Source organism: Stegodyphus dumicola, chromosome 1, assembly GCF_044657685.1.
Source record: "Stegodyphus dumicola isolate Sdum_Otavi_A_Nest chromosome 1, ASM4465768v1".
Taxonomy (NCBI): Eukaryota; Metazoa; Arthropoda; class Arachnida; order Araneae; family Eresidae; genus Stegodyphus; species Stegodyphus dumicola.
Window position 1 is genome coordinate 160,399,367 of NC_140768.1, and position 288,358 is coordinate 160,687,724.

Sequence of the window (288,358 nt, forward strand, 5' to 3'; positions counted from 1 at the left end):
AATTCATTTTATTCCTTTTTCTTATCATTCACTTATCATTTCTTATCAATTTATTCTTAAATTCAGAAAAGTTTACCCGTCTAAAATAAATTAAAATTTACGAATGAGTAGGGGATATAAAAGAGTAAATTGAATTCATCGCAAAATTCCAGCAATCCTTAAGAAAATTACAACATTTTTTTTAAATTTCTTTCTAAGAATTAACTAATTTATCGCTAAAATAAACTTTCGCCGAATAACGTAATGGAAGCTCGCTTTTTTCGTTGCATTGATTAAAGTAAGCAAACAATTTTTATTATTTTTTAATTATAATTACAACTTTCATGTTAAATCGATTTTCGGAAACAAACAAATAAGAAAAATAAATTGCTCGGAACTCTAAAGGAAACGATATATTCTTTGCTTCTAAAACAGTTTCTTCTCATCAGCAATGCACATCAATGCATCACTGGAGGGTTTTCGGTAATGGCATCTGCAGCTAGTTGAAAAGAAGACTGCCTCACTTAAACGTCCCAGAGCGGACTGTGAGTTTCGAATGATATTTTTCTATTCTAGACACGAATTTGGCTCACATTTTAGCTTTTTTTTCATAGCTTCTGCAGACGAAGAAAATGAGCTTCATTTGCTTTTGTGAAGGAATGCGGCTTAGAATTTTTTTTGGAATCCTAAATTGATTTACATGAAAAGGCTGTGCCTCAAAATAATAAACTGTGCTTTGCGTATGTAAATGTGAATAACCGATAAACAGATAAACAACTTGACAGATATTTTCGGGTGAAACTATAATATTTGTAAATTCTATTCATATTCTTCACTTGTAAAGTTAAATACTAAAGAGTTAAAGCAGATCAAAAAAGGTTTCAGATAGTAAAATTGCGTCCGAAGAGGCCTTTTTTTAGAATTTCCGATACGGAGTATCGCGCGATGGAGATAATTTTTTTTTTTTTTTTTTTTTTTTTTTTTTTTTTTTTTTTTGTACAGTGTTGCCATGGCTCGCTTTGAAACCATTTAGTTTTTTAATAAAAAATTTGTTGAAGTGTTAGAGAATCTAAAACCGATAATAAAAACAAATTTCAAATTCAAATTAGTCCTACCGCATGCCCATGTTCTAATAAAGATTACGTTATTTAAATTATGATGGCTCGAGGTACCATTGTTTTATGATGTTGTTGCTGGAGATAAAAATGTTTCTTTCTGTACAACGTTGCCATGGCTCGCTTTGAAATCCTGGATTTTGTTAATCAAAAATTTGTTAAAGTTTTACGAAATATGAAATCGATAATAAAACAAACTTCAAATACCAAATTTGGACTTCCAGATGCCCATATTCGGGTGGAGGATTACGTTATTCAAAATCGCGTGGCTCTAGGTACCGTTGTTTTATCACAATGCAAGAACCTATATACATTGATGCAGATTCTTCATTGCTTTCTTTAAATATAATACAGGGCGATAATATTTGGTGGCAACAATTTGAAAAGTGATACAGCCTTTTAAAATTTTCGACGTAAAATGCGAAAACGAAATAAATAGTCCTTCGCAATATCTCAATAGGAGTTATATTTTAAACTACTAAAACATTCAACTGAACTTAATTCAAAATAGAGAAAGTTAATCCGATTTCACCGAGAATTCGCTACAATCATTAACAGCAATAAGTAAACAACTGAATTTAGATGTTTTCTTCCCGCTATTATAAGCTTTTTAATCAGCACGAGAATATTCTGGTATTTTCTCAATTTTTCCAGAAAGCAAAAAGAGTACATTTACGAGATATCTATTTTTTAAATTTCACGTGCTCTTGTATTTTTAATTTTTCCGGCGTAGCTTTCTCTTCAAATAAGTTCCGTGCTGCACTGCACGGGAATATAAAACAATTTTAATTAATTCTATTTAAAAACAGCTAAACCAATACAAAAACCGTAACAGTATATTTTGCCTGGATTTATTCAGGTAATTTATGAAGTAATTTTGAAGTTGGTTGAATTTTCGAGGTTGAACATTTCTTGCTACCTTGTAACCTTATTGAAAGCAAAGGATTCTCCATCCGTATTGGACTTGACCAATCAACGCTTTCGCATACTAAACTATAAATTCTTATTGTTGTTGTTGTTGTTGCTGATGCTAACTTGTCTGACTTATAGTCAGCGCAGCGCAAGATTACGACTGTCGTTGGCAACAGCCTTGAGCACCTTACCGGTGACAGTACGATTTAGCTAACTTCCGCCCCACTTTGAGGGAGAGCACCCGGTAGATGGGACCTAGTGTTCCCCACACCTCTTTCATTACCACAACCTCTCGAGAGGACGTTCGGCTCGTTGCATATTTATGCTGCACGGACACTATAAATTTACAAACACCATGCCTTCTCTGGGTTTGAACCAGGGCCCTTCGGCGTGGTAGCCAACGACTCTAACCACTATACCGGTTGGGCGGCAAATAAATTCTTGCTACTTGGTAGAAGAATGGTTGCGAATGTACACTGATGTCCCCAGGCTGGGTGACGTCATTAATGCCGGTACTGGTGCTCATTGTGAGTAATTTGCTTTTATACGCAGTCATAGCAGTTGCTCTTTTTTTTAATTGAAAATTTGAAATTCCTTCTGAACCACACAGTATTACATCAGACTTACAGAGGTAAGTAAAAGAAACAAACAAATACAACAACACAACTCAAAATAAAATAAACTTACAAATTCACAGATGACACGTAAAGATAAATTTACAGAAGAAAGGAAAGCCAATTTATGTTGGACAGATACGTGAAGAGGTGGAGGAAATGTAATATTCACAGAGTTTTAACCTAGAAATGATTTCCTTTCGTCCTTCCTTGAGCTTTGAACAATAGAACAACAAATGCTCGGCATTTTACTCTCCCCCGAAACTGCATGAATACAAGTCTGTACTGTGCATGAATACAATCTAAATCTCTTCAGTTATGAATTGAATTTACCATGTCCAGTTAGAAATTGAGTACCTTCAAAATTGCAGAAAAAGTGTTTATTATTCAATCTGTGAGGAATGGAAGGAAAATATAGTTTAGTCAAAAAGGCAGTAGTAGAATTCCTGTATAGTTCATTCCACTTGAGTATTGTATCATGTTTATTTTTGTTCTTGTAAAATGACTTGGGAAGTATCATTGGAGTAATTACTTGAAGATGTGTAGCTTGTTTTGCCAACCAATCAGCCCTTTCATTTCCTAGATTGCCAGTGTGGCCACGTACATGAGAAAAGATAGCATCTGCTGCGAACCACAGAGCCCTGCTAAATCTGCAGATTCGTCTGGAGCATTTTTCGAAGGTGATCTTCTTGTCAGATTACAGGAGCAGCCCTATAAGCTGTTAACCTACAGAGTGACTCCTGCTCTTCAATTGAAGATTTCTGTTTCGATCTTCTTAACTGGCTCTCAAGTAATGACAACGAGGTTGCAGTTCAATGGATCACTGCCCACTGTGAGAGGATTATTAATTATAATAAGGTTACAAAGTATTTCTCCCGCTTTCTTAGCATGCCTTCGTGGTGTACTGGTCAGCACACTCGGCGCGTATTCGAGAGGACCGTGGTTCGAGTCACGGCGAGGGTGTTGCTCATTTTTCATATGTCCTCCGAATTGGAGGTAGAACTTTGTTGAATGTTCCTTACCTCTCGGGAGCAGGGCAAATGGGGAGATTTCCCGTACTATACTGAGCGGTTCACTTAATTTTAGTTACTGCTCGCTGGACTGTCAGCGAAACAATCGCGCTGATAGATGTCTGGGGATGTGATAGCATCTCCCCAAAAATTAGATAGAACTGTACAAGATACGGAAATTATAGACAAATGCAGACAAGGTTATCTTATTATTCGAGAAATATCGTTCAAATTAAGACAAGTGCATATTGGCTTCAACGCGACAAGAAACTCGGTACCATTTGAATGATTTTTTAAAAAAAATTTAAGCATTTTCGTCTACTTTTTATGAATATTATTAAATGGTTTTGTGAGACAAAATAATTAAGCTGAAAAAGTTTTTGCTATTAATTTTTTTAATTTAAATTTTTGAAGAAAAAATTTACAATTAAAATGTCTTTCTTGTCCTACAATTTTCAATGTCTCCCCCAGTTTTTTTTATTGTATTTATTAGAGCGTTTTTAATAACTTCAAGGAATGATTTTGCAAAACCCATCCTTGTTTCTATAAAGTATAGAATTTTAAATTAGCAGTAAAAATTAAAAATAATTTAGTCCATACCTGTATATGTTTTAGGACTTTACGTGAAAGGATTTATTGAAAAAAATGCAAAAGGTTTCTCAGTTTGCATTTGCAGTTTAAAGAATACTAGCTGTCTAAATAGACATTTAATCATTCCAAATCTTTAAAATTTAATTACTGAATTTCAATACACACGTATATATATAAATCAAACCTAGTGCTATTTATTCGATTGGTAAATATAAACATAAATTACAAACCTTTCATTAAAACTTTATGTGGCCAGAAAAATTGTAAAAAGTCATAAAACGCAGGTAATTTTTTTTTTTTTAATTTTTTTTTTTTAGCAAAACACGTTCAAAACAATTTTAATACATTAATTAATTATAATATTGTTGCGTACGTACGGGTTTGTAATAGATTGATAACAGTTCGTAAATGATTGTCATCGCACTCACATCCGATGATAGCTTAACTAAATTTATTTTATCAACAATCTAATAGTTATGCTTCAATCTAATAAGAACGTAAACACAACGGAATGCAAAACGCATTTTAAGAATAAGTTAACACAGAAATATCTCCAATCTCTTGCTGAACTAACAACTGTTAACAATAACAACTTGTATAGCATAAATAATGTCATAAAAATAGTGTGGTATAATGAGATTATTACTTTGAAACTGATGTCTTGAATTAATACCCAAGAAGGACCAATATTTCCAATTCCGCTTCATTGCATATCTTTCAAAATAGTAAAAATTCATCCAATTAATTTCCTTTATAATTTTTTTAAATGCGAAAAGTTTGTTTTATAATCTGTGAAAATGTCGGAAGTTTGCAACCGATATATTTTTAGATATGAAATTTTAAAATGAATGGGCGTCAAAAAGTCTAAAAATATGAACGATTTTCAAAAATTCTCCCAAAATATTTTTCAAAAAAATTACGCTAAAAATTTCATTTAATTTTTTTTCCTCCACAGAGTGTTATGATGCAAACTATAATATTCTGAGATTCTCAGTTTATTTGTTAATATTTGCAAAAAATCGTTTCAACTTTAAATTAAGAAAAAAAAATCTTATCCTCTAAAAAACAAAAGCGTGACACCACATCCACAAGCAGTGTATGTACAAAGTTTGAGTTCTATATCTTATCGGGAAGCAGTTTAAAAATCCATGACCATCTTTTAACCATAGCGACAAGCACCAAGACAGCATAAATAACAGCTTATAAAATAATAATAATAATAATAATTAAAAAGCATATATTTTTCAGGAACGATTACGAAAGTTCAGGTAGCAGTTGCGAAAGTCCAGATTACAAAATTAACAACAGTAAACAACGTTAAAAATGTGTAAACAGTATTAGAAATCTGCCAATTTGGAGACGTGATGGTTCACAGATGCTTAGGTGTAAAGGAAAGGAAGACGGTGGTCTTCTGAACGGGTCCTAAAGACGATACTCTTTCATGTCTCTTTTTTCTCCTCTTGCTAACGGCAGCTGTGCGAAGGAGCGTTGCATGTGAACGGGGCTGTAGTGTCTCTGCAAGGTCGCCGATTTCTTGGCTAAGACGTGTGCTTCTGTCCTTCAAACATCACAGCATGGACTTCCCTACAACTCCATTAAATTATAAGGTATTTTCTCCCTCATTTCCTTTCGACACCTGGCGAGCATTGCACATTTTTGACGTCTCCCGCTTCAGAAACAACCTAATGACTCTACATTGGCGCCCGAACTAAAAGATGGTGGATGATAATTTTTTACCACCAGTATTTGGCGACTGTGTCCCTTAATACCCAGGCACCCTTTAAAGGGGATTTGAGATTTTCTCCCTCCTTTCTGCATGCCTTCGTTGTGTAACGGTGGCACACTCGACACGTATTCGAGAGGTCCAGGTTCAAGTCCTGTCGAATTGCTCATTTTTCATGTACTCCTATTTTAAAAATACCTAATGACTCTAGAGTGGCGCCCGAACTAAAAGGTGATGGACGATAATTCATCACCATCACGGTTTGCGACAGGGTTCTCTAATCCGCAATCCATCTTTAAAAGGGGAAGTATATAAGGTATTTTCTCCTTGATTTCCGCATGCTTTGTGGCGTGACGGTAGCACACTCGGCGCATATTCGAGAGGTGTAGGTTCGCGTCCCGGTGATCGCAGTGCACTTTTTCCCGTCTCCTTATTCAAAAAATCCTTAAAGTCTCTACAAAATGAGTTGCTAAGAGAGCCTTTAGAGGCTCCTTTTACCAAGGACTCGCAGAGAGAAATATAAATGAATCGTGGTTTAGATAGATACTTAAAGTACCCGGATGGCCTAGAAAGAAATCTCTCGCATTGTTCCTTTTTATATCTGGCCAAGATTAAGATATAAAACGAAATCTATAACTGGATATATCTTCGTTAAGCATCTTCAGCGCAGCAAAGTCACTTCTGACTTTCTTTGCCCCGTAGGCAATCTTAAGGAGGTCGGAGGTCACGGACCTGCCACATCTTCGCAAATGTCCTGCCCTTTCTCGTACAGTACAAAGTCAATAATCCGGCGATTCCGGATTAGGGGTTTTTCCGGATTATAGATCATCAATTTAAATCTGGTAAGATGGCATGCAGAAATTATACAATTAAAAATATGAAACCGTAATTTATGAAATAAAGAGCAATTATGATCTAAAGGGTATCAAAATTTACAAAATTAAAAAAAAAACTGAATTTTTATTTGTTTACTTTATTAAACATTTCTTTTAATGTAAGTTGTTTAAGTTGCTTCGTTTTAAGTGCTAATACTTTCTCTTTAATTCTATAAACAGACATAATTTCTTGTTCAATTACCGCTAGTTCCGCTGTTCAAGTCCTGTAATTGCTGTGTCGAGAATACCGACTAACTTGTCAATCGAAATTCTTTCGTTTTCAATAACCTCTAACTTTCTTAACGATCGGAAGCCCGCATGTGTAAACGCTTTAATGGCTTTACGCGCATGTGTAAACGCATTGCGCGCATGCGTAAGTTTGTGGCTTTGAGGTCAGGATTACAGATCATTCCAGAAAATGGACGTCCGGATTACGGACTTTGCACTGATTTTGATTTGGGAGCGCAGCTGGGTGGCGAGGAACGCCGGGCGTTTATAGATATATACTAATTGCTATTTTGTCATTTTTTCTAGTCCAAACGGGCAATATAACCGGAAGGATTATTAATTTCGTTTTAGCATTTTGCGTTGAAAGTTGGAAACTATAAGCGGCGAATCACTTTTCAAAATGTTGCCACCCAATATTATCGCCTTGTATTTTATTTAAAGACATTAAATAAGGAAGAATCTGCATGAATGTATGCATCTTTCTCCCACTGTGATAAAACAACTGTACCTACAGCCATCATAATTTGAATAATGTAATCTTCCATAGAATATATCATGTGGAAGCCCTGATTTAAATTTGAAATTTGTTTTGTGATCGATTTCATATTTTGTAACACTTCAACGAATTTTTTATTAAAAAACTAAACAATTTCAAATTGAGCCATGTCAACACTGTACGAAAAAAAAAAAAAACATTTCTATCTCCAGCGCGCAAGACTATGTATCGGAAATTCTAAAGATATGCTTATTTTTAAAATATTTTGCGATACTGCCGTTGAACTGAATTTCATGGTTTGAGTACGCAGGGCATGAACTTTAAAAAATAAAGGTAACGCACAAAACGTTAAACGTCTTTAAAAACAACGCCCCTTTGGACGTAATTTAAAATCTGAAACCTTTCAGATTTTTTTTTTTTTTTTTTCGTATTTTATCTGATATTTATTTGTCTTGTATCGTGCCATCAGAAAATGTTTTCAAAAGAACAAAAAGGAAAAATATTTAGTGATTGCAAAATACAGCTATGCTAGTTTTAAGAAATAGTTAGTTTTACATGGTTTTAAGTAACAAGCTTCTTTATACCCATTTTGCGTAACCTTTTCTGTGCTAGCGTAGTAAATAACTCAATTTAATTTTCTTTTTAAAAGGCGCGTGCGTTTCTCTTGATTTTTTTCTCCTCAATCTTTTTTTTTTTTTTTTTTTTTTTTTTTCTGAGGTAACAACAATGATTTTTTTGCAACTAGAGGGCAGGAGTAAATGTGAGAGTAACAACGTCATGTCACGTGTCGAAAACGAATGGTGGGCGAAAATGTTATCGAAAACATAAATAACGGAAATAGCTGAGTAAGTAATAAAGATAAGTTATTGCCTCGGTCCATCCGTCCCAGGAAAAGGAGGATTTTTGCACAGCTTGAGGCCTTTGCGTTTTGGGTGGTACGATTCTGTTCACAACATATCACGCGTAATGTGTTTTGACTGCTGCATTCATTTTTTTATGAAGAATTGCAGAAAAGCAAAGAAGAGAAAATGTCTTTTCTTCACTATGTTTTTTACATTTAAATAACAATTTGGGTGTCGCAACGCGTGAAGTTTCAATTAATACTTTGAGTGAAATAAGGAACTGGTTTGTGGTTTTAATAAAGGGATATAAAGGTAGATTTTTCCTCTGTATTAAATTAATGTAACAAAATAAACATCAGGGAACAAAAATGAAAGAACAAAAATGATTGAATATGTTAATGTTATGCTTTAAAAATGATTGACTTATGTTACTCTGATCTTACGATTAAGGTTTCGATGCATTTAGTTAATCTGCATGCAATATTAATTTAAATTATTGTATTATTTGTTATTTTTATGTAGATTATTTATTTTATAATTTAGATTGTATTATTATTTGTGCTGTTTGACTTAATTAATGTTTTTAAATAAATTAATACTGTCTCGGCGTGTTATTTTACCTTCACTGAATGCAACAGTGTAGAATAATCAACAATTTAAAAGTTGCTTAGATGCGGCTAAAGTCTAATTTTTGTTTACTATAGCAGCCGTTTTTCTTTACATTCGAAACTTAACAGAATAGTGTATTAAGTGAGTTTCTGCACTTTCAGTGTTTTTTTGCCGAGTGCGACCGAAAGAAAACTTTCAATTTTGTGCGCCGAAAAATCTGTCTTCTTGCCCGCTGGCCAAATGGCTTGTTTTCGCTTAGAAAGTCTAATTTTAATTGTAAGAATTGTTTTTTTAATTGTCTGTATCTGGTGTTTTAACTTTTTCTATGTTTTTCAATTTTTAACGAAGATGTTTGGAGATTTTATGTATTTTTTCTTTGCACCGAAGTGAAATGAATTAATTGTGCCTACGTGGTGTGGTGGTCTGCACACTGGGCCCGTATTCCAGAGGTCCGCAGTTAGATTCCCAGCGAGAGCTTAGTTAATTTTTCTTCTTACCTGCTTCCAAAATATACCTAAAGACTCTACAGTGGCGCCTGAACTAAAAGGATGTTGGATGATGAACTTACTTTTATTCTACTGAACTAAAAGGATTGTTGTGACTTATTTCACTTGTTTTATAGTAACATCAGAACAAGCACATGAAAATTCACCGAGGCAAACAGTGCAAAATTGTGCCTATCGTTGACAAGAGCCTTGAGCACCATACAGGATACAGTGCACGACTTTGCTCAGTTCTGCCCCAATTTTGATGGAGAGCATCCCGGGGGCGGATGAATCCGAGAGTCTCCTTCCCTACCATAAACCTCTCGACAGGACATTCGGCTCGTCGAATATTTTGAGTACCCCCATGCTTCTCAGACACTATACATTTACGAACATCTGTGCCATCTCTGGGATTCGAACTCGGGCACTTCGGTAAAGCAGTCACAGTCACTAATCACTATCCCTGCTGAGAATGAGAATTCAATAACGGAATCATGGGTTCGCATCTACACGAATCAAGGTGTTCTGTATTGCCCCGAAATGCGAAAGTCATTACAGTTTCACGAAGCTACTTTATTGAAGCACAAAACACATACACAGACATAACAACGAAAATGTTCGTTTCCAAATTCGGCACAAAAGGCACACACACACATACACAGCCGCATCGATCGATTTGATTCTTAAACATCCTAGAAGCGGACGTCGCTACCCCAGCTTCAATTCATTTCAGTTCGCAGCAGTACCTGTTGGGCGGCATGCCACGGATTTTTGTTTCCCTTAGTGGATTTTCCGTAGACATTTTTGTTTTACGCTGATGATTTTTGATTATAAGTGTATAAAGTATTTCTCCCGCCTTTCTAGCGTGCCTTCGTGGTGTAGTGGTTCTGCGCGCTGGGCCGGAATTCTAGAGGTCCGTGGTTCGATTCCCGGCGAAGGCGATTCCTCATTTTTCAATTCTTCGGCTTTTCCAATTAACCTAATGTCTCTACAGTATCGCCCGAACTAAAACGGGTATTAGATGATGATTCTACTCAGGATTTGGCGAATGAGTTCCCTAAAAACACTTTAAAAGGAAGAGTATATAAAGTATTTCTCCCGCCTTCCTAGCGTGCCTTCGTGGTGTAGTGGTTCTGCAAGCTCAGCGCGTAAATGTGAGATCCCCGGTTCGATTCCTGGCGAAGGCGTTGCTAATTTTTCAATACCTCTTGCTCCCAAAATTTCTAATGTCTGTACAATACATCCTAGATTCTGATGTCGCTATCCCAGCACCAGTTCGTTTCAATTCGCAACAATCCCGGTTCGGCCCGGATTTTTCTTTCACTTAGTGGATTTTCCGACAGTGTTTCTGCAATAAATAAATTTCTAGAAAATAAATTATTTGTGATCATAAGTGTTTCTGCAATAAATAAATTTCTAGAAAATAAATTATTTGTGATCATAAGTGTTTCTGCAATAAATAAATTTCTAAAAAATAAATTATTTGTGATCATAAGTGTTTCTGCAATAAATAAATTTCTAAAAAATAAATTATTTGTGATCATAAGTGTTTCTGCAATAAATAAATTTCTAAAAAATAAATTATTTGTGATCATAAGTGTTTCTGCAATAAATAAATTTCTAAAAAATAAATTATTTGTGATCATAAGTGTTTCTGCAATAAATAAATTTCTAAAAAATAAATTATTTGTGATCATAAGTGTTTCTGCAATAAATAAATTTCTAAAAAATAAATTATTTGTGATCATAAGTGTTTCTGCAATAAATAAATTTCTAAAAAATAAATTATTTGTGATCATAAGTGTTTCTGCAATAAATAAATTTCTAAAAAATAAATTATTTGTGATCATAAGTGTTTCTGCAATAAATAAATTTCTAAAAAATAAATTATTTGTGATCATAAGTGTTTCTGCAATAAATAAATTTCTAAAAAATAAATTATTTGTGATCATAAGTGTTTCTGCAATAAATAAATTTCTAAAAATAAATTATTTGTGATCATAAGTGTTTCTGCAATAAATAAATTTCTAAAAAATAAATTATTCGTGATCATAAGTGTTTCTGCAATAAATAAATTTCTAAAAAATAAATTATTCGTGATCATAAGTGTTTCTGCAATAAATAAATTTCTAAAAAATAAATTATTCGTGATCATAAGTGTTTCTGCAATAAATAAATTTCTAAAAAATAAATTATTCGTGATCATAAGTGTTTCTGCAATAAATAAATTTCTAAAAAATAAATTATTCGTGATCATAAGTGTTTCTGCAATAAATAAATTTCTAAAAAATAAATTATTCGTGATCATAAGTGTTTCTGCAATAAATAAATTTCTAAAAAATAAATTATTCGTGATCATAAGTGTTTCTGCAATAAATAAATTTCTAAAAAATAAATTATTCGTGATCATAAGTGTTTCTGCAATAAATAAATTTCTAAAAAATAAATTATTCGTGATCATAAGTGTTTCTGCAATAAATAAATTTCTAAAAAATAAATTATTCGTGATCATAAGTGTTTCTGCAATAAATAAATTTCTAAAAAATAAATTATTCGTGATCATAAGTGTTTCTGCAATAAATAAATTTCTAAAAAATAAATTATTCGTGATCATAAGTGTTTCTGCAATAAATAAATTTCTAAAAAATAAATTATTCGTGATCATAAGTGTTTCTGCAATAAATAAATTTCTAAAAAATAAATTATTCGTGATCATAAGTGTTTCTGCAATAAATAAATTTCTAAAAAATAAATTATTCGTGATCATAAGTGTTTCTGCAATAAATAAATTTCTAAAAAATAAATTATTCGTGATCATAAGTGTTTCTGCAATAAATAAATTTCTAAAAAATAAATTATTCGTGATCATAAGTGTTTCTGCAATAAATAAATTTCTAAAAAATAAATTATTCGTGATCATAAGTGTTTCTGCAATAAATAAATTTCTAAAAAATAAATTATTCGTGATCATAAGTGTTTCTGCAATAAATAAATTTCTAAAAAATAAATTATTCGTGATCATAAGTGTTTCTGCAATAAATAAATTTCTAAAAAATAAATTATTCGTGATCATAAGTGTTTCTGCAATAAATAAATTTCTAAAAAATAAATTATTCGTGATCATAAGTGTTTCTGCAATAAATAAATTTCTAAAAAATAAATTATCCGTGATCATAAGTGTTTCTGCAATAAATAAATTTCTAAAAAATAAATTATTCGTGATCATAAGTGTTTCTGCAATAAATAAATTTCTAAAAAATAAATTATCCGTGATCATAAGTGTTTCTGCAATAAATAAATTTCTAAAAAATAAATTATCCGTGATCATAAGTGTTTCTGCAATAAATAAATTTCTAAAAAATAAATTATTCGTGATCATAAGTGTTTCTGCAATAAATAAATTTCTAAAAAATAAATTATCCGTGATCATAAGTGTTTCTGCAATAAATAAATTTCTAAAAAATAAATTATCCGTGATCATAAGTGTTTCTGCAATAAATAAATTTCTAAAAAATAAATTATCCGTGATCATAAGTGTTTCTGCAATAAATAAATTTCTAAAAAATAAATTATTCGTGATCATAAGTGTTTCTGCAATAAATAAATTTCTAAAAAATAAATTATTCGTGATCATAAGTGTTTCTGCAATAAATAAATTTCTAAAAAATAAATTATTCGTGATCATAAGTGTTTCTGCAATAAATAAATTTCTAAAAAATAAATTATTCGTGATCATAAGTGTTTCTGCAATAAATAAATTTCTAAAAAATAAATTATTCGTGATCATAAGTGTTTCTGCAATAAATAAATTTCTAAAAAATAAATTATTCGTGATCATAAGTGTTTCTGCAATAAATAAATTTCTAAAAAATAAATTATTCGTGATCATAAGTGTTTCTGCAATAAATAAATTTCTAAAAAATAAATTATTCGTGATCATAAGTGTTTCTGCAATAAATAAATTTCTAAAAAATAAATTATCCGTGATCATAAGTGTTTCTGCAATAAATAAATTTCTAAAAAATAAATTATCCGTGATCATAAGTGTTTCTGCAATAAATAAATTTCTAAAAAATAAATTATTTGTGATCATAAGTGTTTCTGCAATAAATAAATTTCTAAAAAATAAATTATTTGTGATCATAAGTGTTTCTGCAATAAATAAATTTCTAAAAAATAAATTATTTTTGATCATAAGTGTTTCTGCAATAAATAAATTTCTAAAAAATAAATTATTTTTGATCATAAGTGTTTCTGCAATAAATAAATTTCTAAAAAATAAATTATTTGTGATCATAAGTGTTTCTGCAATAAATAAATTTCTAAAAAATAAATTATTTGTGATCATAAGTGTTTCTGCAATAAATAAATTTCTAAAAAATAAATTATTTGTGATCATAAGTGTTTCTGCAATAAATAAATTTCTAAAAAATAAATTATTTGTGATCATAAGTGTTTCTGCAATAAATAAATTTCTAAAAAATAAATTATTTGTGATCATAAGTGTTTCTGCAATAAATAAATTTCTAAAAAATAAATTATTTGTGATCATAAGTGTTTCTGCAATAAATAAATTTCTAAAAATAAATTATTTGTGATCATAAGTGTTTCTGCAATAAATAAATTTCTAAAAAATAAATTATTCGTGATCATAAGTGTTTCTGCAATAAATAAATTTCTAAAAAATAAATTATTCGTGATCATAAGTGTTTCTGCAATAAATAAATTTCTAAAAAATAAATTATTCGTGATCATAAGTGTTTCTGCAATAAATAAATTTCTAAAAAATAAATTATTCGTGATCATAAGTGTTTCTGCAATAAATAAATTTCTAAAAAATAAATTATTCGTGATCATAAGTGTTTCTGCAATAAATAAATTTCTAAAAAATAAATTATTCGTGATCATAAGTGTTTCTGCAATAAATAAATTTCTAAAAAATAAATTATTCGTGATCATAAGTGTTTCTGCAATAAATAAATTTCTAAAAAATAAATTATTCGTGATCATAAGTGTTTCTGCAATAAATAAATTTCTAAAAAATAAATTATTCGTGATCATAAGTGTTTCTGCAATAAATAAATTTCTAAAAAATAAATTATTCGTGATCATAAGTGTTTCTGCAATAAATAAATTTCTAAAAAATAAATTATTCGTGATCATAAGTGTTTCTGCAATAAATAAATTTCTAAAAAATAAATTATTCGTGATCATAAGTGTTTCTGCAATAAATAAATTTCTAAAAAATAAATTATTCGTGATCATAAGTGTTTCTGCAATAAATAAATTTCTAAAAAATAAATTATTCGTGATCATAAGTGTTTCTGCAATAAATAAATTTCTAAAAAATAAATTATCCGTGATCATAAGTGTTTCTGCAATAAATAAATTTCTAAAAAATAAATTATCCGTGATCATAAGTGTTTCTGCAATAAATAAATTTCTAAAAAATAAATTATCCGTGATCATAAGTGTTTCTGCAATAAATAAATTTCTAAAAAATAAATTATCCGTGATCATAAGTGTTTCTGCAATAAATAAATTTCTAAAAAATAAATTATCCGTGATCATAAGTGTTTCTGCAATAAATAAATTTCTAAAAAATAAATTATCCGTGATCATAAGTGTTTCTGCAATAAATAAATTTCTAAAAAATAAATTATTCGTGATCATAAGTGTTTCTGCAATAAATAAATTTCTAAAAAATAAATTATTCGTGATCATAAGTGTTTCTGCAATAAATAAATTTCTAAAAAATAAATTATTCGTGATCATAAGTGTTTCTGCAATAAATAAATTTCTAAAAAATAAATTATTCGTGATCATAAGTGTTTCTGCAATAAATAAATTTCTAAAAAATAAATTATTCGTGATCATAAGTGTTTCTGCAATAAATAAATTTCTAAAAAATAAATTATTCGTGATCATAAGTGTTTCTGCAATAAATAAATTTCTAAAAAATAAATTATTCGTGATCATAAGTGTTTCTGCAATAAATAAATTTCTAAAAAATAAATTATTCGTGATCATAAGTGTTTCTGCAATAAATAAATTTCTAAAAAATAAATTATTCGTGATCATAAGTGTTTCTGCAATAAATAAATTTCTAAAAAATAAATTATTCGTGATCATAAGTGTTTCTGCAATAAATAAATTTCTAAAAAATAAATTATCCGTGATCATAAGTGTTTCTGCAATAAATAAATTTCTAAAAAATAAATTATTTGTGATCATAAGTGTTTCTGCAATAAATAAATTTCTAAAAGTAAATTATTTGTGATCATAAGTGTTTCTACAATAAATAAATTTCTAAAAAATAAATTATTTGTGATCATAAGTGTTTCTGCAATAAATAAATTTCTAAAAAATAAATTATTTTTGATCATAAGTGTTTCTGCAATAAATAAATTTCTAAAAAATAAATTATTTTTGATCATAAGTGTTTCTGCAATAAATAAATTTCTAAAAAATAAATTATTTGTGATCATAAGTGTTTCTGCAATAAATAAATTTCTAAAAAATAAATTATTTGTGATCATAAGTGTTTCTGCAATAAATAAATTTCTAAAAAATAAATTATTTGTGATCATAAGTGTTTCTGCAATAAATAAATTTCTAAAAAATAAATTATTCGTGATCATAAGTGTTTCTGCAATAAATAAATTTCTAAAAAATAAATTATTTGTGATCATAAGTGTTTCTGCAATAAATAAATTTCTAAAAAAAAAAAAATAATATACAGCTCCGCTAATCCACAACTTTATTCATTCCTCCCGCTTAACCGTAAATGAATTTATGCTTTTTGCACGGGCAGCAATGCATATTTTCTTTAATGTGCTTGCGAAATCTCTCTGTACGAGGCTATAAGATGAGAGTGAATAAATCGGCACAGAGGTTAAAAATTTCTATTAGTATAAAAAAAATCCATTTGTTTTACTTTTCCTTTACCATTTTTGCCATTTAACATCATTGCAGATGGAAATACTCATTAAGACATTTCTTACTGCCATGACAATCTTTAAGTTCTAGGTAGGCTTTCTGTGCACAAACTAGGACAGAGAATGATTCAGAAAAAAAATCAAGTAATCTTTAGCATGTATTTATGTTTGGTGGTTTTTCCTAGACGTAAAATTAATTTGGTGAGAAAATGAATGAATAGTTTGTTTGCAAGCAAGAAGAATAAATTACTCTTTTTGCACTTTTTTTAACACTGAGAAATAATTTTTAAAACACCGGAAAACTTTTAGCTGGCAGCGAAAAGGAAAAAGAAATTGTTACATAAATTTGTGTGCATAATCTTCAGCGGCAAATTCGTTTCGCCAATGTGATGTAGCCGTTCCTCAATAGACACTAATGGCGGCTAGCTTTAAAAGGATTTATTAACAGAGCACACAGGAACGGTTACAAACAAAAGAAATATACATAAAAATGAAACATATACCAAATGGAACATCAAACATTGAGAATAACATAACATAGTAAGCTATCATCATGGCGGCTGGAGGTCGACTGACGTTTTTTTCATATCGCCACGAGATGGCGTTTAAATAAAATAGTTCGGTTACAGTTCATGAGTTCATGGCGTGAATAAAATAGTTCAATTACACTTAAATAGGTCTGTTACAATACTATAATAAATCTAAAACGATCTATAAAAGAAATTAAGCAAAGAACAACAACAAAAAAGAAAGTTTTTCACAGACGATTCAGTAATTCTCATTTAATTTAGTTAGTTCTCACTTTGCGACAAGGCAAAAATACATTAAAACTCAAGATGCCGGTATTAAAAATTATGAAGTAAATTTTAAACACCTATTTCCTCGAATAAATTTTTTTGGTGTTAAAGAGTCCTTTATCCCGTCCTTACTAACAGATATCTCGCAAAAACATCATTAAATTGCATTCGATAGCTGTGAAAATGGATATTTGCTTTGAAATATGATGCCTGAAGATTTTTGCGATTACAATACTTTCTTTTTATTTCGTACAAGGAAGCAAAAAACAATGAAAATCTTTACTATTCAAATCTGTGTGCTGCTCTCAGTCTGTTTGTTTGTGGCATTATCTTTCCCGGAATGGCGGGAAAATGAATTTCGAAAGAGATACCCCCGGATTCCATTGTCTCCCTCGCTGGAGTTATCTGCTTTACTTCGAGAAATGTTGCCACTGCTCGCTTTCGAATGGTATTGTTTGTTAATAAAAGATGTCTAAATTTTACAAAATATCAAATAAAAATAGCATTATCAAGCATTAAATATATTATTCGCGATTCTAAAAATCCTTGGGAAGCTATTCTATTAGACTATTCCAATTTTCGTACAATTTTAATAAGCTGAGATATTAATTAAAAAGTCGGAAAATGCTAATTTTTCGCAGTCATTTTTCCGAGTGGCAACAGTCTTGAGCGTTGGAGATAAAAATGTTTTATTTCGAAATGTGTTGCCACTACTCGCTTTCAAATCGTAGAGTTTGTTAATCAAAAATTCCAAGTTTTAAAAATGTGAAATTAAAATACCATTGCCAAATATTAAAATAATATTGGCAAACATCCAAATATAATTCGCACATTTTGAGCCTGATGATCAAATTTGCCCAGAAGGGCTAGTAATTTCGTTTTTGGCGTTTTGCGTCGATTCACTTTTCACATTGTTGCCACCCAATATTAGAGCTCTGAATTATATTTAAACTTTAAAAGAGGGGTGGCCTAAGAATCGGCCAGAGCTGCAATGTCTCAAAAAGACGGCTGTAGGCGAAATATCTGCCAGCGAGTTCCCCTCCCCGTCCTTCAGTGTGCGGAGATAGTCATTGTCCGAATAACCTCCCTTGCCACTTATGCGAGATGACCTTCGCGCCTCCCAACTGTCGGGCTGCATATTTCACAAGTGCACATCTGTGTAGCCACCAAGGGAGGGGCTTCTAGGATGGACCAATGAGCAAGCATCCAGTAATATTTCTGTCATGTCACATGACCTTTTGCGTGCTTTGAGATTTAAGCAATATGGTTGAAAATATTCTGCCACGCGATTTTCGTAAGAAATATTTAAAGGATCATCGATTGCTTCTGAAACTTTTCATTGCGAAGTTAGGTCAAATATAGGCAATTATGAGGATTTCACTACCTGGGTGAAATACATGTTGGATACTTCGCAAAAATATCGATGTCAAATATTACTTATTAACTGGTAAATAAGATAAAGAAAGAAATATGTGATAAACATCTGAGCCCAAATGCAATCTTTACATAAAACTATGTGTATGAGAAAAATATTTTCACCAGTTATATATGTAAACAGAAGTCAGCACTTTTTATTGTAGTCTATATGAAAAATGTTCTATAATAATAATAATCAATGCAGAATTTTAGTCAAAGTGAAATTTACTAATTTGCATTCGTATACATTTAGTGTGTTAAATTTCACATTTAATATTTGCTCACTCTTAAGTGAGCAGTCTACACAAATACTCATCAAGCAGAGTGAATGTATCTTATTCACAACGAATACATTCAATTTATTCACATATAACTTTTAATTTTAACAATAGATCATGTGTGTTCTGAATCTTGCACTTTTAAATATCAAAAGAATGCACTGAAATAAACAAAGACTAGATTCATTGTAATACTTTCAGTCATTCTCATCTCAATTTAAAAAAATATACACTTGAATTCTCTTAATCCACATAATATCCTGTGAACATCAATCCAAATATTAATGCGCGATAAAAATCTCGAAAGTAATATGTCAGCGATTAATGAAAATCAGAAAACGAAAGCACTACAAGATTTTTACTATTACGCCATATATTTATAACTGCGAAACAAATGCAAATTAAAACGTAAACAATATACGCTTACATGCAGGAAGATTTAGCGTCACAAGAGCAATAGCAACTCATTGGTCCATTTTCGAAACCCCTCCCTCAGTGGCTGCGCTGATGTGCACTTGTGAAATATGCTGTCGGGCTTCGTAAATTCCCTTATCTTCGTAAATCCCCTTAAATCTTAGCAATTTTTAATTTCACCAACTTTTCAGTGTCATTAAAAATGTATTTTTGTCTTTATATTTCTCCTTTTTTTAATTTTTGTATTTAATATTGCTGTTTGAAACAAGCAAAATGCAATGGAGTGCAATGCAATGAAAATATAATCAATAAAATCTGTTTTTAAAGTAAAGGAAAAGAATTAAAAAAAAAGCTAAAGGATAAAAAAAAGCTTTTATCAAAAAACTGCAAGAAAGAACAATGAACAATAATGTAGTTGAAAGATGAAATAACTTACGATACAATGGCGGGGGGAAATCAATAAATTAAACTGAAAAAGAATACTAATGAAAAAGGTAAACGAAACTAATATAAGAAAAATACAACAGGATTTGTTTGATATAAATATATAATGGGATATAAATATAAGCTTAAGCTGTTACACAATGCTTGGAAACAAATAAAAGCGAACTACCGATACGAGAAACAAATAGTTAAACATCATTTTCGAGTATAAATTAAAAATGTTCATTAGTATATCTAATTCTAAACTAAATTCAGTTTGGAAGCAAATAAAAACTAAATAGACTGTGAACTGATTATAGGCGTGCATTTGCTGCTAAGGCGTATTTTCATTATGACGGAATGTCAAAAGTTAATATTCCAACATACGACAATTATTTAGCTACGAAATCTCACCATTCAATATTCAGATAAGAGACTAGGGAATAATATAAAAGAATTTGTTGAATTTGTTCTTTTTTCTGCTGTTTGTTTCCCTAGGTTAAGGAAAAGAAACAGCAGAAAAGAGAACAAATTCAACAAATTCTTTTATATTATTTCCTAGTCTCTTATCTGAATATTAACAAAGGTGACCTACAGGAAAAGTTTCAAAAGAGTAGTAGTTTTCCTTTACAGTGGCAGCTAAAAGGGGGGGATGCATTTGGATTTCCCGTCTTTTTAAGTGAAACCTTTCCAAACTGCCCCGTCTCTAAAAGGTTAAAGAAATTAAATAATTAAAAATCTGTTTTTATGTTTTTCGCACTGCGAAAAAAACAATGGTACCTAAAGACATCAAATTTTAAATAACCATTCGAATATGGACATCTGTAAGTAAAAATTTGGAATTTGTTTTATGATCGATTTCATATTTTATGATTTCATAATTTATGAGTTTTGATTAATAAACTCAACGATTTCAAAGCGAGCAATGTCAATACTGTACGGAAACAGATGCTATAAGCATATCTTTATACTATATATAAGCGGCTTAAGTGTTTGTCGCCGATAGTTTGTTGCCACTCGAAAAAATAAGCGGTGGAATTAACGTTTCCCCAGTTTTTAATTAATATCTCGGCCGATGAAAGTCGTACGAAGATGAGAACGGTATCGATGAATTCGGAGAATTTTTTGGAATTCGAGGATACGCGTCTCGAATTTCAATTCGGCGCCGTTCTGTAGATATTCGAGAAAAAAGAATTTGGCACGTAGCCAAATCACTGTAATACGGTAAACCCAAGAAAGAAGATGAAAAATGTAGGGAAAAGGTAGGGGAAAGTTAGTTTTTAATTACTATCTTGGCTAATTTAAGTCCCACGAAGACACGAATGGTCAAAATGGCGTACCACGGATCTGCGGAATCCAACGGTGTGCATTGCTAAGCCAGGGAGCCAGCCGTTTCGGAGGAGATAATGTTACTTCACACCAAATATATATGCGGCTTAAGACACCTTTGCACAAATGATTTTAATTACAATTTATGATATATAGAACAGCGGTCATTTCGTATGACCGCCGGGCTTTCTAGTTATTATATAAGGTCATACTCTGACGTTGACGAAAGCACACGATAGCGTGTGACGTCACTCTATGTCAAAAATTGTTCATTAATGTCAGCGTTTTAAATAAATAGTTGATGTTGGAAACTTTTTTTGTTTTAGGTTAGTATAACTGACAAGATATATTAATGCCATGTTAATTCTTTTATTAATATTGAGAAAATGTAGCAATACTACATTAAATTTCATTATGACGTCATAATCTGAAGTGTCACAAGTTTTTGTATCCTGGTGTGGCAATAAAAGAAAAATTATTTACGAATTGGTTTTTTCCTAATAAAAAGCTTTCATATATTTGCTTTTCAGAGACACACTGCGGGGAAAAAAAAAAAAAAAATTAAAGAAAAATCTGAAAGATTTCGAAAAACGAAAAATCTAAAAGGTTTCAGATTTTACATTGCGTCCAAAGAGGCGTTTTTTCAACGTTAGTGTGTTTGTTGCCGTTATTCATTAGATATCATGTTCTACGACTCAAAACATAAAATTCAGTTCACCAGCAATATCGCAAAATGTGTTTAAAAGAAGCATATCTTTAGAATTTCCGATACACAATCTCGCGCGGTGGAGATAAAATTGTTTTTCCCCCCCGTACAGTGTTGGCATTGCTCGCTTTGAAATCGTTGAGTTTGTTAATAAAAAATTCTTTTATGTTTGACAAAATATGAAACGGATAATAAAAAAAAAATCTAAATTCCAAACTTTTGCTTGCAGATGTCCATATTCGAATGATTATTCAAAATTTGATGTCTCTAGGTGACATTGTTTTTTCGAAGTGCGAGAAACATACATACATTCATACAGACTTTTAATTACTTAATTTCTTCAAATGTAATGCATGACTCTAATATTGGGTGGCAGCAATATGAAAAGCGAACCGGCATTTGTAGTGAACCGACACAAAATGCCAAAACAAAATTACTAGCCTTTCTGGACAAATTTGATCTTGAAGCTAAAAATCTGTGAATTATATTTGGATTGAGCCTAAATTTCGAGTTCTGGAAGAAGGAATCTTTTAAGTTGAATAAAAAAGAGATATTAATAAATATATATCGAATTAAATTAACACTGAGGAGCTAAAATTTTGAGAGCTAATTTTTTAAAAATTACTCATGCGATTTTCACAAAACTTGGCAGTTTGCCATGATTTGAGTCGTAGAATCGAAATATGGAAACAAATTGGCATGTCATATCAGAAATAGTGCGATTTAGTGTCAAAATACCTATTTTAGCACACTGCTATATATAAATCTAATATATATCCTAAGTCGTGCTTTTGAGACCTGAAAAACGCAATTCGAATTTCGTCAATCGCCGCAATAGAACGGGACATGTAAAACAGTACTATTTATTTATATGTTTCGTAGTACCTTTATTGAAATGATCCATTCCTCATAATTCAGTAAGAACAAAAATTCATGCAGATATACAAATTCAGATAAATCAAACCAATCCAAGAATAACGAAATCAGTTCGCAGTTTTATAAACAGAAAATATTTTTTGTAAAGTTTCTTTGCAAAAGTTGTTTTCGGTGATCAGTCTTTCGAAATCTTTTGCAAATAAAAATTACAGCTATGAAATGGAAATAAATAATGGGATTCTACTTATATTTTATTTTATGTGATAAACAATCAGACTTATTTTTTTATTTTATTTCGCAAAAATCAGGTTTAAATTTTCTTTATTTCCTTATATACATGGAATGAATATGATTATCATTCATCAGTGCCGATATTTTGTGTAAAAATAATGTTGAAGTTCACGAAGTTTTGTAGTTATAAAGTAGTCACAAAGTAGGAGTTTGTGACTGAGTAGTAACGTAAATACAGCAGTTAAATAGCAGTAGTATATAATATTTATATAGCATATGTAACACTACACGGTATATATAGTAGTATATAATGTACATATAATATAAAGCAGCAGTTACAAAATGCTTATATAGGAAAAAGTATCTGTATTAAATTCTTAAAAAAAACATGTATTATTTTGACTATATTAAATTTTAAAAACAAATTTGCAATACCATTAATATGTTCAATTTATTAGCCCATAAAGGCTATTAATTTCGTTTTGGCATTTTGTATCGAAAACTTTAAACGTCCGTTTCAATTTTCAAATTGTTGCCACCAAATATTATCAGCCTGTGTAATATTTAAAGAAATTGAATAATGAAGAATCTGCATAAATGTATGTAAGTTTCTCGCATTAGGATAAAACAAAGTACCCTAGAGCCATCGAATTTTGAAGAACGTAATGCTCCACGGAATATAAGCAAACGGAAACCCTAGTCTGTAATTTTGAATTTATTTTATTACCGATTTCATATTTTGTAGCAAAGAACTTTCAATTAACAAACTCAACAGTTTCAGAGCCAGCAATGGTAACATTGTGCAGGGAAAAAAAAAACATATTTTTATCTCTTGCGAGTGTATTGGAAGTTCGAAAGATAAGCTCAATTTAAAATTATTTTGCGATGAATTGAATTTCATGGTTTAATTGCGCAGAATATGATAACTAATAAAGGTAACACACATAATATTAAAAAAAACCTTTCGTCGTAATATAAAATCTGAAAGCTTTCATATTTGTGTTGCTTTATTTTCATTTTTACTCCCTTATACGAAGTAAAAAGGAAGTATTGTACTCCCGAAAATTTTCAGGTATCATATTTCAACGAAAATATCCATTTTGATTATCGCCATCGAATGCAATTGAACTATGTTTTTGTCTCACATCTGTACGTAAGGACAGAATAAAGGACTTTTCCCTCTCGAAAAATTATAACACTAATTAAAAATGAATTCTGAAAAGAATTTTTCGTGGCGTCGGTGCGTACGTTCGTATCTCGCATAACTCAAAAACAAGTAGCGGCACCAAAAGTATATAAATATGTATATATATATATATATATATATATATATATTCGCTCTGATACTCGGCTTAGTGATCTCAGTTTCTTTATTCTTATATGTTTGTAAATTGTGCATTTTTTGCTTTAAAAATGATTGAATTATGTTGTTCTCATTTTTCGGTTAAGGTTGACTTTAGTAAATCTGCATGCAATATTTGTAGAATTATCAGCAATATAAAAATTGTATAAGTGTTGCTAAGCCTAATTATTTTTGCCAATGCGGCCATGTTTGTTTACATTTGAAACTTAGCAGAATAACGGATTTATTGCCAATCTAGAGAAACTAAGCTTCGCAACATCAGAGATAACACATTCTTTTATTTCTGCGAATTAAATCATGCTTAATCCTTTCTGGAATTTATTCGAGGAAATAAGTGTTTAAGATATTCTTAAGATATCAGGAACGCTAACGCTTCAACAAAATCAAGACTCAAGGAAAACACATGTATCGGGATGCTTCTTTTAAATCAGGAACACTTCAATAAATTGAAGACCCCCAGGAAAAATACTGGTATTAGGAAAACGTAGGGAGATCCGGGACAAACACCTGTATTAAGGTAACCTCGAGAATGTCTAATTAAAGTTCTTGGGAAAATATAACGAAGAAGCAGCAAAGCTATATTTTGCATAGGGCACTTTGTCTCAACTCGAGCAAAATTCTCATCAGCTGAAAGCCGACAGAAATTCAAATCCGCAGCCCGCTGGTACACGGCGTTCGCGAGAGCAAGACCCGCAGGGGTCAACCCCGCCACTCTTTCTCCTCTTACTCTTCGCTTCAAAATCAGAATCAGGAATTATAAATTCTAGCCTGGTGCAAACACCCAGGAAATCTCGGTTTCTCCACCTCTGTGAGTTCATAGGCTTTCAAAAATCATAAAATTAAAATTACACCAATGCCGGAATTTACGTTATCTAAACTGAGAAAATGACACACCCATGACGAATCAAACACTAGAACATCTGACAATGCAGTCCGAAAAACATCTGTACACACAACGTGAGAAAAAAAAATGAACCCCCCAACTAACAAGCGAAACTAAGCTTTACGAGAATCCAATTACCTAAAATTAGTACACCCCCCACTGTCTTGAAGTAAACGAAACTGCAACTTTAACAGAGCGACAGGAAAGACGATTTTCGTTTCGCACACCATTAGAAAAAGGACCCTACTTCCGCCATTGTTAGTAAAAAGGTCATAAAGCCAATCAACCAGATGTGTTTCCTTGCAACCGTCTCTCGCCTTTGATACAATTCCTACTCAAGAATAACGAGTTAAATAGAGTCTTAACAGCTTAAGAATATTTTTTTCCAGATTAAAATACACATGAATACAAATAAAAATATTAAAATAATAATAACTTAAAACACATATTAATAATTAAAATTCGCGACATAACATAGCCTAGTTTCTAGAGTGGCGCCCGAACTGAAAAAGGTGGTGGATGATGATTCTCCATCACCTGGATGTGGTGATTTGATCCCCTAATCCTCAATCGCCCTTTAAAAAGTGGAGTATATAAGGTATTTCTCCAGCCTTCTTAACGTGCCTTCGTTTTTATCTCTCCTGCTTTCAAAAATACCTAATGTCTCTACAAACAAACAAACAAAAAAATTTTTGCGGTAACAATTTCGTGCAGCAGCTTATTATTTGAAATGTGAAACACAGACTGTTACTTTAGCCTTTTTTAATTTGTAAGATTACTCTTATTTTACATAGCCAGTTAATTTAGGATTTAGATATTTACTGTCACTTCTGTTTCCCATTTCCCCACCAGAATGCATATTTAGTTCGAGAAGTATTTAAGTCGATTATCTGGATCGTAAGGCAGAGCGTGTTTCTGCCTGTCGAGGCCACGCTAATAGGTTTCGCTAGTTCTTGTAGGATTATAATTTTTCGGTGTTGCCTAATAGCTGCCGATATTTAAATTTCTAAGTCAGGGTGAAGTTTCAGCCAGCTTCGCGTTAAATCAGTTTGTGTAATCTTTGTCGAGTGGACTTAGTTTAAGTTTTGGAATTCAGTGTTGCCTTCAGTTACCTCTCCCCAAGTAGTGATTAAGCTTGTCGAACACGAATTTCGCGGTATGTTAAACTTTTAATTTAATAAAAAGTTTTGTTTTACATCATGTGTTCAGACGAAGCGATAATTCGCTCTGTTAAAGTTTAATACTCTCTACATACGATAAAGGAAAGAGTCTGTCTGTGTCTTTCATTTGTGCTGCGCGTAAGCTAATAGGACCCAGGGCTGCGAAATTGGGTACATAGGGGCATCTAGACAAGAGCCAGTGCACCTCGAAACAAATTTTTCAAAATTCGAATCATATTTTTTTTTTTAAATTTTATATTTTCTTGATGAAATTGCATCATTTTGAATAGTTTCATTCTTTTCGAAATGTAGTTTTTGACAACAGTTTTTCATTCAGTGTTTTGTATGCTGGACTGCTGACTGTTGAAAATATCAGATAAAATGCTGCTTATTTTCTTTTGATTTTTCGACACGCAACACGTACATCGCAATCTTCTTATTCTGACGCGCATGTGTCTCGCGAGGCACACAGAAAAAATTTCCTTTTTTGCTTTCTCTCCCTCTTTATTAGCAAATGGAAAAGAGGTTTGTATATTTTGAATTATGTCATCCATAAAGAACAACTTTGATCTGTTATTGCTTTCTGACGATAGTTTTATTCTTTTAGAAATGGGGTTTTGGCAACAGTTTTTCATTCATTGCTTTGGATACTGGACTGCTGACTGTTTTCTCTTGGAAATATGAGATTTATTGCTTATTTCAGTGTAATTTGTTTATATTATGTTTTATTTATATATAATTTTAATTCTGTAAAAATTTTGAATGATTTTTTTTTTTTTTTTTTAAGAAATAAAAGTTCTTAACTTCCTTTATACCATTTGAATTCTTAAGATCTTGCAACGGGAAATTAGTTAATTTATCTATTAGGATAATTAATATTTGTGTTAAGGGATATTGCTTATTTCTTGGTAATTTTATTTATTTATTTATTATTTTTTATGTATAATATGTTTAATTTAATTTTCTGTTTTTTTCTTTTTTGTTGTTTATTTTTTTGATAAAGTTGTTCAGGAAAATAAAATTCTGTGCAGTTTTTAAATTTAATGTTTGATGTTCCTTTTAGGCATTTTTCTGGTACATTTAAAAGCCAGACGAAAGCTTGCCCCGTAGCGGCTTGTAGCTTATATTTTCAAATAAGTCAAACTCAATAATTCTGAATTTTTTTTTTTTTTTTTTTGTTAGAAATGTACATTAGGTTTCGGTAACCGAATTGATGTAAAAGTTCAGCTATATTTTGCACATATATATTTCTAGGAACTTCCTGTACGACGAAGAAAAAAAAAAAGAAAAGCTTAATTTTTTTATTCCTGGTTTAAAGCAATAACTGTTCATATCAATGAGGAAAGAGCATAAATATAGCTACAGCAGTATAGAAACTCCCGCCGGAATTCTTCAATAAGTAAAATAAATCCCAAATTCAGATGTCAGCAACAATGTCAACAGATATCGAAAATTAATAATGACAGGTTTCCAAATTTGAAGTGCACTTTTTAAAAGTAGAACGAGTCCCTGCGGAACCGTCTTTAGACTGAATTTTGAATTTTTGACTGAACTAACTTTTTCGAACAGTTCAGAATTTTTTGTTTTCGGAAAGGAAAGGGAAGAAATATTAAGTGGAATATTTCCTTGCAGTCGGTCAGAACTTTGAACGTAAACTAAATCGCGTTTCTGGAGCATTCTGACATGGCATGGTTGAATATGAGATGTCTCAGTTTCTATTTATTTATTTTATGTTTCTTAGTAATTACTCACATATAACTAGAAGAACTAAAACATAATAATATGATTAAGCACATAAAAGGAAAATAATTATTTTAAAACGTACGAAATATTTCGGAATATTTATAAGAAACAATCTCTCTCTATATATAAAAGAAAGAGTCTGTCTGTGTGAATGTGCTTTCCGTTCGTGCTACACGTAAGCTATTGGACCTAGGGCTACGAAATTTGGTACATAAGTGCATCTAGACAAGCGCCAGTGCACCTCGATGCGACTTTTTCCAACATTCGAATGAGTGTTTTTTATTCTATTTTTTTTGATGAAATCACTTCAAATCGATAATTCAACAGCAGCAGTGGCACGCAGCTATTGATGAAATCACATCAAATCGATAATTCAACAGCAATAATGGCACGCAGCATCGTTGCCACTCGGAAAAATAATGTGATAATTCTATGGAGTTTTTAAATTTAATGTTTCTCTTGGATGCCGGATGTTCGAGAGAAGGCAAAAGGAAGTTGGTTAATTTATTTATTAGGATAATTAATATTTGTATTAAGGGATACTGCTTATCTCATTGCAATTTTTTATATGTAATACAATTTTATTAATTTTTTTAATCCAAATGGGCTATTTGCCCAGAAGAACTATTAATCTCGTTTTGGCATTTTGCGTCGATTCACTACAAGGGTTGTTTCACTTTTCAAATTGTTGCCACCGAATAATATTTCAAGAAATTAAATAATGAGGAATCCGTATAAACGTGTGTATGTTTCTCGCGTTGTGATGAAACAAGGGTACCTAGAGCCATGCAATTTCGAATAACGTAATCCTCTTGCAAATATGGGCATTTGAAAGCCCAAATTTGAAATTTGGCAATGGCAACGTTGTATAGAAAAAGCAGTTTTATCAGCAGTAGGTGAGATTCTGTATCGTAAATTCTAAAGGTAGGCTCAATTTAAAATTATTTTGCGATATTTCTCTTGAACTGAGTTTTATAGTCTAAGTGCGAAGAACGTGATATTTAATAAATAAAGGTAACACAAAAAATGTTAAAAAACGCCCTTTGAACGTAATTTTAAATCTGAAACCTTTCAGGTCCCCTCTCCGGCAGTATACGTAAAATGATATCGTGACCCAAAATCTGTTTTCCATCCAAATTTAAGTATTTTGGAGATCAGAAATTTGAAATGGTGACTTTTATTGGCGTTTCTAGCTTTCGAAGCTTAGTCTATTCAAAAAGAGCTCTGTATAATTTGAACAGGATTACAAGTCGTTTGTTGAAAGCACATATGTTTCTTTCATAAAAGCTGTAGGACACTCTAGGACAAAATGCAAGACGAAAAAAATAGGAACGTGTATGCAGTGCGAAAACTTTTAAGAATCATGTAGCTTATTTTAAAGATTTTTAAAAGCGTTTAAATGTACGAGTTTTTAGTTCTTTATCACACAGCAGAAACATCTTCATTCTTTCTTCTTTATTCGAGAGAAATAAAAAAAAAATGATCGGAAAAAGCGCAGCAGAATATTTGAAGCTACTGTAACAGCTAAAGCAAACATTACTGCTTGATTATGCTATCAAGGAAAAAGAAAAAAGAAAAGATAAAAACAATTTTTTTAACTTGTAAAAGCTGCTCAGATTTTCTGCTCATTTACGAATCCTCATTTGTAGCTGGGGGAAAAATATTAATCATCTAGCTTTCTCAAACGTTTTAGCAGTCTAGTTTTTTCTCATGTCTCAATTATTTCCTTAAATCTTTTATTTTTTTGTCTATTAATGTTGAGTAATTAGTGTTGTACTTCATAAATTAAAAAACTTGAAAAACTTTAAACTTGAAAACTCGCGTATTTAAACTGTAAAAAGTTTTTATTACTTTTTTAATTTTTAATATGAAAACAGTTAAATGTGAACATATTTATTATTTATTGACTGTATGTTTTTCTTTTGGATGGTTTAGTAATTAATATATAAAGTCTGCTTTGTAATTTAGTGCATTTTACTAGTCTAAGGTCATAATTACTAGATATTTCGTCACCATTACTTTAGTTTATTAAAATGCATCCATTATAGAGGTGTACATAACAAAGTCGATTTTCTTTTTCTACAAAGACGGCATTGCTTTTAATTAATGTGAATCCGAGAATAGCTATGGATCGCCAAGAATTTGCAAAATATGAGTATTAAATTATGTAGCACTTAATGAACTCAATAAATTATAGATTAAAATTACTTCATTTAAGAATTTAAATTTACACTTTGTAGAAACGTCTCGAAAAATTCTTAGGTAGAACCTCAGACTAAATAATTAATGACAATAAATTTGTTTCATTAAAGTGAATGAAAACAGGAAAAAAATAAAACACGTGATAAAGAACAAAGACATTCAATAAAAAAGGCAGCTGTAAATATAAAAAAAAAGTTCTTCCAAAGAAGCGGCATAATTCTACTGATAATGTTTATTGATAACATCTTCTTTATATGGCCAATTTTTAAATTATAGACAATTTTGTCGGACTTTCTTTAAATTTATTTGCTCCAATTTCATTACAGATGCATTTCGCATTCAATTAATTCAGTTCTCACTTCGCGGCAAGGCAAAAATACATAAAAACTCAAAACATCTTCATTAAAAATTGTGAAATACAGTAAACGAATTTAGTTAAAAGAGTTCAATTTTTTTTTTTTCAATTAGAAGTAAAGTTTTTAAGCAAAAAAAAGCAATTCGGCCGGCGGGTGGGAAGACAAAGTTGTCGGTGCACAAAACTTAAAGTTTACTTTTGGTCCCACTCTGAAAAAGAACACAAGTTTTTGATTTAATTTACTGTATTATTAAGAGTTTCAAATGAAAACAAATGGTTGCCTCGTTAGGCTTAGCCGCACTTTTTAAATTGTTGATAATTATACAATTGTTGCATGCAGATTAACTAAAGGCATAAAATCTTAACCGGAACATAAGAGCAACATAATTTAATTACTTTTAGAGCAAAAAAAAAATTATCGATTTACCGAAAATATAAAAATAAAAAAACTGAGCTCAAGGAGCCGGATTACAAAGTGATGATATATATATATAAAGTAACAAATTTAGAAATATTTTTTAAAAAGACCAAAAATCGAAATTCATATGTAATAAATGAATAAAATTTAAAGGGAAAAAGAACATAATAAAAGAGGAATTCAATCAACCTGAATGCCACTTCGTCAGAAGGAGGGAACATTGAAATCACATTTATATATATTTGGTGCAGCCGATTGCAATAAAAAGTGAGGTACACAGCGAAAAAAAAAAAAGTTCTATATTTTCAGTTCTACTGAGTCAGTTGACGGAATTCAAATTGAGTACCTTTTTTAAAATATGGCTGTGTAAAAAATTGTTTTAAAATAGATTTCTTTCAAAAACTGAAAGAAATCTTTTTTAACATTTATTACACAGCCATATTTTATGCCAACTACATATTAAAAATAAGAGTACACCTTTTAGATATTTTAATTACCCTTTTTTCTAACAATTACCCTTTACGAAAGTTATCATTGAAAATTAAAGATTAACTTATTTGTAATTACTAATGCTTTAAAAATCAAATCCGTTAATTTACCACACTGCGCTCAAATATTCTAAATTAAACTGTAGTTCTCTGAGCAAACGAATTGTTTAATAAACTTAATTTTTTTCCTAAATATTTAGAAATGTGTCATGAATATTAGAAAAGGTCTGTGAAAAGGATTATTAAAGTAAATGTATCTTCGTTTCAATATTTTCTCTTTAAAAACTAAGGATGCCTAAGTCTTTCCGTGAGTTCTATAAACATATGCTTCCTAATTTAACTAAGCTAGGATAAGAAAATTAAAAATTCCACCATAAAAGATTTTATTCGTATAAATGCATCTATTTCAGCTTTTCCTTCAAGAGAGATTAAATGTATAGTTTGGTAAGCAATGTGATAATTAGTTATTAGTCCAAAGGGGCAATTTGCCCGGAAGGACTATTAATTTCGTTTTGGCCTTTTGCGTCGATTCACTTTCTGCGTTGTTTCACTTTTCAAATTCTTGCCACCCAATATTATCGCCGTGTATTATATTTAAAGAAATTAAATAATGAAGAATCTGCATAAATGGATGTATGTTTCCATTTATGCAGATTCACTGAATACTGTCAAAACTGAATACTGTAAAGTCACTGAATACTGGTAGTTTCGACCTGGATTCGATTCAAGCGAACGGGCTGGCTGCGTGGGCGTTTTTGTGGTTTTTCTGATGTGTAAGTGTATATGAGCTAGTTTTCGAGATTCCAAATTCCCAGATCCCAAAACGTCCTCCACAATGGCATCCCTTCTGTTAGGCAGAGAGCCCTAGTGCTTATCGTAATGTATCAAGCCAAGTCCAAAGGACTTTGATCAGCGGCACCTAGCACAGTTTCTTTCTTTTAACACTGTTCTAAAAAATCAATTTCCTAGTTAGAAACTAGAATTTGGATGTTTTTTCTATTTGCCTTTTGGCGATATTGGCGGGAATCAAGGGTTCCTCGTGTAATTACCTTTTTGAGGCACCTTTAGTTGACGAAACCGACGAGCATAAAGATGTGCTCTGTCACGTATAAACATAACTGTTAAATGTGCATAAAATGTTATCTCTCTATATATATAAAGAAGAAAGTCTGCTTGTTTGTTCACTAATAACTCAATCACTACTATCCTTGTCGCCAATAAAATGTCTACGATTCTTTTTTGGGTTTTGGAAAAGCCGACGTCCACATTTTTCCAAAAAATAAATTAGCTAAAATCAGGTTTATTAATTAAAACATCGGAAAAACGATCATTATCACCCACATTTTTTCGAGTGGCAACAGTCTCGCAAGCTGGAGATGAAAATATGCTTTATTTCGAAAGTCGTTGCCACTGCACGCTTTCAAATCCTAGATTTTGTGAATAAAATTTTACGATGTTTTACGATGAAGAAAAAAAAAAAAAAAAATCTGAAATGTTTCAGATTTTAAATTACGTCCAAAGGGGCGTTTTTTTAACGTTTTGAGTGTTACCTTTATTTATTAAATATCATATTCTTTGCACTTAAACCACAAAATTCAGTTCAAGAGCAATATCGCAAAATAATGTTAAATTAAGCATATCTTTAGAATTTCCGATATACACAGTCTCGCGAGCTGGAGATAAAAGTATTTTTTTTCTATATAACGTTGCCATTTCTCGCTTTTAAAACATTGAGTTTGTAAATTAAAAATTCGTTAAAGTTTTACAAAATATAAAATCTATAATAAAACAAATTCCAAATTTGGGATTTCAGATGCCCATATTCGCAGTAGGATTTCGTCATTCAAAATTCGATGGCTCTATGTACCATTGTTTTATCACAATGCGAGAAATAGACAATCATTTATGCAGATTTTTCATTATTTAATTTCTTCAAATATAATGCAGGACTCTAACATTTTATGGCAACAGTTTGAAAAGTGAACCGACGTTTATGAGTCCGACGCAAAATCGTAAAACGAAAACAATAGTCCTTCAGGGACAAAGCCCCTTTGGACTAAAAAAAGAAAAGAAAAGAAAATCTGAAAGGTTTAAATTACGTCCAAAAAGTTATATTTTTTTAACATTATATGTGTTAAATATTTATTAAATATCATGTTCTTTGCACTTAAACAATAAAATCGTGAATGAAGTTATGCAAAATATGAAATCGATAATAAAACAAAATCCAAATTTCAAAACTGGGCTTTCACATGTCCATATTGGCAATAGGATGACGTCATTCAAAATTGGATGGCTCTCGGTACCGTTGTTTTATCACAATGCGAGAAACATACATACGTTTTTGCAGATTCTTCATTATTTAATTTCTTCAATGTAATACAGGACGATAATATTGGATGGCAACTAGCAGTGACAAATATATAAATGCATTATTCTCGATTCCAAAAAATCGTAGGAAGCCATTTTCACTAATCCCATCTTCGTACGACTTTAATCAGCCGAGATATTAATTAAAAAATCTAAAAGCACTAATTTTTGCGCTCATTTTTCCTAGTGACAACAGTCTGGCGCTTTGGAGATAAAAATGCTTTATTTTTAAGAGTTTTGCTACTGCTCGCTTTCAAATCGTAGAGTTGTTAATAAAAACTTTGCATGTTTTACGAAATCTTACGAAACCTATATATAGAGAAGAATGTCAGTTTCTTTGCGTTATTGATTTATGATTAATTATGATCCATTTTTTGCGACACTGAATCGAGTGAAATTGAATATAGGTGAAATATTGGATGGAATTTCAGCTTTTACGACCATTGGATTAGAAAGATGAAAATCATTCAAAACTGCGTGCCATTGTTGCTAAGAGAGAATTAGTAAATTTTTGTATGGAAATTTTTATATGGGTTCCATATCGCATTAGACTGAAAAATGTATAATTGTGAATGGTACTTTTTGCATCGTTGTTAGAGAAGGATTACGGATTACAGCGATATCGTTCTCTCGGTTGTTAGATTCATTACTCTCAATCTAATTTAATGGCATCGGGTACTTCCGCTAATTTATAATATTATGCATATTTAACATTGGTTAAATCATTTATAAATCATACATGAAAGCATCGGGAATATAATGTTAGGAATTCTTTACTTATACGATTATATCTGAATAGTGGTGGCCGATGTTTTAACTGAATGTTGGCTGTTCAATTTTTTTCGCAAAATTTTAGAAATCGTATTATAATGAGTTTAGAGTAAAAGCCTTACCTTTCTTCTTTCCTTTAGGTAATCTTTAAATAACAGGTTTGAGGAATTGATTAATGGATTAGGTACAAGAACAAAGAAGTTTTAATATTACCATATTTGATGGATATCTTTATATTCATCTTCAAAAAAATTTTAATTTTCCAATTAATTTGGACGTGAAAGATAGGTTTGGCAAATTTTCCTTTATGGATCTATTTTTCAATTAGTCTAAAATTCAGCTGTTTCCGGTAGCATGTTTTGCAACGTATTGTTTCTCAAGATTATCCTGCTTTTATAAAACTTCGAACCAAAAAGTGTATTAATTTTAACACTGACACAAGAATAGCTGTTTCTGATAAAATATTATTTTAATCTGAAATTCAAATATTTTTGGAAAGGATTATCCTCCTTTTAAAGAATGAACTGCACCAATAAAAGGAACATTTGAGTCTGAAAGTCGTCTTTTGCTAATTTTTAGTGCATGCTTTTGGAAACGTGTGTTCGAAATAAATATTTATAAAAAACTTTCCATTATAGTATTTGCAAATATTTATAAAAAATATAATTGTTAATATTTGTTAGCCCAAAAGAGGCGTTAGCCACGATGGTCGAAATTTTGCGCAGAATTACCATAAACGGCGTCAAATTAGAGCCTCCACGTAAAACCTTCATCACATTTTGAATTACGTAGTCCTCTACCCCCAACATGTGCATCCGGAAGCTCCTTATGCAGATAGCCGTAGTGTTTATCGTAATGTATCAAGTGAAGTCCAAATGACGTTGATCAACTGCAGCTAGCACAGTCTCTTACTTTTAACACTGCTCTCAAAAAAGTGTGCTTAGTTAAATATGATAATTTTGATGTTTCTTCCAACTGCGTTTTGGCGATATTATTTGGAAAGCATAAGGGTTCGTTTTCCACGTGCCATTACCTTAGTATAGAAACAATTAAATGTTAATAAATGTTATATTATTTATATATATAAAGAAGGACGTCTGTTCGTTTGTTCGATAGTAACTCAGTCACTACTACAACTATCGTCATCAAACGTCACAAATTTACAATTAATAAACTTCGAATTTCATGCGCAGAATGGGACTTGTTTGGTTACAAAGTTTCTCAAAGCAATGAACTGTCTTTCCAGAAATTGGCAAAGAAAGCCAGTGCGTTGACGCTGCAGCTTTTGCATCATGTGTACAGGGTGTATCCGTACAGCGGTGACAAACTTTCAAGAGATATAGAGTACACCTGGACGATAGGAAATCTCATAGGAATACATGGCCGGAAACGCTTTCCTGGGGCAGTAGTGACGACACAAAAGTCGAGTCAGAAAGGACACGAAAGGGGTTAGAAAATATGTTGATTGCTCGGAGAACAACAAAAACGAAGAAAAAGCAACATAAAGCTATAACGATCATCGTCATCAAAGAAGGTATTCGAAATAACGACTCGGACCGTGAAGCAGGAACCATGCGTCATACATCCTCATGCGCCAGAGAAATGAGGCATGCATCACGGTCCGGGGTGCATATTTCACAAGTTCACACCTGTGTAGCCACCGAGGGAGTGGCTTCTAAGATCGACCAATGGGCATCCACTAATATTTCTGCCATGTCACATGACCTTTCGCGTGCTTTAAAATTTGAGCAAGATGGTTGAAAATATTTTGCCACACAAATTTCTGTACAAAATAATTAAAGCACAGTCGATTTCTTCTGGAAATGTTTATTGCGAAGTTAAATCAGATATAAGCAATTGTGAAGATTTCACTACCTGGTTGAAAAAATTTGATATACATACAAACGTATGTTGGACACAAATTATCAATGTAAAATAAATACTTCGCAAAATTATTAATGTAAAATATTACTTAATAAATGGTAAATAAGATGAAGAAAGAAATATGTGATAAACTTCTGCGCCCAAATGCTATCTTTACATAAAACTATGCATATGACAAAAATATTTACATCAATTAGATATGTAAATAGAAGTGAGAACTTTTTATTGTAATCTATATGAAAAAGATGTTCTATAATAGTAGCCAATGGAGAATTTTATTCAAAGTGAACTTTACTAATTTGCATTCGTATACACTTAGTGCGTTAAATTCCCCATTTAATAAATGCTTACTCTTAAATATACTGTCTACACAAGAAATACTTGTCAAACAGAATGAATTTATTTAATTCATATAATTAAAACAGAATGAATTTATTATTCATATAATTTATTTAATTCATATAATTAAAACAGAATGAATTTATTATTCATATAATTTATTTAATTCATTAATTAATTTAATATAATTAAAACGTAATGAAACGTAATATAATTTTTAATGTTAACAGCGAATGTAATCAGGTTATACACATCTATGTATTCTGAATCTTGCCTCTTCAAAATCAAAACAATATAAGCATTGAAATAAGAAAACACTAGATTCGTTGTAACACTTCCAGTCCTTCTTAGGTGAATTTTAAAAAATTATATACTTGAATTCTCTTAAATCCACAGGTGTTAGTAAATGCATAACATTCGAGGTTAATTGTAGCTTGAGTCGTTTTGTCGATGTAAAGAGCGATAATATGCCGTGAACATCAATCCAAATATGAATGCGTGATAAAAATCGCGAACGTGAAATGTCAGAAATTAATTAAACTCTTAAAAGGAAAGCACAACGAGATTTTTCTATTATCACGCCATACATTTATAACTGCGAAACAAATGCAAATTAAAACGTAAATAACATACCCTCACATGCACAAAGATTTAGCGACACAAGAGCAATAGAAGCTCATTGGTCTATTTTCGAAACCCCTCCCTCAGTGACTACGCAGATGTGCACTTGTGAAATATGCGTCCGGGGTCGTTATTTCGAACATCTTTAATGACGATCGTTGTTTGTTTTTGTTCTTATTTATAGGTTTCTACTGTACTAAACATAATAAAACACGTTTTGTCTCACTGTTTTGTGTGCCACTTTCTTTTTTGCGTTTTGTGTGATCACTACCGCGCCAGGAAAGCGTTTCCGACACTGCATTGCTATGTGAATTCCCATCGTCTAGGTGTGCTTTACTCTCCTGGACGTTTGTCACCACTGTACTGATATACCTGAACTGTACAATGGAATTAGAATTATACGTATCTGCATATTATTTATATCTTCTGTACCTTATATCATTTATCTCGTATCATCCTGTATCATTCAAACTATTCAACACCCTGTATCATGTATTCTGACATCCGCAGATATTATCTCGTATCATCCTGTATCATGTAACTTATTCATTCAACTTATCATGCGCCTTGCATCAAGTATCCTGGCATTAGCATAATACACAATGTATCATGTATCTTGGATCTTGGTATCAGCCTATATTAGTATCTTCTGCACCTTGTATCATATATCTTGTAACATCCTGCAATACGTAACCTATGTTGTAAAATGTAACCCTGTATGTTTTAACAAATATCTCGTTGTCATCCTGTAATATGTTTCATATATCTCGTATCATCTTTCAATATGTATTATGTATCTTGGTATCTGCCTATATTAGTATCTTCTGCACCTTGTGTCATATGTAACCCTGTATATTTTAACAAATATCTCGTACTATTGTGTAATATATGTCATATTTCTCGTATCATCCTGTAATATGCATCATATATCTAGTACCATCCTTTAATATGTAACCTATTTTGAACCTTCTTTTTTTAAGTATGTGTATGTCACCCTATGCGTGTCCTTATATTTGTCACCTTACGTATCTACTGTACCTTATGTTCTACGTATCATGCATCATGGCATCTGCCAATATTTGTATCTTCTGCATATTGTAACATATATTTCGCATAATCCTGTATCATGCACCTTATTTCGTACCTTCTGCCATGTATCCTGGCACTTATATCACTCTGCACCTCGTATTATGTATCTTGGCATCTGCATATATCTGTATCCACAGCATTTTGTATCATATGTCTCGCAACATCCTGTAACATGTAACCGATTCTGCACCTATATATCTTATATTCATAAGTACGTGTACGTCACCCAATGTGTGTCACCTTAGATATGTTCTTATGAATGTCCCTTTATACATCTCATGCACCCCATGTGCCTACGTAAGATGTATTTGGGCATTTGGATATATATCTATCTTCTGCACAGTCTGTCTGTACCAACGTATGTTCTTATGTATCATGTACCTAGGCAATAGATAAAGATGGACGTGACTCTATACCGATTAACCGTACTGGTAGAGGGATGGTGCCCACGTCCTCCGTCGCATGTCGCATGTACTGATATAACCTGTATAGTGTATGGATACTAAAATGACCACAGAATCTTTCGGATCATTTATCGAAGAATATCGGAAACAAGACGCTGTGTCATCCTCAGCAACACCAATTTCCTGGGCAATTTCATTTAAGATATTTTTCCTTCCACTTCTAAGCAGTGCACGTTCCTTAAACCAGTTCTTTGACACAGGCCCTTTTCACGAACCTATCAAACAACGATTTCCCACAGTTCAACTAAAGCATTATTGCCTTCTAATAAAGCGACTTGACCAGTAATACTCGATCTTTCTTCTGTAAAGCCATGCTGAAGAAGGATTTTAAAACACTGACTACGAGCATTTTAATGAGTTCCTAATTTTAATGACTTCAAATCTATATTGCACGAAATGCGCCTTCTAATGATGGAAATTATTACTTTATATTGTAGTTTTCGTCTTTCCAATGGCTTATACAACGTATATAACAAGTTACTACCTAGCAGAACTGTATGCAGAAGAACGAGTTCTATATAGATCTGAGTGAAACTTCTTTAATTATAACCATCCTGTATAATTATCTATTGCATATTTAATACTTACCACATTAAATGTAAGCTTTTTCTCTAGTTCTGTGCACAAGTAAATATTTCTTTTGCTTTCTTGGAATATGTCTGGCTGTAACGAAAATTTTCCGCCAAAAAACATTCTTAATAAAGTTAGAAAAAACAACATGAAACTAGTACTTTTAGGTCGGGTAGTAATCATCAACCAAATTTATGATTTTCTACCAACGTTTCGGTAGGTTTTCAAAGGCACAGAAACTTGGTGGCAGCGAGTCCAAAAACAGGTCGATCTCATTTCGGACGTCCTGTGCGGAATGGAAAATAGCAACAACAAGATGTAAGCTGCAGGTGTGAAAAAATGTAGAAGTCTCAAGAAGCGATGTCGTGGTTATACGAAGGAAGTGGTAAAAGAACCCATTAGATTCCGCCAGAGTCCAGCCGGTTAATGTAGACACACGTGGTCTTGCACTATCTCGATGGAACTTTACCCTTTTTCGCCTGAACTGGATTTGAAGTTTTTCCTTGATAGCAACGTTAACACGGACTAGTATCTCGCTGTACACCTTACTGCCTAGATTTTCACCTTTTCCCAGATACTCTTGATCTTCTTCCACAAGTTCTTGCAGGAGGCCTCATCAACATCAGTGGGCCGGCCAGAGTGGTCTGCTTCTTGAATATCAGTCCTTGTTTTTGAACTTTCGGTATCAAACCTTCGCATTGTCATATGATACAGCATTAGTATTTGAAGCTTTACGCACGATTTGGTGACATTCTGTAGCTGATTTTCTGCAACAGAACTGGAGGTAAATAATGGTTCTAATCTGATAGCGCGATAATTTCATTTCAGACACCTTCTACTCTATGATAAAGCTATTTGTTTAAAAATTTCACAACGCGATGTTCTAAAGCAACTCTTTTTCTTTCAAATGCCAAAAATCGTTTGAAAAAATATTAAACACGCTAACGCGAACCGTTTTTGCAGACGGTATTTGCGGTGAATGGAAACTTTCGTTAAAACCCGATATAAACGAACATATTTTGTTCATCTGTACGTTTCTTAAAAACCTCTACCCAAAACGCAGAATCCCCAGAATAATGATGCCATTAAAATACAAACATTGAATAGAAAAAATTACGCATACTATTACGGAACGGATTCATCCTACTCCGGTAACTGAAACGATGAAGAAATGCTGACCTTCTTTCCCTTTTCCGAGGCAAAGAGGTTTTCCGTTACGGAACCGCTCAGCTATTCTCGGAAGAAAATAATAAATGACGAAAAGCTTCCGTTTTTGATATTTTGATGGAGGAATATTGTGGGAAGTAAATTTAGGCCTTTAAATTGTGGGAAGTAAATTTAGGCCTTTAAATTGTGGGCCTAAATTTAGGCTTCTAAGGCATCTCGAATAAGACCTTTGAAGAAATTTCTAAACCACACAATTCTTTAATCGATTAACACTTTAATTGATTGTGTATTTTTCGGATACATATTTTTTTAAATACTGTTCCTGTAATTTAAATATACATACTTACCCTTTTGCAAGATATAGTATGTTTCCATGTGAATTATCTATACATATAATAAAAGAAATAGTCTGTCCGCCGCGTAAGCTAATAGACCCAGGGCTACGGAATTTGGTACATAGGTACATCTAGATAAAAGCTAATGCACCTCGAAGCGATTTTTTTCAAAATTCGAATCAGATTTCTTTTAATTTTATCTTTTTTGATGAAATCGCATCATTTTGAATGTTTTCATTCTTTTAGAAATGTTGTTTTGGCAACAGTTTTTCATTCAATGCTTTGGATACTGGACTGCTGACTGTTGAAAATATGAGATACAATATTTATTGCTCACTGCACTGTTTTTAAGATGCTGAAATTTAAGCATGATTTTTTTTTACAACGGGAAGTTGGTTAATTTATTTATTAGGATAATTAATATTTGTATTAAGGAATATTGATTATTTCATGCTGCTTATTTTCTTTTCATTTTTGGACTCGCAACACGCACATCGCAATTTTCTTATTCTGACGCGCATGTATCCCGTGAGGCACAGCAGAAAGAATTTCCTTTTTTCTTTTCTCTGTCTTTATTAGCTAATGGCAAAGAGAGTTGCATATTTTGAATCATGTCATGCACAAAGGTCAATTCTGATTGGTTATTGCTTTCTGATGACAGTTTCATTCTTTTCATTGGTTTTGGCAACAGTTTTTCGTTCATTGCTTTGGATACTGATAAATCTGCTGACAGTTTTCTCTTGAAAATATGAGATTTATTGCTTATGTCATTGTCATTTCTTTATATTATGTAATTTTAATTATTTAAGAAGTTTTGCATGATTATTTTTAGGAAACAAATTTCATAACTTCCTTTATACCATTTGAATTCTTCAGATTTTGCAAAGAAATGTTGGCTAATTTATTTATTAGGATAATTAATATTTGCATTATGGGATATTGCCTATTTTACTGTAATGTTTTAATATGGGATACATTTTTATTAACATTTTTTGGGATAAAATTGTTCTTCAGAATAAAATTCTGCGCTGGTTTTAAATTTAATGTTTGACGTTTTCTTTAGACATTTACATACGGTACATTTAAAAGCCAGATGAAGGCTGGTTAGTTATAAGTCATTCTTTGAAGTAATTTTAGACATTGGGTATAAAATTCAAATTTAAATATCTACAAAAATAGAAAAATATCCTCAAATCAAAATTGCTTTTAACCCAAAACGAACTTTATTCCGGGATGGGATATCAGTCTCTAAATGACATTTTGCGTTGAATCGCTGTAAACGGTGTATCTCTTTCCAAATTGTAGTCACCAAAGGTTATCGCTCTCTATTGTATTTAAAGAAACTAAATAATGAAGAATCTGCATGTTTCTCGCACTGCGAAAAAAGAACAGCATCTAGAGCCACCCAATTTTGAGTAATGTGGTCCTCTTCCCGAACAAGAAAACCCGAATTTTGAATTTGTTTCATATTTTGTAAAACTTTAACGAATATTTTGTGATTTTGCTGTTGAGTCGAATTTTACATAGCATACGCTCCAAGAACGTGTTATTTAATAAATAAAGCAAACAACAAACAAAACGTTAAGTTAAATTTCCAAAATCGGTGCAGTAGAACGGGAGATATAGAACTTTCCCATTTCATATAGTACAGGGTGCAGTAGCGTTCATAGCGTAATTTGATTCTCGTAGTACAATGACGTAATGCATAAATGCGCGCCAGCTCCTTCCGCATTCGTGTACTAATAAGCTGCCATTTCGAGTGCGACAGTAATATGGATCGGTGGAGTGCACAGTTGCTGTTGAAAGTTATTTCAAGAATAACTACTCTGTTATTGCACCCAGCGTCTATTTTGGCAACATTTCAACTTGGAAAGTCAGGGGAAAGTACCAGATGGACAGACCATTGCGACAGATATTTCCAAGTAGAGTAATTTCCCGTTTTGGTGACATTTCCTGGCCGCCTCGCTCACCTGAACTTTCATGTGCAGACTTTTTCCTTTGGGGCCACTTGAAGCAAGAATATTTCCGAACACGTTGTGCCACCATTCCTGAGTTGAAGGATCGCATCCGAACTGCCGTCGGCAATGTCCCAGGGAATATGTTACGCTGAGTTATGGCAAGCTTCCAACGTCGCCTAGATGTGTGTTGTGCAAAGGGGACATCATATTCAAAAAGTAATCTACGCAACACACTTACACATTAGTAAATGGCATACCTAAATGACTTACACATTAGTAAATGGCATACCTTTAACTATTAATTGACATAAGAGGTAATATATAAATTACAGTTACTGCCTTATGATGTGTTTTTAATATCCTACTATGAACCCTGCCGCACCCTGTACAAGGTGTACATCCTAAGAACACTATTTTGACATGCACCACTTTAGCCTTTGCTGTACAACATCCTTTGGAGAACATTCTAGGGACGTTTCGAAAAGTACCGATGTTGTACGTAGGACATGATTGTAACATACATCGCTTTAGCACCTCGTGTGGAACTCACTTTATTGCACATGTTTTGAACATTTTTAAAAGTATCGAAGTTGTGCTTTTGAGTGTACGTTTTTAGAACACGGTTGTAACACGTAGCGCTTTAGCACATCTTGTAGAACGTTCTAAATGCACGTAACACCGTCATAAAACGAATGACACGCTTTCTGGACATGCTATGAACGTTAAGGTGGTGTTAGGGAACTATATGTTCTAAACCTGTTAGGTGCAAAACCTATGTCTTTTACACAGGCAAGCGAAAACGGTATCTTTTTCGTTCAGCACATGTTCAAACGACTAAAAAGAATTTGTGTTACTCAGTTCAGAAGAAAAATCGGCGTCTCCAAAATAACGCAAAATAATGATCCAGGTCGGTATATCGATGACATAACACGTACCTTGAGGTTATTTAAAGGCGGAAATGATTTTTATTTCTCTCGAAACTGCTCTTCTTGAGACGTTAAGGAGCGAAATCAACGATACTTGGAGAATGCTGTTACCAGGCAACACCATGGGATTTCACATTTGGGGGGGGGAGTATCATTGATTACATTTTTTTATTTTATGTACTTATTTACTTTTATTTTTCTGGGCATCACTACTAATGCATTTTCATAAAAGAAATTATTATTTATCCTGCTGAAATAAATTCCAGCCATAGAGCCCAATTTCACAAACAGAAGGGTTGAAGAGAACGAATATATGGATTTTTTATATATGAGACTTAGGAATGTTTATACCACCTCCCGCATTAGTAAGTCGACTTAATAATTTGCACAGAAATATACAACCTCCTAAAATTTATAATATTCCATATCATTTTCTCTTTCTTTATGTAAATATAGGTATTTCTCTCACCATCTTAGCATGCCTTCGTGGTATAATGGTCAGCACACTCGAAGCGTATTCGAGAGGTAGGTGATTCGAGTCCCGGCTAGGGCATTGCTCAATTTCTATACCTCCTGCTTTCAAGGTAACCTAATGACTCTACAGCACTAACTACCTTCCAGGAAACAAGCCAGTATTGTCATACTTTACGAGCGTTCTCTTTGAAAGGTTATTTTATTCTAGTAGTTAAATGAATTGTTTTGAATAATTAAACAATATTAATTATTAAATAATTCAGATTACTAAATATAAGACATATATATGTATGTATGACATTCCCAAGAATAATCAACTTTCATTTTATTTTTATTTGGTTTTTATTCCAATATATTCAGTATATTTTATATCATTTTTGTATGCCCCCTATGCATACAATATTCTCTCTCTTTATTTCTCTCTCTCTCTCCATATAAATATATACATACAGCGGCTCCCAAAGGTGTTCGTACGCTTATGATATTCATTGAAACAGGGCTCAATCCATTCATTAAAAGTAAACTTTCTGAATGAGATTTTAATAATAAGGTCTATAATCTGTTCGTAACAAAATTACAGGAAATATTTTTTAAATACAGCGAAACTTTATTTTTAAGAAATGAATATTAAAAAAATGACAAACATTTTATCTCACAAAAGTCTTCGTACACTGATATATTTTTGGATAAAATCAAAATTAGAATTACCGTTTGCCGCTTTTTTTATTTTTTTGCATTGGGGTGGCTTTTGAAAAAGCGTTTGCTTTAATTTTTTATAGTTTATTTTATAATATTCTATTTATTGTTGAAAAATGGGTCGTAGTCGTAAAGAAATTACAAACAGCATTCGAAAATTGATAATTTTTCACTATAGTAGTGGTAAATCAATTCGAAATATCGCTAAATTTGTTAATTTATTCCATTCTACAGTGCAGTATGTGATGAAACGCTTTAAAGAAAAAAATCGAATTGAAAACTAGGTAAGAAAAGGTCGACCGAGAAAGTTAACTAAACGTGATGAGAGGTTTATTATGAGAAAATTTCTGAACAACCCACGTTTGAGTGCTCTAAAAGTTTCTGCAGAGTTTAATGCAATGTTTTCTACTTCAAATTTATCTTAAACTGTTCGACGAGTTCTCAGAGAAGCTGGATTACATGGGCATTCCGCCCGTAAAAAAATGTTAGTGAGAAAAACAGAAAGCTTAGGCTTTCATTCGCAGAATCAATGATAAATACACCCGGAACGTACTGGAATAATGTCCTATTTGCTGATGAAAGCAAATTTAACATTTTTGGTTCCTATGGTGGAATAATTGTATGGAGAAGAAAAAATAAGGAACTTCATTCTAAGAACTTAGTTAAGCATGGCGGTGTTCTTGTGTGGGGGTGCATGGCAGCATCAGGACTAGGTAATTTGGTATTTATTGATGGCATTATGAATCATTCTCTTTATTTAAATATTTTAAGAGACAATTTAAAATTATCAGCCCAAAATTTGGGTATTGAAAACAACTTCATTTTTAATCATGATAACGATCTTAAGCATATGGCTCTCAACGTTCGCCTGTGGTGTGTCTATAATTGTCCACAGGTTTTGAAAACACTACCTCAGTCACCAGACCTAAACTCCATAGAACACATTTGGGAAGAACTGGAGGTTAGAGTACGAAAACACGCCATCAAAACGAAAAGCGAACTCAAAACAGTCTTGATGGAAGAATGGATGAACATTTATACAGAAATTACAAAAAAAAAAAAAAAAAAAAAAAAAAACTAGTAAAATCTATTCCCAGACGTTTAAAAGCTGTTGTGGATGCTAAAGGATATCCTACTAAATATTAATTTAACGAAAAATTAAAATATATACTAATATGCCAAGATTTTTTTGAAGTGTACGAAGACTTTTGTGAGATAAAATGTTTGTCATTTTTTGATTATTAATTTCTTTAAAAAGGTTTCGCTATATTTTAAACATATTTTATGTAATTTTGTTACGAATAGATTATAGATCTTATTATTAAATTCTCATTCAGAAAGTTTACTTTTAATGAGTGGATAGAGCCCTATTTCAATGAAAATTATAAGTGTACAAACACTTCTGGGAGCCACTGTATATATATGGAGAGAGAGAGAGAAAGAAAGAGGGAGAATATTGTATACATAGGGCATACAATACTCATTATGTATTTTGTATTATGTGTATTATGTCTGAATACTCATTATATATTCAGACGTGATTCTAAAACTACGTTCTGACCGGAAGTAGTAAGTTGAAGTTAAGAATCGACAAGAAAGGAACTTTAACTTAAAATTTAACTGTTAATAAGGTTATCATAATCCTTACAATATAAATATAATATATATCACAAGGAGAACATACGAAACATAAAAAGACAAGTTAAATTTCATCAATCGGCCCAGTAAAAGGAGAGCTATGGAGTGTTTTTGGTCCAAAGGGGCTTTGCCCATGAAGGACAATTGTTTTCTTTTTGCGTTTTTGCTTCGATTCACCACAAACAGCAAATCACTTTTCAAACTGTTGCCACAAAGTATAAATGCCCTGTGTTATATTTAAAGAAATCAAATAATGTAAAATCTGCATAAATGTATGTATATTTCTCGCATTGTCATAAAACAACGGTATATACAGCTATCGAATTTTGAATGACGTAATCCTACTGTGAATATGGGCATCTGGAAATCCAAATTTGAAATTTGGAATTAGTTTTATGATCGATTTCCTATTTTGTAAAACTTTAACGAATTTTTGATTAACGAACTCGAGGATTTCAAAGCCAGCCATGACAAACGTTGTACAGAAAACACACTTTTATCTCCAGCGAGCGAGTTTCTGAATGGGAAATTCCAAAGATAGGCTAATTTTAAAACTATTTTGCGATACTGCTGTTGAACTAAATTTTATGGTTTAAGTGCGAAGAAGGTGATGTTTAAGAAATATATCCAAAACACAAAATGTTAAAAAAACGCCCTTTGGACCTAATTTAAAATCTGAAACCTTTCAGTCTTTTTGTTATATATTATTATTTTTTTTTTTTAGTCCAAAGGGGCAATTTTCCCTAAAGGACTATTATTTTCGTTTTGCCATTTTTACTTTGGTTCACTACAAATGTTTTCATATTGTTGCCACCCAATTTCATCGTCCTGTCTTATATTTAAATAAATTAAATAATGAAGAAGCTGTATAAATGTTTCTGGCATTGTGATAAAACAACGGTACCTGCAGCCAACCAATTTTGAATAATGTACGTTTCCACTCAAATATGGACATCTGGAAGCCCAAATGTGGAATTTGGATTTTTTTTAAATTATCTATTTTATATTTTGTAAAATTTTAACAAATTTTTGATTAAGAAACTCAACGATTTCAATGAAAGCAATGGCAAAACTGTACGGGGGGGGGAAACCTTTTTATCTCCAGCGCGCGGAACTGTGTATCGCAAATTGTAAAGATAGGCGCATTTTAAAATTATTTTGCAATACTGCTCTGGTATAAAACTGGATATAAAACTGATCATATATGTATGATTGATATAAAACTGGATTTTATGGGTTAAATGTGACGAACACGATATTTAATAAATAAAGGTAACACACAAAAAAAACGCCCCTTTGGACGTAATTTAAAATCTGAACCCTTTCATATTTTCTTTTTTTATATTTTCCTATTATAGTAAAGCTATATTTTAAAAGTTACATGAAACATGACGCATTTAGAAAATGAATGTTCTTTGAGATGTTTTATACTTTCTCGTTTCCTGGTTGCTTATAAAAGAGATTTGGAAGAAAGTTCAGTCGTAAAAAATGCATACGCCTCCCCTCGTAAAAATACACAAGCAACATAATTCGATGCAAAAAATTTCAAACATTAGGTTTCTTGATCTTCTTCGGTTATTTGACTATCACAAAGCATATTAATATTGCCGTTTACTTTACGAAGTAAAAAGAAGGTATTGTAGTCGCGACGAATTTCGGGTATCATATTTCATTATCATATTTTCGATTACCAAATGAAAGATTTCAACGCAAGCAATGGCAATGTTCTACAGAAAAATTATTTTTATCTCCAGCGAGCGAGACTGTGTATCGGAAATTCTAAAGAGAGGCTGTTTTGTTGTTTTTAATATTTTCGATATTGCTGTTGAATTGAATTTTATGTGATTAAATTGCGAAGACTATGATATTTAATTAATAAATGTAACACATAAAACGTTAAAAAAACGCTCTTTTGGACGCAATATAAAATCTAAAACCTTCCACTTTTTTGAATGTTTGCATCGATATAGTTGGTTATAAATATATGGATAAAAAGTTTTAAGTATTATTGGAAATTCATAATTTTAGAAACATTAATTACAAATCGATCTAATGGAATCCCTCAAAGAATCTGCACATTAGGATAATTACATTACTTCATCAGCTTAATTGAAATGGGTAATTAGTTCAGGGAACCTAAATGCCTATTCATTATTTGCTTCTGACAAGCCTAATTACTCTTAGCATCTTTTATACACAGAAGTTTTACTGTGCCAGATAAAATTGCGATGACGTTACCTTGTAAATTTCTGGTTAAAAAATAAATTGATTTTCTCCCTGCTGTTTAGGGAACGAATAATTGCTTAGCTCTTTGATGAGAATGACCCACTTTATTTCAAAATAACTGTTTAGAACTTAGTCTAATAAGGAGAAAACCTAATTTTGCTATCGTAGCTGTTAATTCTTTATCTTGCTTAAATTTGACCCAATTGGAGAATAATAGAGTGCATACGGTTTATTATTATTATTATTATTATTATTATTATTGAATATCTGTAATTTTAAAGACGATGTGTATTCAAAAGATGAGATTTCTCTGCCTTGAAAGGGTGCCTAAGTATATATTTTACATTAATTATTTACAAGATGTTACGTTAAATTTAGACATGAAGAGTTCATTAGATTATTTTCATGAAGGAGACGTGAAAAGTGTGTAATATTTTACCCGGGACTCGAACATGGACCTCTCGATTGTGCGGCGATTGTGCTAACCGTTACAGCACGAAGGCCTGCAGAAAAAACTGAGGAAATACCTGATATACTCTGCGTTTTAAAAGCCGAGTGGGGATTAGGGGACCCAACGCCAAATCATCATTCACAACCTTTTTTTTTTTTTAGTTCGAATGCTGTGTCGATTCTTTTCGAATCCACAATACCTTGCAATCGATATCAAAACAAATGAACAATGACCTCACCCGGACTTGAACCACGGACTTCTCGAATACGCATCGAGCGTACTGACCACTACACCACGAAGGCATGCTAAGAAGGCGGGAGAAATACTTTATATACTCCCTCTTTTAAAGGATTACTGGGAATTCGGGGACTTAGTCGCCAAATCCTGGTGGTGAAGAATCATCATCATCCACCGTTCAGTTTGGGCGCCACTATAGAATTATTAGTTTAATTTTGAAGCAGGAGACATGAAAAATGTGTAATGCCCTCACCGGGACTCAAACCTGGACCTGTCGAATATGCGCCGAGTGTGCTGACCGTTACACCACAAAGTCATGCAGAAAAGATGGAGAAAATACCTCATAGACTGACAGAAAAGGCTTAGCTTAATTCTTTGAGGGGCAGGACAAGGCAATTAATTTTTTCAGCGAACCTCTTATTTTATTTACTATGTCAGGTGTTACAATGAAATTATTTGCGACAATTACACATATTTTCTCCAAGACGCGTGGAAACAAAATGGCTTCTTCTGGCGGTTGGTGTCAGTGACCAGCGCCCGCAGAACACATCCCTACAAATCGGTCTCTAGGGTACTGACGGAAACATTTTTTGTTTGTTTTTGACGGAAACATTTGTCATGCAATTTGGAAACATAGCATGACAAAAGTTTGGAAACATTTGTCATGCAAAGCAGAGTGCAACTTTGCATGTGCTGCATTCCCACACAGTTCTTACAGGCTTTTGTCTTGGTGCTGCAGCGTCGTGATGTTGCCTTCGATGGCTGATGCTTATTTCCTTGAAGACGAATTGCTGCATCAACTACTGGCTTATGTTTCTTGATTGCCATCTAGTGAGCTACAAGGAAATTTCAGAAACGGTCAGTCTTGAAAACCACTTCCACGAGTGAGTAAGACGTTCAATGGGAAAGGTGGTTACTGTAGGTAACCACCGCCCTTTAAAGAGTTAAACCTTTATTCAGAATCGGAATGATCCATGTAGTTGTTCTTCTTTTTAATTTGAGTCCTTCACATTTAAGTACACTTTTATAAATGATATAGTATTTTAAGAATGTTTCAAAAATTCGAAATGGCCTGTGAAATGTTCTGCGGAGTGGTGTTTTTTCTTCCTTGCATCAGGAGAACACGTTCATATGTCACTGCTTTTCAGTGTTTAGAAAGTCTAGACATTACATGCTACTACATCTAAGCTTATGTAGGATATTGTTATTTTGAAAGGCCAGTTTCGGACAGTGCTGTAATGCCACAAAACTAGCATGCAGTTTGACATTTTCGCATTTTCCTGAAGTAAAAGAGTAAGCAAAAGGTATTTTCTCCCTCCATTCTGCATGCCTTCGTGGTGTAACGGTAGCACACTTGTTGCGTATTCCAGTTGTCCAGGTTCCATACCGGCGAGGACATTTCAAATTTTTCAAGTCTCTTGCTACAAAATAACCTAATGCTCTAGAGTGTCACCCGAACTTAAAAGGTAGTGGAAAATAAGTCGTCACTACCCGGATTTGGCCGTTGGTTCTTCTCTTACTCCGTCACCCTTTAAAAACGGGAAGTATGTAAGGTATTTTCTTCCTCCTTTCTGCATGACTTCGTGGTGTAATGGTAGCACACTCGGTGCGTATTCCAAGTTCGAGTCCAGGCAAGGACATTGCTCATTTTTTACGTCTTCGGCATTAAAATAACCTAATGACTCTACACTCTTTTTTAAACATCTTCGTGACAGTCGCTCTTCCCTGTCTGCTCATTGAGGTAAAATTTTTACATTACTATCCCCAGTTGAAAACTTTCCAGAACATTTATTTTTGTCCTCCACTCACGTGTAATTCTATTAGGCAGGGGTTCTCAACCAGTAGGTACGCAAGAGAAAAAGAGGTGGTATGCAAAGAAAAAGTATTTTTAATTATTAATTGCAAAAACCGGTGGTACCCAAGATAAAAATAGGTGGTATGCAAAGAAAAAGTATTTTTAATTATTAAATTCAAAAACCGGTGGTACGCAAGATAAAAATAGGTGATACGCAAAGAAAAAGTATTTTTAATTATTAAATTCAAAAACCGGTGGTACGTAAAGAAAAGTATTTTTAACTATTAAATTTAAAAACCGGTGGTACGCAAGATTAAAATAGGTGGTACACAAAGAAAAAGTATTTTTAACTATTAAATTCAAAAACCGGTGGTACGCAAAAAAAAAGTATTTTTAACTGTTAAATTTAAAAATCTCGTGAAGAAAAAGAAAAAATGAGAGAAATTACTGTGATCGAACTCGAACTGAAGTTTCAAAATATAATATACTCGTTAACTTTTGTCTGAACTGTAAAATTACTTTAAAGGCATTTCAAATAAAGCTATTAAATTTGTATTCCCGTTTTGTACAACGTATTTGTGTGAACTAGGACTTTCTTTCATGTTATATTTAAAAATTAAATACAGAACAAAATTAAAAGGTGATCCCAATTTGCGGTTAAAACTAAGTGAAATAGGACCAGACACACACACAACAAAAAAAAAAAAAAATTAACTCTCTTAAACAGGCCCAAATTTCGCCCTCAATTTTAGAATTTAAGTATTATAACTTAAATTTTGATAATAAAAATTGTGACCCATATTTAATCTAAAATATTTTTTATGCATATTTAATACAAATAGCCAATAGGTTGTGCAAATGGCAAAATATATTTATTTTTAATATTCCTATTGAGGAATTGAAAAAAAATCATTGTAAAATGTAGCGGTGGTACTTAAGGTTTTCAGTTTTTATTTAGATGGTACGCGTTAGTCGAAAGGTTGAGAACCGCTGCTATATTTCTCTCGCCTTTTTAGCATGACTTCGTGGTTTAGGGGTCAGCACACTCGACACGTATTCGAGAGGTTCGTCGGTCGCGTCCCGAGGCCATTGCTTATTTTTCACATTTTGTGCTTCCATAAAATCCTAATGACTCTACAGTGGCGCCCGAACTAAAAGGAGGGTGGATGATGATTCTCCACGACCAGGATTTGGCGACTGGGTCCCCTAATCCCCAGTCGCCCTTTAAAAGAGAGTGTATATAGGGTATTTATCCCGCCCCTTCTTAAGATGACTTCGTAGTGTAGTGGTCAACACGTTCGTCGTGTATTCGAGAGGTCCGTGGTCCGAGTCCCTGCGAAGGTGTTGCGCATTTTTCATCTCTCCTGCTTCGAAATAACCTAATGTCTCTACAATTCTATCACTGAAATACTGAAAAATGGATTAATTTTTTATAACTGAATGCATGTTGTAACAGTTCAACTGTTTCATTACGATTTGTTTAGAGCTTAAACGCAAAATTCAACACCATTTCTGCACTACCGTGCTAATGATGTCTTTCTCATCCACCACGGAAAATGTAATAGGTACTGCTGGCCGCTGTGGATAAATAAAGGCCATAGCTGTTGTTTCAAATATATCGTTATATAACTTTAGCAAAAGAAAATACAAATTTACGCCTGTAATATCGAGCGGGATTATGGAATTAATATGCATCGTAATCGATATTTATTTCCATTAATCCATATAGGTAAAGAAGAAAGTATGTTTGTTTGTCCTCTAATAATTCAGTCACTACTATAGCTATCGTCACCAAACTTTCTACAATTCTTTACTAGGTCCTGGAAAACGTAACTACGTCGACTTTTTTTCCAAAAAAAGTAGCTAAAATCAGAGATATTAATTAAAACCTCGGAAAAACAATCATTTTCGCCCTCATTTTTCCGAGTGGCAACAGTCTCCCAAGCTCTAGATGTAAATCTGCTTTATTTCGAAAGTTGTTGCCACTGCTCGCTTTCAGATTCTCAAGTTTGTTAATAAAACATTTATAAGTTTTACGATGAAATAAAAATAGCATTGCCAAACATTAACTACATTATTCCCGATTTTATAAATTCCTAGGAAGCCATTTCGGCTATTCCAGTCATCGTACAATTTAATGAACCGAAATATTAACTGAAAATTCCGAAAGCGCTAATCATTTATCTCACTCATTTATCCGAGTGACAACAGTCTCGCGCATTGGAGATAAAAATGCTCTATTTCGAAAAGTGTAGCTACTGCTCGCTTTCAAATGTAGAGTTTGTTAATAAAAAAAATTTGTGACTTTTACAAAATTTATACATATAAAGGTTAGAATTAGGGTTATTCAATTATGGCAAAGCACACGAGGGCTATCTGCCTAAAGGGAGGGATAGCCTTCGTGGAGGACTTTCTAAGGGAAACTGGCTCGTATACACGTTACACGTGGGGAAAACCACGAAAAAGCCCATGCAGCCAGCCCGTTCGCGGGATTCGAACCTCGGACCGAACTACCAGTTTTCAGCGTCTTTACCGCTCGGCCGCTGGTGGACTTACACATAAAAAGAAGAATGCCTGTGTGATTGTGCGTTTGTTTGTTTGCGTTATTGGTTTCGGATGAATTTTTTATCACATTTAATCGACTAAAATTGAATATAGGTGAAATATTGGATAGAACTTGAGCTTTTACGATCACGATTAGGAAGACGAAAATCATTTAAAACTACGTGCCATTGTTGCTGATATAATGAAAGAGAATTAGCTTATTTTTCTACCGGAATTTTTATGTGGGTTTCATGTTGCATCCGACTGAAAAATGTTTGACTATGAATGGTATTTTTTTGCATCGTTCTTAGAGAAGGATTACAGCCGTATCGTTCTGTCTGTTTTAGATGCATAACTGTCAATTTAACTTAACTGGCATCCGGTACTTCCGCTAGTAATTCAATGAAGTTCTGCCGTAGTACGTCAAAGGCTCCATTTTGTATTCCTTCATATTCTTCTCTGGAATGTTTTTATGGAATTCCTCATGTAAATTACTCTCTCAAATATTTTAAATGTGTTTAATTTCTACTGTTCTCTCCAAGAATGAAATTCCCACATCTCAACCATGGTGTTGCAGTCATCCAAAACTAACTTAGCTAACGGCGAAATTAGAGTTTCCATTAAATTAGGCTACCGGGACGACGAATTCAACCCGCAGTTCATTAAGATTTCAGAAGCGCCCCGGTTCACTTAACCCTGCTAGTGACAGAGCCACACGCGAATGAAAGAAATTAATGATGAGGTCTTTTGTCGTCTGCGACAATTGAACGATTTTTTTTTTCGTTCTATAGAACTGCATTTATTGTCTCGTTGCATGCACAGAGTCGTATAACTCATTTCATTAATACAGACCGACAAGACATTAGTGTTTTTAAGTGAAGTGTTTTAAGGCTTTCTTCGAGCACATTCAACTGAAATTGAGAGACGAGTTTTCAAAGATGTGAAACATCACTTTAGAATTGTAATTTAGTAACAATCTACTTAACTGCTAGGTACATTACTTGACTGCTGATGTAATTGCGCTTTAGACGAATTTATTACATATAATTAATTTTATTTTAAAAATATTTAAAAAATTTATTTATAAATACAGCTATTGCATCTATTTTTGTTAGTATTAGCCCAACGGAGCGTTACAACAGAAGGGCTATTAATTTCGTTTTGGCATTTTGCGTCGATTCCCTATAAACGGCGAATCACTTTTAAAATTGTTGCCACCAAATATTACAACCTTGTATTATATTTAAAAAAATTCAATAATTTAAGAATATGCATGAATGTATGCACGTTTCTCGCACTGCGATAAAACAACGGTAACTACAGACGTCCAATTCTGAATGACGTACGCCTCTCCACCCGCTTATTGGCATCTAGAAGCCCAAATTTGAAATTTGGCATTTGTTTTATTATCTACTTCATATTTTGTAAAGAATCTATGAGATTTTGATTAAGAGACTCAAAGATTTCAAAGCGGACAATGGCAACAATATACGGGGGGGGAATTTAATCTCTAGCGCTCGACACTGTGTATCATTGCTGTTGCATTGAATTTTATGACTTAAGTGCGAAGAACATGATATTTAATAAGTAAAGGTCTTACTCAAAACGTTAAAAAACGCTTCTTTGGGCATAATATAAAATGTGAAAGCTTTTCAGAATTATATTTTTAGTACAAAGGGGCATTGTCCCTCAGGGACAATTTTCGTTTGGCAATTTTGCGTCGAATCACTCTGAATGTCCGTTTCCCTTTTCAGACTGTTGCCACCACCCAATATTGTCGCCCTGTATTATATTTGAAGAAATTAAAATAATGAAAAATCTACATAAATGTATGTACCTTTCTCGCATTGTGATAAAACAACGGTACCTGGAGCCATCCAATTTTGAATGACGTAATCGTCATACGAATACGAGCATGTGGAAGCCCAAATTCGAAAGTTGAAATTTGTTTTATTATCGATTTCATATTTTGTAAAACGAATTTTTGATTTACAAACTCAACGATTTCAAAGCGAACCGTGGCAACGTTGTACAGAAAATACATTTTTATCTTCAGCGCGCGAGACTGTGTATCGGAAATTCTTAACATATGCTGATTTTAAAATTATTTTGTAATATTGCGGTTGAACTGAATTTTATGGTTTAAGTAAGAAGAACATAGCGTTTAATAAATAAAGGTAACACACAAAATGTAAAAAAAAAGGCCCTTTTGGACGTAATTTAGAATCTGAAAACTTTCGGACTTTCTTTTTTTTTTTAATTTGTAGATTTAATTTAACATTATTAATTTTTTCTTTGTTTTAATAAGTATTTCTGATTCTACGTTGTAACTTTAATTTGCGAATATCTGATCGCCACATGACTTCTTTCTTACGGCCTATTAAATTATATATATTTATATATTTTTTATGCATCATTTAAACTTATTTCTTCGAATTTCTTTGGAGATATATTTCTCATTAAGACAATTCAGTTCTCACTTCGCCACAAGGCAAAAATAAATGCCCAGGTTCAAATCCCGTCGAGAGTATTACTCATTTTTCACGTCTCCTGCTCCCCCCCCCCAAAAAAACTTACTTATGACTCTACAATGACGCCTGAATTAAACGTTTGGTGTACGATAATTCGTAATTGATCAGAAATCAATAACGCGAACAAACAAACAAACACACAATCAGAGATTTTTCTTTTTATGTATAGATTTTGTAAAACTTAGAAATTTTTTATTTTATTTAAAATTTAATCAAAATTTTCAAAACTAACAAAATTTACGATTTAAAAGCGAGCAGTAGCAACGCGTTTGGAAATAAAGCATTTTTGTCTCTAACGCTCGAGACTGTTGCCACTTTGGAAAATGAGTGCAAAAATTAGTGTTATCCGAGTTTTTATTAATATTGTGGTTGACTAAGGTCGTACAAAGATGTAAGTTAGTAGCGTAGGCTTTACAAAGACTTTACGACATCTAACGGTATTTTGCGTCGAATGAATTTGATCAAATATTTTTCGAAATTTAAATTTTTATATCATTTTCCAAATCTCGTTTTGAATCCTCCGTGAACAAAACCGCCCCTGCAGGCATAATATAAAATTAGAAAGATTTCAGATTTTGTTTTTATTCATTTTTTATTTTATTTTTTTATTTTTTTGATTTTGTTTTTATTTTTTATTCATTTTTTTATTTTTCTTATTCATTTATCTTTTTATCAAACTCATATAACTATGATTCATTTTTATCTCTAATCAATGATGATAAATATTTACTGCATTTTTTCAATAAATAAAAAAGTTTCTAAAGCCATAACGTTGAAATGGAAACTTTTGATTACTTCTGCTTCTTCTTCAATAAGTACATTTAACAAATATGATACAAAATGTATGCCAATTAGTATTTTTTTATATGTATTCATCAGTAACGTATTGCATAAAATCCATTTCTATAGACATATATAATTATTTACTAATTTACAAAATGAAAGTTTTCATTCTATCTCCAGTTGATCTTATTTAATTCATAAGATTTATAATATGAGGGTAAAGTTAAACTTAATTTACATCCTACTTAAGAGTTTTAAATGTCCTGTTGTACAAACAATTTAACATTTTTCGACCTTTAATCTGAAATCTAAAATATACTAATGAATATCAACAAGAGAAAAAAAATTAAACGTTGATTCATTCTGGATAAAGCTTAACAAAATAAAACTTAACAAAAAAACTGAAAGCTTTAAGACTTTATATTAGACCCAAAAGGGCATTTTTTAACGTTTTGTGAGTTACCTTTATTTATTAAATATCATGTTCTTCGCACTTAAACCACAAAATTCAGTTCAACAGCAATATCACAAAATACTTTAAAAAGAGTATATCTTTGGAATTTCCGATACTGTTTCGCACGCTGGAGATAAAAACCTTTCTTTCTTTTTTGGTACAGTACTGCCATTGTTCGCTTTGAAATCGTTGAGTTTCTTAATCAAAAACTCCTAAATGTTTTACAAAATATGAAGTAGAATGTAGTTGCTTACAAAGTTCTTTTTTATAATGATTTAAACGGCAAAACCAAAAGCAAGAATGAATTTTTTTTTGTACTATAACATCTTTATTATTTTTTGTAGCGCTCGCTAACTCTTTGTTGATTTCAGTCATGACAACACTTCAAGCTAAGCAAAAAGGTGAAGTGAAATTAATAGTTATTATCTAGTAGAAGTAGTTGTAGTTATTATGACCAATAATAATTGTTGCCTACAAGATAATAAAACAGATTCCAAATTCCGACTTCCCGATGCCCATATTCGAGTAGAGGACTACGGTATTCAAAATTAGAGGGCTTTATGTACCGTTATTTTATCACAAGGCGGCTCACCAGCGGCCGAGCGGTAAAGTCGCTGAACACTGGTAATTCGGTCCGAGGTTCGAATCTCGCGAACGGGCTGGCTGTATGGGTGTTTTCGTGGTTTTCCCTATGTGTAACGTGCATACGAGCCAGTTTATCACAAGGCGAGAAACATACATATATTCATGCAGATTCTTCGCTATTTGATTTCTTTAAGTATAATGCAGGGCGATAATATTTGGTGGCAGCAATTTAAAATGTGAAGCGCTGTTTATAATTAATCGACGCAGAATGCGTATGTAGTAGTCCCTTTGGGATAAAAAAATGTTGCCACAATACGTTGAGAAATAAATGACTTAAATATATTGTTCCGAATGGCATTAAAATGTTTCTGAGGTGGGGTATTCTGAGTATGCTTTCACGAATCTGCAGCCAAAAATTTAGGAATTACACTTCCTTAAATTTGAATTTTAATGCCGAATCTTTTGATATGCCGATAGATATGTCGTACCCTTGCCTTATTACTCGAAAGAAATTCTTATCCACTTAGGTTTTCCTTCTGGGAAATATTCTTACATGGTTTTCTTCAATTGAAAAATTTTTCTATAAAGTATCATTCTGTTGATGTTAATGGAACAAAGAAAAGCAGGTGATAAAATTAACGTAAAAATAATTGTTTTTTGAAATAAATCTTGGATAGCAGGTTGCGCGGCAGCACGACAGGTCCTGGGTTCGATCTACGGGGTGGGCAAGATCGACTCAGCTTTTTATGCCTTGATTAGTCCTTTAATTTTAGTAGAATTACAATTAAAATTGTTGTATTTCCCAGTGCAAAGCAGCGCGAGGCAAAATTTTAAGAGAAGCTATGCCGAAAAAGTAAAAATACAGCAGGACGTGCATTTAACTTTGAGTAAATAGTTCTCTCGGTAATTTGTATTTAAATTGAGTAAATGTAATTGACTGCTGTGTTAGCTGTAACCGTAATTCTATCCCCTTCTTAATTTCCAAAAATCTCGAAACGCAGAAATTACTAGAAATTTCTCGCGAGCGATTGAAAGCTATAAAAAGCCAGAGAGAGAACATCTCAGGTCAGTTGTTTAGTTAGCTGCTGTTTTTGTTGTTGCGAGTGCAACGTGAGATCGGATTAGCTTTCTCTTCGCACTGCGTTATATTTTAACGTTTTTAGTGGAAGTATAACTACTGATCATATTGCGTGATACTGCGAACAGTTGTGCGAATAATCTCTGAGGAAACTTCCAGCGTTCTGTTTCACTTCCTTTGATAAGAATAAATTTTATTAACACTTTAATTGCACTTGCTCATTCAATTTGTGAAAAACTCGTAAGCATTCTATAATATGTTTTTATTCAAAGGGGCAATTTACCAGAAGGGCCATTGATTTCGTTTTGGCATTTTGCGTTAATTCACAATAAGCGTTGTTTCACTTTTCAAATTGTAGCTACCCAATATTATCTTCCTGTATTATATTTAAAGAAATTAAATAATCAACATTTTGCATAAATGTATATATATTTCTCGCATTGTGATAAAACAACGGTACCTAGAGGCATCGAATTTTGAATCACGTAATCCTCTTGCGAATATGGGCATCTGGAAGCCCAAATTTGGAATTTGTTTTGTTATCGATTTCGGATTTTGTAAAACTTTAAATAATTTTCGATTAACAAACTCGAGTGTTCGAAAGCGAGCAACGCTAACGTTGTACAGAAAAAACATTTTTATCTCCAGCGCGCGAACCTGTGTATCGGAAATTCTAAAGATACACTCATTTTAAAATTATTTTACGATATTGCCATTGAATGAATTTTTATGATGTAAGTGCGAAGAACATGATATTGAATAAATAAAGGTAACCCACGAAACGTTAAAGAAAATGCCCCTTTGGACGTAGTTTAAAACCTGAAAGCTTTCAGATTTTATTTATTTATTTATTTTTTAATTCGGTAACTAAAAAATTATGGGCTAACGTTCTCCAGGAAAAAGATAGAATTTAACTCCTTCTTTTATGATCCAACATCAGGTTACATTTAGTTCAGATCGTTCGCGGTTTATATCGATCCTGCGCAATTTTAACTGTCAATGCCTGAATGCCAAACGCTGTCAAAGCAATTTTCACTGTCAAGGTTTTAATGCCAATCCAAAAACCGATTTCTGCTCTAGGGCGTTAAATGGAGACTCTATATATTATTTTCAGGGTTTTTATTATCCCAGTAGACGATAAAGTGTGAGGTCCCTATATTATTTTTTACACTTTTTTATTACAAAAAGGGGGGAAATTCCTTGAAATCTCGGTGTCGAAATATTTATCTCTGTGAAAATATTGTGATTTCCCTGTACAGCATCTAATTTATGCAGCATATTTGAAAATGGGTTTCTAAGGTACTGAATAAAATACATATAAAATTAAAAAAAAAATTAAATCTGAAAGGTTTCAGATTTTAAATTACGTTCAAAGGGGCGTTTTTTTTAATTTAGTGTGTTACCTTTATTTATTAAATATCATGTTCTTCGCACTCAAACCATAAAATTCAGTTCAAGAGCAATATCGCAGAAGAATTTTAAATGAGCCTATCTTTAGAATTTCTGTTACACAGTCGCACGCGCTGGAGATAAAAATATTTTTCCGCGTAGAATGTTGCCTTTGCTCGCTTTGAAATCGTGGAGTTTGTTAATCAAAAATACGTTTTAAGTTTTAGAAAATGTGAAATCCAAATCCTCTTTCGAAACTAATAGCCCATTGGGGCTATTAGTCTCGAAAGAAAAGAAAGAATTTCTTTGCTTTTAGAAAGGACAAAAAAAATATTTGGATAAATGGAAATGCAGACAATAACAGTAGCCCAGATATAGGATTCTAACATATTTTAACTGATGTATTAATTCCCTCACTTTTCAATATACACTGCGAAAAAAAAAACTTCCAAAGGAGCGTTTTTTAACGCTTTGTGTGTTACCTTTATTTATTAAATATCATGTTCTTTGCATTTAAACCATAAAATTCAGTTCAATAGCAATGTCGCAAAATAATTTTAAAATGAGCCTATCTTTAGAATTTCCGATACATAGTTCCACGCGCTGGAAATAAAAAGGGTGGGTTTATATGAAATCGATTATTAAGCAAATTCCAAATTTCAAATTTGGTCTTCCACATGCTCATATTCTTAGAGGATGACGTCATTCAAAATTCGATGGCTCTACCTACCGTTGTTTTATCACAATGGTAGAAACACACATACATTTATGCAGATTTTTTATTATTTAATTTCTTCAAATATATAATGCAGGACTCTAACATTTGGTGGCAACAGCTTGAAAAGTGATTCGCCGTTTATAGTGATTCGGCGCAAAATCGAAAAACGAAAACAATAGTCTTTCAGGGACAAAGCCCCTTTGAACTAAAAAAAGGGGGAATGTTCTATATCTCCCGTTCTACTGGGCCAGCTGACGAAATTTAAATTGCTTTTTCCATGTCTGGAAAGCGCGATTTGGAATATATATTAGATTTATATATGGCATTACTCTAGCGTAGGCTTTCTGGCACAAAACCAGACTTTTTCTGAAATAACATACCATTTTTTTTTCATATTTCGATTCTACGATTCAAATTATGCTCACATATAAAATTTTGCAATTTTTAGTAAGACCTTTGAGAAATTTGGAAATTTGTCTTTTTTTTTTTTTTTTTTCAGTTTGCGCCAAGAATAATTCATTTGGCGAAATTCTTAGTTTATAGTAAACTACTTCCATTCCATTTCTTCGTTGACGCACGAGAGGAAAAAATGTCCAATGTTCATTCTTTCAAATGATTTTAAACAAGGTGCGTAAACCACGTTTTCGTTATTATCGCTTACAAATTATTATCGCTTTCGTTATTATCGCTACAAAAAAAAAATTCTAAAAATTTATAAAAAATATTTAAAAGCAGAAATTTTTAAAATAAATCATAAAAAATGTGCAAATTATATTTGGATTAAGCCTAAATTTGGAATTCTGGAAGAAGGAATCAGGTAAATTTAATAAAAAAAATTAGATATTTTTCTATATATATGTAATATATTCAAGAGCAGGTATTTTTATGGCGTAGAAGTGTTGATCAGTAATGACTAGGAAATTGGAGGCGATGGCAGATTAAATCTTCAGTTTTATTTTCAGCAACATCTTGCGTCTTCACACAAGTCGGCACATTAAATGTGCCTGTTCCAAAATGCTTACATTTTTGATAGATTTGCAGCAATAAAGAAGAAGCAGACAGACTGCAGGCCAGGTAATGCAAAGCCTAGAAAGAAAGTGCGTAATCTTTAGGATGAAATCTTAAGTCAAACTTAGTTTTGGTTCTCAAAGCATTTTGATTGGATAGTTAATATTGCAATAAAATTATTTTTGTCTGCTTAAGTTTTAGTTCAAGTTACATCACCAGAATTACGTAAAAGTCCTATGACATAGATTTTTCTCGAAATGACGCAGTGTAAATAGATGTTTCTATTTTTAAAATAGAGAAGGGAAATTAATTTACGCTGCTAATTTAATCTTTTACTTATTCTTTATTTTTCTTACATATATAATTTTTGCAGGTGTGCTTAGAAATACATCTACTTTAAGATGATGGTAAAAAAATTATAGATTATTCAATTTTTTTCCGTAAAAATTTATAAAAATTGTTTAAAATACAAATTTTAAAATTAAATCATAAAAAAATGGCCGAATTTTATTTGGAATGAACCTAAATTTCGAAATATGGAAATAAGAATCATGTAATTTTAATAAAAAAAAGAGATTTTCAATAAACATATATCAAATTCAATTAACATTGAGGAGCTAAAATTTTCAGAGCTGATTTTTCTAAAAACTACTGGTGCGATTTTTACAAAACTTGGCAGTTTGGCATCATTTGACTCGTAGAATCGAAATATGGAAAAAAATCTGACATGTCATTTAAAAAAAAAAGTCCAATTTTTTGTCAAAATATTTACGTTAAAACAATGGTATATATAAACTTAAAAGCCCGGCGGTCGTACGAAATGACCGCTGTTCTAGATATTATAAATTGTAATTAAAATGATTTGTGCAAAGGTGTCTGCTAATTTAAATTGAATTAACCAGGGCGGGCGGCGAGGACGACCCTTTGCTTACTGCTGCACGGGGTTTCCCCCTTCTGCTTGCTTAATTGCTTAAAGTAGAGTGCAGTGAAGGAAACCACTGGCAGTATATTTCTTAAGAGCCACCGCTAGCGCAATAAATAAAGGTGATTTAAATAAGGAAATGTTAATTCATATGTCTAAGATCTCTTTGTACACAACATTGCTTGTGTAGATCTTTCCATCATTTTTAAGCTCGCCTTGCAAAGGACCAAGCAACCAATAAACTATCGGCGACAAACAGACACTTAAGCTGCATATGTACATGGGGTGAAGTAACACTATCTCCTCCGAAACGGCTGGCTTCCGGGCTTAGCGAAGCACACCGTTGGATTCTTCAGGTCCGTGGCACGCCATTTTGACCATTCGCGTCTTCTTGGAACTGAGATTAGCTGAGATATTAATTAAAAATTAATTTTCCCCACGTTTTCCCTACATTTTTACTTTCTTTCTTAGGTTTTCCCTATTAGAGGGATTTGGCTACGTGCCAAATTCTTTTTTCTCGAATATCTACGGAACGGCGCCGAGTTGAAATTCGAGACGCATATCCTCGGATTCCAAAACATTCTCCGAATCCATCGATACGGTTCTCATCTTCGTACGATTTTAATTGGCCGAGATATTAATTAAAAACTGAGGAAACGTTAATTTTTGTGCTCATTTCTCCGAGTGGCAACAATAAACTTTAGCTGCTTATATATACAAAGATGCAATACATATTCTAAGTCGCACTTTGGTGACATAAAAAAAGGAAGTTGAATTTCGTCAAAGAGAGCAGTAGAACGGGAGATATAGAACTGTTCCATTTTTATTTTAAAAGGGCTTTGTCTATGAGGGTCGATTGTTTTCATTTTGCGACGAATCACTCTGAATGTCCGTTTCACTTTTCAAACTGCTGCCACCGAATATTATCGCCCTATATTATATTTGGAGAACTTAAATAATAAAGAATCTGTATCAATTTATGTATGTTTCTAGCATTGTGATAAAACGACGGTACCTAGAGCCATCCAGTTTTAAATAACGTCATCAGCCATACCATATGGGCATGTGGAAGCCCTAATTTGAATTTTAAATTTGTTTTATTATCGGTTTCATATTTTGTAACACTTCAACGAATTTTTAATTAACAAACTCAACGATTTCAAAGCGAGCTATGGCAACACTGTAGGAAAGAAAAAAAATATCTCCAGCGCGCGAGACTCTGTTTCCAGAAATTCTAAAGATAGACTCATTTAAAAATTATTTTGCAATATTGCTGTTGAACTGAATTTTATAGTTTGAGTACGTAGAACATTATATTTAATAAATAAAGGTAACACACAGAACGTTAAAGAAACGCCCCTTTGGACGTAATTTAAAATTTGAAACCTTTCAGATTTTTTTCCCCGAGCAGTGTTAACTTTCACTGTAGCTTAAATTTACGTACAAACGTATTATTCGTATATCAGAAATTAAACTACCTGCAGTCAAAGTCTTGTCAACGCTTTCTGTTTTGGTGACCTACACTTTTGAGTTTGCATGCGTGTCTTGTGTAAAACGCAGTTCCTCGTAAGCGGCATAAAAATTCCCATATCTTACATACAACGAGAACAATCTTTGCGCATTATATTGCCACTTAGTTTCCGCACTTGCATAATCCGGGATAGCGGGTTGCAAGCACCTTGTTATACAATCCTTCAACCCGTCATGGTTGCTTAGGCGTCGCCCGAAACCACATCTAATTCGATTTTGGCGAGTTATTAATTGAGGAGTGAACAGGCAGCGAGGCTGTGGGCTTAAGCGTCTCTGCCACTCGGAACGTTATCCATTTGGCTGAAGAGATATACAACAGGCTAGACGCATATTAGAAGTATTTAATGATGTCTGATATCGTTTTTCTTGCGAAGAACTGGGCTGCTTATGTAAGTAAAGAATGTCAACTCACGTACACTCTTTTCTGTGGTATAACTTGACAGTGTACAGTATAAGGGAGGTGAATGAAGGTGGAACTGGTTGCGCTTTTGTTATTTTTCATTACGGAGTCAAAATCTATAATAGAAAAATACGATTAGAAGGAAATAAATCAGTGTATCAAGCTGAAGCAGTTGCAATTAGAGAGGCACTGCGGGGGAGTTATAAAAACTTAAAACAGTACTTTACAATACATATTTATTCGGATGCTCTCTCGGCCCTACAAGGCTTGGCAAATCCGGAACCAAGCAGTAGACTTCTTTTGGATATAAAAAACATTTATAACAAAATAAAAGAGAAAAATTGTATATATTTTCATTAGGTCAAGGCACATATTGGTGTTATCGGGAATGAGAGGGCGGATATGCCAGCTAAAGAGGCTGCCCTGGAAGAGTATGATATTTATGGCGCTATTAATGATTCCAGAATTACCTTGAGAAAAATGAAAGCAAATATAATTGAGAAATAGGCTCGGGAATGGACTGGCTCAAATAAAAATAAGGGTTACTTGAGGATTTTGACCATAAAAAGAAAAATGGATCTATTTAATAATATAGATACTATTCAAGTTATCACGGATCATGATAGATTCCTGGCCTATTTAAAACGTTTTAATCTCCAGGGCAATGATCAATGTTTGGCTTGTGGGAAGCACGGAAATGTAGCTCATTTTATGGAAGAATATAAACTGACCGAGAATGTGAGGACGAGATTTGAAAAAAATAAATGAACAGAATGTAATTAAAAAAAGAAAATTCTTGAATAGCTATGCAACAGAAATTATGAGGATTGTGAATGAAAACAAGACTGTCATAGAAATAGGACGTTAAATATTTTAGTTTTTCTTTTGTTTACGAGTTTATGTGTTGGGTGAGTGAGTTATGTGTCGTCTTACTATGTTTTGTATTCTAACCGATTATGCTTACGGTTTTCTTTATTTTATATTGTGTGAGTGTATTTTTAAAGATACACAATCTATATTAATCTGTTTAATCTGTATTTTAATCTTTTAACTTTTTTTTTGTTTGTCTGCGTCGGGTGTGCTGTGTTAACCATGAGGCCGATTATTATTGGCCAGGAAGGTTGCAGCATACTCGTAAACTAAACTAAACAGCATAAGGAAGGAAAAAAAAAATTCAGATTTTACATAACGCCCAAAGAGGCGTTTTTAGTCCAAAGGAAAATTTGCTCAGAAGGATTCTTAATTTCGTTTTGGTATTTTGCGTCGATTTACGATAAGCGTTGTTTCACTTTTTAAATTCTTGCCACCGAATATTATCGCCCTGTATTATATTTAAAAAATTAAATAATGAAGATAATGAATGATAAATGTATGTATGTTTCTCGCACTGGGATAAAACAACAGTACGAAGAGCCATCACAATTTCAATAATGTTATCTTCCATAGAATATGTGCATGTGTAAGCCCTAATTTAAATTTGAAATTTGTTTCATTATCGATTTTATATATTTTAACACTTCAGCGAGTTTTTGATTAACAAACTCAACAATTTCAAAGCGAGCAATGGCAGCATGGTACTGAGTGGGGAAAAAAATGTTATCTCCAGCGCGCGAGACTCTGCATCGGAAATCCTAAAGATAGACTTTAAAATTATTTTGCGGTATTGCTGTTGAACTGAATTTTATGATTTAAGTGCGAAGAACATGATATTTAATAAATAAAGGTAACACACAAAATGTTAAAAAAACGCTGCTTTGGGTTTGAAACCTTTCAGATTTTATAAATTTTTTAAACGTTTCCTGCGTTACCTTTATTTATTGAACTAACAGAAGTACCCCATACCAGTTAAGTTAGATTGAAAATAATGTATTATTTTACTGATGACATCATTTGAAAATTCATATATTAGCAAATTACAGGTCATGGTAATGGTAATGGATGTGTCATGGTAATGGATAAAAATGCCAAAGAAGCAAAGTAATAGTCAATACATGTAACAAAACTAACTACGTATTCACAGAATCGTATGGTATATATACCAATATCACATATGGAATTGCCGTTTGGGTCAGCAGTAATGAAAACAAAGACACCATTATTTTGAGCAAAATAAATTTTTTGACCGATATGGAACCCACATAAAAATTTCGATAGAAAAATATATTCTTTCCCTCTAATTATATAAGAAATAATGGCACGCAGCCATTGTTGTTGATATCCGCACTGTTGCCACTCGGAAAAATGAGGGCGAAAATTAGCGTTTTAAACATTTTTAATTAATATCTCCGATTTTTAGCTATTATTTTTTGGAAAAATGAGGACGTCGACCTTTTACAGGACCCAAAAAATAATTTTGAAAGTTTGGTGACCGAGTTATTAGCGAACAAACACACACACAGACGTTCTTCGTTTGATATATATATAGATATCATGTTCTTAGAACTTAAACCATCAAACCTAATTCAACAGCATTATCTGAAAATAATTTTACAATAAGTGAGCATATCTTTAGAATTTCCGATACACAGTCTCGCGCGCTGGAGATAAAAATGCCCCCCCCCCTCGTACGGTGTTGCTATTCCTCCCTTTGGAATCGTTGAGTTTGTTAATCAAAAATTCGTTAAAGGTTTACAAAATATGAAATCGAGAATAAAACAAATTCCAAATTTGAGGTTCTTGACGCCCATATTCGAGTAGAGAACTACGGCATTCAAAATTGGATGGCTCTAGGTACCGTTGTTTTATCACAATGCGAGAAACATACATACCTTCATGCAGATTCTTCATTATTTAATTTTTGTAAATATAATGCAGGACTCTTAACATTTGGTGGCAACAATTTAAAAGTGAAACGCCGTTTATAGTGAACCGGCCCAAAATGCCAAAACGAAATTAATAGTCTTTCTCAGCTAATTCCCATTTAGGCTTAAAAAAGAGAAAAAGAATGAAAAAAATTTATTCAAATTAAATTGAGTGAAATTAAGATTAATTCTAATTAGATAGTCTCACACATTAATCATAAAACTTATTAATTTAATCCTGCTTTCGTTCCCCCAAAAAAATTCAACAAAGAAAAAACTGACAAAAATTACTCCAGAATTTTAATCAGTATCAAAAACGTATTTAAATTGAAAAGTACAGCAGTATTTGATAACGTTACGCCTTTCTCTAATTAAATAATTAATAACTTAATTAGTTAACTGGAACTTTACTAAAATTAATTAAGAAATTTCATACAAAAACTTGTCTCGTAGAAAAACACCCACGGTTCTTCCACCTGCTTAAGACAATAAAATTTAAAGGAAATAATTTATAGCTATTTTTATAATTTGTTTAAAATTAGCATTCTCTTTCGGCGACTGATAAAGACTGAAGAATCCGGAGCTAAAAGAATAACTCAGAAATAAAGAGAGTGGATGAAAAAACAGATATTAAATTATTGGGTATTCTATATCTATTTATCACATGAATTTAATTGTAATAATAATTATAATAAAGTAAAAAAGTTTAACTGGGAATGATTGTTGGTGAGGCAAATGGGTTGTCTACCACACAGTTATCATTTTATGGCTTGGTTGTTAACGAAGTATATTATAGGGCCATCTAAGAATATATTCAATAGTCAGTATATTATTTTCCTCAGTTCACATGACTGTAAATGAATTCAATTAATTTAGACAAAACATGTGAATGTTTTCTACCTAAACTCTGGCTTAGTTTTGACCCAGAGTAACCCGATAGACGGCAAATAAGAGTCAGATCTCTCGAGAAGACTTTCGTCTGAAGAGAGGTGAAGTGCCCTCCTGCTGCAAAGACGCTAAAGTTACAAATGTCCAACGAAGTTCTGTTAGTGTCCAGTAATTTAGTGTTGACCCAGAGTAGTCCAACGAAGTTCTATCAGTATCCACTAACGTAGTTTAGACCCAGAGTAGTCCACGTACTTAGTTCGCTCTTAGGTTTGACCTAGACTAGTCTAACGAAGTTCTGTCATTGTCCACTATTTTAGTTTTGACCTTGAATAGTCCAACGAAGTTCTGTCAGTGTCCATTATGTTAGTTTTGACACAGATTATTCCACTAACTTTGTCCCCACTTAGTTTTGACCCTGAGTAGTCCAACGAAGTTCTATTCGGGTTCACTATCTTAGTTTTGACCCAGGGTAGTCCACTTACTTAGTCCGCTCTTAGTTTTTACCCAGAGTAGTCCAACGAAGTTCTGTCAGTGTCCATTCTCTTAGTTTGACTTAGAGTATTCCACTAAATTAGTCCATACTTAGTTTTGACACAAAATACTGCAACGAAGTTCTGTCAGTGTCCACTAACTTAGTTTGGACCCAGAGTAGTCCAACGAAGTTCTGTTAGTGCCCATTATCTTATTTTTGACCCAGAGTATTCCACTAACTTAGTCCACACTTAGATTGGCCCCGGAGTACTCCAACGAAGTTCTGTTAGTGTCCATTATCTTATTTTTGACCCAGAGTATTCTACTAACTTAGTCCACACTTAATTTGGACCCAGAGTAGTCTAACCAAGTTATGTCAGTGTCCACTAATTTAATTTGGACCCAGAGTAGTCCACTGACTTAGTCCACTCTTAGTTTCGACGAAGAGTAGTCCGGTAGATGGTAACGAAGAGTCAATTACCAACAATCTCTCGAGAAGACTTTCAACTGAAGATATGGGAAGTGCCCTTCTACTGCAAAGACACTACAGTTACAAATATCCAACGAAGTTCTGTCAGTAAGCAAGTCTTTAGCATATGCCTTAACTCTTTCGCATCGAGAGACGACCAAATCTTTTTTCAACAAACATCGAAAACACCCGTGTTTACGAATTAGTCTTGGAATAGTTTTCCTTTCCCCCTTGCTGCTCTTGGAGGTTTTTCTGCGGTTTCTTCCATTGTGTGCAGTTTCACCTTAGGGCCGGATTGCACCTGCGAACGTCAATAGCTTTCCGTATTTCTCCTTTATTTGCTTCAAAAGAATGATTGACATGTCCTTTAACAACTCGCGAAACCAATGAGACATACACTAACGTGGAGGCGAAAGAACTAGGTAGAAAATAAACGAGGCGTTGGGGCAGTTTGCCGTTGCCTGAATGAACGGGCGCTACGGGCGACTTTGATGCTTTGATTTATTATATTTTCGTTTGTATTTTCTCAATAAATATAGTGTAGTTCTTTTAGCCCAAAGGGCGTTGGCTCAGAAAGGCTATTAGTTTCATTTTGGCATTTTCCGTCGATTCACTTTCTGCGGTGATTCACTTTTCAAACTGTTGCCACCAACTATTACAGCTCTGTATTACATTTAAAGAAATTAAGTAGGGAAGAATCTACATAAGTGTATGTATGTTTCTTGCACTGTGATAAAACAACGGTGTCTAGAGCCATCCAATTTGAATAATATAATCCTCCAACGAAAAGGGCATCTGGAAACCCTAATTTGAATTTGAAATGTGTTTTATTATCGATTTCATGCTTTGTCAGGCATTAAACAAGTTTTGATTAAGAAACTCAGTGATTTCAAAGCGAGGAATGGCAACATTCTACGAATAAAAGAATTTTATGTCTAGCGCCCGAGGCTGTGTACTCGAAATTCTAAAGAAATTCTCATTTTAAAATTATTTTGCGACTTTGCTATTGAATCGAATTTTACGGCTTAAGCGCGAAGAACATGATATTTAATAAATGAGGATAATGCACTATAAGGTATTTTCCCGCTTTCCTAGCCTACCTTCATGATGTAGTGGTTCTACGCACTGGGCCGGTATTCCAGATGTCCGTGGTTTGATTCCCGGCGAAGGCGGTTGCTAATTTTTCATTTCTCCGGCTTTTCCAATTAACCTAATGTCTCTACAGTAGCGCCCGAACTAAAAGGGTGTTGGATGAGGATTCTCCACCCCCAAGATTTGGCGATTGGTTTCCCTAAAAATCCCCAGTCGCCCTTTAAAAGGGGAAGTATATAAGGTATTTCTCCCGCTTTCCTAGCGTGCCTTGTTGGTGTAGTGGTTCTGCACGCTCGGCGGCCGGTATTCCAGAGGTCCGTGGTTCGATTCCCGGCGAAGGAGGTTGCAAATTTTTCATCTGTCCGGCGTTTCCAATTAACCAAATGTCTCTACAACACAAAACGTTAAAAAAACGTAGTAAAATCTGGATTTTTTTTTTTTTTTGGGGGGGTCAGTTTGTTTTTTCACTAAGTGTTGATTAAAAATCTCGCTCTAGTTGAAACCATTTAATACAATAAAAAGGAAATAAAAAAAAAAATCTGATATGGCTAGCATGTGACTTCCCGCCAATTGCATGCCTCAGCGTCGAATAGCAACGAGTTTTAAATGCACTATTATTTTCTGTTGACTATTTTTAGATAAAATCTAATTCGTTCTTAAATTTCATGGCTTAATACTAATTATAAACACTTCTTATCAGTACAGAAGGGCTATTAGTTTCGTTTTGGCATTTTACGTTGAAAACTTTAAATGTCGGTTCACTTTTCAAATTGTTGCCACCAAATATTAGAGCCCTGTATTACATTTAAAGAAATTAAATAATTGAGAATATGCATAAAATTACGCATATTTCTCGCAATGTGATAAAACGACGGTACCTAGAGCCATCCAAATTTTGAATAACGTAGGTTTCTACCCTAATATAGGCATCTGGAAGCCCAAATTTGGAATTTGTTTTATTAACTATTTCATATTTTGTAAAACGTTAACGAATTTTTCATTAGCAAACTCAACAATTTCGAAGCGAGCAAAAGAAACACTGTACAGGAAAAAAAAAATTATCTCCAGCGCTCGAGAATGTGTATCGGAAATTCTAAAGATAAGCTTATTTTAAAATAATTTTGAGATATTGCTGTCAAACTGAATTTTATGTTTTAAGTGCGAAGAACACGATATTTAATAAAGAAAGGTAAATCACAAAACATTAAAAAACGCCACTTTGAGCGTAATGTAAAATCTAAAAAGCTTTCAGATTTTTTTTTTTTTTTTTTTTTTTTTCCTATAGTCGTACATTGTTTCGGATTCACAAATCAATCACTTAACAAGCAGAAAAGTTTTAAAAGCAAAGCATTTTTCTTCAAATTCCCGGTAGAGTGCGAAGCGTTGCCATACATTTATTTTTATATTCGTTATACTATTTTATATTTACTACACTATTTTCCAAAAAAATAATGCATAGCGATAACATTTGGTGCCGTAGGACTTAGGATAGTACATTTAACTGCTTCATACGAATAATGAGATCTTTGAAAAAAAAAATAATAATATCACTAGAAAATTAAACGAGATTCTTGAATGAAGAACAAATTATGGAGGTTTTTCCTTATTTTTATTCACATCACACACAAAAACATATTAGACTGAAAAATCCAAGCGTAATTAATCCAAGAACAGGAAATAAAAACTGGCATAGTAAGCCAAGAAATACGTTACATAGAATTCTAAAGATTTGTCTACATGAACATTTACCGCTAGGTTTGCCGGGAAAGAATTCAGACGACCGTCTATCACACCGTCTGATCACAGGAGCATTTTATTTTTAACAAGCTTGTCTTTATTAAATCTTTATTTTAGTCGCAGTTAGCATAATTCTGTGAACACTTTTAATACTTATATAATGTAAGATATTATTCCAAATCACATACCTATTTTAAATAGCAAATTCGAGAAGTTTGGAAACATTACATAGCATATTTGCTTCTCAAATCTGCTCAGAACTTATCACTTCCGGTTAATGAATCTGAGGTAAAATCTGATATGTTGTTACCGTAGATATAAAATTCTTAAGTGCTAAAACTGATAAGTTTTGGATTGTATTTTAATACAGTTTTCCATTAAAAAGTGCTGTGGATTACATGTGAAGTACCACTTCCGGTTGTCCATTAAGGGCCGCTATGAACTTCCTATAGAGTACCACTTCCGGTGTCCAATTTTATCTGAAATCTACTCAACTCTTTCTCAAGGTATACACTTTAAATCCGGCAAAAAGAAATTTTCGAAGCTTCATGCATCGGCTATTATTGACAAAAAAATTATTACACAAATACGGACAAACATCTGTAAAAATATTTTCTGGGAAGCCTTATAAGGTATTTCTCCCGCCTTCTTAGCACGCTCAACGCCTATTCTAGAGGTACGTGATTCGAGTCCCGGCGAGGGCATTGCTCATTTTTCATCTCTCTTGCTTTCGAAAAATACCTAATGTCTCTACAGCGTAATTCAAGCAAGAAAGATGAAAAATGAGCAACACCTTCGCCGGGAATCGAAGCGCGGACCTCTGGAATACGCGCCCAGCGTGCAGACCACCACACCACGAAGGGCATGCCAAGAAGGCGGGAGAAATGCCTGATATACTCCTCCTTTTAGAAGGCGACTGGGGTTTCTGGGTGACCCAATCGCCAAACCCTGGGTGTGGAGAGTCATCATGCACTACCCTTTTAGTTCGGGCACCACTGTAGAATCATTAGGTTATTTGGAAGCAGGAGATGTGAAAAATAAACAATACCCTCGCCCGCACTCGAAAACACGGAGACATGCCAAGAATGCAGGAGAAATACCCGGTTAGCACACTCTCAGCGTATTCCAAATGTCCAGGTTCGAGTTCTAACGATGGCAATGCACATGTTTTCTGCTTCAAAAATCTTAATAACCCTACAACTTAATTATTACATTAATTATAATTATATAATATTATTTATTTTTTATATATTTATAATAATTATATAATTATATATAAATATATAATTATTATAAATATATAATTATTATATAATATTATATATAACTTAATTATTATATAAATTTCTTTTTGGTGTTACGGTTAGCACAATGCGCGTATTCGAAAGTTCCAGGTTCGAGTCCCAGCGTGGGCAAAGCACATTTTTCATATCTTTTGCTTTAACCTAATGACTCTAGAACGTTACAAACAGCTACTGTTGCATTGTGCAAATTTTTACCAAAATAATCTCTCAGTTATTTAAATACATTAGGAGAAGAATGTAGTGTGTTAACCCTAACATGCCAAAAACGTGCAGAGTTGAGGAAATAGTTAAAAATCTGATGGGCTAAGAAAAGTATGTGATTCCCTGGGATCATTTTCCATTTGCGTATGGCATTGTCTTAGTGAAAGTTAGCCCCAGAAAATTCAAAAAACGTTGTCAATACAATAAGATGTATCGTCTGCGAATCCTCGGGCTCCGATTCATTAAGGTAATCGTGTATCAGGCATAATAGCTTCCAAAAATGAAATATCAAATCTAATGGCTGGTTAACTATTCTACAGTGACGTGATTTTTATATTTTTGTTCGGATATTATCCAGACATAAATATGCCTTGATGTACGATGATAACTATGTATAATGACGGTACATTGGCACAAATAAAAATGGTACAGTTCTATATCTCTCGTTCTACTGAACCGATTGTACAAATTTAACTTGAGTTTTCCATGTTACGAAATTCCGACTTAGGATATATATTAGATTTATATATGGCATTGTTCCAACATAGGTGTTATGATACGAAATCGGACATTTTCTGAAATAGCATTCCGATTTTTTCTCATATTTCGATTCTACAACTCAAATTATGCCTAGGTATTAAATTTTTTAATTTTTGGTAAAAAATTTACGGAGAAATTAAATTTATCTTGGCGCATTTTTGTTTCAGTTTGTGGAAAGAATAATTCACTTGACGAAGTTCTTAATTTGTAGCAGTTAATTTTCCTTTCCCTTTTTTCATTGTACACGAAGGAAATAAGGTCACGTTCATACTACTGTCGAATAATTTTAAAGTGCGTAAATCACATTTCTCGTTATTATCGCTTAATATGCCAAATTTCAAAACGCGCCAATATGTAATTCACGTATAGCTCAGAAAATACTGAACAAAAAAACTCTAATTTTTTTGCAGATGTGACTAGAAATACATCTCATTTAAGATGATGGTAAAAGTTTTATAGGTTGTAGCTCAACATGTTTTTCGAGAAATTTATAAAAATTACTTAAAAATACAAATTTTAAAAATAAATTATATAAGAGGCTCGAATTATATTTGGAATGAACCTAAATTTCGAAATGTTAAAGGAAGACTCGAATAAGTTTAATAATCAATTAACATGGAGGAGCTAAAATATTGAGAGCTATTTGTTTAAAAAGAACCCGCGCGATTTTTAAAAAACTTAGCACTTTGGCATCATTTGAGCCGTACAATCGAAATATGGAAAAAAAAACTGGTATGTTATTACAGGAAAAGTCCGGTTTTGTGTCAAAATACATATATTAAAACAATTATATATATAAATTTAATATATAGCATAAGTCGCTCTTCGAGAAAGGGAAAACGCAAGATATATAGATTTATATATATCATTGTTCTAGAACACAAATTATGACATTTTCTGAAATGGCATCCCGTATTTTTTCCATAATTCGATTCTATGACTCAAATTATGCCTAAATATTAAATTTTGTAAAATTTGGTGAGAAATTTACAGAGAAATTTAAAAAAATATGTTGGCAAATTTTTTTCACTTTGTGCCAAAAATATTTCACTTGGCGATATTTTCAATATATGGCAACCTATTTTCTTTTCCCATTTTACATTGTGTATGACCGGGAAAAAGTTATTTCATTCCTATTTTCAAATAATTTTAACAAATTGCTTAAACAATATTTGATTTTATTATTGCTTTTATCAAATATGCCAATAAATTCACGCATATCTTCGGAAATTTTGTATTAAAAAATATTATTTTTTGGTCCAATTGAGCAATTTGCCCAGAAGTACTATTTATTTCGTTTTTCCATTTGGCGTTGATTCACTACAAGCGATGTTTCACTTTTCAAATTGTTGCCACGTAATGTTATGACCCTCTATTTAAGCCCTTAACTGCCGCGGGCGTATATATACGCCTTGCTCAGCCGATGCGTTAACTGCCCCAGATGCACCCAGATGCGCAGCCGATGCGTTAACTTTGCGAATAATTTTAGGTGTAGCAGCGCAAAGCAAATGATAGCAGTTTGGAAGGACGTATATATACGCCTGGGGCAGTTAACGCATCGGCTGAGCAAGGCGTATATATACGCCCGCGGCAGTTAAGGGGTTAAAGAAGTTAAATAATGAAGAGTCTGAATAAATGTATGTATGTTTCCCGCATTGTGATAAAACAACGATACGTAGAGCCATCCAGTTTTGAATAACATAATCTTCCTGCGAATGTGGGCATCTGGAAGCCCGAATTTGGAATTTGAAATTTGTTTTATTATCGATTTCATTTTTTGTAACACTTCAATGAATGTTTGATTAACAAACTGAACAATTTTCAAGAGAGCAATGGCAACACTGCACGCGAAAAAAATCATTTTTATCTCAAGTGTGCGAGACTCTGTATCGAAAGTTCTAAAGATACGCTCCTTTAAAAATTTTTCTGCGATATTGCTCTTGAACTGAATTTTATGCTTTAACTGAATTTTATGGTTAAGTGTTTTTATAGAACATGGCATTTAATATATAAAGGTAACACACAAAATATTTTAAAAACGCCTCTTTGGACGTAATTTAAAATCTGAAAGCTTCCAGATTATTTTATTTATTTATTTTTGTCCAAAGGGGCAATTTGCCTTGAAGGACTATTAATTTCAGTTTTGCATTTTGCGTTGAAAACTGTAAAAGGCGAATCCCTTTTCAAATTGTTGGAACTAAATATTATCGCCTTGTATTATATTTAAAGTAATTAAATAAATAATTAACAATTTTCATGAATGTATGTATGTTTCTCGCTTTGGGATAAAACAACGGTACCTAGAGCCATGCAATTTTAAATAACCTAATCTTTCACCGAATATTTGTATTTGGGAGCCTTAATTTGGAAATTTTTTATCGCAGTGTGCCTATTTGTTCTTTATTTGAATATGTGAAGTGTAATCGCTCCATATATATATATTTATTTATTTAAGTTTAATGCTTAATTGCTTTTAATTGCTATTGTGCAAGCAAAGTTTAACATTCAAGATAAAAATGTCAAATATTAAAACGGAAATCTTAAATACCACATTTTTAGAGAATTACTTTATAGAAAGCATATTTTGTTGATAGCAAGCGGAAGTGAGGATGATTGTTTCTTCCATTGTGATAAAACAGCGATACCTAGAGCCATCCAATTTACAGTAACGTACTTTTTTGCACGAATATGGACATCTGGAAGACCGAAATTTCAAATTTGTTTTATTATCTATCTCATATTTTGTAAAACTTTAAAGAATTTTTGATTAACAAGCTGAACGATTTCAAAGCGAACCATGGTAATAGTCTATATGAAAAAAAAAAAAAAAAAAAAAAAGGTTTTATCTCTAGTGCGCGAGATTATGCATCGGAAGTTCTATTTATGCTAATTTTAAAATTACTAACCCAAAGAGGCATTTTATCCAGAAGAACTATTAATTTCGTTTTGGCATTTTTGTGTTGATTCACTATAAGCGTTCCTTGTTCGTAAGCCTGAGAAAAATCTTCAAAGGAACGACTTCAAAAGATAACAGCGTCGCAAATGAATCTTTCATATTTCTTTAATAAAAAGGTTGCGCGTTATAGGGCGAATATACCTAATATTAAAAGAATGTAGTTTGAAATTACAAGTGCGCGTTATAACGCCTTAATGTTTGGCATCTACAGGGCAAAACTATTCATTTAATTTTTTGCCTAAAAGGACTTCTAACCTAAAAGGCCTAGAAGGGTTATTAATTTCGTTTTGGCATTTTCGTCGAATCGCTATACATGGCATATCACTTTTTAAATTGTTGCCACTAATATTAGAGTTCTGCATTATATTTAAAGAAATTAAATTATGAAGAATCTCCATAAATGTATGTATGTTTCTCGCATTGTAATAAAACAGCGATACCTAGCGAGCCAGCCAATTTTAAATAACGTAACCCTCCATCCGAATATGGGTATCTGGAAGCACTAATTTGGAACGGCACACAGAGCCATCCAGTTTTGAATAAAGTAACCTTCCACCCGAGTATAAGCATCTGTAAGGCCAAATTTTGAATTTGTTTTATTATCGATTTCATATTTTCTAAAATTTTAACGAATTTTAATTAGCAAGCTCAGCGATTTCAAAGCTAGCCATGGCCACACTGTACGGAAAAAGAAACCATTCTTATCTCCAGTGCGCGGAACTGTGTATCCGAAATTCTAAAGATAGGCTCAATTTAAGATTATTTTGCGATATTGCTTTTGAACTGAATTTTATGATTTAAGTGCGAAGAATATGATATTTAATAAATAAAGGTAGCCCATAAAATGTTAAAAAAAAGCCCCTTTGAACGTAATTTAAAATCTGAAACCTTTCAGACTTTATTGTGTATTACTGTTAAATTGAATTTTATGGTTGAAGTGCGAAGAATATATTATTTAATAAATAAAGGTAACACACGAAGCGTTACAAAAAGTCCCTTTGCGCGTAATATAAAATCTGAATGCCTTCAGCTATTCATATTTTTTTTATTGGATAATTTTCTTTTTGTACTCATTGGCTTAACGCGTGATATTTTTATAGACTTTTCAGCAATGAGAGGTTCAGCGAAACCTCTCGACGAACAACTCCCAGAATGATGAGTATTTCTAAGAGTTGATATCAAATATGACCTTCAAAATGCGGCACCTCCAGCCGCATTTCAAAGGTTCAGAGAAATAACCCAGCGGTTTAACCAGCGGTTAAAAACGCTGAACCCTGGTAGTTCTGTCCGAAGTTCGAATCCCGCAAACGGGTTGCTTCCATGGCGTTTTCCCCTTGTGTACCGTGTACACGGCTATCCTTTAGTATAGCCGCCCAGGTTTTTCACCAAAACATATCGCCAAGAGTAGCTATAAATGATAGGATGCGGTAACCCCTACCGTTGGAGAAACGCAGTATTTAAACTGTCGTAAATTTTACGGTGTTGGTGTATTTTATTATGGCAAAGCACATTAGGGCTATCTGCCTAAGGGGAGGGATGCCTCCGAGGAGGACTTTCTAAGGGAAACTGGCTCGTATACACGTTACACATGGGGAAAACCACGAAAACACCCATGCAGCCAGCCCGTTCGCGGGATTCGAACCTCGGACGAACTACCAGTGTTCAGCGACTTTACCGCTCGGCCGCTGGTGGGCCCCGTAAATTTTTACGTTTAAGATTAATTACGGTTACAGCTAATAATGAGCAATTAAATTGTTTAAATTTCAATAGAAATTACCGAGATATTCATTTAGTTAAAGTTAAATGCCCGTGACCCTGTATTGTTACTTTTCCGGCATAGCTGTCTCTTAAAATTTGTCTCGTTCTGCATTGCATGAGGAAATACAACAATTTTAACTATAATTATGCTAAATTTAACTATCTAAATACAAAATTCTTAACACTGTTATCGGCGATTATTTAACGCTCAGACATCGTAGAGAATATGGTTTCGGAGATAAGATTTTTGACTACTTTGGAGATGAGAGTTTTTGCGTTTAGTTACGGCTTTCTGTAAACCTGCTGTTAGTGATGTCGTAATTAAGTATCAGGAGATTTTAAAGGAAAACTTAAGGTGGGAGTTTTCAGAAAAGCGTAAAAGTTTGGAAAGGCCGGGGTATTCCAAACGGACCTTTTGTGCATGAATTAACAAGACAGTATGAACATTTTAGACGATTTTTAATGGATTGTAGTTTATTGAAGGACATGGTAATATTTGGAGATGAAAAAAGTATGGGGCTGAAAAATCAATTAAGCTATGATTTTGGTTCGTCTGTAGTAAGCTTAATTTACAGTTAATTAATTCTTAATTACATAATTATTTGCTAAGGGTGAAATATCTAAAGGTTTTTGGCATTGTTTTTTAAAATTGCATCCTTTTCAACTTAATCATTTTTATTACGCATTAGTTAACATTTTTAGTCCAAAGGGACAGTTTGCCATGAAGAGATTATTAATTTCGTTTTGGATTTTGCGTCGAAACATTTTTTTAAATGTTTTGGCTGTATAACTTTTCAAATCGTTTCCACGCAATATTATCGCCCTGTATTATATTTGAAGAAATTAAATAATGAAGAATATGCATCAATGTATGTATGTTTCTCGCATTGTGATAAAATAATGGTACTTAGAGCCATACAATTTTGAATGACGTAATCCTACTGCGAATATAGGCATCTGGAAGCCCAAATTTGAAATTTGTAATTTGTTTTATTATCCATTTTATATTTTATAAAACTTTAGCGAATATTTGATTAACAAACTCAAGGATTTCATATCGAGCTATGGCAACTTTGTGCAAAAAAATAATTTTTATCTTGAGCGCGCGAGACTATGTATCGTAAATTCTAAGGACAGGCTCAATTTAAAATGATTTTGGGATATTGCTCTTGAAGTGAATGTTATGTTTTAAGTGCGAAGAACATGATATTTAATAAATAAAGGTAACACACAAAATGTTAAAAAAACGCCCGTTTGGACCTAATTTAAAATCTGAAACCTTTCCGGTTTTTTTCTTTTAAAATCGTGTATAATAGTCATAAATTTATTGCTATTATCCATGATTTCTGGTTAAAACAAAATGGTCGCAGTTTCGTCGGAAACTTGATAGTACCCATTTTTCAAAACACGGTATTTGACGCGCTTTAGCGCCAAAAAACAATTCGCCAAATTTTGTGGGCTATAGTGAAGCTCTTCCCGTGTGCACTAGCCAATCTTTGTAATAAGATCCCAAATGCTAAATTTACCTTATTTGTGACATATTTTGTTCACCTGTACAGAAAACGGGGTAATTGTTTTAATATGTAGTCAAATGGTTAAAATGTCCTCCACGAAGGCATCTCCCCCTTTAGGCAGACAGCCCTCGAGTGCTTTGCCTTAATCAAATAAACCGAACCAAGCTAAACTAAACTTTTCCAGAGGCGGTCGCCTTGTAGAGGTGATATTTAAAGTCAATGTTTCTTTATGTGCTCTAAATACTTGTCTCTTTTCGAAGTGGTCTTATTAGGGAAGTGGTCATTCTGAAAATATTCATTATGTATGTTAAATGCGCATGATCGAGCTGAGAATGCTTAGAAAAGATAACAGAGTGCATTTGAATAATATGCATGCACTTCCTACTTTTACGTACAAAGGAAATCATATTGATGGAAACACAGCTTTTTTTTTACTAAAACTTGTGTTGTGGAAAAGTAATTCCAAACGAGTTGGTTTTCACCGAGAAACATCGTATTAGTTTTATTGGGGGTAAAAGTATTTTTTTGAATTTGGACTTTTATATTTAATTCTTCAACTGAATATTTCCCATTTTCTTAACTAGACATGTACTTTATAACTATAAGCTTACATCATCTATATATATATAAAGAAGAATGTGTGTTTGTGTGTTTGTTCGCGATTAACTCAGCCATCGTTACCAAAATTTGTACAATTCTCTTCTGAGTCCTGGGAAACGTCGACGTCCACAATTTTCCAGGGGAAAAAAAAAAAGATAAAATCGGAGCTATTAATTAAAAACTCTGAAAACGTTCATTTTCGCCCTCATTTTCCCGAGTGGCAACAGTCTCGCACGCTGGAGACAGAAATATGCTTTATTTGGAGAAGCGTTGCCACTCTTCGCTTTCAAATCATAGAGTTTGTTAATAAAAATTTCTAAGCTTTACGATGAAATAAAAATAGCATTGCCAAACATTAAATACATTATTCTCGATTTCAAAAACTCGCGGGAAGCCATTTCGACTATTTACAGCTTCGTACGACTTTAATCAGCCTAAATATTAATTAAAACCCAGAAAACACTCATTTTCGCACTCATTTTTTAAGTGGCAACAGTCTCTCGAGTTGGAGATGAAAAATGCTTTATTTCGAAAATTGGTACTGCTCGCTTTCATATCGTAGAGATTGTTAATCATAAATTTGTAAGTTTTACAAAATCTATACATATAAAGACGAATGTCTGTTTGTGTACGTGTTTTTGTGTTCGCGTTATTGATTTCTGATCCATTATGATCACTTTTTTGCCACATTGAATATAGGTGAAATATTGGATGGAACTTGATCTTTTACGACCATTCGATTAGAAGGACGAAAATCGTTAAAAATTGCGTGTCATTGTTGCTAATATAATGAGGGAGAAATAGTTTATTTATCTATGGAAAATTTTTATGTGGGTTTCATATCGCATCAGACTCAAAAAGGTCTGTTTATGATTATCGCATCAGACTCAAAAAGGTCTGTTTATGATTATCGCATCAGACTCAAAAAGGTATTTTGTGCATCGTTATTAGAGAAGGATTACAGCGGTATCTTTTTCTATGTTGTTAGACACATTACTCTCAATCAAACTTAACTGGCATAGAGTACTTCCGCTAGTATAAACTAAAGAGAAGAATTTTCTTCCATGCGATTATAATTGCGTTTAGTCGACTGAAAATCAAAAGCTAAATATAAATTTAATAACGAGAATACTTTCGAACCATAACCGCACATTACTTTCCAACAAAACGAAGCAGGAACTCAGTGCCGATATATATATATATATATATATATATATATATATATATATATATACACAAATAAAATATTTCAGTAGTAACGACTGAAGTGGAAAGATGAAATGCGAAACCAATTATGCAAAACTTTTATGAAGCCTCATTGAATATATGGAAAATTTAACGGTGTGTCACGTGAGTAAAGAAGAAATAATTGCTCCGAATGCCAGTAACTGTCTCTACCGCATTCGGAGAACCAAATATGAATTTTTCTCGGGTAACCTCAGAAAAGAAACTTTTTTTATCATAATTTTTCGATATGTGTTTTCATGTAAAAATGATATTTATTCTGTATCAGTGAATGATTCTGATAAACCACAGTGCAGTTGAGTATCCAGTTACAAATCTGTTTCCCTTGACAATGAACTTATAAATGATACACCACCGCTCTATTAAATGATAATGTCAGCCCTTCGCTTTTGGTTGAATAAATTAGTTTACAATTGAAACGAATTTATAATTTAATAATAAGATTAAAAGTACATAATCTTCTCATCTAAATTGTATGAAAGTCAATATGTAATGATATTTGATTGAAACTCTGATATTTGTTTAAAATTGTATTTGATCTGTTCAAAAGTTATTAAATTTTGCAAACACCAGGTTCTTATTTAGAGAACTTACGGAAATTTGTATACGAAAATGTTTATACTTGTATACATATGACACTTGTAGACACTTGTATACATATACAGTATTTATAAAAATTGGTTGAAAGTAAAGTAAATAAATAAATAATAATAGCATAAAAAATTCTGAAAGGTTTCAGATTTTAAATTACGTTCAAAGGGGCGTTTTTTTAACGTTTTTTGCGTTACTGTTATTTATTAATTATCATATTCTTCGCACTCAAACAATAAAATTCAGTTCAACAGAATATCTCAAAATAATTTTAAAAAGAGCATATCTTTAGAATTTCCGATAAAGGCTTTTTCCCCCGTAGAGTGTTGCCATTGCTCGCTTGGATATCGTTGAGTTTGTTAATCAAAAATTCGTTAAAGTTTTACAAAATATGAAATATGTAATAAAACAAATTCCAAATTTGAGCTTCCATATGCCCATATTCCGGTGGAAACGTACGTTATTCAAAATTGATTGGCTCTAGGTAACGTTGTTGCATCACAATGCGAAGAACTTACATACATAGATTCATGCAGATTCTTTATTATTTAATTTTTTTAAATATAGCAGAGTGATAATATTTTGTGGCAACAGTTTGAAAAGTGAAACAACGCTTCTAACAAATCAACGCAAAATGCCAAATCGAAATTAGTAATACTTCTGGGCAAATCGCCCCTTTGGAATAATGAATTAAAATTAAGAAACTGAATATTTGTTTCGAATATTTATTCAAATTTACAAACGGAGGAATGAAGTAGAAAGCAATAGAAAATAATCACTAGTAAGGTATTCTCATGTTTCGTGAAATTAAAATACCTAACGTGGACACCACACATGTAAGACCACGCATTTGCACACATTTTTTCCTGCATTTCATTGAAACTTATTTCCTCGAATTTCTTTAGAGATATGTATCTCATTCCATTAATTCATTTCTGAATTCGCAGCAAGGCAAAAATACATAAAAACTTAAAGGATCTTTATTAAAAGTTGCAAAATCCAGGAAAACATCAAACACTAAATACAATTAAAAAATTTACAATTAAAATGAGAGTTTCTAAACCAAAACAAGCAATACGGCCAGCGGAAAGGTAAACAGATTTTTCGGTGCATAAAATTGAAATTTTGGTCCCACTCCGCAAAACGGCACTAACTTTGGAGCACCAAACTGCAGTTTGTAGGACAACTTTTTAATTGTTTATAATTCTACAGTTATCGCATGCAGATTAATTAAAGGTATCAAATCTTAATTGTTGCATTAGAACAACATAATTCAATCGCTTTTAAAGCAAAAAATTTACATTTTACTAACATATAAGAATAAGAACACCTGACCTCACCGATATTGGTAACGAAGTGGGTATACATGGTAATATGTAAGTAAACAAAGTAAATTAGTAATAAAATGTGTAATACTTAACTGTTATAAATTATACCGTTTATATCTTGTTTACTAGTAGATTATTGAATATATTATCTCATAGGAAAATAAAATAATTAAGTCAGAATTCTATTATAATAAATTTATTTATTAGCCTATTTAAAATTGAATTAAGTAAATACAATAGCGTATTCAAAATTTAAAAATTGTGCAACCAGTCAACTAAATAATTATCGCTGTTGACCAGAAATTAGTTGTCTTTCCAAGGGGATCAAACTAATTTCCGATCAATTAAAAATAGCTAATAGAATCGAAAGTGTTTCGTCATTTTTTCAAGTAAGAATCGAGTCTAAAAAAGCAGTTCAATAAGACTGAGTTTAATTATATATATATATATATGAGTATGTACGTTTGGTTTGGCCGATTATAACCAAAAAGGGAGATGCGCCAACTGCATGTTATAGCAGTTCCATACGCAAAATTTCAAATTTCTAAAGCTATTTTATGGGTTATTTAAGCTATTTATTTAAGCTAAGTTATGCGAGATGCATACGTACATACGTACGTACAGACATGATGAAAAATCTCTTCTGAATCCATTCTAAATCTATTTTACAAACCGTTTTGGCAACAGTCGTTTATTCTGTCCTTACGAACAGACGTTACGCTAAAGCAATGTTCAGATGGCTTCGGGGAGCAGTCAAAATTGATATTTTTATTTACATATGATATCCGAAATTTATCGCGATTACAACACTTCCTTTATTTCGTACAAGGAAGTAAAAATCAGACATAATAGATTTCTTTGAAAAATAACAGAAAATATTAGATGAACGAATATTCAAATCCATTCACACATAAGCACTGAACAGTCTGTAAGAAGACCGTCCATTGTTTGATATAATTTTGGACATTGGCGAAAATGAGTATATTTTAGGCAGCATGATTAATATCTAGTTTCCTGATATTCTAATAAGTACTAGCCACTTTCAGACATATTCGTCTTCGGGAGGTAGTTCCCTAGTCCCCATAGGAGGATTTATTTTAATCGCGTAGAAATGTAACTATGTAGGGTTACCAAATATTTCTTTTCGTTTTGTCTTCAGCTGCGCATATCGCTTATGTCATTTACAGTGGTCTGCGGGCATATCATGAAATTGATATGAAGGGTATCATCGAACCATGGGATTAGATCAGCAATCTTCGCATTTAAAATTCTTTGAAAAATCTTATATCTAGAATTGCTATCAACAGATATTTCTATGCCAGGTAAAGTTACCGTTAAGTGCGAGAATGGCCACTTGTAAACTTCTATGATAAGGATGGTATATGATGTTTTTACTTCCTTGTACGAAGTAAAAAGGAAGTATTGTAATTGTGAAAAATTTCGGCTATCATATTTCAACGCAAATATTCGTTCTTACCGTTATCGATGTTTTGTTATCGATGTTTAACGATGTTTTGGCGTGACAACTGTAAGTAAGAACAGATTATAGAACCCCCTTTTTCCCAACAATTTATAAAATTGATAAAATGAATTCTGGATAGAATTTTTCGTCGCTTGCAATTCATACTTACGTAAGTATGTAAGAATCTATCTCGCAAAACTCGAAAACGACTAGCCTCAGAACTTTGAAATTTGGACCGCTATAACATGTAGATGTGCTCTTCCCATTTTGGTTGCAATCGGCCGCACCAAAAGTATATAAATATATGTATTCATTCTGTTACTCGGCTATATATCCATTCTATTACTCGGCTCAGTGACCTCAGTTCCTTTATTCTTATATGTTTTTTAACTGTGCATTTTTTGCTTTAGAAATAATTTAATTATGTTGCTCATATCTTCCAGTTAAGGTTTTAATGCCTTTAGTAATTCTGCATGCAATATTTCAAGAATTAACAACAATTTAAAAGTTGTATAAATGTGGTTAAGCCTAATTATTTTTCTATAGCAGCCATGTTTGTTTACATTTGAAAGTAGCAGAATAGTGGATTTGATGCCATAATCTTCGCAACAACAAAGATAACGCCTTCTTTGAATATTGAGAATTAAATCATGCTTTATCCTTTCTGGAATTTATTCGATTAAATAAGGGTTTAAGATTTACTTCGTAATTTTTAATATAGATATTTTGAGTTTTTATGTATTTTTTGCCTTGTCGCCAAGTGATACTGAATCGTCCTGTTAAAAACTTTTTGTTTGTTTAATTACTTTTATACATCGTTTTGTATTTATTAAAGTATTTGAATAGAACATTTGGTAACGATTAGATAATGCTTTAGATGATAAAAATTTTGTGCATTCTGAGTTATAAAATGAATGAGATGTAATGCTGTTAAGCGAACCTAGCGCCAGAGTTTCGTTATAGTAAACAAATATAGTGAATTTTAACGAATGCATTTATTCTATTATTGTTTATGCGCTATCGACGAAATATATTTAATTCACTTCAATAAATTTAAATGAAATGCTGGGAAAAAGCTTGCAATTTAATATACCTTTCAAGGAAGATATGTGGTGTACACATCAACCTTTTTCTCAAAACTGTAGAACAGGGGTTCTCAACCGGTGGTGCGCAAAAGAAAATAGGTGGTACGCAAAGAAGCAAAGCATATTTAACTATTAAATTCAAAAATTAAAACTCCAACATCCTGATTGAGTTTTTCACTCACATTCGTAAAATAATGCGATCTGAGCTTTGTTCAAGAGTGGTGGTGGTAGTAGTACTTTGTGGTGGTGGTACTAAAGGCTTTCAATTTTTGTTTAGATTGTACGCGTTAGTGAGAAGGTCTAGAACCGCTTCTGTCAGGAGATTGAGAATATAACCATTTCAAAACATTCCCAGGCTTTCAGTCTTCTTTAAAATACACCTATTAAAACACCGAAACATTCTCCTGGTCCTCATTCCAAAAAGCAAATAAAGCTTACCCCCTACATGGAGGCTTGAAATATTTAGTAGTCAGGGTTCGAAATGCAATTCGTTTATACTCATGAATTTCAAAGTTTTTATTTTAATGCTAATTTTAAAACAGATTTTTTTATTTACATAATGTGTAATATATCTTATTTTTTTCCTTTAGGTAAGAATACATTATTTTTCATCTTTGTGCATGTCAGTGAATGTTCTTATTCGGTGAGTATCATTAAAATTATATGTTTCCTTAAAAATGCCCTTAATAATTAATAAAAATGTCGTACGTTTAAAAGATATAAATAACGTTGTATTGCTATAGCAGGACTACGTAGTATTTTATCTTTGTAAATTAAGAAAAATGAATTAAATTTCGTATATCTGTTTGGATTTTGCCATTTTAAATTAATTTTTTATTTATTTACACATATCATCATAATCGGTAGAAGATTAAGGGGGCTAAACATGCCCCATAAATTTACAGTGTCTCACAAAAGTGATGGGACACTTGTGCTTTACAAAAGGAAACTGTAATAAAGTAAATTAAAAGAACATGTAAAAATTTTTTGTGGGTGTGTTTCATACATAAATTTAGTAACAATTATTACATAACATACATTTTCAATATTAATTTAATAAAAATACAATTGTTTAGAACGGAGCAAAAAATGGCTCACATAAGTGATGGGACACCATTAGATACTACTACGTACTACAATAAAAATATTTTTTAAGGTTTTTATTTTTACTCAAAAGCAATTGGCAATAATTTATAAAATCGTCTGCAGTCTTTCGCTCCAGTTTGTTTTGGAATTTTTGTGTTTGTTAGCTCTGTGCAGCCATGAATGCTAAACGAAAAGAAACTTTGTCTGAAATTCGAAAATTAGTTATTAATTTGCATATTGAACTTGGAAAATCTATTAGAGAAACTGCTGAAACAGTTAACTTGAGTCATTCAACAGTTTTCAATATCACTAAACGATATGAAAAGAATCATATGATTCAGGATAAAAGAAGACCTGGCCGACCATCAAAGCTATCCAATGGAATAAAGCGAATTATCGTTCGAAATGTTAAAAAAATCCAAGAATGAGTGCTCCTAAAGTTGCTGCTCATTTACAAGCATTATATGGAGTAATTGTTAGTCCTGAGACTATTAGAAGAGTAATTCGATCTGCTGGATATCAGGGTAGAGCATCCAGGAAAAAATTCTTGGTAAGTGAAAAGAATAGAAAACTCAGACTAGCTTTCGCAAAATCCAACATAAATAAGAATTCTGATTACTGGAATGAAGTTATATTTGCTGATGAGAGTAAATTTAATATATTTGGTTCTGACGGTAGAATCTTGGTGTGGAGAAAACCCAGGGAAGAATTTCGCAAACAGGACTTTGTGCCAACAGTAAAACATGGTGGAGGAGGAGTTATGGTATGGGGGTGTATGTCGTCCGCTGGAGTTGGTAATCTTGTTTTTATTGACAGTATAATGGATCAGTACAAGTATATTGACATTTTAAATCAAAATTTGAAATCTTCAGCACGAAAATTGAATCTTCATAACGATTTTAAATTCTACCAGGACAATGACCCCAAGCACACTGCTTTGAACGTTAGACTCTGGCTGCTGTATAACTATCCTGAAATAATAAAAACACCACCACAATCTATAGACTTAAATCCCATAGAGAATATTTGGCAAGAATTGGAATCAAGAATTCGAAAACACATCATTTCTTCAAAACAACAATTAAAATTGGGCTTCAAGAAGAATGGGGTAAAATCACTCCAGAAATCACAAAAAAATTAGTCAAAACCATCCCAAGAAGATTAAATTATGTTTTAAAAGTAAAAGGATATCCAACAAAATATTAAAACCTTTTAAAAAGTAAAATTTTTGGATAAATATTTGATGGAAAAGTAAGTGTCCCATCACTTATGTGAGCCATATTTTGCTCCGTTCTAAACAATTGTATTTTTATTAAATTATTATTTTAATATTTTGAGAAAATGTATATTATCTAATAATTGTTACTAAGTTTAAGTATGAAACACACCCACAAAAAATTTTTACACGTTTTTTTTTAATTTGTTTTACTACAGTTTCCTTTTGTAAAGCACAAGTGTCCCATCACTTTTGTGAGATACTGTAGATTGCAATTCCATTTTAAATAATGGCAAAAGCTAGCAGAGCCTCAGCGACACGCTGTCAGCAAGCAGGCGAAAGAGGCGAAAAGGACAGAGACTACGCAGTTAGTAGCTATGTATACTATAGTTTTATTTAATTATGAATACTTCAATTTGGGAGCTATTGGATGTTTAAAAATGATCGAAAGATTTTTAATGTTTTAAAAATAAAAGCAAAATTTTCAGTTGTAATATTTTGTATTAATAATTCGTTTTAATTTCCTTGCTCAGTTTTAATATATTCACAAATTCAGATTTAAAAACAAAACAAGTTGTATAAATATTTTCAACATTTCTGATTTTTCCATAGTAATCATAGGAGAAGGATTTGAGACTATCTGTGTAAAATAAGTAGGTTTTAGATTATCATAACACCTTCACATACTTTCACTGGAAGTTTCCTCTGAATATATACTGGGATGTGACATTAAGCGGTTGAGAGTATGTATTTAAGAGGTTAAAGGGATATTGTAACTAGTATTTCAAATCCTGATAACATCCCATACGCTGTCGGTGGGACCTAGCTAGGATGTCCTAAGGATATTCTGGGATGTGACATTAAGCACTCAGAAGGATGAGTTTAGGAGGAAAGTGGGATATTACGGGATGTCCTGAGGATGTAGTAAGTAGGACTTTAAATCCTAATAACATCCCATACGCTATCGATGGGACATGACATAGATAGGATGTTTTTAATATATAATGGGATGTGTTTAGGAGGTTAGTGGGATGTCCTGAGGATGTAGTAAGTAGGAGTTCATGTCCTAATAACATCCCGTACGCTGCCGATGGGACTTAGGATGTCCTGAAGATATACTGGGATGGGACATTAAGCACTCGAGAGGAGGTATTTAGGAGGTTGGAGGGGTATTGCGGGATATCCTGAGGATGTGCGCATATCCCGAGAGCAACATCCTCGGGATATCCCAAGGATGTTTTTGAGCTATGTGGGTAGATAGGTATATAGGTATAGCTAATCTGTGATTGGTTAATTTTAGGTTGTTATGTAACGTGGAAAGATCTCGAGTTTGAGAGAACAGATGAACTTATGGGCGAGAACACCAAATTTAGAATAGTTAATTTGATGATTTAATTTTCAAAACTGATGAAAAAGGGTGCAAAAGTCTACTTCATTTATTGATGAAAAATTATATGTCAGTTGTGTTTCCACAAAATTTCGGTTAAAACTTAAATCTGTGTTAATATTCATAGAAATCAGCAGACATTTTATTGCATTATTAAGGAAAAATATTTACTTTTAGAGTATTCTTTGGATGAGTAGGTATTTTTAAAGCCTGGTTCTTATCGAATTTTTTTTTTTTTTTAATTAGAAAATACACAGATTTTGTCAGCTAAAACAACTCATGACAGAAAAAGAGAAAAAATATTTTTATTACATTTATGTAATAAAAAATGAAAAGATAGCGGTTGTGTTTATTGTTTATTTTAGTAAAATGTATTCACGTAAATTATAAAAAATGTATCACATAAATGTAATAAAATATTATTATTACATTTATATAATAAAAATTAAAAAATAGCAGTTATGTTTATCGTTTACTTTAGTAAAATGTATTCACATAAAGTGTAAAAAATGTATCACATTTATGTAATACAAAAAATAAAAAAGATAGCATTTATGTTTATCGTTTACTTTAGTAAAATGTATTCACATAAATTCAAAAAAAAAAAGTATCACATAAATGTAATAAAATATTTTTATTACATATATGCAATACAAAAAATAAAAAAAGATACCATGTATGTTTATCGTTTACTTTAGTAAAATATATTCACATAAATTTATACCATAAAATTTAAATTAACATTTAAAACTCATTTTCTTATAAAAGGTTTTTCCTTTTATTTCGTAGACCGAAATTAAATTTAAGATGTTTTGAATATATTTAATATGAACCATACTGTTGAATACCTGAGAACTACCGGTGCTGATTAACTATGTCAAAGTAAACTCACATAATATCTGAAATCTAGACACTGGTGGTTGAGTAATTAAACCAAATTTATAAATTCATACATGTATGTAACGTAAATTTTATTATTTAACGGCTCAAACTCCTTAAATCAATATATATGCAGTGAAACAAGATAATATCCTACCTGGTGTTTTGGTATAAAATCAAAAACATCAACTTTCAATAAAAATTGAAAACTATCGGCGACAAACACTTAAGCCGCATATATATAAGATATCTTGATTATTTAATTAATTTCGTAGCCTACTACGTGATTGTAATAATTCATTACCTTAATTTGAAATTTCTAAATTTTTTGCTTATATGCTTAAGTATATTATAAGGTATTTCTCCGGCCTTCTTAGCGAGCCTTCGTGGTGTAGTGGTCTGCACGCTCAACGCGTATTGAGAGGTCCGCGGTTCGATTCCCGGCGAAGGCGTTGCACATTTTTCATTTCTCTTTATTCCAGAAACATCCTAACGTCTCTACAATATCTAAAGTAAAATTCTAACTGTAATGTGCTTTAGTACCTTAACTCTTCATTTTAAGTCGGGTGCTTCCCTTTTCTGCAGTAAAAATAGTAATTACTTGTAATAAACCTCTCTAAACCGCGTCGTTTCAAAATTAATAGTCATTATATGACATTTACGTAAAGCTCATGAAGCAGATAATTTACGTATAGCTTCAGCTAGGAATAATTTCCGAAGTTGAATTATTAACTTTGAACAATCCAGCGAAAGCAAATCGAAAGGCACTCATTTTGAAACTCCATAATTTTTCTTCTGCCCTAAGCTTTTATTTTCAATCTATGGCACTTTATGCCTGTTATTCTGTCTAGCTACATTGCTGCCTGCTAATGTTTTCAAATATATCTCAAATTTTTATCGGTACCGATAGAACTTAGTTCTTCAAGAATATATGCGTTTTTTACGATGAGTAATTTATAGTAAGAATGTGCTTCTTAAGAATAGAGTAAACTACATTTTAAATTGTAATTGATTATTTGTATCAAATTAGCCGTGGTAATTATTTTTAAAATTTATTGCTTTAAAATAGCAATATGCTTTTTGTTGGAAACAGCAAAATGCTTTTCGTTGGAATCAGACTATTTAGTACCTATTTTTTGCCACATTTTCTGCACACAACATAAAAACATGCACTCAATATGAATACCTTAAAAATGCATTTATAGAATTGTACAAAAAGGTTTTGGGACATTAAGTTTTTTTTCCCCCAGTTTAAATCTTCTCTCTCTTCAAAATTGCTCCCAACCACTGATCGGGGGAGCCAATTTTTCTATAACAAGTGAAAAAAACAATTTTTACAAATAAAATTACAGTTTCTACGCCAAAACAAGCTAATAACTTAAATCTTAATTCCAGAATGAATTAAGCATTATTTATTTTGCAATAATAAAAGAAGACGTTACTTTGTTGTTTCGAAGCTTAGTTTCTCTAGATTGGCAAAACATCTACTATTCTGCGAAGTTTCAAATGTAAACAAACATGGCCGCCATGGTAATCAAAAAGTAGGCTTAGCTGCACTTAAGAAAACTTTTGTATTGCTGATAATTCCGCAATTATTGCATGCACGTTAACTAAATGCGTAAAAATCGTAACCAGAACAACATAATTCAATCATTTTTAAAGCAAAAAATGCACAATTTACAAACATATAAGAATGGATATATATATACATATATTTATAAACTTTTGTTGCGGCCGATTGCAACCAAAATTCGAGATGCACATCTACATGTTATAGCAGTCCTATATACAAAATTTCAATGTTCTGAGGCTACTGGTTTTTGAGTTATGCGAGATACATACGTACGTACAGACACCACGAAAAGTTCTCTTCAGAATTCATTTTAAAGCAGTTTTATAATTTTTTTGGGGGGAAAGAGTCTTTTATTTTATCCTTACGTCTTGGTGTCACGTAAAAACATCGTTAAATTGCATTCGGTGGTCGTCAAAATGGATATTTTCCATGAAATATGATACCCAAAATTTTTCGCGACCACAATAGCTCCTTTTTTTTAGTACAAGAAAGTAAACCAGCAATATTAATAGGCTTTGCGATAGTCAAATAGCCGAAGTAGATCAAGAAACTTAATGTTTGAAATTTTTTGCACCGTTTTATATTGCTTGTGTTCTTTTAAGAGGGAAGGCGTATGTATTTTTTACGACTGACCTTTCTTCCAAATTTCTTTTATAAGCAACCAGGGAACGAAAATATATAAAACATCTCAAAGAACATTCATTTACTAAATGCGTTGTATTTCATGTAACTTTTAAAATATAACTTTATTATTATAACAAAAATATCAAAAAGAAAATCTGAAAGGTTTCAGATATTAAATTTCGCCCAAAGGGGCGTTTTCTTACCATTTTGTGTGTTACTTTTTTTTTATTAAATATCATGTTCATTCATCACTTAAATCATAAAATTCAGTTCAAGAGCAATATCGCAAAATAATTTTAAATTGAGTCTATCTTTAGAATTTCCCATATGCAGTCTCACGCGCTGGAGACAAAAGTGTTTTTCTGTACAACCTTGCCATGGCTCACTTTGAAATCCTGGAGTTTGTTAATCAAAAATTCGTTTAAAGTTTTACAAAATATGAAATCGTTCATGAAACAAATTCCAAAATTTAAAATGTGGGCTTCCAGATGCCCATCTTAGCAGCAGGATTACGTCATTCAAAATTGGACCGCTCTAGGTACCGTTTTTTTATCCTAATGCGAGAAACATACATATATTTATGCAGATTCTTGATTATTTAATTTCTTTAAATATTTTACAGGGCGATAATATTCGGTGGAAACAGTATGAAAACTGAAACGTACATTCAGAGTGATTCGACGCAAAATCACAAAACGAAAGTAAAATCCCTCACGGACAAAGACCCTTTGGACTAACAAGAATGTTTATCGATGCATATGCTAAATAAATCGAGAACAATTTTTATATTTTGCCATGGAAAATAACTTTGCTAGCAAGAAAATTATGAAATTAATTTTACTTCTTTGACCATGACATGCGGAAAAACAGAGAGATCCAAAATAGCCGCCTCATTTGCCTAGTATTTCAGGTACAAACCTAGATCGCTTTTAAAGAGTTACTTACGGAATTCTCGCTTAAACGAACATCCAGAAAGGTTTATGTGCCGAAGTTGCTTTTAAGCTCTGGTTGCGTGTCGTGAACGATATGCCCTTCGAATATCAGTGTCAAATCCAGCTAAATGTTTGTAATGGGTCTAAAGTTTTGTTAATGCATCTTTCTTAATTACCGAAAAATAACCACGTAAAATCGAAATGTTACTACTCACTAGTCCCAGTAAAGCATTTTGATATGTTTAATAGTTCTGGGAGTGAAATGCGAAAACATTTTTGTTGTTTTGTTCACGTCTAGAATTAATAATTTTTGCCCAGAGGGCGTTAGCTTTGAAGCGCTATTAATTTCGTTTTGCCATTTTGTTTTGAAAACTCTAAATGTCGGTTCAGTTTTTAAATTGTGGTCACCAAATATTACAGCCTTGTGGTATAGTTAAATAAATTAAATAATAAAGAAACTGCATAAATCTATGTATGTTTCTCGTAATGTGATCAAATGACAATGCCTAGAGCCATTAAATTCTGAATAACGTACGTTTCCATCGGAATATTGATATACGGAAACCCAAATTTAGAATTTGTTTTATTATCTATTTCATATTTTGTCAGATATTGAAGAATTTTTTATTAACAAACTCCACTATTTCAAAGTGAGCAATGGCAACACTGTAAGGAAAAAAAAAAACATTTTTATCTCCAGTGCGCGAGACTTTGTATCAGAAATTCTAAAGATGTGTTCTTTTAAAAATTATTTTGTGGCATTGCTATTGAATTGAAAATTATGTGGTTTTAAGTGGGAAGAACATGACATTTAAAAATCTGATGTGTACACCACATGACTGCCTTGTACGGAATATTAAATTATACTCAATTTTCCTGCATTTCATTTAAATATATTGAATTAACAGTTAATGAATTTTGAATTAAGTCTACTTCGTCAATAGCGCATACACCACAGTAGAATAAATGTACTCTTTAAGGTTCACTATATTTATTTACCATAGCGACACTTCGGCGCGAGGTTCACTTAACAGCATAACACCTCATTCATTTTATAACTCAGAGTGCATAAAAATTATATCATCTGAAGAATTACCACACTTATAATAGATCGAATAGTATAATAAATCTGAAACGATGTTTAAAAGGAATTAAACAAATAATAAAAAAATTGTTTTTCACAGACGATTCAGCGCCACTTACCTAATGCGCATGCGCTCCTAATTAATTCAGTCTTCACTTCGCGACAAGGCAAAAATACATACAAATTCAAAATATTTTCATTAAAAATTGAAGAATAAACAAAAACATAAAACACCGATTACAGTTAAAACAAAAAAACATTTTTACAATTAAATTTACAGTTTCTACACAAAAACCAGCTAATAACTTAAATGATAATTCCAGAATGAAATAATCATAATTTAACTCGCAATAATAAATAAAGACATTACTTTGTTGTTGCGAAGCTTCGTTTCTCTAGATTGGCAATAAATCTACTATTCCGCTATGTTTCAAATGAAAACAGACATGGCGGCTATAATAAACAAAAATTAGGTTTAGTCGCACTTAAAAAACTTTTAAATTGTTGATAATTCCACAATTATTGCATGCAGGTGAACTAAAGGCATAAAAATCTTAACCAGAGCAGCATTATTTAATCATTTTTTAAGCAAAAAATGCACAATTTACAAAAATATAAGAATAAAGAAACTGAGCTCACTGAGCCGAGTAACAGAGTGGATATATATTTATATACTTTTGGTACATCCTATTGCAACCAAATTGGGAGGTGAACATCTACATGTTTTAGCAGTTCTATATACAACATTCTGAGGCTATTCGTTTTTGAATTATGCGAGATACGTATGTACGCACAGACGCCACGAAAAAGTCTCTTGAAAATTCATTTTAATCAGTTTCATATTTTTTTGGGGAAAAAGAGCCCTTTATTCTGTCAATACGGACGGATGTCACGCTAAAACATAGTTAAATTTCATTTGATAGCGGTCCAAATGGATATTTTCGTTGAAATACGAACGTTTTCGCGATTACAATACTTCCTGTGTAATTCGTATTACTTCATGTTTCCTGATACTTCCTGTTTAATTCGTATAGTAAATCTAAAACTAAGTTTAAAATGAATTAAACAAATAATAATAAAAAAATTTCACAGACGATTTAGCTCCGCTTACGTAATGCACATGCGTTACTAATTAATACAGTTTTCACTTCGCGACAAAGCAAAAATGCATAAAAATTCAAAGTATTTTCATTAAAAATTGAAGAATAAACAAAAACATAAAACACCAAGTACAGTTAAAACAATTAAAAAAAAAGAGTTTTTACAATTAATTTCACAGTTTGGAGTAATAATTAAAATCAACACACAAAACGTTTAAGAAACGCCCTTTTGAGCGTAGTATTCTTTTCTTTTTCTTTCGTGATATTTAATAATTAAAATTAATACAAAAAACGTGAAAAAAGCCCTTTTGGGTGTAATATTCATATATTAAATGTTATTCCCTGTTTATATTGATTTCTCTCTACTTCTAAAGAATCATCTCGCTTTTCAGCGCTTGCACACATTTTTATAATAATATCACAGAGATACGCAGGTTACTCGTCAACAGGTAACCTAGATGCTAACAACATACAAAAAACGAAAACGTGAAAGCCCGTATGAACAATTTTTGGAATTTTGCCAGGAGAACCGCTCTTTACTGCGTAGTTCGGAAGAATTTCTCTTGCCTCGAGTGAAAAAGGCTTATGGAGAAGTGCTGTCGAGAGCTAAAGAGCTGAAGCAACAAAGAGAAGTTCTTTCTTTACTTCTAAAACACGGAGAATTATTCTTCGATACATTGAGCTTAGATTTATAAATAAAAGGGCTCTTTGCTTATTCTGTATCATTATATACATCGATGCAACTGTTGTCGAAGTCCGTCACATAGACAGTTGGAAATAATTACTCAGCTGGGATTGACTCGTGTAATGTACAGTATCTCTCAAAACTGATTCGCCAGTACAATTTTTTGTTATTTTTTTAAGTAATAGGAGAAAAGCATTGACATAAAGTAAGAAATAATATTTTTCCTTCCAATACATATTTTCTTAGCTTTCCCTTTTCACTTATAAGGTATTTCTCCCGCTTTCTTATAGAATGCCTTCGTAGTGTACTGGATCAGCACGCTGCTCCAGAGGTCAGTGGTTCGATTTCCGGCGAAGGCGTAGCTTATTTTACATCACTCTTGCTTACAAAAAATACCTAATATTTGTACATATTAAATAAATTTGAAAAATTAACCAGTAAAGTTTTTAAAAAATGACTTACGCTGAAATGGAAAAAAAAAAATTTAAATGTTTCAAATTTTAAATTACGTCCAAAGGGACTTTTTATAAAGTTTTCTGTGTTACCTTTATTTATTAAATATCATGTTCTTTGCACTTAAACCATACAATTCAGTTCAATAGCAATGTCGCAAAATAATTTTAAACTGAGCATACCTTTAGAATTTCCGATACACAGTTCCGCGCGCTGAATATAAAAAAGTTTTTTTTTCCTCTGTAGAGTGTTGCCATTACTCGCTTTTAAATCGTTGAGTTTGATACTCGAAAATTCGTTAAGAGTTTACAAAATATGAAATCTATCATAAAACAAATTCCAAATTTCAAATTTGGTCTTCTACATGCCCATATTTGTAGGAGGATTACGTCATTCAAAATTCGACCGTTTTTTGATCACAATGCGAGAAATATACATACTTTTATGCAGATTTTTCATTATTTAATTTCTTCAAATGTAATGCAGGACTCTAACATTGGGAGGCAACAGTTTGAAAAATGATTTGCCTTTTATAGTATAGTGATTCAACACAAAATCTCAAAACGAAAATAATAGTCCTTCAGGGACAAAGCCCCTTTGGACTAAAAAGAGAAATAACACAAAATTAATCGGATATTTTCGTAATTTCTAATTCAAACCGTCTTCAATACATAAAGAAAGCGAAATTTTATGGAAATAGTTTGGATAAAGAAGCTAGACAAAAATCTAAAAATCGTTTACTTTTATAATTCGAATTTTCTTTTTAATCCAATGTCATAATTTGCCCAGAAGGCCTATTAATTGCGTTGAAACACTATAAACGGCGAATCACTTTTCAAATTATTGCCACTAAATATTAGAGCGCTGTATTATATTTAAAGAAATTAAATAATGAAAAATCTGCATAACTGTATGCATGTTTCTCGCAGTGTAATAAAACAACGGTACCTAGAGACATCAAAATTTGACTAACGTAATCTTCCATAGATTATGGGCATGTGAAGCCCTAATTTTAGTTGGAAATTTATTTTATTATCGATTTCTTATTTTGTAACACTTCAAGGAGTTTTTGCTTAACAAACTAAACAATTTCAAAGTGAGCCATAGCAACACTGTACGGAATATATATATATATATATATATATGTCCAGCGCGCGAGGCTGTGTGTCTGAAATTCTAAAGAAAAACTCATTTAAAAATTATTTTGCGATATTACTGTTGAACTGAATTTTAAGGTTTAAGTGCTGAGAACATGATATTTAATAAATAAAGGTAACCCAAAAAACGTTAAAGAAAAAACCCCTTTGGAAATAATGTGAAATCTGAAAGTCTCTGAGATTTTTTTTTTATGAAGTTGATCTGCGGAGCAAAATTCTGTGAAGTTTTTAAATTAAAAATTTATTTATTGTTCCCTTTAGGAATTCTTCCGGTACATTTAAAAGCCAGTTTATTATAAAATAAATTTAGTAGATGCCTTATTTTAACATGTAAGCGGTTTAAGATATATTAAAAGAACTTGAACCCGCAAAAAAATATTCAAATTAAACGAGTAAGTAGCAAAAGTTTAGCAAAGTCGCATGCACATAAATTTAAGTCTCAGATTTATCAAAAATAGAGAATTTGCGAACGATCTAGCAACACTGCTTCCGGGTAATTACAGGTTCAGCTTGAGCTATCTGCTTGAAAATATTATATGTAGCTGAATATATCCCGGTTGCCGTCTAAACCTTGTTAATACCTTCTTTCTGTATAGATTAACTATGGATAAATTCATGTGACTTAATTAAGAGGATCTTAATTTGATAGTTGCACGTTCTAGTGCAAGTCGTCTAGGTATTCGTAGTTATTATCGGTAAGTGATCTATCATTTTAGTTTATTAGATTCTTGCTTTAGTTGTAACCTACCAAGAGTTGTCAAAGGAGATCTGTTGAATTTTAATCTCAGCTTCTGTAAGCTATTATAGTGTTACGTTTTGCTCCTCACGTTCGTTAAGGATTCGTGGATTTGGAGTGAATAACGACGACAGCGCTTTCATGGAATATCGAAACACACTTTATTGGCCAGTATTATTCTAGAAATCTCCAAAATCACGTTTACGGTCGATGAAGAACTACTTTAATCACCCTGAAACTGAATATCGAAACACACTTTATTGGCCAGTATTATTCTAGACATCTCCAAAATCACGTTTACGGTCGTTGAAGAACTACTTTAATCACCCTGAAACAATCAGCGACACAGCCTTCAGGCTATAACGGGGAAGACAGCTTCACGGAAAAGCACTAGAGTCCAGCTCCCGACTCTGCTCGGTCGTTCTCGGAACTCTACACACTCTCGAGACTCTCCACGCTGCAACTCGAGGTGCACTCGACAGTATAGTAGAGTACAGTTCCCGACTCGGTTAAGTCGTTCTCGGAGCTCAACACACTCAAAAATCAAACTCACGATACACTAAGAGACTCTCTCGATGCACTCGACGACCATCTCGACAGTAGGCTTCAAGACACTCGCTCACTGACTCTTAATTGACTCGACAAAGCACTCACTGACTGACTATCAACTCGATGGAGTCCGCACTGACTCGCGGTCGACTCGCCAGACGAGACACTGACCTATCAACTGACCATCAACTCGATGAACTCTGCGCTGTCTGACTCTCCGCGTACCGGCAGGGTTTATATAGTTTTTGACTAGTGTTAGAGACCATTCTGGGATAAACCAGTAAGAATTCGTTCCAGAAAGTCTATGGCATTTCTCCAAATGGGCGATTTCTCACCAAATCTGGCAACCCTGCCTACCCTTGCCATTTTCTGGCAGCCCTTAACCAGCTTTGCGGGGAAACTGTCTTACCACGCTGGACTTTTCGTAACAGTATACAGGGTGTTATGTCGTGGAGCAAAAACAATTTTACCTTACACCTGACTGCCACTGGCTCCGACATAGCAATGTGAATACTCTACAAACTTTAAAACACCATTCAGAACTTTAAATGTTTATTTAATAGAATTCTATTCATATATTTGCAAGTTATACACTATAAACACAATAAACACAACTTGAACTTATCTACACCAGCGTGAATAAGCCTGGCATAATATTCTCAACTCGACGCAACTTTAGCTGGAAAAATACCGCAAATTCAAACACAAGGTTTCATCCTTTCCAACGCAGCTAATTTTCTAAATATATTTTACTAATATTCGCAGCGGGACAGCGGATTCATTTCATTCACCCAAAACTCAAATGTTTTAACGCAATAGTATCGCAAAGGAAACATCGACTCAAAATCAAAATATTAAAATCTATAGAATATCATCCGCTGTTGCCATTCCAGCACTGCCAAATTTTTATTCCTGCAGCTGTTGCCAGATTTATCCTCGCTGTATGTGATAGATACAACATCCTCCCACCCTGATTTTCTCAAAATCAGACATTGCACAAAATTTTCTAACTTTACGAATAAAACAAAACAGTACTATGTATTAGTTTAGAAAACACGTAAAAGAAACTCGGTTAACATACAATATATATGACAGATCATACTAAAATGAGATCAATAAAGAATAAACTTCCAATTAAAGTCATTGCTAAAGAAAAGAGGATATAAGTCCAAAACGTCTATATTGTATATTATTTCTATGAGCATGTCCTTGGTTTTAAGAGTCTACCGTATCTAGATCTGTTTTCAGTTGCCAGAGTTCGCACAGGATCACTGGTAGTTGAAACTTCTAGTGGATACAGTTTTTTGATTGGTCTTACCAAATATCCACTGCTTGTTTTTACCTGTACCACTCTGGTAGCCCCATCTCTACTACTGAATATTTTTACAATTTTGCCCATTGGCCACATTACACGTTTTTTATTGTCTAGTTCTATGAGGACTACATCCCCCACCTTTAGATTTTGACATGCGCTTGCCTTCTGCACTAGTTGAGCCAGATATTCCTTGCGGAATCGACTTCTCAGTTCTTGTCTCAACGTATTGCAGTAATTTACACGCACATTCAGTTTCTGGGAATCGATGTAATCCAGATCTGGTACCCCCACTTGTTTTATGTCTTGAAAAAACAGGGAAGGTGTCAGAGGCACCAGCTCTTCCGAATCATCATAGATGTATGTTAAAGGACGGTTGTTTAATGTGGATTCAACATCACACAGGACGGTCAATAACTCCTCGAAATTCACCGACGATCTCCTTAGAATTCGCACGAGAAGAGTCTTGGTGGAACGAACTAAGCGCTCCCACCTTCCCCTCACCACGCAGCCGTAGGGGGGCTGAATTTCCATTTTATTTGAAAATACTCGTTTTCTGTGATTTTTCTCCAATCCAGGCATTTCAGAGCAGAGCATTGTCTGCTCCGGTAAATTTGGTTCCGTTATCTGAATACATTGTCGCAAGACGGCCTCGTCTGGCAATGAACCGTCTCAGAGCCTGTAGAAACGTTTCGGTACTCAGAGAGGTGACAGGCTCCAGGTGAATTGCCCAGTATAAGGCGCAGGTGAACAAGACGATCCAAGCTTTACTCTTTGGTCTCAGAAGTAAAGGTCCACAAAGATCGACTCCAGTTGTTTCAAAGACTGCAGAATCTCTTATTCTGTCAAGGGGTAACTGGATCGGAGGGATACATAAAGCCTTAGCGGTAAATCTCCTACATACTACACATCGACTTACGCAAGATCTTATATTACGTTTCGACGAAATGATCCAGTATCGCTCTCTTAACTTAGCAGCTAATATCTGCACTCCCGCATGACAGTTCCTTTCATGATACTCTCTTATGAGGCATTCAGTTAAAGTAATGCTTGGACGAAAGCAACAGGGGATAAAGGAAGCAGAATTCATCATCACGTTCAATGATTTTAGTTTTAACTCTGAGGACTCCGTCGTTGTCTCTCACTACCAATAATCCATGGACGGAATCTCCTTTCTCTTGAAAGTGCTTCCTTTGCTCTAAACTCCACAAAAATGTTTCAGCGTTAGTTTTTTCGTCTACTGTTAAGGTATCCGAAGAATACGAGGGCTTCTTAAGGAGTTTATTAGTAAAGCGTAGAACCCAGCAGAATACTCGAACTATTTTAGAAAAACTCGAAAAACGTTTGTAATACTCAGAATCTTCTAATTTTATGTTCAAATTGACAATCACTCCTTTCTTAATTTCTGCTGCAACAGAATTTTCGTCTGGAGTAAACTCAAAGTCTGGCCATTCTTTCGGAGAGCTTTTCAGAAATTCAGGGCCCTCCCACCAATTGCATTGCCGCAAATGTTCAGGCGTACAGCCACGAGATGCCACATCTGCCGGATTCAAATTCCCAGGGATATGTCTCCAACATTCCTGCTTCGAGAATTCCCGAATCTCCTTTACTCTATTATTCACAAATACTCCCCAGTTTTCCTCTCGTTGTATCCAGCTAAGAGCCACAGTAGCGTCTGTCCAGTAATGTATCTTGACATAGACTAAGCACAGGGTTTCAAAAGTATACCTTGCCAAGCGTGCACCTAGAACACAGGCTAGCAACACCAAACGCGAAATAGTTATTTTCTTTAAGGGCGATACCCGTGATTTTGCTATGACGAATTTCACGAAAACCTTGTCTTCTTAATTACTTCGCAAGTAAATGACAGCTGCATAAGTAGCTTGACTGGCATCGCAAAAGACGTGTAGAGTCCATGAATCCTTAATTCCATGACCCAAGCGACGAGGTAATTTAAGGCTGGAATGACTAGGCAACCTTTCGTAACATCTCTCAAATCTTGTTTGAAGTTCATCCGGTAATGGCTTATCCCAGGTCGATTTTGTTGCCAAAGCCTCTTGAAGAATTAATTTCGCAGGTAATATAACGGGCACAAAGAAACCTAGCGGGTCAAAAACAGCATGGATTAGAGACAATAGTCTCCTTTTTGATAAGTCTCTTTTAACGATTTCTCTTTGGACGGATATTGTAAGGCTGTCATCTTGTCGGTCCCACTGCAAGCCTAGAACTGCGGAGACTGGATCACTATCTTCAGCTGCTAGCTCTTGATCACCATATTGATTAAAAGTCCACATTTGAAGATCCATTTTGGCTTCTGCCATAATAGTAATCGACTGGCTCATAAAAACCTTTATCTCTTCGTTATCATCGACTGACGTGACACAATTGTCAACATAAAATGATTTGGCAAGTTTATTCGCAACAGCTTTGAATTCAGGTGAAACGTGGGACAAATGAAATGAAATCACAGCTGCCAATAAATAGGGGCTACTAGTTAACCCAAAAACAACCCTCTTGTGACGAAACACTTCAATTCTATTATTTACCCACCACAAAAACTTTAAGTAATTTTGATCCTCACGCTCTACCTCAATCTGTAAAAAGGCCCGCCTAATATCGGATGTTACACCAATTGCCTTTTCCCTAAACCGCATTAGAATGGCTGAGATTTCTTCTACAAGGTTTGGACCTTTTATTAAGCAATCATTTAGCGAAAGCGAACCAACGACTTTGTTCAACGCATCGAATACAGGTCTAATCTTGGTAGTGAGGCTACCTAATTTTATTACTGGATGGTGTGGCAAAGAGCCTCTTTTCTGCAATATGCCAGTTAAAGGGAATATCAGGAGGAATTTTAGAGTCCAAGGTAAACTCACGCAATATCTACCATCTCCGGTTCTGCGAAGGCCCCTAAGAAACTGCTCTTTCGCTGCTTGATCTTCTGCGAACCTGGAAATGCTTTGGGCATCATCTGCAATGCCGATAGTTTCTAACTTCTACATAAAGGAAGGTTCCATGTCTTGAATAAGAAGATTAGTTACTAACATAGATGGGATAGATACCCTCAAACATAGATACCCTCAAAACTTTGGATAATCGTTCCTTTCGATTCCCCGCACAGCGTCCATCCCAGTTTAGTATTTATGGCTGTCAAACCACCCTCAAGCTGAATTAATGTTCTTTGAATGAATGTTCTTTGACAGCAAGTAGACTTGCTGCGCTAGCGATTGGTTTTTTGGTATTAAGTTTTACATCTTTAGAATGTTCATTGCGCGAAGTAGAAGAAATTTCAAATCCAGACCTAGCTAGTTTAAACTCTCTGCTCTCCTTCGACCTCTTTACGCAAAAATTCCAGGAGATTTGTGAGACGTGATCCTTCTTACTGAACAAAACGCTTCTCTGCCATACTCGAAGCATCTCAGCAGACAGACAAGACACGACCATGGGATATAACCAGGAAACATTAGTATCCAGGGCTAAGCCCAAAGACTCTAGAGATGAGATGGGATTCGATTTTGTCAAACAGTGACGCTAACGGCAACCGATCCTTCCCTTGTGAGCGTACATTTTGGATAATTAATTTTAACAATTCCCTCATCTCAGTTAAAATTTCCTTGTTTCCAAAACGCTCCTCAAACGCAGAAATGGCTTTCGGGTAATTTTCAGCCGTTAAAGGATAACTATCTATCAACTCACTAGCCCGAGTTCCGGGTAACATTGATTGAGCTAAATAATGGAATTTGTCAACGTCATTAAGCTCCTTATCCTCATGGATTTTTTTTTAAATTGACCCCAAAATGTAAGGTAACTTAATAATTGTCCATCGAATTTTTTAATTTGAATTTTCGGCAACTTGTACCGTTTTTCATTAGGAGCACTTATGCTACTATCCGTGTTAGAACTCGTATTGACACTGCGGTCAACCGCATTATCGATATTCTCTTTCACCCGACGATTAAGCCTGATAAACTCATCTGAATATTCTTCGCAGCCATAACCTCAGTTTCCAGATCATCTTCAGCGGCTTTTCCCTTAATCATTGAATCTAGTATTTCTGAATCGCAAGATCTCAACTCAGCAATTATCATCTGCAACTTCAAAATTTTGTCTTTCAATACATCTCTATCCGCTTGAACATCTTTACAAAGTTCGGTTTTTAGAATCTTAGCCGTCCTAGTAAAGGCACTGCGTGCCGTTGCATGCTTTTTCTTCAACATATCAACATCCATTTTATCTTTAAATGCAGACCCACTTACAACTCAAAATCTGTAATGTTATCATCAATCCAAAAAATCCTCAAAAACGTCTTTACTCAGCAATTCCAAAAATATAACTCAATATAATAAAAATGAATAACAATATGTCATAACATTCAATACAGCAAAAACAAAATTATTTTGAATATCACAGTAGAAGATTTAACGCATAACCTTTTCTACGTTTACACTGCAGACGATTTAGCGCATAGCATTTCAATTGAAAATTGAAACTAATTCGAATACAAATACGAAATTCAATATTGCAGACGATAAAACGCATTACGTTTCCAAATAACACTTAAATTAATATTTACTTCTACAATAATATAATATAGCAAACACAATACTTTCTCAACTATATTAATATAATAATCCCAACACATTCGAATCAGGATCGCAATCCTGGCTGGCTCGCCATTTTGTTATCTCGTGGAGTAAAAACAATTTTACTTTACACCTGACTGCCACTGGCTCCGACATAGCAATGTGAATACTCTACATCTAAAACTTTGAAACACCATTCCAGAACTTTAAATGTTTATTTAATAGAATTCTATTCATATATTTGCAAGTTATACACTATAAACACAATAAACAAAATTTGAACTTATCTGCACCAGCGTGAATAAGCCTGGCATAATTTCTGAACTCGTCGCAACTTTAGGAGGTAAAATACCGCAAATTCAAACACAAGGTTTCATCCTTTCCAACGCAGCTAATTTTCTAAATATATTTTACTTATATCCGCAGCGGGGCAGCGCATTCCATTTCATTCACCCAAAACTCAAATGTTTTAACGCAATAGTATCGCAAAGGAAACATCGAGTCAAAATCAAAATATTATAATCTATAGAATATCATCCGCTGTTGCCATTCCAGCACTGCCAAGTTTTTCTTCCTGCAGCTGTTGCCAGACTTATCCTCGCTGTATGTGAGAGGTACAACACAGGGGATAACAAACGATATTTAGCAGGTAACACTTTGGGATGTAACATTACAAATATAAATAAGTATTAATGTTACGCCATCGAACATGTTTCGATATATTTACATAACTATCTATTTTTCTAATCTTTAGATTCAATGTATGGTGGTAGGCTTTTCAGCTCTTAATTGGAAACTATGAAGTTCTTAATTAACTTTTTTTTTCGTAATTAGTAAAAGACTCATCAAGGACAGTTTGATAAATCCATAAAGAACTTCTACACGTTTCAGAAATTTTGCAGCATTATATCTAATATATAATAGAAATTCAAAAAAAGTAATTAAAAGTAAATTATATGGAAAGATTTCTTATCATAAATTATTTTGAATTAATATATAGTACATATGTGGAATATACTTCAAAATTTTTGTACAGACTGAACTGGAGTCCAGGGGGGGGGTAACCCTTTGGATGAAGCAAGCCAGCATCCAATTTAAGAATATTATTGCGTGCGCAAGAGTTCGTAATAGATTGAATGCACAAGTCTATAATAGCTTAATGAAAATTTACTTTTATCAAAAGAAATATTAGACGCAAAATCGCGAAGCGAAAACAATAGTCTCTTACGGACAAAGCTCTTTTGGACTAAACAAATAGGAAAAGTAAGTTTAGAAAATATTCGATAATTAAATTTATTAATTTCTCTACCATTTTGAAATTTAAATTCTTTACAAAAATTAACATATGATTATATCAAATATTTGAATGAGAACTGATATGTAGATATTATATTATCAACAATATTAATCTATTGTCGTAAGAATTAATGGCTGCATAATTCGACAGAATGTTTCCATAAATTAAATGGAGCAATGCATAGGAATTGCTATATTTTCAATGCATTGAATAAATTGTTACATAAACCGAATTGAGTAAAACGAACTGTTTCAAATAACGAATGGACAAAAGCATAGAAATTGCTGCGTCGATATTACGAGCAACAGCATATATTGAAGAGCATTTATCAAGTACAAATATATTTCGCCTGTTCGTTTCTGAAATAATTATTTGATATATACCAGTTTCCTCTTCGCAAACCACAAATGTATAATATGTAATTTATTATCCCAGAGAGGTGTTCAGCCGAAAGGGCTCTTTGTCTATAAACGGCATTTTACCTCGTTTCACTTTCTGCTTTGATTCACTTTTCAGACTGTTGCCACCAAGTATTATCGCCGTGAATTATATTGAGGAAACTAAATAATGAAGAACCTGCATGAATGTTTCTCGCATTGTGGAAAAACGGCGGTACTTAGAGCCATCCCAATTTGAATAGCGTAGTCCTCTATCCGAACATGGACACTCGAAAGCCCGAACTTTGAATTTGTTTTATTTAACTGTTTCAAATTTTGTAAAACTTAAACGAATTTTCGATAAACAAACTCAACGATCTTAAAGCGAGCAATGATAACAGCGTACAAAAAAAAAAAAAAAAAAAAAAAAAAAAAAAAAATCCAGCGCGCGGGGCTGTGTATAAGAAATTCTAAAGGTACGCTCAATTTAATATTATTGCTTACGAACTCAACTGTTTTGTGTGTAACTGTTTTAAGTGTATTTGCTATTTTATGTTTTTGTATACTTCACAATTTTTAATTAAGATGTTTTGAATTTTTATATATTGTTGCGTGCATGCGGGTTCGTTTTAGATTGAATGCACAAGTCCAATAATAGATTAATAAAATTTATTTTTATCAAAAGAAATACATCAGAACTGTGGAATTTTCCTCAGAGATTTCCGTGCTCTCTTTCCGGGCTTAAATAGTTTTATACCGGCCACGAGATATTTATAGTACTTTCTGTTTCTTGAAATTACCGGAAATCTATAAGAGTGTGGAATTACGGTTACAGCTAACATAGTGGTCAATTACATTTATTCAGTTGCAATACTTATTACGGTGATTCAGAGATCGGACTAAAATGTCACGAAATTGTGGCGACTTTTCCCGATCTATCACCAATTTCGATTGACATCCGATTTAAACCCATTGTTTTCAACCAGATCCGTTTTCCCACATTCCCCCAAAGAAAAGAAAAGAAAGCATTGAGCTGGATGCATTTCCCCACATTATAACAACGAAAAACGCAAAGAATAAAAATAAAGACAACACAAAAACGAAATTCCTAACGAAATAAACAAACACGCCGATGTCCTTTTAACTTAGAGCTGTGATTCCGTTTGTTTACACCAATAAAACTACTTGTATCGTACAAGAAATGATTGATACAACGGCTCTCACAAAGAAAATTTTTGCACTATGCGAAGTGAAAACGAGTGCATTAGACACAGAGGGGACGTGAGCTACTCAGAATGCATACACGGAGCTGGCCACAAGCGAACGGTATACGTCAGCGCCCGTCCCTTTCGCCGTCATCATTGAGAGCGTGAACAACAATGATGAAATGTGATTATTACGGTCAGCTTTGGACAGCGTGGCTCCTATGGAAGTAAAAGATGATTATGAGAAATAGGCGCATAACGTTCAACAGGATGCAGGAAGAGACAGGGCTTGCGCAACGAACATTACAGGCGATTGTGCATGGTGATTTGGAGATGACAAATGTGTGTGCAAAGTGTGTGGACCTCGGACCTCGAACCAGGACCTCGGACTACGCCTTTCTTGACAAGATGAAGGACGCAGTCAAGGGCCCATATGTTGAATCTTCAGAATTGCATGCAGTTGTCCATAGGTGGTGCACCAACACCCCCACAGACTGGTTTACCAAAACACTTCGGGACCTCTCAGCCAGATGGCGTAAGTGTATTGACATGGGCGGGGATTATTTCTAACTGATGTACTATCAATTTGTTCTTAATGAATTATACTCCGCTGTGTGGCAGCATTTGTGTCATTCATTTCTGTACAAACTAAATATCAAAACCAGAAGCACAGCACAGAACAGAAACTGATGCTCATACATGGAGATCAAAAACTACATGACTTAGCCCTTTCCGACACGCTACCTTTTAAAGTCTGGGTTTTGATTTAAAAAAAGGTAGGCAGTCTAATTAGGTTTAGAAGAGTACAAAAGTAAAATTTTGTGAAGATAGCACTTACCGTTTTAGCTCTGTGGTTGTGCTGAAAGTGGCACACTGATTGAATATAGCTTCGAAAAGAGTGCTGAAACGAGCATTGTTGTCAATGAACTGACCAATGAGATGCGGAGAAACAAAGAATACAGACTCTCAGTTGTCCTAGATTACCGGTGAGCCCGTTCTGAGCACACCTAGGGTTCGCCGTTTGATTTTAGGCAAGATTTCGAGGCAAAAATTTAGAACTAATTTAGAATATGGAGATTAGCATACAAACAAAAACGTAACATAGAAATTTCTTTTCAAACAATTCCTTTTATACCCTGAAACAAATCTGGAAGATTTCTTTGAAAAATGAGGGTCTTGAAAAACTAAACATGGCTAAAATATATGGACTGGTTTGTGTTGAGCTGCCATCTATTATAAATAAAGAAGGTTCAGAGTAACCTATAAATCCTTTTTCATTCAATTTTTCTGTGCGTACAGAAGGAAATTTTTAGGTGTGCCTAGACCGGACACACTGTGCCGCAAAGGGTTAACCGATGTAAAAACCGGTACCATTTAGCACCATCTACTGGCATTTAAAAATTCAAAAAGTTCGTTCCGTTTTCAAGTTACATATAAGCGACGCTGGGCTGGTAAGAGTGGAATCATTGCGTCGCGCATACGCGACGTTGGTCCTGAACGCGTCAATGGAAGTTTTTTTAAATATTTTATCTTATAATTATCTAGACACATTATATAAGTCATTTACACCAATGATTATAATGTCACTTACTAGAGAACCATATCTTTTCACTTTGACGAAATGCAGCTTGATGTATGAGACCTCTCATGCTACGACCGGTGACACGTTATATGTCATTTATACAAAGTGAAAAAGCTACTTTAGGTACTTTTCCATTTTGCGGGCGCAAGCGATAAAGTCGCCAAAAATGGTGCAACCGATGACATACAGAATATCCTCCCTGGTAATCTTTTACGTCTCATTTTCAAAACACGTCGCAGGCATTTCTTATCAGATTGATTGTTTCTTTCAATACTGGCATACCAATTACATAGAATTTTTACCAGATAGTTTAATTTTAAGCTCTAAGGCTATTCGCGGTAATTAAGTCAATTAGGATACAATCATACCGCTCACCCGAAGGCGAAAATACAGAAAAGTCAAAGTTAATTATTAAATTCATCCATTCTAATGCGCATGCACTAGCGAAGTAAAACACTGCGGTTTTACGTAATTTCTGAGTAAGCTATTCGTACGAATTGAAATAATTCTTACATTTGAAAACTTGTATTCCAAATTAAGATTTAACTTGAAATTAATGCAGATAATTACTGAGAGAATCAGATTTTTGTAGCGTAGTTTAAGTGAGATGAGATCACTTGGGGTCACGGGATATGAAACGGCGAATCAGGACGTTGTACGATGAAAGCATAGTAAATTCTTAAATTAATGTCTTTTTACAAATTTATTGTCTTTATTTATTGTCTTTTTACGAAATTTTAAGCGATATTAAAATAAATATTAAAAATAAAAATTTCTTAGAACTAACATTTATTAACACTTTTTATGTGTATACAGTGTGTTGTCGCCAAAAAAGTCTGCTCGGCGAGATTTGCGCAGGCGAAACGTAGGCAGTACCCTACTTTATTATGCTCTTGATAGTTTCAAGATTTGCGATAGCGAAAATGTGAGATCTGTCAAACTTCGATTTCTGTGACAAATATACATTTACCAAATATTGTTAGATTCCCTCGTAAAACTTCTGTCGTACAAGGACTCTCGTATGTAGCGCCTACGCTAACAAAGTGAAATTTTATATTCTTCCGCTTTTAACGTTTTAAATTCCTAGGGATTTCTCAAAAACAAGTTATTATTTATTCCAATAAATACGTAAAAATAAAATAAACTTTCATATTTATTGCATAACTTTAAATGTGCATAATCACAAATGAAAACTTTTATCGTTACCCAAAATTACCATTCTAAAAACATTTCCTGGAGCAAATAATACCAGACAGATTTCGAATGAGAAACTCTTTCCTGGCCCGCACACTGAGATAAATCTAATTGGGCGCAGAAGCTGAATGATTTTCCTTCTGGAACTTTTATTTATTTTCTTATTTCTCAAGAGAGACACAATAACTCAGGGAAGAAAAAAAGAACTTCTCTCTCAAATAAAATTACAGTTCGCTGTCTTGGGAGAGTACGAAGCGCAAATCAAATCTGAAAAGAACAAGGATGGCAAGCAAATGCCGGTTCCACTTTCATTTCGAAGAAAACTCTAACTTTCTCGAATAATTTACTTTAACTCTAGCACTTGTGTAAAATAATGCTGCAGTAAGGAATAGCTGAGATTTATACATGGCATTGATCCTCAGAAAAACTGAAACTGTACAAAAAATTTTTCCTACTATTTTGTTTTGTACCACAGATAAGTAGATCTTTCAGGTACACTCCTCAAGACACAAAATCGGACTTTTTCTCAAATGACATGCCAATCGTTTTTCCATATTTCGATTCTGCGACTCAGATTCTGTAAAATTTGGGGCTAAATTTACAGAGAAATTCAAATATTTATTTTGGCGCATTTTCTTAGTTTTCTCCAAGAAGGATTCACTTGGTGAACTTCTTAATTTATAGCAACCTATTTTCCTTTCCTTTTTTCATTGTACACGAGCGGATTCACCAGCGGCCGAGCGGTACAGTCGCTGAACACTGGTAGTTCGGTCCGAGGTTCAAATCCCGCGAACGGGCTGGCTGCATGGGCGTTTTCGTGGTTTTCCCCATGCGTAACGTGTATACGAGCCAGTTTCCCTTAGGAAGTCCTCCACGAAGGCATTCCTCCTCTTAGGCATATAGCCCTAGTGTGCTTTGCCATAATTAAATACACCGCACCATTGTACACGAGCTGAAAAAATGGTCATCGTTCATACTTTCAAATAATTTTAACAAAGCACATTGGGCGTTATTATCGCTTATAACAAATACGCCAAATTTCAAAATACGCCAATATGTAAATTCACTTATATATTAGGAAAATCTGAATAAAAAACTCTAATTTTCGCAAGCGTGCGTAGAAATACATCTACTTTAAGATGATTTTAAAAATGTATAAAAAAGGTTTTTCGAAAAATTTATAAAAGCATTTAAAAATACAAATTTTAAAGATAAATCATAAAAAATGTGCGAATTATATTTGGATTAAGCCTAAATTTCGAATTCTGGAAGAAGGAATCAAGTAAGTTTAATAAAAAATATTAATAAATATATATCAAATTCAATTAACATTGAAGAGGTAAACATTTGATAGGTAATTTTTTAAAAACTACTCCCGCGATTTTTACAAAACTGGCAGTTTCGCATAATTTGCATCGTAAAATCGAAATATGGAAAAGAATTGGTATGTTATTTCAGAAAAAGTCCAATTTTTGTATCAAAATACCTATATTAGAACATATATATATTTACGTTTAATAAAAGAATAGATATTAATAAATATATATCAAATTCAATTAACACTGAGGAGCCAAAATTTTGAAAGCTAAGTTTTTTAAAAACTGCTCGTGCGATTTTTGCAAAATTTGGCAGTTTCGCATAATTTTGAGTCTTAGCATCGAAATATGGAAAACAATCGGCATGTCACTTCGGAAAAATTCCGATTTTGTGTCAAAATACCTATTTTAGAGCAATGCGATCGATAAATCTAATACATATCCTAAGTCGCGCTTTCGAGACATGGAAAACTTAAGTTGAATTTCGTCCATCGGCCCAGTAGAACGGGAGATATTGAACTGTCCGATTTTTTTTTTTTTTATTGCACAGTGTACAGGTAACCAAATTTAAACAGATGACTTAAGCCTCTTTGTTATAGTGCTCAGAATAGGTAAATAATGGCTCCTTCTGTTGAGCAAAAGGAGCACCCCTTAGTTACTCTACATATTTAAAGGTATTTTAAAGAATATATGAACTACTAAATTCCGAAACTTTTGTATAGTTTTACATATGCGCAGTACGTTAAAAATTATTTGGAGCACCTTTTGCAAAATTCTGCTTGTTTTGAACCTAGTTATTAAAATGATAAATTCTGCCTCATAAAGACAACCAGGTGATGTCAACATCAATTCCTGAGAAAGTTTAATAAAACTTTTTATTGTATCTTCCGCTTAACTAATTAGAGCGCTCATGGAATGCACAGGGTTCCTTGCTGTGTCTTTAACTGTTAGAGCAGAGTCTGAACAACCGTGCGGCTTAGTTAGACTATTCCGGTCTAGTCCATACTCTTCAACTATCGGGGGCAACACCTCACGTTCCCCATAAGGGAAAACATTGATCCTGCTTCATAGTACATGCTTACATAGCTCATAATATATGCTTACATAGTTACATACAGTGGATGGACAAAAGTATGGAAACACCTTGTGATATGCATGTTTGAAAAGAAAGATTGATTTGATTTTAATGAAATATGTAGGTGGCACTGGCGTTTTTGACTACTGACGCCACCTATACAACTTCGTAAATGTGCTAAACAGTTCAGTTGTTGTCGGAGTACTGTTATGTGAGGTTGTCATTGCATTATGTCAGAGTTAACAGACTTCGAACGTGGGCAAATTGTTGTAGCACGTATGGTAGGTGCTTCCGTAAGCAAGGTAGCCGAGGTGTTTAGTGTTTCAAGAGGTACTGTATCGAAGATTTATTCCGCATATTTGAAAAGCGGAAAAACATCTGCTAAATCACAGCGCGGACGAAAGTGTGTCCTGAGTGATCGTGACAGACGATCATTAAGGGCAATTGTGACGAAAAATAAGAAGACCACAGCTGCAAAAGTTACTGCTGAAATGAATGTTGTGTTACCGAACCCTGTGAGTACCAAAACAATTAGAAGGGAGCTTCATAAACAGGGAATTGCTGGCCGTACTGCAATTGAGAAGCCACTCATCAGTGTTGCTAATGCCCGTAACAGGAAAAGGTGGTGTTCAAGTCATAAAGCCTGGACTATAGAGCAGTGTAAGCGAGTAATATGGTCTGACGAGTCTTCTTTCACATTGTTTCCCACTTCTGTCCGAGTTTACGTCTGGGAAACGCCATCTCAAACCTATAATACAGACTGCCTGTTGCCAAGAGTGAAACATGGCGGGGGTTCTGTTATGGTTTGGGCAGCCCTATCGTGGTTCTCTGCTAGCCCCATGATAACTGTGTCAGGGCACATGACTGCCAAGACTTATGTGAACATTTTGGCCGATCAAGTTCATCCCATGGTACAAACTTTGTTCCCCGATGGTGATGGTGTCTTCCAAGACGACAAAGCCCCTGTTCACACAGTCCAGGACTAGTTTTCTGAGCACGAGGATGAGTTGTCCCATCTCCCCTGGCCACCACAGTCACCAGACCTGAATATTATCGAACCTTTGTGGTCTACATTGGAACGGAAAGTGCGTTCTCGTTATCCACCGCCAACATCGTTATCTGAACTTGCCACCGTTTTGCAGGAAGAATGGTATAATATTCCCTTGGCAAATATACAGGAACTGTATTTATCCATTCCGAGAAGACTGACTGCAAGCTGTTTTGGACGCCAACGGGTTTCCTACACCATATTAAGCAAAGAAACATGTTTTTTTAAAGGTGGTTCCATATTTTTGTCCAACCCCTGTAGTTCATAATACGTTGATCCTGTTTCATAATACATGCTTACATACTTCATAATACATTGATCCTGTTTCATAATACATGCTTACATAGTTCATAATACATTGATTCTGTTTCATAATACATGCTTACATAGTTCATAATACATTGATTCTGTTTCATAATACATGCTTATATAGTTCATAATACATTGATCCTGTTTCATAATACATGCTTACATAGTTCATAATACATTGATCCTGTTTCATAATGCATGCTTACATAGTTCATAATGCATTGATCCTGTTTCATAATGCATGCTTACATAGTTCATAATGCATTGATCCTGTTTCATAATGCATGCTTACATTGTCCATAATACATTGAATATTAAAGAGAAAACATTGAACATTAAAGAGAATAGATTCTACATCTGGCTATGGGATACAGTAAGTGTTGAAGAGCTGCAGTGTGAAATTACTCTGTTTAGTTGGCTGAGGCTTGTTTTATATTTTATTAAATTATTGAACCACTGTGGCCAAAATTGTCGGATGAAGCTTTTAAAAGATTTTGCGCATGATCAGTACAATTAAAAGCGATATGATCGGGATCGGCAATATTTCCACACTCACAAATATTACCTGAGCTTAATCCAAAGCGATGAAGGTAGCTCTTGAAAGGGCCATGCCCTGTGGCAAACCAGATAACTGAGGAAGAGATTGAATATAATTTTGACAACCATGATATAAAGTTGCTTTGTGAGGTGACTTTCCTTGTTCGCAGGGCAAATATAGCATATTTAGAAGAAGCACTTACTGCATGGTCCTAAACTAGTTGCTGAAATACTCCAACGAATTCAAAAGGTACTAGGATCGGTAATGACCAGTGGGAGCAACAGACCTTCCGTTTCCCTCTATGGTTACGCAAAAACTGTAATCTGTTACAATACTATATCTCTCGAGATTTTGTTAAATTTTACCCGCCTTGATACCCAATCAAATGAAAACCGTTGCCGGGTTGGCTACTTCGTATATTCACCAATGGTTGACCTTGGTTTCGCGTGGCATAACGTTTTTTAGTCCAAAGGGGCTTTCTCCCTGAGGGACTATTGTTTTCGTTTTGCGATTTTGCGTCGAATCCTCCCGAAAATCCGTTTTACTTTTCAGGGTCCACCAGCGGCCGAGCGGTAAAATCGTTGAATACTGGTAGTTCGGTCCGAGGTTCGAATCCCGCGAACGGGCTGGCTGCATGGGCGTTTTTGTGGTTTTCTTCATGCCTAACGTGTATACGAGCCAGTTTCCCTTACAAAGACCTCCTCCACGGGGCATCCCTCCCTTTCCGTGTAGTGCCTAAGGGCGAAGCACGTAATAAGCAAAAAAAAAAGGGGGGGTTGTCCCTGAGGGACTATTCTTTTCGTTTTGCGATTTTGCATCGAATCACTCTGAATATCCGTTTCACTTTTCAAACTGTTGCCACGAAATACTATCGCCTTGTATTATATTTGAAGAAATTTAGTAATGAAGAATCTGCATCAATATATGTATGTTTCTCGCACTGTGATAAAGCAACGGTACCTAAAGCCATCGAATTTTGAATGACGTAATCCTCCTGCGAATATGGGCATCTGGAAGCAAAAATTTGAAATTTGGAATTTGTTTTAATCCCGATTTCATATTTTGTAAAACTTGAACGAATTTTTGATCAAGAAACTTAAAGATTTCAAAGCGAGCAGTGGCAACGTTGTACAGAAAAAGCATTTTTATCTCCAGCGCGTGAGAAGCGTATCGGACATTCTAAAGATATGCTCAATTTAAAATTGTTTTGCGATATTGCTCTTGAACTGAATTTTATGGTTTAAGTGTGAAGAACATTAAATTTAATAAATGAAGGTAACACACAAAATGTTAAAAAAACACCCCTTTGGACGTAATTTAAAATCTGAAACCTTTCAGTTTTTCTTTTTTTTTTTTTCTTTTTTATTTTATCATGTCGCATCTTTTTTTCATGGCTTTTTAAACTCGTATAAAATGTACGAAGTTGCTTTTTATTCGCCACTGAAATACGAAATTGCCACCATTCTATATACCTTTCATTTGCACCTAAGCTTGATTTTTCGCTCGTGGTGCAGAAAGACTTATCGGGTGCAAAACAACACATTTGTCCATCTTTAGAGAACTGCGGTGCTTAACCACCAGGGTGCCTGGGCGCCATAGCCCTACCCCTCATCGAATAACATGATAAAAGTTTCGAATTATGAGAAATGTAACTGAATGTGCTAAATAATTAAATGAGCAAGAGTTTAAATTCATAATTGCTAATAGTTAAATACATATTTTTTCCTTAAGTACCTAATTACTAATCCATACATAATTAACTATTTTTAAACAACAATTTCACAGAAGAATACATGTACACACAAGAGAAACAAAATACGAAGTGCGACGCCTCAGTGCCACTAGTAAAAACAAAAAGCAATCAGGAGGAAAAAAGAACAATATACAATAAAGAATTTGAGCAACAATTTGCATAACACATATACAAAATTACACATTACTAACATTTAGGATCGCCTTTGGGCGCTTACTGAAATTGGGGTCCCTAGTATCATAACAATAGTTAACAACCACAGGATTGTCCAGAAGTTCCTGTTTATCATAAAATGCCCTAGATAGGCGGCAATAAAAATCACAAAGATCCTCTATTCTTAACTCTTTACGAATTTGGCTATTCCGAATGTACCAGGGGGCATTACATATCATACGCAATACCCCGTTTTGGGCAGCTTGTAACTGCCTTCTCAAACTTTTGCACGAGTATGCCCAGACGGGGCATGCATAACTAAGAATTGGACGCAACATGGTTTTTGTCCATCTAGCTAGATGAAAGGTAAGCGATGGTGAGAGCAGGTGCGAGAAAATGTTTTGACGATTAAATACTTTTTACTTTTTGTTTCATTCTAGAAAACATAAGTAAATCGTATTCAGCAAGGACTTGATGATTTGTTCTGGTGATTATGGTAATACTTACTGACTGTGCATAAAATTTTGATGTCACAAGTGGTAGTTCCGTTCGATTACCTCTTTATCCATGGTGTCTTCGCTACAGTAATCGTCAGCTGAATATGGCCGACAAAACAGTAATATATTGAAATAACAACCTGCTGGAAGTTTTTACACATAGCCTTCTAAATATAGCTTTCTCTGTGTGTGTATAAATTGAAGTGTAAAAAACAGTAAAAATCCACAAAAGCCTTTCAACGAAATAAACCCTGAAAGTAACATATCGAATGCTAATTGTTGGTTAAATAAAGAGGTGCTTGAGAATTCCACAGAAACAGTAACTTTGACTGGATCTCAACCGATTTTCATGGTTCGAAGATAACCAACTTTCACTTTCGATGAGATAACACGTAAGTAAGTGCACAATTTTCTTTAAACTTAGAAGCATATTCATAGAATGTATTAGTCGTACTTGCATAAAAATTATGTAGATAATTTATTCGTGATGCATGTTTCAATGTATGTGTTATTCATGTAACATTTCCCAAATCTTAATTTTAACAAATTAATGGTGAGTTTAAAAAATGTTATATGCCGTTTACAACATTATTATATTGAGAGGTTGTACTAATTATGTGTTGAACGATTGTAGTAAAGATTATTGAGACTGTGAGTTTCTTCAAAATTATTTTTTGCTGGAATTTCCAATGAATTACCATATGTTTGAGAATAAAAAACCGTTTCACTAAGTTATCTTTTGTACTACAATCTCACTACCCAATGTAAATGATGTTCTATACTTTTTGAAACGCTGAGTAATGCTGTTAATAACAGCTCTTGCCTTAATCCTCGTATACGGTACACCAGGTGTCCTTAAACTGTAGGTTGCGGGACCTGCAGTAGGGGGTCGCCAAAAATTTCTGTATAATGTATCTGAAATGTATAATGAATCTGTAATGTATCATAATGTATCTGAAAATAAAAATAAAACAATACAAAAAAAAAAAAAAAAAAAAGCGTTTCGACGCATTCGTTTTATAATATAAACTTTCATTTTCCTTGCTTTGCACGTGACGCTGTCATATTTCGTCTGTTACTTATTTAAAATTTTCACATTGTTGTATGTCTTAAAATTGAAAATTCAGGTTAATGATCTAAAACTGCAGCCAGTATATTACAATACAAGTGAAAAAACGCGTGTGTGGGATTTGAGCAATACTTATGGAGTCCTTCAAAATTTTTGTAATTATTATGGGTCCTGGGGGTCTCAAAATAATCTCTATGATAAAAAGGGGTCGCGACTGAAAAAGGAAATCCTGCGGTACACACGGGACTTGGCAATTTTTGGCGACATTATGATAAATAATTTTGATCTATTATTAGATATTAAAGTATAGAATTCTAATTCCGACACTGAATTGGAAAAACAGTGAAGAAAAAATTCCCGAAAATAAAATACTAGTTTCACATTACCGCGCAGTTTTTTTCGAATTTGGCAACTAGCCAAAGCGCGCAAACCTCCAGCTCAGATGTTTGTTAAAACATCCAATAAATAATATACATGGAATGTCATCGGTCGAACTGCAATTCAGTATAACTGTTGTGGCTTGAACTTGTACAGAAATTTTAAATGATTAATATGGTTTTGTTTGTTTTTGTTGTTTTGAGAGTGTCAACAAAAAGATTATTCAGCGTTTGTTGTTGCACAATTGTAATGGACGTGTTGTTGTTCTAAAAAGAATTGTTTACGGTTGCTAAAAACTTTAATAAAGATTATTTTTGATTGTGCAATTCTTTGACTCGTTATTTTGGTTTGCGAAGCGGCGATTTTTTCCCCCAAAATCACAGCTACACAAAGTAAAAATAACAAGACAAACAATTGCACAAACTCGGTATCCATGTACACGTCGACCTATTTTCACTTAAAAAAAAATCCCCGAGTTGCACAAAAATGGCATTGCGCCCTCTTTTAACTTTATCCATGTACACGTCGACCTATTTTCACTTAAAAAAAATCCCAGAATTGCACAAACTTGCATTGCGCACTCCCTTTACTTTGTCCATGTACACGTCGATATATTTTCACTTAAAAAGTCAAAGGAGCACCAAATTCTACAATATAGGCAAACAAAAAATACATAATCTCAATAAAATACATTTTAAACCAAACAATAAAATAACATAAACAAGGAAAAACATGTTATACATTTAAGCACTACCAAAAGCAAGTATTCACTTACCATGATTTTAGAGTTCGCTTTGTACACCCAGAACCACGTAAAAATCAAAATATCAATCATACTCAAATGACTTTTTTCAAACCAGGTACTCTTTCTGATCGAACGCTTCACATAGTGGCCATCTGAACCTTTCTTCCTACAAATCCATCTAAACGGTTTTACTTTCGACTAGACGCATATCCTTCCTACATACAGGACACTTATAATGACTACTAAGTAAACCTTCATTTACACACGAGTCAATTAAAGCTCTTTTCCCCTTTCGCTCCAAATCGTACAGAAACTTCAAATTAATCTTACTACATTCGGCCATTCTACCGTCTAAAGAATCAAACCAACACACACCACAAAAACGCTTACAAAACATCCCATGGTTCAAAATTTTCCAGAATCACGCACCCGATTACTTCACAATAGGTTTTCCATAACATTCAACTACTCAGGCTACCATAAATAAAACAACTTGGCGATAAATCAAACAACAACTTCGCCTAATACAAGGGGTACCTTAAAGTCTACTCTACCCAAAGATATTTCAAGAACTGGAGTTCTATTTATAAATATCAATTTGGAATTAGGAGCCAATAAATTTCAGTGATTTATACGATTGCAGTAAACCTTTCGACGGTTCTTAGGACAATTTAACAGAATCTTTTTTTAAATAGTCTGGAAGAATTATTTCAACTGACAATAATTACGAACGATGTGCACAAGATTATATTTACAAAAAATGTTTGTATTTGTAATGCCATAATTTCGCCAAATCCCGTGTGTACCGTATACCAGGATTAAACTAAGCTCATCTTCAAATTATTTTAGAGAATTCTTTCTGTCGTCGATTCTGTATTAGTGCTACAGAAATAACTTGAGTTTCTCAGCTTAAAAGTCTGTTCTTTTAAAATGATGAAAAATGTGTTCTTCGAGATTTAATATTAAGGGCTAGTAGATACTAAAAATAAACGGAATTTTAATAGAATTAAACAGAGATAAAAGTTTTTAGTTTGTTAAGATGAAAACTATCAGATTTCCAATATTTGAAAGCTGATGAGGAAAGTAAAATTGAAATTCCGAAATTTTTGCAGTCTACTTTAGTTACATTCATGTAGTACTGAAAACGTTTCAACTATACGGAAGAAAATAAGCAGCATGACTATATTGAAAATTAAGACATGCTGTGAAAGAAATATTACAAACTTTGATACTTATGGAAACGCCAATCGCGCCAAACCAAAAAGAACCATTTACTATATACAAAGTTGGCCAAATAAGACCTACTAATGTTAAACACGGATAACTCTTGTAATAATCATTTATTTTCGTTAATTTTTAGTACTTTAAATATATTTTATAGACATTATGTATGAAATATGACATCAGACAGATGTACACCATCTTTCTCGATACAGAGATTGGCTTTTTCTAAAGCGTTTTCCAATACACCACGTACTGTTTCCGGTTGAAGGTTTTCGTCTGGAATATACCAGCGGCCGAGCGGTAAAGTCGCTGAACACTGGTAGTTCTGTCCGAGGTTCGAATCCCGCAAACGGGCTGGCTGCATGGGTGTTTTCGTGGTTTTCTCCATGTGTAACGTGTATACGAGCCAGTTTCCCTTAGAAAGTCCTCCACGAAGGCATCCCTCCCCTTAGACAGATAACCCTCGAGGCTTTGCCATAATCACACAGACACAGACGTCTCGAATATTTTGCTTCAGCTGTCGGAACTACTCTGATATGTTTGGCGAGAAACTCCACGCAGCCATACTGCTATCTAAATTTTTTGTCTACATTTTGAACTTTAAGCCTAAAATGTATCCAAAAACACGGTTTTCGCGAATGCAAAAACCACGTTTTGAACACACAATTTAAGCTAAAAATCCGAAACAAAAACAAAAAATTTAGATAGCAAAACTGTAAAGTTTCTAACCAAAATTATTTGACAAGAGTCCATGTACACAGCGATATGTTTTAACTTCAAAAAAACATCTACGAATTCCACAATTTAGGCAACAAACGAATTCACGAACTACGCACACCTCACTTTAATATATTAACATAACAATAATAAATTTCAAAGAATACCATGTACACAGCGTCCTGTTTCAACTTAAAAAAACATCTACGAACTACGCACAACTCACTTTAATAAATTAACATAACAACATTAAATTTCAAAGAATACCATGTATACAGCGTCCTGTTTCAATTTTAAAAAAACATCTAGGAATTGCACAATTTAAACGGTACGCACTAATCAACAAAATAACTAAAATAAATTTCAAACAATTCAAAAAAAACAGCAATAACAACAGAAATTCATACTAAAAAAACAATGAATATAACATTCTACAAAATAAGAACAAGAATAAAATAAAATGCACTTACCATTAACTAATACTTCAGCAGAAATACCAATTTCATACCGCCTTTAACATGCCACCACGTAATCACTATCGTATTTATATGACAGCCAGACGCACTATCCAGAAAATTCATACTATGGTTCACAAATAAATAAAATAATCACAAATCCCTACTTCTATCATGCACAGCCACTAAAAATAATCTTCCAGACCCTCTTTCCACACCTCCAAATACCCACTGCCCCTCAACAAGATGGCCACGACAATATTTCCTTTTGCCGAACTTCAATTCAACTACTTAAACCATTTTATCTTTCCCCCCTAGCTTCTCAGACACAGAGCATGACGCAAACCAATGAACTTCACCGAAAGATTTTTCAACGTCAACAGGGTTGCCATACAACATGCAATCGCGCCAAAAACCAGCACAGAATACATGTCGCCACATTTGGTGAAATTAGGGCGTATATCAGAGTTGTACCCAGCTGTCTAATAGTCTCTAGTTTATTACCATACACCCCCATAAGAAAGCCATTCTGCTCCGCCATTGGTCGTAAAATGTTTTCAATCATTGTTCTGTAAGAAGATCCGGAAATCGTTTGTGGCGTTTCATCCTCATTCTCGAAGAAAATATGGGCCGAGAAGTCTATTGGTCATAACACCGCACCAAATAGTACACTGGAATTAAAATATTGCTGTTATTTACGCTGCGTCATAACAATTGATCGTTGACAAGAATAGGAAAAACTCGATAATTTTAACGCGCTGTATGGTTCAATAATAAATTTCTGAGAATTCAATTATAACCTATAAAAATAAAAAAAATAAATAAAATAATTATAGCAAAAAATAAAAACGTTATTTGTGTTTAACATTGGTAGGTCTTATTTGGCCCACCCTGTACAAGAAAAAACGTTCTATTCTTATTTTTCTTTCAAATTTGAAAGGTTATCTGTGTTTAACATTGGTAGGTCTTATTTGGTCCACCCTGTGCAAGAAAAAACGTTCTATTCTTATTTTTCTTTCAAATTTATTATATTATCATTTATTTATATTTAATTCTTCATTGAAAATTTCCATTATTTTTTATTAAGGACATATATCGGAAAAGCAATTATTTTCGCCAGGCGCCATTTCGTCGCCATTAACACATTTTTTTGGTCCGGTAAGATTCCATAGCTTTGGAAATATTCAACAGCATGCTATCTTCATTAGTACGCAGAGCCCAAAATTTATTTTTTTCCCCCCAAAATGCGTGATAGAGGGAAAAAAAAGGGAGCCTTTACTCAAGAATAATAACTAACACATGTAATCAAAACTACACCAAACCCAGCGTGTTTGAAGAAGACATTTCCTTTTTTGGCGAAAAATCGCATCATTTGGCGTCTTTTCTTTAATTGGCAAAAATGACATTTTCTGTAAGTACCCAAACTTTGTATAACTTTATGTATACACGAAAATTTAGTTTTCTAAATAATATATTTACGAAACGTTTTTTTGTTTACGTAAATATAATTAGCATTTTTATGATAGCAACGGACCGTATGCTGATAGAACTTTTAATGAATCATGACGAAACTTGCTGTACTGTGATTACGTATTTATGGGCAAAAGCGTACTTTGTCACAGACTGGGAATACATCTTTATTCATAAAAACACACTCTCGAGATACAATTTCGCACTTTAATATTTGTAATGCTTACTTGAAACACCCATAATAGAAGTTTTGATGTGGATAACATAAAACATGATAGAGCTGGCCAGGTTGAAGTACATTGCGCAAAAAATATACGTGTCTGAATTCCTGGTTCTCACTTTTGACCACAACAAGACATCACGTCTCTCACACGTTGTTTAAAATGTTTTCAACGTCTTTGCTTCATGCCTTTGCAACGTGTAGGACGTTGTCACGTCTCCCACGCGTTCTTTTTTGGGGGAAAAGACGCCTTTATTCTGTGCATGCGTACAGATGTCAGGCAAAAATATCGTTCAATTCCATTCGATAGCGGTCAAAATGGATATTTTCATTGAAATACAGTACCTGGAATTTTTCTTGATTACAATACTTCCTTTACTTCGTACAAGGAAGTAAAAAGGCTTAACTGTTCACTTTTCTGGAAGAAAACAGACCTCTTCCATTCCCCGACGAAATCCACCTAGTTATATCTGAAAATGTACGCCATTCTAAGGTTCTTGTCTACGACTGATTTTAAAATTTAGAATTAAATTTGGCGAATATTCGAAACTTCGAAAAGTATTCAGAGGTGATAAATTACACGAAATTACGACTCTACGAATAGAAACACTGAAGAAAGAAGAAACATCTTTCCTGCAGTTTTGGTAAAGTTTTTTTTTTTCCTTGGGTACTCTTAAAACCTTCTCATTGATCTTTTACCCAAAAGATATATTTATCTGCTTTCTACAGATCTCGGTTATATATAGTCTAGATTTATAGTTCAGGTCGTTTCCCTTGACATTTAAAGCGGAAACACTTCGCGCAGAGTCGTGATTAACGATCTACTGCAAATATTAGCCATCCATGTATCTGGCGCTGCATCAGAAATCCCCATGATACAATGAATGCACATGTTGGTTGAATCTGCTATGATATCAGACACTTAAATATAAAGCCTACCTCCGTGGCTAAAGTAGAATTCATTACAGTGTGTAAGAATTGTAGTTATTTATAAGCATTGCAGATGTTACATCAACAGTGCATCTACAACGTTTTAACTGGTGTGGGGTGTTACAGACTTGGCTGCAGGTCGCGTATCCGTCTCCTTATAATGAGTAGTGCATTTGTCAAGTTACTGCATTATAATTACTGCATTATTGAACTCCAAACGCATTTAGGAAGTTCTGTACAAATATATATAGCCCATTTGCCGGCGTGTGTGACTCACGTTTTTACTACCTCATACGAAGTAAAAAGAAAGTGTTGTAATCGCGAGAAGTTTCAGGCAGCATATTTAAACGAAAATATCCATTTTGACCGCTATCGAATGCAATTTAACGATATTTTTGCGTGACATCTGTACTTAAGGACAGAATAAATAACTCGTTTCCTCAAAAAAAAAATTATAAAACTGCTTTAAAATGAGTTCTGAAGAGAATTTTTCGTGGTGTCTGTACGTACGTATGTATCTCGCATAACTCAAAATCTTTGCCTCAGAAAGTTGCAATTTTGTATATAGAACTGCTATAACAAGTAGATGTGCACCTCGTAGTTTGGTTGCATTCGGCCGCACCAAACGTATATAAATATATTTATATATTGTTGCGTGCGTACGGGTTCGTTATGAAATGAATGCACAAGTCCGATGAAAAATGAACAAAAATTTATTATTATCACAACAAAAATGCTTACATTTTCTCAGATTATCATGCAGTATTACAATATCTCACAGTAGTTATCTTTTAACTACTCAAATGTCCAATAGAACGTAATTCAAAACAGCTAAAGAAAGCTAATCCGCGAATTCGCTACAATCAACAAGAGCAGTTTTCTAAACAACAACAAACTAAGCAACTACTACAAACTGAGATGTTTTTCTCCTTTAATAACATTTTAAAATCACGCGCTAGAATTTTCCAGTACTTTCTCGAAATCAAAAAGAGTTATTTATTTATTTAATGCACGCGCTCTTGTATTTTCAATTTTCCGGCTTAGCTTTCTTTTAATATTCGTCACGCGCTGCACTGCGCGAGAAATAAAACCATTTAATTTATAATTGAACTAACATTAGGTTTTTAAATACCAAATTCGTAACACTGCCCCCTTCCCAAGGACTGCACGTCCCGGGCAGTACAATCCCTGGACAGGAAGTCAAACTTATAACTGAGGCATAAATGCAACTGAGGCATAAACATTACATTACAATATCAAACAACATGAACAATAAATGCAATAACTAACTTAAACAAATCAAATGCTATCAAATACTAAATATAAAACAAATACTTAATAAAAATCAAATACTAAATACAAATCAAATCAAATACACACTTAAAAACGAAAAGGCCCATGGTTTTATACTATTTACAATTATTTACATTATGTACTATGGCCATAGTAATGAGCTAACCTGTCGTAATGACCGACTTTAGGTTTAGAGTTCGAAGACTTACGGAGACGTCATTCAGTCTGTTCAGCACTGTACATGGACCATCCGAAGGTGACTGTAGTTTAGGACTGAGTCCTTTTCGTTGAATCGGGTTCCACAACCTCACCTTGTCTCTTTTGTTGGATCTATGTCCAGTAGCTCTTGTATTGTATCTCTTCTTCACTTTCTCCGTCGCCAAGTTCACTCGCTTTCGTGCGAAACGGGGCATCACTTCAAAACGGGTCTGGACATCTTGGATGTGTTCCTAAGGCGATGAAGGCGCATCCGTACGGCGATCAAACAGGCGGTCACAAAGTATGATTTCGGCAGCTTCCCGAGCTGGATCTTTCGGACAAGGCGTCGGCATTTCCAGGCGAGGATCCTTTTTGAGGATGGATAGTCATGCCATCAGATGCTGAAAGCAGTTTGTTGTTTTTCAATTCTAAGGAAAAATTGTATTTCCTTAAAAAGTCCAATCCGAGTATGCATGGATCTGTGATATCCGCCACATATGCCGTGTGATGGTAGGCGGCACTTCCAAACGTGATGCTTACGTTTAATTTCCCAGTTATGTCGATCTTATCACCAGACGCAGTCTGAAGGGTAACACAGGATGGCGTCCAAATAAGTTTATCTTTAAACTGTTCAGCTAAATCTTTCCTAATTATGGTAACATTAGCTCCTGTGTCAATGATCATATTGCAAGGAACTCCATCGTAATTCACATTAATGGACAATCCGTTACTGTTGCCACTCACTGTATAAATTTTAAGAGCTTTAAAACAAGGTTTTTCATTCTGTGGCAACCTCAGTTCCTTGATATGGTCACTAATTTGTTTCCTATATTGTTGCTGGGAACTGGTCTCAATTTTCGTACCCTGGGGTGTTCTGCAATTCTTTCGTACGTGGCCGTCAGCTACACAGTTCCAGCACTTTGGTTTCTTGTCAGTCCTTTTCTTTCCCGTGGCATTTAATTGTCTGCTTAAATCGTATGCCTTAGTTTCCGTGCCCTGGGGTGTTCTGCAGTTCCTTCGTAGGTGGCCTTCAACACCGCAATTCCAGCACTTTAGCGTCGGTTTCTTTTCACCACTATTCCGTCTTAAAGCATTCACTGGGCTTGTCAACTCATTCGTTTTATGATCCGTGCCCTGCGGTGTTCTGCAATGCCGTCGTAGGTGACCTTCACTACCACATCTCCAACACCTTAAAGCCACTTTCTTCTCGCTCCTATTCCGTATCAAAGCGTCGACTTGTCTGGCTAAATCATCTAAACGAGCCATCAGTTGATCCACTGGCTCATGGACACGCACAGCTCTAAATGGGTAGCGATCTCTACTAGTTGCTTGCTGGGCTGCCTCGAATTTCATGACGTACACTAAAGCGCTTTTCAAATCTTTAACATCCGCCATTCGCAGAGCTTTCTGTATTTCAGGGTCCCGAACGCCACCGATGAAATATTGCAGCGACAGAATTTCCCTCGTTTCTCTTGGGCACTCCGTAAAGGCGAGGTAGGACAGCCTTTCAACATCCGTGGCAAGTTCCTGGAGTGATTCGGTGGGCTTCTGTTGATGGGATTTTAATTGAAGCCTTCTGTAGTCTTTTAAACATTTCTCGCCAAAGCGCAGCTCCAATGCGCCGGATAGGGCTTCGAAGTCAAGTCTTTGGTTTTCAGGAAGCGTCTGCAGTATATCCGCTCCGTCTGCTCGCAGAGAAGCGGCGAGATGACAGGCTTTAGCTTGGGAATCCCATCCATTCGCTTCCGCAACTATAGAAAATTGGGTCTTATACACTTGCCATCATATGTCTTCCCATCATATGTGGATAGCTTCAGAGGTGGACGAGCAGGCATCGGTAAGAATTTAAAATCATCACTCCTGCTCCCTGCCGTCGCTACGAATTTCTTTAAAGTATCGACTTCTTTCGCAACGGCTGAAACCCTATCATTAATTTGTTGCTCGACGGCAGAAACTCGCTCTTCTATATGTTCTTTTACAGAAGAAACTCTTTCTTCTATTTCTTCTTTCACCGAAGAAACTCTTTCTTCAATTTGATCTTTTACGGAAGAAACTTTTTCTTCAATATGCCCAACTTTATTTTCAACCACATGTATTCTGCCTTCCATAGCATCGAATTTGGTTTCTATTATGCAGCAATTTCTCTTTTCATTTCGTATTGACTTTCTTCAATCTTTACTTGTACGGATTTATTTCTTCTTTAACATATTCCTTAACAACTTTTACTTCGTCTTTAAACGTTAATTAACCAGCTTCCAACTTTTTCTGACCAGCTTCCATCTTTTAATGACCAGATTTCATCTCATCTTTCATTTCTTCTTTAAATGCAGCAAAGGCTGATATCACCTGTCTTAACTGCTCTTCCATCGCTCTTGTAAATGGCATTCAAACCCCACTCCTGACACCAAAAATTGTTGCGTGTGTACGGGTTCGTTATGAAATGAATGCACAAGTCCGATGAAAAATGAACAAAAATTTATTATTATCACAACAAAAATGCTTAAATTTTCTCAGATTATCATGCAGTATTACAATATCTCACAGTAGTTATCTTTTAACTACTCAAATGTCCAATAGAACGTAATTCAAAACAGCTAAAGAAAGCTAATCCGCGAATTCGCTACAGTCAACAAGAGCAGTTTTCTAAACAACAACAAACTAAGCAACTACTACAAACTGAGATGTTTTCCTCCTTTTATAACATTTTAAAATCACGGGCTAGAATTTTTCAGTACTTTCTCGAAATCAAGAAGAGTTATTTATTTATTTAATGCACGCGCTGTTGTATTTTCAATTTTCCGGTTTAGCTTTCTTTTAATATTCGTCACGCGCTGCACTGCGGGAGAAATAAAACCATTTAATTTATAATTTAACTAACATTAGCTTTCTAAATACCAAATTCGTAACACTATATATCCACTATGTTACTCGGCTCAGTGATCTCAGTTTCTTTACTCTTATATGTTTGTAAATTGTGCATTTTTTCCTTTAAAAATGATTGAATTATATTGTTCTTATCTTCTGGTTAAGGCTTTTATGCTTTTAGTAAATTTGCAAGCAATATCTGTAGAATTATCAACAATTTAAAAGCTGTTTAAGTACGGTTAAGCCTAACATTTAAATAACATGGCGGACATGTTTGTTTACATTTGAAACAGCAGAATAGTAGATTTGTTGCCAATGTAGAGAGACTAAGCTTCGCAACAATAAAGATAACGCCTGCAATTATTATTGCGAATTAAATCATGCTTAATCTTTTCTGGAATTTGTTCGAGGAAATAAGTGTTTCATAAGGAAATAAGTTTTTATGTATTTTTACCTCGTCGCGAAGTGAAAACTGAATTAATTGAATGAAAAATACTGAATCCTCTGTGGTGAAAAACTGTATCTTTTTTGTTTTGTTTGCTTAATTTCTTTTATATGAATCATTCTAGATTTGTTGACACAATGGCAGCGTCTAAACAAAATATGTGTAAATCTCTAATAAACAGACTGGATCGCAGTTAAAGTAATAAACAGAGGAGCGTTCTACCACACAACATTTATTCACAAACACCAAAGACGAACTGATACATATACATAATTGACATCACAGTTTCCTTTTACAAACAAACACTACCGCCATCTATTGGCGATCTATGGATACACAATCCTAAACTTAACACTCCCCCCCATGCATCCGTCTACGGATGCATCAATTTTATTGAACTTCAAGATTATAAAGTCTTTCAATTGGTCTTCTAACAACACCCTTATCCAACTGAATCTCACAAGATCTAATTCTATCATCTCTTCCATGAAATAATTCCTTAATCCTACCTATCTTCCAGTTACAGCGTTTCACATTATCTTCTCGTACAAGTACAACATCATTAATTTTAAACACGGGAGAATTCTTTGGAGTTTTTGAAAACATGACTGATCTTAATTCTAACAAATATTCTTTATAAAACCTTTTCCAAAAATGCTCTAATATTAATTGCCTATGCTTCCATCTTTTAATCAATTGAGATCTTGTAGATTCTAATTTAGATTCAGGTGAAGGTAAAACAGTCAATCTAGATCCAGTTATAAAATGAGATGGTGAAAGAGGATCAGGTTCATTTGGTTCATTGTATACATACGTTATAGGTCTAGAATTAATAACAGCTTCAACTTCAACTAAAACAGTATACAGTTCTTCATAATATAAAGAAGCTTTACCTAAGATACGTTTTAAACAAGTTTTTACAGATCTTACCAAACGTTCCCAGAATCCGCCCCACCAAGGAGCACCTTCTACAATAAATTTCCATTCAAACCCATTTTTACCAAGAAAATTTAGAACCTTTTCATCTTTACATAATTTATACAAATATTTTAATTCACGATCAGCAGTCTTAAAGGTTTTAGCATTATCAGAATATATAACTCTACAAATACCCCTACGTGCAAAAAATCTACGTAAGGCTTGAATGAAACACTCTGCACTTAAATTTGATAACAATTCTAAATGGACTCCTCGAGTCACTGCACAGGTAAACAATGAAATATACACTTTTGTACCATCCTTTAAATACAAAGGGCCAGCGAAATCTATGCCACTTACCTCAAATGGTTGAGCTTTCTCCACTCGGTCAGCTGGAAGAGGAGCCGATATCTCGTGTCCAGCTTTAGCATTATATTTTTTACAAAATCTACAATCATGTAACACAGATTTTACAAAACGTCTGGCTTTTAAAATCCAAAATTTCCCTCTTACTTGCACTAAAGTTTCATTTACACCACTATGAAGTACCTTTTCATGACAATTCAAAATAATTAAACGAGAAAAATAATTATTTGGTAATATTATAGGCTGAATTTCATCGACATCTAATGATGATTTCACTAATCTACTTCCAACTCTTAAACAACCCTTTTCATCCATTATTGGATTTAACCCAAACAATTTGGAATTATGAGACAATGGTTTTTTACATTTAACATCATTCAACTCTTCAAAAAAATACTCACCTTGTGATAAGATAATCCAATAACACATAGCATTACATATTTCATTTTTGGTCACAGGACCAATCACTCCATTCTGTGATTTTAAATTATTAATGAATCTAAATAAATATGACGTGACTCTTAAAAGTTTACCTAAGTCACTAAAGTTTTCTATTTTTAACACAGGTTGTAAAGGTTGAACACTGCTAGTAACTTGAGTCACAACTCTTTCTTCTGCACTATCTACTATGTTACAATGCTCGTTCACTTTAGGCCAATTTATTTCATCTTGATGAAGCCATGGAGGTCCATGCCACCACACTTGATCTACTACAAGATCACTCACTTTAACACCACGTGTGATTTTATCGGCTGGATTATCTGAGCCAGGACAATGATGCCACATGCTCGGGGATGTTTTGTCTTGAATTTCAGACACTCGATTTTGTACGAATGTTTTCCATCGCCGCGGTGAGTTTTTTATCCAATGAAGCACAATAAGAGAATCTGTCCATAAATGAATCTTAGCTTGAGGAAAATGCACACGGACTGTAGTTACAAGTCTTGCACCTAACACTGCTGCCATGAGCTCGAGTCTTGGTAAAGATAATTTTTTCAGGGGTGTCACCCTGCTCTTGGCTATCACTAAACTTGTTCCACAATATTTTAAGCTACGGAATTTCACGTACACTGCAGCTCCGTAAGCACTTTGAGATGAATCACAAAAACAATGTAGTTCCAGTGTTTCAGGCGTTTCATCAACATCACGAAAATACCACCGAGGTATCTGGATATTAGGTAGATCACATAGTTGCCTATACCATTTATTCCACTTGTCTTGCAATTCTGGTGGGATAATTTCATCCCAATCAACACCTTTCAGCCATAAATCCTGAAACAGAACTTTTGCTTGAATAACATATGGAGTAAGAAACCCAACAGGATCGAAGATTTTTGAAGCAGCTTTTAAAACACAACGTTTTGTTTGGTCATTTGACTGGATGAAATCAATAACGTCTTGTGCATTAAAACAGAAGATATCCTTAATTGTATCCCATTGAAGTCCAAGAATCTTTGGGGGGAATCACAGTCAGGCAATTTAAAGCTAACGAAGTTGTCACTTGATTTATACTGGTTTTTTACAGTATCCGAATTAGAATTCCATTTGGTCAAAGTCATTGATGCCTTTTTCATTATATCATTGGCTTCATGATATATCTGTATAGCTTCCTCCTCCGTATCTGATCCACAAATAAAATCGTCCACATACATGAAGTTTTCTAACATTTCTACAGTTCTGGGATGGATGTCTTCAAATTTCTTTATATGATGCTTAATGCAAGCGCTCAGCAAAAATGGACTTGATTTTGCTTCAAAAATTACACGACACATCCGATAAACTTGAATTTTCGGATTGCTCAAACTTGAATTCTCATCAATCCACAAAAATCGCATTGAATCCCGATCTTCAGGTGCAACAGAAATTTGTAAAAACGCTTTCTCAATATCTGACGTAAATGCAATTCGATGAAGTCGAAAATTTATTAAAACTTTCAAAAGTTCAGGAAGAAGATTTGGTCCTTGTAGTAAATTATCATTTAGAGATTCATGATTTTTTTCCTTTGAAGAAGCATCATAAACAATGCGAAGCTTTGTAGAATTATGATCTTCACGGATGACAGCACGGTGAGGTATGTAGTAAGTTCGTCTCCCAGATGGAGTACCAAGATTGACCTTTTCTATGATTTCTTCCTTAAGCTGATAGTCAATCACTTCTTTATATTGCGCATAAAAGTTCAAGTTTGATTTAAATTGTTCGATCAGATTCAAAAATCGTCTTTCAGCATTCTTAAAATTGTCTCTTAAAGTCACATTCTGATCTTTCCATGGAAGTCTAACTTCGTATCTATTACCCTTTTGTGTAATCGAGTTGTTAAATATTTGCATGGCCATTTCATTTTGTTCTTCGTCAGAAACATTTTTAATTCCTATAGATTCAATATCCCAAAACGATTCGACACTTTTTAGAAGTTTCTCTTCTACACTTACGTTTAAACACGCATCATGGATTTCAAAGTCTGATGAAGGAAATTTGCCTTGTATACACCACCCAAACAAGGTTTTCATAGCTACGGCATTTCTGTTTATCCTTTTTATTTCTTCGCTTGCTATTTTCCACATAATGTCCGCGCCGATTAAAACGGAAATATGACTCACTCCATCGGCGCCGCCGCAGTCTGTCAAAGTGACGCCGAATGCTTGGAGTTTGGATTTGATTTCTACATCTGGTACTCGTATATCGGCATTTGTTATGACTGGTACTTCAATGACTTCGAGATTTATGGATTTTTCAGGGTCATTAATATTCCGGAGCGTAAGTTCAACTTTCTTTCGCCGCCAATGTTTCCCGTTCTTTTCACCGAAGGTATGCAGATTTAAAACAGTTTCTCCTTTCACTGGTAATTGTAATTTTCTTGATAAATCTTCTCGAATTGCAGAGATTTGGCTACCGCCGTCAAGAAGACATCTCACAATACAGTTCTTATTTCTGCCCTCAGCCACAGCATACACTGTTTGAAGCATAATATTAGATCCAGTTTTGGCAGAAGAATTTTGAACAATTTCCGCCGATGTCTCGGTTTCCTTATTTTTTTCACTGGTGACAGCTGATGTGGGATTTACACACACACTTTCATGATGTTTACCGCGGCACCTTTTGCAGGAAAACTGTTTGTTCTTACAGTTGATAGCTAAATGTTTGCATCCAAAACACATAAAACATTTTCCTGTACGTTTCAAAATGTTGCGTTTCTCATCAGCGTTCACCTCAGTACATTTATATTTCGTATGATCTTCTTTGTCACAAAATATACATTTATATCCAATTGTTGATAAAGCTGAAGCAGTCGGAACTTTCGGTTTATAATTAGGATAAACTTTCGTGCGTTGTTCATTTTGACGAAAGTATGGTTTCTGATTCGTTTTCGTAGAGTTCGTTAAACTTGCAGCTTCTCGACAGTTAACTTCCTTTTTTAAGAATTCTATAAGTTCCTTTATATCAAATCCTGCTTCCATATTTCGACTTCGATTAAATTCCAAATTTAATTCCTCTGGAAGTTTCTGCAAAATGATAGGACAGAGAATATTTCCATAACTTCCAGAAGTAACGTTTAACGATTCTAAACTTCGAATGTTGACTTCGCATTCATCATACAGCTTACGCAGTGCTTTAACATTTGAAATGTTTCCCACTGGTTCAAGGGATAATAATTTATTCATATGTGAGGTGATAACAACATCTTGTCTTCCAAAACGTTCTTTCAATATTTCTACTGCGGAATCATAATTCTGGTCACTTAAAGCGAAACCGGAAATGGCAGCTAAAGCATTACCTCCAAGTAAGGATTTTAGGTACGCAAATTTTTCAGTTTTTCTCAATCCACTATGATTATGAATTGTATTTTCGAACTGGTTCCAGAAGTCTAACCATTTACACGAATCTTCGTAATAAGTTCCTATTTGCAGACGTGGTAACTTCACTGGTTTTATTTCAACTGGAAGTGCAACATTAGCCGTTTGGTTCTGATGAACTGTTCTAGAAGATTCCGAATTCTTCTTCAAAAATCGTTGCATTCTTCCTCTCCATATAACAGTTTTATCCTGGTATTCTTGACTTGAGGTAACTTCATTTTCAATCTCCTCCGAAGTTACTTTCGTTTCTATTTCTGAATCTAAACTTTTCAGTTCATTGATTTTCTCAATTAACTGTTCATATAAATCCTCGATTATCTCAATTTTCTCATTTAGCGGAATATTATTTGCTAAATTCGATTCGACTTTGGTTATCAGTTTCGTAGTTAATTGTCTAACAACCGATCGTTTCTTTTTCAAATTTTCAAGAACGCCCTCCATTTTCGAAATATTCAGTCTGTCGATTTTCTGGCTCGTAATAATCTCGGTTTGCAGGCACCATAAACAAAATATGTGTAAATCTCTAATAAACAGACTGGATCGCAGTTAAAGTAATAAACAGAGGAGCGTTCTACCACACAACATTTATTCACAAACACCAAAGACGAACTGATACATATACATAATTGACATCACAGTTTCCTTTTACAAACAAACACTACCGCCATCTATTGGCGATCTATGGATACACAATCCTAAACTTAACAGCGTCAAACGTGCTACGAAACTAAAAACATACAATATAATTCAAGTCAAAATCTAAAATAAAATAAAAGTCTGAAAAGTTTCAGATTTTAAATTACGTCCGAAGGAACGTTTTATTAACGTTTTGTGTGTTACCTTTATTTATTAAATATCATGTTCTTTGCACTTAAACCATAAAATTCAGTCCAACAGCAATGTCGAAATATAATTTTAAAATGAGTTTATCTTTAGAATTTCCGATACACAGTTCCGCGCGCTGGAGATGAAAAGTTTTTCTCCCCCGTAGAGTGTTGCCATTACTCGCTTTTAAATCGTTGAGCTTGCTAATCAAAAATTCCTGAAAGTTTTACAAAATATGTAATCGATAATAAAGCAAATTCCAAAATTCCAATTTGGGCTTCCACATGCCCATTTTCACAGTAGTCTTACGTCATTCAAAATTCAATGGCTCTAGGTACTGTTGTTTAATTACAGTGCGAGAAATATACATACATTTATGCAGATTTTTCATTATTTAATTTCTTCAATTTTAATGCAGGACTCTAACATTGGGTGGCAACAGTTTGAAAAGAGAAACGGACATTTATAGCGAACCAACGCAAACGCGCAAATCGGAAACAAAGCCTCTTTGGTTTAATAAGTAGTGCTGGATAACGCGTAAAGTGACGCCTAACAGGTGTACTCATAAAAACCTGACAGGCGTGATGATAATCTGAAACGGCCAAGAGGCTTACTAGCGTAACAGCGAATCAACAACGAAACGTGCGCTGGGAAGCGAAAGCACACTCTGAATAAAGTCAGAGATTCACCCGTTTAAATACAGATTTTGCTTAATTCTAAATTTACATCATGGCGAGAAAATGTGAGGGGATGTTCAGAAATTCCATAAAGGTGTCAAAATTTAAATAAATTTGTTATGCAAAATAATGGAAAACCGTACACGCTAACGCACATAGCTTTATATGCAATTAAAATCTGCTTTGGTTCATCAACGTCTGAGGACATGGATTCGAAACCTTTGATCTAAGTGGCGGATATTAATCCTGATTTTATCAAACTAAATTATCGCTGGAGATAAAATTTGGTGTGTTTGAGACAAAAAGATCATCATGTGGTTGAACTTCATAAGATTTCTACGGTTATAGAACCTTAATTTCAGAAATGTCAAGTAAAAATCATTTTCGAGAGCTTTTGTGATTGCAAAAAGGTTTATTACCAAGAAATTTGGACGTGAAAATTTGAAACTTTGAGGGCACTTGGTATGCGACGGAACATTGGTATTTCAGATTGTAAGGATCTTAAGTTTTACTAACGTTTATTTTATTTTAAATCTTTACTATCACTTCTTATTTTCTACTTCCGACCAGAATTATAAGCGTTAATGTATTTATGCAAAGTTTGTCTGGCGAACGCCAAGTATTTAAGTTGTGGCTTTTTGCCAAGCGAGAGAGAGGGAAGCAGTTAGTCGAAGCAGGCCGCTTACCTTAGAAGTTTTACTCAGTTGCTGGTTGCCTTCCAGGCCAGAGGTTTTAATCCTCTTGATAATTTTAAACGTATTGTAGTGTTCACAGTTCTCTGTACTACATACGGCTTCCTGTTAATATAAGGCCAATCTTCCACGTTTATTATTTTAAAGTTAAATTAGAGTTTAGTTTTATTTTTATATTTTTACGTTTAGACCACAAGTAGTGGGTCTGTGTATTCCGAAGTACGGAAGTTATTGTAAATAGAGAAAAAATAAAGGGTTTTATATACCCTTCTTGTGTATCCTGTCTACTTCCCACAGTGATTGAACATAGCTTTAGTAAGCTCTCTGTTCCGAGTCAGGTCCTCGCATGTTCCCGAAGAAAGTAACACGGAACATTGAACCTGATAGTGGCGCCCAACGAAGAAGAATAACCATGGCCGAGTTTCAAGCAGAACCTCTGCTGCCTGCAGAAGCGGCTCAGAATCCAGAAATGCCAGCTGCCGCCCTGGAAGGATTTGGTTACATCGTCCAGACCATGCGCGCTTCGATGAAACCAGAAGCAACATTTAATGGAAACTCACCGGTAACCAGTTTTTTGAAAAAATTGGATGACCACTTCATGCTCTACCCAGTGCACGAATTTCAAAAAGTTACCTTAGCTACCAGCGCTTTGAGGGGCCAAGCGCTTAAGTGGTTCAAATGTATAGGCAGAAGTTTCTTGGGTCAAGCAGGAAGTTCCACCTATACTCACGAAAATTTCAAGACTGCCCTACTAAAAGCCTTCCCTGTTGTAAGGGATCGTGCGAAATTAGAAACGGAACTTTTCAGTATATATCAGCAAAGATTCGAAAATCTCTCAAGCTTTATTTTAAGAAAAATTCACGTCTTCAAACTCTTGTATGGAAACCGTTCGGATCCTGAGATAATTCAAGTGATTTTGCCGAGGTTACTGCCCCAAGTGCAAGAGTTTATTGAATTAAGAAATCCGACTACACTGGAAAAGTTATTTGAGCTAGCAATCCAGTTTGAAAGTAGAAGAACGGCGGACGTTGAAAGAAGACGCCAATATCAACATCGAAACCAATTTGGTGCGCGAAGACTACAGCAAACTCAAGCACATGGCTACGGAAGCAAAGCGAATCAGTGGGCAAGGAAACCCGAGCATTCAAAAACAGCCGGCGAACGTCGACAGTTCAATAGCAATCCAGGAAAAAAGTCTCAAGGCCAGTGGAAAAAGAAGGAAAGCACGGAAATGAAAAATAATTTAAACTAAAACGGATTTCTGCTGACGGAAGGGTGCGGAAATCCGAAGGCCAAGAAAACCCCTCTTCCTTCAAGTTAAATACAGTAATGGTGAAAAATTTGACTCTTCCGAAGATTGAAGTGTTGGTGAATAATATCCCAGCCACCGCACTCCTGGATACAGGCGCGCAGTGTTCCTGTGTGGCAGAAGTTTTTTTAGGAAGTATTTTCGGAAATACCGCATATATAATTCTGATAATACGACAGTGTTAGCGGCGCAAGGAGAAAAATGTAAGTGTATAGGTAAATTACCGCTGTATGTCCGTATCAAGGACGAACAAGTAAAGGTGATGTTTTTTATAGTAAAGAATCTGCAAGCACATATAATCTTAGGAATAGATTTTTTTCAGAGGCACAAGCAACGCTGGATTTTAATGAAGCGTCCCTTAAGCTGACGATGAAACCAGTTCGTGCAGAAAAGGCTGAACCGCCGATGTTAAATCTTGACCACCTGCCTAATGACGAGCAAGGAAGAATCCGACAAGTGGTAAGTGAATTTGCTTCGTTATTTAGTGATATTCCAGGATTTACTCAGGTTACTAACCATAGTATTGACACCGGAGATTCAATGCCAGTTCGCCACAAAGCATACCGGTATGATAAGAATAAGGAACAAATTATAGAATGGCATATCACCGATATGCTACGTAAAAAGATCATAACGCCCATCTCAAGTAGTTATGCTAGCCCGGTGGTTTTATGTAAGAAAAATAATGACTATCCTTTGACACATCCAAAAAGGTGGAGATTCGCAAATGATTACCGTAAATTAAACTCCATAACTAAATATCCGGTATATCGGTTACCTATTATTGAAGAAATTCTAAGGAACATAATATCCACGAAATATATGACGACTTTAGACTTAACGACTGGTTATTTTCAAATATTGGTTAGGCCTGAGGACGTGCCTAAGACTGCTTTTATAACCAAGTCTGGCACTTATGCATTTTTGCGTATGCCGTTTGGCCTTTCAGGGGCGCCGGCAACATTTCAGCGATGTATGGACATTGTGTTAAGACCTGTTCTTGGAAAGTCCACATTTATCTATTTAGACGATATCATTATTACTAGTGATAATCTCGACCAACATATACAGGATTTAAGACAGGTGTTTTCTTTATTAAATGAGGCCGGTCTAAAAGTTAATGTCGAAAAGTGCAAATTTGCAGCCCCTGAATTAAAATATTTAGGTTACAAGATATCTCAGAAAGGAATAGAGACAGACGAATCAAAAATAATTGCTGTACAAAAGTATCCTACTCCAAACACGGCGAAGAAGCTCTCTTCTTTTCTAGGACTTTGTTCATATTATAGGTCCTTTATAAAAGATTTTGCAGCTATCGCTGAGCCATTGTTAAAATTAAAAAGGAAAAAGGCAAGATTCTCGTGGACGGCCGAAGCCAATAGTGCTTTCGAAAAATTAAAACAAGCATTAACGCAAGCCCCTGTGTTGAAATTTCCTGAAAAGGATGAGAATTTAGAAATTTCAGCGGATGCTTCGGATTATGCGGTAGGAGCGGTACTTTCGCAAAATCAGCAGCCCGTGGCATTTTTTAGCCGAACTTTAAATCAAACACAAAGAAACTATTCCGCGACCGAGAGAGAGGCACTTGCAGTTTTGTTAGCAGTGCAAAAGTTTCGAGTCTATTTTGGAAAGGCGCCAATAACAGTGTACTCTGATCATGCGGCGGTAACTAGATTGTACTCAGGGAAAAACTTATCCCCAAGGTTAATAATATGGGCACTCAAGCTACAAGAATATAATCTGGTAATCAAACATACCCCCGGAAAGGAAAATATCGTAGCAGATGCCCTATCAAGAATTAAAATAGATGAACAAGGTAATACCGTAAAGGTGGCAATGCTCACAGCATGTACAATAAATTCCCGAGAAACTGTAATAACCGAACTGGGTAAGGATCCTGAGTTTGGAAGCATTTATGAGTATTTAAAGGATCCTGAAAATTTTAGCCACCAAGATATTGTGGCGATAAGAAATAGGACGGCCCATAACGAACTAATAGATGGTCTGTTATTCTATACAAAAACTACGAATTCCAACAACGAATTTCGACCTGTTATCCCAGCTAGTCTTAGATTAAATATCCTGCAGGAGCTCCGTGACAGCCCTTTAGCTTCTCATGCTGGTATTCGAAAAACTATCCAACGCGTACGCGAGCAGTCTATTTTCCTGAACTGCGAAAGTTAACAAGGGCGTATGTCCAGTCCTGCCCAACATGTCAAGCAGTTAATTATATTAATTTCCGCCCGGCCGGGTTTCTAAATAGTATTAAATCCGAACTTCCAAATGAAATAATTGGCATCGATTTATTGGGCCCTTTCCCAAAAAGTCAGTTAAATAAAAGTCGCTATCTGCTTGTTATGGTTGATAATTTTAGTAAATGGACCGAAATTGTTCCCTTTAAACGAGCCTCCGCGAAATTAGTTACTGATTCTATTTTAAATAAATATATTTTAAAATACGGGGCGCCCCTAACAGTTATATCGGATAATGGTCCTTAATTTGTAAGTAATATATTTGAAGACATGTGCCAAAAACTGGGCATACGTCATTTAAAAATGGTCCCGTATCGGCCGCAATCAAATATAGCGGAACGGGTCAATAGAAATATAGTGAAAATTATCCGTAGTTATGTTAAAAATTTTCATAAAAGCTGGGATAACTATGTCAATGAATTTGCTTTCGCCCTTAGGACCGCAAAACGGGCAAAAGTCCTGCTGAGTTATTTTTAGGCAGAAAGATTATAACGCCGTTAGATAAATTATTTTATGTGCAACAAAGAGCCCTAGAATTTAAAATGGGTGATATAGAAGAACTAATTAAAGAAGCAAAAAAGAATACTGAAGTAGCACAGAGAAAACAAAAACTATATTATGACTTGAAACGACGGGGAGTAACTTATAAAGTAGGGGATGAAGTTTTAAAAATTAAGCATTCACTTTCTTCAGCACCAGAAGATAAAACTGCCAAATTTTTTCCGCGATTTGAAGGACCATATGTCATAGAAAATATAACTCACGCTATATAGTGTTAAAAGCTAGAAATGGTGAAACCTGCTCCGCAAACATTGATCAAATCAAACCCTACTATGATCGTAATAAAATGAAAATTTTCAAAGATCTTTTGCAGGATCTGGCACGGCAGACACCGCAGGCACAAGCTCCAGAGGTGCAAAAACGACAAGTACAAGGGCAAGCCATTAAGAGGCAGGAGCAAGTGAAAAGAAAGTTTCCCCGCGGAAAAATTGAAGGTAGCAAGAAAAAGAAGCCGTTCCACCGTCCAGAAAAGAGGGCTCACGAACACCCCCAGAATGAAGAAGGGAGAAGGACCACGTATGCAAAGAGAGCCAGGAGAAATAACGGCAACTATAAACCGGCTCTGAAACGGAAGATCTACTCATCCGACAGGACTCTCCGCAGGAAATGTCGCCGAACTGCGGAAGGGCCACCAGCGGCGGAGGAAAAGTTACAAGGAAAATTTGAACGGCCAGCAACGAGGTCCAAGTAGGAACACGAAAGAAGTTTCCCGGTTCCGCCAAGACCAGCTGCCATCAAACAGCCAAGACCACAGGCAGAGGCGAAAAAGAAGGTATTCAAGGGTGACCGAACTGGAGAAAAAAGAAAGCATCTAGAGGAAGGCACTGAAGGGCGAGCCCGTACAAGAAGGAGGATAAATCAAACAACAATCTGCACTACCTTTCAGGACGGGGCCCAGAAAAGAATGTCCAAATATCACAAAGATAAGTAAAATTTTATGTTACTTTGCAAACTTAAGTTAATCTTTCATTCTTACTGCAAGTGGCAGATTTCAAGAAGTTTTACCTCATGCGAGGTCTACCTTTATCGCCAAAAGGGCGAGAAATGAGTTGTTACCGATTTTGGTATTATGTTTTTCAATTACTCGCGCGTAAAACTAAAGTTGATGTATAATAGCGTTGTGTAAAGACTTAAATATTGTAAAAAGTTATTGTATAAATATTATTGAAAACATTCTGGCAAGAAAGAAGTTTTAGTCTGAAAGACTTTTTGAAATGTATTATTTCAATGTAGAAAGAATTGGCACTTGCTTTGAAAAGAATAGAAGTTAACAATGTACTACTAATGTATGTTTTCAAATGTGTAAAATTAACGACATGTTAATATGTTCTTATATACAATGTGAACTGTTATTTTAAATGTTAAGAAATACCGTGATATGGTAAAAGTGAAAGTAATGTTAAAATTTTTTTTTATTCGTGTGACTGTAAAAAGACTAAATCATGGTGAATATGTGTTAAAGGTTGAATGATGTAGTTAGGCTCTCTGACGCTACACTTCAGAGTTAGCCACTTTCAGAATAGTACCTCAGGGTTTAGAGTTGAAATTAGGGTATGTTACGAGGTCTTGGTATGTTGAATTTTAACACGTTAGTGTTTTGATTGTAGGAGGAAGTGTTGAACACATAGACATAAACACATTCGTGTTTGGTGTTCTTTTACAACACATGTCAGAGAGAACGGGGAGAGATAACTAAAATAGTTATGAATGAAATAAGAATGTTAAGAGAAATTTAATTATACATGTTACTTGCCATTTCATTGTGTAACATTTCATTAAACTAGTTTTCCTTCCAGATCTCTGGAAGGAACCAGATTTGAATAAAAGCTCCTGTTTAGATGCAGTACAGATCAAAAAATTGTGTGTCCTGGGAGCTGCTATTGTAAAAACAAATTTCTTTCTTTTAAATTTCTAGTTTCTAGCGAAAAATGATTGTAAAAGATTGGCCTCGCGTTCGATTCTAGAGCTAAAATTTTTCAACAAGGTCGTTTTAGACCTCAGTTTCAAACTAATTAACTCTGGCGGGAAGTATGTAAGGATCTTAAGTTTTACTAACGTTTATTTTATTTTAAATCTTTACTATCACTTCTTATTTTCTACTTCCGGCCAGAATTATAAGCGTTAATGTATTTATGCAAAGTTTGTCTGGCGAACGCCAAGTATTTAAGTTGTGGCTTTTTGCCAAGCGAGAGAGAGGGAAGCAGTTAGTCGAAGCAGGCCGCTTACCTTAGAAGTTTTACTCAGTTGCTGGTTGCCTTCCAGGCCAGAGGTTTTAATCCTCTTGATAATTTTAAACGTATTGTAGTGTTCACAGTTCTCTGTACTACATACGGCTTCCTGTTAATATAAGGCCAATCTTCCACGTTTATTATTTTAAAGTTAAATTAGAGTTTAGTTTTATTTTTATATTTTTACGTTTAGACCACAAGTAGTGGGTCTGTGTATTCCGAAGTACGGAAGTTATTGTAAATAGAGAAAAAATAAAGGGTTTTGTATACCCTTCTTGTGTATCCTGTCTACTTCCCACAGTGATTGAACATAGCTTTAGTAAGCTCTCTGTTCCGAGTCAGGTCCTTGAATGTTCCCGAAGAAAGTAAGACGGAACATTGAACCTGATAAGATATATGAAAATCAACGTTGCCATGGCTCGCTTTGAAATCCTGGAGTTTGCTAATAAAAAATTCGCTAAAGTTCTACAAAATATGAAATAGATAATAAAACGAATTTCACATGCGGGCTTCCTGATGCCCATATTCGGGTGGAGACATACGTTATTCAGAACTGGAGGGCGTTGGGTATCGCTGTTTTATCACACTGCTAGAAACATACATACATTGATTTAGATTCTTGATAATTTAATTTCTTTAACACAGGTTTGGTGGCAACAGTTTAAAAAGTGATTCGCCGTATATAGTGAATCAACGCAAAATGCCAAAACGAAATTAACAACCTTTCTGTACTGACTTTCTTTTGGCTAATAAAGAACTATCGAAACGTGTTTCATAGAAATTATTTTATAAAACATAACTGCAAATCGATGCGTATATATCGCCGTATATATTTACGTTTTATCTGCTAACAGTGTGCTACAGGTGTTTCAAAATTTGAATACGAAAAAAAGTTGCGTAATGTCACAAAACTAGCATAAGAGAGTGCCTTTATCATGTAAACTATTCACAAAAGTAGATCACCTCTACCCCCTCCGACATAAGAATATATTTTAGCTAAACTGTTTTTAACTTATTTGGTTTTGTATCATAGAAAGGTGGGTCCACATCTGTGTTTCATTTCCTGTTTTCTCTTTTTTTTTTTTTTTTTTTTTTTTTTTTTCGGGGGCAGGGAGGTTTGGTTATCAACTAAGAAATTGTTGAGGTGATTTTCTGAAACTCAGGGATAATTTCATCAGTTAGCTGTTTTTTACTACGGCAGTTCTCTTTCTCTCTTTCGCTTTGGTTCAAAGAAATTTTCATAGCGCTACGTATAGTAGTATTGAGTTGTAGACATTTTTATAGTTTATAATTTCAAACTGTAGATATAATATTAGTTAATTTTTTTATTATTTTATTTTAGACATGGAAAACGCAATTTGAATTTCGTCAGTCGGCCCGGTAGAATGAGAGATATAGAACTGTACCATTTATTTATTTATTTATTTTTTGCGTAGTGTGTAATATTTTTCTTTTTATTTCTTTCTCTCTGTCTTTAAATTTCGTCCCAAATTTTACAAAATTTAATATTTAGGCATAATTTGAGTCGTAAAATCGAAATATGCGTATACAGAAGTTTTACATTAGAAACTTATGTTAGATATAGCTTTATATTAGAAGGATAATTTGTAAAATGATTCATTTTCAATAGATTCATTATGAACGCTTTTTTTATTTTTATAATAGATGGGGGAAAACAACCAAATTAAAAAGTGACTTAAAGAGCAATAACAAATTTAAGTTAGAAATTTAGTTTATTTGTACAGATTTCAAGTACATGTGATTTACGTTATAATTCTGTTCCTTTCATAATGCTACGAATTTGGCATTTAAATAATTAACGTTAGTTGAATTGTAAATTAAATGGTTTTATTTCCCGCGCAGTGCAGCGCGTGACGAATATTAAAAGAAAGCTAAGCCGGAAAATTGAAAATACAAGAGCGCGTGCATGTAACATTAAATAAATATCTCTTTTTGATTTCGAGAAAGTACTAGAAAATTCTCGCGCACGATTTTAAAATCTTATAAAAGGAGGAAATCTTCTCAGTTCGTTGTAGTTACTTAGTTTGTTGTTGTTTAGAAAACTGCTCTTGTTGACTGTAGCGAATTCGCGGATTAGCTTTCTTTAGCTGTTTTGAATTAAGTTCTCTTGAACGATTGAGTAGTTAGAAGATAACTACTGTGATATATTGTGATACTGCACGATTATTTGAGGACATTTAATCATATTTGTTGTGATAATAATAAATTTTCGTTCGTTTTTCATCGGACTTCTGCATTCATTTCGTAGCGAACCCGTACGCATGCAACAATAATATAGAAATAAGAATTTCGTTAAAGTTTTCATTCCATTCTTGACATATTGTTGTGTGCGTACGGGTTCGTTACGAAATGAATGCACAAGTCTGATGGAAAAAAAATGAACAAAATTTATTATTATCACAACAAAAATGCTTAGATTTCCTCAGATATACGTGCTGTATTACAATATCTCACAGTAGTTATCTTTTAACTACTCAAACGTTCAAGAGAACTTAATTCAAAGCAGCTAAAGAAAGCTAATCCGCGAATTCGCTACAGTCAACAAGAGTTTTCTAAGCAAACTCTTAAAACAACAACAAACTAACTACAATAACCCAACCTGAAATCGAAATCGAGTCAATGGCTAGGCGGCAATTAATAGCCAACCGCTACTTTAACCGTCTCTGTTGGTAAATTGCCCTAAGGCGTTGGTACTTAAGTTTTTAATTAAGGCGATTTACGCCGCGCCAACTAGGCGAAACTTGTTAAATTTTGTGAAATGTAGGTGGAGTGGTGGGAGATGATTGGCAGGAGCCTGTCACGTGGGTGGTCACCCACCCAAGTGTGGTCACCCACCCAAGTTCAGACTCCGAGCAAAGCCGCTTACGCGTGCAATGAGAATTATTGGATATATTAATAATTATCAAGTTTTGAAACAGGTTATCCAGATTTGAATAATTAAACTAATATCGCGATCTAAATGAAGAAAAATGGCACAACTAAGTGCAACAGATTAGCTAAACAAAATATTCAAATTCATCCTTGCTGTAAAACACAGATTGGACAGTGGTAGTCACATGGGGGTCACCCTCCCGTGAACTGTCCACAGCTAATGCATCTTGAAATAGTAGATATCACAATTCAGTGAAGTCTTGGTCTGAGAAATTAAACACTAAAGTTCTTGTACAACACTGAGGCACATGAGTTACTGAAACTATACACTATATACATATAGCGACGGCGGTATTTGAGCGAAGTAGCAAATGGTGAAAAACATTTTACACTAGCAATAAATAATCAGAGCTTTGAAGATCCAGGTACACGGATCATGTCCATATGTCCACAATATCACAAAGTCTCTGATATAACAATAAGAAGATTACGAAAATGACAAATATAAGATCAGTGCTTTGAAGATCCAGGTACACGGATCATGTCTATAAGTCTATAAAGTTTCAAAGACACTGGTAAAATAACACAATGAAGATAAAATATATACACATTTCACCATTTGCTGTTATGGAAGATGCCTCTTGGGCGCTTTGCTGCAATTTCTATAGTAGGATCATAATTTATCAGGTTACGGATATGTTCATATTGAGAAAGTTCTATTTTAGCATAGAAATTGTGGCTCGTGGTGAGAATTTGATCAGCTATGGGTCTTATTTTTAGTTCTTTATGTATCTGCAGGTTACGTACGAACCATGGGGAGTCAACAATTTGTCTGAGTATTTTTTTCTGAAAGACCTGTAGTTTGTGTCTATAAGTCTTGTACACAGTGGCCCAGATAGGCACTGCATAAAGTAGGGTGGGTCTTATTAAGCTGGTATAGATCTTCTTCTTGAGACTGATATTTAATTTAGCATTTCTTCTTATTAAAGGGTAAAGAGACATTTTAGCAGCTGTGGCTTTGCGCAAGGCATACGCCGTGTGTTCTTTGAATAACAGCTGTGAGTCGAAGACCACTCCTAGATACTTGGTACTTGAAACAATTGCTAGGGCTTGATCATTAATTTTTATATTTACATTCACAGGAGTGAACTTCCGATGACGTCTGAAAAGGAGAATTTGGCTCTTTGACGGATTTACTTTTAATTTCCATGAATCATAATAGTGTGCTATGATATTTACTGCGCTTTCAAATTTATCTACAGCGAGCTGAGGTTTTAGCGACTTGGCTAAAATTGCTGTGTCGTCGGCATATTTCACTACTTTTGCATTCAAAGCAACCGGCATATCATTCGTGTAGATATTAAACAGAAGCGGTCCCAGAACGCTTCCTTGAGCCACTCCGCTTTTAATTCTTTTTCTTGAAGAGAGAGAGTCATTAATTTTTACCTGAAAGGTCCTGTTTTTAAGATAGCTTTTCATGAGCTTAATAAAACTGATGGGCAGATGAACAAGGTGCAGCTTGTAGAGGAGACCCTCATGCCACACCTTGTCAAATGCTTTTTCTAGATCTAGAAAGCAGCTGGCGATTGTGTTCTTTTTTGCGAAGGAGTCTGCAATAAATTCTGTAACGTTCAGTAGTTGGTGCACGGTACTATGACCGGCTCTAAAACCAAACTGCTCTTTACATATAATTTTCTTATCCTCTAGATGTTGAGTTAATCTCTTTTGGAGCACACGCTCAAATACCTTTCCCAAACTGGGGAGAAGGCTGATCGGACGGTAGGAGTTTAAGTCCTTTGGGATTTTCCCCGGCTTGACAAACGTAATTATCTGCGCGTGCTTCCACTGTTGCAGAAAGTAATTGAGCCTCATACAAGCATTGACTATGTTTGTAATGAGGACTATGTAGGATCTTGGGAGAGCTTTGAGAACCATATTGTTGATGCTATCGTAGCCGGGAGCTTTCCTGGACTTTAAGTTGCTAATTATATTACTTATTTCTGTTGGAGAAGTTGGGTTGAAGTGATTATTACAATTTCTGTCAGCTATGTGGTTAATGAAATTATCGACTTCTTCATCTGTTTCATCATTATTAGAGGCATGATTGGTGAAAGTCTTTTCTAGATGCTGCGCAAGGGCTTCAGCCATGTCATGTTCAGAATAAGCAATTCCACTACTGGTGTGGAGAGGACCAATATTTCTGTTATTAGTATTCCTTAAGGAATTTCCGATACGCCAGACTGTATTCGGAGAGAAATCCATGAAGTCTAAGAAATCATCCCAACAATTTGATCTGTACTCTAGGAGGATGGTCTTGATGTTCCTAATTTTTCTGTTCAGATTTCTTTTAACAGTGGGATCGCCTGTTCTTCGCCAGATTTTTGCTGTGCGGGTTTTGTCTTTTATTTTCTCAGTGATGTGGTCGGGGAGCTTGTCTTTCTTATAATCTTTGAATTTGGTGGAATCATCAAGGGCTTTCTTAATTTTACTATTGATCTTAGTGATATTGTACTCAATGTCTACAATATCGGCAAGAGCCGGGTGTGCACGTAATTGTTCCAGAGAATTATTGAATTTCTGCCAGTTTATAATTTTCTTTAAAGGCAAGGTCTTCTCAAAGCCATGGTAAGTAAATTTAACAGGGAGATGGTCAGAGGTTAATTGATTAATCATCTGTAAGAAAGGGATTTGCTGGATATTTTTTGTAATAACAATGTCGAGAACATCCGAGCTGCCTGTATGATGATACCTGGTAGGTTCCGTTGGTCCAAAAATTCTAAGGTCATTCGTAAGAGCATAGCTATAAAGTTTGCTGCCATTTGTGTTATTTCTTTGAGAATTCCAGCTATGATGTTTAGAATTCAGGTCCCCTGCTATAATAACAGGGTGAGTGATATTGTTAAAAATTTACAAGTCATTGTTGGTGAGAATGTTTCTGGGGGGATTATAAGCCGAGAGGATGACAATCGGCTCATTTGTGCGCGAATGCACAACGATCGCAGTGGTTTCAATGCTGCTGCTATTGGGAATATTAAACTCGTTGGCGTGCAGATGCCTTTTAATTAATATCATAGTACCGCCGCTCCTGTTATGGTCTCTGTCCGTCCTGAATGCGTTGTAACCATTGATCTTGAACTTATCATTAGGTCTGAGCCAAGTTTCATTCACTAGAAACACATCAATATTATGGTGATCAAGAAAGTTTGCTACTTCAACGTTCTTGTGGCGAATACCGTTGGCGTTAAAAAATGTGAGGTTTAAACTGCTGGGGGCAGTGAGGTGAGTTCTTGAATTACTGTTAATGTGGTTAAAATTCATAATTGATGCTTGATAAAAGTTCAAAGGCTTCCCAGCCGACTTGGATTTTTTCCAATATTGATTTAGATTTTAAGAACCGCTCGAAGAGATTTTTTTCTTGCAGGAATAATTTCTTCAGCCAAATTATGAAATCGGAAACGGAGCTTAAGTTCTCACTTTCGACAGCTGCGTTCTGATTGGTGGATGAAGCATTCTGCTCATTAACATTTTCACTGCTATTTTGGGTTATGTTTCTTCTTGGCAGAGGTGGGAAATTTTCTAAGTTGATACCAGGGGGATTATTTTTTGAAGTTTTTCTCGCTTCTTTTTGGAATTCTTTTTCTAGAATTTTTCTTTTCAAGTTATCCGGATGCATTTCGCAACCACGGTACAAACTAATGTGGGGGCTCCGCAGAGGCAACATTTGCCGGGTAAGTTTCTTTCTTTTGTGCATGTAGTAGTAATATGGTTTTGCCCGCATTTTAAACACCTGGGCATGTGCTTACAGTGAGCGCGACTGTGGCCGTACCTCTGACAGTGGTGACACTGTTTGTGTCCTGGAGTGGGTCTGAAGGGAGTAGTGTTAACAGCCAAATCTAGAATATGCGTTATGTTGTATATTTTCTTGCCTTCTATGCTGCGTTTGACATCAACCATGAAAGTGGGTAGTTTGACAATTTCATTGTATATTTTCTTGGTAACTTGTCTTACTGTTTTAACCGAGATGTTATTATCTATTAGTTCTTCCATAATGTCCTCGGGTTTGGTGTGAACAGATAATTTTTTGATTACAACTCTTATCGGTTTATCCTGAGGGAGAGGGAAGGTATGGTAAGAAATTTCCTTTTCGTCTAAGTATCTCGTGACTTCACGATACTCAGTGTCCGATTTTACTTTAATGGGGATATCACCACCTTTCTATACACATTCCATGGATATGGTAAATTATCTCTGAGGGCTTTCCAGTCCGTGACATCTGAAATGATAATCGGCGGAATTCTGTTAGCCTTTTTGTTGGACGTAATGAAATCACCTTCATTATTAGTACTGCCTTCTTGTGAGTTTAGCGAACTAACATTTGTAGTGTCCATTTTATCATCTATTTTTAGTGAAGCGTATTTATTTTTGGTTGACGTCATTGAAGCGTTACTTCTTTCACTAAGTGTGCGCTTGTGGTATTTTTTGGGTGTAATCCGTTTTTCATTATAATTATTTATTTTGCTTATTTCCTGAATAACATTTGAAACTGGTTTGGGTTGCTTTGTAGTTTGATTAGATGTCGAATCATTGCTAGTATTAACTAACGGGATGCTACCGCAGATATTTTGCACTGAATTTCCTGCAGCTTGTTTAATCGCTACACACTTCTCAAGCTCTGCATAGGTTTTTTTGGAGCCATTGCTCCATTTCTGGGATGATTTTCCGTAAACCATTTCTAAGCGTGTTAAACGCTAAGTTAAACTCAGCCATAATCTGCCTACAATCCTCAATCGTGCCATGTTTAAGAATATTCTCAACAATATCGCGCTTATTAAGGACTGCTAAATCATTTATCTCATCCATATTTACCAAGTCAAGCTATCCTATCGATATACAAGACAATGTTCATAATGAAAGCGTAGAAATCAAAAATATACTCACGAACTTGTCCAGATGAGCTACTCCAAGTACACCTCTCGAAAGGGACCAACGAAAAACACTTACTATTTATAAATAAATTTCCTTCACTTCCTAAATTTTAGAATCACACTCGTAGAGCAAAATAATAATACGAACTCAAACAACTTTCATATCGAACTGTATTACAACGAACTGACTACTTCATATTACAACTCAGAATGAACCCGAACTGAGAGGTTTCCCTCCTTTTTATAAGATTTTAAATCGCGCGCGAGAATTTCCTGGAATTTTCTCGAAATCAAAAAGAGAGATTTATTTATTAAATGTTAAATGCACGTGCTCTCGTATTTTTAATTTTCCGGCTTAGCTTTCCTATAATATCTGTCACGCGCTACACTGCACGGGTAATAAAACAATTTAATTTATAATTCAACTAACATTAGCTATTTAATACCAAATACGTAATAAATTATAATAATATATTGTTTCGTGCGTACGGGTTCGTTATGAAATGAATGCACAAGTCCGATGAAAAATGAACAAAAATTTATTATTATCACAACAAAAATGCTTAAATTTTCTCAAATTATCATGCAGTATTACAATATCTCACAGTAGTTATCTTTTAACTACTCAAATGTCCAATAGAACGTAATTCAAAACTGCTAAAGAACGCTAATCCGCGAATTCGCTACAACCAACAAGAGCAGTTTTCTAAACAACAACAAACTAAGTAACTACTACAAACTGAGATGTTTTCCTCCTTTTATAAGATTTTAAAATCACGCGCTAGAATTTTCCAGTACTTTCTCGAAATCAAAAAGAGATATTTATTTATTTAATGCACGCACTGCAATTTTCCGGCTTAGCTTTCTTTCAATATTCGTCACGCGCTGCACTGCGCGAGAAATAAAACCATTTAATTTATAATTGAACTAACATTAGCTTTTTAAATACCAAATTCGTAACACTGCCCCCTTCCCAAGGACTGCACGTCCCGGGCAGTACAATCCCTGGAGAGGAAGTCAAACTTATAACTGAGGCATAAATGCATTAATAAGCATTACATTACAATAATAAACAACATGAACAATAAATGCAATACATAAAACAAATCGAATGTTATCAAATACAAATCAAATACTAAATACAAATCAAATCAAAATCTCCTTTGTTGGATCTATGTCCAGTAGCTCTAGTGTTGTATCTGGTCTTCACTTTCTCCGTCGCGAAGTTCACTCGCTTTCATGCGAAACGGGGCATCACTTCAAAACGGGCCTGGACATCTTGGATGTGTTCCTCAGGCGATGAAGGCGCATCCGTACGGCGATCAAACAGGCGGTCACAAGGCAGACGAAGGTCTCGACCGAAGAGCATCTGGGCTGGAGAAGAGCTGGTAGTCTTAAGTTTCTTTTCGACCCTAGTATGATTTCGGCAGCTTCCCGAGCTGGATCTTTCGGACAAGGCGTCGGCATTTCCAGGCGAGGATCCTTTTTGAGGATGGATAGTCATGCCATCAGATGCTGAAAGCAGTTTGTTGTTTTTCAATTCTAAGGAAAAATTGTATTTCCTTAAAAAGTCCAATCCGAGTATGCATGGATCTGTGATATCCGCCACATATGCCGTGTGATGGTAGGCGGCACTTCCAAACGTGATGCTTACGTTTAATTTCCCAGTTATGTCGATCTTATCAACTGACGCAGTCTGAAGGGTAACACAGGATGGCGTCCAAATAAGTTTATCTCTAAACTGTTCAGCTAAATCTTTCCTAATTATGGTAACATTAGCTCCTGTGTCAATGATCATATTGCAAGGAACTCCATCGTAATTCACATTAATGGACAATCCGTTACTGTTGCCACTCACTGTATAAATTTTAAGAGCTTTAAAACAAGGTTTTTCATTCTGTGGCAACCTCAGTTCCTTGATATGGTCACTAATTTGTTTCCTATATTGTTGCTGGGAACTGTCTCAATTTTCGTACCCTGGGGTGTTCTGCAATTCTTTCGTACGTGGCCGTCAGCTACACAGATCCAGCACTTTGGTTTCTTGTCAGTCCTTTTCTTTCCCGTGGCATTTAATTGTCTGCTTAAATCGTATGCCTTAGTTTCCGTGCCCTGGGGTGTTCTGCAGTTCCTTCGTAGGTGGCCTTCAACACCGCAATTCCAGCACTTTAGCGTCGGTTTCTTTTCACCACTATTCCGTCTTAAAGCATTCACTGGGCTTGTCAACTCATTCGTTTTATGATCCGTGCCCTGCGGTGTTCTGCAATGCCGTCGTAGGTGACCTTCACTACCACATCTCCAACACCTTAAAGCCACTTTCTTCTCGCTCCTATTCCGTATCAAAGCGTCGACTTGTCTGGCTAAATCATCTAAACGAGCCATCAGTTGATCCACTGGCTCATGGACACGCACAGCTCTAACTCGATAGCGATCTCTACTAGTTGCTTGTTGGGCTGCCTCGAACTTCATGGCGTACAACAGAGCGCTTTTTATGTCCTTCTCATCTGTCATTCGAAGAGCTTTCTGTATTTCAGGGTCCCGGACGCCACCGATGAAATATTGCAGCGACAGAATTTCCCTCGTTTCTCTCGGGCATTACGTAAAGGCAAGGTAGGACAGCCTTTCAACATCCGTGGCGAGCTCCTGAAGTGTTTCGGTGGGCTTCTGTTGACGGGATTTTAGTTGAAGCCTGCTGTACTCTTTCAAACACTTTTCGCCAAAGCGCAGCTCCAATGCGCCAGATAGAGCTTCGAAATCTAACCTTTGATTTTCGGGAAGCGTCTGCAGGATATCCGCTGTGTCTGCTCTCAGAGAAGCGGCGAGATGACAGGCCTTAGTTTGGGAATCCCATCCATTCGCATCCGCAACGATAGAAAACTGGGTCTTATACACTTGCCAAGATGTCTTCCCATATGTACATAGCTTCAGAGAGGAGCGAGCAGGCATCGGTAAGAATTTAAAATCATCACTCCTGCTCCCTGCCGACGCTACGAATTTCTTTAAAGTATCCATTTCTTTGGCAACTGCAGAAACTCTCTCATCAATTTGTTGTTCGATTTGGTACAGGACGGCACAAACTCTTCCTTCAATTCGTTCCTCCACAGCAGAAACTCTCTCTTCTATATGTTCTTTTACAGAAGAAACTCTTTCTTCTATTTCTTCTTTCACCGAAGAAACTCTTTCTTCAATTTGAACTTTTACGGAAGAAACGTTTTCTTCAATTTGTCCAACTTTATTTTCAACTGTGTCAATTCTGCCTGCCATAGCTTCGAATTTATTTTCTATTATGCAAGTAATTTCTCTTTTCATTTCTTCTTGACCAGCTTGAACGGCTTTCATTTCGTCCTTAACGGATTCCTGGCCCAATTTCATTTCTTCCTTAACGGAGTTGAGCCCCTTCCATCTTTCCTTGGCTAGATTTCATCTCTTCTTTCATATCTTCTTTAAACGAGGCAAAGGCTGATATCAACTGCCTTAACTGCTCTTCCATCGCTCTTGTTATTGGCATTCAAACCCCACTCCTGACACCAAAAATTGTTGCGTGCGTACGGGTTCGTTATGAAATGAATGCACAAGTCCGATGAAAAATAAACAAAAATTTATTATTATCACAACAAAAATGCTTAAATTTTCTCAGATTATCATGCAGTATTACAATATCTCACAGTAGTTATCTTTTAACTACTCAAATGTCCAATAGAACGTAATTCAAAACAGCTAAAGAAAGCTAATCCGCGAATTCGCTACAGTCAACAAGAGCAGTTTTCTAAACAACAACAAACTAAGCAACTACTACAAACTGAGATGTTTTTCTCCTTTAATAACATTTTAAAATCACGCGCTAGAATTTTACAGTACTTTCTCGAAATCAAAAAGAGATATTTATTTATTTAATGCAGGCGCTCTTGTATTTTCAATTTTCCGGCTTAGCTTTCTTTTAATATTCGTCACGCGCTGCACTGCGCGAGAAATAAAACCATTTAATTTATAATTGAACTAACATTAGCTTTTTAAATACCAAATTCGTTACAATATTATAATTCTGAACAGATTTATAATACATTGTAATTCTGTTCCTTCTATAATACGAAAGTAAGAATTTCGTTAAAGTTTTCATTCCATTCTTGCCATATTATAATACATTATAATTTTGAACAGATTTATAATGCATTGTAATTCTTTTCCTTCTATAATATAGAAGTAAGAATTTCGTTAAAGTTTTCATTCCGAGCTTCACACAGGAATGAAAATATGGTGTCTCTAATTAAAAAAAGTTACCTAAAGTGATTTATTCAGTTAATTGTTTGTGGACGTGGAGATGTTGCTAAGGCCACGCAAGCTATTACTTTTCGAGAAACGAAATCAGCTATTTTTCATCGTTGTGGCAACCGCTATAACTCGGGATTCTTGCCGAAGATTAGCAGATAATCTGACCACGTACTTCGTGCCATGGAATTCAAGACTTTTTCATTCTTCTCTTTGAAATCTTTTGCTTCTTCTCGGAGTTTTGGAGATGATATAATATCCCGATATATTCTCCAAGCTCTGAGCATATAACTCATTAGCAATTCAACAGTTTCTTATAAGAGTATGATATTTAATACACTTTCGTATCAATAATTATTGGAAATCTCATTATTACAACTTAGAGAAGGTGAGCATTTTTCAGAAGAATATTTTTGCAGTGTTATACATAAACCGGTGTACAAAGGCGGTGCCGAATCGAAGAGCTTATTAAATTCCTGCTTTTAGCTCACACTCTCCCTATATCTTATTCAAATTTTCAATCGTTCATAAAATACTTTTTATTCATCCACTCAAGTTCAAATACATTTTTTCAAACATGTAGTTGATGACACTTGACGTTAATACAGTTTTTCCTTATACTGAAGTCAATTCCTAATTATTTATTCCTGTTTATAGGAACTAAAGATAGGCTGTTTTTATTAAATATACCAGCCGCTTCGCCCTTCGTCTGACATTTAAATGTACCAGAAAAATACCTAAAGGGAACAATAAACATTAAATTTAAAAACTTCACAGAATTTCACCCTGGAGAACACATTTAGCAAAAAAAGAAAAAAAAAAAAAAAGAAAGAAAGAAAAAAGAAAAACCAGAAATTTCAATAAAAATGTATTATATATAAAAAAGTACAATGAAATAATCCTTAACACAAATATATCCCTTAACACAAATATTAATTATCCTAATAAATAAATTAACCAACTGTCCGTTGCAAAATCTGAAGAATTCAAATTGTATAAAGGAAGTTAAGAACTTTGCTTCCTAGAAACGATAATGCAAAATTTTTATATAACTAAAATTATATATAATTAAAACATAATATAAAAAATTACAATGAAATAAGCAATAAATATCATATTTTCGAGAGAAAACAGTCAGCAGTCCAGTATCCAAATAATAAATGAAAAATTGTTGCCAAAGTCACATTTCTAAAAGAATGAAACAATCATCAGCAAGCAATAACCAATCAAAATTGTGTTTTGTGGATGACATAATTCGAAATATACAAACGTCTTTGCTATTAGCCAAAACCAGACCGCATTTCTAAAAGAATGAAACTAATAAAATGATGCGATTTCATCAAAAAAGATAACAAAACAATCTGATTCGAATTTTGAAAAAAAAAAAAGTCGCTTTTCAACGTGCACTGGCTATTGTCTAGATGCACTTATGTACAAAATTTCCTAGCCCTGGGTCTATTAGCTTACGCGCAGCACGAACGAAAGACACGCGGACTCTTTCTTTTATTATATGTAAAGACTTACAAAATAATGACCGTTCATTAGCAACTCTCACGTGCTTTAAAAATTAATTTTATAACAACTTATAAATAATAGTACATGACTGTGATCAATGGGATTGTAATATTTAACAAAAATAAGTGGCAACACTAAGACGGAGTTCTAAGATTTTTAAAGTGTATGGAATTAAAGAATTGTAGTTTTATAGAGTTGGATGAAGCGGATCAAATGTCCCATTATCTAGCAAAAATTCTCCACGTATTTCTGTATTAACGTGATAATAATTAGTCCAAACGGGCTTTGTCCCTGGAAGACTATTGTTTTCTTTTTGCGAGTTTGCGTTGAATCACTATAAACGACGAATCACGTTTCAAACTGTTGCCACCAAATGTCAAAGTCCTGCATTATATTTGAAGAAATTAAATAATGAAAAATATGCATAAATGTACACTGGTGTGCAAAAATTAAGGACGAGACGATTTTTTTCAATATAACTTTGTACAAAAGCTTTCCAAATCAACACATTTAATACCGTAAGATCCCCAATACGTAAGGACATGAGTAATGTAAGCAACACTTACTAAAAGAGAAATCAGAGGGATAAAAAGAAGCTTTATTGAAAAAGTAGCATGGAGCGCAATGCGACTGAAGGCCGAAACATCCCTGTGATGGGTGTCCAGCAAGAAACATCCGGTCTTTAATAGGGGATATGATCTCCCCTGACTGCTAGGCAGTTTTCACAGCGTCTGCCCATGCTGAGAATGAGGGTGTCAATGAGTTGTTGAGGCATTGCTGCCCATTCGTCTTGCAACGCCAATCGAAGCTCCGGAATCGTTACTGGTGGTAAGGTACGAGCTGCCAAGCGTCTGCCTAGAAAATCCCATACATGCTCGATGGGATTGAGATCCGGAGATTGTGCCGGCCAATCCATACGTTCCATATCCTCACTCTCTAAGAGCTGTTCGGCAGCTACTGTGCGACGACATGGTGCATTGTCGTCCATGAAAAGGAACTGCGGGCCCATAGCGCCTCTAAAAAGACGCACATATGAAAGAAGAATCTCGTTACAATAACGGGTCCCGTTATTGTAACGTTGTCCCGTTATTGCCCTGAACCTGCGTCGAAGATGTGAAGGTCTGTACGAATACTAAGCATGATGCCTCCCCAAACGAGAACACCGCCACCTCCATACCTGTCCCTTTCAATGATGTTCGAGGGATGATTGCGGCTTTCTCGCTCTCTCCAGATGAGTATGCGATGAGAATCGCTACTCAGACTAAATCTGCTCTCATCTGTAAAGAGTACTCGTCCCCATTCATTGTCTCCCCAATTCCGGTGTTCCCGGCACCACAGAGAACGTCTTCTCTGATGGGCAGGCGTTAGAGGTACACACCGTACAGGGCATCGTGCAAACAGACCATCACCGTGCAGTCTTCTGGCCACGGTAAAACGCGATATCGGTCGTCCACTGCCTGTGTCATGTGTCTAGCGGTTTCTCCCGCTGTCTGCCGCCTGTTTCTTCTGGCCTGTAAGGCAATATACAGGTCATCTGCGGGTGTGGTTCCTCGTGGACGACCACTACTAAACCCCCGGATAGCTGTTCCTGTAGTTTGAAATTGTCTCCAAAGTCGTGAAACGATGCTGTGAGCAATTCCGAACTTGTCACACTGCCACCCTTGTCACACTGCGGCCTTCCTCCAACTTCCCAATGATTCGACCTCGGGTAAAAGCATCCAGATGTCGTCTTAACAGATTGATTATTCTCCATTTCTCGCTGAGGCAGCAACTCGGTGTGATTTTAACTGCTATACGGCGTGCAATCTCTTTGCCAGAAATACTGTTCTTACACCCACAACATGCTTTATACTACTCAGACACTCCCCCATTACGTCTACCTGCATATCTGCACATGTGCTACCGTACATCACCTTACTTAATCTCCTGATTGGTCTTTCTGTCCGCTCTGCCTCTTCGTTCAGCTGATATGCTAATTTTTGGACTTCGTCCTTAGTTTTTGCACACCAATGTATGTATATTTCTCGCATTGTGATTAAACAAGTGTACATAGATCCATCGAATTTTGAATGACTTTATCCTCCTACGAATATGGGAAAGTGGAAGACCAAATTTGAAATTTGGAATTCGTTTTATTATCGATTTTGTATTTTGTAAAACTTTAACGAATTTTTGAGTAAGAAACTCAACGATTTAAAAGCGAGCAATGGCAACACTCTACGGGAGGAAAAAACTTTTTATTTCCAGCGCGCGAAACTGTGTATCGGAAATTCTAAATAAATATAGGCTCATTTTAAAATTGTTTTGGGACACTGCTATGGAACTGAATTTTTTGGTTTAAGTGCAATGAACATGATATTTAATTAATAAAGGTAACCCACAAAATGTTAAAAAAACTACTCTTTGGATGTAAAAAAATACCTTTCAGAATTTTCTTATATTAAAGTCAATTCCTACTTATTTATTCCTGTTTACCGAAACTATGTTGTTTTTATTAAATAAATATATTATAAGAGTTATAAGAGTTTTTATTAAATAAATATATTACAAGTAACCACCGTTTATTAGGAATTCTCTCGCGCTATAAAACTTAATTTTATAAGAACTTATAAATCATGTACATGACTGTGATCAATTGGGTTGTAATACTTAACAAAAACAATTGGCAACAGTAAGACAAAGTTCTAAATATCTTTAAAGTGTACGGAATTGAAGAATTGTAGTTTTATAGAGTTGGATAAAGCGGATGTTATGTCCCATTATATAGCGAAAACTCTCCCCATATTTCTGTGTTAACATGGTAATAATATATGTTTAAAATATAACCCTTTAAAATTTCCCTTGCTTCACAAATGGAGAATGCGAAAAGAAACTACAACACATTGCAAGCGACGATTAGCGAAAGAAAAACGTAAGCGCCAAGAAAAGCTTGCAAATGAAGCAAAAGAAGAGCCAATTCTTAGATAAAAGAAATCGAAGATTACAGGATGCGTCTTAAGAGCAGCGCGAAACTCGATTATTAGCTTATACTCAAAGAGATACACTATCAATAAAAAATTAAAGACAAGAACAACGCAAATTACGTAAAATAATATAATTACGCAAAGCATATGTCGCCTTGAGTCGTGTGAAGTCCTTGAATCGTGAATGGAATATTGAAGAACTGGACTGCTCGAATCTCACTGGAAAGATTCCTTGCAATAATGAAGAATACAAGAGATGGATAGAATGAGAAATTATAGACCATCATCAGCTTCATATATTAGAAATGAAATAATGTTAATAAAAAGTAACTAAAATAAAATTTTTCTTTGTTGACCTAAGTAGGAATTGACTTTAATTTTTTTTTTTTTTTTTTTTTTTTTTTTTTTTCATATTACTTGTTTTAGTAGTAAACTTGCATGAGCTCTTCTTTCTAGCTGAGAACTGAAAATGCTAAAATAATTCATTTGCTGAGAAATTATCCTGAAGGACTCGGTATGAAATCACCTCTGATTGGATGCACATTTATACTGATGGCTCTGCATGTAAGAAATGTACTGGTACCTGAAGGGGGGAGGTTGTACTGCGAAGGACATTTTGCGGAATAATGTGCTGTTTGTCTTTATGCCTCTAACTTTGATGCAGAGAGTTTTACCATGAGAAAAGCAGTTTTAAATCTTCTTGAAGTTGCTACTAACTTTAGTATATTCGTTGTCTCCCGCGCTTCAATTATGGCAGCTGTTTCCTATATATCTAGTGATTACTTTCTTGTTAAAAGCATTAAGATAAATGCATCCAAAGCGATTGCATCTGGCTGGGAGCTAGTTTTTCAATGGATCCCCAGCCACTGTGGGGTGCCTGGATATAAAAAAGGCCGATGTCTTGGCTAAAAATGGCTGTAAGCTACCCAGAGAGGGGTAATATCCAAATAAAAATGAGGAATGAAGGAACTATTGCTAATTTAAATTATAATTTTTATTTACATATTTGTAGTTACACACGCATGTATATTAACTGAAAATGCCTTTTATATTTTGGATGAAAAATATGCTGTATTTTTTACGTTTTAGTCTTTCATGCTCTTTCATATTTTTGAATGCAATTATAGGTCGGAAGGTTTTATTTGAAGTTCTCTAAAGTCTCAGCATAGCAATCATGATTATTGCTTTTCCAATAATATTATTCTTTTTTATATTCAATAACGTCAATTTCATTCAGGTGCCTTGCATGTTAGATATTTATTATGTAATCAGATTTTATATTATTTGCTTACCTATTTCCCGCGAGTTAAAAGCCAAACTTTCTACAATTACTTTTTCTGTGTCCTGGGAAAGGTCAACGTCCACTTAAAAAAAAAAAAAAAAAAAAAAAAAAATTAAAAATTGCTAAAAGCAGAGCTATTAATTAAAAGCTCTATAAACGGTTATTTTCGACCTCATTTTTCCGAGTGGCAACAGTCTCGCACGCTCGAGATAAAAGTCTGCTGTATTTCAAGAAGTGTTGCCACTGCTCGGTTTCAAATCGCAGAGTTTGTTAATAAAAAATTTCTACGTTTTACAATGAAATAAAAATGGCATTCTCAAACTATTCCTATTCCAAAAATTCGTGGGAAGCCATTTCGACTATTCCCGTTTTCGTACAACTTTAATCACCCGAGATATTAATTTAAAACTCTTGAAACACTAATTTTTGCACTTATTTTTCCGCGTGGTAACAGTCTCGCGCGTTGGAGATAAAAATGTTTTATTTCGAAAACATTTGCTATATATATAATTAGCTTAGAAATCGTAGAGTTTGTTAATAAAAAATGTAAATATTACAAAGAAGAATGCCTGTTTGTCTGTTTGCTTGTTCGCGTTATTGATTTTCTGATGATCTGATTGCAGTGATGATCCATGTTTTGCCATAGTTAATCGACTAAAATTGAATATAGGTAAAATATTAGAAGAAATACTACCATTCGATACGACGAAAATTATTAAAAACTTCGTGCCATTCTTGGTAATATAATTATCATTATAGCACCATAATTATTAATTCGTTTATTTTTCTAGAGTTACAATTAGTTTATTTTGTATTTTTATAATTAGTTTATTTTTCTATGGAAATTTGTATGGTTTCATATCGCATCAGACTGAAAAATGTATGACTATGAGTCGTATTTTTTGCATCGTTATTAGAGAAGGATTACAGCGGTATCGTTCTCTCTGTTGTTAGATGCTTTACTCTCAATCTAACTTAATTGGCATCGGGTACTTCCGCAGTAACTGCATATTTTTTATGCATTTTAGCAACTACATTTCCCTTATGAATATATTAATTTTCCTGCAATTTTACAAAATTAGCAGATCTAAATTTGCGTGAGGTTATTAGTCCAAAGACGCAATTTGGCCAGAAGGACTATTAATTTCATTTTGGCATTTTGCATTGATTCACTACAAGTGTTGTTTCACTTTCAAAAATGTTGCCACTAAATATTATCGCCCTGTAATATATTTAAAGAAATTAAAGGATGAAGAATCGGCAAAAATGTATGTATATTTCTTCCAATGCGATAAAACGACGGTACCTACAGCCTTCCAATTTTTAATAACGTTATCCTCTTGGGAATATGGGCATCTGCAAGCCCAAATTTGAAACTTGGAATTAGTCTTTTTTATCGATTTCAGATTTTGTAAACCTTTAGCGACTTTTTGATTTACAAACTCAACAATTTCAAAGCGAGCAATGGCAACGTTGTACAAGAAAAATATTTTCGTCTCCAGCGCGCAAGCGTGTATTGGAAATTCTAAAGATAGGATCAATTTAAAATTATTTTGCGATATTGCTGTTGAACTGAATTTTATGGTTTAAGCGCGAAGAAGATGATATTTAATAAATAAAGGTAATACACAAAATGTTAAAAAAGCGCCTCTTTGGGTATAATTAAAAATCTGAAGCCTTTCAGATTTTCTATTTAATATTTTTGCCTAAAGCACATTTATTTACATGACCAGAACATCAGTTACATATTTGTTTTGAGAATTTCAAAGCTCATAAATCAGTTTATAGTCATATGTTTCAATCTCTGTATTTATTCTCAGTGGTATATGTATTTCTAATAAATCCTTTTTATCGTTATATTCAAAATGAATTCTCTCAATAATGTTGGATATTTTCTTTGATCGTAAAGGATATTAGAAGAGGAAAGCTGTCATAAAGTTGACTTTGTTAAAGTAGAATATGCTGACACGTCGCCTTTTTAATGTACCTTTATTCCTTTTATTGGAAACGGAACTACATCATAAGCTCGTAAAATGTGCTTCATATTTTTTTTGTTTTGTGTCCATAAAATTTGTGCCACGGTATTTTATTCTTTTCACTATATAAGTAGATTTCAATTTGTTAACCCTTTGACTACTAATTTTAAAAAAGTAATTATCCCGTTTTCTATCCAGCTGAACAATGTATGTCATAAATAAGTTAAATTTGGCATTTTGGATTTTTCTGACAAATGGTGTTGAAGCGAAAGGCTTGGCTACCTATGTCACACACGTAGGGATCGACTTACTATGCACAGCTATTATTCTGGAAAACGTTATTAGATGAAACAGATTTACATCGTATGGTACAGGGTAAAGCATTCTTTGCATAACCCAACATTACACATTGGGCAACTCATATTATAAGGTGGCCCACCAGCGGCCGAGCGGTAAAGTCGCTGAACACTGGTAGTTCGGTCCGAGGTTCGAATCCTGCAAACGGGCTGGCTGCATGGGTGTTTTCGTGGTTTTCCCCATGTGTAACGTGTATACGAGCCAGTTTCTCTTAGAAAGTATATAAGATAAGAAGTTAAAAGAGGGAGTTAAAAGAGATAAAGTTAAAAGAGGGAGTATATAAGATATTTCTTCCGTCTTCTTAGTATGCCTTCGGGGTGTAGTGGTCAGCAAGCTCGGCGCGTATTTGAGAGGTCCGAGGTTCGAGTCCCTGCGAGAGCATAAATAATGTCTCTATACCTTTATTGATTAAATATCATGTTCTTTGCACTTAAATCTCAGAATTTAATTCAATAGCAATATCACAAAATATTTAAAAACAGCATATCTTTAGAATAAAATAAATAAAAGAACTAAAAAGAAAATCTGAAAGGTTTCAGATTTTAAATGACGTCCAAAGGGGCGTTTTTTAGCATTTTGTGTCTTACCTTTATTTATTACATATCATCTTCTCCGCACTTAAACTATAAGGTATTTCTCCCACCTTCTTCACGGGCTTTCGTGCTGTGGTGGTCTGCACACTGAGCCGGTACTCCAGAGGTCCGTGGTTCGATTCCCAGCAAAGGCTTTGCTCATTTTTCATCATGCTTGCTTCCAGAAGTACTTAATGTCTCTACAGTGGCGCCCGAACTAAAAGGGTAGTGGATGACGATTCTGCACCATCAGGATTTGGCGATTGGGTCCCCTAAAATCGCCAATCGCCCTTTTAAAGGGGGGAGTATATAAGGTATGTCTCTCACCTTCTTAACGAGCCTTCGTGGTGTGGTGGTCTGCACACTGAGCCGGTACTCCAGAGGTCCGTGGTTCGATTCCCAGCAAAGGCTTTGCTCATTTTTCATCATGCTTGCTTCCAGAAGTACTTAATGTCTCTACAGTGGCGCCCGAACTAAAAGGGTAGTGGATGACGATTCTGCACCATCAGGATTTGGCGATTGGGTCCCCTAAAATCGCCAATCGCCCTTTTAAAGGGGGAGTATATAAGGTATGTCTCTCACTTTCTTAACAAGCCTTCGTGGTGTGGTGGTCTGCACACTGAGCCGGTGTTCTAGAGGTCCGTGGTTCGATTCCCGGCGAAGGCGTTGCTCATTTTTCATCTTGCACCCTTCCAAAATTAACTAATATCTCTGCAAAACCATAAAATTCAGTTCAAGAGCAAATAATTTTAAATTGAGCCTACCTTTAGAATTTCCGATACACAGTCTCGCGCGCCGGAGATAAAAATGTTTTTTTAGTTCAAAGTTGTTTTATCCCTGAGGGAACTCAAGGATTTCAATGCGAGTCATGGCAAAGTTGTACAGAAAAAGCATTTTTATCTCCAGCGCGAGATTCTGTATCGGAAATTCTAAAGATACGCCAATTTAAAACTATTTTGCGATATTGCTCTTGAACTGAATTTTATGGTTTGAGTGCGAAGAACGTGATATTTAATAAATAAATGTGACACAAAAAACGTTAAAAAAAAAACGCGTTTTTGGACACAATTCAAAATCACCTTTCAAATTTTTTTCTTTAGATAAAGGTGTTTTTTTTAATTTATTTTATTGTTTTATAAAGTGTTCTTTTAAAAAGCCACTTTTTTACGCATAAGTGACACTGTTTTTCAACTTGAACGAAATTCAGAATCTGCATCAACGGAGCACAGTCTTTTCAGTTCTTCTAATCGTCATACACGCGTCCGATAACAAATTCGGACGTTTCAGTAAGAAAATATCGCTATTTGAGGAAATTGAGCGCCTCTCAGCCTCAATAAATATTACTCTACACCCAAAAACTACAAGAGTAAAGATTGCTTGTCATTAGGGAACAAAGCAAACGTACTCCGTGCTCCAATCTCAATTCACGTTTTCTTCCGTTTCTTTGATTCGATGCCGAATTCTCTTCCGCTTGAGGGAATATAACTCTTCTCGCTTGGACGGACGGTGGTGGGTGATGAGGTGATTGTGTAAATAATCCGATTCTCGCCACCGCCTTTGCGCTTGACGCTTCCCTTTGATCCTTTGTCCTTCCTTCATTTTCTTAGCTTTCATAGCAGACGTAGATGTCAGAAATAGTTACTAAATTAGACCGTTCGTCTGGCAATATATATGTATAGAGTTGGATATTAGTTTGGAAAGGGAAAAAATAATATAATTCCTGGGAAATGTTTTTCTGGTTCTTAAAACGAAGCATTCGCGAAAACTTAACACATATTACCAATTTCAAATGGAAGATTCGGTGATTTTTTTAGGAAAAGGAATGAGTGGTCTTCCGTATTCAGTAACAAATTATCTTTCGTAAAAGACAAGTAGCTCAGTCTCTTAAGGTGTGACGACAAAAAAAAAAAAAAAAAAAAAAAAAAAAAAGGCTAAGTGTGTAGCTTGAACACAGAGTATAGTTGGTAAAGACTGTTTTGGTGACGTCATGCCACACGCCTTCTCTATCCATGCGGCCAGTTTCGACTTAACCAACCCCGCCAGTAAGGAGTACTGCGTCATTGAGTGAGCACGTGTAACTGCGTTTTGCCGAAATAAATGTCTAATGTAAAAACCGAGCAGCGAATCAAGTTTCTTGTGAAATCTAAGAAATCGGCAGCGGAGGAAACGTTTCAAATGTTAACCGAGGCTTATGGAGATGAAGCTTTGTCTCATGCACGTGTGTTTGAATGGCATAAGCGGTTTTGAGGGGTAAGGGACAGTATAAAGTCACATGGAGCCAAATCAGGTGAATAAGGAGGATGCTCCATCACAGTAATGTTTTTGCTGGTCAGAAACTGCTGGATAGATAGGGCCATGTGAGCGGGTCCTGGAGCAACAGCCATCCATCACTCCACAACTGTGGAGTTTATTTTCACGAAGTATTTTTAGTACTTCAATGTACTAGTGTTGATTAACAGTCTGACCACTGGGTAACCATTCAATTATGATGAACGTGCTGGGCGCCCCCAGAGGAGAGGGGTGGGAGATCCCCCCGATTCCCTCCGGGCTGCTCTTCCTCAGAATTGGGGGTGGAAAATAGAAGTCCATCCTCTCGTCGGAGTAGGGTTTCGCAACCATTGTTTCATGTAATACGGACAACACAATAACAACAACAAATTACAGAATGAAGAAGATTTAATTAAAAAATAGAAAAAGTAGGCTTAGAAAATATTCCATGATTTATTTATCTAGAATTTTCAGATTTGAATTCTGTACAAAAATTAACTTCTGATTATATCAAACATTTGAATGAGAGCTAAAATATAGCTGTTATATCATTAAGAATATTAATCTATTTTAGGCTGCATGATTTAATTAATGGCTGCATTATTGGACAGAATATTTCATAGATTAAACGGAGCAATGCATAGGAATTGCTATATTGTCAATGCATTGTGTTATATCTATAATCCATAGTTTTATTTGGGAGAGCTTTCGATTTGTATGTTCGATTCAAATCACTACTTCAATTAAGTCTTAATGACTTTTATTTACACACATCTTTTATATTACAATATATACATAATTAGAGATTAATTTCAAATCAGAAGATGGGGATTATCCCCCCTTCGTATCAAATTCTATCAAGAGAAACCGAGTGAGCAACCGTTCTCTTCCAAATTCCTTTTTCGACTCCACGTTGCCACTGGCAGAAGAGAAACTTTCGCTCATTTCGCGTCGAGTTGTAACATTTCTCCCACCTTTTGATTTTTGACAAAGTATGAAAAAATCAAAACAATTGTGAAATGAAAATTGAAATACGAATATGAGTAATTTAAATCTTACCAAAATCAACAGTTTTATCTAGGCGTAACAAATATCTTGAATATTTTAAACTTACTTAATATTCTGCAAACTTACATTCTTTAAACAACAGGCAAAAAATTCTTTTCTGAAAAATACTAGTAAAGAGATTAATTCACTAAACTGGAAAATCAAATTGTATACAAAAATTAAATTCAAAGAAAGGAATAAAGAAAACAAATAATAGTGGTACTGAAAACAAAGTTAAACTAATTAAAGTTCTTTGGTTTTATAATTTTTCTGCCATATCTACTAAACTGAATGTTTTTATCAGAATTTTCAAGTTCACTATTTTTGGTATCAATTACTAAATCATTCAATTTACCAGTATTTCTCGAAGATGTAGATGATTCAGTAGTTTTAAGTTCGAAGATAGATTCTTTATTGTCTATCTCCATTGGAAATACTCTTTGAACTGGTCTTAACAGTTCACCACTCTGATGTTGTTCTCTTTTCCTGGGTATGTTTTGATCACACGACCCATAGGCCAGTCTGTTCTTTTCCTTTTATCGTCCTCTACAAACACTAAATCACCTTTCTTGATGGTTCGCGAAGGTACAGTCTTTGGTCGATGTACTAACATATCAAGATATTCATCTCTAAATCTTTTACGAATTACCACACGTAACTTTTGGTGGTATCGCCATCTTTTCGATAAGTTGATTTTATCCAAACTGTCCAGATCCGGAACACCTTCAGTTCGCACATCCTGAATAAACATAGATGGAGTGAATGCATATAAATCGGTGGAATCTTCTGACTCATAATGTTAATGGTCTGGCGTTGATATTTGCTTCTGCATGACACAGGTAGTTAACATTTCTTCATATAAAAGTAATGCTTTTCCCAGGACACTTCTCAATAATTTCTTGATATCTGAACCAGTCTCTCCCACCAGCCGCCCCACCATGCTGCGGTTGGTGGATTTAACTTCCACTGAATTTTCATTATCGAAGAACTTCTGATAATTTGGTTCCAGTCAACAGATCGGAGCAAATTCCTTGCCCCTACAAAATTTGTGCCATTATCGCTGTGTACTACTCTAGGCCGTCCTCTTCGTGCTATAAATCTTCTAAATCCGAGGAAGAATCCATTAGTTGATAAGCTTTCAATTAATTCTAAATGAACCGCACGATAAACTCCACAAGTAAAAAGCAAGATATATTTTTCTATTTTCTTTTAAATAAAGTGGTCCTGCTACATCAACACCTGTCACCTCAAATGCATAAGCATCTCTGACTCGATTTTCTGGGAGAGGACAAGGCACTGTATCAAGAGCTTTCGCCGAGTGTCTCTTGCACCGAACGCATTTCGATATGACTCCTTGTATTGTTTTTCTTCCTCTTATTATCCAAATTTTTTGACGAATATTGGTCAAAAGAACTTGAGTACCAGCATTTAAAAGTTGTAAATGGTAGTCATGTATCATTCTTTCTACTAATTCATGTTTGAATGGAAGTACAATGGGGCACCGAAAGTTTTCACCATCATGTCTTCTCAAAATCTTCGTCTTCAATCTTATAATTCCTTCTTCATCTATGAAAGTAAAATGTCCCTTCAACTGCTCTTCACTAGAGAATGCTTCTTGTTGAACGATCTTCACTAATTTCTTCTCAGCAATGTCCAATTCTTCAACACTCAGGGTTTTGCCATAATTTCTTCCTCCATGTCTACAATTATTTATGAATCTTAGAATCCAAGAAATCATTCTCACAATTTTAAAGTAACTTGAAAAGTAAATCAGATACCATTTTTCAGCGGTGATATTAGCCTAAGTCGATTAAACTAAGTCGAAATAATGTTCTTTCGCTTTTCTTTCATAATTTCTTCTTCGTTAGTAATCACTTCACTAGTTGGCCACTCTTCTTCGTTCTTCATAAGCCATTCTGGCCCTTGCCACCAGCGAGATTTCACAAAATCTTAATCGAACACCCTCGTGATGGTATACCTGCTGGATTCGAATTTCCTGGAATGTGATGCCATTCAGATTCCGATGACAATTTTCGTATCTCTTTTACTCTATTTGCGACAAATGGCGCCCAATGGTCATCTCTTTGGATCCAAGAAAGAGCAGTACTCGAATCTGTCCAATAGTTCCTTGGAACGTTGTCTAATTTGAGTGTCTGTAAAGCAAGAGCTGCGAGTCTGACTCCTATACGGCAGAATAATAATTCTAGACGACTTATGGCCATTTTTCTTAATGGACTCACTTTACTTTTAGCTAGAATAAAATACACCGATACATTTTCACTTGTTTCTTTTCTTATTTAAATCACACATCCATAGGCTTGTTTACTTGCGTCACAGAACGTATGAAGACTGACTTTCATTTCCATTTATATCTAAAGCCCTTGTAATTCTAATACTGGATAAAAGTGACAAATCATCAATCCACGAATAGCACTCTTTTCCTAAGTCTTCGGGTATATTTGTATCCGGACCAATTTTTAACAACCATGTCTTTTGTATGAGTAGTTTAGGTGTTATGGTTATAGGGCAGAGAAAACCCATGGGGTCGAAAATGCGATGTACCGCAGACAATATATTTCTTCTAGTAAGATTCACTGGTTTGTAAGTAGCAGTCTTCACCTTACAGAAAAGGCTATCTTCTTCCTTATCCCACAAAATTCCCAATACAGGAGTAGGTTCTATACTGTCCTCAGATTTCAAAAGAGAAGTGTGCTCCCACCCTCTCAGATCGAATGAGGCAGAATCTAATATCTGTTTCGATTCCTCGAAGAATCGCGTACGTGTCTCTTCATCAGGAACAGATGTGATGCAATTATCTACGTAGAATGACTCTTTTAAATTTTCCGCTGTTTCAGGATATTTCGACGAATTTAGATCAATGTGATGGCTTAATACAGCAGCCAATAAAAAGGGACTGCAATTCAATCCAAAAACAACGCGTTTATGTCTAAAAACTCTAAGTTCCTTCTTGTCAAAATCTTTCCACCATAAAAATCGTAAGAAATCTCGATCACTCTTATTCACTGACATTTGCAAAAAAGCCTTTCTTATGTCTGAAATAACTCCTATTCTATTCTTACGAAATCTTAAAATTATAAAAATAATTTGTTCCAGCAAATTTGGACCCTTTTCTAAGCAATCATTAAGTGAGCGCGAATTTTTGTCTTTACAGGAAGCATCAAAAACCGGTCGCAATTTCATGGTCGAAGTTTCTTTGAATACCCCTTTATGTGGTAAATAGTGACACTGATTATTCATTTCGTGTTCAGGAACTTCTTCTATAATTTCTTCATTTAACCAATCTGTGAAAACATTTTCGTAATCCTCGAATTTGCCCTTTTGTATCAACCGGTGTGTCGTACTGTTTAAACGCTGTCTAGCAATATCGAAATTTTGACTTAAGTCCTTTTCTGTTACCCAAGGCAACTGAACCTCATATCTTCCCTTCTTAAAGGTAACAGTTTCGTTAAAATGATTCAATGCGGCAATTTCCATTTCCTTTCTACATTTTGTTTCAACAGGGTCTTGAATCCCCAATAAATCTAATTTCCACAAATTTTCAATCTTCGATGTGTGAATTAATAAAGAAGTCACTGCGACGGCATTAGTATCATTTTCCTTATCGTCGGTATGATAAAACAATTTTCCCATTAAAATCCAACCCATTTTGGTTTCCATTGTAACTAATGTTGAGTTCAAACGTTCAATTTTGTCTTTAACTAATTTCCAATAATTATCAGCTCCAATGAGTAAGGATACGTTGTTGTTATCTAAAGATTCGTGATCAACATCCGCTAAAATTATTCCCTATATTTTAACAACTCCCGAATATTTTCGGGAGGATAGTCTAGCTTAGCACTCGATATTTCATCAGCCCCTAAAACCTGAATAATTAATTCCTCGTTATCGAAAATGTTTTTATCTTTACTTCTACTCGCGCACAGTTCTGTTTGGTAGGCACTTGAGATCCGAAAGTATGAATCATTATTTCTTCCCTTCCCACGACTTTTAATCCCAGTTGTTTAGACAGACGTTTCTGAATATACGAGCGTTGACTAGCGCTGTCAAATAAACAACGAATTAATTTATTGCGTGACCTACTTTTAATTTCTACTGTCGCCGTCTGCAAAAATATTTTATTCCTACCGATGCACGCTGAATTTTCTACACCTTTTGATTGCGATGGTTCGGGTTTTTTTCTCATTTTTGTAACAAAGGGTTTCATTATGTTTTTTGTGGCAGTATACACAAGAGGTTTTCTCAGAACAATCGGAAAATTGATGACCTTGAGCCAGACAAACATAACATCGAGCTTGTAATCTCAGCATATTTCGTTTTTCATTTACACTCATATTACACTTTTCACTATTATGTGTGTTATTTTTGCAAAAAATACAGTTTCCTTCTTTTACAGGAGCTAATAATTCTGCCAACGAGGGCTTAACTTTAGAGTTAAACTTATTGTTTGTGTATTTATAATTTTTTTTTTTTTTTTTTTTTTTTTTTTGTGTGCTTGCCGAAGTGTTTATTCTTTCCGTTCAATGGAAGGAATTTCGGTTCTGGTTTGTTAACTGCGTACGTTTGTTCGTGGCATTCAATTTCGTTTTTCAAAAAAGCAATTAAACCTGTAACATCAGATTCCTCTTTTGGATCACACTTTCGGTGATATTCGAGAATCAAATCATGAGGCAATGATTTCAATAATATCGGATTTAACAAGTGTCCGTACGAACCTGAAGTTACTCCTAAATTAGTTAAGCTTCGAATGTTTATTTGACACGCGTCGTGTAATCTTAGCGCATTTAAGTTAGAAGAATTTTTAACTGGTTCTATGTCCAAAAGATTATTCATATGTGATTTTATAATCTTCTCTGGTTTTCCAAAACGTTCTTTTAAAAGTTCTAAACATGAATCGTAATTGTGTTCGGTTAATTGAAATCCTTCAACGACATTATATGCTTGCCCTATCAATAATGATTTCAAGTATACGAATTTTTCAATCTTGGTTAACGCTTTGTTCTGATCAATCGCAGCTTGAAAACTGTTAAAAAATCCTAACAATTTTCCAGCATCTCCTGAGAATTTTGGAATATTTAACTTTGGCAATTTCATAGCCGATGACGATACATTTATTTCAGAAACGGAAGTGTTCAAAGAATTTGCATCTGATGCATTTTTCACAGAAAAATTTTCATTACATTTATTTAATCTTATTTTAATTCTAAACTTTGCAGACATAATTTGTTCATTGTATTTATCACTTCCAGAAATATCTTTTTCAAGTTCTTTAGCATCTTTTAACTGAGTTTCGATTTGTGAATTCAACATTTTCAACGTGTTTCCTCTTTCGAGAATTGTTTCATACATCTCCTGCAATTCCTCAATGTTTGTGTTTTCGATATTTTCTCATAACAAAGATTCCACTTTTGTAATTTATTTCGTAACGCTACTGCGTTCATTCGTACGTTTCTGCTTCAATTTGTCTAAAGCTTCCATGTTTAAAATTGACTAATCACAATATTGAAACTCAGGTTTTTCCAAATTTTCAAAGAAAAAGGAATTGTTTACCTGTTTACAGGTAATCCATCTGCTAATCTTCGAAATTCTAATCCAAAAGTCCCTTGGTGAAGGCACCACTAAAATATGTTACATCTATAATCCATAGTTCTATTTGGGAGAGCTTTCGATTTGTATATTCGATTCAAATCACTACTTCAATTAAGTCTTAATGACTTTTATTTACACACATCTTTTATACTACAATATACAGTCAAAAGTCGTTAATTCGGACACCCATAATCCGGAATGATCTATAATCCGGACCTCAAAGCTACGAACTTTCTGCGCATGCGTCGCTTTGACGCACGCGCATAGGCGTTTATGCGTGCACGTAAGACCTTTACCGCTGCAAATAGGTGTGTGCACATGCGCGTTTAATATATAACGGACGGTATAAGAAGCTAAGCTAAAATTATCTAATTCAGTTAATGTTGCAGATTGCGTTGTTCCTTAATCTTCGAATTGGATCCGGCTTATTATTTTTTGCAGACTGTTAGAGCAACTTTATGAAAGTAAGCTTGAACTTTCGATTATGTCAAATAGAATTTCCGATATCCGGACCTCAAAGCTACAAACTTTCTGCGCATGCGTCGCTTTGACGCACGCGCATAGGCGTTTATGCGTGCACGTAAGACCTTTACCGCTGCAAATAGGTGTGTGCACATGCGCGTTTAATATATAACGGACGGTATAAGAAGCTAAGCTAAAATTATCTAATTCAGTTAATGTTGCAGATTGCGTTGTTCCTTAATCTTCGAATTGGATCCGGCTTATTATTTTTTGCAGACTGTTAGAGCAACTTTATAAAAGTAAGCTTGAACTTTCGATTATGTCAAATAGAATTTCCGATATATATTTACTAATATGTAAAGGATTTACAAAGCGAAAGTATGTTCCGAAATCTGTTTATCAATTTCACGCTGCTCTGGGGAGGGGGGGAAACGCCGTGGCGCGTAATGAATTGGAAGTTGATCTGTCAGCACTATCCTTATCTTCACGGCAGATGTTTTTATTTTATTTGGCTTATAATTCCTTACTAAATGTAGTATTTCATGTCATGTACTCCGTCTTTGATATGATTTAAAGCAATTATAGGACTTGAACAGCGGAACTTCGTAACTAAACAAGAAATTATGTCTGTTTAATAGAATTAAAGAGAAAGTATTATCACATGAAACGAAGCAACTTAAACAACTTACATTGAAAGAAATGTTTAATAAAGTAAACAAATAAATATTAAGCTTTTTTTTTTTTGTAAATTTTGATACCCTTTAGATCATAATTGTTCTTTATTTCATAAATTACGGTTTCATATTTTTAATTTTGTAATTTCTGCATGTCATCTTACCAGATTTAAACTGATGATCTGTAATCCGGAAAAATCGATAATCCGGAATCGCCGAAGTCCCGACGAGTCCGGATTAACGACTTTTGACTGTATACATAATTAGATTAATTTCAAGTCAGAAAATGGGGATTATCCCCCCTTCGTATCAAATTCTGTCAAGAGAAACCGAGTGAGCGACCGCTCTCTTCCAAGTTCCTTTTTCGACTCCTCGTTGCCACTGGCAGAAGAGAAACGTTCGCTCATTTCGCGTTCGAGTTGTAATACATTGAATAAAGTGTTATAACCGAACTGAGTACAAAGAACTGTTTCAAATAATATAGAAATTCCTACGTCAATATTACGAGCAATAGCATATATTGAAGAGCATTTATCAAGTACAGATAAATTTATTTCATTTATACCAATTTCCATCTATGCAAACTACAAATGTATAGTATGTAATTTATTATCCCAAAGAAGCGTTAGACCCAAAGGGATGTTAGTCTCAAAACGGCATTTTACGTCGTTTCACTTTCTGCTGGGATTCACATTTCAGACTGTTGCCACCAAATATTATCACCATGGATTATATTTATAAAAACTAAATAATGAAGAACTTGCATGAATGTGTGCATGTTTCTCGCTTAGTGAAAAAACAACAGTACCTACAGCCATCCAGTTTTCAATAGCGTAGTCCTCCACGTAAACATAGGTGCCTGGAAGCCCGAATTTTGAATTTCGAATTTATCTTAATATCTATTTGAAACTTTGTAAAACTTTAACGAATTATTGTTTAACAAACTTGACGACTTCAAAGCGAACAATGGCAACACTGTACGAAAGAAAAAACATTTTTATTTCCAGTACACGAGGCTGTATATCTGGAGTTCTAAATATATACTATTTTCCTGCTTAAAAATACCTTCTGGTATTGCTGTTGAATTGAATTTTATGTGGTTTAAGCGCGAAGAGCACGACATTTCTCTAAATATAATATAAGAAATAGTCTGTCTGTGTGTCTTTCCTTCGCACTGCGCGTCAGCTAATAGACCCACGGCTACGAAATTTGGTACATAGGTGCATCTAGACAAGAGCCACTGCACCTCGAAGCGATTTTTTTGAAATTCAAATTAGAATTTTTTTTTAATTTTATGTTTTGTGACGAAATTGTGTCATTTTGAGACATAATGGGCCATAGGAAAGCGAGATTTTACTCTACACACTCCATTTTCACGTCGTCATGAAACGTAGGCACTTAGCTATTTTACGAACTTAAAATAAATTTCGTGTTTCAATAAATCGATTAAATACGAATTTATTTAACAAAATGAGCTTAACACCTTTTCAACGAGATTTTTTCTAAAAAAGTTTATTTTTAAAAATGTACAGTTTATTTTTCTTTGATTTTTGGATACGTTAAACTTTCATCCTTGCGACTGCTTTTACAAAAAGAATTTTGGGAAAATGATAATATTTTGTATGTTTAAAATTTTTTTTAAATGACGTTTCCGAGTACACTTCTCACATCTCACATCTTTAAAAATGTGATTTTGGCAACAATTTTCCTTTCTTATTGTTGTTGATAGATTTCGACGAAATAGTTTCATTCTTTTAGAAATAGTTTCATTCTTTTAGAAATATCGGTTTGGCAACAATTTTTTATCGTATTTCTTATGTCACTGTTTTCGAGAGGTTGGCATATTCCATTGTCATTTTTTTATATATATAATACATTTTATTGATTTTTTTTTTTTTTTTTTTGATAAAGCTGTTCTGCAGAGTAAACTTCTGCGCGGAATATTTTGTTTTTTTGAGTTTCTTTCATGTTATTTTTTGGTTATTTCTCTGTTTGCAAGATATTGAAAAGTTTTGCGTGCTTTTTTTCTTCAACGGAAAGTTGGTTAATTTTTTATATATATAATATATTTTTTTTTAAATTGTGTCTTTTTTCCGGAAGTTGTCTGCAGAGTAAAATTCTGCGCAGTTTTTAAATTTTACGTTTGGTGTTGCCTTCAGACATTTTTACGGTACATTTAAAAGCCAAACGAAGGCTGGCAGCGTAGCTGTTAGTATTAAATAAAAGTAACACACAAAACGTTAAAAAACCGAAAGCTTTCATATTTTCTTTCTTTTTTTAATTTTTAAAGATAGATCATCTCTTGTATAAAAAATCTATACTATTAAAATCCGTACGCATCTGTCTCTCTGTTTGTTTGTTTGTTTTTGGCATTATCTCCTTCGGAACGGCGGGAGTTGAGGTGCGATAGGGGTACCCCAGACTCCAAAAATTCGTAGGAAGCCATTTCGACCCTTTTCATCTTCGTACGGTTTCTCATCTTTGTATAGCAACAGTCTCGCACGCTGCAGATAAAATTCTGCTTTATTTCAAAAAGGGTTGCCATTGCTCGCTTTCAAACAGTAGAGTTTCTGAATAAAATTATTTCTAATTTTTACAAAATATGAAGTACATTAAATATATTATTCCCGATTTCAAAAATTCGTAGGAAGCCATTTCGACCATCCCCAACTTCACAAGACTCTAATTATCTGAAACATTAATTAAAATCTCTGAAAACGCTGATTTTCGCACTCATTTGTTTCCGAGTGGCAAGAGTCTTGCACGTTGGAAATAAAGATCTGCTTTATTTCGAAATGTGTTGCCACTCCACGATTTCAAATCGTAGAGTTCGCTAATAAAAAATTGTAAGTCTTACTAAATATGGAATAAAAAAACCGAAAAGTTTCAGATTTTAAATTACGTCTAAAGGGGCGTTTTTAAACGTTTTGTGTGTTACCATTATTTATTAAATATCATATTCTTCGCATTCAAACCATAAAATTCAGTTCGACAGCAATATCAGGGCCCACCAGCGGCTGAGCGGTAAAGTCGCTGAACACTGGTAGTTCGGTCCGAGTTTCGAATCCCCCGAACGGGCTGGCTGCATGGGTGTTTTCGTGGTTTTCCCCATATATAACGTGTATACGAGCCAATTTAGCTTAGAACTTCCTCCACGAAGGCATCCCTTCCCTTATGCAGGTAGCCCTCGAGGCTTTGCCGTAATTAAATAACCTAACCTAACCTAAATATAATGTTCTTCGTACTTAAACCATACATTCAGTTCAATAGCAATGTCGAAAAATGATTTTGAAATGAGCGTATCTTTAGAATTTCCGATACACGGTCTTGCGCCCTGGAGATATATATATATATTTTTTCTTTTCTCGTACAGTGTTGCCATTTATGGCTTTGAAATTGTTGAATTTGTTTATCAAAAATTTGTTAATGTGTCACAAAATACGAAGTGGGTAATAAAACAAATTTCAAATAAGGACTTCTAGATGCTCATATTGGGTGGAGGATTATGTTATTCAGAACTGGATGGCTCTAGGTAAAGTTGTTTTATCACAATGCGAGAAACAATCATGCAGATTCTTCATTATTTAGTGTCTTTAAATATAATACATGGCGATAATATTTGATGGCAGCAGTTTGAAAAGTGAATCGACGCAAAGTGCCAAAGCGAAATGTATATCCCCTTGGGCTAAAAGTAGCGTTGCCAAACTTTAAACATATTATTATTATGGAAGGTCATATTCTGACGATGAAGAAAGCACGCGATTGCATGTGACATCTTTGTATGTCGAAAATGTTTCAGTAATGTCATCATTTTAAATAAATATTTGCTGATGGCAACTTTTTTGCTTCAGGTTCGTATAATCGACACGATATATTAATTCCACGTTAATTCTTTTATTGATATTGAAAAAGTGATGTTATATTATGTTAAATTTAAATCATGTCCATACGCACTAAAGTGAAGTGTCGAAAGTTTTTGTTTTCTGGTTCGGCAATAAACAAATTATTTACGAATTGGTTGTTGCTTGGAAAGAGTGAACTGAATTCATTCATACTAAAATGCTTTTCAGAGGTACATAGAACTTATAAATTTTGCTTTGGCTGTACTCTGCTTATCTGGCGGGCTTGCCTATTAGTTTTAAATATTTTCTGAACAATATCAGGATTATGTGTCCGATCGGTTAAATAAGGTTTGTTTTTGCATCAGATTTATTGTTATATGATATCCAATTAATTCGTCTTTCTTGGGAAACAAGGTTTATTTGCACGAGTCTGAATTACATTTGAAGCAAAATAAGAATACTTTAAGGAATGGAAGGGAACAAATCATAAATTATTCAAAACCCAGTGTGATCCATACAAATTCTTACCTCTTTGAGCACACTTCAATACTTTTTTTGATAGAAGAGTAATGAATTAACAACAGTTTGCAATTAGCATGGCTTTCTTATGTTATAAAAAATTAAAAAGTGAGAAAAAGTATCTTTTTTAATCTTGATAAACAGTTCTTAAGCATTTAACGTATTATTGCTTTCGTACGAGTTCGTAATAGAATGAATGAATTGTCTGATGAAATGTTAATAAAATATATTCTTAACACAAGAAATAAAACACAACGCGAAAACTCTTCCTCACAGATATTCATACAATATCACACAGTAGTTACATGTTAAACTACCAAAACGTTAAACAGAACACAATTCATATGACTTACTTCTTTCTGGTCATTAACTACTAAAGAGTTTTCGCCAGTAGATCGCATTAAAGTGCACTAGGCAAAGATATTTCCAAGTAAATGGTACTAAGTACCAACACCCGTGGGCGAAGAAAATTCAGCTGCGTGAGCAGGCATATCTTAATACTTACGAAAGTAGGTGTTCATCATAAAAATTGTGCAGTGATAAGCAATGGCATTAAATTGAAGCATGCAGGCGGGTGCAGTGGCATAAGATTTCAAAATCCTTCAGAAGTATGCAGTAGCTAGATAGCCGTAAAAAGTTCAAAAGTTCGTAGAATCATACAATAAAGTAAACATTCTGTTAGCATAAATTTAGGTATTTTGCATAATGAAACTCGAAAGGCATACGAAACGAACGTGCGCCAAGGTATATATTGGCGAGAGAAAGTAAAGTTCGAGTGCAATGCAGTATATTTGATTTTTCACCCTAGCTACTTGTACCTGGCCAAAGGTCTAATCCAGTAGTACTTTCTTCTCTTTTCAGGTACGATGGCAAAGTATGTTCCTGTTTATTTTTCTTATTGCCTAATATAGGTAAGCCTGATGATATTTAGTACTGATGATGATTCTATGCAAGTTATTCTTTTGAATACTTCAATTTTAATGTCTGTGAAGATTATTACTTTTTGTTATGCTTAAGTTAAGCAAAATTATCCTATTTTATTAAATAAAGATTTCGTAGTTAATCTTTTGACTTATGATTCTTTAATTCTGTGCTTGAGGAAACGTACTCATTACGCCTTCAGTGCTAATGCACAACCAACACATTCATACAAAATAATTTAAAAAATGAAATAGTAGCATAAAAATCTTGAATAAAAAAAGTTTCTTGATTAACATAAGTATAAGATGCGACACAAATAATAGGATAGAGTCGAAATTTCAGAGTTCAAGTAAATTTTAAAATTAAAATTTACAAATTACCACCATGACGAATTGTGATGAATTGTCCTTGGGCTGAGTTTTGGTTTTTTGCATATAATAGGATAAATTGAAATGTAGACTGCATTTGCTTAGTTTAAGATGTAAGATATATGATCTTTGAAGTTGAGAGACTTATCTATGTAAACACCTAAATATTTATAGGAATTAGCTACAGGGACTAGAGGTCTATTGTTGTACGTTTCAAGATAATCTTTAATATCTTTATATTGTTTTATGACACCTTTCGCATTGAAATAGGAAATTTTTAAAAAGCTATTGGTAGCTGAAATCATCGCGTTTATATTGTTAAGAGGTCTAAAAGTCATAGTCTAAAGAAGTGAAATATTCAATTGCGGCCATTCCGACCTCGAGTTTACCCATGATGCTTTTTGCTTTTTTAAATTCTGTAAAGAATTCTTTTGCTTTTAGAAGTTGGATTTTTATCCATTCAAAACATGAAACGTCTTTAGTTTCGCTCTCTTGTTTATTTTTGTTTTCCTTTTGGGTTGTCAACCTCGGTTGATTTTTAATACTTTCGTTTTCCGTAGCTCCAGGGATGGTAGGAAAATCTTCTTTATTTAATTGAAATTGTTCCTGTTCCTGCTGTTTCTCGTTTTGATTGCTCTTGTTGAAGACTCTTTTGGGTAGGTTATCCGGATGGTATTTACATTCCTTCGAGTTGCTCGGGTGGCAATCGCCGCACAGAACGCAGAGCGCTGGTAGTTCGTCCTTGTTCTTCTTACAGGTGTACGTTCCGTGCGGTTCGGCGCATTTCAGACACCTAGGTTTGTAATAACATAGATCTCGAGTGTGTCCGTATCTCTGGCACCTGTGGCATTGCACAGGGTCAGGTCTGAATTTGTAAGCACGGACTATGACGTCTAATCCACGAAGTTGCTTTATTTGGTAGATTTGTTTACCCTTTCAATTTCTTTTGACCTCGACTAAGAATATAGGTAATTTAACCATTTTTCCATCTCGGAATCTTTCGAGCTGACATAACTTTTCTACAGGAATTCTGTTTCAGTGAGTTCTTTGCGAATTGTTTCCACGTTGGAGTTTCTAGACAGCTTCTTAATTACTACTTTGATTGGTTTTACGGAATTAATTTTGTATGTGTGGAATTGCACATCTCGTTTGACCAGAAACGCCGTGATTGCGCGATAGTCATCTTTATCCCAGACTTTAATATTGAGTGTATTTCCTGTGAGATTGCCTTTGACTTTTTTTTAGTCCTAGATTTTCAATTTCCTCTTTTAACGTATTCCAGTTGCCTGTAAAATTTGAGAGAACAATTGGGGGAATATGACCATTGCTTTTTTTGACGAGAGTAAATCCTGCGTACTCTGAGTTCGATTCCTGCTCCATGCTGTCATCGTCCTGTAGGTCACTGAACTTATTTTTCTGTACGGGTAGTTCAGCTTCCGATGAATTTGAATGCGTTCGTTTATGCGTGATACGGGGTGTTTTCAACCCGTCGCTGTCAGTAGTAATTCTCTTTTTCTTATTCTTAGATACAGTCGGACGCTCGATATTTTTTGCATCGCTTTTTTGTGTTTGATTAGATGCCTTTGCCTTTAACATAGCATCGCTTTCTTCATTATTTTCTGCAATGGAATTGTTTGTTTGATTTTTATGCATGACGACCAGATTTAAGTGTGCGTCGTAATCCTGAATGAGGCGTTCAAGTTCCGCTATACGTTTGAGATCATCGCTAGTTTTGTTTTCAACTGAGCTGAATTTAAGGAGATCAGCAATAGTTTGCATTTTTAGGGTTGTGTAAGAGTTAACATTGGGTGGAAGATTAGCTTTCTCTAAGTGTATATTCATCCTACCGAAGGCTTGTTCGGTGGCTGAGATTTCATTATCTAAATTTGATGATGGCTGACACTCACTCATATTTCACCGAGGTAAAGCATAGCGAGGAAATCAAAAAGCCAAAATAGCTTGCCAAAATCCAGAGCAGCAGCTTCGGCGAAATACCGGAAGGCTTACTCCAAAGAAAAGCAGTAATATCCAAATGGATGCGCAACCGATGCGTTGAAAAACCCGATCTGGACGCAATTAAAAAGGCAACCAGCTCAAAGCAAATTCCAACTCAGAATGATGAACACAATTCAAAGGGCTGATATTATCTCCAGCGTGCGGGACTGTTGCCACTCGGAAAAATGAGGGCGAAAAATTGGGGTTTTTAGAGTTTTTAATTAATATATCGGCTGATTAAAGTCATGCGAAGTTCGGAAGAGTAGAAATGGTTTCCAACGAATTTTTGGGATCGAGAATAATGTATTTAATGTTTGGCAATGCTATTTTTATTTCTTCGTAAAACTTAGGAATTTTTTTATTAACAAACTCTACAATTTGAAAGAGAGCAGTGGCAACACTTCTCGAAATAAAGCATTTTTATCTCCAACGTGTGAGACTGTTGCCACTCAAAAAAGTGAGTGCGCAAATTAACGTTTTCAGAGTTTTTAATTAATATCTCTTTTTTTTTTTTTTTTTTTTTTGAAAAAAAAAAAGTGGACGTTGACCTTTCCCAGGACCCAGAAAAGAATGGTAGAAAGTTTGGTAACGATAGCTGTAGTAGGGATTGAGTTAATCGCGAACAAACACACAAACAGACATTCTTCTCTCTCTATATATATAGATATAGATAAGACTTTAAATTTATTCAAAATATTTAAAAGTGACAATGGCACATTAAATTAAAACTTTAGCTTTGCTTAAATACGCAAATCATTTTGTTCCAAGTCCAATTATTTATGTTCCCCAAGCGCTTTTATAATGCAGTACCGCGATTCTATAATTACTTTCAATTTTTTTATGTCTTCAATTACGAAGCTTGCGAAGAAATCAATTACCACTTTTCAGAACTCGCTTTCAATCACCTTGAATGAGATTTTCTGCAACGCGTCATTCAAAAGAGATTCAGGTTCTCAACAAAATAAAGTATTTTAATCTAGGATTCAAAGGAAGAATTTTCGAGGTGCAGTCACATGTTTGATGGCGATTGTATCGCATTCCGTTCTGATTGATCATTGTGTTAGATTTTGTTCTTCTTTGAAATGAAAATTTCAATCTCGTTTTATTGTGAGAATGTCTCTAATTCATTATTCTTCTGACGGGAAGGCTTCAAATTACGTATATAAGCATTGTTGCAATGTACACTGCAGAAAAAAAAATTGGACAGTTCTGTATCTCCTGTTCTACTGGGCCGATTGATAAAATTCAAATTGCACATTTCATGTCTCGAAAGCGCGACTTAGGATATGTATTAGATTTATACGCAGCATTGTTCTAAAATAAGTATTTTGTCACTAACTCGGACTCTTTCTGAAATAACATACCAATTATTTTCCATATTCCAATTCTACGACTCAAATTATGCCTATATATTAAATTTCTTAAAATATGGGGCGAAATTTACGGAGAAGTTCAAAAATGTATCTTGGCGCAATTTCTTCGGTTTGCGCCAAGAATAATTCACTTGGCGAACTTCTTAATATATGGCAACCAGTTTTCCTTTTCCGCTCTATTATGCCGGAGCGGAAAAAAAAGCCCCTCGTTCCTAACTTTTTAATACATTTGGCGTTATTATCGCTTATAAGAAATATGCCAAATTTCAAAACACTCATATGTAAATTCACGTATATTCCAGGAAATTTTAAATAAAAAAGTCCAATTTTTTTATTGTATGCCTAGATATACGTCTACTTTAAGACGATGGTAAAAATGTTATAGGTTATAATTCAAAATGTTTTTCAAAAAATGTATAAAAATTATTTAAAAACATAAATTTTAAAAATAAATCATAAAAAATGGGTGAATTTTATTCTGAACGAACCTAAATTTCAAAATGTGAAAGGAAGAATCAGTTAAATGGAATAAAAAAGAGAGATTAATAAATATATACAAGATTCAATTAACATGGAGGATCTAAAATTTTGAGAACCCGTGAACTAAAACTACTCGTGCGATTTTTTCAAAACTTGACAGTTTGGCATAATTCAAGTCACAGAATCGAAGTATGAAAAAAACGTTATAATGTTATTTCAGGAAAAGTCTGACTGTATGTCAATTAGATCAATGCTGTATATCAATCTAATACGTAACCTAAGTCGCGCTTTCGAGACATGACAAACGCAAGTTGAATTTAATTAATCGGCCCAGTAGAGCAGGAGCTATAGAACAGCCCCCCTTTTTTTATTTGCGCAGTGTATAATCTGCACAAAAAAATTAAATTGTGGTACAGTTCTATACTTCCCGTTTTACTGGGCCGATTCACGAAATTTAATTTACATTTTTCATGTTCCGAAAGCGTGGATTAGCTGTATTACGGCATTCATAGATAGCATTACTCTGACATTTTGACACAAAATCGGACTTTTTATGAAATGGCATAAAATGCCATTATATTAGATTAAGGCAGAAATGCCGGAGAGGCACATATTTTTGTAAATGCGCAGGATTTTTGCTTCATTGGGGGTACTTAAAATAATGTTGAGCTGAAAGTCACCTCTAGATATTGGTGGTAGAGGAAGAGGGGTAGGAGACTGCTAGACCTGCTCTAGATCAGGGCTTCTTAAACTTTTTTTCAGTCACGATCCCTTTCTATCACTGACATTTTTTTCGTGACCCCAGGACCCCGTAATATTTAGGAAAATTTCGTGGGACCCCATAAGCATTGCGCAAATCGGACGCACGAGTGTGTGACACTGTCAATTTTTTCACTTGTACTATGATATACTATTGCAGTTTTAAATCATTAACTTTAACTTCTATTTTTGAGACACAGAACAATGTGAGAATTTTAAATAGGTAAATGACAGCGTCACGTGCAAAACAAGTAAAATGAACGTTCATAAATGCGTCGTCATAAGAACGTTCATAAGAATGCGTCGAAACGTTTTCGTTTTTTCTTTGTCTGTATTGTCTTATCTTTATCCATTTTCGGATACATCGTGTAAAAATATTTGGTTAATTGTAAAATTATTATATACACTGGTGTGCAAAAATTAAGGACAGGACGGTTTTTTCAATATAACTTTGTACAAAAGCTTTCCAAATCAACACACTTAATACCGTAAGGTTTATTGAAAAAGTAGCATGGAGCGCAATGTATTTTAACTGCCATGAAAAAATTAGTTGCAGTTTTTTTTTTTTTTTTTTTTTTAACATGTACATTTGTAGTATGTTTAATTGGTAAATATTCTAACTGTAATAAAAAATTAGTTGCAGCATTTGAAATATGTGTATTTTTATGGTATGATGATTGGTATATAATATGTGCTGAATAATTATGTATTTTATGTCTATTTTAATTGGGAATTAGTTCCTGTTTTCCATTAGACGTTTTATTTTAGAATATGTGCTTTATATTGTTGGAATACCGGTCAATTTGTATTGACTGGAACTGTTTAACAAATATGTAGTTTTGCACAATTTTGAATTGTATTGAAAATTTTAAGAATTAGTTTCCTTTTTTTTTTATCATCTGGGAGCCAAGTCATTATTTACAAAACATTTGCTTCTGTGGATAATAGTAAAATAGTGTACATATTACAATGAAATTCCAAATTGCAATTTCATGTTTGTCTTGTGGATAATTGCGACACAGTGTGCAAATTGCTATGGACGCACATAATGAGGTGTGCTAACTGTTACGGACACGAAGTTATGATGTATCAAAGTGGACAAGTAGTATTTACTTGAACGATGAATTTAACAAGAGTGAACATAGAATAGCCTACACAATATCATATACTTTGGGCTATGGAACTATCAATTGCCTGAACTGATGTGACTTGCTTACTCTGTGGATAACTGCAAAAATAATACGGACACACATCATTAGGTGTGTAACTGATAAGAATATGAAGTTATGATGTATTGAAGAAGACATAGGTTTAAAAACTGGTTGATATATAAGTTCCACTCTCCACAACATAGATCCTATCCATGACAATGTAATTATTAATTGATCGTATATGTATTTTCATACGGATTATTATGTAACAATTATTGTATAGATGACACTGTCAATTTAGCATTGTAATATTACTAGCATTGATTCAGTGAATGCCTCTGGTGGTGGATTGTAGATTCTTTTCCATCGCATGGACATATAACTCTGATTGGTGTAGAACCTTAGGTCGGAGGTCCATGCGACTTCGTATCAGTCTTCTGGCCACGGTAAAACGCGATATCGGTCGTCCAGTCGCCTGTGTCGTGTGTCTAGAGATTTCTCCCGCTGTCTGCCGCCTGTTTCTTCTGGCCTGTAAGGCAATATACCGGTCATCTGCGGGTGTGGTTCCTCGTCGACGACCACTGCTAAATCCCCGGATAGCTGTTCCTGTAGTTTGAAATTGTCTCCAAAGTCGTGAAACGATGCTGTGAGCAATTCCGAATTCTGCAGCCACCCTTGTCACACTGCGGCCTTCCTCCAACTTCCCAATGATTCGACCTTGGGTAAAAGCATCCAGATGTCGTCTAACAGATTGATTATTCTCCATTTCTCGCTGAGGCAGCAACTCGGTGTGATTTTAACTGCTATACGGCGTGCAATCTCTTTGCCAGAAATACTGATCTTACACCGACAACATGCTTTATACTACTCAGACACTCCCCATTATGTCTGCCTGCATATCTGCGCATGTGCTACCGTAAATCACCTTACTTAATCTCCTGACTGGTCTTTCTGTCCGCTCTGCCTCTTCGTTCAGCTGATATGCTAATTTTTCGACTTCGTCCTTAATTTTTGCACACCAGTGTAGATTGTAGAACTATCAAAACTGCTAAACGTTTTGGCGACACTCTGCTACAAGTCGCGACCCACAGTTTAACCCTTTCCGGCACGCTAACTTTTAAAGTCGGAGTTTTGGTAAAAAAAAAAAAAAAGAAAAGAAAAGAAAAGGAAAAAAAAAAAAAAAGTAGGCAGTCTAATTAGGCCTAGAGGAGTACACAAGTAAAATTTTCTGAAGATAACACTTATCGTTTTAATTCTGTGCCCAAAGTGGCACACTGATTGAATAGAGCTTCGAAAAGAGTGCTGAAACGAGCATTGTTGTCAATGAACTGACCAATGAGATGCGGAAAAGAAAGAATAAAGACACACAGTTGTCCTAGATGATCGCTGAGCCCGTTCTGGGCACACCTAGGGTTCGCCGTTTGGTTTTAAGCAAGATATCAAGGTAAAAATTTAAAACTAATATAGAATAAGAAGATTAGCATACAGCCAAAAAAATAGCATAGAAATTCCTTTTCAAACAATTCCTCTTATACCCTAAACAATCTGGAAGATTTCTTTGAAGAAATGAGGGTCTTAAAAAACTAAACATGGCTAAAATATATGGACTGGTATGTGTTGAGCTGCCAGTATAAATAAAGAAATATATAAATGACTATAAATAAAGAAGGTTCAGAGTAACCTATAGTAACCTATAAATCCTTTTTCATTCAATTTTTTTGTGCGTGCAGAAGGAAATTTTTAGGTGTGTCCAGACCGGACACATTGTGCCGCAAAGGGTTAAGAAACTTTGCTCAGTATCAAAATATCTGCCTAGGATGCAATGCAAGAGGCTGATATACACTGCACCTATAGAAAGAAGACATACCAAACAAATATTATAAAGGATTCAAAACTCAGCCTTCCAAAATTGGATAGTATATGAAATTACGGTGGAATTACGATTACAGCTAACATATTGGTTATTGGTCAGTTACATTTATTCAATTTCATCACATTTTAGGGTAATATAGGGGTCGAACAAAAATGTCATCAAATGGTCGCCAAATTTGGCAACTTTTGGCTATTTCTCGCCCTGCTGGGTAACAAAATAAGCAAACGCCAAAACCGCAGTCATCTTGACGATATCTCTCCAAATTACCGAGATATTCATTTACTCAAAGTTAAATGCACTTTCCCTGTGTTCTTACTTTTCCCTTTTATCTTTCTCTTAAAATTTGTCTCCCGCTATATTACGCAGATAAATACAGTAATTTTAATTTTGATTATATTAAAATTACCTATCTAAGTAAAAATTTTCGTAACAAACAACGATTTCCAAACGATTTTAACACAGCAAAACGATATAAAACGATAATACTAATCATGTAGGATAGAATAAGTTACGTTCTATGTTGCAAACTTCATTCGAAACTAAAAATGGCAAATGTCATGTGACAGTAATACGATTCTTGTAGAAATGATAGATGAAGGCTGTTTCGCATTAGGGATTGTTTCTTATTATTGTAATTTCTGATTTTCTTATTGTAACATTCGATTGCAAAGTTTATTCGCATATTATGAGTCGGAAAGAAATGGCCTTTCAGGTGTTAATCTATGATATAGTATAATACAAAGGGTGTTTACGTATTTTTGTGCCGATTTTTGTGTTCTCCAATGAATTTAAATATTTATTTTAAAATAAAAACGTGGCTAGCATCCTATTGGAATAAGCTTTTTAGCTATCGTCGACAGCATTTAAAATATTATTTTTTTCAAAATGTCGCTAAAAATGAACAATGGATCGAAGGCTACATTTTTGCTCTGTCCAAATATAAATACTCTTATGCAATTAATAAAAAAAATGTGAAAAGCGTGGTTTTAATATTTCCATATGTAAAATAAGTGACATAATTAATATGAAAGGAAAAGAACCGTCAGAGTTTACATCTGACTGAGAAAAAGGCAAAAAAAGCATACTCAGCAAAGGTGCACTGCATTAAAAAAATAAATAAAAATAACAAAAAAATAACAGTTCTATATCTCCCATTCTACAGCGCCGATTGACGAAATTCAACTTGAGTTTTTCGTGTCTCGAAAGTGCGACTTAGGATATGTATTAGATTTAAATATACACTCAAGAGCCAAAACATTATGACCACCTGTCAATAACGAGTTGGGCCACCTTTGGCGCGCAACTCAGCTTCAACACGCCTTGGCATGGATGCCACAAGTCCTTGATAGATGGCCGGAGACAGATTGTACCAGATGTTGTAGCAACGGTCACGCAAATCCGAGATATTGCGAATTGGTGGTCTTTGACCTCTGAGCTGCCATCCCATGACATCCCAAATGTGTTCTATCGGATTGAGATGCGGTGATTTAGGCGGCCAGGACATTAACTGGAAATCAGCATCATGTTCCTGGAACTACTCCGACACTATTGTAGCCTTGTGACATGGGGCGTTGTCCTGTTGGAACATTCCATTTCCAGCTGGAAAAACAGAGGCCATGTAAGGGTGTAATTGGTTCGCAATGATGTTCAGATACCCTGTAGCATTCATGGTCTGCTCTACCACAAACACGGGTCCCAGAGACGCCCAAGAGAACGTCCACCAGAGCATAATACCGCCACCACCGGCCTGTGTATGACCTACTGTGCGTTGAGGGAGCAACTGTTCTCCTGGAAGACGGCGTATCCTGACACGGCCATCAGCGTGATGAATGACAAACCGTGATTCATCTAACCAGGCAACTCTCTCCCACTGATCCATGGACCAGTCGCGATGTTCCCGGGCCCAGCGCAGGCGCAGTTGGCGATGACGCTTGGTCAGCAAAGGCACACGAGTGAGAGGTTTGCTGCGTAGCCCCATATCCAACAGTGTCCGCTGAACAGTGTGCTACGATACTTTTCTACTTGGCCCTGCATTGTATTCGGCTGTCAGCTGAGCCACTATCTGGCTCCGGTTTTGCTTCACCATGCGAGACAGTCTCCGACGACCTTTTTCTTTGATAGCGTGAAGACGTCCAACACCATGTCGTCTACTGCTGCTTTCACCGTCATTCATCCACTTTTCATACGTACTAACAACTGTAGATGGCGACTAACCCACGAGTCGTGCAGTTTCGGAAATACTTGTTCCGAGCCTTCGAAATATTACAATCTGCCCTCTGTCAAAGTCGCTTAGATCTGCAGCCTTTCCCATCACACACAGAAGAAAGTGAAAGGCTGATTCTTCAGACTCTCCAGCAGCAGTTAAATACCACTTCATCTTGATCACATGCCTTCCACGTTATCCAGGCGCGTTCATCGCAAAATGTAGAGCTGGTCATAATGTTTTGGCTCTTGAGTGTAGCATTGTTCTAATATAGATATTTTGACACAAAATCAGATTTTTTCTGAAATGACATGCCAATTTGTTTCCATATTTCGATTCTACGACGCAAATTATGCCATACTTCCAAGTTTTGTAAAAATCGTACCATTAGTTTCTGAAAAAAATTGCTTTCAGAATTTTAGCTCCTGAATGTTAATCGAATTTGATGTGTATTTATTAATATCTTTTTTTTTTTTTTTTACTAAACTTACTTGATTTCTTCTTCCAGAATAAGAAATTTAGGCTTAATCCAAATATAATTCGCACATTTTTTATGATTTATTTTTAAATTTTGTATTTTTAAATATTTGTTATAAATTTTGCGAAAACAGATTTTGTATTATACCCTGTAAAATTTTTAGCATCGTCTTAAAGTAGATGTATTTCTAGGCACACCTGCAATAAATTTTATTCAAAATTTTCTAAGATATACTTGAATTTATATATTAGAGCGTTTTGAAAGTTGGTATCTTTTTTTTTTTGAGCGATAATAATGCTAAATGATAATACGGACTTTGTTAAAACTATCTGAATGTATGAATCATGATCTTTTTTGAAAATTAAGAAGTTTGCCAAATAAATTATTATTGGCGTAAACTGAAAAAAAAAAAAAAAACGCCAAAATAAATTTTTGAGTTTCTCAAAATATTTTGCTCCATATTTTAAAAAACTTAATATTTAAGCATAGTTTCAGTTGTAGAATCGAAAAATAGAAAAAAAATTGGCATGTCATTTCAGAAAATGTCCGGTTTTGAGTCTACGTATGCTAGAATGATGATATACACTTCTTTTGCAAAAAAAATCGAAGCACCATGAAGGAAGTGGTTGTTTTTGATGAAATTGAATATGTGTATAGCTCATACACAGATAATAGATTGATTAAAAATCAAGGTGATAGTACCTGTTCACGTCTCAAAATCAGACACTGAGTATTCAAATTAGTAGTTGGTAGAACCGCCCCGGGCGGCACTGCATGCTTGAATTCGTCGAGGCAAGGAGTGGTAGAGGTTCCTAATGTCACCCTGCGACATATTCCGCCAGGCATTCATCAGTTGTCACTCCAGATTTGCTATATTTTGTGGTGTTTGAATCTGGCGGCCAGCCATGTCCCAGACATGCTCGATAGGTGAAAGGTATGGTGACCTTGCTGGCCAAGGAAGAGTATCAACCGCACGGAGACATTCCAGAGATATGCGAGCGATATGTGACCTGGTATTATCTTATTGAAAATGGCCCCAGGATGAAGTGCCATGAAGGGTAATGCAACCGGTGGCCGCAGGATGGTATCAACATATCGTTGAGCTATTAAGGATGCACGAAGGATGACTAAAGATGACATGCTGTCATAAGAAATAGCCGCCCACACCATCACAACAGGGATATGGCTGTATGCCTCTGTAAATGTGTGTGTGTGATTACGGCAAAGCCTCGAGGGCTATCTGCCTAAGAGGAGGAATGCCTTCGTGGAGGACTTTCTAAGGGAAACTAGCTCGTATAAACGATACACATGGGGAAAACCACGAAAACGCCCATGCAGCCAGCTCGTTCGCGGGATTCGAACCTCGGACCGAACTACCAGTGTTCAGTGACTTTACCGCTCGGCCGCTGGTGGGCCTATGCCTCTGTAAAAAGAAAGCCTGATTGGGACTGCTGGCCCCGCCCTCTCCAGACACGAACACGGTAGTCACTTGCTTCAAGAGTGAAGCGGAATTCATTGCTGATCACTATACGATGCCAGTCTGATGGCAGCCATGATGTTTGGTTGCGATACCACTCCAGACAACTCCGCCGATGTTGTGGAGTCAAAGGCCAACGTCTTATAGGCCTCTGTGAGCATAATCCCTCCTCAGACAAGCGCCGTGAGATGGTGGACGGTACCACGAGAGGTATAGATGTGGCTGTAAGTGCGTTGAATAGTCGACAATGATACGAACCGCATTTGTGGTCCTTGGCCTTTCAGAGCCTTCATTTCGTTGGCAATTTCCTTGTAGCAACCATTGCTGCCAACATCTTTGCACAGCAATGTCTGTACGCTGCTGGTGGCGGCCTATTGTTCGGTATGACTACCTATCTTCACGTAACCCTACAAGACCACGTTCGAAGTCCTTTAGTTGTCTGTAAGGTCTTCGATATCGTCGTAATGGCATCTTTATAGTTGCTTCTTTACGAAATTACAATGGCAGTAACAAAATAAGATAATTTTTCCGCCTCTGTTACTGGTTTTATACTTTGCGAATTGCGCACTATAAATGCGGGCTATGATCGCAATTCCTGTTATTTGCCTTGAAAATTTGATCATTTGCATGTTCGATCAAGATGTTTTTGCATACCAAATTTGATCACGATCGCAGAAAGTTCTTCTTGATCCTTCGATTGTTTTTTGCAAAATAATGTATATAAGTCTAATATGTGTCCTGAGTCCTTTCGAGATATGAAAGACGCAATTTGAATTTCGTCAATTGGCCTAGTAGAACAGGAGATATAGAACTTTTTTTTTTTTGCGCAGCCTACGTACAACTGTTATGAAATCTAAAGTAGTATCTCATGTTTTAAAGGAAAATCCAGCCCTTCAAAAACCTTTCAATATCTCTGTAGGAAATGCAAACAAAATTGTAAAATCTGATTTAAAGCTAATCCAAACAGTTAAAAATGATGTTCATTGCCTAACGTCGAAACATGTTTCTCTGGTTAAGACCATGTGCAGATTGATGTACTAAAGATACTTGGTTGGTACAAAATAGAAATATATAGTTACAAGTGATAAGGCTCGAATATACTTATCCGATGGTAATAGAAAAAGATCGATTTACAACCGACAAAGAGGAGAACAAGACTTAAAATGTTGGTTCATAGAAAACAATAAATGTTTTTCTAAAGGTTTTGAGGTTATTACTGGATTCTCTTATAACGGAAAACGTAAAATAAGAAAAGAGGAAAAAATTAATTCGGTTTACTATCAGAAATATGTTTTAACACCTATGTGTAAAGAAGAAATTCCATCTCTTTATCCAAATAATCTTCACTGATATTTTGCAAATATAACGCTGATTTTTGTTGTTTAAATTCTGAATTAATCTTCTAAATCTTGATTCTAAATTAATCTAGAGCTCCATCAGAATAAGGCTCGAAGCCATACCTCTAAATCTACTTCTTTAGTTTTTTGAAAAAGTGAGAAATGAAACCGGAATTGAAGCTATTTCCTTTCAGTGCATCCCACCGAAGTTCCCAGATGTGTACCCTATCGATTACTGTGCATTTGGAATTTAAAACAAGCTCTTTATAAGCGGCATCGCAAAACATTGTGTGGACTCTGGAAGAAAATACAGTAGGAGTGGAAATAAAATCAATCTTGATGCTTTAAGAAAATGACTTTTATCTTGGAAATCGAGATGTAATATGATGGTTCAACAAAAGGGCTATCAGACTGAACATATTAGAAAGTAAAACTCTGAGGATTTTTTATATATAAGTCTTTGCAACATCGTTGCATAAGGTGTTAAAACCCTCTTTAATTCTTTTAATTTAAAATTATCTAAACTTCCTTCAGTGCAAAACAGAGATTAAACTACTAGAACTCGACTGCTTTCTATATATCGAAATCCAATAGAAATCTTACTGCGCGGCTTCGAAACTCATCTCTCTTGTTGCATTACAAATTGTAAAGGAAGCGACGTTTCATCTCAAGTTAAGGAGATTTGCAGTTATTTATATCGGACTTTAACTCGAGTGGGTATTCCTAATGGCATTCAATTCCCCAAATCTCCTCCTCAGCTTTCCTTCTCTATTGTCGTTTATAAATCACTTTCTCCGATTTGGAACAATTTGCTCTCCAAATCTGGTGCGTTATTTCATGATGTTCTCTAAGTCAATAAATCGCTATATGACTCCAAATCAAAAGTGGGAACCGTGTGGTGTTAAAATTACTTGTTATGTTAAATTCGGGGTTTATAATATACCTGAAAAATAATTTCCGTAAATTTCTAACATTAGGCTGAAAATAAGTGTTTTGTAACGCATTAAGAATAGTTATTTTCTGTGAAAATTATCATTAATAAACATTTTTACATTCAATTGAAATGTCCTTATTTCTAGTCCAAAGGGGCAATTTGCCCTGAAGGACTATTGTTTTCGTTTTGCGATTTTGCAAGGCTGTATCACTTTTCAAATCGTTGCCACCAAATATTATCGCCCTGTATTATATCTGAAGAAATTAAGTAATGAAGAATCTGCATAAATGTATGTATGTTTCTCGTATTGTGATTAAACAGCCATCAAAATTTGAATAACGCAATCTTCCATAGAATATGGGCATGTGGAAGCCCTAATTTTGATTTGAAATTTGTTTTGTTATGGATTTCATATCTTGTAACACGTCAACGAATTTTTGATTAAAAAACTAAACGATTTCAAAGCGAGCAATGGCAACACTGTACGGAAAAATGAAACATTTCCATCTCCAACTCGCTAGACTCTGTATCAGAAATTCTAAAGATATGCTCAGTTTAAAATTATTTTACGATTTTGCTGTTCAACTGAATTTTATGGTTTAAGCGCGAAGAACTTCATATTTAATAAATAAAGGTAACACACAAAATATTTAAAAATAAGCCCCTTTTGGACGTAATTTAAAATCTGAAACTTTTCAGATTTTCTTTAGCTTTTTGTTAAACATCTCGAGGGAAATATCTTTCGAAAGATTGTACCTAGTGACAGTATTTGACAAAATAAAAGAATCTGATGTGGAAACCACGTGATTTTCTTGTATGGGCTATTAAATTATGCAGATATATTTTACCTGCGTTTCATTTAAACTTATTCCCTTTTTCATTAGAGATAGATTTCTCATTCAATTAATTCAGTTATCACTTCGCGGCAACGCAAAAATACATAAAATCGCAAAACGTCTGCGTTAATTTTGTAAAATACAGAAAAATATAAGACATCAAATGCAGGTAAAAACAGCTAAAAACAATTTTTACAATTAAAATTAGTGTTTCTACACAAAAACGATCAGTTCGGCCAGCGTGCAGGAAGACAGATTTTTTGGTGCACAAAACTGAAAGATTAGTCCCACTCGGCAAAAGGAGACTGACATTGGTACACTAAATGACTTAATTCACTATTCTACTAAGTCTTAACTGTAAACAAATGGCACCCTCGTGAGGCTTAGTACAACCTAAAACAACTTTTAAACTGTTGATAATTCCACAACTATTGAATGCAGATTAACTAAATTTATAAAAGCCTGAACTGGAACATAAAAGAAAGACAATTGAATCACTTTTAAGCAATGAATGCGCAGTTTACCAACATATAAGAATAAAAAAATTAAACCCACCCAGCTAGGTAAAAGAATGGGGGTATGTATCTGTATCTACATCTCTCTCTCTCTCTCTCTCTGTATATATATATATATATGTCTGTGTTTCTAGTACTTGAAGGCGTAGTGGTGATGGCTGAGTCGAAGTGGCAGGAATAAGCTGTCAAAACTAATTAGTTGCATTTTAATTTGAATGTAACTAAAAATAGAATGTAAGTTTTCAGATAAGTTTCCTGATACATTAAGATGCAAACACTGATATGCAGACTTTCGTGAAGCGTTTTCGCCAATAGAGTTCTGCTCTTCAAAGGAAATCTTATTTATAAATTTTTGGTCCAAAGGGGCTTTGTCCCTGAGGGACTACTGCTTTCGTTTTGCCATTTTGTGTCGAATCACTCTGAATATCAGTTTCACTTTTCAAACTGTTGCCACCCAATATTATCGCCCTGTGTTATATTTCAAGAAATTAAATAATGCAGAATCTGTATAAATGTATGTATGTTTCTCGCATTGTGATAGAACAACGGTACCTAGAGCCATCCAGTTTTAAATGGCTTAATCCTACTGCGAATATGGGCGTCTGGAAGCTCAAATTTGAGATTTGGAATTTGTTTTGTTACCAATTTCATATTTTGTAAAACACTAACGAATTTTTGATTAACAAACTCGAGGATTTCAAAGCGAGCAATAGCAACATTGTACAGAAAAAAACACCGTTACCTCCAGCGCGCGAGACTGTGTATCGGAAGTTTTAATGATATGCAAATATTTAAAATTATTTTGCGGTATTGCTCTTGAACTGGACATGATATTTAATAAATAAAAGTAACACACATAATGTTAAAAAAAAACGCCCCTTTGGACGTAATTTTAAATCTTAAACATTTCAGATTTTCTGTCTTTATAGAATTTGTGTTCAAAGAAACAGGGTTGGCTTTAAACGTTGATACACAACCCACTGGTAATATTATTTGCATAATCATTCATTGCAATGCTAGCTGGACGTTCTAACCACTTACACTAAGAGACGTGAACGGGAGAATGTGGTAATTCCTTATTTGTTCGTTTTAAGAGTGATTGACTGGGGAGAGGTGCGGTACCCAGATGACAAATCCACGGTAAAATCATGTTTTTCAAACCAGCCATTTAGTTTAGCCGACAATGTTACAACTTATGATTTTTGGAGCCAAGAAGCATGGCAAACGAATTGTCCTCGCGGAAACTTGAACTACGGATTTTCCAGCTGCTAGTTTGATATATTAAGCACTCACACCACAAAAACACGAGCGAGGAATGCTATAAACCTTTTCACTTTCATGTACATAAGATATTTGAGGGCAAAAGACTCAGACAACCGAATGTAAGTGGTAGCATGGGTATCTTCCATCATGTTTTTAATACGCTCGTTATTGTACAAAATGTTTGGATTTTCGAAGGTAGTATTTGAAACGTTAACGTTAACGTACTTTTAAATGTCTCAAAATTTTACCCTCTCCAAGATTTGAAAGTAAGATTTTCTAGCTGCTAGCTGAACATACTAACCATTCACACCACGAAAGCCTGCATGAGGGAATGCCGTAATTCCTTGCAAACATCCAATCTAAATCTATTTCATCAAGATTTAATTCAATCTATTGAGAATTTCGGACTTCAAATCATCCGAGTGCAGTTTTATTTTATGACATTTTATGCAATAATAATCTATACTATTAAAATCGGTGGCATCATCTCCTCCGGAACGGCGGGGAGCTGAGCTTCGAGAGAGGTACACTCGGATTCGGAAAATACGTGGGAAGCCATTTTGACAATTCTCATCTTCGTACGACTTTAATTAGCAAAGATATTAATTAAAAACTCGGAAAACGCACATTCTTGCCCTCATTTTTACGAGTGGCAACTGTTATGTCGCGAATTTTAATTTTTTATTATTTTTTTTCTAGTATTTTTACTTGTATTCATGTATATTCTAATCTGGTAAAAGAGTTTTCTTAAGTTGTTAGGGCTTTATTTGGCTAGTTATTCTTGAGACTGTAATGTAAACAAAGACAAGAAACGGATGCAAGAGCCACCTGGTTTATGGCCTTTTTACTGACAGTGGAAGCAGTTAGGGTGTAGTGTTGTCGCTTTTTTTCGCTGGTGGCCTTTTTTTACTAATGGAGTTGAAACGAAAATCGTCTTGCTTTCGCTTTGTTATAGTTGCAATTTTGTTTACTTCGAGACAGTGGGGGTTGTTGTAAGCTTAGGTAACTGAATTCTCGTATAGCTTAGTTTCCACTTGTTAGTTGGGGAGGGTCCACTTTACTTCCCGCGTTGAGAGTACAAATGGTCAGGACTGCATTGTCCGGATTGCCTTGTTTTTGATTCGTTGTGGGTGTAATTTTCTCAGTTAAGATAAAGTAAAATTCTGGGATTGGTGTGATTTAATTTTATGTAATTTTGTAGGCTTATGAACTTACGATGGCGGAGAGACCGAGATTTCCTGGGAGGCTTGCACCTTGTTAGAATTCATTCAGAGTCTGATTTTTGAACTAGAAGGAAAAGAAGAAAAATGGCGTAGGGGCTTGCCCCCTTTCGGGTCTTGCTCTCGCGAGCGTCGGCTGTTAATTCAGGATTTGGACCTGGAGTTATGTAAAGTTTCGTTGAAAAGGTTCGAAGGACATTTGCCCTGTGACGGCGCTTGTCCTCTGGCAGGAGTTTGCGCCCGCGGGTTGGTGCGACATTTCTCTCTGTTTTGCTGCTGATGAGAATTTTAGAAGAAAGGAGAAAATGCTTTACGCTATTCTACGGGAAAATCTACTGGTGTCGTTTCAACTAATAATCCGGCTAAAGCAGTGTGATGCGGGAAATTCTACTTGACTCAGCATTAAGGGACTTATTCTAGAAGTTATCGTAAATTCTGGTCCGAGTGACAAAGGTTTTTCCTGACTACTAACTCTGAGTTCCTTATTTTTTTTTACATTATTTGCAGAAATCATAGATTATTTGGCCGGAAAAAAAGGTAAATAATCTTGCATTTTAGTGGAAAGGGGAAAATTAATTTAATAATGACAAAATTGCTTTGTACCTTAAAGAGAATTAGAAATTGTTGCTTTTAAACTGTGTAATTTTGTAAAATTCTTGATTAGTTTATGTGAGATCCACTTATATATAATTTAATGTTAGCGGATAATCATGAGAATCTTTTATTATGTTAATTTGGAAAATTGATCTTGATAAATGAACCTTTAAATTGATACATAATGTGTAATATTAATAATTGTTGTATGTAAGGGTAGTCTGGCCAGCTGTCTGAAATTAGATATTCGAGAAATTAATAAATGTGTTGTCTTATAATTTTATTGCATTTATTTATTTATATCCAGGTATATTTTATTCTGTTTTTGGTGGTCTGTCGTGTCCCTCCATTTGTTTGGGCCGGGAGGCTTTTAAGAAACATTGAGTTTTATTGAATTTGTGTTATTGTTTTTCCCTAGTGGGTTTCACAACGCGCCCTATTGTACTAACTCATTACCACTATACGGTATGATTTATGATATATGATTATTTTGTTTTATTTTCATTTTTTTTAGTTAGTGTGTCCGGCACCTTGAAAGTTTAAAGGCGTAAAGTTTAAAAAAAGTATACAACCCCTAATTTTCAGTGATTTAACACAACAATCTCGCATGCTGAAGATAAAAATCTGCTTTAATTCCAGAAATGTTGCCAAATGCTCGCTTTCAAATCGTAGTTTGATAATAAAAAATTCCAAGATTTACAAAATATGAAATAAAAATAGCATTGCCTTATATTAAATATATTATTCCCGATTCTAAAAATTCATGGAAATCCATTTCGACCATTCTCATCTTCGTACGACTTTAATCAGCCGAGGTACTAATTAAAAAATCTCAAAATACTAATTTTCGTTCTCATTTTTCCGAGTGGCAAGAGTCTCGCAGGCTGAAAATAAAAATCTGCTTCAATTCAAGAAGTGTTGCCACTGCTGGCTTTCAAATCGTAAAGTTTGTTTGTAAAAATTTGTAAGTTTTACAAAATATGAAATAAAATAGCATTGCAAAACATTAAATATATTATTATTATATAAGGAAATGTTCTGCCGTCGAGGAAAGCACGCAATTGCAAGTGACGTCACTATATGTCGAAAATTATTCGTTAATATCAGCATTTTATAAATAGCTGCAATTGGCAACTTTTTTTGGTTTAGCTGAAGCGGTATGTTATTGCCACGTTACTTCTTTCATTGATTTTGAGATACAGTTGTTATATTACATTAAATTTAAACAACGACATCATACATACACGTATTAACCTGTTGTGTCAAAAGTTTTTGTTTCTTGGTTTGGCAACAAAAAATTATTTACGAATTGGTTGTTGCTTGGAAAGAATGAACTGACTTCATTCATACTGAAATGTTTTTATAGATTTTCCTTTCAGGTGTACCTAGAACTTATAAATTTTGCTTTGGCCTCAGCCCGCTGGTATATTTAGAAAATTCTCGTTAACCGTCTTTCGCCATAAATTTTTAAAACTGGCAACTTTCGTGCGTAATTGATTAAAAATAATTAGACTAAATTTATTGATTGGTGGAAAGCACTTTCCTTTGATGAAGTTTCGCTTTGTTTTAAGTTTGCCCGAGCGGAAGATGTACTGCTTAATCAACTATACTTTCAGAGAGAAAAATGATCTAATTATAAAGTGGATGTTATTAAACAGAGCAATCGAAATTTGTATTAGTTAGAGAAAACACTTTTTTTGGTTAGGTAAATGTAATAAAGTCTGGAGGGAGCTGTCTTTTTCTGTGCGTAATAAATGACTTGCATATTTTTCTGAACCTCTTAAAATAATGTGTAGAGGAGAAAATCGAAACATTTATTACCTGACTTAAAAACTCATGAAAAAATCTGAAAGGTTTCCGATTTAAAATTACGACGTCCAAAGAGGCGATTTTTAAATGTTTTGCGTGTTACTTTTATTTATTAAATATCACATTCTTGCAATTAAACAGCAATATCACAAAATATTTAAAAACAACGTAACTTTAGAATTTTTGATAGACAGTCTTGCGTGCTGGAGATAAAAATGTTTTTTACCGTACAATGTTGCCATGTCTTGCTTTGAAATCGTTGAGTTTGTTAATGAAAAATTCGATGAGCTGTTACAAAATATGAAATGGATAATGAAACAAACTTCAACTTCAAATTAGAGCTTCCACATGCCTATATTCTATGGAAGATTACGTAATTCAAATTTGGATGGCTCTTGTTACCGTTGTTTTATCACTATGCTCGAAACATACATACAATTATGCAGATTGTTCATTATTTAATTTCCTTAAGCATAATACAGGGCGATAATATAGGATGGCAACAATTTGAAAATTGAACAACGCTTATCATGAAACGACGCAAAATGCCAAAACGAAATGAATAGTCTTTCTGGGCAAATTGCCAAAATTAGTCAAATGACTAATGAAAAAGAACAAATATTTAAATTAAGAGTCAGAATAAATGAAGATGGGAACAAAAGTAAAAAGTTAAAAATTTAAACATCAAGGAAAGGAACATAAGACATCTAATCTTTACGAGGAGTTCATAAAAGCTCTGGCATTTCAATATAGTTTACTTATCTCACCACGTTTCTGAGACTCTTTATCTAGTTCTATGTATGTAAGAAGATGCTCTACATTCAAACTGTTTCTTAACATTTTTTTTTGTTTGGTTTCTTTTATTCATAGTTTTAGATTTATTATAGTATTTGAATAGAACATATGGCAACGATTAGATAATTCTTCAAATGGTATAAATTTTGTGCATTCTGAGTTATAATATGAACGAAATATAACGCCGTTAAGTGAACCTGGCACCAGAGTGTCGCTATGGTAAACAAATATAGGGCATTTTAAAGAGTGCATTTATTCTGTTGTGGTTTATGCGCTATCGACGAAGTAGATTTAATTTAATCCAATAAGTTTAATTTCAGTGCAAGAAAAAATGCGTATAATTTAATATTCCGTATAAGGAAGTCACGTGGTGTAGACATCAGATTTTTTTTTAATTAAGATAGAGGAGATATATGTTCGTGTTCCAAAAGTTTAAATAAAATTTATTAATTTTATCAAAGGTGGCTTTTTATTGTTAAGAACCGAATTTTCACTTTACTGAAATAAAGTGCGGGAAGGTGAGTATGAATTTCATCTCAGTATGCAATTTTAGAAGCAAAGTTTCACAACTTCTGTTCATACGGCTTTCATGCTCCTGACTGTTCCAGAATTCTGCTGTAATTCTAGCACTTCTTTGGTTATAACATAGCTCATTTTGACCACAGTTTTGGATAGTATAAAATGGCATGGTTGTCTCCAAAGAACTTTCAGATTCTAACGATATCGAGAGCGAATATCGTAGGATGTATAGAGGGCGCTGGAAAATTAACGGTTATAAATATCATACTGAATTGATTCAAAGGTAACTTTCAACTTGACGGTTAATACACAGTTTTATCGCAAATTGTTATAAAATTATAGCCCTTAACATCTGCCAACTCAAAATACGATCCAAATAAATTTAATACCCTTCTGGTGGCTTAAAACGGAAAATGACAACACAACTAAAATTATGGCTCGTCTTATAAAACTGTTACAGACATCAGGTTGTGTGCCCTCTATAAAAGCGATTCTAATTTTGCTAAGAGAAAATTATACACATTATTAAAAAGTTTTCATTCTAAAATATTAATTTTTATTGCTGAATAAAGCAATACTTCACTGAAACTCGTAAGTGTTCGAATACTTTTGTGAAACATTGTAGATATCTTTTAGTTGGAATGTTGGCTAAGCAATACGAATTAATTCCCAGTCTTCGAAAGTGTCTGCGTGTTCCGTTTCAGTTCTTGCTTCATGCATTATTAATTCTAACCGCTTAAAACTGATCTGTTTAAATTCGTCGGTTACTAAAAAAACTGATTGCGAGCAAGTATTCTTTGAAAACTTACTGCGTTATAGTTCGAAGAAAATCAGGTTAAAAACATTTTCTAACCTTTTTCATCCGATTTCGTAAAGTAAATACATCCCAAAGGAAAGAGTATTCAGAAAATAAGCTGATTTTTGAAAATTTTATCAGTCTGGAAAATCTTTACTTTTTTTATAACTTCCTCAAATATGCACATTAAAAAATATTTTTGTTCTTTCGTAAAATCCTTTAATCGCTGAAGGAAGCGTACTTTATTTTATATCTTCAAATATCCATTCATTACGTATTGAATAATATAAAATGTGCGAAACACAATAATATGATAAATTATATGCACGCGCATATTTTAAGTGCACAACTTAAATTTTAATTATTTTTGGCATTAATTTATTAATCATTAGCCCAAATTTCATTTTGGCATTTAACGTCAAATATTCTAAATGTTCGTTTCACTTTTCAAATTGTTCCTACCAAATATTATCGCCTTGTGTTATATTTAAATAAATTCAATAACGAAGAACCTGCAAAAATGTATGGATGCTTCTCGCATTGCGATAAAACGACGGTACCCAGATCCATCCAGTTTCGAATAACGTAATCATCCACCGAATATGGGCATCTGGAAGCTCTAATTTGGAGTTTCGAATTTGTTTTATTATCTATTTCATATTTTTAATACTTTAACGATTTTTGGATTAACAAAGTCAACGATTTCAAAGCGAGCATTGGCAACACCGTATGGGAAAGAAAAGCATTTTTATCTCCAGCCCGACTGTGTATCGGAAATTCTGAAGATATGCTCTTGTATAAATATTATGTGATATTTTTGTTGAATTGAATTTTATGGTTTATATGCGAACATGATATTTAATAAGGTAACACACAAAACGTTAAAAAGCTCCCCTTTGGTTGTAATGCAAAATCTGAAAGGTTCAGATTTTTTTCATTTAAATACGTTCTTTACATTTAAAGTAAAAGTACACGTTTTTTAAGGAAATTTTAGATTTACGATTTATTTGAAATATTTCTCATTATTGGTTCGGTTCGTATTTCAACGAAAATACTCATTTTGACCGCTATCGAGTGCAATTTAACGATGTTTTTGCGCAAAATATGTGCGTAAGGACAGAATAAAGGACTCATTTCTCCAAATGAATTACAAAACGGATTTAAAATGGATTAAGAAGAGATTTTTCTTCGCCTCCGTATGTAGGTATGTACGTATCTCGCATCACTTAAACGCAAGTAGCCTCAGAGCGTTGAAATTTTGCATATAGGACTGGTATAGGATATAGGTGTGCACCTCTTATTTTGGTTGCGATGGGCTGCACCAAGGGGATATAAATATACAGGGTGATTCTAAATTACTTTTACAAATTAAGAGTTGTGATAGTACTCATCCAGATGAACAATAATTACCATAGATCACAGGATTGCATTCCATTTCGAGAGGCAGTAAAGTTTGTTTGTTTGCTTGTTGTAATTATGTCAAAGCCTCGAGGGCTATCTGCCTAAGGGGAGGGATGCCTTCGTGTAGGACTTTCCAAGGGAAACTGGCTCGTATACACGTTACACATGGGGAAAACCACGAAAACGCCCATGCAGTCAGCCCGTTCACAGGATTCGAACCTCGGATCGAACTACCAGTGTTCAGCGACTTTACCGCTCGACCGTTGGTGGGCCTAAGAGAGGCAGAAAAAGAAGAATATTATTAGAATTCCAATCTGAATTTACAACGCCAAATTTGCGGTTTTATCCGTTTTGTGCACTCTCTGTGAGTTTTTCACTAAACTGATTGTGCAACTTTTGGTCTCGCTCATTCGCTCTCCCAGCACTGTTGTAAGTTCAGATTGGAATTCTAATATTCGTCTTTTCTGCCTCTCAGAGTGGAATGCGACCCTATGTTCTATGGTAATTATTGCTCATCTGGATGAGTGCTATAACCCCTCTTAATATGTAAAAGTAATTTAGAATCATCCCGTATATATATATATATATATAATAAGAAAACTTTCTATACACCATCTCTAAGGAACACAAATTCAATTTAAAACCATGAATGAAAAAAACTTTTTTTTGCGTGTTATGAATAACAGTTATTCATTATTTTTACAAATTAACATTTGTATTTTTGAGCAATGAACATCTTGGCTTTATCATGACCTTCTTTTTCATATTTTGTCTTAGGAGCTTTAGATTGCGTAGGCATTATATACAATGCCTAGGTAAAGTACAGGGTGGTTATAATTAAAGTGACCCTACACGTTGGGATCAGATGCAGACGCCTCTAGAACCCATTCTACTTATTGAATTTTGATTAAATTTGGTATATATGGACCACGAGGAAACGAGTTCTGCAATAAACAAAAGAGTTCGATATGGGTCCTTTTCGCAATTCCTTTAAACGACGATATTCAGGCAATGCAGCTAAGCTATCGCTGGCGTTCTGATAAAAAGAAAAAAAAAAAAAAAGGAGAAAAAGGCCACAGTTGTTCAGTGATGCACCAGAACAATGTACTCGCTCACACTGCCCTATTTGTGAAACAATTTCTGACCAGCAGAAACATTACTGTGATAGGGCATCCTCCTTTTTCGCCTGATTTGGCTCCATGCGACTTTTTTTTATTTCTTTAAGTTAAATATTACTTAAAGGGAACCCATTTTACCTCAGCGGAAGAGGCTCAGGCAAAAACGGAAAATCTCCTGAAGGGCCTTCCAAAAACCTTGTTACCAGCAGTGGCAGGACCGATTGCAGAAGTGTGTGAATGCTGAAAGGAACTACTTTGCAAGTGATAATGTCACAGAGAAATGATTCTGTAAATATGTTATGTCGCGAATTTCAATTATTAATATGAATATGTTATGGCGCGAATTTTAATTACTAATATGTGTTTCAAGTCATTATTATTCTAATATTTTTATTTGTATTCATGTGTATTTTAATCTGGAAAAGAGTATTCTTAGGCTCTTAAGGTGTTGTTTAACTTGTTGTTCTTGAGTAAGAATTGTAACTAAGACGGGAGACGGTTGCGAGGACACACATCTGGTTTATTGGTTATAGCTTTTTTTTTCTACTAACAATGGAGGCAGTAGGGTCTTTTTAACTCTTGGCGTGTGAAACGGAAATTGTCTTCCTGTCGCTTTGTAACGTTTGCAGTTTTGCGTACTTCAAACTCCCGCCTTAGTTACAATTGGACAGTGGGGGGTGTACTAACTTTAGGTAATTGGATGCTCGTAAAAGCTAGTTTCGCTTGTTAGTTGGAGGGTCTATTTTTTTTTCTCCCGTTAGGTGTGCAAATGTTTTTCGGATCGCATTGTCAGATTTTCTGGTGTTTGATTCGTCATGGGTGTGTCATTTTCTCAATTTAGATAACATAAAATTCCGGGATTGGTAAGATTTAATTTTATGTTTTTTTTAAAGCCTATGAACTCACAGAGGCGGAGAAACCGAGTTTTCCTGGGTGCTTGCACCAGGCTAGAGATCATTCTGATTCAGATTTTTGAGCGAAAAGGTGTGTGTGTGATTATGGCAAAGCCTCGAGGGCTATCTGCCTAAAGGGAGGGATGCCTTCGTGGAGGACGTTCTAAGGGAAACTGGCTCGTATACACGTTACACATGGGGAAAACCACGAAAACGCCCAAGCAGCCAGCCCGTTCGCGAGATTCGAACCTCGGACCGAACTACCAGTGTTCAGCGACTTTACCGCTCGGCCGCTGGTGGGCTTTTGAGCGAAAAGGAAAAGGAGAAGCAGAAAGTTTTGCGGGGCTTCCCTTTGCGGGGCGAGCGATTTGTACCAGCGTGCTGCGGTGATGGTTGTAGCGGAGTGTGATTTGAGTGAATTTTAAGCAGCCGCGATGTGAAAGAGAAAGATCGTGGGGCGCTTTGCTCTGCTGCGGGCTTCCTGAGCCAGAGGGACTGGGTAGCGTTTTTCTTTGCTCTAGTGGATTCTTCTTTACTCTGAGATGTTAAGTTTTGTGTGAGAGATGCAAAGAACATTTTCCTGCGAGATGTCTAAAGAAATTTTTTCTATTTAACAAGTACGATGATTTATTGTACGAGTCACGTGTTTTTCTGTGTCACGCCTTGTAAATAAGGATGCAGAATCTGAGAGATATTGTTGAGGTGATTCTTTCCGTTTTTATGTTTTGCAGATTTGGCATTTCATTATTTAAATAATAAAGCTCTGTCATAAATATCCATAACACTGAAATAAAATTATTAAAGTCGTTTTCCTTATCATCCTTTACTTCACATTTACAATAAATATCGTCTTTCCTTTACCATTAACACTCCTGCAGTGATTTTAAGAACTTCGATATTGAAATCGAAGTTATTCAGAGAAGAAAAATTTCTTGACAATGCTTTCATTATTTCAAAGGCTTCATTTGCATTTCTTTAATTTAGAATGCATTCCTTTATTTATTTTTAATGCCTAGGTATTTATTACATTATTTTTCTGGGAGCTTTTCGTTTTGATAATCGCCTCAATAATTATTTGCTATTTTGTTTTGGGGAAATCTTTTCTTTCGTTTAAAAGACTAATTGTAATCCCTTTCATACTTTCTTTTTTTAAATGTAAAATTTTCTTTCCAAAAATGGAAGATCTAAGCTCATTTATTAAAATGTCGTAAAGGAATCTTTCAGTATTAATTCTCAGTTTGAATGATCACATTGTGATGTTTGTTATACCTAATAGCGTAGAATTCATAGAATAACACGCGAATTACGTTTCGCGAAACATTGCCACTGTGCATATTTAATTTATCACCCATGTAGTCTTGCGCTTAATCGATTCTTAGTGTTGCCATTCGAAAAACATAAAATCTCTAATTATCCCAAAGGGGAAATTTTACCAGAAGGGCTGTTAATTTCGTTTTGGCATTTTCGTTGGTTCAATTTAAATGGCGTTTTACTTTTCAAAATGTTGCCACTAAATATTATAGCCCTGCGTTATATTTAAATGAATTAAATAATGAAGAAACGTCATAAGTGTATATATGTTCCTCGCATTGTTATAAAACAACTGTACCTAGAGCCATCTGATTTTGAATAACGTAATCTTCCACCGAACATGGGCATCTTGAAGCCCTAATTTGGAATTTGAAATTTGTTTTATTATCGATTTCATACTTTGTAAAAAGCTAAAAAGAAAAGAAACACTTTTATCTCGCGCGAGATTGTGTATCGGAAATTCTAAAGATATGCTCTTTTGAAATTATTTTGCGATATTGCTGTTGAGCAACATTTTATAGCTTAAATGCGAAGAACATTATATTCAATAAATAATCTATAATTACTCAACAAATAATTGGAATATTGGCTTAATTTTCTCCATCTTTCGTTCACTTTTTTAGAGTTCTAATTATTTACATCTGTGTAATGTTATAATTCCACAATAAACTCTCCTCAGCTGTTTTTCAAGATAGTTACATCTCAATAGAAAAAAAAACCGCTATGTTTGAACTCCAGGTCTCTCAATCCGTCTGTAAGGATTCTGGAATCAGTCAGATTTTTTTTAATGTTAAATTTTTTCCGACTTAAGTAAATGCAACTATAGACAAATGTTTTCGTTTAATGCTTAAAATGTACGAGTACACTCTAAATTCGAAAGAGTAGTATCCTACCTCCCTCTAACGCCAAAATGGCACCAATCTCGAAGGAGCGACTTTTCACTCTAGTAAAAAGCGGTCCCTTCTCACACAAAAAGGAGAGTGACTCTTTCTTCGTTCGCTCTCCTCGATAGCGAAATATCGCCCAATATTCAGGTGAAACCACACACATTACAAGGAGTTATAATACTCTGCTCACTCCTTGATGGTGCGATTTTTATATACTTATTTTATATTTATTTTATTTGCAAACTGAAAATTGGTATTTACTGTACGTAAAGTTTATGGCTGAGGTAAAGTTTTAGATTTTTGGTTAATATTATAGCTTGAAAAATGTTTTACACTACCTTTTAACATGCTATAGTGATTTTAAAATATCTGACATATAAATCTGTTTAGATTTGCTACCTATGTACTTACAAAAACATTTACTGGGGATGAAGAAGTTTATGAATCAAAGTAGACCATCATTGAAATAAAAAGCACAGTTTAAAGATAATCATATCTTCATCGTTTGGACATATAGTTCTTCTTTCCAAAACTAACGAAATATATATTTCAAAAAATTACATCCACATTAAAATATTGGAAATTCGGTGTGATGTTACAATATTTAACATTCTGAAATACTTAACAATATCGCTTTCTCACAGTACTTCTGATATGAAATTACTTTGAATACATAGAATACATTTTATTTTACAGAAACATGGTTTTTGCCTTTATCTCTTGCTAGGAAGTAATAAAAATAAGGAAATCAATGCAACTTATAGATAAAAACTGGAATAGCAAGAAATTCAGACTGAAAACTTGGTTTTTGACTAAAAAATAAGGTCTTTCAGGTACTTAAAACTTTGAATAAATGAAATTTTCAAAATTTGATGTGAGTAATCAAAAATGCTTAGTTTATAAGGTATTTCTCCTGCGTTCTTGGCATATTTTTTTAAAAGGTACGACTTGCGTAACCTTAGCCTACATTTAAACTTAAACTTTTGCTGTATCTGTTCTGCAAATGGACATCCTTTTATCACAATATAACCCTTGATGTTTTCAAGTTGGGGTATGTGAAAAATTAAATACATTTCATATCAGAAGATCTGGAGGTACACTGCAAAATAAAAAAATGGGTTCAATAGCTCCCGTTTTACTAGCCCGATTAACAAAATTCAAGTAAAGTTAAGTTATTCAAGTAGGTATTTTGACTCAAAATCTCATTTTTTGAAATAACATACCATTTTTTTTTCATATTTCGAGTCTACGACTCGTATTATGTCTTGATATTAAATTTTAACATTTTTGATAAGAAATATTTAGAGAAATTTAGAAAAATTTCTTGGCGAAGTTTTTTTCAGTTTGAGCCAAGAATAATTCACTTGGCGAACTCCTTAATTTATAAAAACATATTTTTCCTATCCTTTTTTTTTATCATTATCCACGAACGCAGGAAAAAAAAGTCATCATTCGCCCTTTCAAATAATTTTAATAAAGTGCGTGAACCACATTTTCGTTATAATCAATTGTAATAAATACACCACATTTCTAAACGCGCCAAAATGTAAATTCATTTATATCTTAGGAAATTTTGTTTTGCAGGTATGCTTAGAAATACATCTAATTTAAGCTGATGGCAAAAATTGTATAGGTTAAAATTCGAATATATTTTCGAAAAATTAATTAAAATTATTTTAAAATACAAATTTAAAAAAAAAATCTTAAAAAATGGGCGAATTTTATTCGAAATGAAACTAAATTTCAAAATTTGAAAGGAAGTGCCAAATAAGTTAATAAAAATGAGATATTAATAAATATATATCAAATTCAATTAACATGGAGCAGATAAAATTTTGAGAGCCAATTTTTTACAAACTACTCTTGCGATTATTACAAAACTTGGCATTTGGCATGATTTGGGTCTTAGAATCGAAATGTGGAAAACCATTGGCATGTCATTTCAGAAAATGTCCGATTTTGTATCAAAATACCTATATTAGAACAATACTATGTACAAATCTAATACATATCCTAAGTCGCGCCTTCGAAACAGGGCAAAACGTTAAGTTGAATTTCGTCAATCGGCTCAGCAGAATGGGGGATATAGAACTGTACTTTTTTTTTTTTTTCGCAGTGTACCTGAATAATAAGGAGGTTACAAACCCAACATACGTGGAAATTTTTTTGTCGAAATGCCGGAATTTTTACATAACTTTGTAGAGTCATTAGGTTATTTCACAGCAGGGGACATGAAAAAGACCAATGCCCTCGCCTTAACTCGAACCTGGATCTCTCGACTACGCGCCGAGTGTGCTACCGTTACACCACGAAGGCATGCGGAAAGGAGGGAGAAAATGCCTCATATAATCCCTCTTTTAAAGGACGGCTAGGGATTATTAAACCCAATTGCCAAATCCTGGTGGTGACGAATCATCATCCACCAACTTTTAGTTCGGGCGCCACTGCGAAGACATTAGGCCATTTTGATGCTGTAGGCGGGTAAAAGGAACAATGCCTTCGCCGGGATTCGAACGTGGACCTCTCGAATACGCGTCGAGTGTGCTACCGTTACACCAAGAAGTCATGCAGAAAGGAGGAAGAAAATACCTTATAACCTTACCCCCATGATAAAAAGTCCCATATTGTTTCCGAATGTCTGAATATAAATTGATGGCAAAAATTTGTATCATAACGACGATTTTTTATTAATTTTTATGTGAGCGTAAGTTTGATATAAGAGAGATGCTGAATACAGAAATAAAACTCATTTTAAATATCTGCATGAATATCTGGAAACTTCTTCTTCCTATTGTTATGAAATTCGTTATTTAGATAGATATTTTTAATAGTAATGTAATTAAAATTGTTTTATTCCCCGTTCAATGCAGTGCGCGACGAATATTAAGAGAAAGCTACGCCGGGAAATTAAAAATACAAGAGCTCGTCCATTTAACATTTAATAAATAAGTACCTCGTTTAGCCCTTTCCGGCTCGCTACTAAAAAAAGAGAGTAGGCAGTCTAATTAGGCCTAGAGGAATACACAAGTAAAATTTTGTGAAGATAGCACTTATCGTTTTAATTCTGTGTGTGTGTCCAAAGTGCCACACTGATTGAATAGAGCTTCGAAAAGAGTGCTGAAATGAGCATTGTTGTCAATGAACTGACCGATGAGATGCAGAGAAACAAAGAATACAGACTCTGAGTTGTCCTAGATGATCGGTTAGCCCTGTCTGGGCACCCCTAGGGTTCGCCGTTTGATTTTAGGCAAGATTTCAAGGGAAAAATTTAAAACTAATATAGAATAAGGAGATTAGCATACAGCCAAAAACATAACATAGAAATTTCTTTTCAAACAATTCCTTTTATACTCTAAAAAATATCTGGGAGATTTCTTTGAAAAATGAGGGTCTTAAAAAACTAAACATGGCTAAAATATATGGACTGGCTTGTGTTGTCTACTATAAATAAAGAAGTTTCATAGCAACCTATAAATCCTTTTTCATTCAATGTTTCTTTGCATACAGAAGGAAATTTTTAGGTGTGTCCAGACCGGACACACTGTGCCGCAAAGGGTTAATTTATATTTGCATTGTGCTTGTGCATTCAATCTATTGCCAACCCGTATGCACGCAAGACTATTATTTATACGCTTTCAAAGTTACGTTTTTAATGTGCCAATAACGTTTATACGTCTTGTATATCTTTAAGCTTGTTGCACCGTTTTAATTATGTGCGGTATTCACAAACTTCAGAAAAATGTTTCACTTCAAACAAAAGAGAAAAGGAAATCAATGCTTAAAACAAGAACTAAGCCAAAATCTTCTCCAAAAATCCAACGTTTCTTGCATAGGCCGTAATTTTTCTACTTTTTCTTTCCGAGCATTTGTCAACCATACACAAACAACAAAATACTTCTAATCCGTACATTCAACTTTTCATATAACAACTGTTATCTAGCTAGGAGATCTAGCTAAGGAGATCTAGATCTCCTTCCTTCAAAGAAAGTTTTATTCCATTTGTTTTTTTTTATACTTGACTCAAATAAACAAGTTTCAATATCGTTAAATCTCTTTCTGAATTTATTTTTGGTTTTGAGCAAGCATGTGATGTAAACATCCGAGACATATTTCGCCTTAGAATGCTCAGAAAACAAAGAATTTTATTTTTTTTTCCTTGATGCGTTTCTTTTCTAAGAAGATGAAGTTTGCATGTACGTGTGTTGCACAATGATTTCAAAAGTTGCGGGTAAACCATTTAGGTAACCCCGAAAGGTAAAGCGGAGTAAATAAAAATTGCTCAGATGATCCCTTGAAGCAAAATGTAAAGACAAAACAAATAAATAAGTAAAAGAACTTTTAAATTGACCTTTTAAGATGCAAATCTGAAGTAAACATTTCGGTTTCAATGTTTTTCCTTTCATGTGAAGTGTATTGCATCAGAGATACGTTTCTTGTGAATTTAGTTTGTCTTTTTTAGATGTTCTTTGAATTTTAATCAATGGACCAAAGTTAAATTTCGTGTCATTATACATTAATATCCGTGAAATATAAATACCTAATCATATGAATTTCATCTCGAGTATTTTTAGTAGGAATGAACGCCTTTATATCAGCTGAATATATTTCAAATTTTAAAAATCGCAAGCGGGCTGCAGCCAATGCAAAATTTAGAAGCTCTATGCACCGTGAAAAGCAAATGTATAACATTTCCGTACGAATGAAATCAGTTCATTGTTTACAAGCAACATCCAATTCGAAAATAATTTTTTCATTGCCAAACCAGGAAACAATTATTCAAGCTATGCATCTGAAATATGCCCTCATGTTTAAAACATTTATGTTCACTCAGAAAATGGGGAGGATTTAGCATTCCAGAAATTATGGTCATTGAATTTTTTTGTAGTTCAAGCAAATCACGTTTTGTATTCATATACGCATTCAACTTCCATCAATAAAATTCCAAATTTCATATTTAAGAATCCAATTCCGTATATTAAGTCCAGCCGTATATATAGAATTCCTTGCCAATGTGGTTTAATTTACATTGAATTGATTAATTGAGTTACTTGAGGCATATGATTTAAATTTTGTAATAATAAGTGTTTGTTTTGTGTTTATGACAACTTGTATATGTTTAATGTAGATAGGGTGTATCTGATTTTAAACTGTTGATTTGAATTTAGCGATTTAAATCATGAATTTAATCACGTGATTGAAAAAAATTACTACATTGGAATTTGAATAAAATAGCATATTTTACAAAACAAAAAATATGTAACATTTCAACATTTCATTTCAATACCTTTTAAGAAATTTTGTAATCACGTGTTAAAAATATATTATATTAAAAAATTGCTGTTTTGAAAAAGGCTTTTAAAAGTCATAACAATATTTTTATATTTACTGAATATTTCATCAAATCATGTTCGGATATTAAGAACAATAAATAGAAAAGCGATTAGGATGACAAGCCAAATCTTCTTTCCAAGAATTTTGAATATAAATATATTAATTTCAATTAAAAATACTTTTAATGTATTTTAAAAGTCTAAAATGAGGTTGAATATTTTGAAATGATTTCATTCCCTAGTAAAATTGCCATTCTTTTCATTGATATCAGTTCATTATTTCATAAGTAATTATTTTCAGGATTTCATTTCACTGAAAAAAAATCAGATTTAAATCAATAAAATCTAATTAAAAACATTTTAGCACTCTTATTGCAGATTCAGTTTTTATTTTGAAAATATTTATTTATTTAGAAATTTAAAAAAATTTAAATATATTAAATAATTAGAATAATAGTTATATTTTCTTTTCTATGTATTTAATTAAAAATAGAATATAATTAAATTATGCTATTTTATTTTCTGTAAATAAATAATTAAGAGTAAATTTATTGTAATTCCTTACATTTATTTTTATCCAACTACTAGCGGAAGTACCCGATTTTTCAGTTTGATGCAATGATTTATAATATAATTCAGCTTGATGCAATGATTTATATAATGATATTTCAGTTTGATGATGGGACCCACATAAAAAGTGCCGATAGAAAAAGAAATTAATTCTCTCTCATTATCAGCAACAATGGCACGCAGGTTTTAATGGTTTCGTCTTTCTAATAAATGGTCGTAAAAGCTCAATTTCCATCGAATATTTCACCTATATTCAATTTTAGTCGATTGAACGTGGCAAAATTTTATCATATTTGATCAGAATTCCATAACGCGAACAAACAAACACAAAAAAGACATTCTTCTTTATATGTATAGATTTTGTAAAACTTAGAAATTTTTTATTAACAAACTCTACGATTTGAAAGAGAGCAGTAGCAATACTTTTCGAAAAATACATTTTTATCTTCAAAAATGAGGGCGAAAATCATGCAGTGCTTTCAGAGTTTTTAATTAATATCTCAGCTGATTAAAATCTTATGCAATCGAAATGGCTTCCCACGAATTTTTGGAATTGGGAATAATGTAGTTAATGTTTGGCAATGCTCTTTTTATTTCATCGTAAAACTTGGAAATTTTTCATCAATAAACTGTAGGATTTGAAAGCGAGCAGTGGCAACGCTTCTCGAAACAAAGCGGATCTATGTAGGGCTCATGTGTACTCAAAATGTGTTGAAAACCGCTGTCAGTAATAATCCGGCAAAAAGGGAAAACAGAAATAAACTGTGTTGTCTAGAGATAATGTATTAAGTCATTTCCCAAATGGATTATAAAATGGAATTAAAATGAATACAGAAGAGATTTTTTTCGTGTCGTCTGTACGTACGTGTGTATGTATCTTGCATAACTCAAAACCAAGTAGCCTCACAACGTTGAAATTTTGTATTTGCTATAACATGTATAGATGTGCTCCTTCCTTTTCGGTTGCCATCGGCCGCACCAAAAGTATATAAATATATATACCCACACTGTTACTGTTACTGGTCCCTTGCAAACTCCCAGCTTTTGTATTGTTGTATGTTGGTAAAATGTGCATTTTTTGCTTTCAGAATGATTGAATTATGTTGTTCTTATCTTCCGGTTAAGGTTTCTGTGCCTTTAGTTAATCTTCATGCAATAGTTGAAGATTATCAACAATTTTAAAATTGTTTTAAGTGCGGATAAGCCTAATTTTTTTTTTTTTTTTTTACCATAGCAGCCATAATTGTTTACATTTGAAACTTAGTAGAATAGTGAATTAAGTCAGTTACAAAGTAACGTCTTCTTTTATTATTGCGAATTAAATTATACTCAATCCATTCTGGAATTATCATTTAAGTTATTAAATTATCCCATATATTCACTCATCATAGCCTTCACAACAAATTAATTTAGTTTCTTCGCTTTCCGTGTCTTTTTGCCAAGTGAGACCAAAAGTAAACTTTAGTTTTGTGCACTCTAAAATCGGCCTTCTTACCCGCTGGCCGAATTGCTAGTTTTGCGTAGAAACTCTAGTTTTAATTGTAAAAATTGTTTTTTTTTTTTAAATTGTTTTAACTGTATTTGGTGGTTTATGTTTTTCTATATTTTTTAATTTTTAATGTAGACATTGTGAGGTTTTCTTTATTTTTGCCTTGCCGCAAAGGAAGATCTGTATTAAAACATTAATGGCGGGGGATCTTGACGAAAGTACGCTAGGTAACGCGGCGATCGCTTCGCCTCGTTTTTCGTCCTTGAGCCGGCGATATTTTGTGTAATCACAAAAAATTTAGACTTAAAAATTTTATTTAAACACTTAAAACTACAAAAAATATTAAAGAAGAACTAAACACTAATTACAAATAATGTTTTAAAGTACATATTTATGAGAAGAATCTAGTATTTTTTATGAGTGTGATAATGTTGATTACACTCGCCACGGTGAAGAGGTGCATTGCAAAACTCGCATTTGAAGCAACTTTCTTTTTTTATGTGCCGCACAAACTAAGCAGTTTCGTTGAGCGTATAGCTTTTCGCCTTTATTTTCTATCCGAATTAATTTGTGCTTCTTGATGTCTAGCTAAAAACGTCCAGGCGGATCAATTTTATATCGTGGAGTCCGTGGTGCCGAGTTCGATGTACCAGGTTGCGGCTCTTCAATGTTCATCACATCGTCTGCATATATATCTTTATTTTCACGTGAAACCCTACTGAAGGATTTCAAAATTTACCGTAAGCATAATTTGAACATCCGAACAGCTTCAAACCACAAAACATACTAAATACAAATGCAAAGTGGCGCATGGATTGCGCAATGTAATTGCAAACCACATTGCGCAACCCATGCGGTAGCTACAGTCGAGATAAATGCGCAAGCTACAGTCGAGACAAATGCGCAAGCTACAGTCGAGATGCGCAAGCTACAGTCGAGACAAATGCGCAAGCTACAGTCAAGATAAATGCGCAAGCTACACTCGAGATAAATGCGCAAGCTACAGTCGAGATAAATGCCAAGCTAAAGTCGCGCAAGCTAAAGTCGAGATAAATGCGCAAGCTAAAGTCGCGCAAGCTACAGTCGAGATAAATGCGCAAGCTAAAGTCGCACAAGCTACAGTCGAGATAAATGCGCAAGCTACAGTCGCACAAGCTATAGTCGGGAGATGCGCAAGCTACAGTCGAGATAAATCGTATTATTACGACTTCCGCCTTTAAAGCTACAATCGAGATAAATCGTAGTACTACGACTCCCGCCTTTAAGCCACAGTCGAGATGAATCGTAGTACTATGACTCACGCTTTTAATGTGTTAATTGAATGAGAAATCTATCTCTATTGAAATTCGAGGAAATAAATTTAAATGAAATGGAGGGAAGATGTGTATAATTTAATATTCCCCGTACAAGGAAGTCATGTGGTGTCCACATCAGATTTTTTAAGAGTTAAATAGTTAGCACTCAACTTTTTTCTATTTTATAAAAGAATGAGGCTTCGCAGGAATTTAAATACAGAATACTGTTCTGTAGCAAATAGTCTGCGCCCTGTGCGATCGTACACATTAACTGGCAAAAGCACGAATGCAGGAAGCTCTGTTTTTCTGTCCGAACAAACCTTACAGATACAAAATTCCCGGCTAGAAGTAAACACGTTTCTCTTTTGCGCTTTCATTCCTTTATGCGTGAGAAAGAGTTTTCACTTCTTTGGAAAATTGACTGTTTCTTTTTTTGTGGCCAAAATAAAACAAAAACTTTGTGGCCAAAATAAAACAAAAGATAATCATATACTTTTAGCTCTCCGACTGTGGATTCTATTATGTTTTTTAGAAGCAAGATAAAAGAAAGACGGCAATGCGATTTGTTGCGTACTCTAACATTTGGCGGTGTGTTGTGACAGCTTTTCAGTTTAAGGTAAAGTTTAAAAAACAAAAGAAAAAGAGAATATTGTCTTTCAGGTTTCCTTTCGCTAGATTGGGTTTCAAATATAAAACGGCATTCGAAAGTTAATAAACTAAATCCATTGCAAAATGTTTTCAATATATTTTTTCTTTTTTTTTTTTTTTTTTTTTTTTTTTTTTTTTGTCTAAAAGATGCTGTTACAAGTTTTGAGATTATTATTCCTTTTAAATCTGTGTTTGTACTTGACAAATTAAACTTAGAAACGATAACAAACTGATTACTTTTTCTCATAAAATCTTCTTATTCTCTTTTAAGAAAGAATTACTTTTAGAAAGAATTTAAAGAGAATAATTTTATCGATATAAAACATGAAAGATCTCTTTTTTCCGCACATCTTCCTGGTACATATTTAATTGTTACTATCACAAAATATAAAGTTTTCAATTGTTAATTTTTACCTTTATTTCATACAAGGAAGTATTGTAATGACGAAAAGTTTCGGGTATCGTATTTCAACGGAAATATCATTTCGACAGCTCCAATATACATTTGGACGATTTTTTTTCTAAATTTGCATGATTACTGTAGGTACGGACAAAATAAAGGATACTTTGTTTTTCCAAAATGGATTATAAATTGGATTTAAAACGGATTCAGAAGGGATTTTTTTTCTTTGACGTCACCTACATACGTATGTTATCTCGCATAAATCAAAATTACATTGATATTTTGTACATAGGATTGCTATAGCATCTAGTTATGCACCTCTCATTTTTATTGCAATCGGTCTTACCAAACGTATATATAAACTATATCTATGTATATGTATAATTAATATATATACCTATATATATAGTATAACTATATATATGTGTATGTATAATTAATTACAAAGCATTTTTTAATCGCACCAGTAGGTTTTAAAAAATTAGCTTTGAAAATTTTAGCTCCTCAATGTTAATTGAATTTTATATGGGTTTATTAATATCTCTTTTTGATTCCTTCTTCCAGAATCTGAAATTTAGGCTCAGTCCAAATATAATTCGCACGTTTTTATGATTTATTTTTTAAATATTTTTTATACATTTTGCGAAAATTTTTTTTATTTTAACCTGTAAAATTTTTAACATCTTCTTAAAGTAGATGTAATTTTAGGCACACCTGCAAAAAATTAGTTTTTTATTCAAAATTTTCTAAGATATACGTGAATTTACATACTGGAGCATTTTGAAATTTGGCATCTTTTTCTTTTGAGCGATAATAACGCCAAACGATAATACAGACTTTGTTAAAATTATTTGAAAGTATGAACGTTGACTTTTTTTTCCGCTCGTCTGCAACGAAAAAAGAAAAGGAAAATAGGTTGCTACAAATTAAGAAGTTCACCAAGTAAATTATTCTTGGCGCAATCTTAAAAAAGTACGTCAAGATAAAATTTTGAATTTCTCCGTAAATTTCGCACCAAATTTTACAAAATTTAATATTTAGGCATAATCTGAGTTGTAGAATCGAAATATGGAAAAACAATGGTATGTTATTTCAGAAAAAGTCCGATCTTGTGTCAAAATACTTATGTTAGAACAATGTTACGTATAAATCTAATATATATCCTCAGTCGTGCTTTCAAGACATGAAAAACGCAATTTGAATTTTGTCGATCGGCTCAGTAGACCGGGAGATATAGAACTGTCCCATTTTTTAAGAAAAAAACAGTACATGATATTCCCCAAATTGAACAAAGTTGGTGCAATAACATTAAATTGTAAACATTCCCATAATTTATTCTAACTCTTTAATATTTCTTCTTGTACACATGGTCACACAAGAACTGTTTTCTAACTTAGGTAGAATACTTGTCTTACTCTAAGCATTGAAATCAATATGAAAACTATTTTTATGTGGATTATTTCAGAACTCTTCTTCTGAGATAATCCGTTTCTTTTCTTGTCCACGAATTCTCCTACCACAGAAGAGAATATTCCAATAAACCGATGAAATTCGGTCGAATCCTAGTAAAGCCCGTGACAAAATTCGATTACTGTGACGTCACTGTGAGACAAAGTGAGCCACCGCACTAAATATATCGACCACTCAAAATGGCAACAGCTTAGTACTTTGGACCATTGCCAACAAGAGAATACAATCTGATCTGTTGCTGCAGTGGAATTATTTCTTTCTATTAATTTACAACTGTTTTCGTTTCAACCCAGTATCACCCACAACTATTTAAAAAAGAACAATAAATCTGAAATGAATAAATATTAAGTTACTTTTAAACAATGAAAATATGGCCAACGCCTATTATTACTCTTATTACTATTTAATAGCTATACTAAATAAGTCTGTTTATTGTCAGATAACTTGTTAATGCATCACCTAATTTTGTATTTACTCGGTAGATAGTTCTTAAACTGCCATACAAAATGAACAATTAATAAATATTAAATAAATAAATTCAGGTTTTACATGCGGAAACACGATGCCAGAAATAAATTATGAATTAGGTTTTCGAACAAAGATCTTTATTTCCACCTTGAACTGTTTCTTGACTTTGAAAATATGAAACTTTTAACAATAAGCTCAAAGGAGCGTTTTTTTAACGTTTTGTGTGTTACCCTTATTAAATATCATGTTATTCGCACTTAAACCATAAAATTCAATTAAACGATAATATCGCGAAATAATTTTAGAATGAGCCTATCTTTAGAATTTCCGATACACAGTTCCGTGCGCTGGAGATAAAAAGGCTTTTTGCCCCGTAGAGTGTTGCCATCGCTCCCTTTTAAATCGTTGAGTTTGTACGTTGAGTATGCGTTTAGAATTCCCGATGCAGCATTAAGTGTCTTCTCAGTTAATCCTATCAATCCTATCAATGTTCAATTTTCTTCCAACGATCGGCTGCATGCTTTATTAGCTTTTTTTTTTTTTTTTTTTTAGTCCAAAGCAGCTTTGGGACTATTGTTTTCGTTTTGTGATTTTGCGTCGAATCACTCTGAATGTCCGTTTCACTTTTCAGACTGTTGCCACCAATATTATCGTCCTGTATTATATTTGAAGAAATTAAATAATGAAGAATCTACATAAATGGATGTATTTTTCTCGCATTGTGATAAAATAACGAGCCATCCAATTTTGAATGACGGAATCCTACTGCGAATAGGGCATCTGGAAGCCCAAATTTGAAATTTAGAATTTGTTTTATGATCAATTTCCTATTTTGTAAATGTTTAATTAATTTTTGATTAACAATCTCCACGATTTCAAAGCGAGCAATGGCAATGTTGTATATTAAAGCGCGCGAGATTGTGTATCGGAAATTCTAAAGATAGGCTTATTTTAAAATTATTTTGCGATATTGCCGTTGAATTGCATTTTATGGTTTAAGTGCAAAGAACACGATATTTAATCAATAAAGATAAGGCACAAATCCTTAAAAAAACGCCCCTTTCAGCGTAACGTAAAATCTGAAAGCTTTTAAATTTTTTTTTTTTTTTTTACTTTTTTTAAAAATTTATTTATTAATCGAAAGGGGCTTTGTCCCTGAAGGACTCCTGTTTTTGTTGAAACCTTTAAAAGGCTGTATCACTTTTCAAATCGTTGCCACCAAATACTATCACCCTGTAATATATTTGAAGAAATTAAATAATGAAGAATCTACATAATGTATGCATTAAGATAAAACAGCGGCGCCTAGAGCCATCCAATTTTTGACTGGCTGAATCCTACTGCGAATAGGGGCATCTGGAAGCCCAAATTTGGAATTTATTTTATGATCGATTTAATTTTGTAAAACTTAACTAATTTTTATTAACAAACTGAATTATTTAAAAGCGAGCGCTGTAGAGAAATATCTAATATATATCCCAAGTCGCGCTTTCCAGACATGGAAAGAGCAATTTAAATTTCATCATGAAAGAGCAATTTAAATTTCATCTCCCGTTCTACTTCTATATTTCGCTTCCACGAAAATTTGAATTTTCAACTTTCTAATCTTTTCCAAGAATTGTGGAATTCTAGAATTTAATTGAAATAATAAATAAAAGAAATTAAGCAAACAAAACAAAACAGAAATAGTTTTTCACAGACGATTCAGTATTTCTCATTCAATAAATTCAGTTCTCACTTCCCGACAAGGCAAAAATACATAAAATCTCGAAATATTTATATTACAAATTACGAAGTAAATCTGAAACACTTATTTCCTCGAATCAATTCCAGAATGGATTAAGCATGATTTAATTCGCAATAATAAAAGAAGGCGTTATCTTTTTTCTTGCGAAGCTTAGTTTCTCTAGATTGGCAACAAATCCGCTATTTTGCTAAGTTTGAAATGTAAACAAACATGTCCGCCAGCGCAAAATTCATTAGGCTTAGCTGCACTTAAACAATTTTTAAATTGTTGATAACTCTACAAATATTGCATGCAGATTTACTAAAGGCATAAAAACCTTAACCGGAAGATAAGAACGATATAATTCAATCATTTTTAAAGCAAAAAATGCACAGCTTGGAAATATATAAGAATAAAGAAACTGAGCTCACTGAGCCGAGTAACAGAGTTCATATACAGTGAAACCTCGTTACAACAATATTTTAGAGACCAAATAAATATATTGTTGTAGAGATTCATATTGTTATATCGAGGGCCCACATATTTTGAGCATTTAATAAGAGTTTTTTTTATTATTATTATTAGTTTAAGGTGCATAACATACTACTTTTAAGTCTATATTTAGAAGAAATTAATTTGTAAAATACTAATAATAGTGGTTTAAATACTAAAAAAATAAATAAATAAGATAAATTCAGAAAATAAGCACAGAAATATTCACATACCTGAAAACACTTTTTCTTGAAAATAATCCAATATTTTTGTTTGTTTATTGATTTTTTTAACTGTTAAGTTCACCAATACTGTATGCATTGAGTCTAGTGCACGAAAATGTTCTTCATTTGTCGACTGAAGGCTTGAATAAAATGTCCGTAGAGAATTCACAGATTGAAGAGCTTCCTGGGATGACAATAAGGACTGCGATGGACCTGTACTATCATCATCATCAATATCATCATCATCTTCATCATTGTTTCCTATCTCATCAGTAATTTCAGAGAGAATATCTTCATCAGTAACTCCTGCGAAAACCATAAGATCATCATCTGCTGTTAAATAGTCTTCTATACTAATTCCAAACTTTTTGCCGCTTGTTTCCTCAAGTTGGGATACGGATTTTTTTATGTGCAAAACACATTCTTGATCATCTGAGAGATCATTGTCTATGGAATTTTCATCATTATCAGATTTCTTATCTTCCATAACACAAAGACCGACCTTTTTCCAGCAATTCCGAATGTTTTTTTTTTTTTTTTTTTTTTTTGTTACTTCCCACCAACTTCCAGCAATATTCTCACACGCTTCCTTGACATTTACAGCTTTGAAAGGGTCTTCTAATTTATTTTCAAAGTTTACAAGTATGGAGTCCACCAACCGTTTTCTGTAATATCCTTTGAAGCACTTAATTATGCCCATATCAAGAGGCTGCAAAATTGAAGTGCAATTGGCAGGGAAAAAAGCGATTTCGATATTTTGTAGCTTTGGAAATGACGTGTGAGCACCGCAGTTATCTATCAACAAAACGATTTTTTTCTTTCTCTTCTTCATTTCATTGTCTAACTTCTGTAACCATTCGGAAAAAAATTTAGACGTCATCCAAGCCTTCTTATTTGCTTTATACTCCACGGGAAGACTTTTCACGTTCTTAAAGCACCTTGGCTTCAATGATTTACCAATGACGAGAGGTTGTATTCTATGCGTTCCTGTGCTATTTGTACACAGAAGAACAGTCAGTCTCTGCTTTGATTTTTTCCCTCCATAACACTTTTCACCCTTGAATGCCAATGTTCGATCGGGTAGGAGTTGGAAAAACAGCCCAACTTCATCTGCATTATAAATGTCTTCTGGAGCATACTTTTCTAAGATTTCTTTCATCTTGTTTGCCGCCATTCATTTGCGTCGTTTATCGGGGTTGACTTTTTCTCTCCGTGAACTTCTTGGAAAGTTATTCCATGACGATCTCGAAAACGCATTAACCAACCATTGCCAGCTTTGAAAGTTTCGTTCCCTAGCATTGCTGCAAATTTCCGTGCTTTTGCACATAATAAAGGTCCATTTATTGGGACATTTGTTGCTCTCATCTCTTGAAACCATTTTAAAACAGCAGCATCAATGTTTTCATTTGTCGCAACTTTCAGTCGTTTTCGCTCTGGGTTAATTTCATTTGAAGTTACAGCATCTTCGATTTGCTTTCTCTTCTTTAGGAACGTTGCAACTGTAGATTGTTTCTTAGCCGCATCAATCTGCTTCATTCCCTCATCAACATCATTGATAACGTTCAGTTTATCTCGAAAAGATAGTTGCTTTCGCCCTGCCATCTTAGGGAACAATATCGCGTGAAAGAAAGAAAAGTTTAAACCAAATGTTTCGCGTAGAACTCAAAATCGTTAAAGACTATAAAACAACCTTTGAACTCACTTTTCAGTACGTCACTTAACAACACCCCGCCTCCATCTCCCCCTGTTACTCTAACAAAGGGCACTTGTTCTGTGACAAGGTAACCAGACAGGTCTAGATGTCCTTAAACCTTATCAGAATTCCAAAGCTTACTGGGAAATGAGACTAGGCATACATTTACACTTCACCCCCTCACCCACTCCAATTCCCAAAAGGGTGGTCTTCATCTGTTTTGAAATCTGAACAATAGCTATTTATTCAGGAATAAGTTGAATATCCACAATGAGTCTTAATAGACGGAAAAAATAACAAAAGAAAACGAAAAAAAAAAAAAAGCATTTGAAAATCAAAATATTATTATAAAGGGAGAAAATAATACTGAAATTTAGATTGAAAAAATCGTTTTACAGAGGTTTATTGTTCTAGAGAATATATCAATATTGAGGGGAGATTAACATTAGTTTATATGCAAAATCACCGGGACTACAAAACATTATTCTTGTATCAGGTATCGTTGTAGCGAGAGTTTACTGTATATATTTATATACTTTTGGTGCCGCCGATTGCAACCAAAATACGGGGTGCGCATTAGCATAGTATAGCAGTCCTACGTACAAAATCTCAACGGTCTGAGGCTACTCGTTTTTGAGTTATGCGAAATACGTACGTACATACGCACGCACACTCAGACGCCACTCAAAAATTTCTTTAGAATTCATTTTAAATCAGTTTTATAATTTTTTTGGGGGGAAAAGAGTCTTTTATTCTGTCCTTACGTACAGATCTCACGCAAAAACATCTTTAAATTGCATTCGATAGCGGTCAAAATGGATATTTTCGTTGAAATATGATGCCTAAAAATTTTCGCAATTATAATACTTCCTTTGTATTTCGTACATGGAAGTAAAAAGCATATCTTGAGAATTTCCTTGCGCTCTGGAGATAACTTTTTTTTCCGTGCAGTGTTGCCACTCCTCGCTTTGAAATCGTTGAGTTTGTTAATTAAAAATTCTTTAATGCCTGATAAAATATGAAACAGATAATAAAACAAATTCCAAATTAGGGCTTCTATATCCCCATATTGTGTGGAGGATTAGGTTATTCAAAATTAGATAGCTCTAGGTATTGTTGTTTTATCACAATGCGAGAAACATACATACATTCATGCAGATTCTTCATTATTTAATTTCTTGAGATATTAAACAGGGTGATCATATTTGGTGGCAACAATTCGAAAAGTGAAACAACGCTTACTGTTAATCGACGCGAAGTGCCAAAACGAAATTAATAGTCATTCTGGACAAATTTCTCCTTTGGACTAAAAATAACGTTTTGTAAAGCCATTTTAGTAAGAAAACTGAATATTCATATGATGCACTGGAAAATACAGAAAAATGTATGCCAATACACTTCATCATTAATTCTAAACATACACTGCTATGCTGCTTTCAAAAGTTTTGTAATTTTGCAGATATGGCGTAAGTGCGAAGGAAATAATGCTGAATAATATATATAAAAAGACAATTTTTTTTTTCCTGTTAAGTTGTGTATGGCGTAAGTGCGAAGGCATTATACTGAATAATAAAGCTAAAAAGACAAAAAAAAAAAGGTGGATTTTTAGTAGTGAATGTATGGCGAGGGCATAAAAAAACCTTAAGAAACCCTTTTGGGCAACCGTTAAAATTTGAAACCTTTTCGATCTTTTTTTTTCATTTATTTAAGGAACAAAAACGCTCTGTTATATTAATGGAACAATAAGTATGTGCTATTCCTAGTGTAATATAGAACGAGACTTAAGTGGAAACTTATGTTTGTAAAAAAAGTTATGTTCCTTATGTTAATGTCTAAAACTTGGAAGCATTTTATTGTTCCAAATCTCGTATTCCTAACTTGCATTCTCCGATCCATACCCATGGAAGAAGCCATTTAATCGAGACCTTAGCTATTATTCATGAAATGACTTTACCATAAATAATGGCTCATTTCAAAATGTCCGTGTCTGGAATGGCTAGCTATTGTCAAGCATTTAAAGATAATGTTATGCTACGTGCTACGTTACGCGTCACCGACAAATTCAAAACGTGATACGATCTCCAAATGCTGTGCTGCTACTTTGTATTGCATCCCGCAATAAAATTTAATTAGAGTCTACAAAATCCTGTTTATGTTCTTGCTGTTAAAGCTTTATGATGACTCGTAAAAAGGGCGCATGTAAAAACACATCAGTGTGGAGCCGTGCTTGCTTAAGAAGTTCCGTTAGCCGTAACAGTATTATAAACCACGTGTTTTTATCGATTTAGTTTCCCTTGTTGGCAGTAAAAAAAAAAATGCGCTGTTTTTGTATTAGTCGTTGCACTAAAAATTATAACGTTTTATGGTAATAGTTAGAGCTTGTGTTATGCTCAAATGGGAGGCTAGATTTATCCTGGAAATACGTAATGATTTATAATGCAGTTAAAAATATATTTTCAGTCGTTCGGATTTATATAGAGATTAGTCTTTCGTTCAACTCATTATGTTGTTTCTTTTAGCCAAGATTTACACACAAATTTTGATTAAGTTTATAAGGCATTTTCTCCCTCATTGGTACATGCCTTCGTGGTGTAACGGCAGCACACTCGGCGTGTATTCGAGATGTCCAGGTTCGAGTCCCGGCGAATGCATTGCTTGTTTTTCATGTATACCTGCTAGAAAAAAAATGAATCTACAGTGGCGCCCGAACTAAAAGGTGGGGGATCATGATGTTTCATTACCAGATTATGGCAACTGGGTCCGCTAATTCCCAATCGTCCTTTAAAAGGGGTATTATATAAGGTGTTTTATTCCTCCTTTCTGCATGCATTCGTGGTGTAACGGTAGCACACTCGGCGCGTATTCGAGAGATCCAGATTCGAGTCCCGGCGAGCGCATTGCACATTTTTCATGGTATTAAAAAAAAAAAAAAAACCTATGAAATTTGCAGTGGCCCCCGAACTGAAAGGTGGTGGATAATGGTTCACCACCAGGAGTTGGCGACTGGGTCCCGTTTAAAAAGGGGAGTATGTAAGGTATCAGTCGTGGGCGCAGCCCGACCCACTTAACCAAACAGGTTCATTTCATGGACATAACAGACTATGCACAATTCAACAAAGGAAAATAAGTGAAGCATAAAATAACTAAATGAAAATAATCATGTTTTAATAATAATTAAAAATATAAAAGTGAAGGAAAAGGGCAAATACAAACATTTAGACAAAAGCAGATATCAAAGAAAAAAAAAATAAACACGCGAACAACAAACACAAACAATAGAAATAAAAAAATTAGTAAAATAGACCAAATCGAGTATGTAAGGTATTTTCTCCCGCCTCATGTGTTTATTTACTTGGTAAAATTCCGGTCTTCTTGCTGATGAGTTGGATCTAACAATACTTTTAAACTTAATGTCTCTAGAAGGTATAAGGAACTTTTGCATTCCTCCGTGTGGATCATTGCGGTATAAGTGGTAGCACATCCAGCTAGCAAACTAAAAGATTCATGTTTTGAACTCCGGCTGGGTTGTGGCTGAATTTTCATCTCTCTTGCTCCGAAAAAGAACTAATTTCTTTGCATTGCATTTACTAACTAACTTAAATTAATCAAACTATTACAAGGATTATTTTAACTCAGGTAAACATAATTAGTCAAGAGTCATTGATGTTTGCCTTTAAATCGGTGGCATTTTATTTCCAATTCATTCATTGGTCGACAACAACTATGTGATTTAATTAAACTCCGTATAAAATACAGAACTGTGATTTCGGAAAACTAAGCTATTCATTCATTACGGATTCTTCATACGAAAATTTCACTGTTAATTAAATTTCAACAAATTGATTGTAATGAAACTTAAATGCAAACACGATTTAGTTTTTTTAAATAACACGAACTATAAAGTCTGAACCTTTGACTGGTATTCGAATTTAAGGCCTTTTTTCACACAGATGTTTTCTACCTACCTAGCTTGCAACAAATCTGTGATAATATTTCCTTATTGGTAGAGACTTGAATATCTATGTTCACTTGAGTGAACGAGCTAATTATATGGACCTTTCATATGTAATGAGAATACCAGCCAGTTTTCTTTAGGAAACCCTTCTTAAAGGCATCCTTCGCCCTAGGCAGATAGTTCTGGCGTACTTTGTCATTATCTAATAAATTCAAATTTAACGTATTAAGTTTGCCATATATTTAAGTATATTTATCAACGTAAACGATGTTTTAATTATATGAATTCTCTAATTACGTTACGCAAAGGAAATGCCACATGCAAACAGCCCACTCGCTGAGACTTTAACTGAGGTCCAACTACCAGTATAGAAGGGTCGTATCCGCTCAACCACTATTAGACCCTGAAAATAATATTAAAATGTAAATTATAAAAAAAAAAGAGAGAGAGAAAAAAAATCTGAAAGTTTTCAGATTTTATATTACGCCAGGAGGTCTTATTTTCACGTTTTGTGTGTTACCTTTATTTATTAAAATATCATGCTTTTCGCACTTAACCCTTTCAGTCCCAGTGGGTTGTATAAGTCTCAGTAGATGTTTAAAGAAACCTACAGGGAATTACACGCACCATTTTTATAAGTAGGCATCATTTCTAACATTCTCACTACAAAATTGTCGAGCACATCTTCTTATAGAGGCTAGAGGCTTAGTGAAAATGTTTATTATAAGACAAGCATGTCCAACGTCTTTAGACCTGTTTAGTTTCTGGTTTTGCATAAACGTATAAAAAATGTCTAGATAAGTTTATTGACATTCGATTACTACTTATAGAATATAAATTGTTTAAGTAATGATGGCGAATATTGAATATTTTTTATAAATTTTGTTGTTGACGGGTCATATATGTCCCGGTGGAATATATTTGTCCCAGTGGTATTACTAGAAGTAATATGTAATTTTTTGTTTCAGTAATAAATCGTTTTCCAATAAAGAACTGGTGGATATTGCAGAAAATATTTCTGATCTGCAACAAACAAATTGGGACTGAAAGTGTTAAACCATAAAATCCAATTCCACAGCAATATTGCAAAATAATTTTAAAATGAGCGTATCTTTAGAATTTTCGATACACAGTCTCGCACGATGGATATAAAAATGTATGTTTCCGTACAGTGTTGCCATTGCTCGCTTTGAAATCGTAGAGTTTGTTAATCAGAAATTCGTTAAAGTAACACAATAGGTAATGAGAACAATATGAAATTGATAAACACACTATGAAATTAATAATAAAAAAATTCAAAATTCGGCCTTCTGAGAGCCCATGTTCGGTTGGAGGATTACGTTATTCAAAATTGGATGGCTCTAGGAACTCTTGTTTTTTTCACAATGCGAGAAACATTCATGCATTTATGCGGATTCTTTGTTATTTACTAGTTTCTTTAAATATAATACATATCGATAATATGTGGTGGCAACAGTTTGAATAGGGAAGCAACGCAGAAAGTGAAACGACGCAAAATGTCGTTTCGAGATTAATATTCCATTGGGTATAACGCGCTTTTGAACTAAAAATAGGTTAGAGTAAGAATTAAATTTTATTACTTTAAGAAGTGTATTTAATTTACTTTACAGTTATTTTATGTTCAGAATCTTCACTGTTACCCTTTTCCTCCGTTTTTCCGCTAGAATGCAAATTTGCCCGCGTGCCGCAATAGGGCAGAATGGTCGCCAGTTAGGCGGCTTTTGGAGATTTCTCGCCAAATTTGGTGACAAAAAATTAGTCGCGAAAACTTTCTCCAGTTTGGTTATATCTCGCCAATTTAGCGTGCTAGTGATTTACTCCATATTAAATACACTTGTCTCGTATTCTTATTTGTTTGGCAGAACATCATCTTTTTCAATCATATCATGTTACATTATGCAGAAAACATTACAGTTTCACGTATAATTTCACTAACATTATTTATATACGTATAGCAAATTCATAACACTAATTTAATTATATTAAAGTGTAATTATAAAAACAAAAATTCAAATTTTAAGCAATCCTAGCTAAAAATTAAAACACGCATTTTAATTTATAGTTTTTTTTTTTTTTTTTTTTTTTTTTTTTTTTTTTTTTTTCCAAATGCATTGGAAATAACTCAGATTGCAGAAATACGGGATTATATGAATGTTTTGTTAATTAATGCCAGAGCACATTCACACGTATATTTCATTTTTCGAATGTAGAAGTCAAAATTTAAATGAGAAAAATGAATTGATTAAAAAACGCATATTGTAAGTTCTCTTTGCTTACACTTAATCACTTTAAGCTTAATTGCCTGTCATGAACAAAATCTTTTCTGTACTTTTTTTGTGCGTCAGTTACTGAGCTCTGAAGTGATGATTCACTAATTATTCAGCATCCGTTGAATAAACAAACAAAATAATATTTAATTTCGTTCTTCTCTTCCATGTTCTATTCTAATTAAACTCGGTTCAAATATTAGTTTTTAAGCTTAAAGACAATTATTTTTCGAATTCCTTCTGAAAAAATCTGATGTATACACCACATGACTTCCATGTACTGAATATTAAATTATACACATTTTCTTTCTTTCTTTTTTTTTTTTTTTTTTCTTGTATTTCATGCCCAGCGGCCGAGCGGTAAAGTCGCTGAACACTTGTAGTTCGGTCCGAGGTTCAAATCCCGCGAACGGGCCGACTGCATGGGTGTTTTCGTGGTTTTTGCCATGTGTAAACGTGCATACGAGCCAATTTCCCTTAGAAAATCCTCCACGAAGGCATCCCTCCCCATAGGCAGATAGCCCTAGTGTGCTTTGCCATAATTAAATACACTATCTTGCATTCCATTTAAACTTATTGGATTGAATTAAATGTACTTCGTCGATAGCGCATAAACCGCAACAGAATAAATGCACTCTTTAAAATTCACTATATTTGTTTACCATAGCCACACTCTGGCCCTAGGTTCACTTAAAACCGTTACGTTTCATTCATTTTTAAACTCAGAATGCACAAAATTTATATCATCTTAAGAATTATCCAATTGTTGCCACATGTTCTATTCAAATAATATAATAAATCCAAAACGATGTATAAAAGAAATTAAGGAAACAATAACAAACAAAAAGAAAGAAAGAAAGAGAGAAAGAGTTTTTCACGGACGATTCAGTATTTCTCATTCAATTAATTCAGTTTCCACTTCTCGACAAGGCAAAACTACATAAAAACTCAAATTATCTAAATTAAAAATTAGGAAGTAAATCTCAAACACCTATTTCCTCGAATCAATTCCAGAATGGATTAAGCGTGATTTAATTCGCAATATTAAAAGAAGGTGTTATCTTTGTTGTTGCAAAGCTTACTTTCTCTAGATTGGCAACAAATTCACTATTTTGCCGAGTTTTTTCAAATGTACACAAACATGGCCGCCATGGCTAAAATAATTAGGCTTAGACGCACGTAAACAACTTTTAAATTGTTGATAATTCTAAAAAAATTGCATGCAGGTTTACTGAAGGCATAAAAACCTTAACCAAAAGATAAGAACAACCTAATTCAATCATTTTTAAAGCAAAAAATGTACAACTTACAAACATATAAGAATAAAGAAACTGAGATTACTGAGCCGAGTAACAGAGTGGATATATAAAAGGGCATTTCGAAAAATAAAGATACACCTTACGCCAGAGGAAAAGAAAAGTTCTGGTGAGCAAGTTGGCAACACAGGTGTTAACCTTGAGCCGTTAGCTTTCTCCTCGCGGTCGTTCGGCATTTCAGCGTTGGTTCTGGTTGGAGTAGGTCGTGTTTAAAATGGCTGCCCCGATTCAGAATCCCGCCAAATGCGAAGTGCGCTCCGTCATAAGTTTTCTTCATGCAAAAGGTCAGCGACCAGCGGATATTCACAAAGAAATTGTTTCTGTTTATGGGAACATTATGAATCGACAAAATGTAACGAAATGGAGTCGTCATTTCTCTGAAGGTAGGACCGATGTTCATGACGAACAAAGAACAGGTCGGCCATCTGTGATCTCTGATGCCCTTCTTCAGAGAACAGAGGAAACAATTCGTGCGAATAGACGTCTCAGATTGAAAGAATTGCATCAGATCATACCGGAAGTGTCAATGACAACTATTTGTGAAGTTGTGACTGTCAAGTAAGGGTACAGGGAATTGTGTGCGCGCTGGGTTCGAACAGGCGGCAAACTTCTGTGACTGTGAGATATAAAAGTTTGTACACCGACTTAACAAATATTTGGATAACGGGGGTGATTATGTCGAAAAATAATAAATAATCCAGTTAATAAGATGTAACTGACGTTTTCTAAATAAATGTTAAGGAATGCGAGCCATTGTATCTTTAGTTTTCGAAATGCTCTCGTATATATACATACATATATTTATATACCTTTGGTCCGGCCAATTGCAACCAAAATACGAGATGTACATCTACATTTTATAGCAGTTCTATAAACAAAATTTCAGCGTTAGTAGATAGAAAATGGGGGTTCTGCGACACGCGGTGTGGGCGTGGCCAACGACGTCACACAGAGGGCGTACCAAAGCCAACGTCATCACACCAGGAGGCGTGGTTTCGAGTGGAGTTGAGTTGTTTTTAGATTGCTGACTGAGTTGTAGACCTCCTGCTTTTCATTTAAAGTTAGTTTTTTTTTTTAAATTAGCAACGGGAAATATTTTCTGCATCTTAATTTTGATGATATAGCGATGCTGCCCTCTATTAATGAAAAAGTGAATTATATGTTTTAGAAATATATTTTTTAAGTCTGGTGTTAAAATTATTCAATGCGCGACTCTGAAAACAATGTAAAAGAAACAAATATAAAGAAAAGACTTTCCTTTAATGAAACTACAAGATAATTTTTTTTTATTACTCAATTTTATTCTGATACATTTATTCTTTCTAGTTTTCCATGAAACTTTAACTTATTTCTCAGGTTTTCTGTTCATAATAACATATTTATTTACTGTCATATTTTTTTAATACTTAACGTTTCTAATTTGTAATATTTTATTTAATTTCCACATACTATTTTTTTTCATACCTTTCATACCATTTCAGCATACCCTGATTTTTAACTTATATATTATATTTCACAAACGTTCCCGCACATGCTGTTTATTTGTTACACTACTTAATTATAGATGCAATTTCACACTTTTTTTAACGTTATAATGTTCAATATATTCTGAATTTTAACTTCATTTACTTTTTTTAAACCATTCTAGTATTCTATACACACTTTAACTTAGTGGTTTGAAATTCTATTTAAAAAGAAACGTTTATTTTTCGTGATCTTAGTTCTTTTACTAAATTTTCTACAGAATTTCTAATTTCTTTTACATGTTTAACAATATCTTCCTTACATTACCGAATATTTTTTAAAAAACTTAAGTCTATAACTGTTAATTGCGTTTCTTACGTTCATGATTTCCCTTCTGTGTTTATATTTCTTAATTCTAGTTTAACTTATTTATTATAAAGTTTTTATTTCTGTCTCATCATTCGTAATTCCAACATTTTATCACTTTTTATTCATTTTAACTATATGGATTGTTTTCATTTACTCCATATTCAAATATTTCCTTACAATTTTTAAAATACTTGTTTTATTCTCCGATCATAACAGATCATCTACAGGTTTTACTCAGAAATTTCCATTCACAACTTTACAGTTTAATACCATTTATATCTAAATGCATTTCTTTCTCATATAGTTTTACGATCTTCAAAGTTTCTAACATCATGTTTAGTTTTAAATCCCTATTACCTTTATGTGTGTTGATAATTTTCATTTCTAATTTTACAACCACGTTCAGTGTTTCATCCACACATACCAAAATATTTCTTACATCTTCTGGTATTTAGTCTATGTCATATTTCAGTACTTCAAATGAATTTACACTGCTCACACTATTATTTTTTCATGTTTTAGAGACACTGACTATATTAGTTTTACTATTTTTCATACACTAATTGCATCTATGTCAGCACTCATGATAAAGTAGCAATTGTTTTGCATCACATGCATAAAGAAATTCTTAAAACCAACTTTTTCAATATCGTATTCAAATTACTGTTTTCCAGATGGGAATTACCAGTATTCTTTGGTTTTACTCTGTTACATCTTTTTAAATTTTAACATCTTACTTTTAATTCTAACATACATCTTTCGAACAGTTTTTTCTTTTAATAATAGCCTTACCTTATTTGTTCAAATTAATTCTTTAATTCACCTTCTTTACTACCTTTCAATACCTTCATAATTCACTATGCAAACGCAATGTCTTTCACTGACATTCTGTTTAATAATACTACAAGTTTCCTTAATTGATAAAAAGCGAATTATTTCTCAGTTCAAAATAGAACTACTATATTTCGCACAAACATTACCTTCATCCATTCAAGACACCCCTTAACCTGTAACTGACGTAGCGATAGGAAAGGAGACTCTTATCATATGCTCTTTCGACATTTGAAGTTTCTAGAACTTCTTTGACAAGTATATCAATACCATCAGAAAATATACTTAACATTTTTACCCAGTTTAAAGGCAACATACTGTTATAAGAATGGTTTTAGTTAAATTTATAAGACAAATAAACACATTTTGTGCTAAATAGGCATAAACATTTAGATTCAGAATATTTCTTTTTAATCCGATGTAAGACTTGAATTTCATTCATGATACGGATTGTCTCTTGATTTTTTTGTTTACCTTACACTAATAGAAAATTTTTATTTTACAAGTTCAGCTTTTAACGAAATAGAAATAAAAACTACGATACACCTGGTGTTTTTAAGAAAAGGAACTTTGATATAATTCTGGAAATGTAAATGCTTTTAGAGTTTTTTTCTTTCAATAACGTTGATTTTCATTATACTAACTTCAATAATTCTCTTATTAGCTAATATGAATGAAAGAAGATTGTCAAAAATGTGACACAGTATAATTCTTACGAACATACGTACCTTTACCAGCATACAGATATTACCGATTGAAATGAAGAAAGATACAGATATTTTACTCCAATCTACATTAAATTAAAAAAATATTTAAACTTCCATACATTCCAAAGAATAAACGAAAACTCAATAGATATTGTCATGTTTGTATATATGAGATAAAAGTTTTATGAATGGTATTTAAAGTAATGCTTAGAACTTCATAAAAGCGAACATTCACTATGTTAATACACATATCATCAGTTATTTACATAATTCAATGTAATATTAATCATTACATGTACTATATGCATATATATTTAAAGTTTAATTGTCTTACAATTGAATAATTAACTATTGAGAGAAAGAGGTTCATATCTTACACTATTTAATTCACATGGAACACATTTTTCCATCAACCACATTGAACCGCGTTTATTAAATTCGCCAAAGCTCTTTTATTTCTGCATTTTCACACTCACGACACATTTTAAATGTAACTATTGATTACCATTTCAAACACCGATATCATAACTCAGTGTAAAACTACATCATAACTCATTTTTTCCCTACTAACTACAATTTTATATATTCAAGAAGTACATCTAAGACATGATCATTTTCTATGTTCTAGCAAATCGATTCAATTGCGAACATACTATTAAGACTTGCGATTTTAGAAGACTTGCATGTATTAACGATGTCAACGTTTCTTCGTTTTTATAAGATTCACATCAAATCATGTCGCATTCGAATGTGGTGTAAGAGATCACTTTTTCTTTTAAACACTTGTAAACAATGGATGCAATTTTTAAGAAGAGAAGTATCGTGCTGTTTCAAAACATCATCATCAGCATATTTCTGTTTCTTTTGACACCGGCAACATTTAAAAAAAATGTTTCGTGAGATATTCTTTAAATTCTGTTTTACTTGAAAAAATGTCCGAACATTCAGTACGATGTAAAGATTCATATTGTTTTAAATTCTTATGCTCACTAAATATTTTTTATCATGATTTACTCTTAAAAGTAACTTTATAAGTTTTCATATCCTTTTTACATGAAAAGAACTTGTGATTATTCACTACAAAATTCTAAGACGAGAAGTTTCGCGACTTTTCAAACTATAAACTTAAATTTCTTAGGACATACACTACATCTGATGTTCCTTTCATGAGATTTCAAATATCTCTTCAGATACTCGTATTCAAGAAACCTCGCAAATATATCACATAAGTTCAGCGAATAATCGCTTCATAAACTCTTAATGCTATTATGCTTTTCAACACGAGTGAATCACTTGAAGCATATACTGCACTGTAAACATACAATACTTAAAAAAATTGTTATAAAAAATAAAAATACATTCATTTCACCAAGAAGCTTTTCTATTTAAATACATTTATTTATTTCCAAAGAACAAGTTTCTGTATTATACATAAAATATACTTAGAATTTTCTTTCATTAGTTAATATCAAATTAACAACTATATCCATTTACTGATATTTGATATACATGTTTGCTTTAAAATTAAAACTAAAATTTCAATATATTTCTATTAAAAAAAACATAAGGAAAAAAAAAATACTCATAACATCAACCAAAGACAGAAATTTAAATAGAATAGCTGTACTTATATTAGTGCATTTTTATAATCTTCATAACATTTCGATTCAAAAAACCTATTACAAAATAAATGAAACATTTTTTTCTGCCTTAAAGAATCTCTTATATTTTTAAAATTAATACATAAAAATATATCTTCCCCAATATATTTAATTCTATCCTCAACACTTATTATAATGCAATCATGTCTTGTTTGTGAAGGATGATTTACAATACAACCTTCGCATTTAAATAGTTTTGTAATCACTGAATTTAATTCAGTTTTGATAGAGTTTATGAGTTCTTTAAAAAGTTCATCATCATCACTTACCATATCCGAAGAATTGTTTTTACATTTGATTTGCAACGGTAAAATTGTAAGGATCTTAAGTTTTACTAACGTTTATTTTATTTTAAATCTTTACTATCACTTCTTATTTTCTACTTCCGGCCAGAATTATAAGCGTGAAGGATTTTATGCAAAGTTGTCTGGCGAACGCCAAGTATTTAAGTGTGGCCTTTTTGCCAAGCAGGAGAGAGGAAGCAGTGAGTTCGAAGCAGGCCGCTTACCTTAGAAGTTACGCAGTTGCTATTTGCCTTCCAGGCCAGAGGTTTTAATCCTCTTGATAAATTAAACGTATTGTAGTGTTCACAGTCTCTGTGCTACATACGCTTCCTGTTATTATAAGGCCAATCTTATTCTAAAGTTAAATTAGAGTTTAGTTTTATTTTTATACCTTTTACGTTAGACCCCGAGTGGAGGGTCATTGTATTCCGAAGTACGGAAGTCATTGTATATAAAGAAAAATAAAGGGTCTTGTATACCCTTCGTCTGTATCCTGTCTACTTACTACAATTAGTGAACATAGCTTTAGTAAGCTCTCTGTTCCTAGTCAGGTCATTGTATGTTTCCGAAGAAGGTTAGAAGAAACATTGAACCTGATAGTGGCGCCTGACGAAGAATAACCATGGCCGAATTTCAAGAAGAACCTGTGCTGCCTGCAGAAACGGCTCAGAATCCAGAAATGCCAGCTGCCGCTCTGGAAGGATTTGGGTACATCGTCCAGACCATGCGCGCTTCGATGAAACCAGAAGCAACGTTTAATGGAAACTCACAGGTAACCAGTTTTTTGGAAAAATTGGATGACCACTTCATGCTCTACCCCGTGCACGAGTTTCAAAAAGTTACCTTAGCTACCAGCGCTTTGAGGGGCCAAGCGCTTAACTGGTTCAAATGTATCGGCAGAAGTCTCTTGGGTCAAGCAGGAAGTCCCACCTATACTTACGAAAATTTCAAGACTGCCCTACTAAAAGCCTTCCCTGTTGTAAGGGATCGTGCGAAATTAGAAACGGAACTTTTCAGTATATATCAACAAAGAATGGAAAACCTCTCGAGCTTTATTTTAAGAAAAATTCACGTTTTCAAGCTCTTGTATGGAAACCGTCCGGATCCTGAAATAATTCAAGTGATTTTGCCGAGGTTACTACCCCAAGTGCAAGACTTTATTGAATTACGAAATCCGACTACACTGGAAAAGTTATTTGAGCTAGCAATGCAGTTTGAAAGTAGAAGAACGGCGGACGTCGAAAGAAGACGGCAATATCAACAGCGAAACCAATTTGGTACGCCAAGACTACAGCAAACTCAAGCACATGGCTACGGAGAAAAAGCGAATCAGTGGGCAAGGAAACCCGAGCATTCAAAAACAGCCGGCGAACGTCGACAGTTCAATAGCAACCCAGGAAAAAAGTCTCAAGGCCAGTGGAGAAAGAAGGAAAGCACCGAAAGGAAAAATAATTTAAACTAAAACGGATTTCTGCTGACGAGAGGGTGCGGAAATCTGAAGGCCACGAAAACCCCTCTTCCTACAAGTTAAATACAGTAATGGTGAAAAATTTAACTCTTCCGAAGATTGAAGTCTTGGTAAATAATATCCCGGCCACCGCACTCCTGGATACCGGCGCGCAGTGTTCCTGTGTGGCAGAAGTCTTTTTTAGAAAGTATTTTCGCAAATACCGCATATATAATGCGGATAATACAACAGTATTAGCGGCGCAAGGAGAACAATGTAAGTGCGTAGGTAAAGTACCTTTGTACATCCGTATCAAGGACGAACAAGTAAAGGTGATGTTTTTTATAGTAAAGAATTTGCAAGCAAATTTAATCCTAGGAATATACTTTCTTTCAGACGCACAAGCTACACTGAATTTTAATGCAGCGTCCCTTAAGCTGACGATGAAACCAGTGCGTGTAGAAAAGGTTGAACCGCAAAGGTTAAATCTTGACCACACCACCTGCCTAATGACGAGCAAGATAGAATCCGACAAGTGGTAAGTGAATTTGCTTCCTTATTTAGTGATATTCCAGGATTTACTCAGGTTACTAACCATAGTATTGACACCGGAGATGCATTGCCGGTTCGTCAAAAACCATACCGGTATGATAAGAATAAGGAAAAAATTATAGAATGGCATATTACCGATATGCTACGTAAAAAGATCATAACGCCTATCTCAAGTAGTTATGCTAGTTCGGTGGTTTTATGTAAGAAAAATAATGATTATCCTTTGGAGCATCCAAAAAGGTGGAGATTCGCTATTGATTACCGTAAATTAAATTCCATAACGAAATATCCGGTATATCCGTTACCGATCATAGAAGAAATTTTAAGGAACATAAAATCAACCAAATTTATGACGACTTTAGACTTAACGAATGGTTATTTTCAAATAGGGGTCAGGCCTGAGGACGTGCCTAAGACTGCTTTTATAACCAAGTCTGGCACTTATGCATTTTCGCGTATGCCGTTTGGCCTTTCAGGCGCCCCAGCAACATTTCAGCGATGCATGGACATTGTGTTAAGACCTGTTCTTGGAAAGTCCACATTTATCTATTTAGACGATATCATTATTACTAGTGATAATCTCGACCAACATATACAGGATTTAAGACAGGTGTTTTCTTTATTAAATGAGGCCGGTCTAAAAGTTAATGTCGAAAAGTGCAAATTTGCAGCCCCTGAATTAAAATATTTAGGTTACAAAATATCTCAAAAAGGGATCGAGACAGATGAATCAAAAATAATCGCTGTACAAAAGTATCCGACTCCAAACACGGCAAAGAAGCTCTCTTCTTTTCTAGGACTTTGTTCATATTATAGGTCCTTTATAAAAGATTTTGCGGCTATCGCTGAGCCATTGTTAAAATTAAAAAGTAAAAAGGCAAGATTCTCTTGGACGGCCGAAGCCAATAGTGCTTTCGAAAACTTAAAACAAGCATTAACGCAAGCCCCTGTGTTGAAATTTCCTGAAAAGGATGAAAATTTAGAAATTTCAGCGGATGCTTCGGATTATGCGGTAGGAGCGGTACTTTCGCAAAATCAGCAGCCCGTGGCATTTTTTAGCCGAACTTTAAATCAAACACAAAGAAACTATTCCGCGACCGAGAGAGAGGCACTTGCAGTTCTGTTAGCAGTGCAAAAGTTCCGAGTCTATTTTGGAAAGGCGCCGATAACAGTATATTCTGATCATGCGGCGGTAACTAGATTGTACTCAGGGAAAAATTTATCCCCAAGGTTAATAAGATGGGCACTCAAGCTGCAAGAATATAATCTGGTAATCAAGCATCCCCCGGAAAGGAAAATATCGTAGCAGATGCCCTATCACGAATTAAATTAGACGAACAGGGTAATACCGTAAAAGTTGCAATGCTGACAGCGTGTACAATAAATTCCCGAGAAACTGTAATAACCGAACTGGGTAAGGATCCTGAGTTTGGAAGTATTTATGAGTATTTGAAGGATCCTGAAAATTTTAGCCACCAAGATATTGTGGCGATAAGAAATAGGGCGGCCCATTACGAACTAATAGATGGTCTATTATTCTACACAAAAACTACGAATTCCAACAACGAATTTCGACCTGTTATCCCAGCTAGTCTTAGATTAAATATCCTGCAAGAGCTCCATGACAGCCCTTTAGCTTCTCATGCTGGTATTCGAAAAACTATCCAACGCGTACGCGAGGCAGTCTACTTTCCTGAACTGCAAAAGTTAACAAGGGCGTATGTCCAGTCCTGCCCAACATGTCAAGCCGTTAATTATATTAATTTCCGCCCGGACGGGTTTCTAAATAGTATTAAATCCGAATTTCCAAATGAAATAATCGGCATCGATTTATTGGGCCCTTTCCCAAAAAGTCAGTTAAACAAAAGTCGCTATCTCCTTGTTATGGTTGATCATTTTAGTAAATGGACCGAAATTGTTCCCTTAAAACGAGCCTCCGCGAAATTAGTTACTGATTCTATTTTAAATAAATATATTTTAAAATACGGGGCGCCCCTAAAAGTTATATCGGATAATGGTCCTCAATTTGTAAGTAATATATTTGAAGACATGTGCCAAAAACTGGGCATACGTCATTTAAAAATGGTCCCGTATCGGCCGCAATCAAATATAGCGGAACGGGTCAACAGAAATATAGTGAAAATTATCCGTAGTTATGTTAAAAATTTTCATAAAAGCTGGGATAACTATGTCAATGAATTTGCTTTCGCCCTTAGGACCGCAAAACATGATACAACGGGCAAAACTCCTGCTGAGTTATTTCTAGGCAGAAAGGTTATAACACCGTTAGATAAACTATTTTATGTGCAACAAAGAGCCCCAGAATTTAAAATGGGTGATATAGAAAACTAATAAAAGAAGCAAAAAAGAATACGGAAGTAGCACAAAGAAAACAGAAGTTATACTATGATCTGAAACGACGGGGAGTAACTTATAAAGTAGGGGATGAAGTTTTAAAAATCAAGCATTCACTTTCTTCAGCACCAGAAGATAAAACTGCCAAATTTTTTCCACGCTTTGAAGGACCATATGTTATAGAAAAAATAACTCACGCTGTTGTAGTGTTAAAGGCAAGAAATGGTGAAACCTGTTCCGCAAATATTGATCAAATTAAACCCTACTTCGATCGTAATAAAATGAAAATCTTTTCAGATCTTTTGCAGGATCCGGTACGGCAGACACCGCAGGTACAAGTTCCAGAGGTGGGAAAACGACAAGTACAAGGGCAAGCCAATGAGAGACAGAAGCAAGTGAAAAGAAAATTGCCCCGCGGAAAAACTGAAGGTAAAAAGAAAAAGAAGCCGTTGCACCGTCCAGAAAACAGAGTGCACGAACACCCCCAGAATGAAGAAGGGAGAAGGACGACGTATGTGGAAAGGACCGGGAGAAAGGACGGCAACTATAACCCGGCTGTGAAACGGAAGATTGACTCATCCGACAGAACTCTCCGCAGCAAAAGTCGCCGAACTGCGGAAGGGCCATCAGCGGCGGAGGAAAAAGTACAAGAAAAATTTGAACGGCCAACAACGAGGTCCAAGCAGGATCACGACAGAAGTTTCCCGGTTCCACCAAGACCAGCTGCCTTCAAACGGCCAAGACCACAAGCAGAGCACAAAAGGAAGGTGTTCAAGGGTGGCCGTACTGGTGAAAAACGGAAGCTTCCAGAGGAAAGCACTGAAGGGCGAGCCCGTACAAGAAGGAGGATCAACCAAGCTACTATCAGCTATACCTTTAAAGACTGGGCCCAGAAAAGGATGTCTGAATATTACAAAGATAAGTAAAATTTTATGTTACTTTACAAACTTAAGTTAATCTTTCATTCTTACTGCAAGTGGCAGATTTCAAGAAGTTTTACCTCATGCGAGGTCTACCTTTATCGCCAAAAGGGCGAGAAATGAGTTGTGACCGATTTTCTTATTATGTTTTTCAATTACTCGCGCGTAAAACTAAAGTTGATGTATAATAGCGTTGTGTAAAGACTTAAATATTGTAAAAAGTTATTGTATAAATTTTATTTAAAACATTCTAGCAAGAAAGAAGTTTTAGTCTGAAAGACTTTTTGAAATGTAGTATTATTTCAATGTAGAAAGAATTGGCACTTGCTTTGAAAAGAATAGAAGTTAACAATGTACTACTAATGTATGTTTTCAAATGTGTAAAATTAACGGCATGTTGATATGTTCTTGTATACATGTGAACTGTTATTTTGAATGTTAAGAAATACCGTGATATGGTAAAAGTGAAAGTAATGTTAAAAATTTGTTATTCGTGTGACTGTAAAGATTAAATCATGGTGAATATGTGTTAAAGGTTGAATGATGTAGTTAGGCTCTCTGACGCTACACTTTAGAGTTAGCCACTTTCAGAATAGTACCTCAGGGTTTAGAGTTGAAAGTAGGGTGTGTTAAGAGGTCTCGTATGTTGAATTTTAACACGTTAGTGTTTTGATTGTAGGAGGAAGTGTGGCACACGTAGACAGAAACACATACGTGTTTGGTGTTCTTTTACAACACATGTCAGAGAGCACGGGGAGAGATAATTAAAATAGTCATGAATGAAATAAGAATGTTAAGAGAAGTATATTCTATATGTTAACTGCAATGTCATTCTGTAACATTTCATTAAACTAGTTTTCCTTCCAGATCTCTGGAAGGAACCAGAATTGTATAAAGCTCCTGTTTAGATGCAGTACAGATGAAAAAAAAAAGATTGTTGTATATCCCGGGAGCTGCTATTGTAACAAATTTGTTTCTTTTAAATTTTCTAGTTTCTAGCTAAGTTATGATTGTAAAAGGTTGGCCTCGCGTTAGTTTTTAGAGCTAAAAGTTTTCAACAAGGTCGTTTTAGACCTCAGTTTCAAACAAATTAACTCTGGCGGGAAGTATGTAAGGATCTTAAGTTTTACTAACGTTTATTTTATTTTAAATCTTTACTATGACTTCTTATTTTCTACTTCCGGCCAGAATTATAAGCGTGAAGGATTTTATGCAAAGTTGTCTGGCGAACGCCAAGTATTTAAGTGTGGCCTTTTTGCCAAGCAGAAGAGAGAGGAAGCAGTGAGTTCGAAGTAGGCCGCTTACCTTAGAAGTTACGCAGTTGCTATTTGCCTTCCAGGCCAGAGGTTTTAATCCTCTTGATAAATTAGACGTATTGTAGTGTTCACAGTCTCTGTGCTACATACGCTTCCTGTTATTATAAGGCCAGTCTTATTCTAAAGTTAAATTAGAGTTTAGTTTTATTTTTATACCTTTTACGTTAGACCCCGAGTGGAGGGTCATTGTATTCCGAAGTACGGAAGTCATTGTATATAAAGAAAAATAGAGGGTCTTGTATACCCTTCGTCTGTATCCTGTCTACTTACTACAATTAGTGAACATAGCTTTAGTAAGCTCTCTGTTCCTAGTCAGGTCATTGTATGTTTGTATGATAAGCGCTGCACGTTATCATGATAACGTGCAGCGCTTATCAAGGGTCTTCCTTCACTTCTGTATGTATTGTTAAACTTGGAATAGCAACAACAACCTTAAGATAATACATTCTTTCGCGTATGATTATCAGAGTTTTAGAAATTTTCCATCACTCTATCATGATAAGTGGATGATGCTTTTAAGATTCTCCTTATGCATATATGTAATATCGAGGTTCAGAATAACAACATTAGGACACTATAACTCTTTCCCACTATCCTATCATGATTATTTTTACACATATGACGCCGGAAAGACTGGCTTCACAAACAAGACATGACAAGAATGTATTACGATAAGTGGTGATGAAATCATTTCGTTAATGTATGTTTTAGATAATTTTTGCTATTTAAGAATGCTACGTATTTCTATATCATTCAGAATTGTCGTTAGATTCAGAAGCGAATATGAGGAATATATGTGATACAGAGTTAAATGTGGAATTATACGAAGAATTTTATTCACGAAATGAAGCTGATATTTTGTTAGATGAACTATCAAATTATGATTTTAAAAATATTAGTTTTGAAATTAATGGGACTCAGTATGTTCCACGAAGAAAAGTACTCGGTTTTGGTGATGAAGGACTTAGTTACGAATTCTCTGGAACGAGCATTTGTGCAGAACCATGGACACAAACTCTTCTAAATGTAAAAGATTATGTTGAAACGATAACTGGCAAAAAATATAATTTTGCTTTATTGAACTATTATCCTGACGGAGTGGCGAAAATTTCAACGCATAAAGACAATGAAACTTGTCTCGAACCTGAAAGTGATATACCTATCATCAGTTTAGGTGCAAAACGTCAAATGGTATTTACCAGGCGAAATTTCACATCTCGAAGCGTGGACTTAACTCATGGAACTCTCCTTGTAATGAAACCCCCAACGAATCAATTTTGGATGCACGGAATACCCTCTCAACCTGACGTTAAGGATCCTAGAATTAGTATCACATTCCGAAACATAAAAATTTCGAAAATTAAAAAACGACGCTTGGAAGATAATGAGGATGAACTTCCAGAGGATGACTGGTTTGCCCACTATATGAAGTCTGTTCCTGAAAATATCTTCATGCCGAATAATCGAGAACAGAAAAAAGAAAGTTCGAAGTTGATTGCACAGTGGACTCTTGGTTGGGGATATTTTGTGTCCATAAATCAGTTTGAAAACAGAATGAACATTCATCTACGTGAATGTGTGGAACAAAATAAAATATTATACCCTACTACACGCGGTGTTGTTATAACTCCTGCAACATGGCAAGAATTTTCCTCAAAAATATATGAATTTAACCTTGTCTATACGACTGCCAGCATCATTTGCAATAATGAGTTGGTAGTTTTCAACAAAGAAGGTGAGTGTATTTTTCAACAAGTTTCTAAACAAGATGAAAATTCTTTTAAACTAAAACCTACATACCTAAAAGTAAACTGTGATATTTTAAAAAAATTGAAAGAAATTATTCCTGATGTATCTAATACTTTATATAAAAGTATTTTTGAAATTATTTTACCGTTGAAAATCAAATGTAAAAACAATTGTTCGGATATGGTAAGTGATGATGATGAACTTTTTAAAGAACTCATAAACTCTATCAAAACTGAATTAAATTCAGTGATTACAAAACTATTTAAATGCGAAGGTTGTATTGTAAATCATCCTTCACAAACAAGACATGATTGCATTATAATAAGTGTTGAGGATAGAATTAAATATATTGGGGAAGATATATTTTTATGTATTAATTTTAAAAATATAAGAGATTCTTTAAGGCAGAAAAAAATGTTTCATTTATTTTGTAATAGGTTTTTTGAATCGAAATATTATGAAGATTATAAAAATGCACTAATATAAGTACAGCTATTCTATTTAAATTTCTGTCTTTGGTTGATGTTATGAGTATTTTTTTTTCCTTATGTTTTTTTTAATAGAAATATATTGAAATTTTAGTTTTAATTTTAAAGCAAACATGTATATCAAATATCAGTAAATGGATATTTTTGTTAATTTGATATTAACTAATGAAAGAAAATTCTAAGTATATTTTATGTATAATACAGAAACTTGTTCTTTGGAAATAAATAAATGTATTTAAATAGAAAAGCTTCTTGGTGAAATGAATGTATTTTTATTTTTTATAACAATTTTTTTTAAGTATTGTATGTTTACAGTGCAGTATATGCTTCAAGTGATTCACTCGTGTTGAAAAGCATAATAGCATTAAGAGTTTATGAAGCGATTATTCGCTGAACTTATGTGATATATTTGCGAGGTTTCTTGAATACGAGTATCTGAAGAGATATTTGAAATCTCATGAAAGAAACATCAGATGTAGTGTATGTCCTAAGAAATTTAAGTTTATAGTTTGAAAAGTCGCGAAGCTTCTCGTCTTAGAATTTTGTAGTGAATAATCACAAGTTCTTTTCATGTAAAAATATTTATGAAAACTTATAAAGTTACTTTTAAGAGTAAATCATGATAAAAAATATATAGTGAGCATAAGAATTTAAAACAATATGAATCTTTACATCGTATTGAATGTTCGGACATTTTTTCAAGTAAAACAGAATTTAAAGAATATCTCACGAAACATTTTTTTTAAATGTTGCCGGTGTCAAAAGAAACAGAAATATGCTGATGATGATGTTTTGAAACAGCATGATACTTCTCTTCTTATAAATTGCACCCATTGTTTACAAGTGTTTAAAAGAAAAAGTGATCTCTTACACCACATTCGAATGCGACATGATTTGATGTGAATCTTATAAAAACGAAGAAACGTTGACATCGTTAATACATGCAAGTCTTCTAAAATCGCAAGTCTTAATAGTATGTTCGCAATTGAATCGATTTGCTAGAACATAGAAAATGATCATGTCTTAGATGTACTTCTTGAATATATAAAATTGTAGTTAGTAGGGAAAAAATGAGTTATGATGTAGTTTTACACTGAGTTATGATATCGGTGTTTGAAATGGTAATCAATAGTTACATTTAAAATGTGTCGTGAGTGTGAAAATGCAGAAATAAAAGAGCTTTGGCGAATTTAATAAACGCGGTTCAATGTGGTTGAGGGAAAAATTTGTTCCATGTGAATTAAATAGTGTAAGATATGAACCTCTTTCTCTCAATAGTTAATTATTCAATTGTAAGACAATTAAACTTTAAATATATATGCATATAGTACATGTAATGATTAATATTACATTGAATTATGTAAATAACTGATGATATGTGTATTAACATAGTGAATGTTCGCTTTTATGAAGTTCTAAGCATTACTTTAAATACCATTCATAAAACTTTTATCTCATATATACAAACATGACAATATCTATTGAGTTTTCGTTTATTCTTTGGAATGTATGGAAGTTTAAATATTTTTTTAATTTAATGTAGATTGGAGTAAAATATCTGTATCTTTCTTCATTTCAATCGGTAATATCTGTATGCTGGTAAAGGTACGTATGTTCGTAAGAATTATACTGTGTCACATTTTTGACAATCTTCTTTCATTCATATTAGCTAATAAGAGAATTATTGAAGTTAGTATAATGAAAATCAACGTTATTGAAAGAAAAAAAACTCTAAAAGCATTTACATTTCCAGAATTATATCAAAGTTCCTTTTCTTAAAAACACCAGGTGTATCGTAGTTTTTATTTCTATTTCGTTAAAAGCTGAACTTGTAAAATAAAAATTTTCTATTAGTGTAAGGTAAACAAAAAAATCAAGAGACAATCCGTATCATGAATGAAATTCAAGTCTTACATCGGATTAAAAAGAAATATTCTGAATCTAAATGTTTATGCCTATTTAGCACAAAATGTGTTTATTTGTCTTATAAATTTAACTAAAACCATTCTTATAACAGTATGTTGCCTTTAAACTGGGTAAAAATGTTAAGTATATTTTCTGATGGTATTGATATACTTGTCAAAGAAGTTCTAGAAACTTCAAATGTCGAAAGAGCATATGATAAGAGTCTCCTTTCCTATCGCTACGTCAGTTACAGGTTAAGGGGTGTCTTGAATGGATGAAGGTAATGTTTGTGCGAAATATAGTAGTTCGATTTTGAACTGAGAAATAATTCGCTTTTTGTCAATTAAGGAAACTTGTAGTATTTTTAAACAGAATGTCAGTGAAAGACATTGCGTTTGCATAGTGAATTATGAAGGTATTGAAAGGTAGTAAAGAAGGTGAATTAAAGAATTAATTTGAACAAATAAGGTAAGGCTATTATTAAAAGAAAAAACTGTTCGAAAGATGTATGTTAGAATTAAAAGTAAGATGTTAAAATTTAAAAAGATGTAACAGAGTAAAACCAAAGAATACTGGTACTTCCCATCTGGAAAACAGTAATTTGAATACGATATTGAAAAAGTTGGTTTTAAGAATTTCTTTATGCATGTGATGCAAAACAATTGCTACTTTATCATGAGTGCTGACATAGATGCAATTAGTGTATGAAAAATAGTAAAACTAATATAGTCAGTGTCTCTAAAACATGAAAAAATAATAGTGTGAGCAGTGTAAATTCATTTGAAGTACTGAAATATGACATAGACTAAATACCAGAAGATGTAAGAAATATTTTGGTATGTGTGGATGAAACACTGAACGTGGTTGTAAAATTAGAAATGAAAATTATCAACACACATAAAGGTAATAGGGATTTAAAACTAAACATGATGTTAGAAACTTTGAAGATCGTAAAACTATATGAGAAAGAAATGCATTTAGATATAAATGGTATTAAACTGTAAAGTTGTGAATGGAAATTTCTGAGTAAAACCTGTAGATGATCTGTTATGATCGGAGAATAAAACAAGTATTTTAAAAATTGTAAGGAAATATTTGAATATGGAGTAAATGAAAACAATCCATATCGTTAAAATGAATAAAAAGTGATAAAATGTTGGAATTACGAATGATGAGACAGAAATAAAAACTTTATAATAAATAAGTTAAACTAGAATTAAGAAATATAAACACAGAAGGGAAATCATGAACGTAAGAAACGCAATTAACAGTTATAGACTTAAGTTTTTTAAAAAAATATTCGGTAATGTAAGGAAGATATTGTTAAACATATAAAAGAAATTAGAAATTCTGTAGAAAATTTAGTAAAAGAACTAAGATCACGAAAAATAAACGTTTCTTTTTAAATAGAATTTCAAACCACTAAGTTAAAGTGTGTATAGAATACTAGAATGGTTTAAAAAAAGTAAATGAAGTTAAAATTCAGAATATATTGAACATTATAACGTTAAAAAAAGTGTGAAATTGCATCTAAAATTAAGTAGTGTAACAAATAAACAGCATGTGCGGGAACGTTTGTGAAATATAATATATAAGTTAAAAATCAGGGTATGCTGAAATGGTATGAAAGGTATGAAAAAAAAATAGTATGTGGAAATTAAATAAAATATTACAAATTAGAAACGTTAAGTATTAAAAAAATATGACAGTAAATAAATATGTTATTATGAACAGAAAACCTGAGAAATAAGTTAAAGTTTCATGGAAAACTAGAAAGAATAAATGTATCAGAATAAAATTGAGTAATAAAAAAAAATTATCTTGTAGTTTCATTAAAGGAAAGTCTTTTCTTTATATTTGTTTCTTTTACATTGTTTTCAGAGTCGCGCATTGAATAATTTTAACACCAGACTTAAAAAATATATTTCTAAAACATATAATTCACTTTTTCATTAATAGAGGGCAGCATCGCTATATCATCAAAATTAAGATGCAGAAAATATTTCCCGTTGCCAATTTAAAAAAAAAACTAACTTTAAATGAAAAGCAGGAGGTCTACAACTCAATCAGCAATCTAAAAACAACTCAACTCCAGTCGAAACCACGCCTCCTGGTGTGATGACGTTGCCTTTGGTCCCGCCCTCTGTGTGACGTCGTTGGCCACGCCCACACCGCACACCGCGTGTCGCAGAACCCCCATTTTCTATCTACTAGCGTTCCGAGGCTACTCGTTTTTGAGTTATACGAGATACGTACGTACGTGCGTACAGACGCCACGAAAAATTCTCTTTAGAATTCCATTTTAAATCAGTTTTATAATTTGTGTGTAAAAAAGTCTTTTATTCTGTCCTTACGTACATATGTCACGCCAAAGCATTCGATAGCGGTCAAAATGGATATTTTCGTTGAAATACGATGCCTGAAAATTATCGCAATTGCAATACTTCCTAACTCTGTAATTTATATTTTCATGAGATGAATTGGAAATTTGATAGGTTATTTGATAAATTTAATAGATGATTATATAATAATAATAATAATTTAATAATAATTATAATTTAATAGATAATATTATTTTCACCAGTATGGAACGATCAACAAAAAAACTTTCCCTTTATGCATTTCTTGAAAATCTTTCAGTTTGAAAATACTTTTATGATTCTGGTTTATTGTCTTTCCTTTACATGAGGCAATGACCATCAACCAGAAAGAAAAGATTATCAGATAAAATTTCGGTAATCTTATTACTGATATGTTCCTAATGTGAAATTTTCAAAAACAGGGTTAAACGTTTTCGCGCCTTTTCTCTGTGCTGCTTTGAAAATTATTACTTTCATTTATAATTTGCTGCGTTCAGAACGCGAGTAAACTAGCATCTTGGAACAGCTAGCAAAGTCTGTGTTCGTCTGTCTACTTGTTTGTGACATTATCTCCTCCGGAACGGCGGGGTGAGCTTCGAGTGAGGTGCACCTAGATTCCAAAAATGCGTAGGAAGCCATATCAACTACTCCCATCTTCGTACGACTTTAATTTGCCGAGATATTAGTTAAAACTGAGAAATACTTGGATCTTGGATTATATCTTTATTGCTGGCTTTAGCTACTAGGAGCTCTTACCAGTATATTATCATTATACCATAGGCCATAAAGTTAAAAATTTAAGAGGTGTATTTAAAAATACACCGCGCCCGAAGGCGAGATGAATAAATGAGAGAACTCATAAAATAAGTTTTGCTAAATTGCATATCATGGGTGATTATATCAATGGCGGCGAGAGGCGAAATGAAAGTCTAAGCTTCTGGGTGAATCTAGAAGAGCAGAAACACGTGATCAGCGTCCGGCATTAAGATTGGTCGAGGAGTCAGAGTTCGAAAAATGAAGTTTTTTGTAGTTTTTGGAAATAAATAAAGTTCGAACATAGTAAAAGCAACATCTCTCTGTGAATTTAATTGTCCTATGTCTTTTGAAACACTTGAAAAATCATCTAAACTTGCGATATAATCATTAAATGAATAGGAAACTGTAAAAGGTGAAAATGAGGTCATGTGGCTCACTAGGGCTAATGAGTGAGAGTAAGCACTTGGTGTACTGAGAAATACGGTAATTTTCACCCCCATTTATCCTAGCGCCAACAGTCTCGCGCGTTAGAGATGTAAATCTACTTTATTTTGAGAAGTGTTGCCACTGCTCGCTTTCAAATCGTATAGTAAAAAATTTTTAAGTTTTAGAAATTAAAACTAGCATTGCCAAACTTTAAAAATATTATTACCGATTCAAAAAATTCGTGGGCCATTTCGACCCATTATCATCTTTGAATAACTTTAATCAGTCGAGATATTAATAAAAGAAAACTCTGAAAACGCTAATTTTGGCACTCATTTTTCCGAGTGGCAACAGTCTTGCGGGCTGGAGATAAAAATATGCTTTATTTTGAAAAGTGTTGCCACTGCTAGCTTTCAGATCGTAGAATTTGTTAATAAACAGTTTATAAAGTTTTACAAATTCTGAAATAAAAATAGCATTGCCAGACTTCAAATATATTATTATGTAAGGTTATATTCTGACGTTAGCGCGATTGCATGTGACGTCACTTTAGGTTGAAAATTTTTTATTAATGTAAACATTTTAAATAAATGGCTGCTGTTGGCAACTGTTTTGTTTCAGGTTAGTATAAGTGACACGATATGTTATTGCCACGTTAATTTTTTATTGATATTACGAAAAAGTTGTTATATTACTTTAAATCATGACGTCATACGTATTAACTTGAAGGGTCAAAATTTTTTTTTTCCTGCTTTGCCAATACAAAATTATTTACGAATGGGTTTTGCTTGGAAAGAAATAACCGATTTCATTCATACTGAAATGTTTCTATACATTTGCTTATCTGGGGTACATAGAACTTATAAATTTTGCTTTGGCTGCAACCCGCTCATGTTGCGAGTGTGCCCTGTAGTTGAAGACAAATGGTAAAGCTGAAAGAAAAATTTGCACTCTCCTCCATTTGCATTTTCAAATTACCTTCGATTCTTTCTCAACGGCAAAAGATAAAATAAATGAAATAGCATTACGCCTAACTTCGAGGACATCTGTTTTTTATTACCTCTTGTTACTCCCCGCTCCTAATCTTGTCCTTTTATTGGAGGTCCTGCGAATGAGACAATGACATCACAAAAAACTCTGTCTTCGATTGAACATTACGTCCTGCTTTTGTTCGCCATTTTGTTTTTCTTTTCATTGCTTTTTCTTGGATTCCTTTCTTTCTTGATATGTCCCGTCACGATCACGTTTTGTTTTTATACAATCACATTGTGAGATGGATTAGTTAGATCAGCTACAACACCCGGCTTTTCCTTCAGATATTGATTGCGGTTTTCGCTGATGAGTACCGCATGCTATCTGGTCATGAAAGCGATGTTTAAGTTAAATGTGTTAAGCCTGGCTAATGGTAGTTTACATTCAAGTCTGGTTAACGCTATTGAGAAAGGGATTCTGTTACTGTTATCGTATGCTTCCTCTGCACGCACTGAACAGATAAACTTACTGTAGCAAATTCATTATGGTTATATCTGCATTAATTCCGTTAGCTACACATGTGTGTCCTATCTAAATCACAGTAATGTTTATTTCCATCATGGTTCACAACAGTTTTCATATTTTCTGTATTAAAATAATGAACATTGCCCAAAAAGAAGGGGGGAGGGACAGTTCTATATCTCTCGTTCAACTGGGCCCATGAACGAAATTTAAATTGTGTTTTTTATGTCTGGAAAGCGCGACTTATTTTTATATAGCATCATTCTATCATAGGTATTTTGATACAAAATTAGACTTTTTCTGAAATAACATGATAATTTGTGTATACAGCTTTTATAGTTTGAGTACGTAGAACACTATATTTAATAAATAAATGTAGCAGACAAAACGTTAAAAAAACGCCACTTTGGACGTAATTTAAAACGAAATTCTGCTAAATTTTGTCTAAAAATTCGCTTTGGGCTGCCGAACATTTCTATGTCATAAATTTTTTTCTCCGCATTAAATATAGATTATTGGCAACTACGTTTTAACTGTTATTGCTATTTTTGAAGTGTCCCGGAATGGGATCTATTATATTTGAATCCATTTTGGAATACAAATTTGGGCGGGGCTCATCCTTTTAGAATGTGAGATCATGGAATAGTTTCATTAAAACTGTAACTGGCTACATTTGTTACTTTAAAATAGACGATTCAAGGCCGTTGCCAACCCCCACCTTTTGTAATTGTAATGCGTATCATCATCATTGCACAGCTCTCATTTTCTTCACTTCATTTGAGACTGCAGTTTCAGTCAGCCTTATTTGGTCCTTTGAAGCGAAACACTCTAAACGGAAATGAAGTCGGGGGTGGAATATTAGGCGGGTCAAGTCGTCTGCTGCAGCTGTTTTTCCCGTAGTTATGAGCAAATCAGGCGACGAAAAATAAACATGATGTTCTTATTTTAAATTAACAATGAAAATTTTACAGTTTCTTTTAAATGAAGCTTCACTGCACAAGACAGCTTCGCTTAGTTATGATTTTTTTCTGCCTATTTTTAGTGTCTTTAATGCCTTTTTTTACTTTGTATTGCATAAAAAATTCCGAAGTAAATGTTACTTTGTTTTTTTGCCCAAATTTTTTTTTTTTTTTTTATGATGGCAAAAAAAGTAAACTTCTTGGTATGCATGAAATGAAGCTATGCATTATTCATTGTCTGTTTCTTTCCGTCGGAGATGGTGAAAGTTTCCAAGAAATTTTCATTCATATTGTATGTTCTTTGTTTTACCGTACAGTACATTTCTGCTCAAGGTTGACATCCAAATTTCTGATAAGTTTTAAAAGAAGCGCGGGAATTATGTGAATACGTGTAGGCGTAAATATGTAAAATGCTTGGTATAAGTAGCGCTTACTCTCATCATTTCCGATTTAATTTTTTTTTTTTTTTATTTTTTGGGTGTGTGTCGCGAGTTATCTGGATAATAATAATTTGCGCCTCCTCAGTCCGTACAGTGGTTAGGAAAGCCTAGTGAGATACCGAAATATCTTCTCTGAGTTCGAACTCCGGAGAAGGCATGGATGTTTGTAAATGTATAATGTCCGTGCGGCATGGGGGCACTCTAAGTATGCAGTTGTAACGCGTGTCATTATCATTGCACAGCTCTCATTTTCTCCGAAAGCCGAAAGTCCTCTTTAAAGGTTAGTGGTAGGTGATGATGGTGTGGGAGACCTTCAGAGGCGTCCACCCTCGGGGTGATCTCAGTCATCATTGGGGGGGGGGGTCGCGGAACTGAAAGAAGTCGTACTGTCACCTATATAGGTGTTCAAGGCTCTGACCAATGACAGGCGCAATCTAGCTGTCCTTGCCGCGATAGATTTCGTGGGCTTGTTGTGATGTTATTGTCAAACAAGTGAGATAAGTCACAGTCCAACAACACATAATAATTTACTTCAGTCTGAAGTATCTCAATCAGTTTGACTTAATTAAGATTGTATGTTATCTATGGTAATAGAAACGAGGAATATTAGCAGTTACAATTGCTCCATATGTGTCAGTAATTAGTATTTGCTGTAAAAACCGTACGTACATTGTTCAACATTGGGACAGTTCCTATATATATTTAGTTCCTATATTTACTGGCGCGATTGACGAAACTCAACTTGAGTTTTCCATGTCTCAAAAGTCCGACTTGGATATGCAGTAGATTTATATATAGCATTGTTCTAATATAAAATTGAATTTTCTCTCAAATAACTTGCCAAGGTTTTTTCCATATTTCAATTCTACGACTCAAATAACGCCAAACTGCCAAGTTGTATAAAAATCGCAAGAGGCGTTTTTAAAAAATTAACTCTCAAAATTTTAGCTTCTCAATAATAATTAAATTGGATATATATTTATTAATATTAATGCCTCTTTTTTTTATTAAACTTCCTTTATTCCTTCTTCCAGGATTCGAATTTTAGCCTTAATCCAAATTAATTTTTTTTTTATTATAACTTATAAAATTATTAACATGTTAACGTTGATGTATTTCTAGGCACACTTTCAAATGATTAGGTTATTTAATTCCATATTTTCTAAGATACTCATGAATTTACATATTGGCACGTTTTGAAATTTGGCATATTTGTTGAAAGCGATAATATCAAATTTGGAACGTCGCACATTTGAAAGTAGGAACGAAGTCACTTTTTTCAGGTCGTGCACAATGTAAAAAGGGAAAGGAAAATATGTTGCTATAAATTAAGGAGTTTACCGAGTCAATTATTCTTGGCCCAAATTGAAAAAATGCGCCAAGATAAATTTGAAATCAATAATAAAACAGATTCCAAGTTCGGGCTTCCAGATACCCATATTCGCTTCAAATCGCTGAGTTTGTTAATCAAAAATTCGTTAAAGTTTTACAAAATATGAAATAGATAATAAAACAAATTCCAAATTTCGTATTTGGGCTTCCAGATGCCCCTATTCGCAGGAGGATTCCGTTATTCAAAATTGGATAGCTCTAGGTACCGTTGTTTTATCACATTGCAAGAAACATACACACAATGATACAGATTCTTCATTATTTAATTTCTTTAAATATAATACACGGCGATAATATTTCGTGGCTACAGTTTGAAAAGTGAAGCAACGCAGAAACGGAATCAATGCATATTGCCAAAACAAAATTAATAGCCCTTCTGTGGCAACGCCCTTTGGGATAAAAATTCTGAAAACTTTCAGAATTTATATTACGCCCAAAAGGGCGTTTTTTTACCGTTTTGTATTACCTTTATTTATTAAGTATCATGCCCAAGTAGCACGGCAACGTCGTAACGACGTAGCAAACTGGTGCGAGAGGTTGCAAAGTGATCGTGGTAACTTATACGACGTCTTTACAACGTTGCGAAGACGCAAAATAATTGCCGTTGCATCTTGGCAATTTGCCGACTTCGCTGAAACGTCATGATATGACCGCTTTTAGACGTGGTCGTTTTAGCATCTTTTTCATAGTTCATCAGCGTTACTTTTAGAATGAAAAGAGACTAAATCTGCCCTTTCAAGAATCTGAAGTCTGCATAAGATTTATTTTGCGATGTTTCATTACTCTATTTCATCTAAATTTATTAATCTAAGGTAGATTCATCTAATGAAATATAAATTTAATATAAATACTTGAATTATTAAATTCGAACTTTAAACCGCATTAAATTCAGTTCAACAGCAATATCATAAAATATTTAAAAACAGCAAAACAGCCCATTTTTAGTATTCTCTATACCAGCGCTTCCCAACCGCTGTTCCGCGGCGCACCAGTGTGCCGTCTGAAGCACCGTGGTGTGCCGCCGGGTCTGGGTGTCACGGTGCTGTTCGCCCGCTATAACTCCTCCCGTCACTCCCCCCGCCAGTGTCATAGTGGTCACGGCGCTGTGCAGTGCTATAACTCCTCCCCCTGCCAATCTTGACAAGTGTCCGCCGTGTCCCCGCCCCCATGAGACGCAGGCAGACGCCTCACACAGTGTCAGAGAGACAACGGCTGCTGTGAGGAGAGAGACACTGATACTGCAGTGATGGACAAGTTTTTGAAAAGGAAAGAACTGGACTCTGAACAAAATCTGGAGCCAGATGAGAGCCCGAGTATGAGTGGGGGTCAAAAGAAAGCAAAGATGGTTAAATTCTCTGGCGCAAGGCAATATAGCGAAAGCTATATTTCAGTTGGATTTACTTTCACTGGAGATGAACACAAACCAACTCCACTGAGCGTGGTGTGTGGTGAAAAGCTAGCTAACAGTGCTATGGTCCCAAGCAAACTTAAACGCCATCTCCAAACGAAACACCCTTTGCTTCAAAACAAGAATGTGGACTATTTTGTTCGCCTGCGTGACAACATGGAGAAACAGGCAACTTTTATGAGAAAAACAACAAAGGTAAATGAAAGAGCTCTTAAAGCTAGCTATCAAGTTGCTGAACTTATAGCCAAGACAAAAAAGTCGCACACTGTGGCAGAGAAATTAATACTTCCTGCCTGCAAAGCTATTGTAGAGGAGATGCTCGGACCTGAAGCAGCAAAGGAAATAGCCAAAGTCCCTCTCTCAAACAACACAATTTCCAGACGTATTAATGACATGTCTGCAGACATCGAAAGTGTGGTTTTGGAAAAGATCCGTATCAGTGAGAAATTTGCATTGCAACTTGACGAGTCTACTGATATCAGTGGACATGCTCAACTCTTAGCTAATGTGCGTTTTGTTGATGGTGATGCAATTAGAGAAAACTTCTTTTTTTGCAAGGTATTGCCAGAAAAAACAACAGGAGAAGAAATTTTTCGGGTCACATCAGAATACCTTGAACAAGCAGGACTTAAGTGGGAAAACTGCACAAGTGTCTGCACCGATGGAGCTGCAGCCATGGTCGGGCACACCAAAGGCTTTGTAGGCAGAGTGAAGGAAAGAAATCCACATGTGATTATTACGCATTGTTTTTTACACCGCGAGGCCCTCGTAGCCAAGCCTTAGTTCATGTGTTGGATGATGTTGTGCGCATGGTAAACATTGTAAAGTCACGACCCATGAAAAGTCGCATATTTGCAGCTTTGTGTGAGGAGATGGGAGCAAAGCATAAAACCTTGATGTTTCATACGGAGGTCCGGTGGTTGTCGCGTGGCAAGGTCTTGGTTCGTGTGTATGAGCTGCGGGAGGAACTTAAAGTGTTTCTGACAAATGAGGGGTCAGATTACGCAAAGCAACTTGCAAGTGATGAGTGGTGTGCAAGGCTGGCATACCTGGCAGATATATTTCATCATCTGAATGAATTGAACACCCGAATGCAAGGCCGAAATGAAAACCTGCTTACAAGTACAGATAAAATAAATGGATTCCGTTCAAAGGTGCAACTCTGGCATCAACACGTGAAAAGTGGCAATCTTGAAATGTTCACACTCACCATGCAATGGCAAGGTGTTCACACTGCTGCACTGTGTGAGATAATAGTTAAGCATTTAAAAACTCTTGAGGAGAAGTTGTCATTTTATTTCTCTTTAGTCTCCACTGAATGCCTTGACTGGGTTAAGGACCCTTATAGCTCAGCATCAGTTGTTGGAAAGGAAATGACTTTACAGGAGCAGGAGGAACTAATTGAACTGAGACAAAATCGTGCTTGCAAGCTAAGATTTGCTGATCTACCTTTGGACAGTTTTTGGTTGGATACTGCCAAGGAGTTCCCCCTTCTGGCAAACAAAGCTATTTTGACATTGCTCCCTTTTTCCACTACATATCTGTGTGAGATTAGCTTTTCAAGCATGATTGCTATGAAAACCAAATACAGAGAGAGACTGAGAACTGTTGACGAAGAGCTACGTGTGTGTCTTTCTTCGATTCCAGCCAGAATATCAGCTTTGTGTTCAGCCAAACAGGCCCAGGTTCCGCACTGAAAGTATTTTATAATTTTTCACTATTCTGTTTACTTAATATTTCATAATAAAGTAATTATAAAATACTTTCTTTGTGCTTATTTGATTCCTATTCAAGAGAATTACTTTATTATAGTCAATATAGGCACAGAGTTAATTTTTTAACATTTTCTAATGGTGGTGTGCCTCGTGATTTTTTTCCCCGCGACAAGTGTGCCTTGGCCAAAAAAGTTTGGGAAACGCTGCTCTATACACAGTCTCGCACGCTGGAGATATAAATTTTCTTTTCTGTACAGTGTTGTCACTACTCGCTTTGAAATCGTTGATTATTTGCTTTGAAATAGTTTATCAAATATTCGTTAAAGTCTTGCAAAATTTAAAAAGGATAATAAAACAAATTCCAAATTTAGAATTCAGTCTTACGAGTGCCCATGTTCTGTTGGAAGACTATGTTATTCAAATTGGATAGATCTAGGTGCCGTTGTTTTCTCACAGTGCGACAAACACTCATGCATTCATGAAGATTCTTCATTATTTAGTTACTTTAATATAAGGCGATGAACTTTGGTGGCAACAGTTTGAAAAGTGAATCAACGCAGAAAGTGATACGACGCAAAATGCTGTTTTGAGACTAAAAGCCCTTCGAGCTAGTAAATATATTTCTGCGTAGTCTTAATTTTGGAATCATATCTCCCATCTTAGGTCAACGTAGTCGTCGTTGTGTTTCCACTATTAGTTCTTACTCAAACCGTTAGACGGCGTCATGTCCGTTTACTCTTTAGAAGACTGTGCAACTTTCTAAAGCAAGATTGAAGTGCGCTCTGTATCAGTTTTTGACGACTATTTTGAAATCAGTGTAGAAATTGGGCAAATGGTGAATTTTCCGAGAAAATACAGAACCGGTATCAAAACAAGGTCAGTTCTTACTAAAACCGTTAGATGGCGCTATCATAGTTCTCTCTTTGGAATAGTGTGGAACTTCAAGCTGCATTCAGACTACAGGCGACAGGTGATGGAGGACGGGGACGCCTGGTGTCTAGCATAGGTAAACAGGCATGTGCCCCACGTCCTTCACTATCTAGAGGTAACAACTCCCTGGACCCCCATGAGGCCGCCTCGGAAGTTTATTGAGATCTTAACCCCTTGCGGTACAGTCTGTCCGGTCTGGACACACTTAAAAATTTCTTTCTGTACGCACAGAAAAATTGAATGGAAAAGAATTTATAGGTTACTCTGAACCTTCTTTATTTATAATAGATGGCAGCTCAACGCAAACCAGTCCATATATTTTAGCCATGTTTAGTTTTTTAAGACCCTCATTTTTCAAAGAAATCTTCCAGATTTTTTAGTGTATAAAAGGAATTGTTTGAAAAGAAATTTCTATGTTATTTTTTTGGCTGTATGCTAGTCTTCTTATTCTATATTAGTTTTTAATTTTTACCTTGAAATCTTGCCTAAAACCAAACGGCGAACCCCAGGTGTGCCCATACCGGGCTCAGCGATCATCGAGGACAACTGTGAGTCTGTATTCTTTGTTTCTCCGCATCTCATGGGTCAGTTCATTGACAACAATGCTCGTTTCAGCACTCTTTTCGAAGCTCTATTCAATCAGTGTGCCACTTTGGGCACACCCACAGAATTAAAACGATAAGTGCTATCTTTACAAAATTTTACTAGTGTACTCCTCTAGGCCTAATTAGACTGCCTACTTTTTTTTTAAATCAAAACTCCAACTTTAAAAGGTAGCATGCGGAAAAGGGTTAAAAGAGAAAGCATACATGGCCATACAAGGGGCTGGACGACATGTTCGACATTACAAATACTACGTGAGACAGTGGGAAATTTCTGTTTACCTTGGGTTCATAGAAAATTTAAAAGACATTATAAAAAAAGTTTCAAGAAACACATAACACTTAAAACACATAACCTAAAGTACACATAAAAACATTCACAAAAATATAAAAAAGAAATATATACACACTCCAGAGCAACGCAGATGCCCGGGATAATTTGAAATACATTGCATGTGAACCAAGCACTATATGTGCTTGAAATAGGACGGCTTGACACATATTACAATACATGAATGTTGACAATACATGAATACATGAAGACACATATTACAATACATGAATGTTGACAATACATGAATACATGAAGACGACGGTACGAAAGGGCATAAGTGGTTTAAGCCGAGCTGCGTTCTGTGCTACGTTCACGAAATCTGGTTTAGTGTTCTTGGTCTGGTTGATAAGGCCGCGTTCAAACGTTGGCATAAAGGGCATTGAGGCATAGTCATAAGGTCATAAAATACAGGAGTTCCATTCACACCTGCGAGACGGGTGTCTAAGCTGTGGCCAATGAGAGAAGCTAAATTCGCGCATGCGTGGATTTGTCTACACCTTTCGCGCGGTGTTTTTCCACTCGATTGATTTTCCGCATTCGCTCTGCTTGTTTTCGTTATTTTGTGTCATGGTTTTTCAGCTCACCACAAAGTTTTACTGGTTCAACAGAATGCTCTTTTATCTGCCCTTCTTCTTAGCCAAGAGGAAACGGAAGAAGGTGAAAAAAGAATGAAATGGTCTAAAGAATATTTTTTTAGAAAGACCAATACTTGGTTGCCACATATTTCTGTGCAAAGCAGTATGGAATATTTCTGCATTGCACTGTAATACTCTCTGCACATGCATATTTATATAAAAACTTTTTCAATTTTTATATATAAAACCTTCTTCAATTTTTATATGTAATTTCTCTTAGGAGAAATACGATAGTCTAAATATGCCTAATTAAAAAAAGAAATCTTGAGGATAAGAGATAGATAACCTTTATATAACATTTTTCCATTTTGCAGGTATGAAAGCAGTTAAGCAGAAAACAGTGCTTACCATGCATTAATTATTATTATTATTATTTAAATTTTCAATCAAAGGAACATGTTTCTGTGCTTAGCACTCCTTATTCACTGTTACTGTTGATCACTGCAGTAGTGGGCTGCACTACTAGTATCAATTATTACTAGAACTAGTATCCCACAGCTGGTCACCATGATCAGCAGCAACAACTAAACTCGTACAATACTATGAAACGTTCACCCAACAATGTATTTTATGCTCAATCATTGAATACATTTTGCTGTGTTGCCAGCTGTTTGTATGCATCTATTTCTAATCATTTGCATGCATAAGCCGCACCCCTTAATTTCATATGCATTTCCTGAAAAAAGGGGGGTTACACTCGACAGAATACAGTAGAAAGTAAACACTAACTTTCAGAAATTTTTGTGGATAATTCTGCAAACTGGTACGTTTATATCACATGAGTAATTCAAATTAAACTCTGCTCTGCTTTGAAATGTCATAGGTGTAAGTTTCATCCACGTCTATTCTCAGAAGTAATTACTTTTAATAATTTTTCATTTCCTGACAGATTATGACAATTCTCCACTCACTGGCAGACATGCATATTAAAGCACCAAAAAGAGTTCAATTTCAATATATGCTGTCATTTCTATTTACGACCAATACCTCAAAAGTAATTTCACATTGACAAATTTTAGGTACCCAAGTCTTCGAATACACCAAAGTTATATATAATTTTGTTGTATTTGTTGCATTCATACCTTATCTAGGAATTTATACCAGAGAAATAGCATGAATTTAATGATAAAAATTCCATTCAAATGATATTAATAAAGAGTGGATAATATTAATAACAAATACTATTCATTAAATTATAATCGATGTTATGAATTATGTGTGCTATTCAGTTTCATTAAAAGTAAATTCCGTTTATGAAGAACCTAATTAAAAAACAGAGATCAACTGGAGACAAAACTGTCGAGAATGTTGACTGTTGGTTTAAGGATATTTCACTACATTTTTCCCTTCTTGGACTTCATAAGAGCATTTTCTCAAAAGTTTTTTTTTATTACTTATACAAAACTTACACCATTCAATTGACTATTGTGACTATTCTTAAATAAATGAAAATAATTTTTTCTTTTTTTAAAAGTAATATTTTTACTGTCCCCCCCCCCAAAAAAAAACATTCTTGATGTTGATTTGATATTTTAGTAAAATTAATTCATGAAGTTTGTTTGGAACGAAAATCAGCATTTGAAGCAAATTGCAATGCAAGATGTCCAGCTTTTTTTCAATAAATTATTCTTAAATACAAAAATAATTAACAGGAGGAAAAGCATAGTAGTAATCTATACAAAAATAATAAGCTGAAAAAAAGTGATAATAATAATTTACACAAAAAGTAACATTTTTGTGAGCATGCATTTTTTAAAGAATTTTCATAATAAAATGAAAAATAATGGATGAGATCAATCATCTACAGGATCATACACAGCGTTCATGATCCTGAGCTTAAGTTTCGCTTTACGAGTTTCTTCCATATTTTGCAATTATTGTGCAAACTCATTAAAAAATGCATGTCATCATCGTCACATATGCCCCCCCCCGTCTGGTGTTGGTGTATTTAATTACGGCAAAGCACACTGGGGCTATCTGCCTAAGGGCAGGGATGCCTTCGTGGAGGACTTTCTGAGGGAAATTGGCTCGTATACACGTTACACATGGGGAAAACCACGAAAACAGCCATGCAGCCAAGCCCGTTCGCGGAATTCGAATTTCAGACCGAACTACCAGTGTTCAGCGACTTTACCGCTCAGCCGCTGGTGGGCCCCTGTCCCCGTCTGAACACAGCATAAAGTTTTCAACTTTATGCCGACTTGGGTTTAAAGCGTTAACCAATCAGAGCGAACGCGCGAATCCTGAATGCGAGAACAGAGCGGGAAAGCTGTAAACACGTCCACGCATGCTCAAATTTAGCTTCTCTAAGTGTGTGCGGCTTAGACACTGTATCGTAGGTGTGAACGGAATTCCTGCATTTTATTCCTTGTGACTGTACCTCTGTGAAATTTATGTCGTCGTCTGAACGCAGCCGTATAGAACAGTGTAGAACATTTTGAGTAGAACTTGAATGCATTGCAATTTTTCGCCAATACATCAATAATGGGATTTCGAAAAGTACCTCCATTCCTCCTACATGGGAGTAATGCTCCTCCCTAAATAAACTGCGTAGATCCCGGACAGTACCGATTAATTTCAGCTAGTTTCAAATACAAGACTAAAACACACCGATGGAATTGTCTTAAAAAGAGATAATACATCTCTGAAAAATAGAAATACTAGTATTTAAAAATACTACAATAATTGTTTTCCAATTGTCTTGTAAGGTATTTCTCCCACCTTCGTAGTGTAGTGGTTAGCACACTGAGACAGTATTTCAGAGGTACGTGGTTCGATTCCCGGCGAAGGCATTTGCTAATTTTTCATCTCTCCGGCATTTAAAATTAATCTAATGTCTGTGCAGTGGCGCCCGGGGATTCTGCACACCCAGGATTTGGCGATTGAGTCCCCTTAAAAATCCAGTCCCCCTTTAAGAGGGGGAGTATGTAAGGCATTTCTCCCGTCTTCCTAGCGTGCCTTCGTATTGTAGTGGTTAGCACATTGAGAGAGTATTTCAGAGTTCCGTGGTTCGATTCCCGGCGAAGACTCATTTTTCATCTTGCCTGCTTCCAAAAATCCTAATGTCTGTACCGTCTTAAGTCATGCAATAAATCTCCTAAAAATTAAGTTCTCAGTCAAATACAGCTATAAAAATCTTCAAGATTTGTTATAAATTCCTGCTATTAGCTCACATTTTCCCTATATCTTGTTCAAACTTTCAATCGTTAATAAAATACTTTTTTACTCATCCACTCAAGTTCAAATACATTTTTTATATATTGTAGTGGAGTATTAACACCATTTTTTCACTTATTAAAGTCAATTCCTACTTATTGATTCCTGTATATCGGAACTAAAGACAGGCTGTTTTTATTAAATAAATATATTGTAAAACTTTACCAATAGTGACCGTTTATTGGGTATTGTCGGCTGCTATAAAAAATTAATTTTATAACAACTTATAAATAATAGTACATGACTGCGATCAGTGTGATTGCAATATTTAACAAAAATAAGTGGCAACAGTTCTACATTTTTAAAGTGTACGGAATTAAAGAATTGTAGTTTTATAGAGTTGGAGGAAGCGAATGTAATGTTCCATTATGTAGCGAAAATTCTCCCCTTATTTCTATGTTAACGTGATAATATATGTTTAAAATATGATCCTTTAAAATGTCCCTTGCTTCGCAAACGGACATTGCGAAAAGAAACTACAATACAACGCAAGCGACGATTAAAGTAAGAAACACATAAACGCCAAGAAAAGCTTCCTACGAAAACTCTTCGCAGCAGGTCCAGCGCATGTCGCCTCCAGTCGTGTGAATCATTAGATGGAATATTAATGGAAGAACTGGACTGCTCGAAACTCGCTGGAAGGGTTCCTTGCAATAATGAAGCAGGACAAGAGATGGATAGAATGAGAAATTATAAACCAGCTTCATAAATTAGAAACGAAAAAATTTTGATAATGCTAATAAAAATTAACTAAAATAAAAATTTTCTTTGTTGAGCTAAAAATTTGTTTTTATATTACTTGTTTTAATTTCATTTCCGAAAGAACAAAAGAGTTAGTTTCATAATTTTTCATTAAAATGCTAATTACTACTTACAATTCAAATCAAAATTAAATTATACATTTTTATGATCTATGTATATCATTTGGAAATTAATGCTCACCTACAAAAATACAAAGCTACAAATGCATCCAGACTAATGCAAGACTCGCCCCACGTTTAAAAGAATATGTCGATCATAAGTCAAGGCTGTAGGGTTAGGCTATTTGAATACGGGCAATCTGAGAGCAAGATTGTCGAAGAGAGATTATTGCAGCTTTGAATATTTGCTGGAAGATTTGGATTTCATCTTTTTTTGAGACTTACTGAAGTTCTCAGTTCCAGATAAGATATAATGTTTTTTTTTTTTTTTTTTTTTTTTTTTTTTTTTTGTTAGGGAAACATTTAATAATGTGATTGCTATTTCGTCATATACGTAATTTCTGTTTGTTTATAGGGTATTTCTCTTTCCTTTCCACATGTCTTCGTAGTGTAACTGGAAGCATACTCGACGCGTATTCGAGAGGTCTGGGGTTCCAGTCTCGGCGAGGGCATTTCTGCTTCCCCCCGCCACAAAAAAAAAAAAAAAAAAAAAAAAACACCTAATGGCAAGTGGCGCCGAAACTAAAAGGTGGTGGACGGTAAGTCGTCCTCACCAGGATTTGGTAAATATGACCTTAGCGCGGTTGCCCTTTCAAAGGGGGAGTATATGAAGTATTTTCTTCCTCCTTTTCCCGCATGCTTTCGTGATGTAATAATCGCAAGCATACTCGACGCGTATTCGAGAGGTCGAAGGTTCGCTTATCAGCGATTGAAGTGCACATTTTTCACGTCTCCTGCTTCAAAATAGCCTAATAACCTTCTGACCGTCAAGGCCGTATATATACGATCTAGACTATTTTTTGTGATATGTATAAGAACTTATTTATACGTGTATTTTGAAATATGTCCAAGAAATTAAAAGCAATATATGAAAAGTACATACATCCAGATGTAAAATACGAGGGGCATTAAAATCAAGAAAATATCTCTTACTCACTGCAGTTTTTGTAAATTTGGGCTGTCTCGGTGAAAACCCAGGCCGGTCAGAGGATTTTAAAACATGTCACTTGCTAGAATTCTGAAAATTTTGAAAAAAAAAAGTAGATAAAAATAAATATACATCACATATAATAGTCGTACTATATGAAACGAAATTTATCTTTCGTGCTATTTGTGTATATCTTTACAATTCTTTAATTTAACACCAAGGCTAAATTATAAGAATAGCCGCACAGAAGACTTACAACAAACACGTAATAACAAATTCATGCATGCAATAATAAATTTTTGAGCCAGAAAATCAGAGAAATGTAATATAACAGAGAACTACGTTATCTTTATTATGCAATATATATTATTAAATTCTTTGCGCGTCTGTATGTTTATTTGTTTATTTGTGGGTGGCATTATCTCCTCCGGAACGGCGCGGAGTTGAGTTTTGAGAAAGGTCCCATCTCCGGGATTCCAAAAATTCGTGGAAGCTACTTCACACGTTCTCATCTTCATGTAATGTTAATTAGTCGAGATTAATTAAAAAAACTCTGAAAACGCTCATTTTCGCACTCATTTTTCTGAGTGGCAACAGCCTCGCACGCTGGAGGAAAAAACTGCTTGCTTTCAAATCGTACAACTCTGTAAATAAAAAATTTCTAAGTTTTAAGCTGAAATAAAAATAGCATTACCAAACATTAAATATATTATCCCCGATACCAGAAATTCGTGGGAAGCCATTTCGACTATTCTCATCTTCGTACGACTTTAATAAGCGAAATTATTAATTTTAAAAATCCGAAAGCGCTAATTTCCGTATTCATTTTTGCGAGTGGCAACAGCCTGCGCGTTGGAGATGAAAACGCCTTTTTCGAAAAGTGTTGCTACTGCTCGCTTTCAAATCGTAGAGTTTGTTAATAAATCGTACAGTTTGTTAATAAAAAATTTCTGAGTTTTGCAAAATATGAAATAAAAATTAAATTGTCAACCATTAAATAGATTATTGTTATATAAGGTCATATTCTGACGCTGAAAAAAGCACGGGATTGCATGTGACGTCATTGTTTATCGAAAATATTTCACCAATATCAGCATTTTAAATAAATAGCTCCTGTTGGCAACGTTTTTGCTTCAGATTAAGGATAATTGACTGCCACGTTAATTCTTTTATTGATATTGAGAAAAAGTTGTTATATTACGTTAAATTTAAATCATGACATCATACGTATAAACCTGAAGTATGAAAAGGTTTTGTTTCCTGGCTTTGCAGCAAAGTATTATCTACAAATTGGTTCTTGTTTGGAAAGAATGAACTAATTTCTTTCATATTTAAATGTTCCATACATTTGCTTTTCAGGGATGCATAATTATAAATTTTAATTTACACGTAAAACTATAAATGCTTCAAACAAATAATTAACAGAATTTAATACAGTAATAAATAAATTTATTCTTTTTAATCTTTCATAAAAATTATATTTAAATTAATATTTCTATTGTTTTACATAACTAACATATCTTATGGGTCATGAGCTACATAATATTAATAAAAAACGTATTTAAATTGAAGCATTTTACGTGAGAGAATGTTAAAATTTCACACATTTAAAGAAATATTTCTGCATTGCGGAAATCTACTTCTCAATCGGAAATTAAGAAATAGTTTTCATATTACTCGATAGATGACGCCACTACCCATTTTAGCACAAAGTATTGATTTCACTGCTACCTTAAGCGTACGAGAAAATTCTGATCTGTGCCATTCGATGATATAGCAGAACTACTTTGGGAGATTTAATATCGAGAACAAGTGATCTAGAATTAAAACCAGTACGGCGTTCGCGATTAAATGAAAGCATCCATGTGGAAAATTGAAGTTCATATCATTAGTTAGATACGCCTTCCTGATTGCGACACATTCCCAACTTCAATTTAAATTTCTGCGAAGGGTGAAATTGAAATTTATCATTCTTTTGAAGTGATTCATTTTGAGGGATGATTTATAGTAGCTTTATTTACTCTTACGAGCTCGAATTTATCAATATATTTTTTTACATTATTTTACATTTAAATCTCTCCTTAAAAATAAAGATGCATATTTACCTTTTATAAACGTATTCTCAGTTACTAAATCAATTAATAACGTTTATCAAAATTAATCACTTATTTTTTGTAACGTATTTTGTAAATGTACCGGACGAGTAAAATGTAACGAATTTAAATTCGTCATTTCCTCTCATGTTGTTCTCACCTGTAAGCTGATGAACAGAATCATATAACACTAACAGTTTTGTCAGTCTTAGAATAACACGACACGAAGTATGCTTTTCTGAATTTCCTCGTATTATAAGGTATTTTCCTCCACCTTTTTCCTTAGTGGTGTAACGGTTAGCGCACTCGGCGCGTAATCAAGAGGTCCAGGTTCGAGTCCCGGCGAGGGCATTGCTCATTTTTCACCTTTCCTGCTTTAACCTAATGACTCGACAGAAGAACCGTAGCTAGAGTTTTCAGTCCCTGGGTACATCTGAAGATTTTGTGCCCCTTTCTGAGTGCCAAGAATGGAAAACATTTCATTCTAAAATTTCGTAACATAATTTTAGCGCCCCCTGGATGATGAACCCGGGAACAGATGTCCCCCCTAGCTACGCCACTGCTCGACAGTGGCACCCGAACTAAAAAGTGGTGGATGATGATTCTTCACCACCAGGTTAGGTGAATGGGTCCCGTAATCCCCAGTCGCCCTTTAAAAGGGGGAGTATTTTCTCCCTCCTTGCAGCATGCCTTCGTTGTGTAACGGTTAGCACACTCGGCGCGCACTTGAGAGGTTCAGGTTCGAATCCTTTTGAGGGCATTGCAAATTTTTCACCTTTCCTGTTTTAACCTAATTATTCTACACTATAGACACACATATATGAGCCCGCTTACTTTATAAAGTATTTCTCCCACCTTCTTAGCGTGCTTTGGTGGTGTAGTGGTCTGCACGCTCGGCGCGTATTCCAGAGGTCCGTGGTTCGATTCCCAGGGAAGGCGTTGCTCATTTTTCATTTCTCCTCTGCTTCCAAAAAATACCTAATGTCTCTACAACTTTATATAGCACTCTACAAAAGCGCCTATCACAAGCCAGACTCTCGTAGTGTTAACTTGTAGAGTATCATTTAATGTTATATCTAGTTATTTTAAGTTAAAGTACTTTTCCTATCAAACCTAATTCATTTCCCTGCCAGAATGCGCGATATTGAAATTATGTAGGAAGATAGAGGTATTTAAAGAAAGATTTTTGAGGGTGAAATCCGAGCGTATTCCGCCTGCTCGCAGGCCACGTTACTAACTTTGATCCTCTAGTGTTTAGAATTCTGCGGCATTGAGTTATTCTTGCCATTGCTATTCCGTAGCTCATCTGCTACGAGGAGAGAGAGTGCAGTAGTACAGGGTGTCTGTCTGTCATACCATGACAAACAAAACTTACATAGGTATATGTGTCCGAAAATGCGAATGGCGAGCGCAACGTTCCCAAGAGTAGAAGTGAAGACAGAACGTCGAAAAGAGGTATTAATATGACTTTTATTGAAGAACACGGTTAAATCGCAGAAGATGTTCAAAGTTCCTTCTATTCGCCACAACACATGCTTCACAACATCGACGTATGGATTCATGGATCCGTTCACAATGGGCTTCACCCGTTCACGACGTTGAACTTCACAGTAAGTCCGTTGTTGCTTCACAATGGGCGCGTTGTTGCTTTACCCGTTCATAATGGGCTTCACTCGTTCACGATGTTGCTTCACAATGGGCCCGTTGTCTTTCACAATCGGCCCGTTGTTGCTTCACCCGTTTACAATGGGCTTCACGACATGGTCTTCACAATGGGCCCGTTGCTTCACAATGATGTTGCTTCACAATGGGCTTCACCCGTTCACGATGTTGCTTCACAACATCAACGTATGGATTCACGGACACGTTCACAATGGGCAGGTGTGTCACGGACACGTGCCGCCGCTTCCACGATCCTGGCCACCATATCTATGTCCGATGTTCTTGTCGTTCCGTATATATCCCCACAGGCTTCATGTATCCCCACAGAAATCGAGGGAAATCAGGTCGAGGTATCGCGATGATCATGCAACTGGTTCGCCTTTGTTGATCCAGCGATCAGGATATATGCTATTGACGTATTCCCGCACAGTGGTGCTAAAATGTGCAGGTGCTCCATCATGCTGAAACCAGATGTTTCGGCGTGTATCTGTAGGAACGTCAACCTTCAGATCCAGCGACACCCTTTCCACAAAATGTCACACGAAATGTAGATAAAAAGAACTGAATTAGTAATCCCATTCATCTTTCTTCAACAACGCCCTCGCCTTACATGATTACACTTCCCACTCTCCTGTAAGCCTGCGGACACTGCCCTCCAGCGATCGCCATTCGCATTTTGGGACACAAGTTCCTCTGTAAATCGTCATGGAACTACAGACCAGTATGTAAGTTTGGCAACGACCTTTTGAGACACCCTGCGAAATAAATTCGCCATCAGTATCCTGTAAAGTCGTGAATCGTTAGGAGTGGAATTGAGTTCTGCTGTGGTGAAAACAAATATCGTTCCATAAATGCGAAGCTGCTCTTGTGTATTTGCTGCAGTGATTTGAATTGGCATCGTGGTGAGGGAATTTATTGGTCACCCAGCACACCGCAAAGTATATACAGTTTTGACTTTCAAAGAAAAATTAGAAAAACCCGAGAGTAATTAGGATTCTCTAAGATTTAACGTGGCAGTATAGAATTCAAACCTTAGCGAACACTATGTAGAGGCATTAGGATATTTCGGAGCCGGAGAGATGTGAAATGAGCAGCGCCTTTGCCGGGAATCGAACCGCGGACCTCTGGAATACGCGCCCAGCGTGCAGACCACTACACCACGAAGGCAGACTAAGAAGGCGGGTGAAATACCTTATAACTATAGTTTAAAAGATTATCAGTTTCAAAAGCATTTTCCTTTCCTTCTGTCTTTCTGTGGTATAGTCCTCCTTTTTTTTCTTTCTTTTCAACTTCAGGAAGTAATATTGGTTACAGCGAAGTCCACCTTTCTTCCGACATAGACACCTCAGGACCAATGATAGTCGTACGGTTTCTCCTAACACCTTCTCGGTCGAGCGGTAAAGTCGCTGGACACTGCTAGTTCTGTCCAAGGTTCGAATCCCTCAAACGGGCTGGCTGCATGTGTGTTTTTGTGGTTTACCCGTGTGTGACGAGTATACGAGCCAGTTTCCATTAGAAAGTCCTCCACGAAGGCATCTCTTCTCTTAGGCAGATAGCCCTAGTGTGCTTTGTCGTAATCCCAGTAAACCAAACCAAACTTAACACCATATCAGTTTTTAAGGAGATATTGCGTTATAAAGCACTGACCCTTTTCCGTATTCCTGTGATACTTTTCTTTTGCTACTAATGAGAGTTTCATCATATTTCAGATTTTATGTGTCCTCGCTCAACATTGAAACACTATCCGAAAATATGAAGTTCTGCAATATGACTCGAATCCACAAGCTTTAACTCCCTTGCCCACTTTTACCGTTTGTAATTGACGCGGAAAGTCTATGGTAAGGCTACATCAATCCGAAATTTGTGTAGCCTGCATTTTACTTTAAAGTTCAGAATAAATCTATATGTTTATAAAGAAGAAAATCTGTGTGTTTGTTTGTTCGCTAAAAACTCAGTCACTACTACTATAGCCATCGTCACCAACCTTTCTACCATTTTTCTCTGGATCCTGGAAAAGGTCGACGTATAATTTTTCCCCAAAAAAGTAGTTAAAATCAGAGGTATTAATTAAAAACGCTTGAAACGCTTATTTTCGCTCCCATGTTTCCGAATGGCAACACTCTCGCAACAAGTGGAGATAACAATCTGCTTTATTTCGAGAAGTGTTGCCACTGCTCGCTTTCAAATCGCTGAGTATTTTAATAATTTTCTAAGTTTTACAATCAAACAAATAGTATTGCCAAGCATTAAATACATTATTCCCGATTCCAAAAATTCGTGTAAAGTCATTTCGACCATTCGCATCTTCGTACAACTTTAATCAGCCGAGATAGTAATTAAAAACTCCGAAAATACTTATTTTCGCACTCATTTCTGCGAGTGGCAACAGTCTGATGCGTTAAAGATAATAATGCTTTATTTCGGAAAGTGTTGTTACTGCTCGCTTCGTAGAGTTTGCTAATCAAAAATTTGTAAGTTTTACAAAATCTATACATACAAAGAAGAATGCCTGTTTGCGTTATCGATTTTTGATCCATTATGATCCATTCTTTGCCTCATTTAATCGATTAAAATTGAATATAGGTGAAATATTGGACGGAACATGAGCTTTCACGGCCATTCGATTAAAATGCCATTGTTGCTGTTATAATGAGAGAGAATCAGTTTATTTTTCTCTGGAAATTTTATATTGGGGTTTCCATATTGTATCAGACTGAAAAATGTCTGAATATGAATCGTATTTTTTGCATCGTCATTGGAGAAGGATTATAGCGGTATCGTTGTTAGATTCTCTGTTGTTAGATTCATTACTCTCAATCTAACCTGTCATCGGGTACTTCTCTAGTGTAAAATAAAAAGCGCTAAAATAAACAATTGTTGAAAAAGAGAGATTACTGAAGTTGAAAGTAACGAGAGGTTTCCCTCCCCCCCCCCAAGAAATGGTTGACATATTTCCGTGGTCGAAATTTCGCCAATGTCAAACCTGCAAGAATATCACACAGTTTTTTCAGAGAAACTTGCATTCTATAGTATTTCGAAAAGAAAGTTTACTAGCTCCAGATGCGTAGTCAAATTTAACATGCCCACAGCTCGCAAATAAATTCCTCCAAAAAATATTCACGAATCCTTCCCTTTTCCTATATATATATATATATATATATATATATCTCCAACAACAACCTACGTATATTTTTTTCAAAACAATACATTTCCATCAAAGAATATTCTGAGGATTTCCGAGGATCGTGAATGAAAATTTCTCACAAGTGCGAAAGCTATTCTTCTTCCATTCGCAATCTTCTGTGTTTCTTCTCGAAGACTTTGTTTTTTAGCTTAGAGTAGCTGAAGTATAGAATAGTAGAATAGTAGTAAGGACAGAATAAAGGATACTTTTCTCCCAAAAATATTATATAACTGATTTTAAATGAATTCTGAAGAGAACTTTTCGTGGCGTCTGTGCGTACGTATGGACGTATTTCGCATAACTCAAAAACGAGTAGCCTCAGAACCTTGAAATTTTGTAGATAAGACTGCTGTATATATATGTGTGTAGCATGGAGTTGTCCACCTTCCGTTTTGGTGGCAATCCGCCGCACCAAAAGTATACACATATGTATATATGTTACGGTGAAACACCGAAATCTGGAAAATGTCGACTTTCACCGGTGAATGTCAACATTCACATAGTCTCTTGGTGTATGTCCGAAATATTTTCCAAATACTCTTATTTCTGACTTACACCGGTCAATGTCGATATTTACCATGCACTAATGGTGAATATTCAACATATAACAATATTATATTTTCTTCTCCGTAATTCAGTCGCGAATAAACGCACTTGAGACTTGAAATAAGAACTTAAGAACATGAGAACCTAAAACACACAATACATTCAAAATGAGAAAGAAAAATAATAGAAGTTAAAAACTTACTTAATTATACAGTACGTTCTAAATGAGAAACTAAAATAACAGTAATAAAAAACTTACTAAATTATGTGATTCAAATCTTATTTATTGCAACAACTTAAACTATTATGGCACTTTATGACCTCTCTTTTCGACTTTCACCAGAGCATATCTGTGATTGTCGACATACACCGGTGAGAGTCCGAATATACGAGAATGTAGAGAAATATTCGGTCTTTCACCGACGCATTTGGTGAATGTTGATATTCTCTGGTGAAAGTCGACATTCTCCAATTTCGGTCTTTCACGGTAACATGTATATATAAAATTTAAAAAAAGAAAACTTTTCATGTACCATCTCCAAGGAACAAAATTTCAGTTAAAACTATGAATATCAATTTTTTTTAGTCAGAATTTTAATTAGATTTTTAAATTAGTATTTCCTAAACCTTTATTACTTTAAAAACAAAAAAAAAACTTTAAAGAAAAATCTTTAATTGCAAAAGTAGCAAAATCAAAAGTAAAAAGTTTTTAAGTAGTAAAAAATGTAGCTATTGTCATTGATCGACTTATCAAGGGGATAAATAAATCTATCATCAATTACTATAATTTACTTACAACTAAATATAGTCAGAGTATTTCATCTTTCTTCCAAGTAAGCATTAATTTATATTTCTGCTACAGCCGTATCAGAAGTCACAAGTAATATATACCACCTCTGTTACTCAGCTCGGGAAGCTCACATTTTTTTTTTATTATTCTTATATGTGTGTAAATTGTGCATTTTTTGCTTTCAAAATGATTAAATTATGTTGTTCTTATCTTCCAGTTTAGGTTTTTATGCCTTTAGTAAATCTGCATGCAATATTTGTAGAATTATCAACAATTTAAAAAATGCTTAAGCGTGACTAAGTGTTTTTTTTTTTTTTTTTTTTTTTTTTTTTTTTTTTTTACTGTAGCAACTATATTTGCTTACATTTGAAACTTAAGAAAATAATTAATTAAGTTTTTCAGCATTTTCACTTCCTTTTTGCCGAGTGGGACTAAAACAAGGAGGTTAGAATAGAAGGAGGGAGGGTTCACAGTTTCCTCCACTATTGGAGAATGAAACTCCACCGAAAAAGCGGCGTCCATGTTAGTAACTTCAAAACATTGCATTACGGCAGTGAAACGTACGTGTTTTTAAGCTGTTCCGTGCATGTATTTTCCACTAAAAATATGTAAAATTTATAATGAAATGCTTCGCTATTGTTACTTTTTTGTTTTAAAGTTATAAAGATGATATCCGTAATTTACTACGTACAGAAACTCATTAAGAAATAGTTCGAAATCTAAATGCATTAAAGCCTTTAAAAATAACGTTTCTGCATAGTTCAAGAATTTGTTTAGGTTTGATTAACAACCTGTTGGGTGTAATTTATTAAAGAATCATTTAAAATAATTTTAACCTCAAATTAATAGTAGATAATTATCTGAAAAAATAGTCACAGGTTGCATTTCTTTTAAATAGATTCTTTTCATAACCAACAATCTTATAACAACAAGAAAGTAAATATTAATAAAATAAAACAGATTTATGTGAATTCAGTGATTTCAGTTTATGCGCGTTTCATATTTATGAATCTGAAAAAATTGCCTAGAATTAAGCTGAATTACAGAAATATACCTATACCTATATTTTTTGGATACATCTTTCCACATGTTCAGTTGTGTAAATATTTTACTTATTTTTATCGCTATACTGCGCACAAATTTGTAAGTTTATGCAAAAGAAATTTTAACAACAGAAAAGTTAGTTTATCTTGATCAAATGCACAAATTATATCCTTAACAGTTCACAAAATTTAAAAATGAATAATAATTAATACATAAAGAAAAGCATTACTTTGTTTAACACCTTTACAATTCATAAAAATAGTAACAATTGGTGTCTTACTTTTCATGAAAATTATCAAACGAATTACCTAAAATGTTGTATCATAAATTATAATACGACGTTTAGCTTAAGATAGCTTCGCCTGACGCATGCGCCGTTCGCGTTTATCCGCGCGATGATGATGACGTAACTGTTTATTACGTATGTATGTATATGTATATCATCCTTACTTCTTCGCTTTTTTTCTCTGCTGTACGCAACTATGTTTAAGTTAATTTCTGTCATTAAAAATGTTCATTGATATTACAATCTATTTAAGCGTATTTATTTCTTCAATGGTTATGGGCCCAGGAACGTTTCAACTGTGCCTAATTAGCAAAATACTTATTTTAAATTGAACATTTTGAAGTTTTCGAGCATTGAACTCTTAAGCCTAATTCAGTGCAAGAACTGTTACGTCTAATCAACGGTAAGAACTGATCAGCGTTCAGTTAAGCCTATTTTTATAGCGCTCAATCTTCTTTTTTTGGCTGTGAGAGACTGTATTACATTATGTCGCATTTGACTACTATAGAAAAGCTCGGAAAAGATAATTTTGACAGTTGGAAATTACAAATAGAAGCAGTATTGATTAAAAACGACCATTGGGATTATGTAACCGGTAAAGCGCTAAAACCTGCTGAAGGAACCGAGGACGAAAAGAAATGGCTCCAAGCTGATCAAAAAGCTCGCGCAGATATATTTCTTGCTATTAATCCTAGTGAACTGTGTCATATAAAGCATTGTGTGACATCAAATGCTGTGTGGAATAAACTCAAATCAGTATATGAATCGAAAGGACCTGCGAAGAAGGCTACATTATTAAAACAGCTTTTATTTAGAAAAATGGCGGAAAGCGAAACGATGTCTGAACATTTGAATAATTTCTTCGAAATAGTTGATAAGCTTAAACAAATGGAAATTGACATAGCTGATGATTTATTATCGATTCTTCTGCTCTATAGTATTCCAGAAAATTTTGAAAATTTTAGATGCGCCATCGAATCAAGAGATCAGTTACCTAGTCCCGAATCTTTGAAAATCAAAATGTTAAAAGAATGGGAAGCAAGAAAAGGGAAAACATCTCAAGATTCACAGAATGCATACTATACTGATTATAAAAGAAGAAATCAAGAACAGAAGAAAAATGAAAAATGGAAGGTAAATTCAAACAAAAATTTTCCTGCTGAAAGAAATTTTCGAAACTTGAAGTGTAATTACTGTTCGAAAATTGGGCACAAGGCATCTGAATGCAGAAAGAAAATAGCTGACAGAAAATATGCGCAATTAAATAAGGGAAATCAAGGTTCTATGATGGCTTCTAATTATGAAGAGCAGATTAGTTTAGCTGTAAACAATGCTTATCAGAAGACCTCCTCATGGTGCTTAGATAGTGGCTGTACATTTCACATGTGCAATGACAGAAGGTTATTTTCAGAATTTCACCCTCGAACGAATTCAACCATAAAGTTAGCAGTTAACAAAACAGCAAAAATTACAGGAATTGGAACTGTCCTTATAACAGTACCTAACGGAAATAAGACAATTAAACTTACGCTCAAAAATGTGTTATGTGTTCCGGAATTGAAATGTAATTTGCTGTCAACATCTAAAGCTACTGCAAATAATCGTTCAGTGATTTTTACAGAACGACATGCTAGAATAATAGAACCAAATGGATCTATACTAGTGCAGGCTATTCGTCATGGTGATCTTTATTATATACATCCAAGCACTGAAACAGCTGCAATAGCACAGGTAAGTGATTTTGTAAAGTGGCATCTTAAATTAGGTCATTTAAATGAGCCTGATTTGAAAAGACTTAAGTCTGATAACATGGTTAGAAATTTAAATTTTAATAACACTGAATCTCTAAAAGACTGCAAAGTCTGTATCAGAGGTAAACAAACTGTGCAACCTTTTCAAAAGAATCAAAATTTCAAAGTGATGAATTACTGAACTTGATTCACTCAGATTTGTGTGGACCTATGAGAGTCCCATCCCATGCTGGTTCGCGTTATTTTGTTACTTTCATAGACGACAAATCGCGTTATGTCGAAGTCAGTTTTCTTAAAACTAAAGATGAAGTGAAAAATGCATTCATTAAATACAAAGCTGCGGTCGAAAATCGTCTAGGAAAGAAAATAAAAATCCTTCGGACTGATAACGGTCTCGAATATCGCGGAGAAGAATTTAATAAATATATTCAAGAATGCGGGATTAAACGAGAATTCTCAGCACCAATGACTCCTCAACAGAATTCGAGAGCTGAACGCATGAACCGCACTTTAACTGAAATGGCCAGATGTTTGTTACTACAAAGTAATCTTCCCCAATCCTTTTGGGCTGAAGCCTTGAACTGTGCTGTTTATATTCATAATCGTTGCCCGAATCGAAGCCTGGGAGTAAACAAAACACCTTATGAGTTATTTTTTGGCATCAAGCCAACTGTATCTCACTTCAAAATATTCGGACAGAAATGTTTTGTACTTAATAAAAGGTCTAAAGGGAAATTCGATTCTCGATCAGAAGAACATATATTTGTAGGATACTCAAATGAATCGAAAGCATACAGGCTGTGGAATAAAATTTCCAGAAAAATCGTTATAAGCCGAGATGTTAGATTCATTGATGAATTTGAAAACTGTAATAATTATGATAAAGATTTAGAAGTTTTATTTCTCGAAAATATTCCTGATAAAAAGAAGGAAAAACCTCTGAATGTAAATCAAATATCGGCTGATGAAATAACAGAAGACCCCTCAAATGTGGCAGAATCATCTGCTAAATCAGCTGATAAGAAGATTCTGATTCCGAAGCTCTACCTGAAATGCAGATTAAAAGGGGGCCAGGTCGTCCAAAGAAAGTCAAGACTGGGAAGCCAGGAAGACCAAAAAAGGAGTACCACAATATAAACATAGAAAAGGAAGAAGCACAAATTGCTGAAGAAGATACAAATCCGACATTAGAAGAAGCATTAAATGGAAGTTATGCTGAAGAATGGCATAAGGCTATGCAAAGTGAGTATGAAGCACTTGTTAAAAATGGTGCATGGAAATTAGTAAAGCGACCACACAACAAAAAGGTAATAGGATGTCGCTGGGTTCTTAGAACGAAATATAATGCAGATGGAACAGTTCAAAAGAGAAAAGCTCGATTGGTTGCTAGAGGATTTGCACAGGAACCTGGAATTGATTTTAATGAAACCTTTGCTCCAGTAGCCAGAGCAAGTTCTATAAGAACTGTGATTGCATACAGTGCTGAACAAGACCTTATGTTATATCAACTAGATTTTGTTATGGCTTATGTTAACGGAGATTTAAAAGAAGAAATTTTCATGGAACAAGCTAAAGGTTTTGAAGACCAAAATAATCCTGATTATGTTTATGCTTTGCAAAAGTCTCTTTATGGTTTGAAACAAAGTGGACGACAGTGGTATGAAAAATTAGACAAAAAACTCAAAAACTTTGGATTAAAACCATTACAATCAGATAAGTGTGTATACAGGATGAAAACATCTCAAGGTGAGTTAATTCTAATTTTATATGTGGATGACTTAATAATAGCAACAAATAGCTGTGATTTATATGCTGAACTTAAAGGTTATCTTTCTAAAGAATTTCATGTTAAAGATTTAGGCAAACTTCATTATTGTCTTGGAATAGAATTTAATCAAGATGTAAATAATAATTCTATTAGTTTATCTCAGCAGAAATATGTTGATAATATTCTACGAAGGTTTAATATGCAAGATGCAAAACCAGTAGCAACTCCTTTAGATCCTAGTGTAAAATTAAGTAAAGAAATGTGTCCTTCTGAAACCGAAAAGGAAGAAATGAACAATGCACCTTATCGCCGTTTAATTGGTTCGCTTATGTATCTTTCTGTGTTTACTAGGCCGGATATTACATATGCCGTCAGTCACCTGAGCCAATTTAATAACAATCCTGGAAAATTACACCGGTTGGCTGCAAAGCGCGTTCTTCGATACTTAAAAAGAACTAAAAATTATTGTTTAAAATTTCGAAAGCCTGGAAAAGCACTTATTGGATATACCGATGCCGACTGGGCGTCTGATGTTAATACTAGAAAATCGTATACAGGTTACCTATTCAAGTTTGCTGGAAATCCAATAACATGGGAATCACGAAAGCAACAAACTGTTGCATTATCAAGTACTGAAGCGGAGTACATCAGTCTTTCAGAAAGTGCCAAAGAAGCAGTTTATTTACGTCGTTTTCTTAAAGAATTAAATTTTACTGCTGATTATCCAACCATTATATATTGTGATAATCAAGGTGCACAGAAGCTTATGAAAAATGCTGTTTATCACTCACGCACTAAACACATATATATTAGACATCATTTCATTCGTGAAATTTATGAAAGAAATGAAATAAACGTTAAATGTGTGCCAACAGAGAAAATGCCTGCTGATGTACTGACAAAAACATTGACTGCTTCGAAACATTCTAAGTGCTGTAAATTAATTGGAATAACTGTAAATGATTAATGTTTATTTTTTTTTAGCCGCCAAACGTCGAAAGGGGGATTGTTGTATCATAAATTATAATACGACGTTTAGCTTAAGATAGCTTCGCCTGACGCATGCGCCGTTTGCGTTTATCCGCGCGATGATGATGACGTAACTGTTTATTACGTATGTATGTATATGTATATCATCCTTACTTCTTCGCTTTTTTTCTCTGCTGTACGCAACTATGTTTAAGTTAATTTCTGTCATTAAAAATGTTCATTGATATTACAATCTATTTAGGCGTATTTATTTCTTCATAAAACGTTCAAATTACGCAGTTTAAATCCTAGCATGTTAAGGAACAAAGATGCCAGCTATAAACAGAAACATTAATATGTATTTAACATATTTTGATTATCATTAAGTCCTTTTTTCACATCTGGAAAGAAAACGACATGACATTGTGATATTTTTTACCTAAGTTATCAAATTATATAAAAAAGAGAAAATCAGTACTTACGCGTCAGAAGTAATCCCAGGAATCTTTTTCGAAAATCTGTTTGTGCATCCATATACAAAACAAGATGACATTCTTCAAAAAGAAAAGAAAAAAAAAAAATATATTGCAAATTGCAGAGTTCCTTGCACAAGTCACAGCGATAACAGGAACATGGCCGCCAAGCTTGAATTGAAATTTTCCTCCTTCTATTCTTACCTCCATGGATCAAAAGGAAACTTTTAGTTTTGTGCACCGAAAATTCTACCGCCTTGCCTGTTGGCTGAATTGCGTAGAAACTAAAACTTTAATTGTAAAAATTCTTTTTTTAATTGTTTTAACTATTTACGTTCGGTGTTTTATGTTTTTCCATATCTTTCAAAATTTATTGAATATATTTTGAGGTTTTATGTATTTTTGCCTTGCCACGAGATGACAAGTTAATTGTTTGAACGCGAAACCTATCTGCAATGAAATTCGAGGAAATAAATTTAAATCAAATGCGGGAAAAATTGCGTATAATTCAATATTCCGTACATTCCTGATGTGTACACCAGATGACTTCCCTTCTGACGCGGAAGTCATCTGGTGTACACATCAGATTTTTTTATATATTGTTGCGTGCGTACGGGTACTTAATAGATTGAATGCACAAGTACGATAAAAATTTAATAAAATTTATTCTTATCACATGTAACAAAACGCTAGGTGTTTCTCTCAAAGATATTCGTACAATATTACAATATCGCACAGTAATTATATTTTATACTGCTAAATGGAACGCAATCCAAAACGTAGAGGAAGCTAATCCAATCAAAATTACAACAGCTGAGTAAACAACACTAGCTCACTAAAGCAACTGTACTGAGATGTCTCCGGCTTTTTAAAGCTTTTCGATCGCGCACGAGAATGTTCTTGTAGTTTCCTTTTTCTCGAGATTTCTGGAAAGCTGAAACAATTCTACTGAAATACCTAACTAAATACAATATCCGTAACACTATATATACAAGATGTCTAGGACAGTCCCTTTAACCTGAAACTGCTTACGAACGGAGGGAGCTACAGCTATCCGAGTGAGGTAACGGTATAATAAAGCGACTGCGCCCGACGTAATGCAAAGGACAGCAGCGCTCCTAGTGGCGAAATTCGGAAGATAGGCATTGTAAATCGAAAACGAAAAGAGATAAGAGTAAAATTTCCAGTTAGAAAGTTTTAGAGCATCAGTTAATTAGTACGAAACGATATTTGGTTTTCTCGGATAAGATAAATTGTCGCCTGTATATCCAAAAGATGTGCGCAATGGATGCGCGACGATTTTGCTCTGCATGTCGGAAATGCAGCAGTGCGTAACCGAGTTCGTGACGTTGTACTGCTTTGTGACGTCTGTAAAACTTTTAATTTCCAATGCATTTAAAATTTCACTTTTGAAGATGTGTTAGCTCTCGCTTCATACAAAGAGCATAATTTCAAAACCTCATTATAATCTCGATGGCAGACGGTAACATTAACCTTGGTGTCACTGTGTGATAGTTTGCTTTTGACAAAAGGAGCAATTCATTTTCCAGACGCCCAGAAGGGCTATTCATTTCGCTTTGCCATTTTTCTTGGACTCATTACAAATGTCGGTTCAATTTTCAAACTGATTGTATTGTGTGATGCGATACAAGTACTACGATGACTTTACGAACTTTTTTTCTTTGTCTTTTTATTGTTAACGTTTTGTGTACCAATGAATAAATGTCCTTGGTTGAAGAAATTTTACTGTATTCTGTTTTGAACAGAAAATGAAGTAATTAAATCAATTTACACATTGTCGTTAATCATGTCTCATTTTACTAATAGAAAACAAGCAAAACGCTGCGATTAAAATTTTAGTTTAAAAGTAAACAGAGTTTTATTTCCCTACATGTTGATCTGTAATTTTTACCTCCCTTGGTAAGAGCTAAGAGAGTTGGCAAACTAACGTAGTAACCGCCCCACTCCAAATAGTAAAACTTTGGTTACTTTATTATATCTTACTATGAAAAGAAGTGAACATAAGAAGTAAAGCAAACAATATTCCATAGCAAAATAGTTATTCCTAGATTAAAGCCGTAGAAACATTTTTACCTGTGATTTTTAGTCCAAAGGGGCAAACTGCCCAGAAGGACTATTAATTTCGTTTTGGCATTTTGCGTTGAAAACTATAAACTTTGATTCCCATTTTAAATTGTTGCCACCAAATATTAGAGTCCTGTATTATATTTAAAAAAATTAAATAATGAAGAATCTGCATCAATGTTTGTATGTTTCTCGCACTGTGCTAAAACAACGGTACCTAGAATAATCAAAATGTGAATAACGTAATCTTCCGTAGAATATTAGCATGTGGAAGCCGTAATTTGAATTTGAAATTTGTTTTATTATCGATTTTATATTTTGTAACGCTTTAATGAATTTTTAATTAAAAAGTAAACGATTTCGAAGCGAGCAATGCACATTGTACGGAGAGTGGGGGGGGGCATTTTTATGTCTAGCGCATGAGACTCTGTATCGGAAACTCTAAACATATGCTCAATTTAAAATTATTTTGCGATATTGCTGTTGAACTGAATTTTATGGTTTAGCATATTTAATAAATAAAGGTAACACACAAAACTTTTAAAAAGCACCCCTTTGGACGTAATTTAAAATCTGAAACCTTTCAGATTTTTTCCCACTTTTTTTTAATTTTAAAATGATCTATAATATTAAAAAATAATATATTAGCAATCGAATTTTGGGCACGTGGATAAAACGAAATTTCACTTATAATACTTTAGTGAATGAACAAAAAATTTTACCCTTCATATTAAATTATGATTTGTTTATTCTCTAAATTCGGAGTATTTGCCAAATTCAAAGAGTTATTTAATGACGATTAGTTTTTTCTCTAATTACCCGCAAAACTGAAGTTAAAGCTTTGCTAGTTGCTTCATAAGTTCCTAAAAATGAGTTCCTTACAAGTAAGTTCTTTACTAAAAATGAGAATATTTATTTTTACGAGCATTACGAAATTTAAGTCAAATAAATAACAAAGCTTTTTCAGAGAAACATAGCTACTTTGTGAACATAGTGATGTAAAATTCTTAACTAAAATATTAATTCTTAGGTTAAACTTTATGGGACAAAAATTAAAAGTTTGACTCATGGCGCCATCTCTAAACAGAACATTGAACTAAATACTATAGGAGGCATTTTGAAAATGGAGTGTAAAAATTTTAGCATCCATAATTAAAAGAATAAATTTTTCTATTTTGTTTTCCTTTGATATTAATACATATGTGACCTTTATATAAGTACTTTTCTTTCAATTACTTTGTTTGAAGGTTGATAATTTTTCTTTCAAAAAATGCAAATATTTCATTGTCTCTTTTGTAATATATTTTAAAAATTAATACACTTTACTGCTTGGATAGTTGGATATATTTAAGTTATTCCAAGTTTAGGATATCCGCTAAGTTTTTAAACTTAAATTATTTGTTTTAATGCAGCACCATATTATGCAAGAATTCACAGAAACGTAGAGAATAAATTTTTAATTTCAAACGAAATAGTAATATTTCGTCTTATTTAAAATTTAAAAAAATGTATCAATTAGGTGTTCTAAATATTTCATTTCATATGATAATTTACTTAAAAGTATAAGTATTCATTTCCTGTACTTTTAATTTTTTACGCATACGAATTACATGTGAATTTTTTAAAATTTGAAATTGTTTCTTTTTTGAAGACGAACGTAATTTTGAAATTAATGCATAAAATTTCACTATAGCATGAATATTAAACTTCATTATCCAGATAATCATTAAATACGTTGTGCTATAAACAGTCTTCATTAAACAATATTTAGTGAATAAAAAAGTTAAAATTATCTTATGTTTATAAGCGATTTCAATGCCTCCTATATTTATTATTTTCTATTTACGTTTCTTAATGATAATGGAGCCCACTAGCGGCGGAGCGGAAAAGTCGCTAAACACTGGTAGTTTGGTCCGAGGTTTGAAATCCCGCGAACGACCTGGCTGCATGGGCGTTTTCGTGGTTTTCCCTACGTGTATATATTTAGCATAGATTTATTGCAGTTTTAAAATTTTTAAATTTAATCAAAAGCCATTTTATTTCTTATTTTATTCTAATTAAACTGTACACTTATTTTTCTCTTTACTAAATCTTTAAAAATACAATTATTTTTCTTTGCAGGTAAGAATTTTTCCACAAATTTAATAAACTTCCAGAGAGTTTTCAGTAAGTACATTATTCATTTTGATTACATATCATTTGTATTTTATGCAGTTAAAATTTTTTGATGATTGATTTTGTATATTCTTGATAGAGCATAGCTGAAATCTGAAAAGATAGTTTTTATGGCTTAATTTAAGAAAGAAGATAGTTTTTATGGCTTAATATTTTTCAAACATTTATTGATATTAAAATAAAGAGAAAATGTAAAAATATTTGAATATTTTCTTTTATTTCATTTATAAATTTATTCTATTTTAATCGTTTCTGGAGCATATTAGCTTTGTAATAGAGGAAAATCAGATAAATCAGATAAATTTACTAACCAATTTCTCCCTTTCTCTCCTGCCTTTTTTTGTTTGTTGATGTTGTTGCTGCTGTTGTTGTTTGTGAGGGAGGGCTAATATCGTTTTTTACATATTGTGCGATTTAAAGAGAATCATTTTATCCCGATAGACGGCAGCACAAGCATTCATAAGCCACTGTTAAAAGGCACGAGTTGTTTTCAGTGTCTTTCTATCAGCATTTCTCAAACGTTTTTCAGTCGCGACCCCTTTTTGTCACTGAGATGTTTTCGCGACCCCCAGGACCACATAATATTTACAAAAATTTTGTGGGAGCCCCATAAGTATTGCGGAAATCCGACACACGCGTGAGTGAAACTGTCAATTTTTTTAATTGTACTGTAATATACTATTGCAGTTTTAAGTCATTAACTTTAATTTTTAATTTTAAGACATAGAACATTGTGAACATTTTAAGTAAGTAACAGACGTAATGACAGCGTCAAGTGCAAAGCAAGGAAAATGAATGTTTCTATTATAAAAAGAATACGTCGTAACGTTTTCGTTTTTTTCTTTGTCTGTATTGTCTTATCTTTATTTAATTTCAGTTGCACTATATAAAAATATTTGGTCACTGTAAAATTATTATTATATGTTAAAGAAATATCAAAACTGCTAAAATTTTTTAGACCCCCTGCTGCAGGTCCCATGACCCCTTTGGGAGTCGCGACCCACAGTTTAAGAAACCCTGTTTATATTAATGATCGGTTTAAAGAGGACCATTTTATTCCAATAGATGGCAGCACAAGAATTTTCGAGCCACTGTTAAAAGCTCAATGTTGCTTTCAGTGTGTGTTCCATCTTTTTAGCATTGTTATCCACATATCTTTAAAACATTAATTTCCCTTGTTCTTTTAATAAAGCAGTTCTCCGTGTTACTTACGAGACCTACTTCTAAAAAACAATTTATTATTATTTTTTATAAATTAATATTTAGTTAATATACATATCAAAATATAATTAAAAAAAGCGTTCTTTTTGAAATGCAGCATTTTAAATTGAAGTGACTTAGACACCTGGAACTCCGCATTGCAGCGAAATGCGTTGCTTGAGGGTATGTCCGTAAAACGTACTCATACTATAAATTCTGTGAAAAGTTTTTAGAGGCTGTACGCAGAGCCTGACTAAGGCAGGGGCATACGGGGCACTTGTATGCCCCTGCCTTAGTCAGTAACGTAAAATAGTAACGTACGTAACGTCAGTAACGTACGTAAGTAAACGTAAAATAAACTTTCTATTTGATTTGGGGGCCCAAGGCAAGTGCCCCGTATGCCCCTGCCTTGGGCTCCCAAATCAAATAGAAAGTTTATTTTACGTTTACTTCTTTAATGAACTTTTTTTTAGCTTTTCTTTAAAAGCTTTTTAGCCTATTCTCGAAGTGTCTAGAACTTGTCTATGGTATTTTTTGTTAATAATTCAGATTGCTAAAAACATCTTTACCTTTTCTAATTATAAATTTAAATAGAATTTTTGTTAAGTTCTGGCTCTTCAGATGTGCTATATCCTTTTAATGATGGAAACAGAATTGTCAGAAAATCAATAAAATGGACAGAACGATATTTCTTCTGACCATTGGAGGGGAGGGTACTTTATAGTTATTTCTTAGGTTGTAGTAAATTTTCTTATTATGTATCTACAATGAAGTGAAAAATTTTAATGCTTCCATATATTTCCGCTCTTCATTACTGAAGCAGTAAGGCTGAGGGGGCCCCCAAAGAACTTTTTGCCCCGCGCCCCAAGTAGGCTAAGTAGGGCTCTGGCTGTACGGAAATTTGGGGGAGAAGTGTGCAAGGGAGGTGGTATTTCTTTTCAAAACGGACAATTTTCAAAATTTGAACACTACAGGAAATGAAAATAAATGAAACGTTAAAAATAAGCGATCCCGCATATTTGACGCCAGAGCATGCAGTAAACTAAGCTA

General features: G+C 34.1%; 2 protein-coding genes across 2 annotated transcripts; both read left to right on the plus strand.

Annotated features, from left to right (window-relative positions):
* Nucleotides 1–257,840: 257,840 nt before the first annotated feature.
* Nucleotides 257,841–258,785, plus strand: LOC146999372 (SCAN domain-containing protein 3-like). The gene has a single exon (XM_085822347.1). The coding sequence runs from the start codon at nt 257,841–257,843 to the stop codon at nt 258,783–258,785; it is 945 nt and encodes a 314-aa protein (XP_085678473.1).
* Nucleotides 258,786–258,811: 26 nt separating this feature from the next.
* On the plus strand, nt 258,812–259,699 carry LOC118181282 (zinc finger BED domain-containing protein 5-like). Its single transcript, XM_035350386.2, has 2 exons — nt 258,812–259,247; nt 259,311–259,699. The coding sequence occupies exons 1-2, from the start codon at nt 258,812–258,814 to the stop codon at nt 259,697–259,699; spliced, it is 825 nt and encodes a 274-aa protein (XP_035206277.2).
* The last annotated feature ends 28,659 nt before the right edge of the window (nt 259,700–288,358 follow it).

Bases quoted from the DNA above. Each gene is read 5' to 3' on its own strand.
- LOC118181282 (XM_035350386.2), top strand. From the start codon at position 258,812: ATGGTAAACATTGTAAAGTCACGACCCATGAAAAGTCGCATATTTGCA. The intron at 259,248-259,310 runs GTGAGATAATAG...ATTTCTCTTTAG, and splicing joins TGTTCACACTGCTGCACTGT to TCTCCACTGAATGCCTTGAC.
- LOC146999372 (XM_085822347.1), top strand. From the start codon at position 257,841: ATGGACAAGTTTTTGAAAAGGAAAGAACTGGACTCTGAACAAAATCTG.